This window comes from Rattus norvegicus, chromosome 1, assembly GCF_021556685.1.
Source record: "Rattus norvegicus strain SHRSP/BbbUtx chromosome 1, alternate assembly SHRSP_T2T, whole genome shotgun sequence".
NCBI classification, from domain to species: Eukaryota; Metazoa; Chordata; class Mammalia; order Rodentia; family Muridae; genus Rattus; species Rattus norvegicus.
Window position 1 is genome coordinate 176,190,122 of NC_141534.1, and position 288,358 is coordinate 176,478,479.

The 288,358-nt window shown below is 43.5% G+C and overlaps 2 protein-coding genes, 1 non-coding gene and 1 pseudogene across 20 annotated transcripts; all 4 read right to left on the bottom strand.

Moving 5' to 3' along the window:
- Positions 1–28,263: 28,263 nt before the first annotated feature.
- On the bottom strand, positions 28,264–207,890 carry Stk33 (serine/threonine kinase 33). 9 transcript variants are annotated; one of them, NM_001432637.1, is given in 15 exon segments: positions 28,264–29,063; positions 65,688–65,885; positions 76,640–76,725; positions 77,336–77,448; positions 81,854–81,929; positions 83,779–83,866; positions 85,620–85,708; positions 87,516–87,654; positions 92,021–92,125; positions 101,198–101,311; positions 103,506–103,619; positions 104,388–104,759; positions 113,461–113,516; positions 203,391–203,452; positions 207,413–207,652. In NM_001432637.1, coding segments are annotated over 12 exon segments (1,527 nt in total). In that variant the 5' UTR covers positions 104,601–104,759; positions 113,461–113,516; positions 203,391–203,452; positions 207,413–207,652; the 3' UTR covers positions 28,264–28,871.
- LOC148007791 (large ribosomal subunit protein eL21 pseudogene) lies at positions 162,449–163,680 on the bottom strand (annotated as a pseudogene).
- On the bottom strand, positions 177,187–177,296 carry LOC120100481 (small nucleolar RNA U13). Its single transcript, XR_015656031.1, has one exon. It is a non-coding gene; the product is annotated as a small nucleolar RNA U13 (small nucleolar RNA).
- Positions 207,891–218,316: 10,426 nt separating the features above from the next.
- Trim66 (tripartite motif-containing 66) lies at positions 218,317–286,407 on the bottom strand. Of its 10 annotated transcripts, none has more exons than XM_087570825.1 (22): positions 286,337–286,407; positions 276,074–276,140; positions 273,997–274,099; positions 254,410–254,513; positions 252,887–253,034; positions 251,929–252,061; positions 251,384–251,500; positions 248,514–248,628; positions 247,897–248,043; positions 244,631–244,748; positions 242,237–243,147; positions 239,626–239,787; positions 229,454–229,975; positions 229,115–229,307; positions 227,721–227,781; positions 227,144–227,318; positions 226,587–226,873; positions 226,089–226,215; positions 225,266–225,340; positions 224,838–224,990; positions 224,248–224,466; positions 218,321–223,325 (listed from the first exon to the last, which is right to left on the bottom strand). In XM_087570825.1, exons 4-22 carry the CDS (start codon positions 254,416–254,418, stop codon positions 223,266–223,268), a joined length of 3,732 nt encoding a protein of 1,243 aa, XP_087426951.1. In that variant the 5' UTR covers positions 254,419–254,513; positions 273,997–274,099; positions 276,074–276,140; positions 286,337–286,407; the 3' UTR covers positions 218,321–223,265.
- Positions 286,408–288,358: the final 1,951 nt, after the last annotated feature.

The window sequence follows — 288,358 nt, forward strand, 5'->3', positions numbered from 1 at the left end:
GCAATAGGGGTGTGGGTAGGGAGACTTCATCTCAATACAAGATAAAACTTCCAACTGTCAGAGCATCCAATTTAGCAGAGACTCTAAAAAGAAGACATCCCATCAACCCTCTGATTGTCTGCGAGTGTTGAAGACTGCCTGTAAAACCTCCTCGGTAATTAAGTAGAATGACTCCATTTTGCCACGTAAGTATGGTTATTGCTCCTTGGTGGCTGCGATTAATATAAAAGCAGATTAAGGAAGCCATCATCAAGGCATAATGAGTTTTTAAATATTAATTAATATGTTAATAACCATTCTAGGTTGAGGGCGAGGTTTGGGGGCTGTTACAGATTATTTCTGCTAGGGACCCAGGAATGCCAGCATCTGCCTCCCTCCCACTTCCCATGGGCTCCAGAGGGAGCACTAGAAGGAAGGAAATCAGGGCTCCATTTTATTAATAGCCACGTGCATGTCCAATGTGTCCTCCTAGAGTGCTCCCCAGCTCATGGAACGTGGAGCAGTATGTGCTGAAGATCCTTGGTGCCCATCACGCCTGCACACTGAACTGTAGCCTCCATACCTCCAGTGTAGGCTGGTTAAAAACGAGAACCCCAGGAGAGGTTCCAGGCACACTTTTCCCACTGGGGTGGTTTGAATAGGTATGGCCCCCCATAGATTCATGTGCTTGAATGCTTGGCCCTTAGGGAGGGGCATTATTAGGAAGTGTGGCCTTGTTGGAGTAGGGAGCCTTGTTGGAGGAAGTGTGTCACTGTGGAGGTGAGCTTTGAGGATATGTATTCAAGCTAAGCCCGGTGTGAGACACAATTCCCTTCTGCTGCCTGTGAGTCAAGATGTAAACTCTCAGTTCCTTCTCCAGCACCATGTCTGCCTGAATGCTGCCATATTTCCCACCACGGTGACAATGGACTAAACCTCTGAAACTAAGCCAGCCCCAATGAAATGTTTTCCTTTATAAGGATTGCCTTGATCATGGTGTATCTTCTCAACAATGAAATCCTAAGACACCCAGCAACCTGGAAAAAAGCTGTAAGCAGAGGAGAGTTGAGGACACAGTCCCTGCCCAGGTCAGAAGATGCCATGAACCCAAACTGATGTCATACAGCTATGACCGTAGTGCACACAGCATCGTGGGTTCTGACTGATGTCACACAGCGATGACTGTAGTGCACACAGCACTGTGGGGTCTGACTGATGCCACACAGTGATGACTGTAGTGCACACAGCATTGTGGGTTCTGACTGATGTCACACAGAGATGACTGTAGTGCACACAGCATTGTGGGTTCTGACTGATGTCACACAGTGATGACTGTAGTGCACACAGCACTGTGGGGTCTGACTGATGTCACACAGCGATGACTGTAGTGCACACAGCACTGTGGGGCCTGACTGATGTCACACAGCGATGACTGCAGTGCACACAGCATTGTGGGGTCTGACTGATGTCACACAGTGATGACTGTAGTGCACACAGCACTGTGGGTTCTGACTGATGCCACACAGCAATGACTGTAGTGCACACAGCATTGTGGGTTCTGACTGGCAAGACATAGAAGCAAAGCCACCTGGGACCTGGAAGGACAGTGATCAGAGGATCTGTGATATAAGAAAAGGAATGATTTCTTCACAGGACTCTTGACTGCTGGTTTTAGGACAAGCCTGTGAGACAGTTCTGTTCCTAGCTGGGTAAGGCTTTTCCTAGTACCTGAAGCCAGTGAACTAGGTTAGAACAACACTCAAAAGGCTCTCAAGAACATCTACACACTTGGACCAAGATTTCACCTCATCCCCTTCTTTTCTCTTACCTCTCTGGAGTAACAACCAGCCACACTGTCCTGGCTAGTTCATGACCCACCATGAACTCCACAGACAGCAGAAGCACAGGTGCACTCCTAGCAGTAGGGAAGGCCCCTGGAATCTGATGTCTCACCCTTAGTCCACCATTATGTTTCTACAGAGAAGCTAGAAGTAAAAAGGAAATCCCTTTCCACATGTTTACTCATGTTCAAAATTCTCCCTTCTCTGTTGTTTCAGGTATTTCAGAGAGAAGCTCTTCCTTCGGGAAGGTTTGAGGGTTGAAGGGAGGTACCTCTTATACCCCATATAGGATTCTCCTGGGGTCATTCTCGAAGTTGACTTGAGTCACTCACATTCTCTTATCTCTGTCAGTTTCTTTAAACTCCATATAAAACACAAGTCACAACCCCCAATCCAAGCCATTTGGACGCATGTGTGACTGATGTGACATTGGCCTTTCCATTGGCAACTATGGCCTCAGCCAGTGATAATAGCCCACGCTGGAGAGTAAAGCAAAGGGGTCACGTTTGGACCCTTCCTCTGTGCAGCACCCTGAGGACCAGGAGTGTGCAGCCCTGCCTACTGGCCCACCAGAGTTCCGAAGAAAAACAAGGGATTCTTTGCAAACTGTAGAGGTCAAATCAAGATGAGGCATGTGTAACCATGGCTCTCCTTGCATTCTACAGCTTGCTTCCTACCTGGGGAGCATCTCCAAGGGAGAGGCTGCTTCCAGGGTATTTCCCACCCTCATTTCAACCTCCACCCTTACCCTCAGGAGTCGCCTTTTTGGTCCCTTTCCCCCACTACCACTGTCGATCCTTGCTTCTCTGGATAAAAGGGCACTCATGTTTGGATCTGAACCCACATGCTCATCTCTGAGGCTAGAAGCACAGGTTCCCAGCAGCCTAACATTCCAGAACAGGCCTGTGAAACTTCATTTGGCACGTGACCCCTCAGATACCCACATCGCTTAGCCCAGCTTGGGTACCTATCCAGGGAGCCCTGGGGAGCGGGGAGAGCTTGTGATTCCAGCATTCTGTTCTGGCATTCTGTTCCAGGGCATGATGAAATTCTGGACACTGTGAACACAGAACCACCCTGTATCCAGAGGGTTTCAACCTTGCCAGGATATGAGATTGAGCCCCAATGGAAGAGTAGCAACTGGGTTCAGTGGAACCTGGAGGAATGCCAAGAAAGGCCTCTGCACCTATTAGAAGCTGATCAACAGGGAAGAGGCCGGTGGGCTTCCAACTGCACACTGCTGCTCTCAGACTGAAGCCCCCTACCACAATGGGCAGCCTCGCCTAGCAGGTCTAGGCACAGGCTTCATGCAGAGAGGTATCAGGCAGGCCTAGCCTGAATGCTTGTTTCTAATCTTTTCTTGCAGCGCAGGGGGCATGCTGCTGAAAGAAATTGGCACCAATGGTTGAACAGTGCTGTCCCCTGCTAATTGCAGCTTCTGATGTCCAACTGGGAGACAGGTATGAGGATGACTTTTAAAAGCACCCGTTAGCCCTCTGGGTACTGAATAAAAGATCCCTAAAGGTTTTAGACTCAAAGTTCTAACAGACATTGGGAGGCTCACACATGCTCAGTAAGAGTTGGTCTATAACCACAGAGGCTAATATTCTGTGCATGACTATTGGATGCGGAAATGCAGCTGGTGTGAATGAGAAACCAAGCTTGCAAGTTTATTTAATTCATGTAAATACCCCAGTGTGGTCACTGGCGATGAACCAGACGGCATAGCTCTCAACAGAAGAGAGAAAAGCTGCCCAATTTCCCTTTGGGACCTACAGCTGCTGTCCAGTTGATAGAGACTGCCCTCTAACCCCGTCCTCTCCACCAGCCAAACCAGACGAGGGAAGGAAGCAGTTCAAAAACACTGACTGATGAGGGAAGCTGAGCTTTGAAGGACAGAGGTTTCCCTCTCAGGTTAGGAGTGCCAACAGTTAGAGAAGCTGCTGCTGGGAGAGTGCGTGTGAGAGATGGGAAGGTAGGTTCAAAGCAGAAGAGTGGTGGGGCCACAGTTCCTCTAGGAGCCCTGTCCAATCTGTCTTCTACAGGGTGTAAGCATCCCAGGGTAGTCACCAGCATGCCAACACTTTGGTAGATGACGTCATGCAAGTTGCCCTATGAAAGGTCATACACCTTGAAAATAGATGGAAGGTTTAGGCAACATACATCAGAAAATGTACAGCCCCATTAGCGTTCTTTCTAGATACCTTGTAAAAAGTTCCTGTGGGTTCTTTTGTGTCGTTCCGGAAATGCCTGGCTTAACCCACTGTGCTAGGGGAACCCTTTTGAATTGAGCAGGTGCCTGGGTTAGCAGATGAGTCAGAGGAAGCTGCCCCTGGGCGGGGAGGGGACCACACAGCTGGGAGGAACCAGTACCACAGAAAAGTGGCTCTACACTGCCCCCTAGAGGGCGGGTGCGAGCCCCAGATGCTCAGCCTCCTCCCTGCCCTGCTCCGCACAGGGCTGTCATCAGACTCATTGGTTCCCAAGTTCTGAGATGAACTCTGCTCCAAGTAATTACAGCTCTTCAAGTTTCCCGTCCTCTGTTTAAAGAATTCGTCCTCTCGCCCTCAATGCCCCATCAGTTCCCTAATTAGCAGCGCGCAGCGCGATTACACATTCTCCGCAGCTCACTGGGTCCGGCCCCCCTAATGAGTGTTTGTGGACAGCTGGGAGCCCAGTCCGCCGCCCACGAACCAGGAGTCAGGGCCCAGGAGTGTGAGCTGTCAGCTCCGTGATGGGGCTGAAGCTGGTCGCAGCCCTGCGGGCCTCCAGGAGGAAAAGCCTTGAAATATAAATGAAGATGAATATTCATATTTGGTTCAATAAGTGCCAACTATTAATATACATGTCTGTCGGGAAGAGGAGGTAGTGCGGAGCCAATTGTGCAGGGCATAATTGGGCTCCTAATTCACAATTAGCCTCGAGCTCCAAGCCTCTGCATAGCTCAGGACCTGGGAGGGTAGGGGTTGCCTGCAGGGAAGGCCAAACACCCCAGGGCCTCCTACCCTCAAAGCTCTCTAGAGGAGAAGAGGAGGAAGAAAAGGAGGCCAAACTTCCTTTTAGGAACACTTTAGGGGTTACTGGGAATGCAGCCTGCAGTGGCCCCTGCTTCCCGGGTCACCTTGGGCCAAATACAAGGCTCCTGAAAGCTGGGCCTGTACTTGAAGCTGTGGGCTCAGAGGTGCTGGCTCTTCACGGTAGCAGCTCACACTGGGAACTGAGTGCAGATCCATGGGAACTGAAGCCAGAACACCAGTGCTGGGCTCTGACAGTCAGCCGCTCAGAAGTCTGGCTTTACAGAGCCCAGCCCGGGTAGCCAGAAGGACTCTAGTACCTCCCTATCCAGCTTCTGCTGATACTTAGCCTCTCTACCTGGCTCCAACTCAAACGTGGCTTCTCTTAGCTCCCCAGATTCTGCCCACTAACTCTCCTCCGCCCAGCCATGTCTGTCTCTTACTGTCACTGCCTTCAAGTAGCCCAAGACCATGCTGAGCACCTCCCCCTGACCCTGCACTAGCAACCCTCAGGGTATGAGGCAGGAGAATTACAGCCCCAGGGGACGGTGTGTCCCACCTTGGGCATGAGCTAAAATCCTGGGTTACCCACACCTAGAGAAAGAGTGTGTGTGCACACACCCATGCTTGTGTGTGTGTGTGTGTGTGTGTGTGTGTGTGTGTGTGTGTGTGCATGCGCGCACGGACACGTGCGCTCACACCCATGTGAAGGCCTGAAGTTGATGTTGGTCACTCCCTGTGAAAAAGCACTGCTAACTAAAGACCAGAGTCTACCAATGTCCAGGTAGCCTTCTGAGCTCTGCACAATGTGGAGTACTCCCTTTATTGGTGGGGCTTCCCCTTCTTTGATCTTATCTGGGGAGTCCACCCCCACATCCCATGCCTCTACCTTCAGAAATGTCACGTAGCCTTGGTTAAGATTACAGGTTCAACTTTCTTTCTCCCAATAAGAACCGGGTCAGCTAGCAGCCGAGATTCCTGAAATGCTTCCCCATGCTAATGAGGCCTTCAGCCTATCCTGGATATCTGATCCTTGTTCCCCAAATTATACAAGCCTTGAGTCATCCCAAGTAACATTGCTCTGCCTCCCCATAGAGGGCCCCAGCATGCGTACTCACAGGGCTTCCGAACCCCGGTCTATGCTCCCTTTGCCCTCATGGACCAGTATCAGCCGATGATCTCAGGGTCCAGAAGGGTCACAACTTCTACCTTAATTTTTAGCCAGGGTCTCTCTCTAACTAGAGTTTGAAGTTCTGCCAGGTTGCTCCTCTGTCCCTGTTTCCCCAGTGCTGAGATTATAGGCACCTGCTGCTATGCCCATGGCAAGAACTTTACTGTACCGTTCCCCTACCCCCACCCCTCACCCTGGGAGACTTTTGAGCCAAAAGCTCATGTGTTTGGACATTTGGATACCAGCTGGTAGTGCTGTTCTGGAGGGCTGTGGAACCTTTAGGAGGTAGCCTTTTAGAGGAAGTGGATCACTGGAGGAAGGGGGCTGGAGGGGACTACGGACATTCTGTAACACAGCTTCACTTCCTGTCTGCTCTCTGCTTCCTGACTATTGATATATGTGACAGATGCCTTATTCTTCTGCCACCAGGCTTCCTCACCAGGTTAGGCTCTATCCCCTTGAACTGTAAGCCAAAGATAAACCTCTCCTCTCCATCAGTTGCCTCTTGCCAGGCAGAAAAATAATGAGCCCAGATCTTTCCTCAGACTGCAGCCACGGCCAGTCCTGCAATCAGGAGGGTGAAGACTGGTCTTCTAACGTGCACTGTGTTGCTAAGTATCAGGTTTGGAGGTCTGGCGTGCTAAATGCATTTTCCTTCAATGCTATCTCCACTTGAGCTGTGTTTAACAAGTTGAGGAGCTGCTACAGATCTACCTCAGGAGACAGAACAAGCATAGATGTAACCTGAAGTTTGGATCAGTGAGTCCGTACTGACATTCCTTAGCAGAGTCACTGATACCCCCCTTCCAAAACGCATACCCTGGACTCAGAACGTCATTTCTAAATAGACGTACAGACTGAAATGAGCCAGGTCCTTTTGGGGGAAACGGTTGCATTCAGAACTGGGGTGGGAAAGTAGAGCGAGGGCACACATCTTGTTGCCCTGAACACAAATAAATACACAAAGAATGTCAACTGTCAAAAGGACATAGGGCATAGGCACCGGCTTGAAGGGAGGTTTGGAACCTCTCATAAAAATAAGGAACCGATTCTGTGCTGATATAGACAAGCAAGTTGACAATTTAACAAGAAACGGGATGTTTTCGTGGGTCCAAAGACCCCCTGAACAGTTACTAATTGCCTAGGATGAAGAATAATTTCACAGGAGAGAAGCCAGGCAGACAGCACCTTAGTCACATGACTCAAAATGGGGCGCCAGTGAGAAGAGCCTGCTGTCAAGCTGCCCGATACAGCCCAAGTAGGATAACCAGCCTGCCACCTCAAGTGCAAAGCCACAGAAGGCCAAAGGCCTGTGGCGTGACTCGGAAGAATAAAGAAACAGGACAACCAATTGAGACACATGGTGCATAGACAGGTTCCTTTTACTGGAGGCCATTACTGGGACAACCAGTAAAGTCCGGGTGGGAGTCAGCATCAACCTGCAGACCTTGCGAGAGGGTGCTAAGACACTGATGGGTGGGGGGGGGGGGTGACAGGGCCACAGTTCAGCCATCTTATTTTCAAGTGGCTCGGGTGCAAACAGTTATGTGTGCTGACCTGCCGCTTTAAAGTTCAGGTTACTGCAGAGGAAATTAGAGAATGTCAGGGGTTAGTTTTGGTCCACACTGAGGCCCAAAGTTAGGAAAACAAAGGCCTGGACACCCAACTCCCAAGACAGGGACTCCAGGAGTGCCTGTCAGGAGGAACCATTCTACCTCTCAGCCACTTACCTGGACATTTGCCTCCAGCTGGTAGGGGACAAGGCCAGGGGCCATTTTATGAATGAGGGTTTCTCTGGTAAGATCTGGCCTGAAGCGTCTGCCTGTCTCTTCCTTCACCCCATCCCTCAGCCCCACGGTATGGGGAATGTTTTCCTGGCAAACAGGGTTTGTTGGTTTGTTTGTTGTTTTAAACTTTTCTTTCTTGTTTTTTTTTTTTTCTCTCTTTTCCTCCTTTTTCCGTTTGGCTTTTTGGTGTTGGGTCTTGCGCTAAAGCCCAGGTTGGCCTCACACTTCTGCCACTGCTGCTGGGACAGCAAGCATATGTCATTAGGCCTACCTCAAGAGAGGGATGGGAGGATGAAGGGATGTGGCCTGGCTCCTCTGTGCACCAAATGACGTGGCCAGAACTGTGGAACTGTGTGGCTTGGGCAGCAGAGAGAAAGGAAGCTGCTACCCCAAGGTGAGGGTGGGCATTAGCCCAGCAGAGTTTGCCTGGGGGAGGAAAATGTGTCCCCAGAAACAAGGCGAGGACTTCACAAACCCCAGATGTCTTAAAAGAAACCCCATAAGGCTTGCAGCATGGGGAGTGACTTCAGGTGATTAGCACAAGATGTCCCAGGAGGTTGTGAGGGCAGTGACAGCTTCATGCTCTAGCGCAGAATCCCTCAGTCTTCATCTTGCTGAGGATCTCCAAGGATCTATGGGGTCACAATCAGCTTCTCCACTGCCCCCATCTGCTTCTGACTGCTGCTTGCATGAAGGTGTCTAGAAAGGTCACTAATTGCTACAACATTACTGTGGGACAAGCCACCCTAGAACCCTTGCCTGGGAGACTGAGCACTGATTCTGCTTCCGGGGCTCTAGATCACCTGGACAATTACTCCTCAGGACACAGGGTGGCTAGGTTTAGGCTGTAGGGTTTTGCTGGGATCAAGGCCATTCCTCTAGCCCAGCAGAGAGGCCATTACTCCCTGGGTGTGAGATCCTCAGACCATCATCATATAACACTATAGGCTATGCAAAATAGGTAGTGCCTTGACCAGAGCGCACTGTTATTGCCTCTGTCCAAAAGAAATCTCAGTGCATATTCGTCTTCCATTCCCTCATAACAGCACCATCACCTTCGAGGCTTACAGCCCTGTGCACACACCTGTGCACACTCTGTAGACGCCATAGCTGTCTGCCCCGGCTGGAGTCAGGTGTATTGGCTGCATCTAATTGGGATCTGGGACTCCTCGTCTAACTCCATTCTTGTGACTTTGGCCACAGAAGCATCCATGCACCTGCAAGACTGAGGTCCCCATGTACCTGCTGGCTGTCATCCAGGGGTGCTCTCAGCTTCTAGAGGCTGTCCTCATTCCTAACTCCATAGTTTCTTTGTCTTTAAGTTAATTACACTGCAAAAAAAAATTCCTCTGTGTATTTTAAATCTTTCTGACTTTTTTTTTTCTGCTAAAGAGCTTTCATCTTGGAGAGCTGGACTCACCTGATGGCTCAACCCAAGAATCTCTATATTTTAAGGCCAAATCACTTCAACTGTCATAATCCTACACAGATTAGGGTTTCATTGGCTAAAAAGGCATCAGCAAACTTGAGGAGGCATGTATGGGTAGGAAACCACACTGCATCCCCAAGGGAAAGGGAAGTGAATGGATGTGACATATTACCTTATCCATCCTTAGTCCTTGGGACACCTGAAAATCCATTCATCAGTCAGCAGGCCATGACCCAAGGGAAGCAGAGGACTGCAGGTTTCTGTCACAGAATCTGTCCTGGCGTGACCTCTATCCCAGCCCCAAAGACTCTTCTGAGCTTCCTTCATTGGGCTTCCGGTTTTCCTCACTGTGGATCACAGCCCAGCCTTCACTTCAGCTCAGTCTCCTGTTGCTGTTTGAATGTGAAATATCCCCTAGAGGCTGAAGTGTCTGAATAATTGTTGTCCAGCTGGTGGTGCTGTTGGTACCCATTGTGGAACTTTGAGGAGGTGGAGCCTTGCTAAAGGAAGTGGGTCGCTGGGGGTGGGCCTTGAGATTTTACAGCAAGGCCTCACTTCCTGCTCACTCTGTTTCCTGAGTGTGGGTGCAATGCCTGCACTCCTGCCACCACACCTCTGTCTTAGAGTTTCTATTGTTGCAATAAATGCATGACCAAAGGCAACTGGCGGGGGAGGGTGGAGGGGGAGGGGGACTTTATTTCAAATTATACGTACTGATCACAGTCCACCACGAAGAGAAATCGGGGCAGGAGTTGAGGCAGAGACCATGGTGGAGTGTTGCTTACTAGCTTGCTCAGTTTGCTTTCCTATACACTGCAAGGACTACCCAGAATGGGCTAGGCCCTCCCATATCAACCGTTAGTTGATAAATGCCCCCTAGGCTTCTCACCGGCCAATCTTTCCAGGGCATTTTCTCAATGTTCTCTTCCCAAGTGACCCTAGTGTGTGTCAAATTATACAAAGGCAGCCAGCATACCTTCCCAGCCAGCCTGTTGTCATGTCCTTCTCACCGTGATGGACTGGATCTTCCTAGACTGTAAGCCCAGACAAACCATTCCCCACTTAAGTGGCTTTTCAGGATACTTTAGAACAGCGATTGGAAGACAGACTAAGACATATCTCTCCCAGGAAGCTGCTATCACCCCAGGCCAGACTACACTCTGCCTGCCCTCAGGTGTCCCAAGTCACTCTACCCAACCCTGTGCTCTTCGTCCTGCCCCCACCCCACTGCCTTCCTTCCAGCACCTCCCCTTACCTCAAAGGCTTTCAAAGCACAGGACACCCTCTAACCCCCAGGCCTATTACACCCTGGGCTGTGGCTTTGGGGATCTTTTCTTCTACTTGTGTCTCCAGACCTCTCGTAGCTGCCAGGGTCTAGTTAGTGTGTCTCTGTCCTTCAGCCAATCTGCAATGCAGGCCCCCTGGGCCCTGACAGCCCTCTGTGGAGGAGTGGTTTGCCTCATGTTCACATGTACCATGTGTGCCTGGCACGACTGTTTAGGTGCCCACACTGTGTACGGTGCTGCATTGGTGGGGTGTTCCCAACAATGGCTCAGAAACTGGCAGGAACATCTTTTCAGAATAGTCTGTTCTCCCGTAGCCCTGTAGCTGACTCGGTGAGTGGAGCAGGTTGCTGGCCTCTCCAGATTCCCCTGTAGATCCTCGGGCAGCAGAGGCTGGAGCAAGGGAGGCGGCAGAGCAGCTGAGGGGCTTCAAGAACAAGGTCACATCTCAGCAACTGGAGCCAGCCAAGCTCCCTCCATCAAGTTTTTAACTAGAAAAATAGTGTGCCCATTTCTCTGTAATACACCTCTGGGCTTTTTTATTATGACTTCATTTCCCCTTGTAATATTGGAACGCCTCTATAATTGTAAAAGTGTAATAGAATCTAATAGAATTTCATTTGGCGCCTGGACTGCTCCGTGCCATGGCCGCTCATTCGGAGTGAAATAATGACGTCTAATGCCCACACACGGCTCCCCGTGACCTTATTCAATCTTGGGGCTGATCGGGAAATATATTGATTCAATTATACACTGATGACAAATGAACTCAAAGAAAGAGGAAAAAAAGGTCAGCATATATTTGAAAATGTAAATCTTAGCAATGTCTTTGGGGTTCGCCCAAAAAGAAAAAAAAAGCCATTTCAAAATGCCATTTGTGGCTAATAGTGTGGAGTTCCAGACTCCATCAGGGAAACGCAGGGTGGCTGGGAAGGCCTTAATAGGGTGTCACTTCTCTAGAGCTGGGATCAGGCCTAAATCCTCTCTGAGATTCTCCTGCCTCAAATGACTTCCAGCCCATGCCTGGTAGTTTAGTTTGAACTTCCCCCTTCTCTTTTGCCTTCCTCTCTCCCACCTCCCTCCTTCCTCCCCTCTTCTCTTTGCCCCTCCCCTCTTTCCTACCTTCTTTCTCCCCCTTTTCCTTCATTCCCTCCCCCTTCCTGTCCTCAGTCTCCCCCCCCTTCTTCCCATATATTTTCTCTCCTTCTCTACCTCATTTCCTACTCCCCCCAACCTTCAGCTTTTCCTTCCTTCCTGCAAACCACTGACTGCATGCAGACAGAGCCAGGCAGAACTGTAGCCCCAGAACAAGGGCATCGTCAGATAAGGCAAGTTCAGAAGGGAACCAGTGAGGGGATAGAAGATAAGGAAGCCAAAGTTGAGTCAAAGGATCAGCCAGTGAGACAGAAGGGGAAATAGAATGAGGCAAAGAAAAATCTAGAAGAAAGAGAATACCAACTATATCTAATGTCTATGCCATGCAAACCCTCAAGGCACTCTCAAATTTTTTCACTTTAAAAAATACTGAGGACTGGAGAGATGTCTCAGAAGAACACTGATTGCTCTCCCTGAGGACCTGAGTTTGATTCCCCGCACCTATGTGGCAGCTGATAACTGTCTGTGATTATCTGACACCAGCCCCAGATTATCTGACACCCTCTTGATGGCTTTTGTGGGCACTAGAAATGAAAGTGGTGCACAGATTCATGTGCAGGCAAAACACCCATGCATGGAAAGTAAAAAAGGGGCTGGTGCTGTAGCTCAGTGGTAGAGCCTTGGCCTACCTCATGTGAGACCCTGGATTTTACCCTCATCACAGAGAGAGAGAGAGAGAGAGAGAGAGAGAGAGAGAGAGAGAGAGAGAGAGAGAGAGAGAGAGAGAGAGAGAAACACGCTCACGAGTTTTACTTGGGGATCATAGCTAAAGATACAGATATTATTCTGTATGTGCAATGCCTGCATGCAATATATTCTTATAAGGTTGGAAATCACCATGTGAATCAAGATCTAGAATGTTCCATCTCCTCTTATTGATCCCTGCCTCCACCAGGCAGCCACATTCTGGCTTACATGCCACAGCTTGCTATTGCCTGCTTTTGACTTTATAACTGTGTACATGTGGGCACCTGAATTTTTTCTCTCCAAACTGTATCTGCTTCCTCTGTCTGTGCTGCTGTGTACCAACCATCTTGGCTTGGCATGCCATGGGTGGGGACTGTGAAATGACCACAAAGGTTGAAGCCACACAGAACAATGTTCATGATCAGTGGAGAGGGGGATATAGGATATTTTTGCAATCTTTAAAAGCTTCTGCCAAAACAGGAAAACATGTATAGTTCGTTAGAAATGAAAAATGACATTTTGAAACTGCACAACTAATATATTTAGTGCATTGCAACTTAGGGCATTAGAAATACTAAGAATTTATTTCTTCTTAGAAGACTTGCCAAGAACAGCATGAATATCAAGTATGTAGTTTTCATTGTGAGGGAGTTTTGCATGCTTTGGCAAACTGTCATATTGTTTTTGAAACTTTACTTCTGAAAACTATTGTTTTTTAAATGTTTCTAGTATTGTGGAGAAAGGGGAGTGTATGTGGGCGTGTGCATGAGCATTCCTGTGTGTGCAGATGTCAAGGAATGTGTGGAGGCCAGAGGTCAACCTCAAGTATCATTCCTCGGGTGCTATCCTTTGGTTTTTTCCTTTTTAATAATTTTAAAACATTTTTTATCAATTGTGTGTGAGTATGCACACGTGAGTACAAGTGGCAAAGCACATATGTGTAAATCAGAGAACAGCTTGCAGGAGTCACTTCTCTCTTTTAAAAACGGTCATTTATTTAATATGCATGTGCGAGTGTCTGGATGTATGTGTGTGCACCGTGTTTGCCTAGCGCCCATGGAGGCCAGTATGGAACATTGGATTCTGGAACAAGTCACTGGGAGTTGGGAGTCTCAACGGGGTGCTAGGAGTCCAGGTCCTCTGCAAGAGCTGCAAGGGCTCTGACCACTGGGTCATCTCTTCAGTTCAGTGTTGTTTCTTTTTCTACAATGTGGACCTCAGGGAGTCAACTCAGGTCGTCATGCTTAATAGCAACTTGTTGGCGTTGGTGGGTTTTTTTTTTTTTCCTTTTCCTTTTTTCGGAGCTGGGCACCGAACCCAGGACCTTGCGCTTGCCAAGCGCTCTACCACTGAGCTAAATCCCCAACCCCTGTTGGTGGGTTTTTTGTTTTGTGTATGTGTGGGGTTTTTTGTTTGTTTGTTTGTTTGACATGACCTCTCACTGGGCCCGGTGGCTCACTGGTCAGGCTACGCTGACTTGCCAGTGAGCGCCAGGGATTACCCATCTCTCCCTCCAGCTCTGGGATTGTAAGGTGCCGCCATACCTAACTTCAGAAAACAATACTTCTTTGTTAATGTGTGAGTATTTTACCTGCACGTGTGTGTCTAGACATCACATGAATGCTTTACGCCTACAGGGTTCAGAAGTTGTTGGACACTGAAACTGCAGTTGCAGACAGATGCGAGCTGCACATGAGAGCTGGGAACTGAACCTGGGACAGGAAGTGCTCCTGACTGCGAAGCCATTGCTCTGGCACTGCATCCGAGGTTGTTTCGTTTGTTTGTTTGTTTTGGACATGGTTTCTGGACATCAAGCAGGGTCCTCATGCTTTCAAGACGAGCTTCTTACTTCTGAGCTGCCTCCTCACCCTCTCCTGACCCCCAGCCTCTTCCTATCCTGTGTGTTTTCCATGTTGGGAAGTATTTCTGGGAGTCCAATGTCCCCCCACCCCCGGACATCTTCATCTTTTTGGTCACACTCGCTGTGTATGTTGGAAGTTTCTTCAGCCATCTCCAGTCAGATGGTGGCAGCCTCAGCCGCACACTGCCATGCCTCCCACAGTTCCGCAGACTTCAACTCTTCTGCCACTAGCATGCCATTGCCTTCCATTCCTTTGCCGTGTGTCAAGCCTTCTTTCCCCTAACCGTGTCTGTAAAGCATCACACGAGTTTCTGACTTGGAAATAAGACAGCACCACAGTCTCACACTCTGGTGCATGAAGCGAACAGCGAATGCCCACTGTCCAATCACAGACCTTAGGAGAGGTGACAAGAGTGTTGGCAGCTCAGGTTCTGCACCTGCAACCTGCAAGCTGAAGACCTGGAATGGAAATGTGTGCTTTACAGTATTGCTCATGGCTAATACTATCCATGCTAGGACGGCTCAGTGAGTAAAGGGTTTGCCTAGCATGCACAAAGCCCTGAGTTCGATTCTTAACACAGTATTAGACAGGCATTGGAATGGGTTTCTATGATCTTAGCACTCAAGAGATTTAGGCAGGAAGATGAGGATACCACAATTTCCTCATCCCATCTTGTGGTATATTGACAGCATTTCCAGTTTGACTCTGTCGTGAGCGATACTACTTTGAGCTTTTTTCGACTTACACACTCATTCCTGGTGAATGAAGATTTCTCCACTTGAGTTCCCCAGTTAGTTCATGTGACCTAAGTAAATTGCTACTCTCAAAGAGTTGGGGGCACTAGAGCCACCTGTGTGAAGGGAGAAGACATGATTGGTTTGAGATGGGAGGGAGAACCTAAGAGGCTATGTTCTTTCTCTAGACCCACTTCACAGAGAGGAAGACAGACTCTAGATGCAGAGGGAGTTCCACCGGGTCACAGTGGCCCTCAGCCTCTTGAGGTCACCAGCTGGGAAATTGAACCATGCCTTGTTCTTAAAATCATGGGCTCTCATTTTTCTCCCACAGAGCTATGCTCCCCAACTCATGTGCAGACAGAGGCCAAAGCAGATGTGGACTGAGAAGCCAGGGAACTTCCTTCCCCCTGATACCCTGGATGCTTTCAGCAAAGGCTCAGCTCAGCCCATTCCTTAGCCCAGGTTGGCTGCCCTATTTAATTCTCATAATTAGCTGACAGCTCATTACCAGCTCATTAGAAGCCCTGGAAATGAGGTGACAGTAACAAATTCAGTGCATCCAGGCAGTCTGGGGGCATCCCCCGGAGGCCTGACCCAGGTTGGGCTCCAGGGGGCAGCTGGGTTGGACTTGGCTGGGGGCCACTGGCTGGATCCTCAGAGCTCAAATTCTATCTTGAAAACATCATAAAAGGACCTCCTTATCCCCACTCACCTCCCACAGTGCTTTCTAGCTTCAGGGCTCTCAGATCTCTTTCTGGAAGGACCAGATAAAATGGGGGACCCTGGTTTCAAGAAAGTCTGAAGGGACCCCAAGTTTTTTTTTTTTTTGGTTCTTTTTTTCGGAGCTGGGGACGGAACCCAGGGCCTTGCGCTTCCTAGGTAAGCGCTCTACCACTGAGCTAAATCCCCAGCCCCGGGACCCCAAGTTTTGAGAGGGCCAGAGAACCCAGACTCCCAAACATGGACCCCAACCAAGACCACCGGTAGTCCCCGTGCCCCTCGGTCATTCCCTGGTTTCTGGGCATTTGACCTGCCTGCTCTGGGTTCTTCACCTCTGTCTGTCTGTCTGCCTGCCTGCCTCAGTCTATCTACACTTATTCATTCATTGTCTGTTAGGTAATAGCACTTGTTTGTCCTGGCCTGTGTGTAAAGCAGCTACAGTGGTCAGCTAGACAAATTCTATTCACAAAGAGCTGTGTGACACAATAGGGAAGGAGGCTTTAACTCCCACAAGAAGGGCTGGGGAGGAGGCCACGCTTCAGGGATCAGAGGAGAGACAGTCTGGAAGGGAGGCATCCTGAAGTGGGCTGCACTTGGAAGGGGCAGCCGCTCACTGTCCACCTGAGGACACTTTTGCCTTCATCCTTCTCCTTGCAGGCCAGGCCCTTCACCGCATGGTCTCTCAGCCTGCTGAAGACAGAGGACAGAGACTAGGAACAGATCCAGGGAGTTGGGAGGCGAGAAGGAATTGAGTGATTTGGTTCCCTGAAGGTAAAGGGACTAGATTGGAGACCAGAGTTGGGAGAAGGAAGAGGGGAAGAGGGGAAAGGGCATGGGGACAGGGAGGGAAGGAGAAAAAAAGAAGGGGGAGGAGGAAGAAGAAGAGAAAGAAGAAGGTCAAATGGGAGGTGCTGTGTCCTGCTTAACCAGTGGGATCCAGTCTCTGGCAGCCCTGTGGCTATGGGTAAGTTGCTTACTGCCCTGACTTTATATTTGTGGCCCCCATCTGTGCTCTGACTGCAGAGTGGACCCTCCCTGATGTGTGCAGAGGAACCAAAGGTCAGGACGCAGCAAGGGAAGGCTGAACCCAGATCTGGAGCTCCCCGCTCTGGCCATACATCTGCCACAGGGATCGATGGAAGTCATTATCATTGCCACATGTTAATGACACCAATTAATTCTCCATCTGTGGGACCAATGCAGCCTTCAGCACTGAAGGTTAAAGAGAGGGGACTCTCTCAGGGTGAATTTCCCCAGGGTCGACAGTTCTGGGCTTGCATGTGTGGTTCTGAGAGCTGAGAGCTGGGGCCTTGCATCAGGGGCTATAGCACACCGTGTACTATCCTGCCTTACCTCTAGCATAGTTAAAAACATGTCATGTTTGTACACACATGTATTCTAAGTATGTGTGCATTGTGCATATACAGTAGAAGTTCTGTATACATATGCAAACAAAATGCTGTATGTCTAGTCTGTCCCTGGCATGTGCATATACAATTTTACCTCTATTACGTATTTTTTCACAGTGGGGGGCTTATGTTAGCATGTAGCATATGTGTTCAGAAGCTGTCCTGGAAGTGTGAAAGCTGATGACCAAGCCTTTGCCCTCCTACAAGTGAATGCTGCCTGTGTCTATCTCGTCCACACGCCTTGTTGCACAGGTGTGTGTAAGCCCATTTTCCTGTGTTTTCCTGAACTCTGGGTTGCTGATCTCTGCTTCTCTCTATTCTCAGACCCTGCCATGGAGCACAGGGCTCTACAAAGAAATATCTGTGTGCTGTGGCAAGGACTGGATGCTGCCCAATCTTCAGATGGGCCTGGAGGGGGGGTGTGAATAGGTGTTTACCAAGCAAATGGAGTCAAACAGAAGGGAAGGAAGCCCAGGATAGAGATGCTGTTCAAGCAACTAAAAACAGCAGCTATGCTAGGTGAGTCCTGAGGCGTGCCCCTGCTGCAATGGAGTGGGTCCAATCAGTGTCCCCAGCTCACAGGAGGAAGTGTATTACAGAGACACAGTGGCTCGCCCAGCTACATCACATCCTGGAAAGGATTCTGACATCCGCGAATACTCACAGGCATGCGTTGCACACACACAATGGTCTGTGTACCACGTGAGTAGACAGTGAGCACACATGGCGCCCAGACAGAAGCTACTGTACACTCCTACTCTCAGGCTGCCTCGGTGTCTTCGTCTGTTCAGAGCACCCTAGGACAGAACCCAAGTTCAGTCCTAGTTTCTTTGGGAGACAGAGAAAGGGAAAAGTAAACATGCACAGTGACAGAGGGCAGAATCTAGGGGAGCCAGCTCCTCCTGCAGTCAGTCCTTCCCTAGAACAGAGAAGCAAAGGGCACACTCATCTATCTGCCCCACTCAGTAAGTGGTCATCCTTGGAAGCCCTTGGCTCAGCCTCTGTTTCTCCATCAACTGTGGGAGAGAACTGTTGTCCACCTCCCCTTGGACAAGTGTGTGTGGGGTGCTCTGGGAAATGGAAGGTCCCAGGTTCTCACTAGGCCTCGAATGTGTGCAGCCTCCAGAGGGATGGTAACTGTTACTGGACAGGGAGGCTCCCTGAGGGCCAGGTTGTCTCTGGCCTGTGCCATCAAGGTCACACAGAACCCTGGTGCCCCCGGAAAGCTCAGGATAGGCAGCTTGCCAGTACTGCCAGTGCCAGAACACCGGCCGGCTGCCTCCCCTGGGCTCTAGTGCTTCTTAATTAACAGAATGCCATTGTGAATACTAAAGAAGAAATTAGCACATGCCAGTCATTTCTGGGTGTTTATAGATTTCTCAATCCATCTTTAATTAACCCCTCCAGTCCTGAAAGCCTGCCGCTGCCCTCCAGGAGCTGCAGGATGGTTGATCCTGTTTTCCTGCTTGCGTGTGGCTTCCCAGCCATCTTAGGACCAGAGATTTCCTGGCCCTAAACAGGGCCCAGCCAGCCCAAGATATAGAAAAGTCAAAGGGGATTAGATGGATCCCCACCTTTTGATCTTCAAGATTACATCCGGGAACTTATGGGGAAGAGCTATTCACTCATAGAAGCAACTTGGAGAAGATCTCAGCCTGGGTGGATTATCATAGCAAAGTCATGGCCAACTATCTACATCACACAGCCCCAGATTAGTGGTCAAAACCTGTGTGTTGACACAGGAGAATGGCTTTTGTGCACTGTTTGGGTAAAACTGTAGGTTACTAATATTTAAGATGTGACATAACACAACATCATATTCAGCAAGAGGAAAAGTGCAGGAGATGGGTGTTTTGAAGTCATCCAAACACTGTCTTTCGTGAGCTTTTCTGTGTGTGCATACTTAATGAGTGGGCATACTTAGGGACATAGCTTCAGGGGAAGGATGTAGGACTCTGATGACCTAAGGTGACCTGGGGACTTTAGGTGGCTGATGAGCTCATGGTCTCTTCTCTGAGGACCCAAATCCTCAGGAGTGTCGGAGCTCTGGTGACCTGGCTAGGTTGTTCTACACACCCTGTATCTCCTTGGGCACAGAGGGAACCACTGGACTCTGTGGCACATAATTCTCACCCCACAGAAGATGATCTGGCTTGTTCTTACTATGACAGAAGAGTGGGTGAAGAGGTCTTGGTTGGTTTAGGCATTTGCATCCTGGCTGTCCACTGAGGCCCTCTGCTGCTGCGCTGGTACCGCTGTCAGACAATTGATGGTGTTCCAGAGCTCTGTTTGTTTCTGAGTTTCGCGGCTGGCTTTCTGGTCTGCTGTTTCACTTCATGTAAGCTTACTGCACTTCTCACCTGCATTAGGGCATTCTTAAACTGCCCTGGACCTGCCAAAGCCAACCTACCCATACCCACCACCCTTCCATGTTTTCTCCACAAATCCTTTGAACCTAGAACCTTTTATGAGGCAGTTGGTTAGATGTAGGGAACTGTCTTCATCAGCTCAGCAGCTATGATGGAATACCACAGCAGCAGCTTAAAACACGTGCATCTGTTTTCTCTCAGTTCTAGAGTCTAGAAGTCTGAGGTCAAGGACCCACAGGCTTATGTTTCTCCAGGGCTTCTTCCTCGTTGCCTGACAGCTGCCTTCTTGTGGTATGGATGGGGAACCCACAAGCACACAGGCAAGTCTTCTCTCTAGTGTCTCTTCTTTTAAAAGTGTGGGGTGTGAGTGTGTGTGTGTGTGTATGTGTATGTGTTGCATGAATACCATAGTGTGAGTGTGAAGGTCAGAGGCTAGCTTGTGAGAGCTGGTTCTTTCTTCGCACTATATATATATATTCCAATGATTGACAGGTCATCAGGCTTCTGCCTTTACTAGCTGACCATCTCACTGGTCCTAGCGTCAACTCTCTTATTGGATCAGGACCTCAGACTGATGACCTCACTTAAGCTTAATGACCTCTGTAATTTCTATGCTTCTGGGCAGAGTCACATTTCAGGTTGAGGCTCCAACCAGGATATCTGTAGGGACACAAACATTTAAACCCTATCAGATCTTTACACAGAGGCCTCAGTCGAGGGGAGACATCAAACATATCCAGTTCCTCTCTCTTCCCTCTCTCAAAGCAGTGGACGCACTACCCCCTGCCCCATGACGGTGCCCCTCATCTCCCTCAACAGCTCTAGCCTAGAAACCTGTAGGATTCTGAGCCCAGGAATCCATAGATGGCATTTTGCAAGAAGTATGGTTCCTTTCTACAGGATTTTTGTTGTTGTTTATGATTTTTATTTCTAATTGTTTTTTTTAATTGTGCAGACGCCGGGTTACATGAGGACATCTTCATATAAGTGTACAACGTACTTTAAGCACATCCTCCATGCCTGCCCCCACCCTCTCCTTCATCCCCCCTTCCTCCTGTTAGTCCCCTCTGTTCCCCTACACAGTTTCCTTTCTCTGTCGTGCCATATGTACATGCATGGCTTTACATATCTATATAAAATCTAGGATCCACAAATGAGAGAAAACATGCAATATTTGTCTTTCTGAGTCTGGCTTAATTAGCTTGATATGATGGTCTCTGGTTGCATCCATTTTTCTGCAAATGATACAGCTTCATTCTCCCTTATGGCTGAGATTCTAATATATATTTATGAATATATATTTATGTCACACTGTCTTCGCCCATGCTCCCTGTAGGTGGGCGCCTAGGTTGGTCCCACAACTCAGCAGTTGTGAATAGAGCTGCAGAAAATGCTGCAGTGCCAGGAACTCTGGGATGCGATGGAATTCTTTGCATAAATACCCAAGAGTGGTACAGCTGGATTACCTGGGAGATCTAGTGTTAGGTTTCTGTAGAACTCTAGAATTTTGACAAATAACATTTCCATCCTATAGAACAGACTAGCTGTCCTGTGTTCCCAGAGCCTGTGGAGAAGTGTGATGCCAAGCCTTCCTAAGAAGTGGTAGCACTCGGGTACTGTGGGGCTCTCCATAAATGCTCACTTGTGGGGTTTGAAGGGTTACTACCCTGAGTGGTAATGGTTTTAATTAGCTGGTATTGCTATTCTGCCTTTTAATTAGAGACTACTATTAATTTAGCTTCATCTTTATCCATTTAGTTGTCAGTTAACCCTGTAACACACAGTAATGCTTATATGCAACAAAAGGGTTCCCGGGGGTGCACTTTTGCAACCAAGAGCATTGAAAGTGGGTCTTCACATCCTAAGGTGTACAGTCCTTCCCACTCCCTTCCCAACTAAGTGTACCAAAAATCATTATGGGTGACAGACTCTGAATCTGTATCACTTAAGAAACTAACAATACATCATCAAGGTAAAAATAATAGAACTGCTAGATGATTTTCAAGTTCCCAGAAAATTGCTTTATAATGTGTTTAAGCTTCTATTCTTTATTGCAATCCAAAGAGCTCGTACCCACAGCCTGCAGTAAATTGTGCAGGCTTACTTCTTTGCAACTTCTTTGTTCTGAGAGATAGAAGCAGACGTGTGGGCCTTGGGCTGGTGGGGCCATCAACAGTAGAGCTAGGAGAACACAAACCCAAGCTGTGTACTTGAACCACTTACAGATTTCCAGATTCCAAACAGAGCCAAAGCAATTTTTGCTTTTGTCCTGAGCCAGACACCTGTGGAATATTCCAAAGTGACCCAATGGAGTGGGCTTGTGGAACAGCACATCCAATCCAGGAACTGAGTCAGTCCCAGTAGGGAAGGGCTCTTGGGAACAGAAATCCCAGAGGAGCCATGGAAACTGTATCGTGGGGAGGATAAGTGTTCTTGGATGTCAAAGCTCCAATCTGTCCCTGGTAGCAATGATGGCCAGCAACTACACAAGTGTGTGTTCCCATAAACATTATGTAGACCGCAAATGCTAGAATCTCCAGCCAGAACTAGAAGGCAGGAGGCTGGGGGCACTTGGCAGTCCTTGGAGCTCTATGACCTTGGCAAGAGGAGGACAGTTGTCAGAAGATGGACTCTGTTTCTGCATTTCTTTCACCTAACAAGATGGTGTCTTCTGACTGCCAGCACCCACTTCTACCAGCCTCAGAGCCACCCGACAGTCTCAGGACAGAGAAGCCTCATTCCTGGTGGCTAAGGGTTAAGGTTTCCCTTGCTGGTTCAGAGAATGGGGTGCAGCCAGCTGCTGGGCTGTGAGAGACTAAGCCACAGGAGCCAGCCCCTGCCTTCACTGTGTAGGAGTCCAGCCCCAGGGGACAGGTTCAGTGCTGAGCCTCAAGAGACTCCCCTGGCACTTGGTCTCCCTGGTATCCCTTCCATTCTTGCTCCTTGCCTGGAACCACAAAAATACTTCTTCCCTTGAGCCTTGCTGTGTGGGGTGCAGACCACTGCCACCCATTCTCATCTCTAAACGTGCCTTTATTCTCTCCCAATAGGCTCTGTCTTTTGAAAGATTTTGCATCTCCCAAATGAGCCAGCCATCTCAGTCAGATATGTATTTTCTGCCATGTTCCTTGGAATTTGTGTAGAACCTATAGGTTTCTGTGCTTTGGGGCCCCAATAGGATGCATATTAGAGTTACTGGTGGACCATTGGAGACCCAGAAATAGCCAGAGCAATTTCTGAGGGTCCCTCCTGCCTGTGTACTCCCAGCCTACACTGCACATCTCACGCACCTCTGCCTTCCCTCACTATCCACACACCCTACCTCATATGGACAGCCCATGTGAGGGACTCTGTCACAAAGGATAAAAGAGTATCTGAGGGTCCAGGCTGCTTTGCCATGCCTTATTGGATGGGGCCTGGCTCTCACCACTTTGAACATACAGCATCTTTGAACCTTGGTTGTTATGGTTCCTGGGTCATCACAGCCTGTACAGTAGTTTGGAAAGCTGAAGCCATAGTAGTAAAAAATGAGAGACAAGGACATCAGAAACCATACTTTGTTCAGAGGGTAACACTTGAGCCTCTGCCTCAGGCAAAGCCTAGCACAGCAGGTGAACAAGGCTGTGCACCGTCATGTGGGAATCTCTGGACCAACCAGTGGGGTAGAGTTCAGGATCCCCCCTTACTAAACTTCCACAAGTAACAAGGGAGAGTTACCACACTCAGGCACACACATCAAACGCCTCCCAGTGTCTACAGAAGAGACCCCACTTGTCTTGCGGGGGACCCAGGTCAGGTGCCCTTGGAGCTTGCAGGCCTTCTCTATTTCTGACCACCCTCCACAGCAGCGGGACTGCTAATGTGCTCTCTGGCAAGCCGTCCGTTAATTCTGCTTGTGCCTTCTCTCTCCATATATCTCCTCACATAATTAGCAAGACAGACACTTAAGGAAAATGAGTCTGCCTTCCTGGGTAAGCTCAGGGCCCTGTGGCTCAGATACAACCCAGGCAGGTCAACACTCAAGCAGGCGCCACATTGTGCAAAGGCCCTTTAGTGGTCACAGGGCGTCTGCCACAATGACATCAATAGGAAAAGAGGCATGCTTCAAGGCTGTGTCATCAATAAGCCTGGTTGCCACAGACTCTTATTGACAGGATTACAGGGTATACTCAACAGAGACATGGTGGGCAGAGTACTGGGGCCAGACACATTTGAGAAGGCAGAAAAACATCTGAGGGAGAGTCTGGGAGACTGGGCAGGAGAGGGTGCAGAACTGTTATTGCTGTCTTTTGTTGGAGGTTGTACAGCAGCAGGAGAGCTGCTACGTAGCCCCAGAGGTCACGTAAGGTGAAGGAAGGGTTTTCTCACCTGTTTCCACAGTAAAATTCATCTGCTTCTGGAGAAAGGCAGCCCCCCCCTCCAGGAAGCAAGTCCTAGAGGTGGGAATTCATAGGACAGGAGCTGATGACATCCAGACAGTCTCTGTTGCTGCAAGTTTGAGCTTGGGAGAAAAAATAAGGTCTTCTGTCTTCTGATTTGTCTTACTTCTTGTGTATAAGTAGTGTGTTGGGTGCTCACGTTTGTGGATGTGCACATATGTGCACGTGCATGTTCAGGCCAAGGGATGACATCAGGTATCTTTCTTCTACCAGTCTAAACCTTATTGCTTGAGACAGGGTCTCTCCCTGAGCCCAGAGGCCACTGATAGGCTATGGCAGTCCAGCAAGTTCTGGTGATCCACCTGTCCTGTTTGCCCAACACTGGGGTTACAGATGCATAGCACCATGCATAGTTCTCATGTGGGTCCTGGGGATATGAACTCAGATCCTTATGCTTGCCTCCTAGCAATTAAATTTAACTTAGTAGATATCATCTGTCACTTGTGTTGCTTCCACAGGGCCTGGCGCTGGGTTAGGGGAGGAGGACCTCTGAGGCCGTCACCCTTTTCCCCAGGGTCTAGCTCTTATGTTTGGTACAGCTCTGGGGAGCATGGTGCCAGGGAAAGTGCCTGGGCAAAGGCACAATTCGTCTTCTTAGTCCCCCAACGCCTGCTTTGTACTGTTGTTCAAAGTGAGGCTGACCATCGAGCAGAGGTGGGAGGACCCACCACGCCTGTGCCCCTGGAAGGCTGCACTAGGTAATTTAGGGAAATCCTGATGACCGGCGGCGTAGTGAGGTACACCCAAATGCAAGACAGCCACTCAATGTGGCTTTCCTTTGAAGAACAAAGGCAAAGAAAATTGGCTCACCAACGAGAATTAAGTGGTAACAATACATGGCACAGAAATCAAAATCAGTTCAAAACTGGCTCGCTCAGAAAAATATGATTCTGAAGAGGAAAGCTGAATTATGTGAGGCCTTTGAATAGTGGTGTTTTAGTTTAAAAGGCTTTTGTAAGGAGATTTTAGTGCTCAGAGAAAGAGAGGGTGGTGAGGACCAACCCAGGCTTCTGTCTCGCTGCAAGTCCCCTGGAGTTCGTTCATCTGTGCAGATTGGTGAGGTCTCTCTCTCTCTCTCTCTCTCTCTCTCTCTCTCTCTCTCTCTCTCTCTCTCTCTGTGTGCGTGTGTGTGTGTGTGTGTGTGTGTGTGTGTGTGTGTGTGTGCGCGTGCGCATTTGTGTGAGTACACGTATGCATGTACACATAAATATGGAAGTTAGAATCTAGGTCATTTTAGACCCGAGGTTCACTGGCCTTGCTCCAACCCCAGCGACAGCACCCCTTTGTCCCTCCTCCAGCCCCTGTGGCTACCCAAGTACATCGAATTTTCAGGAAGGACTCACTGGGCTTTGTGCTTCTCACTTTCCTGTAATTTGGTAGGAGCCTGGCAACCAGGAACAAACTGTCCTAGGTTAAAACTCCTGAGGGGTGAAGGAGGGATCACAGAATGTGGTATACCAGAATGGGAAGAGCAATGCGGAGGAAGTGCTGGCCTATGATGAGGCTGAGGGAGTTGCTGTTCCCTGAAGGCACCCGCCACTTGCATGCCTGTCAGAGGGTGCCATCAAAAGAGACACCCACAAAGCCCAGCAGCCCTGGGGGAGGTACCAACATCAGGCTCTCCAATCACCCTCGGACCTCCTGTAAAATACCGCTATGGAAGAATCCCCTGTGATCCAGGGGCCAGGGGAGCCCAACACTGCTATCCCTGAAGGTCAGCAGAGATGGCAGAGCAGGGAGGACATTTTAGAAGGGCAGGTAGAGAGCATCCAGCTGACTTTCCTCCTTACTCAGTCAACAGAACTAATAAGAAAGGGAGGGACGTTTATTCTGGCTCCTGGCTTACAGCTTGAGAAGCAGCATAGCACCACAGCAAGGGAAGGCACATGGCAGAGCTGGCGAAGGCTGGCTGGACACATCGCATCTGCAGTCAGGAAGTGGGACCGAGTTATAAAACTTCAAGACCTGCCCTGAGTAACTTCCTCCCGAAAGGCTACATAACTGCTTAAAGGTGCTACAACAAACAGCGCCACCAACCGAGGACCAAATGTTCAAACACTTGTCACCTCGGGATATTTCATATTCAAACCACAGCACCAGCCTAGGGTCATTTCCCAGAGGCCACAGCTTCTTGGCCTCCAGCCAAGCGCAGCCTTTATAAGACACAACTCCTCTGGCCAATTTCAAAGCCAGGCTTCCTGCTGGGAATACCTGTTTGAACAAAGCCTTTATTGTCTGTTCCAACAGCGGGGCTGGAATTTAAAAAGCTTCATTTTCAAGACTGACTAGCTTTGGTCTGTCCAACTTGGAACTTACATTTCAGAGTCAAATAGAATTATTTAAACAAAGTATTTCTATGATAAGCACACAGTGGTTTTTTTTTATCTGCTTCCCCCTCCCCAACATTTCTAATAAGAAATTGAGGCCCATTCTGTGCCCAGCTCTTAAAACCCCAGTTTCCCTCAGCTTCTATTTTCCTGGTCTTCATCTCTTTGGCCTGTCTGGTTTTGCTTGTGAGCAGACTGTGGATGGGGGCTCATCTGATGTCTCCTCACTCAGAGGACACACTGTCCTTGAGCAGTGTTCCTACCCCTGACATCTGTTTCTGGGCTTTGACAAAGTCACATGCTGGCATCTGGTTTCATAGACTGCACACTTTTCCTCCTGTTTCTTGCCCCTCTCTTTCCCTTCTTAAGGTCTCATCTCCATTCTCAACTGCACCCAGCCCCAGCTCCAGGCCTGCATTCCTCTGTTTGCAATTCTTTGTCTCTTACCTGCCATTCAGGTGGGAGCGCTGGTCAGTCTTTGCTCTCCTTGGAGATCACACTTGTTCTGTACTGTCCTAGGTGGAAGCTGTCCCTCCAGGTAACAGCCAAATTCAATTCTCTATGCCATGGGGCCCAGGAGGCATGAGAGAGATTGACGTTGAACCTGAAAGGTGGCCCATTGGCCACGAAGAAACTGCTTTTCCACTCCCGTGAGATAAGTGCAGGCAGAAGAGCCTTGGAACTCAGACACTAAACAGGTGCACGCATTAGAAACAGAGATCAGAGACCGTCTGTCCTACATGGCTTCCGTGCGAATAAATAAATAGAAAAAAATATGGCCATTCTCTCTCAAGAGTGACATAAACTCTATCTTGATGGTCTACAGGAGTCAGAGGAAGGTACGTGATAGGCTATCTTCTATTGCTAGAGGACTGACAGAATGTGTGCTATGACAGAAGGACACTAGCCTTGCCTGGTGTGTGACGAGAAAAGACGGCAAACACACCGGACAGAGCCAGAGCTGCTGCTGTCCCTACAGAGAGACCCACCCTTCAGAGCTGCCCCTGACCCCGTTCTCCTTCCATCAGGGTGAAGGTATGCAGTGCCTGGAACATTACCCTCCACCTCCTGGAGTGCTTCCCCGGAAGAGAGTCCGCCCCTGAGCTGTTGAACCAGAGTCCTCCATGGATGGACAGTCTGTACTTTCAAGGCTGCCTCACCAAACCTCTGAGGATACATCAAGCTTGGGAGATAGAATATGGGCTCCCGGAGAACTGCCATATAACCCCCAAAGCAGAAGCCCTTCAAGAGACTGTCAACTCCCGATTTAGTTTCTTTTTTTCCTTTTATTTCTGTGTATGATATGGTGTGTGGTGCTTCTTGTCATGAATGTGCATATATGCTCATGTGTGCTGGTGTAGTTGTACATGTGTGCACGTGTAGACTCAAAGTTGACACTGGGTGTCTTTTTTCTACTGTTCTCCATCTCATTTTGTTGGTTTTAATTTTATTTTTCTGGCTTCTTTGTTTGTTTGTTTGTTTGTTTGTTTGGTTGGTTGGTTTGAGACAGGGTCTCTATATAGCTCTGACTATCCTGGGACTCGCTATGTAGACAGGCTGGCCTTAAACTCACAGAGATCCTGCTTCTGCCTCCTACATGCTGGGATTAAAAGCATGTACCTCCATGCCAGGTCATAGTTCGACTTTTAAAATTAATTAGTGTGTGTGTGTGTGTGTGTGTGTGTGTGTGTGTGTGTGTGTGTGTGTGATACATGCCACATTGGTACATTGGTGAGGGACAACTTCTAGCATGTAGGATGTTAAAATCAGGTCATCAATTTTGGTGGAAATACATTTACCAACGGAGCCATCCTGCTACTCCTCTACCTTATTTCTTGAGTCAGGGTCCCTCACTGAACCTGGAACTCACCCTGCTTGACCTTCAGAAGCAGAGCTGCTGACTGAGAGGACAGAGAACCCTCCCACAGCAGCTCATGACATGTTTCCTGTCCATCTCAGTCCTTCCCCAGAGATAACAGGCCAGCATTAGCTATCTAGGAAGCGCTCAGAGGACTTGCTAAAGTCACCTCTCCTTAACATAAAATGGACATGCATGAAGGCATTTCGGTTTATTGAGTTAATCAATAAGATGGGAATATAGCAGCAAGCCAATGCAAGCAATTATAAAATGTCCTACTTTTCCATGTTTAAAATAAGTTGTCTTAAATGGTCTATAGCAACTAGAATCACAAGGACACATGAGGGACTGCATCACTTCTGCCACAATGCCTGTGGTCATTTTATTAGTAATCCTCTAACAGTCTCCTAGTGCAAAGGGCACATAATTATTTGGAACCTCCGTCACTGTATTTGGCCTCTTGTTTTCCCTTATAAATAATTGTGCCTAAATATAAGAATTTGAGTAGAACTGAGCAAGCCTGGCCCCAGCCTGCACTGACAGCACTTGTCCCTTAAACAGTCGTGGAACACCTTGAGTTGGTGAGAGTGGCAGCCTCTCCCAAGCATGCTGCTGCCTCCTCCAATGACCTGCTCAGGCTGTGCTGCTTGGAGGTAACTAGCTTCAATTTTAAACTGGTGTAAACACAGGCAGGGCTCATCAGAGCCAATGGCTAAAAGCTCGGTGCGTGCTGTTCCCTCCTGCCCCTCCCTTCAGTGCTGGAAGAGTGGTCCGTTCTTGAGCTGCTCAGCACTGGGCAGAACCTTAGAGCCTTTTCTTGCCTCGAAACAAGGCAGAGGATTTCAGAGTGGTTTTAGCCACTGCTACATGGCTTACAGACCCGGAGCTTTTCTCTGGCTCTGCTTTGATTTCAGCAGAAATGAGTTTGTAGGATGTTGAGTCTGAAGGGCTCATGTCAACGCTATCTGCGTCAGGCTTCTTGGCTTCATCAGTGGGCTATGAATTAAAGAAAAAGCCTACATTAATTTTCAGGTGTAAAAAGGTATATGCATAGTAATAATTGAAGGGAGCAGGAGACAACAGCATTCCACAAGACTGTGAGGCAGGGGCATGCCCCAGAACCTGGGTACTACACATCATAGGCTCTTTCACCACTTGTTTGAGAACCAAGGTGTTGCGCTTGTTGTGGTGAAAGCATAGGTTATTTAAAGTTCTGCCATGGGAAAGTCACTAATGGCCCTTGAGTCTGCACAGTGACGCCCACCCAGACACAAGTGCGCCATCACATTCCATCTATTCAGACTTAGACATCTGCAGTGTGATTACGTGAGTGCAAAGTGGCTGCACTGGGCCGTTCTACCCTCAACCCCTCCTCTGCATTCACTCCAGGGACAGGCTGCTTTTGCCAGTCAAGCAGGCAGCTTTGTGGACATCTTTGAGTCTCAACTCCTCACTGGTGAAAGGGGTAAAACAATATTTGAATGTTCACTTCATGGGAATGAGTTGCGCTTGATAAGAGGACAGCATAGGCTTTACAGTAGCAGGAAAACATCAGGCTGAGGTGACCTTGTTCTCTCAGGTCATCCCACTCTGTGGGACAGGAAGAAGCAGGCTAGAATCCTGTAGTCACAGGGAGACAAGGTTCGCTTTGACCTTAGGCTCATTTAAAGAGTGATCGTTTTAATTAAGTGAGGCTGAGCAGAGAGTTCTAAAGAGCAACAACTGTCCCAGGAGCCCAGCAAAGCAGGTCAGAGCAAACTTTCACCTACACAGGACGACGGGGGAAGACAGCTGGGGAAGGTTTTCAGAGTGGAAACGATCATACAAAGCACTGGACAGATTGCTCGGGTGTTTTCTTGGTCTTCCTGCGTTTGGGATATGGAAGTCTGAACTTATACATTTGTCTAAGGAACAGAAGTTTCTAGGGCGGCAGCAAAACTGGAGGACATCTTTACTCCGGTACTGTATTTCAAAAAGGAGTGCTGATGGGCGTTTACTGTAGACACTCCTCAGTAGGGCTTCTTCAGAGATCCCTCCTGCTTGACACTACAGGAGTGATCCTTGGTCAGGCAACACTCTAAGATGTCCTATGCCTTGAAAAAAATTATATAAAGTTTGAAATGTAAAAGGTCGTTTACTCTTCTCAAGAAAATATGCAAACTGCCTCCACTGAACTCTTTCGAGACACAGAGAATTGCAGAAGACCCCACCACTTGATAAGGTAGCTCCTCCCTCATTGAAACCCAGGTTCACTAACCAACACTGTGATGCGCTGGTGCCTGACTGGGGACCACGTGCTTTCCTGAGACATGGAATCAATCTGGAGTTTTCAATTCATAAAATCTCACTAACTTTGCACATAAGCCCTACCTTACGGTGAAGCTAAATGCAGCCCTTGTCCCGTCGGAGTGCCAACGTGGATCTGAGTAGTTGAGGAAATGCTTTACAGCGTATCCACTAAAACTAGCACTCTGAGATGGGAGGTTGTCATTGGCTTTTACGTACATATTCATGTCTGGGTAGACGCTTCCATTCTTCAGTCTTCTGTGGTTTTTAAAATTACATTGGTTGGTTGGTTGGTTGGTTGGTTGGTTGGTTGGTTGGTTGGTTGGTTGTAGAGGTTGTGTGCGCATGTGCCATGGTGCATGTGTGAAAGTCAGAGACAACTTGTGGAAATCAGTTCTTTCATTTTATCACATGAGTTCCAGAGATCAAACTCAGGTTATCATGTTTGGCAGGAAGAACTCTCACCCTCTGAGCCATCTTACCTGGCCCCGCTGGCCAACTTCTAATATACTTGATTTAGAGGCTCCAGTCACCAGGAAGAAACACTATGTCTCTACATGCTTAGATAGCAATGCCAAGTTCCCCTTGAGATGCTCTAGAACTTTCTTCTCAAATATCTCAGTGTAGTTCTTGGAATTTTGTGGAAAAAAAATGTGGTAGGGGAAATGAAACTATCAAGATGTCTAGTTGCTACTGACATAGAAGCATGATATTTTTCTTTCCTTATGTAGCAAAATGAGGAAAATTACATCCATCAGCCACAGGTATTTATTTATAATTTTAGTGATCTTCAACAAGTTCATAGAACAGACTCATGGTTTAATAAAAGTCTCTTCCTTGCCTCCTAGTTAATTCAAGCCCAGCATCATAAAATGCAACCAATGTTATGGCTACACAGTGTACACCTCCTCCAGGGGTCTTGTGTACTGACGAGAACATTTGTATGGCTGAATGAATTGCTGGCACTCAACTGTCACTTCCATGGGGAGCAGGCCGAAACCTCTGATGGCTCAGCCTAATTTGTCCCCAGTGTTCTTTTACCCTACCCCATAAATGGCAGTGCACTGCAAACATTCCTCTACCCCTGATGTCTTTTTAATAAACTGATGGTTATCTTACAGACCACTCTGTCTAAATTCATACAGCTTGCCTGTTTTTTCTTCAGGTTGGGCAGTGAATCTCTGGCTTGTGAATAGGCCGTAGTCATTTGGCTAGTCCCTTCCCAGCAACATTCCAGTTGTCGCCATTGTTTCACTGGTACTACCAGTACTGTAAAGTGTAATTCCGAGACAGCTGTACCAAGTCACACTTCCCCTCAGCACACAGAGGCTCTGCTTGGTCAGTTTTGTCTCATGTGTATTAAAGTTGGTATGCACAAAGATAGAGAGTTGGTCTTATTTATGTGCATATGTGTGTAAGTGTAAGCTGCGTGTGTGAGGGACTCACAGGGCTGGAAGGGGACGTTGGTTTCCCTGCTCCTGAAGTTACAGTGTTCTGTGAACCATAAGGTTACTGGGAACTCAAGCAAGGTCTCTCAACTGATAAGCTGTACCTCCAGTCCCAACAGCCATAGAAGTCTTAAATAAGTCTCAGAATCTGCCAATAGGCATGTACACTGAAATCATGGTACCTGCCCTTCGCTCCCTGTTAGCATCAATACATTCACCTTCATGTGAATGCTTAGTGCATAGAGGCCTCTGTGTCTATGGAAGGGACTTTCCATGTCCTCTCCACTTCCCTTTATACATGCAGTTGCATCATGGTTAGTGGGCAATTGTTTAGGAAGCAGAATCCTAAGGTTCTCTAGAGTCTGTCTCTGCCCTGCTTCCTTGCTGGAACCATCTCTGATGCTGGCACGTCACGTCACAGGTGCAGACCCACCTTGCTGGTGCCCCATTGGGCATATTCTCTGCACAGGAAGCCAAGCCTCTTTTCTCCTTGAAGTATAAATGGCAGAGGCAAATTCTAGCTCCCAGAGTTTTTCTAGAATTGTGCCAATCTTAATCTTTGAGGGATTTCTTTGGTTAGGGTATAGGTCGTGTAAGTCTGGAGTTTTCCTTTCTTCTCTCATGGCTGTTGGATTCCCTCGGGGATCTTTGTTGTCACTGATGCAATTTTACACTTTTATAAGTAATAGGACAGAGAAATGAAAAGTGAAATTGCCGGGGCTATGAGATCTTACAGGTCACAGAAGGCAAACAGGAGAGGTGCTCCCGGAAGCTCGCACGGAGCAGGAGAAAAGGGCAGCTTTTCCTTTCCAATCCCAGGGGAAAGCTTCTGGATGGCCAGCATGAGGCTTCAGGCTGTCTACTTGTCAGCACATGAGAGGATGGAAAACCACTGCTGACTGTGTACTCTAAACAGTGCACAGCAAAACAATGGCCAAGAAACCCTGCTATCATGAGAAAGCACCTGCAGAATCAGGAGGTCCCCTTTTCCTTATACAAACCACCATGGTGGAGTCATACCAGCCTGCAAAGATAAGAAGGACCCGAGTCGCTTTACCAACTGGCTACTAATATGACTGCAGGAGGGATGTCTTTAACAATTCTTTAGCCTAAAAAGATATGGAGAAGACTATATAAGCAAAAAACCCTCAGGGCTGGGGAGATTGCTACACAAGCTTAAAAATCAATGTTCTGTTGTAGAAAATACTCAGTCTCAATCCAGGTGTCTACCCCGCCTTTGACCATTCAGTTCCCACAGAAATACACAAATTTTGTATTTATAATAAGTGTTAATCAGCACTACAGCTGGGCGGGTATCTACTCTCTAAGCTATTAGTTTTTACTTCCCTATCAATAACCCCAAGTTACAACTTGCCATATTCTGCATGGGCTGCTCTTAACTCCAAGTTAGGATAAAATTTGAGTTAGGTACAAAACTTTAAATATATGAAGATAGGACAGATAATAGAAATTTTTCTTTAATTGCCAAATACTATGGACTGGATATTATAAATATACATCATACCTTATAGTTTTCATAATTGTTTCATAATTGTTATAACTGTTCAATTTATATTAGAAAAAAGGAGATTTTTCTAATATCTCCTAATATGGAATTGTAGAGAGAATATCTTGTACATTGTATGGACACATTTGTCAATTAAAAAGCCCCTGGCCTATGGCTTGGGCAGAAAATGAAGTGGGGCATCAAGGAAAGAGAAAGGATTCTGGGACAGAGCCAGGTGGAGAGATTCTCTGGGAAGATGTGAGGAGGCAGACGCAAGGTACCTGAACGCAGGTAACCAGCCACATGGTGGAATGTAGGTTAAAAGGATTGGGCTGTTTTAGTTAGGCTCTAGTAGGAGAAGAGCCTGGCTATATTGCCAAGGTATTTATTAATATATTTTGAGTCTGAGTCTTATTTCTGGGGGCATGGGGCTGAGGGGTAGAATCAGGCACAGCTTCTACAAATGTTCAGATCTCCAGGAGCCATGTAACAGCTGAATAGCCACCTATAATCACAACACTTTGGAGGTAGAGTCTGGGGATCCCTGAAGCAAGCTGGCTAGCTCAATTTGACAGGATTAGCAGGCTTTGGGCTCAATAAGAGAGCTGAGCATGACCAAAGAAGGTATTTGGTATTAACTTCAGGCCCCCAATGCACCTGCACATACACATGTGCTCGCATACATGGGAGTACATACACATCACATCACATTACATATACATGCAAGAATAATAATAATAAAAGAAAAACAAAACTATAGTGTGGCACAAAGAAGGGGTAGATCCAGCTCTGTGGAGCTGCATGCCAGTTCTGTATGCCATTGGTCAGGGTAGTCATGCCAGGGCCACTCCCAGCAGCATTTTAACTGTTCATCTGTTACAGATTCTTAGCATTTGAGGTAGCTAGAGTGCAGTTGGTCTGACTGCAGACAGAGAGATGGGGAAGATGATCCCCCAAGTTCCTTTCAGTTTTGCCGTTTTCTAATTCAGCAGCCTTGGCCTGATTTCTGCCTCTCATATTATTGATCATGAAAGGGGTCCATGTGTGCAAGGGAAGATGTGTAACAAGAGCCTGGGATGAATGCACACATCACAGTGCTCACTGGTGTAACTTCGCCCTGATGAACTTATCTGTGCTAATGGATGCAAAGCCTGTGAGCTCTCGGCACATCCTGCAAGTTAATACCGAAGTGTGATTACTAGAAACTGTTACCATTCCTCTGAATTTTGAGTAAAATACATGCTATTTAAGTAAAGTGGTTTATCACCATAGCAACCACTTCTAGAGTCACACATTCAAATTATAGGCCTGCACAAGGTCCAAATGACAAAATTCTGATACAAGTTTTCTGCTATAGTTTTGCTCACAATGGCCACCCATCTTATCTCATGTTCCTGTGGTTTTCAGAAGTCGGAAGAAAGGGAAAGGAAAGCAGGAATGAGAGAGATCGACTTGAAAATATATAGACTTTCTTTACCAGGTTAGCCACACAAAGATCCGGGTCTTGCATGGAGTTAATGAAAGTAAAATTTAACTTGCAAATTAGAGAAAGATGTAAATAGCTTTCTTTCCTTTGCAGTAAGAGTATAATTTGTATTCAGTAGGATACGCGATACGCGAATGACAAGTATGCTCTGAGGAGTTCTGACACACACAGACCCAGGTAACCAATGCCACAGTAAAGACACAGCCACTCAGGGTGAGAGGCTCTACAGGAAAGCACATGGGCACCCAGGGCTCCAACTTCCTCTCTAAAAATCAGTCCCCGTGAAGACCCTTCATGGTCCCACTCTGTCCTCTTGTTTTATTCTGGGGCCACAAGTATTCTGATATTTTTAGACATAATTAGTTTTGAGTCTTAAAACATCATATAAACGAGAGAAGAGCACAACGTGTGAAACTATATCTGATATCTTTCGCTTAAAATGTTAGTTGAAAGTTAACATAAAAACATTGTGTACTAGGGAGATGGCTCAGCAATTAGGATGCATATTGCTCTTGTTTGCACAAGAGCTTGGGTCATAGTATCCATGCCAGGTAGCTCCGGAGGATGGGACACCTTTTTCTGGTCTCTGTGGATACCTGCACTCACAGCCACATAACACACACACACACACACACACACACACACACACACACACACACAATTAATTTTTAAAACTCTTACATTTTAAAATTGTGTATGTGTGTGTGCATGTTTGCGGTTTCTGCACATTTATGCAAAATTATATATATAATTTTGTGTGTATGTGTATTTTGAGTGCCTGCCCACATGTATGTGTGCCATATGTATACAGGAAACCAAGAAGGCCAGAAGAAGGCACTGGATCCCCAAGAACTGGAGATATAGGACATTGTGAGCTGCCATGTGGGTGCTGGGAACAACTCAGGTCCTCTGGAAGAGCAGTCAGTGCTCTTAGCTGCTGAGTTATCTCTTCAGCCCCACCTTATTTTTTGAGACAAGGTCTCTTAGCAACTGGCTAGATTTGTGGTCCAGCAATCTCCTGTGATCCTCCAGTGTCTACCACTCAGTGTAAGATTACAGGCATGTGCCACCACACTTGGTTTCCTACGTGTGTTCGGGATTGGAACTCAGGGTTTTATCCTAGTACAGTAAATCCTTTCCCCAGCGAACCACCTCTCCATCCCACTTAAATTCTTTATCGATACATTTGCAGATTCTTGTATTATTTTAAGGCTTTAAAAATTCATCTAGGTAACTCATTTTTCTAGCCAAGCTGTATTCTATTGAGTAACATGCTATGTTCCACTATACCAGCGTATCATCATGTTTTACCTGTTCTTTAATTAATGGACATTCGGATTGCTCCTGCTCTTAGACTATATAAAAATTTGTTATAAATATAACCTAAAACCTTTTTGGATAGTTTACAAATATTTCTGTAAATTTAGGATTGCTGGGTGAATGACAATTGAATATTTAACTTTATAAGTAATACCAAATTGTATTTTGAAAGGATTCCTCCAATGGTGCAATCAGCAACGTAGGAAAAATGTACTTGTCCATGTCCTTGTCGACATTTGGGCTGGCTAGTCTGGCCACTCTACTCTGTGTACTCTGTATGCAGTGAGCACTTGTGCGGAACGTAGTTTCCTTACATCTGTGATGAGGAGCATCTGTAAGATGCTGTTGGCTCTTGGTGTAAACGCCCTGTTCGAGTCTTGTAATGTCTTTAAAAACTGAGTTGTCTTACTACTGTTTAGCAACAGCGACTTTCTTAGTTATTGCTCTATTGCTGTTAAGGGAGATCATAACTAAGGAAACTCTTACGAAAGAAAACATTTAACAGGGGCTTGCTCACAGTTTTAAAGGATTAGTACATTATCATCATGGTGGGAAGCAGACAGGCATGGTGTTGGAGCAACAGCCAAGAGCTTTAATTTATGTCCTGACCAATAAGGAGGAGGGAGGGAAAGAGGGAGGGAGAGAGAGACAGAGACAGAGAGACAGAGAGACAGAGAGACAGAGAGGGACAGAGGGACAGAGAAAGACAGAGAGAGACAGAGAAACAGAGAGAGACAGAGACTGGGCCAAACTGTGCTTTTGAAACCTCAAGCCCACTCCCAGAGATATACTTCCTCCAACAAGGATCCACCTAATTCTTCCCTAAACAGTGCAGACTAGGGACTAGACACTCAAATATATGAGCCTGCAGGGACCATTTTTTTTCAAACTGCTACAGTAACAGCAATCATATTTGGATATGAGTCCTTTATGAGATGAATTTTTGAAAATATTTTCCCTCTGCAGGTTGGTCATCGCTTTCCTCATATGCTTTCAGTGATCAGGTGTGCTTACATTTTATGAAGCCCATCCAATCAACTTTAAAAAATGTTCTCTGCATCCTAAGAAATCTTTGACTAATTGTTGGATGAAAATAATCTCTTAAAATTATCCTAGGAATTTTATAGTTACGTCTACCTATCACAAACTAATTTCATTTTCAGCTAGGAGATCAAATGTCATTTTTCATTACATAGATGGCCTAACATTCTAGCACTATTTATTAAAAGGAATATTTCTTCTCCATTGAATGTTTTTTAAAACTTTTAAATCAACTGGTCATGTAAGTATGGATCTATTTCTTATGCCTACTTTCATCCATTCTTCTACCTGTCTGTCCTCAGACAATCACCTCAGGCTACTGACCACTGCAGCTACATAGTAAGTTGAAATCATGGAAAGAAGGACCATGTAAATAAGTCCTGAAAATGTAGGCTTTTTAGTTTGGTTTGGGCTTATTCAGATCTTACTGTATTTACAAATAAGTTTTATTTAGAAAATTTTATTCTAATTTTAATCAGAAAATCACGTGTTGATGTTTCAGTTGGAATTGGTTTAAGAGTATGAATGTGTTTGGGAAGAACTGACCCGGAACAGTCCTGCCCACCTCAGCCCATGAGCATGGTGTGTCTCTGCTCTGACAGCTTTCTTTATCTTACCTCAACAATATCTGGATGACAAGAATTTTATGAATAGTTTGTTGCGTTTATCACTTTGTTTTGTAACAGTATTCCAAATGCATGCTGAGGTTTGTTCAGGGTTTCTGTGTCTGTGTTAATGAGAGACACTGGTTAGCAGCGTCCTTCTCTTGTAATATCCCCGACATGTGTACGGTAATATCATTCTTACTGTATAAATTTGTTGTGCAATAGTCTCAAAAGGCCATATGAGTTTCCTCATTTCTTTATTAAACACTTAAAACAGTTAACCATTGAGTTCACAGAGAACATAACTATTTATAGGAAAGACTGTAATTTAAACATTTTACTTACAAATAAATATAAAATGATTTAGGTTTTCCGTTTCTTTTTTTATATTTGTTTGGTGGTTTCTAAAGTGGCGATGGTGATTCCACTTAAATTGTCTAATCTCAGTGGTGGTGGTGGTCTGTGCCTTTATTCCCAGCACTTAGGAGGCTGAGGCAGACAGGTCTCTATGAGTTCCAGGCCAGTCTGATCTACAGGGAAAGTTCCAGGACAGTCAGGGCTAGATAGAGAAACCTGTTTCAAAGCAAAACAAAAATGTCTAACCTGGCTTGTTGATTCACATCTGTGATCTCAGCATTCAGAGGCAGAGGAGCAGAATTGTTCCAAGCTCAAGGGTAGTCTGTTCCCACAGCATGTTCCAGACCAGCCTGTCTCAATGACCTCACCTCTCCAAAACCCCTCAGAAAGAAAAATTAAAAAAAATAAGACCTTTCTACTTGATGACATCATTCGTGTGTCACTAAGCCTGATGCTCACTGATGGGAGCCAGGGTAAAGGACAGATGGCAAGTGACAGCCTGAGTGGAGCCTGAGGGAGCTGTCAGAGCAATCGTAAACTGTCTGGTATGTGAGTACCTGGAACTCAGGGGGAAATGAACAAGAACTGGCAAATCCTCCCCCAAACAGCTGACGATCAAATCTACACTTTCACAAAGCACAGCCAAGCCCAAGAAGGATAAATGTGAAAAACCTGCTTAGCTATATCATAGCACTGAAGATAAAGAGACAATCTTAGGCGTCCAGAGGAAGGGGCCATCATGCACACAAAGAAAGGATAACCTGATCTACCGACTCCTAAGACGATCTGAGAGCCAGAAGACACAGGAGCAACCTTTAAAGTGTGGACCAGACAATCACCAACCAACCAAGTGCATAGATATAAACCTGTTAGGCCCAAAATCCCACAGACAAGAAATCTCCTAAAACATTTAAGGCAACACCAGAAGTTCCAGGTGAAAGACCACAGACGGGACTCAGCATCAGACCGAGCAGAGGGATGCAAAGGAGCACATGAGCTGAAGGAAATGATGGCAGATGGGAACCCAGATCCTCGGGAGGAAAGAGGAACAGCACAAATGCAAATGGCTGGGGAAATAGAAAAGACATTTTCTGCTCTTAATTTCTGGAAAATAGACATGACAGTTTAAAATTAAAACAATACATTTTTCCATGTAGTTTATAATTGTGTAGATAAAGTACATGCAATAATTATAGTATAAAGGCAGAGATGAAGAGACCAACAAAACACAGGTGGAAGGCATGCATTACTCGTTGTAGTCAGTGCTCTGTGGCATAGCCAAATAGCCACAGGTCCGGGGTGGGGGTGGGGGGCAGCTGAGCAAAAGGTGGGCTTGGGAGGCAAGGAAACAGGATTTGACAAGTCCTTCACCTAAGGGACTGTGGATAAACTGGCAGTGAAGTCTTAGCCTGGTCCGAGAAGCTCCTTCGTGGGAATGGGGACCGACAGTTCCTTTGGAATAGCAGATTTGCTATGAATAGGAGTCAAGTTTGCTTCCTCACAAGGCTACCAGCTATTATAGCTATTTCAGTGAAAAATGCACAGCTTCACCAGAAAAAGAAAAGGTACACCAGGCACACCTGTACGTCCCATCACTCGGGAGGCAGAGGCAGCAGGAGCTCTGTGAGTTTGAGACCAGGCAGGGCCACATAGTGAGTCCCTCTGTCAAAAAACAAAAGGGTGGGGGAAGGAAGGGAAGGGAAGGGAAAGGAAGGGAAGGGAAGGGAAGGGAAGGGAAGGGAAGGGAAGGGAAGGGAAGGGAAGGGAAGGGAAGGGAAGGGAAGGGAAGGGAAGGTGCCTGGAGAAGTCTGGTGACAGAAAGCACAGGCCTCTGAGTGTCCTCTACCACTGGAGTCAGTCAGTTTGCCCGCTGCCATCTTCTGGAAGCCAGTTGTAGACATAGCCTAGGGTTTTCACTATGGGCTAGTTTCACAAATAATTTAGACACAATGATATTGTAGAACCATCTAAAATCCAAGTTCCCAAATATCAGCTGAGAACAAACTTCAAAAGCAGGCCTTTCCAGGACACCAGTTGAAGCTAGCAATTTAACTATTACATACATGAGCCCTGGATCTGGTCTCCAGGAGCCCAAGGATATAAACAGAACATAGCCATTTGACCTGCTATATTAACTCTACTACATAACAAGCAACTGTAAAAGTGTCCAGCTCCCTAACAACAGAAATTCTTTCTTTATAAACTGCAGAGCTTGGCCTCGCTAAGCTAGACTGAAGGCTGTGGACAGAGTTCAAGTGTGTTTCAAAACCTTCCTAACTCAAGTGCCCATGGCTTCCTGTGGCAGGTAGCCGCAAACACAGAAAGCATGTTCCATCATGCAGACACCTGAGGGCCATGCTTCCATCACACCCCTTGAGGTTTGTTCCATCAGCCAATGCACATCACGCAAGCACCTACACTAAGAAGAGAGAACAGCCCTCCTCTGGTCCTGCAGGGACCACAACAGAGGCAAGGACATTAGTGACACAGCCTCCTGATGAGAATGGAGGAATCAGAACAATAACACAGAGCCCTGAGGCTCTCACAAAACTGGGAGGTCAGAGTGTCACTCCACCCTCAAAGTTCCTGGTTTACTAGCTTATCCCCAGGTACTATCAGAGGAAATGATATAGTCAGGAAAAATGAAATTTGGATAATATTCTATGTAAAATAATAAGATCACTTCAGCAACTGTAGCTAACATTGTGCTCAGAGTGTCACATGACTGATTTCATTGCCCCGGAGCAGAGGATGGTACAAAATCACAAATGAGAGAGTGGCAGCCTAGAGATGCCCACAGCAAAATGCTGGGGACGGTAAAGCAGGGTCTGAGTCCCCGCAGCTGCTGTGGAGCCCCTGCAGGCTTCATATTAACATACCCCAGGTTCTGTCATTGGACACATCTTACTCAGGCTTCTACTACTATGGAAAAACACCAGATCAAAACAACCTGGGGTGGAAAGGGGCTATTTGGCTTATATATCACAGTCCATTGAGGGAAGTCAGGACAGGAACTCAAACAGTGCAGGAATCTGGAAGGCAGGAGGAGTATTGGCAGTGGCTTGCTCCCATGGCTTGTTCAACCTGCTTTCCTGTAGAACCCAGGACCATCAGCCCTGGGCTTTCTCCATTAATCACTAAGAGAATGCCTTATAGGCTTACACACAACCTGAGCTCATGGAGGAATTCTCTTAACTGTAGTTCCCTCTTCTCAGAAAACTTTAACATGTGTTAAGCAGACATAAAACTAGACAGTAAGACACATATGGCCTTCTGCAATGTTTTAATACTGGAATATGAAAATGAACAGAATTTTCACATTATAACTGCTTCTTTTGGACTCGGAAGGCTAAAATTTAATTTTTCATGAAAGAAAATGTTATATGCTATTCAACTAAAATTCAAATACTTAATGCTTTTCATCATGAAATCATCATCAACATATTCATATGGCTCAGTGATTTAACTTAGGTATTATTAAGTTGAAGCACTTCTGTCTTTGGAGAAACTCCATGAGAACAGCTATCATCCATCAAAATAATTTTTCAAAGTTTCTGAGCAACCTAGCTTTCTTAAAGTACCATATATCACTTCCTGCAACCTTGAGGTCATATTTTCAGTCTATGTAAAAAGATCACAGAAGAAATTAATCACAAAACAACTTCATTAAAGAAGTTCATTCAAGATTGTGTCAATTTAACAATCTAACGTGTAAGCGGTTTCTCCATTATGGAGCAAGAGTTCAGGCTTGCGAATGCACTCTGCTCCATCTAGAGTCTGGTCATCTTTTCACTGTGTGGGAACTACACTTTAATTAAAGGTGTTTGCTCATCTTCAGTCATTTTATGGGATTGTAAATAATAAAAGAATGATGCCCCATAGAAGGAATGACTAAGGGCCTACTGTTGGAAGTAACACTACTGCAGTAAACAGTGACAAGTCAAATGCCCCTTCTGACGATGAGCAAACATTGCTGCTGGAGTAAAAGTTGAGGCCATCAGAGCCAATTAAGGCTCTGTCTCAGCAGTTAGAAGATTGCTAACAACATGGAGCCTTGTCCTGGTGTTCTCCACATAGACAAAACAACATGTACACAAGAGAACAGCACTCACTGCCCCAGAGTACCATCACGTAAAGGAGGTAGACATGAAAAAGGGGCCTTGTTGGTAGGGAGGATAAGGGGAGGAACAACTAACACTTAGGACCATTTGAGGGGCCATATGTAAACCTCTTACTGTAGAAGCTTCCTAAAATATGTGATGTAGTCACAAAATAATGGGAGAGACAGTTTCCCAACCAGACCAAACTAGCCACCAAGCAAAACACTCAATGCCAGAAATGGATTACACCTACCTAGTTCAGTTATTAACCAAACGTGCACCAAGGAAACTCCGAACATCTCAGACTATTAACAAGGCTATGCTGCTCTCCACAAATTGATGGTAAGGCCCTATTACTGAAGACAGCATATAACTCATTGAACAAGGAGAATTTGAACTGGTGTCTAACTAGAGGCTTCACCACTACTGAACAGCATTCATGGTACTGGAAGGTACCCTGGACACTACCAGAGGAGAAATGTTAACTATGTTACAAACACCACAGTATCTTACAACCGGCCAGCAAGATATGCTGGTGCAATACAGGTATGAGCATTGGGGTGGTGACCAGCTCTCTGATTAGATCTGAGGTCTACTCCATGAGATTTAACCCACAAATGACCAGGCTTGAGAGGTCAAGAACCTGAGACTGAATAGGGCATGGTTCTAAGGGAACAAATCCAAATACTACTGCTCTGCTAAAGGCAAAAAGCAATAAAACTGCCCCTAATGATATCCTTTTATTCCGTAGATCTGTGCTTCACTCAGCCATCGCCAGGGAAGCTCCGCCTTGCAATAGATTGGAACTAACACAAGAGACCCCAAACTGGATAATAGGCAGAAAGTTAGAGACGTTAGAGCACACCATCCTAAACCCATTAGGGACCCCTTGATCAAACCTTCCCCCCAAGAGCTCAGGGAGCTACGCTCTATGAAAGATGGGGATAGACTGCAAGAACCAAAAGGGTTGATGACTACAAGGCAACAGTGTCTTCCAGACAGGACGAGACCGGTGTACATATGAACTCAGGGAGACTGGACATGCATGTACAGGTCAATACAGGTTCAAGCCAGATGGCATCTCAGTGCTGAGAGGGGGAAGTGGACACAGGCTCCCACCCTCACCCAAGAAGCTATCTGTAAATGAATCCCACTGGCAAAAGAAAAATCCCTTTTCTCCAATGGAGTCTCACAGGGCAGATTAACCACACTCATGCCCAGCAGTAAATGGCCAACACAAAATGAACTCAATGGTATTTCTAGAGACTTTTGTATCAGATTGCCTTGTTTGAGCAATTTTTTTCCTATTAGATTTTTGTTTATATATTTTCATTTCCATTGTGGGTTTGCACATTTTGTGTGTGTTTTGTGTTTCTTTTTGTTTTTTGTTTTGGCTTAGTTTTGCTTGTTTTTCAAAGAAAAAGAAAGGGTGTAGAGTTGGTGGGTAGGAAGGATATAGGATGAGTTTGGGGAGGGAACAGCTATGATCAGAATATATTATATTAAAAACATTTCCATAAAAATGAAATCACTGTCAAGATTCTAGATTTACTCGAAGGATATGCTAACTCAGAAGACAGTCCCTTGCTATTCCAGTGCTGAGTTGCAGATTATATTTACATGCTTTATGTAGGACAGTTCAAGGCCTACCTTTTGCTTTCATTAGAATTTACATACACAACTTGAATTAGAAATAATTGCTTTCATTAGATCTCACATCATTGAATATACACATAATATATACAGGGTCTTGTCAAATGCCACCAATTTTAAACGAATTTGAAGAAGCATAGGGTGAGGTCTCCTCTGTTCTGCATCTTCCCACCAGCAAGGTGAATGGAGGAATTTTGGAACTCCAAACAGACTCCCGAGAATCGCCAGAAAGGAACGATGACAGAACGGAATGCAGACGTGCTGGGACCTTCCTTGTCAGCTACAGCCAATTCTCAAATAATTTAGTGAGTATAAATCATATGCACTTTCCTTAGTTTTACTGCACAAATTACACACACACACACACATATATATAAGTATATATACATATATAAGTATATATATACATATATACTATATATATATATATGCTTAAGCCAAATTGTCAATAAAATCTAATCTCAATGTACAAAACTTTCCCCATGAAAGTATGTCAAATTCATAGAAAATTCTAATAAACTTAAATTTTCACTTTTGAGCATATTGACACTGCACGATCCTGTATGGATGTACATGGTCAACTGCATTTCTAGTTATCATTTCTGAACTTTCCTTTTTTGTACCTATTTATCACATACAATGGGATAGCTAGGTAATAATCGTCTTATGGTGATTAACCTGTCACCCTAAAGTTTTATCACTACTTCTTCCGTTTTTGTTTTCCATTCTTCAGTTTTACTATGTTAGTTTTAGTTTAAACGCTTCTTCAGTGAAGTCTTTATATATTAATTGCACACATAATGCATTTTGTGATATTTTTACATACCATATATGCATACTTTGATCATAGTCACCTCAATAATCTATCCATCCTTCCATTTCTCTGATGTCATTTTCTTTTTTATTCTTTCTTTTTATTGATTCTTGGTTTGTTTCACATCATGCACTCTAGGCTCACTCATCAACCTGTCCCCTTGTATCTGACCTTCACTCTTGCAAAGTCCTCCACACACACACACACACACACACACACACACACACACACACACACACACAGAAGAAACATCTCGTCGTGGAAGCTGTAATATGTCTCAGTGTGCCCCACAGTATATTCATTGCTCCGTCTACACATCTTCACTTGCAAATGTTCATTGCAATGAGTCATTGGTCTGGTTTGAGGTCTCTGGCTTCTGTGATACCATCAATAGTGGATCCTCACCTGAACTCTTCCTGATTATCCTGTTGCCCTGTATCATGGAGACCCTGTAGCTTTAGATCAACAGGATTTGTTTTTTCATACATCCCACATTCACAGATGATATAGATTTTGTGGTCAACTAACTCAGAGCTCTGGATCTGGGCCTGGGTGATAACTAAGCTGGTCTGCATGTCAGTTCTCCCTTATCTAAACCACCAGGGTTTAGATAGCATCAGGTGGCAGGAGGCAGGTCAGGTCTGCTCTCCTGTCCTCAGGCAGGCTCACCTGCACCCACACTTCCAGAGCCAGCTCCAGTGGATTGCCCAGTCAGAACAAAGGGCTTACTCTCCTAAGTGCTGCCCCTAGTGATGGGCTGGGCCAGCTCTCCTACTCTCACACCCTTGGGACTGACTCACCCATGCAAGACCCTCTCTCTGAGTGCTACAGCCAGTTAGGGAGTAGGATTTGCTCTCCTGCTTTCTCCCGCAACCACTGCAGGTGGCAATGGGGGAGAGGGAGAAGGCATCACTCCTATACCCAAGACTCTTCACAGCAGATCAGTGGTGGTGAGGGCTAGCTCTCCAAGGCTCCTGCCCTTAGGGCTGGCTCACCTGTGCCCCCATCATCAGGGTCAGCTCTGCCATGCTGTCCATGCCCACTCTCCCTGCATGCAGCTGGTGAGGGGCAGGGCTAGGTCTCCTGGGGTCACAACTCTGTTTGCAGATTTCCAGAGTCAGTTCCCCCACACTCACACCCTCGGGGCTGGCTCACACATACCCCTGCCACCAGGACCAGCTCCACAATTGCTGCTGGGAGTGAGAGGTGGGGCAGGCTCTCCAAAGCACCCCAGTCAGTGAGGGGTGGGGCCAGTTCTGCACAGCCCCTAGACATCCACGTGATCCCCAGTGGCTGCCCTGACCAGAGATGTCCCATGTTCTAGTGGTTATATGAACCTCTGACATCGACATGGACCATTATCTAACCATGGACCCAGACGTGGCCCTCAGTGGCAGTTTGGGCTGGAGCCTCACCATGGCCCCAAGTGACAGGGCTGGCCACTCACAATAGTCTATGCCTCTCCACCCTTGACTCTCCAGTTCTATCTCCCTATGGTGCTCAAGCTGCTCCATTTCTCTTCCCCATCTGTCCACCAAGTATTTTCACATTGTGGTGGCTCCCGCTATGGGCTGGCCACATGACTAGGTAGGTCCTGGGTGACATTCTCCATCCGTGCTGGATGATATGGTGGCAAGCGGGTACCTACAACCTGCCTATGCTGTGGTCAGAAGGGCAGGTCTGTGGGTGGCATGTCAGTCTGTAGGTCTGTCTGCATGGCAATAGGCAGGGTTCTGTGTCCACGACCTGCCTGTGCCATGGGGTAGAGAGGGCTGTGGGTGTCTTTCCCCACCACTGTGTGGCATGGAGTAGAGAGGGCTGTGGGTGTCTTTCCCCACCACTGTGTGGCATGGTGAAATGCCATGTCTTCCTCCCCTGTGCCAGGCGTGCTACCTGGATTTGATTTGACTTTTATGTGGCTACCAAGCCAGGCATCAAGCTAGGACGCACAAAGGGCTGTCTTCTTCTCTGCCCCTAACGGTGTAAGACCAACCACAACAACAAGTGTCTCTGCCTGTTGTCAGGGGGACTTTTCTTTCTTAGTAGTACACTTTTTTCCTTTTACATTATTGTTCCTGTAAATGTTCTATACAGAAGGAAAACTTAATGTGTCTTTCTGAGTTTTGCTTGTTTCACCTGATTATCTTCAGTTCAGTCTACATTTCTGAGGGTCACACGATTTCATTCTTATGCCTAAATACTATTCTATTGTATCGTTTTTCCTCGTCCTCTTCCTCCTCATTCTTTCCTTCTTTTTTTCTTTTTGTTTTGTTTCACTTTGTTTTCTAGATAGGGTTTCTCTGTGTGGCTCTGGCTGTCCTTGAACTTGCTCTGTAGATCAGGCTGGTCTGGAACTCACAGAAATCTGCCTGCTTCTGCCTCCAAGGTGCTGGAATTAAAGGTGTGCACCCCCTGGATATTGTATATACCCTATACCAGATTTTCTGTATCCAATCACTCAAAAGTATTTACCAGCACAGACTCGGCACTTGCCATTAGTGCTGTAGTACACACAGATGTACAGATGTGCCTACTGTGTGCTGCTCTTGATTCCCTTGTCTATGCCTGTCTTCAAGACAGTGTTTCATGCATCTCAGGCTAGTTCCAACCCTCTATGAATCCAGGGATGGCCTTGAACTAATACTGAGAATCACAGTTGTGAGCTACCATTTTGATGTGCCATGTTATGTGGTTCTGGAGAAGGAAAACTGAGCTTCATGCATTCCAGGAAGGCACTACTGAGCTACATCTCAGCCCCACTTAAGCTTGTATCTTTAAGTTTTTCCCTGTTTTTCAACTACAAGTTTCAAGCCTAACATTGAATTGATTTGTACAGGATGAGACACAGATCTAGTTTCATTTTACATGTGGATATTCAGTCTTCCCAGCCCTGTTGTCAGAGACTGTCTTTTCTCTAGTGAAATTCTGGAGCCTTTGTTAGAAACCAGGTAGCTGTACCTGTATGGGGTTTTGTCTGGAACCTTTACTCATTGAATTTGTCTACATGCCAATTCCTGTGCTGAGAACATGCTGTTTCTGCCTGGCTTTGTAGTGTAATGAGAAACAAGGTATTATAATTCTAACATTACTCTTCTCATTTAGGATTCCTTAACTATTCTATCTTTTGGGCTTCCATGAGAATTTTAGGACTGCATTTAGTTCTGTGGAGAATGTTACTGGAATGTTGCTGGGGACTGCATTTTAACAATATTAATTTTACACAATACATGAATATGGAACATATCTTTAGTGTCTTTGATTTATTTCTTAGTGGTTGTGTACTTTTCATTGTAGAAGCCTTTCCTAGGTTTGTTCCTAGGTATTATAGATTCAGGCTATTGTGGACAGGGAAGGATTCCTACTTCCTTTTTTAAATGTTTGTTATGGTATACAAAAAAAGCTGCTGATTTTATATGCTGATTTTTATATCTTGTTGCTTTGCTGAAATTATCAAAACTAAGTCCTTTAGGATCTTTTGGTACAAGAGTGTATCAACTGCAAATAGAGATAATTTGAATCTTCCCTTTCCTATTTATATACTTTTTTGCTTTCTTTGTTTAATTGTTCTGGCTAAGAGTGCAAATGTTATATTGAACAAAAGTGTTGAAAGTCAGCATTAGAGTCTTATTCTTGACTTCATATGAATGGTTTCTGTTTTTCTCTATGCAGTACAATGTTGACTATATACGCCTGTCATATACAGACTTTATTTCATTGATGTACAATCTTTTTTTTTTATTAACTTGAGTATTTCTTATATACATTTTGAGTGTTACTCCCTTTCCTGGTTTCTGGGCAAACATCCCCCTAATCCCTCCCCTTCCCCTTCTTTATGGGTGTTCCCCTCCCCACCCTTCCCCCATTGCCGCCCTCCCCCCAACAATCTAGTTCACTGGGGGTTAAGTCTTAGCAGGACCCAGGGCTTCCCCTTCCACTGGTGATCTTACTAGGTTATTCATTGCTACCTATGAGGTCAGAGTCCAGGGTCAGTCCATGTATAGTCTTTAGGTAGTGGCTTAGTCCCTGGAAGCTCTGGTTGCTTGGCATTGTTGTACATATGGGGTCTCGAGCCCCTTCAAGCTCTTCCAGTTCTTTCTCTGATTCCTTCAACGGGGGTCCTATTCTCAGTTCAGTGGTTTGCTGCTGGCATTCGCCTCTGTATTTGCTGTATTCTGGCTGTGTCTCTCAGGAGAGATCTACATCCGGCTCCTGTCGGCCTGCACTTCTTTGCTTCATCCATCTTGTCTAATTGGATGGCTGTATATGTATGGGCCACATGTGGGGCAGGCTCTGAATGGATGTTCCTTCTGTGTCTGTTTTAATCTTTGCCTCTCTATTCCCTGCCAAGGGTATTCTTATTCCCCTTTTAAAGAAGGAGTGAAGCATTCACATTTTGATCATCCGTCTTGAGTTTCATTTGTTCTAGGCATCTAGGGTAATTCAAGCACTTGGGCTAATAGCCACTTATCAATGAGTGCATACCATGTGTGTTTTTCTGTGATTGGGTTAGCTCACTCAGGATGATATTTTCCAGTTCCAACCATTTGCCTACGAATTTCATAAAGTCATTGTTTTTGATAGCTGAGTAATATTCCATTGTGTAGATGTACCACATTTTCTGTATCCATTCCTCTGTTGAAGGGCATCTGGGTTCTTTCCAGCTTCTGGCTATTATAAATAAGGCTGCGATGAACATAGTGGAGCACGTGTCTTTTTTATATGTTGGGGCATCTTTTGGGTATATGCCCAAGAGAGGTATAGCTGGATCCTCAGGCAGTTCAATGTCCAATTTTCTGAGGAACCTCCAGACTGATTTCCAGAATGGTTGTACCAGTCTGCAATCCCACCAACAATGGATTCCTCTTTCTCTTCCTCTTTCTCCGCATCCTCGCCAGCATTTGCTGTCACCTGAGTTTTTGATCTTAGCCATTCTCACTGGTGTGAGGTGAAATCTCAGGGTTGTTTTAATTTGCATTTCCCTTATGACTAAAGATGTTGAACATTTCTTTAGGTGTTTCTCAGCCATTCGGCATTCCTCAGCTGTGAATTGTTTGTTTAGCTCTGAACCCCATTTTTTAATAGGGTTATTTGTCTCCCTGCGATCTAACTTCTTGAGTTCTTTGTATATTTTGGATATAAGGCCTCTATCTGCTGTAGGATTGGTAAAGATCTTTTCCCAATCTGTTGGTTGCCGTTTTGTCCTAACCACAGTGTCCTTTGCCTTACAGAAGCTTTGCAGTTTTATGAGATCCCATTTGTCGATTCTTGATCTTAGAGCATAAGCCATTGGTGTTTTGTTCAGGAAATTTTTTCCAGTGCCCATGTGTTCCAGATGCTTCCCTAGTTTTTCTTCTATTAGTTTGAGTGTATCTGGTTTGATGTGGAGGTCCTTGATCCACTTGGACCTAAGCTTTGTACAGGGTGATAAGCATGGATTGATCTGCATTCTTCTACATGTTGACCTCCAGTTGAACCAGCACCATTTGCTGAAAATGCTGTCTTTTTTCCATTTGATGGTTTTGGCTCCTTTGTCAAAAATCAAGTGCCCATAGGTGTGTGGGTTCATTTCTGGGTCTTTAATTCTGTTCCATTGGTCTATCTGTCTGTTTCTGTACCAATACCATGCAGTTTTTATCACTATTGCTCTGTAATACTGCTTGAGTTCAGGGATAGTGATTCCCCCTGAAGTCCTTTTATTGTTGAGGATAGTTTTAGCTATCCTGGGTTTTTTGTTATTCCAGATGAATTTGCAAATTGTTCTGTCTAGCTCTTTGAAGAATTGGATTGGTATTTTGATGGGGATTGCATTGAATCTGTAGATCGCTTTTGGTAAAATGGCCATTTTTACTATATTAATCCTGCCAATCCATGAGCATGGGAGATCTTTCCATCTTCTGAGGTCTTCTTCAATTTCTTTCTTCAGTGTCTTGAAGTTCTTATTGTACAAATCTTTTACTTGCTTGGTTAAAGTCACACCGAGGTACTTTATATTATTTGGGTCTATTATGAAGGGTGTCGTTTCCCTAATTTCTTTCTCGGCTTGTTTCTCTTTTGTGTAGAGGAAGGCTACTGATTTATTTGAGTTAATTTTATACCCAGCCACTTTGCTGAAGTTGTTTATCAGCTTTAGTAGTTCTCTGGTGGAACTTTTGGGATCACTTAAATATACTATCATATCATCTGCAAATAGTGATATTTTGACTTCTTCTTTTCTGATCTGTATCCCCTTGACCTCCTTTTGTTGTCTGATTGCTCTGGCTAGAACTTCAAGAACTATATTGAATAAGTAGGGAGAGAGTGGGCAGCCTTGTCTAGTCCCTGATTTTAGTGGGATTGCTTCAAGTTTCTCTCCATTTAGTTTAATGTTAGCAACTGGTTTGCTGTATATGGCTTTTACTATGTTTAGGTATGGGCCTTGAATTCCTATTCTTTCCAGGACTTTTATCATGAAGGGGTGTTGAATTTTGTCAAATGCTTTCTCAGCATCTAATGAAATGATCATGTGGTTTTGTTCTTTTAGTTTGTTTATATAATGGATCACATTGATGGTTTTCCGTATATTAAACCATCCCTGCATGCCTGGGATGAAGCCTACTTGATCATGGTGGATGATTGTTTTGATGTGCTCTTGGATTCGGTTTGCCAGAATTTTATTGAGTATTTTTGCGTCGATATTCATAAGGGAAATTGGTCTGAAGTTCTCTTTCTTTGTTGGGTCTTTGTGTGGTTTAGGTATAAGAGTAATTGTGGCTTCGTAGAAGGTATTCGGTAGTGCTCCATCTGTTTCAATTTTGTGGAATAGTTTGGATAATATTGGAATGAGGTCTTCTATGAAGGTCTGATAGAATTCTGCAGTAAACCCGTCTGGACCTGGGCTCTTTTTGTTTGGGAGACCTTTAATGACTGCTTCTTTTTCCTTAGGAATTATGGGGTTGTTTCACTGGTTTATCTGTTCCTGATTTAACTTCGGTACCTGGTATCTGTCTAGGAAATTGTCTGTTTCCTGCAGATTTTCAAGTTTTGTTGAATATAGGCTTCTGTAGTAAGATCTGATGATTTTTTGAATTTCCTCTGAATCTGTAGTTATGTCTCCCTTTTCATTTCTGATTTTGTTAATTTGGACACACTCTCTGTGTCCTCTCGTTAGTCTGGCTAAGGGTTTATCTATCTTGTTGATTTTCTCAAAGAACCAACTTTTGGTTCTGTTGATTCTTTCTATGGTCCTTTTTGTTTCTACTTGGTTGATTTCAGCTCTGAGTTTGATTATTTCCTGCCTTCTACTCCTCCTGGGTGTATTTGCTTCTTTTTATTCTAGAGCTTTTAGGTGTGCTGTCAAGCTGCTGACATATGCTCTTTCCTGTTTCTTTCTGCAGACACTCAGTGCTATGAGTTTTCCTCTTAGCACAGCTTTCATTGTGTCCCATAAGTTTGGGTATGTGATGTACAATCTTTCTAGTCCTAGCTTTTTCTAAGCTTTCATCATGAAAGGATGTTGAATTTTATCAAAGGTTTGTTTTTTTTTAAATCTGTTGGGATTTTTATGTGATCCTCTATTCTGTTCATGTACCGTATTTCATTTGTTGACTTTTACATTTTGAACAATCCTTATACCTCTATAATGAGACCAAGTCCACCATGGCTGTGATCCTTTTAATATACTATTAAATTTGGCTAATGAGAATTTTATAGAATGTATTTAATCTAGGATATGTATTTATCAAGGATACTTGCTTATAGTTTTCATCACTGCCATTGTTTTTCTTACATCTTTATACAGTTTTGATATGAGAGTAACATTTGCTCCATATAATGAGTCTTCTAGCATTCTTTGCCTTCGTGTTTTATTAAATAGCATGAAGAACATTGGTATTAATTGTTTTCTAAAGGACTGGTCCGGGGCTTCTTGTTGATGGACAACTTTATTTCTTCAGTCCCATTGTTAGCTCCTGATCTTGAAGCTCCTGATTTTCCTGAAAGTTGTTCAATTCATCTAGGTTTTCAACTGATTAGAATATAAGTTTTTTTTTGTTGTTCTTTTTTTCGGAGCTGGGGACCGAACCCAGGGCCTTGCGCTTCCTAGGTAAGCGCTCTACCACTGGGCTAAATCCCCAGCCCCAGAATATAAGTTTTAAAGATAATTCTTAGCAGACCTTTGGGTTTCAGTGAATTTTTTCATTAAATAGTTTTTATGTGTAGGGAAGGTTTGCTTGCATGTATATCTGTGCACCATGTACATGCTTTGTATTTGCAGAGGCTAGAATATGGCATCTGAGATTCTGGAACTAGAGTTATAGACCATTGTGAGCCACCACGTCATGCAGAGAATTGAACTCTGCCCTCATGCCTTGCAAGTGTTCTTAACAACTGACCCTTGAACTCTGGTCCTCTAAAGGAATAGCAAGTGCTCTTAAACCCTGAGCCATCTTTCCAGCACCACTATCTGTTGAATCAATTCCTCTTTTATCCTAATTTTATTAACCAGGGCCTTCTCTTATTGATGAGTTTGGCTAAGGGTTTGTTCTGTGTTTCTTTTTGTTAATTGGTTCTTCGTGCTAGCCTTTTAGCTTCCAGTTTATTAGCTTCCAAATTAATCTTAAGCAATTCTTTTCTTCTACTAATTTCGGCTTTGGCTTGCTTTAATTTTTCTAAGACCTTTAGATACATCATTAGGTTATTTATATGATATCTCTCAGACTTTTAAAAATTTAGTCACTCATATCTATAAACTTCCATTTTATAACTGTCTTCATTTGTATCTAAAAGACGCTGGTATGATGTGTTCCTATTTTCATTTAATTCTAGAAATTTTTCATATTTTGTCCTTTGATTTCTTCAACAGCCCAATTGTCATTCCAATGTATATTGTTTAGTCTTCAGATGTTTGTGTAATTCCTATAACCATTAGTATCTAGTTTCATTCAATTGTGGTCAAATAAGTTACTGATAACAATAAATTACTTTAATTTACTTGCATTTGTTCAAACTTATTTATTTTCTACAATATAATCTGTTTGGTGACAGTTCCATGAGCTTCTAAAAGGAATGTGCACTCTGCAGCCATTGGACTATATATGTTGTAGATGTCTAGCAAGTCCATTAGACCTATAACATAGGTTAGCTCTGATATCAGTTTTTTATATCCCCCAAACGAATATACTGGTGAGAGTGAGTAAGGAATGTTCAACTTTTGTTGGATAAGTCTATCTCTCTCTTTAGGTCCAGTTGTGTTTGTTTTATGAAGTTTGGTACACAGATATTTAGTGTATATACACTTACAATCATCATGTTCTCTTTAGTAGATTACTCCCTTTGTCATTATGTAATGACTTTATTTGCCTCTTCTGACTGATTTTGTTCTGACATAGTTCTTTTAATGTATTTGTATAGCTATTTCTGTTTGCTTTGATTTTTAATTTGCTTGGAACATTATTTGCTCTTCTTGAACTTTCAGCCAAAACATGGAATGTCCCACAAGATGGGTTTCTTGCAGACAGCAAACAGTTGGGTTTTGTTTTTAATCTAATCAGATACTCCTTGTCTTTTAATTGGACACTTTAAATACAATTACATTTAGGGTAATTATTGTAAAGTATTTACTAGTTCTTAGCATTTTGTTGTTTTCCTAATGTTGACTTTTTCCTAATTCTTCTCATTTGCTTACCTATTACTCTAATGAAATTCATTATTGCCCATGTTCTCATAATATGTTTATCTTCCTTTTCTATGTGTAAGATCCCATAAGTATCTCCTGCAATTCTGACTCAGTGGTCATGAATAACTTTTGTTTATGCCTTGAAGGTATTTATTTTTCTTTGCATCTTGAAGGATAATTTTGCCAGATATAATAAAATAGGTTAATTTTTTGTAGAGTTTGAAGTATATATTCTATATCTTACTGACCTTTAGAGTTTCTTCTCAAATATTCTAGCATGTTTGTTTTTATAAACAGCCTTGCAGTTCTCACATCTTTCTTTGTACTCTTGACATTCTAGGTATAATATGGCACAGGGAGGTTCTTTCTCTGGTCATGTCCATTTAGGTTTAATGCTTTATGTGTCTGAATATTTGTATGTTGCCCTCAACTTAGGAAATTATATGTGATCACTTCACTGAATAATTTTTCTATGTCATTATTCTGTATCTCTACATCTGAGTCTTTGCCAAGATTCCTAGGTTTGTATTTAATCCTATCCCACAGTTCTTTCATGTTCTGTTTATAATTTATTTTTCTTATAATACTATCTGAATGTTCTAATCCATAAATCTTCCTCCAAGCCTTTATATTCTTCCCATTGATCCAGTCATTGGTGAGGCTTTTAACTCAGCCTTTTATTTGATTTACTGAGCTTTTTATTTCCAAGATTTCTACTTGACTTTTTCCAGAACCTTTCTTTATTGAATTTTTCTTTCATATAATAAATTGCCTTATTTCATTTAACTGTCTATTCCTATTTTCTCTGTGTAAACATACATGTGAGTTCAAAGAACAGCCTTGGGTGTTATACTAGGCTGGTTTGCTGAACAGTGAGCCCCAGCGAAACATCTGTCTGTCATTCCTGATGCTAGGATTATAAGCAAAAAACACCATGCCTGTCTGGCTTCCTTCCTTTCTTTCTTTCTCCCTTTCTTTCTTTCTCCCTTTCTTTCTTTCTTTCTTTCTTTCTTTCTTTCTTTCTTTCTTTCTTTCTTTTTCTTTCCTTTCCTTCTTCCTTTCTAGTTTGGGTTTGGGGAACTGAACTGGAATTCTTGTGCTTGCATGGTTAGTATTTTGCAAACATATTATTAATTGAACTATCCTCCTAGCCATCTCCCCACTCCATCATATTCTTCTTGGGTTTGTTGATATTTTTTTGTTGTTGTTGTTCTTTTTTTCGGAGCTGGGGACCGAACCCAGGGCCTTGTGCTTCCTAGGTAAGCGCTCTACCACTGAGCTAAATCCCCAGCCCCGGGTTTGTTGATTTTTAAGCTCATGTTATAAATTCTTTGTGCAGTAGTGTATCCATGCAAGTATCATTAGATTCAGTTACTGTGGATTATCAACATTGTGGGCCAGGAGAGGGCTATGTGCCTTGATTTTCATATTCCCTATATTCTACATTGATTTGCATGCCTGGGGGTAAGTCATTGTCTGAGAGTTTTAATCTTTTGTAATCTTTATATTGGAGTATTTGCCACATTTCAGGTAGGATTAAATCATAGCTGGATTGGGGTTTGTCATACCTGGGCTAGGAGAAGTTCAGCAACAAGCTCCCCTTAAAATGCTCAAGGTATTAAGCTCAATCACCAGTGTATCCCAGGAAAATAAATGGCCCTAGATGGCAAGGTATCTTTGTCCCTCTGTGTCTTCTCCATCTAGCTTCCCACTACAAAGAGCTCTCAACAATTCTGACACCAAGAATTTCTCCCTTAGCCATACTAGACCTCTAGGTCATCATTCACTGGATCAGTTCATGCCTATAAGCTGAAGATGGGGAAAATAAAGAAACGTTTGACTCCCAAAGCAGTAAGTTCAGACAAGACCTTAAAATGGCATCCCAACTCTGCAGGAAGCACTTCCCCTGAGCTAGTATGTGAATCACAAGTCCTCCGAGAATTTGTTCCTTAAAAAATTAGCCTGTTTTGGTTTTGTTTGTTTGGGGGTTTTGTTTGTTTTTAAGATTCATTTAATGTGTATGCATCTTTTGCCTGCATGTATACTATATTTGGGCCTAGTGCCTCCAGAGCCAGAAGAGTAGGTTGAATCTCTAAGAATGGAAGTTAAAGGTAGTTGTGAGCCATGCCACTCTATGGGTGCTAGAAACCAAACCTGGATGCTCTATAAGAGTAGCAAGTGCGCTTAACCAGTGTATCATTTTTAGAGTTTCAGCCTTCATTTCTGAAGAATGAATAGGCTTGTACTAACTGTATTTTGTGAGTTTCTTTGGGGGGGTTTAATTTTTTTACAGTCCAGTCATTCATTGCCTGGTCCCTCCTCCCACAGTTCCTCATCCCATTCTTCCCCCCAAACACCCTGTCTCCAAGAAGATGTCTACACCACCACCACCAGGCCTCTCCATGCCCTGGGGCCTCAAGTCTCTAGCAGGTTAGGCACTTCTCCCACTGAAGCCAGACCAGGTAATTCCCTGCTATATATGTGTCAGGGTCTTGGACCAGCTCAAGTGTGCTGCCTGATTGGTGGCTCAGTGTCTGAGAGATCTCAGGGGTCCAGGATAGTTGAGACTGCTGGTCTTCCTATGGGATTGTCCTCCTCCTCAGCTTCTTCCAGCCTTTCCCTAATTCAACTACAGGGATTCTGGACTTCAGTCCAATGGTTGGGTATTATCTGCATCTGTCTTAGTCAGCTGCTTGTTAGGCTCTCAGAGGGCAGTCATGCTAGGCTCCTGTCAGTAAGCACACTATAGCATCTCTAATAGTGTCAGGCCTTGGAGCCTCCCCTTGAGAAGGAATCCAAGTTGGGCCAGTCACCAGAATTCCTTTCCCTCAGTCTCTTCTCCATTTTTGTCCCTGCAGTTCTTTTAGAAAGGAACAATTCATTGGGGATTTAGCTCAGTGGTAGAGCACTTGCCTAGCAAGTGCAAGGCCCTGGGTTCGGTCCCCAGCTCCGAAAAAAAAAAAAAAAAAAAAAAAAAAAAAAAAAAAAAAAAAAAGAAAGGAACAATTCTGAGTCAGAATTTTTGACTGTGGGATGGCAACCTCATCCTTCCTCTTGAGGCCCTGTCTTTCTACTGGAGATGGACTCTAAAAGTTTCCTCTCCCCACTGTTGGGCATTTCATCTAAGTTCACTCCCACTGAGTCCTGAGAGTCTCTCACCTCCCAGGGCTCTGGTACTTTGTAGAGGGTCCCCCACCTCCTACCCCACCCCCAAGGTTGCATATTTCCATTCATTCTGCTGGCCCCCAGGGCTTCTCTCCTGTTTCCTCCCCCTATTACTGATCATGTTCCCCTTTTCCCTTCTCCCTCCCCTCTCTCATCTAGGTCCCTCCTCCCTCCCTCTGCTTCCCATGATTGTTTTCTTCTCCCTCCCGAGTGGGATTGAAGCATTATCACATTGAAGCATTATCACTTGGGCCCTTGTGCTTGTTATCCTTCTTGAGTTCTGTGTGTTGTATCCTAGGCACTCTAGTTTTTTGGCTAATATCCACTTATTAGTGAGTATATATTATGCTTATCCTTTTGGGTCTGGGCTACCTCACTTAGGATGATATTTTCTAGTTCCACACATTTGCCTGAAAAACTCATGATGTCCTCATTCTTAATAGCTGAACAGTATTCTATTATGTAAATGAACCACATTTTCTGTATCCATTCTTCTGTTGTGGGACATCTGAGCTGTTTCCAGCTTCTGACTAGTATAAAGAAGGCTGCTATGAATATAGTGGAGCATGTGTCTCCAAGGTATGGTGGGACATCTTTTGGGTACATGTCCAAGAGTGGTATAACTGGGTCTTCAGGTAGATTTCAGTGGAATGTCTGGATTGTTTTGATTTGCATTTCCCTGATGACTAAGGACTTTGAACATTTCTTTAAGTGTTTCTTGACCATTTGAGAGTCCTCTGATGAATTCTGTTTAGCTCTATACCGCTTTTTTTTTTTTGATTGGGTTGTTTAAACTTTTTGGAGGTTAGCTTCTTGAATTCTTTAAATATTTCAGATATTAGCCCTCTATCAGATGTGGAGTTAATCAAGATTTTTCCCCCATTGGTAAGGTGCTCATTAGTCTATTGACAAATAAATGTGTCCTTTTCAGTTTCGTGAGGTCCTTTGTTGATCTGAGAGTCTGAGCCACTGGTGCTCTGCTCAGCAAATGTTCCAGAGTGTCTGATGTTGGTTTTTATTTTAGATTCATTTTGTTTTACTATTGTTGAACAAGATGCTTGGTATGATTTTGATATTTTGGATTTGCTTAGACTTTTTTTCTTTTTTTTTTTTTTTGCCTAAAGTCTAATCTAGTCCCTTGTAAAGTTAGGAAGAATCTATATTTTTTGGCTATTTGATGGTTTGCTGTATAATGACTACTAAGTCTGTATGGTCTAGAGTAAACTTCAAAATTTGATGTTTCTTGATTGCTATTCTCTCTGGATGACTTGCTCATTGATAAAAGTGGAGCTTTAAATTCTCCTACCATTACTATACTACAGTGTCTCTCTCCCTTTCAGTCTATTGATGCCTGTACTCCCGGGTTTGTTGCGTGCATAATCATTTGCAATGACTTATCACTGTGCATTACCTTTTCCCTTAATACAGTTTGACTTGCACTCTATTCTATCTGACAGGACTCCAGCTACTCCTGTTCTTTTGTTTCCAATGTTTCTAGACATTCAGCTGCAATTTGTGTGGGTCCTTACTGGTAAAGCAAGTCTCTTGCATATATGTGGATCCTATTCGTGTGTATGTGTGTGTGTGTGTGTGTGTGTGTGTGTGTGTATGTGTGTGTGTTTGTGTGTGTGTGTGTGAGAGAGAGAGAGAGAGAGAGAGAGAAAGAGAGAGAGAGAGAGAGAGAGAGAGAGAGAGAGCACCCGTTCATGCGTGCATATATTAGTTCAATCTTCCATAGGCCTTCTAGTTGGAGAATTTAATTTACTTACATTCATGGTAACTTGGTAAGAGAAACTTCTGCTATTTTACTATAGATTTCTACATTTTTATAGACTCTGCATTTTTCTTCCTCTATCAGCTACTTCTTTTGCAGATGAGTGATTTTTTTTCTGTAGCACTATACTTTAGTTCTTTCTTAATTTTATATTATATTTATTTTTAGCTTGTTATTCTGTGGTTACAATGGGACTTAGCAAACACATCTGTTGTGGTTTTGTCTGAAATGTTCCCTGCAGGCTTATTTGTTTGGGGACTTACTTGATCCCTGGGTGGCTGTATGAGGACTTACTTGATCCCTGGGTGGCTGTTTGGGGACTTACTTGATCCCTGGGTGGCAGTGTTGTTCTAGGCAAGTACTGAGCCTTTAAGAGGTGGGGCCCACTGTTGAAAGAGGAGAAGCCTGGAGGGTTTTATTCTTCTCTGGTGTTGCTCCAACTCCATCTACTCTCTAAGTGCTACCATGGTCTGACCAGGTCCCACTGCTAGCAGCAAAGTCTCCTCAGCTGCTATGCCTTCCCTGCCATGAGGAACTATTTCCCTTGATCCAGGAACCAAAATCAATCTCTCTTTACTCCTATTCTTCTTAAAGCAATGTGAAAAGTAATATACAAAACATCTGATAGTTACAATGGGTTAATTTAAACAAGTAACAACTTTAACATTGATCACAGGGAAAAAACCCTACATTTCAACTCTATTGACCGCCCCCATATTTGCCATTTCTGATGCCTCGGTTTTCGTCTCTTTGATACTATTAAAAGGTTATTGTCATATGTTCTTTGTCTTCTAACAGCCCCTTCTGGAATTTAAGTGGCTCACCTTACGATCATGATACAGAGGGTTGGTTGGCTGGTTGGGGTTTTCAGGTGTGGAGGTACATAGAATTTTACTTTGACCTGTGAATTTTCTATCTTCAGAAATTTTTGTACTACACATTAGTGTCCTTTTAATTTGAATACTTCCTTTTGGCATTTTTGTAAGACATCATTTAACTGATGTTAATGAACTCTCTCAGCTTTCATTTGTCTAGGAGAGTCTTTTTTTTTTTCTTTCATTTCTAAATTATAGTTTTTCCAGGTATGGCATTCTTGGCTGGCAACATACTCTGTCTCTCCTGGCCTGCAGGGTTCTGTGATTATTTGACATGACTTCTTCTCTACGCTGATCCTTTGAGGGATTTTTCTTTGTTATGATTTTTGGTAGTATCTTCTTGTGTGATGTGGGAAGCTCCTCTTTGGGTTCTATTTGAGTTCAGATATATGAACTTCCTTTGACTGGATGTTGGCTTTTTTTCTCAGATTAGGATGTTTTTTCTTAATACTTTATCTATTTATTTTTGAGACAGAGACTCAATATGTAGAGCAGGCTGGGCTGAAACATAATAGTGTAGACCAGGCTGGCCTTGTACTCACAGAGGTCTGTAGGACAGTGAAAGACCCTGGCTCCTGGTTGAAGAGGTTTGAAACCCCAGCAACCCTGAGGAAGGGTCGGCATTGTGCCTGACTCCCAGGAAACCAGGCCTGTCACTAGCCTGAAGCCCTCCATAGACTTGTGACCATCAGTCACATAAGGGCAATGCCCCAAGCCTCTTCACAGGTAGAGGATGTGACCACAGGTCACTTAGGCTCAAGACAGATTTCTTTATAATGAGGTACCTAAAGGTCTGGAGGCTTGACCAATGAATTTCCCTTCCCAGACACTCATTCTTGCAAAAGGTATTTAATCTCAGTCCCACTCTGAGAAGTGGAGTACGGTTTTACTCATCCACTTTCCGCCATGACAATAAATGTCTTAAAACCATGGACAGCCTCTTTTATCAGAGGGAGCCCGCTGTGGGGAGCCACAGAGAAGGCCTTGCCTACAGAGCCACTGTCTAATCTCTGAAGAAAGCCCAGAAGCCTGCCCAGTCCAGCCAAAGACTCTCCCCAGCAGGAGCAGCCAGAGAATCCCCCCTCTTTTCCCCCCTCAGTCCCAGGCTAGATCCAGCCCCGTGGGTCCCCCACTCCATCCTCAGCCCTTCTGCAGCATCCCAGCAGTGCCTGGATGCCTAAGAGCCTGAGAAATGAGGGCCTGGCCTCCTTACAGGCCCGGGGACCCCGAGGCAGCTCCGGCTGTGTCCTGAGCCTCAGACTGCGCCTTCCCCACCCCTGGAGTGGTATCCTGAGGCTTCCCACAGCCTGACACCTGCCCAGTGGTGTGGGTTAAGTGCAGCCAACTTCCCATAATCCTGCCTCCTCAAACTGCCGGAGCCCTGTGGTGGAGCGGACACGGGCCATTTGTCTCTGCTTTGTGAGTGCTGAGTTAATGATGTGCAACCATCAAACATGTCCCCATCCTATATTTATTACATATGCTTTCTGGTCCTATTTATCCCTCCTCACTTTCTTTAATTCCTATTACACATAGATTAGGTCTCTTCATGGTGGCCCACAGTTCTTATAAGCTTTCTTTATAACCCACCCCTTCTCTTTGATATTAGGCTGAGCAATTTCAAATGTTCTGTCTTTAATCTCACTGCTCCCCATATATTTTTTTATTGATTTATTCACTTTACACCCCCATCACAGCCCCCTCCCTCCTCTTCTTCCAGTCCCACCCCCACACATACCTCTGCCGCTATTCGTTGTTCCCCTTCTCTGATAAGAGAAGGTTTCCCATGGGTTCCAACCCCATGACACATCAAGTCATAGAAGGACTAGATGCATCCTCTCCCACTGAGGCCAAACAAGGCAAAGGCAGTCTGACTAGGGGGAAAGGATCCAAAGGTAGGCAGCAAAGACAGAGACAGACCCTGCTCAAATTGTTAAAAGACCCACATGGAGACCAAGTTACACATCTGATACATAAGTGTAAGGGGCCTATGTTCAGCTCATGCATGCACTTTGGTTGGTGGCTGACTCTCTGTGAGCCCAGGTTATTTGACTCTATAGGTCTTCCTGTGATGTCCTCGACCCCTCTGCCTCCCTCTATTCTTCCTCCCACTCTTCCATAAGACTACCAGAGCTAAATCTAATGTTTGGCTGTGAGTCTCTGCATCTATCTCCATCAATGGATGGATGAAATCTCTCAGAGGACAGTTATGCTAGGCTCCTGTCTGCAATCAGAGCAGAACATCATCAATAGTGTCAGGGTTGGCTCTCTCCCATGGACTGGGTCTCAGGTTGGACAGTCATTGCTTGACCATCCCCTCAATTTCTGTTGCATCTTTATCCTTGCACATGTTGTGAGCAGGACAAATTTTGGGTTGAAGGTTTTGTATGTGGGCTGCTGTCCCCTACCTCCTCTGGAAGTCCTGCCTGGCTACAGGAAGTTGCCACTTCACCCATTACATTACTAATCCATTGTTTAAATTCTCCCCTTCTCTCCATCCATTCCCTCTTATTCCCCGCTGTCCCTTCTTTCTTGCTTTTGCAAAACTCTTCTGTTCATGCACTGTTTTCAAATTTCACTTAATTTTTTATGTATATACATTCTTGGGATTCAGTGATTTTTAAAGAGGATTATTGGGAACTCTCTTTCTTGTTACAGCACAGTTCTCCCTTTCTTTTGTGCCTAATGTGGTTTTATTGGAGGTTGTGATAATTTACAGCCTTTTGTTTTGTTTTGTTTTGGTTTTGTTCTTTTTGTTTTTTGTTTGTCTTTTGTTTTGTGTTTTGAGATAGGGCTTCTCCATGAATCCCTAACTGTCCTGGAATTCACTCTGTATCCAGGCTGGCCTCTAACTCAAAGACTTTCCTACCTGCCTTTGCTTCCCAAGTCCTGGGATTAAAGGCAAGCCCCTTTGTAATCCTGTCATTGGGATTTGTGTTTTGTCATTGGGCCTTCATATTTGCAGAAGCAGCTCCCTTGGCTTCTGAGGACACTTAGAAACAATATATTTTATATTATGATGGTAACCACCCCTGCTGGCAAAGTCACTGGTCAACCAAGCTTGTTTTCAAGATCTCTAGCAGGTTAGGCTGAGCTGCTAGGTGGGCACTGCACTAATCCAGCTGGGCACAGAGTGCTTTCCTTGCAGTGGTGTTAGTCTTGCTGCCCTTGCTGAGTCTGCTTTTGGAGTGACTAACTGCCCAGTGGCAGGCATAATAACCTTTCGTGTCCATGGTGTGCTCATCTCTTCAGTGGAATTGCCTCTTTGCTAGTTCCTCCCTGGCTGCCCCTTTTCCTCTAAGCTCCCCATGAACAATGGAGAGGGCACCCCTGCAGTGCTTCAGAATGTCTGGGAGTGGCTGCTTTCCTGGTTCTCTCTTCCCCCTGGAGAAGCCATGGATCCTGAAAACTTCTGGGTGTTAGGGGGTGCAGAGGGTGGTATGATCCTAACAAGACCACTTTTATTACCCTAACCATGAAGGGTTTGGTTTTTTATTTTGGTTTTGCTTTTTGCAGTTTTCAGTTCTGTGAACACAGAGGCCTTGACCCCATGCTTGCGGAATCCCTCCACTTAGGTCAGGATTTTCACACACTGCTTTTTATTGTTGATAAAAGTTTGAAAGACTAGAAGAAGTCTAGCATAAAGTTTGACACAATTAGGAAAATAATATATTTACATAAAAAAACCAGTGAAAAATATGTGTGAGAGATATGTCTTTTTTAAAGGTGTAACAAACTTCAGAAAAATCCCCCAGTGTTATGTTCCTCCCCAGATATCACAGACAAGCCTGAGCAAAGGAAAAGTTCCTTAGAAGACACTGAAGACAAAATGCTTCCGCAGTGCGGGAACTGCTCCTGAAGCCATGGACGAGCAAGCTTTCTAAGCCCATCCCGGGAGAGGTTGCTCCCATGGCCCAGCCTGTTCATTGACACTGTAAGCTATTCTTGCTAAAATGAAATGCTATCTCCTCAGATGTGTGTGTGACTACTGAAATTCCTAGCATTACATGACATAACTCACATTCTAGTCCTTTTCTTCCTTACACGAAATATCCAAGACCACAGTAGGTCACTTTCACCAGTGATTTGTCAGATGTCTGGGATAGAGAAGGAAAATGGCAGAGCAGTGGAAAAGGAGCCTGAGTGCACTGATCCACCAGGGAATTTTATGCCACATTGATTGATAAATACAGATACAATACAGCACTACAAAATATGTGCTGTGCATATATTTATATATGTGTACATTTAGATGCGTGTGCACATGCATTATACAAACATGCATACATACTGTGTTATGTATGTAACTACATGTATGTGCACGCTGCCAAGTCAGTCAACAGAAAATCTTCAAACTACGTTCAACAAGAAAAATGTAAGCATGGGTCTAGGATATTATTTTTAAAGAGAATATAAAATACACGCTGTGCTAAACAATGTAGTAAGTAGTTATCAGAGGAGACAGGAAAGGAATTCAATAGTGTTTACATTACAGTGAGGTGGTTCTTTCACACAATCTAAGTCACAATGGTAAGCTTCTAATCCAGGATTTTACTATCCAGCCAACAGGTAACTCTCCTAGATGCCTTTTGCAAGATTCTAGCAGGAATCTTGACTATGAGTGGGGCCAGAAGTCCTGCACATTCCCAGACATGGACCAGGACTCACCCAGCCAGGCCCCCTTGTGCTCTGCCCATCTGCTGCCTACAAGGGACTAGAAGGCAACAACAAATGACTAGGTCTGGACTGTCCTGCACAGGGTGCAAAATTTAAATAAGAGCTAGAACATAAGACAGGAGAGCAACCCCAAACTGAAAAACTTATACTGACGTGTATCAAAAACAAGAAAGGGTTGCTCAGGCAAAGCTTTGGGCTATCCAGTTAATAGACTACAACTTAGAATCAAAATGCCAACATTGCTTCAGACATGAAACTGTGTTCAGGTCTAGTCAGGTAACATGGCAAACATATAGTTTAGGTTTTTATGAAACAATACACAAATAACTGGCTAATATAATAATTATCTCTTGTGTATAGTATATAAACCAATTCTAAATTCTGTAGCTGAGTAGAGTACAAAAATTATGAATTAGGAGCCACGGGTCAAATCTGGCATACCATCTGTTTCATCGAAAAGGCTGAGCTGGACGTGGTTGTGGTCACTCATTCGCTGGCTGTGCTAGTGTCTGTGCAGCAACATCAGAGCTGAGTAGCTACAACAGAGGCTAACAGACCTACAGCACTTAGTACAGTTTGAGTGTCCTTCATCTGAAGTTGCTAGCTGTTCAGGTTAGGGATGCTCAGTCTGTATGTGTTCTCTCACAGAGAAGGTCTGTCAGCTCCACTCCCGAGAGCCACTGCTTCAAAGAATGAAGCCCCAGCGCTACCTCTCCTGGCTCAGAAGGTAGAAGGACCTCACCTGTTGACTAGTGCAGGCCTCTGTTACCGACTAACAGTGAGATGATGGAGCTGCAACACAGTGTCCCGAGAGAGAAAGTGCCAGCAGCCTGGTGCCCCGCTGCAGCCATTCCTCCTACCTGATTTACTGACTTTGCAGATGGACTGTGGTTGACATTCGGGGCCTTTTCCTCTATTTTGTTATGCTTCAACTTTTCCTCAGTGTGCTGCTCAGTCTCCTTGTCTGCCTTGGTGTCATCATCACTTTCTGGGTTATTTTTCCATTCTTTCATCATTTCTAATACATTAGTTGGTCTCGCTGAAGAAAGAGTATTGCCCTAAGATTAAAAACAAGTGTTTGCATTATAAACAGTTCAGATAATTGGAAGATTCTTAAACCTCTTAATATATTCTCCCCAAATCAGGAACAGTCACATGGAAAAAATTATAGTGCTGGATAAGAAGCAAAACTCTAGCCATCTATTGGAGCAGTCTCCCCACCCCACAGGGACTAACTGCCACACACCATCACTTACAATATGATCAATGTTGGAGGGAGACCATTCACAAGTCATGAAGGAGTAAATGTAACCTGCTTGTACCAAGGACACAATATGACAATTGTGTGGCAGCCAAGACCTCTTTAGCACTGTTCTTAGGAAACTGGTAAGACACTGCCCAAAAGCTAATGGGGTCAATGCTGAAGGGGAATGTACACAACACCCATGTCTAGGGAAAACATCCATACTCAGTTATTGGGAAAACAGTATGTCTATGAATGTAGACTGTTGACTTGAAGGCTCTTGCCTGGAACATGTCTATGTAATGTGGCCTGTGGCTATAACTGACTCAGTGTGCTGTTCCTATCCCTGCCATGACTGTATCACACCAATATTGGCCATTTCACTCTAACCCTACTTACCAAATATCCCCAAATGTGCTGAGACACAGACAGGCTCAAATTCCTCCTACTAGAATTAACTTTTTTTTTAAATTCTAACTTTGTTTGTTAGAGAACATTTGGACAGGATATTTGGATCACTGTCAGGTTAAAATTAGACCTGTAAGTGTGAGCACAGGTATATAGAAATTCTAAGTAGTCTTTGTATGTAGGAAGATTTAAGTGTTATGCAGTAATAACACAGAAATCCATAAAACAGGGCACATTAAGGACAGCCATATGAATACATGGTGGAGGATTTATTGAGTTTAATATAGTCATGGTTAAAAATAGATCAGCATCAAGAACAGAATGGTAATAACAAGAGGAGATCATTAGGAGACCTAGTCCCATGGCTCTTCCTCTGCCTTCCTAGAAGGTCAGAGCCTTACTGTTTCCCTAGCACCTGAGTACTGTCTACATTGGCTATACTCATTTCTCCTCTACCCTCCAATCCATCATCCCGTTCTGACAACCATGGCCTACACTGCCTTCAAGGTCCAGTTTAAAAGTCATCTCTATTAGGTGTCTCAGAATTAGGAGCACACACAGGGCAAAGGAAGCAGTCATGGAGGGATAGAGCCATCTAAAATGCCAGATGGCCTCAGAGTTCCTCTTGGACTGAGTTACGATCTCTAAGGCTTGCAACTTCTTAGCTTCTTCCTGACTTATGTCAGAATTCACAGTATGCAGGCTCCTTGACTTTGAATATACACATATTGAGCTCAATTTGATTCTCTCATTAGCAAAGAGACAATCTGAAATATCTGTAACCTCAGTCCTGCCCAAATAAGTGTTCCTCAGGTTAATTCTTTGGATATTGTGAATTTCAATTTTCTGCCCTCCTTGAAAAAGATTGTGTGACTTTATCAGAATAAACACATTGCTTTTAAGTGATACATTTTTGGAGATAGTACATAGTTCATGATGTTCCAGTTCCTACTAGATACCTACAAAGATCTGGAGCCTCTCTTATCCAGAGCTGACTGAGAACAAAGCAACTTAGACTCCTGCAGCAATTTGCAATGGAAGATACTAAGCACTTGGACTTAGAAGTCATTCTTTACCACAGAACATGCAGCCTGTTCTGACAGGAAGAACAAAGCAAATGCTTGCATCCTGCATGTTATCTCTAAAATGCTTTAGCAAGATGAACTTGTGTACACATGACCATGCTCAACCAAATAATAATCACAGTGGAGTTTGTATGCTATCTGCACAATATGAGAGCAGTTTATCGCAACAATCTTTGTTTTGCAAAGTCTTGATCAGTGTATATTTAGACATCATAATTTAACTAACAATTTCAATCCCTCAGGAGCACAGCTCAATCTTCATTCACCTTGACACATTAAATGTCATTTTGTAAGTTGCAAACCTTACCACTGGCTTTGCAGCCCACATCAAGCAGGTGCCCATCATGATCAGTGACCAACTGTGTCACTGCTTCCAAACTGTATTGGTTCTTGAATACCATTTATCTGCCAGTCAGTTCGTCCATGTGTCTCTTTGTCTCCAGGGAATTAGTCAACAAAGATAAAAGTAAGGCAAAGAAAAGAAAATGTTCATAACTAGGAGTAAAGCTTGAATCAAACAGAAGTGGAATGACAGAAGAAATAGCTTGCGACGGGGAGCATGACATCTCTGATTTTCATACAACCAAAGGAAGTAGTGGAGGCATGACAAGTGAAGGGGTTGGACCAGAATGGATGGAAATGTTGCAAAGAAGGATGCCTGCAGAGAAATCTAAGAGGCAACTCATGGCATGGAAAGCGCACCAACACAATACTGAAAGCAGATCAAAGTGTAGCAAGCGGTGGGAGGACTTTCCAGACACAACACTGACCTTCCCTCCAGGAGGCCTTCCTGCCTGCCTGCTGCCTGCCTGCCTGCTGCCTGCCTGCCTGCCTGCCTGCCTGCCTTCCTGCCTGCCTGCCTGCCTTCCTTCCTGCCTGCTGCCTGCCTGCCTGTCTGCTGCCTGCCTGCCTGCCTGCTGCCTGCCTGCCTGCCTGCCTCCTCCCTTCCTCCCTTCCTTCCTCCCTTCCTTCCTCCCTTCCTTCCTCCCTTCCTTCCTCCCTTCCTCCCTCCCTTCCTCCCTCCTTCCTATGGCAGGCAAATGATCAGTAACCTACTTTATCGTTTGGAATTTACTCTATAGATGTTGTATTTACGAGAACATTTGTTGTGGCACTGATTGTAACAAGAAAGGTCTAAAACAATTTATATATTCCATATTCAGAGGGAGAAATTTGCAAAATAACAGAACATCCATAATTTGAGATACACTATTGCACTTTTTTCTTAATAAGGAAACCTTCCCAATACATATTAAATGAAAAAGAGCAGTTTACAGGATAGGAACCTATTCGTGTAATGTGTACACATAAAACTGCATAAAAAGCACACATAGGATACTTAATGATAATCTTCTCTACTGAAAGGGGATAGAACATTATTCTCCTGTTTTGATCACCATTTGCATTTAAATGGCGAATCATTTACTGCGGGCAATCGCATGGATTTCATATGACTAACAAGCAATGTAAGCAGCTGGGAAAAGCATATGTAAAAAGCATAGAGAGTCACACAAAGATGGAATGATCAATTACCCTGATGGCCCTAAGGTAAGCAGCCACTTCCCATTGATTTCTCACAAGTGTAGCTTCAAATGAGTGCGTGGGGCTAATGTCGGTACTCCTCGTCTTCAGGAGGAAGGAGCCTGAGAAATGACTATTACAGAGGCACAGCTCCAACTGCCAGTAGAGAATTTCTAGTTAGAGGTAGAGCTGAGGCTTCAAACTCAATATATTTAAGACCAACACTCTTCAAACCGGGGTGTGCACACACCTGACTGTACAGGAGGCTTTCCAATGGGGGAGGGGGGCAGTGTGCAGAAATGGCTTGCAGAATCAGTTTCAGACCCTCAATCTGCTTGAGCATGGATTTGTAGTAATCTTCTCCATGCTTTTTCCCTTAAGTCAGCCTCTTCCACTTCACAAGAAAAGAAAGGCATAGTTTGCATCCATCTTTAATTTTATATAGATATATAATATATAGTATATAGTGTATATATATATATAAATCTCTGTAGTACCAAGGACAATTCGAAATTTCTGTGTTGGTGTTAAGGAATCAAATGAACCTAATTTTATTATATAATCCTAAATACCTTTCCTTGGGCTTTTTGGAACTGCATTTATATCTTTGTTGCTCAAAATGTATTTTCATCATTAATCCACCTAAAGACTTACTTTCATTGGTTCGTCATTTGCAATGCAATGCATTCTGAGGGTGTGTCTACACAAGGTGAAAATGGAGACTAAACTGCAGCCATCTACTTGGTTTTCCTCTACCCTGTCTTCCTTGTTGTCTTGATTATATTTTCACCTGCACGATATGACAGCAGATTGAATTTTAATCATGCCTGTGTGTATTCAAAGTGGAATGTTTCTTTAGCTATTTTAACTTGATACAATGAGCACCAGATCTTATTTTTTTCCATTCAAAATGACATTGCTGAGACCACTGGATATCCTGTCCTAGGGATATGAATCACGAACCTTGATTCCTACATTACAATATTGTGTAAAGAACCTCATAATACAGCAAAAGTATAAATGTGAGGCTAAAACTCAAAAACCTTCTGAAGGAGACTTAGGAGATCAGCTTCATGACTTTGGGGTAGGTAAAAAAAATATTAGGCAGGACGCAGAGACTATTAAGTATACAGGAAAAAACATGTGGAATTTTTACCACCGTTGTAATTATTAACCAAAGACAGCACTAATAAATGGAAAAGATGGATTGTAGACTGGGAGAAAGTGATGTACATATATATGAATTCATGGATGTCTTATAGATAAACAACAAAGGCCTTATATTCACAACACATAGAGAACTGCAATACAAATCTATGAGAAAATAATGTGCATTAAAGATTTACTCGTTTTTATCTATGCATGTGTTTCCCGGCTTGCACGTATGTGCACCGCATGCACACAACGCTCCAGGAAGCCAGAAGATGGCATCATATCCCCTGGCACAAAGGGTTGTGGGCACACAGACCTACATGCAGGAAAAACTCTCAAACATAAAATAAAATAACTAAATCAACAATTTTCTTAGCATTTTATCCATTTGCTTATTCTTTAAAAGACTCTGCCAGTCTCTGCTCTGCCTTTGCGTCCTGCTTGGCTCAGCTCCACTCTCAGTCCTACTTTTCCAAATAATTTTATCTTGGTTTACTCCATTAGGGTTTTTCCTCCTGACATTTTAAGTTCAGGAAATTGAATGCATTATGTATACACATGTATGGTATAGTCAAAGAACAAATTTAATAAGAGCTTTTTTTAAAAACAAAATGTTTGTTTTAAATAGTTAGATTTTTTACTTTTTTTTTTCTTCCGGAGCTGGGGATTGAACCCAGGGTCTTGCGCTTGCTAGGCAAGTGCTCTACCACTGAGCTAAATCCCCAACCCCAAAGAGCTTAGATTTTTAAAATTCAATTTTATAATACATCTTTAAGTGGGGCATCTAAATCAACTTACAATTATTTCTAAATTTGGACACATTTGTACCATTTGAATTGACTATTTCAATTGTTCTAATATATATATATATATCAAAGATATATTAAATAGATAGATAAATATATCTTTTAATCTTTCAGTACTTTCAACTCTGATATCTATTAGTCTCCTTTTTTATCTTTTCAAGAGTTCTTCCTCCCTCCCCAGAGCTCCTAATTTTCAGGTTATTATAGATTATTATGAACATATTGTCTCTTCTGGTATTGTTTCTTGTTTTGTTTAGGACACCAATACTCTTACACCAGGTATATAAAGACTTGAGTGCACCAAGCTTCTTCTAATATTTCCATCAAGTGTGTTAAGTGTAGGCCTCTGTGCTGGACTCTGAGGTCAAGTATATTTAAAAATACTTTCATTATTTCTACTCATGTAAATGACCATTTGGATGGATATAAAATTTTAGGTTTAAAGTTATTTTTCTTTTGATAAGCTTAAAATATTATATCAGTAATTCCCCGATTGCATACTACCACTGAACAACAGGATGCGTGATTCTTCCTTACAAGATCTGCCTGTGTTTTGCTTTAAATCCTTTGCTAGACTGGAGAACCCACCGGCAGAGACTGTGCCAGACGAGCCCCTGGGTCTCTCTCAGTATGTAGCAGTTATTCAATAAATATATTTCAGTTTTGAGTATGTACCAGTTACTGAATACTGACTAAATCATAGCTCATGAGCCTTTTCCTAACATAATTTTATTGAAAGATTCATTAGTTAGGGATAAAACAGCATAACCATATATAGGTGCATATGTATGGATAAGACAATTTAAAATTCAAAAGAAACTATGTAGTAGAATGGCAGAAGGATTTTTTTTAAATGTTTAAGCTGAAAACATACAAGAGGGAAAAATAGCCCATAATTAATTAGACAGCATAACGTTTCCATCCTCTCACAGGTGTGTCTATCAAGGCTAAGGGTCAGAAGCTAACGGCTAAAACTTGGATAACAGTTTGTAAATTAATGAACAAAGGCCCTGTTTATACACTGGGAGACTCTATCCTAGAACTGGGTCCCGAACCATGGACACCAGGGCCTCTGCAGAGTGTGGCCACAGAGCAAGGTGCACAGTTCAGCTCCGGGGAAATGGCTTGTGGGAGAGATTATGTGGTTTGTCTTTGTTCCCTGACAGTGTCTGAAGATGTAAAACCAAGTGAGACTTGTTAAGATAAGGGCCAATATTTAAATGGTATTGACTCATTTAAAATAAGCCACCTGGCAAATGGGCCTCACCCGCAATTGTTCCTCACTATGGAATGAAGGTAAAACCTTCCACCTGGGTTTAATCCCTTCTCTTCCTTGGTTTCCTTTCCCACTCATTTCCTTCAACATCATATTTTCCTGTCAGACTGAACTTTCTGGCTTCCTAACACCTGCCCCTTTACCTCTGATCATTTAGAAATTCCCTGTGTCTTCTTCCTTGCACTGCATATTACATACGGCCTTTTTTCTTTTCTTACTTTCTTTTTTTTTATTACATTGTAAGTTCCTTATGTTAGAGACCAAGCCTTTAATGTATTTACAACATTTTATTATCTAGCACAGGCCTGGCAGATGGTGAGTATTAAGCAGTAAAGAAAGAATAGTAAGTTTGTAGTAAGGAGCTAACACATAATAAATGACCCATGAGGATAAACTTTTGTAAGAGAGAGGGCCTCACATTGACAGCCATGATCCAGTTTTGAATGGGAGATCATCAGATAAGACAGTATCAGGCCATAGGCAGCATGATGAGGCCTTGAAAACAGTCTTCTCCTCAAATTCCAAGAGGAGCTACATGAGCAGGAAAAACACCCCATGTCATGTGACAGGGTCCTGAAGAGACAGACACACCCTTCAGACCCTTCCAAAGAACAAAGGGGGTTTCTGACTCATGGGTAGAATGGCGGACAGGCTTCATGCCACATGATCTAGGCTGGCCTGGCCTATAAGTCAAGGGCGGACACCAAGGCAGGCCTAGGTAGAACCACAAACTTATCCTGTAGCTGCAAGAGAGAGAGAGGTCGCAAGGCCACAGCACAGCATCCTTCTTATCAATTCTGTATTCTAGAGAAAGAGTCACAGGGGGAGCGAGCCAGGCTTAGTTTCTAGGAGAGGGAGGGGCTGCCAGAGGGTCTGTGACCTAGCAGCATGTATTAAAAACATGTTGAAGGATTTACCCATGTTTGAAAAATTCTAATAAAGCTTGGAACTGGAAGCTATCGTTTCACAAGCCACAGAAAAAAAAATAATTCTATTAATTTATTCCAGGGGTTTTAAAATGTAAGCAGCCAGAAGAAATTCCTCAGACATATGTTTTTAAAATGTAAAATTCCTGGTGTTAACCTGTGACCTAGGGATTTGAAGAAAATAAGAGGCCACTGACACGAGCTAGTAAGAAATGCCCATCCCTCTGACCCGATGCTGGTGGATGGGATGAAGAAGAATGAAGCAACTCACACAGGAAATCACCACGGATTGGCAGCCAGAGGAGATCTCTTCAAGCCCTGCCCTGCTGGAATGGCCATCTCAGCTGCCTTTCTTCCCATCTATCATTCAGCTTTTGAAAGCAGGGTGGCACTTCAAAATTTTTGAAACTGTGCTCACTTAAATGTATAAAAACATAATTTTTTGGAATACTTTTAAGATATAAACCATACTTCAAAATGCACAATACATAGGCTAAACTACAGACACTTTTTGTCCAATAAAGCTCTTTGAAAAGAAAATGTTACCAAGCATTAGGTATTGAGAAAATCCAGGCTCTGATATGAAGCAGTGAGGCTCTGAGGGGACCATCTTCCTCTCTTTAGACTATTTCAAACAGAGGACATGAATTGAAGGAAGACTTCAAGTGTTAGGAAGAAACAAGTCACGCCTTTCAGAAGTTTGTAAAATGCCAGCATTCTAAATTTCATACACTGAACTTAAGAGAGTCCAATATAGTACACAATATCTGTCACTTTTTATCCATTTGGCAAAGACTTCAGAGAGACAAATGTTAGAGACTTGAAAATGGAGACTTCTGGAAAAATGACCAAAGCCAGAAATAAAGCTGTACTAATTAGAAAACAAATAATTAAATGGCCAAACCCGAATGTTGTGTGATGCTAGGAGGAGATAAATTCTAAGGCATACCATCTGTTTTACAACTTTTTATTTTCCTGTACCACAAATCTACTCCATACATTTTTACAATGATCTCACAGCTAACTCATTTGCACAATTACTTTAGGCCAGAAATAATTACAGAACAGAATCCCAGAAGAGATCAAAATAGTTACAGAAGAGGGCAGATAGAATACTCTTTTGATTGAAAACTAGGTTTTAGCCTTAAAAAAGGAACTGTTATTCAAAGAAATGACTCAAATTTGTCAAAGGAAAATTAGAGAGTTTTAAAACTGATAGCACAATATATTTATACTGTCTAAACATATCTGGGCCTCTTCTGTCTTTACTCATTTCCTAACTTATCTCTTTAGCCCAGTGGTTTTACATGGCATTGATATAACTCATGGTTTTCCTGTTTATAACCCGGTTCCAGACCTATATCTGTTTATCTACTTGACCTGTCTACTTGCCTATCATATAGCATTTCAAGGTTATCATACTTAATTCAGAGCTCCTGACTCACCACCCATATCCTACAGGACGAATCTACTCTTTCATAACTGTCCGTATCTCAGTCAATGGAGCCACCACTCCTCCAGCTATTAGAGCAAACTCTAGCTTTCATTCACTCTTCCTCCCATATCCTTATTATTTCTGTAATCCAGCATCATAATCTATGGTCCATGTTTACCCAGCCCCGCTCCCTCTCCCTCTTTTTCTTCAGTGCTCAAGATCAAGCCCAGGGTTTTGGCACATTGCAAGGACCCTACTGCTGACCTACATGCACAGACCTTTCAGTCACATTTCTGAAGCCTGCTTTTTAGACTGCCACCACCTTTCAGAAATGGTTCCTCAATATTTGTCAAATTCTCTGTCTCTAAATCACTGCCCACCTCATGGCTATAATGACCTTTAAGAAGATAACTGCACAATAATTTTCAGTTCAAATATAATTGCATTTGTGTCCATGGTATCTAAAGTAGTGCCTCGCTGAATATATACTTAATTTTTAGTGAATATCGTCAATAACTATCTCATATAGCACTAGTAATTTCTATGGATCTATTGACTTAGTGACTGTTCACTCAAAAGAAATCACTCAGTATACAGTAATTTAGTGTTTATTGATAATTGTAATAAGTGGAATTAGACTTGCTTGCATATTTCAAAGTATCCTAAAATAAAAAAATTGCTTTCTCCTAAAATAGGAACTGAAGAAAAGATCATACAGAGACTGCCCCACCTAGGGATCCATCCCATATGCAGTCACCAAACCAGTCACTATTGTGGATGCCAAGAAGTGCTTGCTGACAGGAGCCAGATATGGGTGTCCCCTGAGAGGCTCTGCCAGAGCTAGGGACTAAACCACCAACCAATGGATACACATGGAGGGACCCATGACTCCAGCCACATATGCAGCAGAGGATGACATTGTCTGGCATCAATAGGAGGAGAAGTCCTTGGTCCTGTGAAGGCTCCTTTCCCCAATGTAGGGGACCACCAGGGTGTTGAGGTTGGAGTGGGTGGGTGGGAGTGGGAGCATCTTCATAGAAGCAGGGGGAGGGGGAGGAGGTAGGGGAGAGGAAGGGGAGGGGATAACATTTGAAATATAAATACATAATATATCCAAGAAAAATAAAAATTAGAAAAGTCTGGAATGGATTGTCATGGTGACTTTTTGCACTACAAGCCTTGGGGCCCAGTATTTATTGTTGTTTACCAACCCCAGTTGGTAGTTCTGCTTTGTTGTCCAGCATGGTTACTCAATCCCCAGCTATCACATTCCAAGTCACCAGGAAAGGGGAAAGGGCAGAAGAATGCCTTGCCTAGTCCATTTAGAGATGGTACCCTTCCTTCACATTTCACGAGGTGACAACAGGGACTAACTCAGAAAGCTGGGAAATAAAGACACACAACTGGAAAGCAATGTTTCCAGCTAAAGATTCAAGAGCAGCCTCCCGAGCTCTGTCTATTCCCGGGTCCTGTTCTGGTACAGGAAAGCAGAGGCCAAAGTGTCCTCATTCAAGGATTGGAGTCTAATGGTGCAACATGCAAATAAAGACTGTGTCAGCCCAGGTAACCATTTGGAGACATGTTTCCCAAGGTCCCCCAAAGACTCTCAGTACCCAGAGAGCTGAGTGAACTCTAACTGGTTCTAGAGTTTTACACCTGGAACCTGTCCCATCTGCTTCACTCTGCATGGATTTCATAAGACATTTCTCAGCTCCGTTCTACTGGATATGAAGCATCCGTGACAAAGAACAAAGTCCATTTGGATGTCTATAAATACATACAAGCCACTGTGATGACAGTTGTAACCATTTGGAGATGTCCATTTCGGAAATGTGTCAAGACTTACTACTCCTTTTCAACTTGTCAGAAGATGGAGCTAATTGACAGTTTTAAGACTACCAGACCATGTAAAATGAGTGATGTCAGGAAAAAAGTTAAAAACAAGAGTGTCATCACTTACTGTCAACCACTGGTTATCTAGCAGTTCCTTAGCTGTGATTCTGTGAGCGGGGTCTACTTTCATGAGCTGTTTCAAAGCACTTTTTGCTGCAAATAAAGGGGAGAAAATCTTGAAATCTTATTTCACTTAACCTCAGTTAACGTCACACACATCAGCAGGTCATGGTGACAAAGGCTAGTAAGTAGCCCCAGCTACTTAAGAGGCTGAGACAGGAGGATTGTTTGAATCCAAAAATCTGAGATGAGCCAAAAAAATTGAGACGACTCAGAGAGACATCCTACAACACAATTAACAAAAACATGGCAAAACGAAAATTATACATTTTCCTATTTACTTAGGGTATGATTGCATACTACAAAGTGTGCCAAGTATCATCAACACACAGGTCTAATAAATAAGACTGAATGCCTTTTACTGCTGGATAACCTGGATTAATGATCTATAGTGAAAATTGGGTTCAAAACAGCAAGTTTCTCCTTTAATTTTTTAATTGATATGTTTAGTTCAGCTTAGTTTTATTTTGTTTTTCTGGAAGTTCTGACCATGGATAATCACAGATGAAGGTTTTCACAAACAAATATTGTTTAATTCCAAAGTAGATTTATGAATAACCAGAGATTTACAACGGTTTTATTAGTGAATAATTTCTTTATATTAATTGTTTGCTTTGGTAAATAATAACAAGTCCATACTCACCAGAATCACTTACAGAATCCCAGACTGGATCTTGAAATTGTAGTTCTCCCTTCCTTATTAATTCAAAGAGCTTTTCTTCTGAATTTGCCAAAAAGGGTGGCTCTCCACACAGTCTAAACAAAGGCAGTCATTTTTTCAATTGTATTCAATGTAAGACTATCACATCAACTTTCTATAGGACATGGAAGCAGTGATGCTTTGTAGGTAAGTAACAGATGGGAAGGAGAGGATTTGCTCTCTGGCTGAAAGTAGAAGCACTGGTGCCATCCAGGCTCAGAGCTGGTCTCCTCTCAATGCCCGAGAGAAATGACACAGTAAAAGAATGCCTATGCACTGAAGCCTCAGATCTGCAAATGCCCCAAGGCTTCTGCAGGTTGGGGAGATACTAGGATCAAGGGGTTTACAGGGTAGGAAGATGTGAGAGGATGAATGCACCATAATAGTGACATGAGAAGGAAAGTCCACACTGTACACTGGATTATGGAAGCACATGGGTTATCAGAGACTGCCAAAACTCATCAGAGTTTGATGGCCAGGCAAGAGTTTTGTCTGTGGTAAATACTAAATCAAATGTTAGTAATGGTAACAATAAAATAAAAGAACAACCCTGGAAATGTCTGTAGGCTCTGAGCCAAAGCTGAAAGGGATTAAAACAGGCACAAGTCCTCAGTAATAGTATTCAGAAGAAGAAAGTCAGGAGGAAATCATCAGTAAGAAGGATGGATGCTGGGTAAATGCAAAGTCAACACCAGTACAGCCCAAGCCCTCTGCTTGAAGCAAGCATGGCCCATCTGCATCTGTAACACAGGATCTATTCGTTAGCTTCTTCTTAACAGAGCTTGGGGGAAAGTCAACCAAGCTGAGGCGTTAGCTAATCTAGGCCACAACTGTAACAGTATACTTCTGAGGTTGAGTTCAGTGCCTCAGGGTCTAGTCTCAGTTACCTTAATCGTCATCAACATTAAGACAACCCTGAGGACAAACAACAGCTCTGCCCAGGGACACCCCAGAAGGCAGTGACACTGCAAAGGTAATGTTGCCGGTCAAGGACTCAACTCTCAGGCACAAATGTACCTTCCACCTTCACTCAGAGCCCAAGGGCAGTCCTCCATTACACCTGCCAAGGTGTGGTCTAGTCCCAATCTAAGAGCGCCAGAGTCTTTTATACTTTATGTTCTCGCTGACTTGATTCAGTTGTACTTCCTAAACTTCAGTCTAAAAATCCAATCATGAACATTTTCTGACCAAGTTAAATTTCGGTATTTTTCATGACAGTGAAAATGAGGGAATTTCCCCAGCAGTGAGGGGCTTAGGCTAGAGTGGAGAGTTTCTCCTGCAAGAGCTTCTTGTTGGCAGATCAGTAGTTGTCAAGCTGTTGTACAAATTCTTACTTTTATACTTTTTATTTCTCAAGCTCATTCTGACACTTCTTTCTTCTTACTTGCTTTATTATTGCTTGGTTTTAAAATGGGATTTTAAAAGCCATAGGACACGAAAAGAAAATAGCCGGGGAAATGGCTGTGTGGACAATTACTATCTATTATAACTCGTACAGGCCAGCTGAGGCTCAGCCCATTGAGCCTGTTATCAAGCAGTGATATGCATGCATGTCCCCCAATTTCTTAGTGGCTTCTGCACGCAACTATAGCTTAAGGGCTACATTTTAAATTTTCAACTTTTTTTCTGTCCTTTGCAATTTTATTTACACAAAATGTATCTAATGGTTGGTCAATCAGCAGCATATGGAACTTTATGACAGCAATTTCCTAGCACATCCAGAAAAGGGAAGCCATGACATGAAAAATGCCTCTTAAGGCTTTCTATTGTCTGTTGCATTCATAGGGATCAGGACAGCAGAGGGCAGGAACCATAAAGAGTATTTATTTATGTTAATTTCACCTTGAGAACGTATGTTATCATTGTCCAATTAAGTAGAAATGAATCCAAGTTAACTGATAAACAAGGAAATAGCCCTCATGGAGAACGTAATGTGCTGTGCTTAGGGTGAAGGGAGTTATCTACAGGGCCACAGGGCTCAAACAGATTAATGAGTGGGCACTGGTGAGTTAAGTGAGAATCCTCTGTGAAGAAAGGAAGATGCCCTTTACTATGATGAGCGGCTATACTCTGGAGCAGAAATATTCTAATTAGATATTTAAGGAAGAGAAAAAAAAGGAAAGGTATGTAATACACTTGGCTTTTCTTAACAGTAAATTCAAAAAGTAGCAAACACCATACGGATTTTGTAATGATTCATTATGCAGATTAATATGGACTTTTGTTGTGTAGACCTCTTAAAAATATGAAAGATTTATTTAAATAGTTACATTTTAATTAAAGATGAAAACTCTGGATATCTGTACCATGATTTAATCGGCACAAAACAATGATCAAAGCTTTATGAGCCCGTTCATACTTCATGCTGTCTAAGCAATGATGCATGTGGACCAACCGTCTTCCATTTCACACAACTGTGAAAATGTTACTCCACTGATGTTAGTATTTAGACATGATATGGAAGAGGCGGTGCACAGCGAAATCTCCAACATGACCATAAAACTAATGTTGCATCAACATTAAAGTGTCTAGATTCACTCAAAGACAAGAACAGTAGTCACTAACTTTTCAGAACACCTCTTAGACAATTCACTTAATTCAATTTAACTTGTGTATTGAGCTCTGAACATGGGCTGACTGTTGCATCAGATGCCAGAGAATGATGAATGGTAATGCCAGATGAGTAATTTGAACTTCACAGAACTTACAGAAACAGATAAGATAGAACATTATAATATTACCATGCAATTCGGTTTTTAAAAGTGTTATTTATGCATCACAATGAATGCTATCAAAGCAAACCCTACTGTTTAAATATTTCTTTATTAGTATTGCAACTGTTACACTGAGACAGGGTCTCATGTAGCCCAGCCTAGCCTAGATCAGACTGTAGCCAAGGATAACCTTGAAATTCTGATCTTCCTCCTCCACTTCCCTAGTGCTGAAAGTGCAGGCATGAACCACCACACAGCGTACACAATGCTGGAGATCAAACCAGGAATTACTGTGTGTTGGGCCGGCACTTTACCAACAAAACTAACATCCCAGTCGTATTGGGGGTACGTTTGTTGGGGGGGATGTTACTATTTTGTATGATGCCTTAAATCCTATGTGCAACACAGGAAAGTTTATATATAATAAATGAATATTGGTAAGGTGGGAGTTTGGAAAATAGAAAGCTTTAGTGTTTGGTACATCTGGGAGAGCACACAAAGAACACACACACACACACACACACACACACACACACACACACACACACACACACACCATGCAACACAGAGTGTGGGTAGCCAAAAGTCATTACAGAAAGAGGTAAGTACATAAAAACACACACACAGCCCAAGACTGGAAAAACAAGCTAGAGTTAGTTGCAAATGATTTGCTAAGTCACACTACATTAAATATTCTGATAACTTTTTAGAGCAAGGAATAATCATTAGAGGGCTTTAGTCTAGAAAGAGAATGATGAGCCCTGAGAGCAGTGTGAACAGCAGATGAAGTGGAGGATGAACAGAAGCAGGAAAGACAGCCAGAGAGAAAGACAGCCAGAGAGATGAGTCAACAGGGCCGAAGAGAGGTGAAGATGTTCTCACCAGGAATTGCTGAGGGCACTTCATAGGTGAACTCTTAGAGACTGGGATTTGACTGAATCATGGGAGTGAGAGGAAAGGACAAACAACCCCATAAGTACAACAATACCAGTCAGAGCTCCCAGAGACTAAACCACCATGCAAAGAGTACACATGGACAGACCCATGGCTCTACCTGCACATGTAGCAGAGGATGGCCTTGTTGGGCACCAATGGGAGGAGAAGCCCTTGGTCCTGCCAAGGCTGGACGCCCCCACCCCCCAGTGTAAGAGATTGTCAGGATGGAAGGGGTAGGTGGATGGGTGGGGGACTACCCTCATAAGAGAAGGGGGAGAGGGATGGGATGGAGGGTTTATGGATGGGAAATCGGAAAAGAGGATAATATTTGAAATGTAAATAAATTTTAAAAATCCAAGAAAAAAAAGAATTATGGAAGCTTTCACAGTGCTATGGGAACTGAGAAATGCAACACACTCTCTAAATCCTAAAGCAACCTCTACCTGCACCCAGTCCCCACTGTGCCAGCAGCACTAGGCGGCCCCACCTCCCACTCCTGATGGCTGTAGATGAAGCTCTAAGCTGCAGCAAGGGGCCAGGAAGAGTAGATTTTCACTTCACTCAGATCATGTGGGACACTGTTGCATTGGTAGATTAGGGCAGTGCAAAACTAAACGATGCGAATACATAAATTAAACAAATACTTAGGAGGTGACCCTGAGACCTGGGGAGAAGGCCCTCAGGATGCAGCTTGGTTGGGTTTCAAGCGACTCCTTTAAGATACATTGCTTAGATCTAATCTAAAATCTATGTCAATCTACAGCCAGAGACTTCACTTTTATTTGCACTGGTCATTCAGGAAGTTACTTACAAAATGTACATTATGACACCTATGCTCCAAATGTCACACTGCTGGCTGTAGTCATGGGCATTGATGACCTCTGGTGCTGCCAAATAAGCAGAAATAAAATATATTAATAATACAATAAATTACTTTTAAATGCTTAAACACAGAGCATGAAAAATGTGCTGATGTGTTTTGTAATTTATTCCTCTGGAGGGAAACAAGAGCCAACAGCAGATGCTGAATGAATAATGTACAGGCCTTCCGACTGATGTCACTGACTCCTCCTCACTCCTATCAATTAGCTCCTAATGGGACAGTGGCATAAGCTGCTTTACTAATGGCAGTTCTTTATTCCTATGAAATGATTGGTTTTACAAAGATAGTATAGTTATTTAAGAAGACAATAATATCTTAGACTTACCCCAAAAATAGAAGGAAACACACTTTACTAAGTATTATTTAAATCAAGGCAAATATGTGCAAATCTGAACTCACAGAAAAGCTAATGTTGTGGTTATAAATCACTCCAGCAAATAATGATGATGTTTATAATTTCATAGCACTATGATACAGAATATATCTTATTTCCCACATTGTTTAAGTAAGGAAACTGAGATATAAAGCACAGTCACCTGAGACTGGGGCAATACACTAATGAGTGCTAGCACAGAATGAGGTTCCAAGTACGTGTGACTCAAGTCTGTGCTCTCTGCTAACAAAGGTATTCACAACATGGCACTTGCTTTAAAGATGAAGTTTTAGGGTTTTGCTTCATAGTTGCTATGGGGAAGCCATACTTATCAAGAGAACACTCCCAGTCTTCTCCACAAACACACTGGCCATGTGCTTGCATACCTGCACACACACACACACACACACACACACACACACACACACACACACTTTTATAACAACTACTAAAAGCAAGTGGAATTTTAATTTTCCCAGTCTCTATGATTATAAGGGATGGAAAACAACAAAAAGAAGCCAAAACATACACAGGAGAACTCTAACACTTCACAATTGTGCAGTTTGTCTCCAGATAATTGAAAATTATCAGTGTTCCTCTTTTAGCAATTATTGTGTGTTCTGCAGTCCTTAATGCATGTGAGGCTTTAAACACAGAACCATCAAAGTGCAGATTGTCCCATGGCTGTGTCTGTCATGAAGGCAAATTCTGAGTTCAGATGCAACGCAGGCTGCTGTCCTTTCCTGCCGCACCACAGAGCAGGGACCTAGGACTCTTGGCCTCCACTTCTCAGTCTTCTTAATTATCAGGGGCATTTCAACTTGCACTGTCATCCCAGCCCTCAGGGAGGCAGAAGCCAGAATATCTGTGCCAAGGAGCCATTTAGGAAGTCAGCAAAGCCCCACAACCATCTGTCTTCCCTCTTGTTCTCTCGCTTGTTATCAGTGCAGACAACTAATAAGCGGACATAAAGCTCAGGGTGCTGGATATATTTTCCCCATGTAGCTACAGACCAGATGTCTTTTGCCAATGGGAGGATATGAACAGAATCTAAAGTAGCCTTTCCCTTGTAAGACAGAACAATTTAAAAACTTTATGCATCAAGTAGGCAAAAAAAGCAATGAACAAAGTATACTTTTCAGCAATAAAAACAGATAAACTACTGATACAACAACAGCATGATAAAATAGCAAAACCATTCTGTGGAACAGAAGACACAAATGAGTGCACAGCATATGATTCAGGCACAACCGAGTTTGGTGATGGCGAGCACTGGGAATGACTGGGAATTAGAGAGAAAATGGTGGAAAGAGACAGGATAGTAAAAGTGCTGTGGCCTCACTGGCATGGTGATTCTATGAATCAGAGCTCACTGTGGAGCCTATGGCAATCCTCCTGTCTCCACCTGCCAGATGATGGGATGGATCACAGGCTACCACACCCTTCAGGTGTTCTGACTTCTTCAAGTCTCCTCACTTACCCATATAGATAGGAGTGCCACATGTAGTCTGCATCATGCTTTCACTCCTAGAGCCATGCTTCTGCACGGCCAAGCCAAAATCAGACACCTATGAAGAGACACACGGACTCAGTCATGCAGTGACTTCTGTCCACTTCCTGAGGACAGACTTTTCCTTCTATTACCAATAGAAGACTGCACTTGCCTTCTCTGCTCACCCTCTCTGGGTGGAGAGGAAACTCGATACAGAGAACCCATGATGTTGACTGTTCATGCATTTTATTAACTTCCTGGTAAAGATATTTATAAGTTCTTTCATTGCAAAATACAGCCTTGGAATGTATTCTCTATTTTTCTGATAATAGAGTTATGATCCTTTGAAAGCACTGTTTAAATGCAAATAATTATCCTTATCAACACTCAGTAAGACTTTTAAATGTATGTATAACTAGTAAGTACTTGGTTTTCACTACTATTATTTCTTTGTGAGTTAGAGTATACTAATTAAAGCCTTACTGCACTATATAAAATTAAGCAAATTAGCAAGGAGAAAAAGGCCCACTTCAACATGGCTTGGCCAGGGATGGGCTGAAGGCCTTTGCTGCAACTTCAGTCCCCTGCTGTACTCTAAAACTCAGTAATTACATCTTCAGTTATTAAATATTTGGCATGTACCTTTGGTTGACTTTCAAAATGGAATGCCCTTGCACCCAAAGCAGAAACACAGGCTCATTTATGTATCGTACAAGCAAAGCACAGATTCTTTGTTCACACTAAATGCAAAACTGCCAGTATCTTACAGAGTATAAGGAGTGCTCTTAATTAATATATGAGATTGCCAAATTACACTCTACCCATCTCTCTTTCTGCAGTTCAGGCTACCTAAACTCATAACGTGGCCAGGCTTGCCTTAAACTCATGGCAGTCTTACTGGTTTGGCCTCTCATGTGCTGGGAATTGAATCAATTATTCCAGAGGTTTCCATAAATATCCCACTGGGCATAGAATACCTATCTTTCTCCACGCAACATCTCTACAAATACAAAGTATATCAAAGCCTTCACAATCTCGTTCCATTACTGGGAGAGCACTGAGTCACTTGTTTACCAAAGTTAACTGAGCATATTCTGTTTCAGGTGTTCCTCTAACAAAGAATAAAATGGCCCAAATTCCTGCCTGCATGGAGTTTACAGCACAACAAGAAAGAGCATTCTCTGAGGGCCAGGGCAGCATTGCGGAGACCGTTTACACCGCATACAGATTTAGCCTCAGCAACAGCAGCCTACAGACACACTTGATTCTAAAGTCAACACTTGCACACATTTTGAAAGCAGCCACTATTAAAGTGCTAAATAATAAATAATGTATTCTATCATTTATTTGACATTAAGGAACACTTAGTTTGAATAAAATCTTCAAGAATAAACACTTGGCACATTAATTGTGGTTAAGACATAAATATTAATACTCGGGAAAATTTTCAATGAGAAAGTCAGACTGCAGCATTAATTTAGTATCAAAAGCAGAGCCAAGGTGTGTTTTTCTCTAAATCTGTAACTCATTTACATCAAATTACCAGACATAATTTTGAAATTAATTAGAATTCAGAGCATCTGTTTGCTTGCTATTAACTAATGCTTTATATCTATCCAAAGGAGTATGCATTTTGAAAAACACATTGGGTAGCATCGCTTAGCTCATAAAATTATTTTCATCAGTTACAACTTCTTTTGTAAATTTTTTAACTTCTTAGCTCAAATGGCTTAGATTTAAAAGTCACCCAAATGTGTCTAAGATGTCTGCAGCTACTTTGCTGCCAGTCGTTTTCTGGGAACTATTTAGGAGTATCTCTAGGCTCTTACCTTTATGTTTAAGTTCATTTCATTGTTGTCATCTATAAAGCTGCTTTTAACCATTATGTTTTCCAGCTTTAGATCTCTGTGCACTATATCTACCAAGAAAAAAAGCAAGGTGAGCAACAGAAGGCTAGAGAGGACACAAACAGGGCAACAAGTAAAGAATGAGGGAAGGCCGTGTGATGCTTCCCTCTTCTGATTTTACTTAATTTTCTACATCTCTACCAGAAGCCATTTTCTCTGCATGCTCCCTGTTGTGCCTACCTAGTGTCTCAGCCTGGTGAGTACAGAAAGGGATCTACCTGACTGCATATTCCCAGGAGAGTGAAGGCAATCTGGGCCACACCACAGTCCCAGCACAGTTTTCTGTACCCTTAGGTCTCTAAATAGGGGGTTGTGCCTATGTATAATGTTACTATCAGCATAAATATTTTAATACATTTTACCTTGTCTACATGTACATAAACTGTATTTTTCTAAAACATCGGCATACATTTCTGACTGTTCAATTAGGTTAAAATAAAAAACACAAATCTTGGAACACACATACCTAGTTGAACAGGTCAGAGTAAAAGTGAGATTTCTATGGGCATTAAAATAATGTATCAAACATTCTTCTGCAAATAAGTGTCAAAAACTTTCTCAAGTTGTAGAAAGTTAAGTGTAGACCATCTAGGAGAATGCAGCTGAACTAGACCTGAACTGACAATTGCAGCTAATCAGCTACAGTTCTTATATATATCCCCCAGGCTTGGTCTTGGCACTCATTGATTCTGTTACTCTACCAGTCTCTACTTACATACACCATACCGCTTTAATTAATGTATTTTTATCATATGTTTTTATCCTTGATGAGTGAAATTCTCCCACATTTCTATCTTTGTCATTGTTACCCTTTTAAGAATAATTAAAATCTCATGCCAAAAATGCTTGTTAGGATTTTATAGAACTACAGGGAAAATGTTTCGCCTGGCAAGGGAGAGCTGACCAAGGCCGGGCCCTCAACCTTAGCAAGTCTTTCCTCATCTAAATTATTCTCTTTTGTTTGAGTCTGTATCCCTCAAATCTAATTCTGACACATACTTGTGCTCCCCACACTTTACACAACACCCCATCAAGACATTGCTACACTTGATCACAAGCCATTCTCCACCCTCCACCTCCCACTGGCCTAAGACCCTGGAGATTCGAGGGCCTTCATTCTTCCATCTTTCTAACTCCAGGGCACACTGAGATCTCAGAGCACATGCTGACCTTTGTGGACAGAGTACTTTCTCATCTGTAAAGTGGGAGCATACCTGAGAGACACCTAAGCATACCTAAGTCATACCTAAGACCCCGAGAGGAACGAAGACTATGGAACAAAGTGGCAGCTGTCCTATATGATACCTTAGTGATAATGTTACTATACATTTGTCAAAACCATTGGATAAAAAAAAAAACAAGAAAAAAATCTTAATGTAAAGTATACAATTTGGGGGACCATAATGAGTCCCTAAGCACATGTGTACACTGGAAACTTCTGTTCCTTCTATTTTGAACCCAAGCTGCTCTAAAACTAAAGCCTACTATTTTACAAGGCTAGAACATATACATTTTTAATGACACTGGTATACAAATATTTTAGGAAAATTCACTTTATCTACTTTAATTTTCTGATCATATTAGCCAATTTCGTACTTCTAAAATAAGAATGATCATGACTGCTTTTCATGGAGAGTATGATTTTATGATTCATTGTTGCTAATTAAAACATCTATAAATACAATTAAAAGGGAAAATATGGAAAACGTACTTGTTCTCCTCTTGCATTGCCAAGTTCTACCAATGTGAACAACCCCACTTAAACAACAGTGATACATTTTTGTACAGAGATGGTGAGGGCCACAGTCCTTTTCTTACCCTTGCTATGAAGATATGCGATGGCTGATGCGAGACTTTGAATTATCAGCCTTGTCTCACTCTCTGAGAAGTGTCCTCTTTGATCCAGAACTTCTTTGAGTTCTCCATCCTCACAAAGCTCCATCACAAGGTACATTTTCTGACATTACAGATTTAAAAGACAGAACAAGAGAAAGTTATGAAGTTATATGTGTTATATATCAAAAGCATGTTCACGATCTTAATTTATTAATGTAAAAAATGTCTTATCTACTATATATAAGCTATTGTCATAAATACAAGAGAAACAGAGGGGCAAGCAACATAGTGCTGACCTCAGGAAGCTCAGCATGGTTACAATATCCCCATGTGATATATACTAATAACAACATGCCATGGATCTTGGGAGACAGGCAGCCTCTGCATAAAGAATGCTCCCTGAGAAGAGTTCAGACTAAACAAGTGAGCAGTCATTTCTGGGCAGGGAAAGTGGGGAAAACCAGGCAGAGCTGGTGGCCAGCGTACAAAGCCCCTAAAGCCTGGAATGCAGCAGCATTAACATAGCACATAGAGCTGTGTTAACAACACTGGAAGCTGTGGAATGGAAAGAGGAATATGGTCAAGGGTGAAACTAACAGTGAAAGGTTGGAACAAGTTTGTAAAGAGCCTTGGATAACAAGCTCAAGACTGTAGACTCCCCAAGCCCTTATGAAAAGAGGCATTGGAGGCGTTTAAGTCAGAGTCTTAAGGTGGAAGTTGTATAATGCCAATTTTGAATTTCTAAGTGAACACTACAATCTGAATTTACAGCAGGACTCTGCAAAATTTTTCTCTAAAGACCAAACCTAAGAGTAGACACCCACAGTCTCTGTGGGTGACATGACCTCTTTTACAACAGTGTAGTCTGCAGCTGCCTTGACATCAGCCATAAACAGTACAATTCTGTACTTCTAGATGTAGGAAGCCAAATTTGGTATAATTTTAATGTTATGAAATATTAGTACTTTAAATATTGTCATTGGTTTGAAAATGTAGAAAACTTAACTTATGGGCCCTATGGAAACAGGTAGAGGGCCAGGCTGAGCTCACAGGTTGTACATGTTAACAGGCAGTGTCTATGAAGCACAGGCTAGACACAAGAAGGGAGGTGGGTTCTCAGTTACTTTTCTTGTTGTGATAAACTATCCTGAACAAGGTAACTTAAGGAACAAAGAGTGGAATCTAGCTCACGGTTCAAGGTACAGTCTATTATGATGGGAAAGCCACCACAACAGAAGCTTGAGGTAACTGACCACATTGCATCCACAGTCAAGAAGAACAATGAGAGCTAGTACTCAGCTTGCTTCCTCTCTTTTGAAGGATTTTTAAATTGGTGTGTGTGTGTGTGTGTGTGTGTGTGTGTGTGTGTGTGTGTGTGTGTGCATGTGAGCATGTGTATGTCCCATCATACCTATAGAGATCAAAGAACAATTTTTTGGTTCTCTTCTACCATGTAGATTCAACTCATGTCATTAGTCTTGGAAGCAAGCACCTTTGCCCACCAAGCCTTCTCACAAACCCCAACTTTCTCCTTTTTATTCTGTCTGGGACTCCAGCCCATAAAATAATGCTGCTGGTAGTACATGGGTCTTCCCACTTCAATTAACCTAGTTAAGATAATCCCTCACAGGCATGACCAAAGGCTCATTTACTCTAGATAATCCCTGACAAGTGTGCCTAGAGGTTTGTCTCTTGGATGACTCTAGACTCTGTCAGGTTTATAATATTAACAACTGTAACAGGGGAAAGGAAAATACATGAGAAGTGCCAAAGAAGAGACACCAGGACTCCGTGGGTACAAGTGATGAGGAAGCAAGGATGAAACCCCTCCTCTGTGTCTGTCATTCCTTTCAAGGAATAGTGAGATGTCTTTAGATATGCCACAGTAAAGCCACTTACTGAGTCAAAGATTTCTACTCAACTAAAAGGTGTGCCTTTTTCATAGGCCCTGCCATCAGACACCATTACCCTCCACGTTTCCATTCTAACATATATTCTAGAGTTCTGTTGCTCTAAAGATTTGAGGATCGGTTCTGTTCTTGTATCAGCTGCTAATCCAACTTCTGCATTCAGTCAGTATGCATTAAAGCAGGAAGAGAGGCCGACATCTTTCTTCCTAGACCCACAATTCTGATTCACTGAATTTCAGGCCACTTTGGGATGTTAAAGCTTCTGAAACATCTGACAAATAAGCTTTTGAGCTGGGTCATACTTTTTTTCATTGGCAGCGCCACAGGGTGGCTAGGGACGTGAAATGGTAAGTGGAGTACTTAGAAGAGAAAGTTGCATTAGCAATAGTTATGATACAAATTGACATCAATTTTAAAATGCATGAGGGGCCAGACAGATTGCTCAGTTGTTAAGAGCACTGGCTACTTTTCCAGAAGACCCAGGTACCATTTGCAACACACACATGCCAGCTCACAGGCATCTGAAACTCCAGTTCCAGGGGAATCTATCGCCCTCTTCTAGCCTCTGAGGGTTCTGCATGCAGGGAGTACACAGACACATAAAATAAAAATAAATCTTTAAAAAATGTTAAACGCATGCTGGTCAAAGTTAGTGATAAGGTGTATTGCTCAAGTCTTTTATGTGCATATTTAGAACACAGACTTACAGGAAACCACTACACAGTCGGAGTGGCTGACCAGCAGTATACAACCAGTTCTACATCCATCTCCTTAGAATAGGTTCGGTGGAAAGTCTAGACATGTGTATGTTTATGGGCAGATCTAGCTCATGTGAATCAAAATCAAGCAATATAGAAAAAGACAACTAGAGATAACCAGTTCTCTTGCCTTCAAACTCTTGAGTATTTGGGCTCCTGCTTGTACACATGGTAGACTAACAGACTGGTTTGCCCCTCTGTTTAAATAATTTAAATGGAAATATTTATAAAATGTAATTTTCAGATATTAGCATTTGTCAGCATAGAGTAGTGTTGTCTGAGAAAGAGAAGCCCATGAGGCAAGCACCTGACTGCCCTAGCCTCAGAAGAGTTGCCAAACCCCTGGGCAAGATGGGTTGTCAATCAGAGATGATGAGATGAGAGGGGTATCCGTGGAATGAGGTGGCATTATAGAGCCTGCAGAGCACAGCAGCAATGCTGGGAGGGTAGGAAGCTGCTTGCTATGGCCTACAGGAGTACACGCTGGAGAACTTGCAGACCCAGGAGCCTCCGTGAATTTAGGAGATGGGTGTCCAGAAAAACCAAGACAAAGTTTCCAGGGAAGAGTATCAAAGAGAGAAAATATGTACATACAAACACACACACACACACACACACACACACACACACACACACACACTCATGGAGGGAGGGAGGGAGGGAGGGAGAGAGAGGGGGGGTTCTTCCTCAAATCTTCAGCAAAGTGACAATCCGCATATGCTTTGGAAATCAGCAAAGCTGGGGAACTAACCATGTGAAAGGCCAGAGGGGTGTAGCTCAGTGGCAGAAGTAGAGCATCATGGAACATGCACAAGGACAACTGTGGCCCTGTTACCAAGCAGTTGCAGTTAATAAAGTATAATGCATAACCCAAGTTGACTATTAGTAGCTACTTTTGAGTCTGGCAAAGAAAATAAAGGACAGTAGCTACCATCTGGTAAGATGACTGTATTGTATCCACAGACCCATTAATCTCTCATCCCTCAATATCCAGATGACTCAGCACTCCACAGCTGAGACCGTTACTCAGAGACAAGTTGAATAACTTGGCCATGTTCTCGTGGCTAACAAGTAACAGCATCTGGATGTAAAGAAACAGATAATCTGTCCACATGCCAAACCTACCTAGTATACTGCCTCCAGGTAGTAGAAGTGATACCCAAGTTCATCAACTAAAAAAAAAAAAAAAAAAAAAAAAAAAAAAAAAAAAAAAAAAAAGCGTGCAGTTGATAGCCCTGGGAGGCCTGCTCTTTTCTGAAGGGAAATGGAGAAGTAGATCTGGGAGAGAAGGGGAGAGGTATGGGGTGGGAATAGGGGACTTGGAGGAGTGGGTGGAGGGGAGACTGCAGTCAGGATATATTCTATGAAAGAAAAATAAGTTTAAAAAATGAAAATAAAGAGAAAGAAAGTACTTTCTATACTATGCCAAGAAAACCTTATCAATTTAATCATGAAGCTAACCTTGCAAAATCATGGCAATAACGAAATGGGGTCTAGTATATGGACTAAGACAACTGGGAAGGATGCCGTCTCTAGGAAGCTCTACTTGCTATTGGATTTGCATGACATTTTTCTAATCTTGAACATTTGTTTCTAATGTGCCACCCAGAACATGTAACTAAAGACATCAATCTAATCATTACACACCTAATTATACAATCAATAATAGAAGTCCTTCAGAATGTTCTCATCAATCTCTAGTGACAGATATTTGCCAAGGACATAAGCAACTGTGCCCCAGAGTGCTACTTTGGAATGGAATGATATTCATTTTGTAATAATAACAACCTTCCAACTGCAGCTCCTGATAGAACTTTACCTGAGGCGACTCAAACACTTGTTCCAGGTGGATGATGTGTTGATGTTTGACAGTCTTTAGGATGTTCACCTCCCGCTCAAGTAACTTCACTGCAGAACTTCCAGCCTGAACCAAGGAAGAAACAGGTTGCTGTGGGAATGCCACTGCTACTTTCCTCAGTATGAAAGTTAGCTGTTTTATACCCTTTTCTACAGCTTTGAATAGTGTCTTTATTAAAACACACTGGAAAGACAAATGTAAGAACTTGTTATGTCATGTTGAGTTGGTATCCCTTGGAGGCCTGCTCTTTTCTGAAGAAAAATGGAGAAGTAGATCTTCCATCCCAAAATCAGATTAAATTATGCCCCTCTTTTCTTGGTCCATTTTCAAGTGGAATTTCATTTGACTTTGATCAATCTCTTAAACTATGTTTAAATTCTGTAAACGTAGCCTCTGACCCCTCGTTCCAGTTTGAACGTATCCTTTTGATATTTTCTTTCAATCACCATAATCCGTGTATAGGATCCTTGATCAGCCCAACAAAAACAAAATCTTCTTGGGACCTCAGTCAGAGATGGCTTTACAACAACAACAAAATCCGTTGTGGTCTTGTTTAGACTTAATTTACATGTATAATGCATATGTGATATATTATATTATATTATATCATATCATATACTTACAATTAACCTAGTATTTATGTTACTTCCTGGTGTCCCTGGTTAACTGAGGAGAAAAAGAGAGGCAGAGACCTTGCCTTAAGACTAACCCAAGTCCAGTGTATCTCCTAACATCTAAGCCTTACTGTGCCTGGGACAAAGTGTATAATGAAGAAATCTCCAGGGAGCACATGGATATCCTTCAGACGTAGGCAAGATTGTCTAATCATCTAGAAAATTCTAGGATTCTCTCTATCTTCTTCAACCCTGACCCAGATCATCAGTTCTCCTGATACTGAAATTGCCATTATCTAAAGATAAATATTCTTCTCTCTTATGGGTCTTTTCTCAAGATAAAAATATTCTTGAAAGAGGTAACAAAAGATCAATTTCTGAACACACCTTTAGCTCCAGTTTGGGAAAGTACATAATGATTCTTAAGGGAAGAGACTGATTATAAGGCAAACATATTCTAGTTAAAAAATTTCCCTTGGGGACATTCTTGATTCTAATTCTTCTCCTGTTCAGCCTTCACTGTCTGAGTGAGGAGGATCCTGACCGCTCTGCTAGCACCCGCTCATGTACGATGGATGCACACTTTAAGCTTAGCCTAGAGGCTCAGAGAAATACTGACCATGAGCAGTGAAAATGTCTGCAAGGAGAAGATCTGGAAGTTAGAAATTGTTCTCCTGCCATTCATCTGTCCCTACTGCTTTCCCCAAATGTCTTCACCTGTACACACTGCAATAGACTGTCCAGTTCCTGTATGGAAAGGTATCGTTTATTTCTCTATTAGTGTACATGAATGAGAGACTAATGCCTGAAGTTGCAGCTATAAACTCCAACCCAAATCTCTAGCCCTGTAGACAACAAAAAGCAAAGAACAGCATGCAGGCAGCCCTGTAGTGTGCTTCAGAATAATTGTAGATGCTAAAAGGTTCTTTTTATTATTATTATTATTATTATTATTATTATTATTATTATTATTAACTTGAGTATTTCTTATATACATTTCGAGTGTTATTCCATTTCCCGGTTTCCGGGCAAACATCCCCCTCCCCCCTCCCCTTCCTTATGGGTGTTCCCCTCCCCACCCTCCCCCCATTGCCGCCCTCCCCCCCAACAGTCTAGTTCACTGGGGGTTCAGTCTTATCAGGACCCAGGGCTTCCCCTTCCACTGGTGCTCTTACTAGGATATTCATTGCTACCTATGAGGTCAGAGTCCAGGGTCAGTCCATGGATAGTCTTTAGGTAGTAGCTTAGTCCCTGGAAGCTCTGGTTGCTTGGCATTGTTGTACATATGGGGTCTCGAGCCCCTTCAAGCTCTTCAGGTTCTTTCTCTGATTCCTTCAATAGGGGTCCTATTCTCAGTTCAGTGGTTTGCTGCTGGCATTCGCCTCTGTATTTACTGTATTCTGGCTGTGTCTCTCAGGAGCGATCTACATCCGGCTCCTGTCGGCCTGCACTTCTTTGCTTCATCCATCTTGTCTAATTGGATGGCTGTATATGTATGGGCCACATGTGGGGCAGGCTCTGAATGGGCGTTCCTTCAGTCTCTGTTTTAATCTTTGCCTCTCTCTTCCCTGCCAAGGGTATTCTTGTTCCCCTTTTAAAGAAGGAGTGAAGCATTCACATTTTGATCATCCGTCTTGAGTTTCATTTGTTCTAGGCGTCTAGGGTAATTCAAGCATTTGGGCTAATGGCCACTTATCAATGAGTGCATACCATGTATGTCTTTCTGTGATTGGGTTAGCTCACTCAGGATGATATTTTCCAGTTCCAACCATTTTTTTGCCTACAAATTTCATAAAGTCATTGTTTTTGATAGCTGAGTAATATTCCATTGTGTAGATGTACCACATTTTCTGTATCCATTCCTCTGTTGAAGGGCATCTGGGTTCTTTCCAGCTTCTGGCTATTATAAATAAGGCTGCGATGAACATAGTGGAGCACGTGTCTTTTTTATATGTTGGGGCATCTTTTGGGTATATGCCCAAGAGAGGTATAGCTGGATCCTCAGGCAGTTCAATGTCCAATTTTCTGAGAAACCTCCAGACTGATTTCCAGAATGGTTGTACCAGTCTGCAACCCCACCAACAATGGAGGATTGTTCCTCTTTCTCCGCATCCTCACCAGCATTTGCTGTCACCTGAGTTTTTGATCTTAGCCATTCTCACTGGTGTGAGGTGAAATCTCAGGGTTGTTTTGATTTGCATTCCCTTATGACTAAAGATGTTGAACATTTCTTTAGGTGTTTCTCAGCCATTCGGCATTCCTCAGCTGTGAATTGATTGTTTAACTCTGAACCCCATTTTTAATAGGGTTATTTGTCTCCCTGCGGTCTAACTTCTTGAGTTCTTTGTATATTTTGGATATAAGGCCTCTATCTGTTGTAGGATTGGTAAAGATCTTTTCCCAATCTGTTGGCTGCCGTTTTGTCCTAACCACAGTGTCCTTTGCCTTACAGAAGCTTTGCAGTTTTATGAGATCCCATTTGTCGAATCTTGATCTTAGAGCATAAGCCATTGGTGTTTTGTTCAGGAAATTTTTTCCAGTGCCCATGTGTTCCAGATGCTTCCCTAGTTTTTCTTCTATTAGTTTGAGTGTATCTGGTTTGATGTGGAGGTCCTTGATCCACTTGGACCTAAGCTTTGTACAGGGTGATAAGCATGGATTGATCTGCATTCTTCTACATGTTGACCTCCAGTTGAACCAGCACCATTTGCTGAAAATGCTACCTTTCTTTCCATTGGATAGTTTTGGCTCCTTTGTCAAAAATCAAGTGCCCATAGGTGTGTGGGTTCATTTCTGGGTCTTCAATTCTATTCCATTGATCTATCTGTCTGTCTCTGTACCAATACCATGCAGTTTTTATCACTATTGCTCTGTAATACTGCTTGAGTTCAGGGATAGTGATTCCCCCTGAAGTCCTTTTATTGTTGAGGATAGTTTTAGCTTTCCTGGGTTTTTTGTTATTCCAGATGAATTTGCAAATTGTTCTGTCTAACTCTTTGAAGAATTGGATTGGTATTTTGATGGGGATTGCATTGAATCTGTAGATCGCTTTTGGTAAAATGGCCATTTTTACTATATTAATCCTGCCAATCCATGAGCATGGGAGATCTTTCCATCTTCTGAGGTCTTCTTCAATTTCTTTCTTCAGTGTCTTGAAGTTCTTATTGTACAAATCTTTTACTTGCTTGGTTAAAGTCACACCGAGGTACTTTATATTATTTGGGTCTATTATGAAGGGTGTCGTTTCCCTAATTTCTTTCTCGGCTTGTTTCTCTTTTGTGTAGAGGAAGGCTACTGATTTATTTGAGTTAATTTTATACCCAGCCACTTTGCTGAAGTTGTTTATCAGCTTTAGTAGTTCTCTGGTGGAACTTTTGGGATCACTTAAATATACTATCATATCATCTGCAAATAGTGATATTTTGACTTCTTCTTTTCTGATCTGTATCCCCTTGACCTCCTTTTGTTGTCTGATTCCTCTGGCTAGAACTTCAGGAACTATATTGAATAAGTAGGGAGAGAGTGGGCAGCCTTGTCTAGTCCCTGATTTTAGTGGGATTGCTTCAAGTTTCTCTCCATTTAGTTTAATGTTAGCAACTGGTTTGCTGTATATGGCTTTTACTATGTTCAGTTATGGGCCTTGAATTCCTATTCTCTCCAGGACTTTTATCATGAAGGGGTGTTGAATTTTGTCAAATGCTTTCTCAGCATCTAATGAAATGATCATGTGGTTTTGTTCTTTCAGTTTGTTTATATAATGGATCACGTTGATGGTTTTCCGTATATTAAACCATCCCTGCATGCCTGGGATGAAGCCTACTTGATCATGGTGGATGATTGTTTTGATGTGCTCTTGGATTCGGTTTGCCAGAATTTTATTGAGTATTTTTGCGTCGAAACTCATAAGGGAAATTGGTCTGAAGTTCTCTTTCTTTGTTGTGTCTTTGTGTGGTTTAGGTATAAGAGTAATTGTGGCTTCATAGAAGGAATTCGATAGTGCTCCATTTGTTTCAATTTTGTGGAATAGTTTGGATAATATTGGTACCAGGTCTTCTATGAAGGTCTGATAGAATTCTGCACTAAACCGATCTGGACCTGGGCTCTTTTTGGTTGGGAGACCTTTAATGACTGCTTCTATTTCCTTAGGAGTTATGGGGTTGTTTAACTGGTTTATCTGTTCCTGATTTAACTTCGGTACCTGGTATCTGTCTAGGATATTGTCTGTTTCCTGCAGATTTTCAAGTTTTGTTGAATATAGGCTTTTATAGTAAGATCTGATGATTTTTTGAATTTCCTCTGAATCTGTAGTTATGTCTCCCTTTTCATTTCTGATTTTGTTAATTTGGACACACTCTCTGTGTCCTCTCATTAGTCTGGCTAAGGGTTTATCTATCTTGTTGATTTTCTCAAAGAACCAACTTTTGGTTCTGTTGATTCTTTCTATGGTCCTTTTTGTTTCTACTTGGTTGATTTCAGCTCTGAGTTTGATTATTTCCTGCCTTCTACTCCTCCTGGGTGTATTTGCTTCTTTTTGTTCTAGATCTTTTAGGTGTGCTGTCAAGCTGCTGACATATGCTCTTTCCTGTTTCTTTCTGCAGGCACTCAGTGCTATGAGTTTTCCTCTTAGCACAGCTTTCATTGTGTCCCATAAGTTTGGGTATGTTGTACCTTCATTTTCATTAAATTCTAAAAAGTTTTTAATTTCTTTCTTTATTTCTTCCTTGACCAGGTTATCATTGAGTAGAGCATTGTTTAATTTCCACGTATATGTGGGCATTCTTCCCTTATTGTTATTGAAGACCAGTTTTAGGCCGTGGTGGTCCAATAGCACGCATGGGATTATTTCTATCTTTCTGTACCTGTTGAGGCCCGTTTTTTGACCAATTATATGGTCAATTTTGGAGAAAGTACCATGAGGAGCTGAGAAGAAGTTATATCCTTTTGCTTTAGGATAGAATGTTCTATAAATATCTGTTAAGTCCATTCGGCTCATGACTTCTCTTAGTCTGTCTACGTCTCTGTTTAATTTCTGTTTCCATGATCTGTCCATTGATGAGAGTGGGGTGTTGAAATCTCCTACTATTATTGTGTGAGGTGCAATGTATGTTTTGAGCTTTAGTAACGTTTCTTTTACGTATGTAGGTGCCCTTGTATTTGGGGCATAGATATTTAGGATTGAGAGTTCATCTTAGTGGATTTTTCCTTTGATGAATATGAAGTGTCCTTCCTTATCTTTTTTGATGACTTTTACTTGAAAATTGATTTTATTTGATATTAGAATGGCTACTCAAGCTTGCTTCTTCCGACCATTTGCTTGGAAAGTTGTTTTCCAGCCTTTCACTCTGAGGTAGTGTCTGTCTTTGTCTCTGAGGTGTGTTTCCTGTAGGCAGCAGAATGCAGGGTCTGCGTTGCATATCCAGTTTGTTAATCTATGTCTTTTTATTGGGGAGTTGAGGCCATTGATGTTGAGAGATATTAAGAAATAGTGATTATTGCTTCCTGTTATATTCATATTTTGATGTGAGGTTATGTTTGTGTGCTTTCATTCTCTTTGTTTTGTTGCCAAGACGATTAGTTTCTTGCTTCTTCTAGGGTGTAGCTTGCCTCCTTATGTTGGGCTTTACCATTTATTATCCTTTGTAGTGCTGGATTTGTAGAAAGATATTGTGTAAATTTGGTTTTGTCATGGAATATCTTGGTTTCTCCATCTATGTTAATTGAGAGTTTTGCAGGATACAGTAACCTGGGCTGGCATTTGTGTTCTCTTAGGGTCTGTATGACATCAGTCCAGGATCTTCTGGCCTTCATAGTTTCTGGCGAAAAGTCTGGTGTGATTCTGATAGGTCTGCCTTTATATGTTACTTGGCCTTTTTCCCTTACTGCTTTTAATATTCTTTCTTTATTTTGTGCGTTTGGTGTTTTGACTATTATGTGACGGGAGGTGTTTCTTTTCTGGTCCACTCTATTTGGAGTTCTGTAGGCTTCTTGTATGGCTATGGGTATCTCTTTTTTTAGGTTAGGGAAGTTTTCTTCTATGATTTTGTTGAAGATATTTACTGGTCCTTTGAGCTGGGAGTCTTCACTCTCTTCTATACCTATTATCCTTAGGTTTGATCTTCTCATTGAGTCCTGGATTTCCTGTATGTTTTGGACCAGTAGCTTTTTCTGCTTTACATTATCTTTGACAGTTGAGTCAATTATTTCTATGGAATCTTCTGCTCCTGAGATTCTCTCTTCCATCTCTTGTATTCTGTTGGTGAAGCTTGTATCTACAGCTCCTTGTCTCTTCTTTTAGTTTTCTATATCCAGGGTTGTTTCCATGTGTTCTTTCTTGATTGCTTCTATTTCCATTTTTAATTCCTTCAACTGTTTGATTGTGTTTTCCTGGAATTCTTTCAGGGATTTTTGCGATTCCTCTCTGTAGGCTTCTACTTGTTTATTAATGTTTTCCTGTGTTTCTCTAAGGGAGTTCTTCACGTCTTTCTTGAAGTCCTCCAGCATCATGATCAAATATGATTTTGAAACTAGATCTTGCTTTTCTGGTGTGTTTGGATATTCCATGTTTGTTTTGATGGGAGAATTGGGCTCCGATGATGCCATGTAGTCTTGGTTTCTGTTGCTTGGGTACCTGTGCTTGCCTCTCGCCATCAGATTATCTCTAGTGTTACTTTGTTCTGCTATTTCTGACAGTGGCTAGACTGTCCTATAAGCCTGTGTGTCAGGAGTGCTGTAGACCTGTTTTCCTGTTTTCTTTCAGTCAGTTATGGGGACAGAGTGTTCTGCTTTCGGGCGTGTCGTTTTTCCTCTGTACAGGTCTTCAGCTGTTCCTGTGGGCCTGTGTCTTGAGTTCACCAGGCAGGTCACTTGCAGCAGAAAAGTTGGTCTTACCTGTGGTCCTGAGGCTCAAGTTCACTCTCGGGGTGCTGCCCACGAGCTCTCTGTGGCGGCAGCAACCAGGAAGATCTGCGCCGCCGTTTCCAGGAGCTTCAGTGCACCAGGGTTCCAGATGGTGTTTGGTGTTTTCCTCTGGAATCAGTAATGTGTGCAGAGTGCAGTCTCTTCTGGTTTCCCAGGCATGTCTGCCTCTCTGAAGGTTTAGCTCTCCCTCCCACGGGATTTGGGTGCAGAGAACTGTTTATCCGGTCTGTTCCTTCAGGGTCTGGCGGTGTCTCAGGCGCAGGGGTCCTGCCGCTCCTGGGCCCTCCCCCACGGGAACCCAGAGGCCTTATACAGTTTCCTCTTGGGCCAGGGATGTGGGCAGGGGTGGGCAGTGTTGGTGGTCTCTTCTGCTCTGCAGCCTCAGGAGTGCCCACCTGACCAGGCGGTGAGGTCTCTCTCCCACGGGGTCTGGGAGCAGAGAGCTGCTGCGGGCCGGGATCCGCGGGTGTGGGACTCCCAGTAAACACAGGAAGTGCCCAGTCCTAGAGGAATTCTGCCTCTGTGTGTCCCGAGTTCACCAGGCAGGTCTCTTGCAGCAGAAAAGTTGGTCTTACCTGTGGTCCCGAGGCTCAAGTTTGCTCGTGGGGTGCTGCCCATGAGCTCTCTGCGGCGGCAGCAACCAGGAAGATCTGCGCTGCCGTTTCCGGGAGCTTCAGTGCACCAGGGTTCCAGATGGTGTTTGGTGTTTTCCTCTGGAATCAGTAATGTGTGCAGAGTGCAGTCTCTTCTGGTTTCCCAGGTGTGTCTGCCTCTCTGAAGGTTTAGCTCTCCCTCCCATGGGATTTGGGTGCAGAGAACTGTTTATCCGGTCTGTTCCTTCAGGTTCCAGCGGTGTCTCCGCTAAAAGGTTCTTAATTGCTTTATTAAAGTTGGCATGTCCACCCCATTCAACTTAGGAATTTACTACAACGTAGAAGTCCATATAGGTTACTGCTTAATTTTATAGATCCAATACTTATTATCACAAATTCAAGAAGACAACACCATGATGGTGTCATTTTGCTTCTTTATCCAGACAGAGGATTTTGTAAAAGTTGATAATGAGCTGATGTAAAGTTTGAGGTCTTAGATTTTAACTTAAAGAGAAGTCCAGTCCTCTGCCAACAGCTAACACAGAGAGAGTCAGCAGATACACAGGGACAGTAGACTAGACTGGAAGGGGGATTGGCCAACAGAAAGGAAACACAATTAAATGAGAAAATAGAATAAAAGTGTATCAAACAACTCAGAATGGCCAACAGAATTTACTTCCAGCTAAGACATCCAGCTTATAGACCTATATGTACACATACTAAGTGCTAGTTCTGACTTCAGATTTACTTGTAAAGTTTATGTATTGAATTATACTGGTTCTGCTGACGCTTTTGTACTTTGCAGACAGCTCAAATCTGCCTGAGTACAGGAACTAGTCCCTTCCCAGGAGATTAGAGTGGTCCCCACACTTCTCCAGTAGTTAGTCCAGTCCTGGCCCTCAAGGGAAGACACAACCTGGGTGAATAAGGGAAGCTGCACTGCCCACCCTACCCACCCTGGCACTGTACCCAGGCAATGCCACACCCTGCAATGCCACACAGAGAAGTCTTACCTTTTCTTTATTCACTTTTTTAATTGCCCACTTAGCTCCTGTTTCCTTGTCTGTAGCTTCAATGACCATTCCAAAGCTCCCCTGTCCCAATATTCTTCCAAAGGTATAGAATTCCTGGAAACAAAAAAACAGTTCCTCCATCTCTGTGGCATTCACTGGGCATTAAGAATGAACATACAATACTGAAAGGTATCTACCAAGGAAAGAGGAATTCTGTTCTAGGGTAAGATCAAATAGAGACACTATGCATTTGCTTGAGTAGAACCACTGATCTAAACCAAGTATCTTTCTGATTTATCACTTAGCTTTTATTTTCAAAGAGAGAATGAACTGGTTTGGCCAACAGCAGTGTTCTGGTTTGCAGTGCAAACTAAAAACCACACAACTCCTTCTCATTGCTTGAAGAGTAGCATTGTAAGTTTCTGTAATGCAGATCATCAACAGAGTACAGATGAGTTTCTGAACTGATCATGCACAGGGCCTGGGACACATGGGACAATGGCTGGGGCAGTGCCACCAGGTAAAGCCCCTGTAGGGTTAGGCAGCTGAAGCCTCCCCTCGAGACTGCACCCTGACTGTTGGAGAGTTTGGTGGTGCAGCCACCTTCACCTGCACAATGAAACGGGCCACACAGCTCTGTTCCCTGCTGTTTACACTCCTCCTCCTCTTCCCCAGCACTGGAGCCACAGGGGCCACTGCACCTCACTTTCTGCACAGAAGCAGGGCACCCAAATTCTGATCCTCATACTTGCACTGAAAGCACTTTACTGAATGGGTGATCTCTGCAGTCTTTACTTCATATTTTTATATTAATTAGAACCCTGAAAAGAATGATAAGGGTATTTATCTAACTGGAAAAGTGAAGAGATCACCAGAGCAGTGAGCAGATGAGGTAAAATTATTTGACCTCTCAATCATTAAAAAGTCTGAACAAAGAGTGTACCACTTACTGCCTTTAGGAAAAGATTCTTCATGCAAATACCCCCCAGTTTAGGTGAAATCCCTTGGCCCTGCATGAGCAGGAAATAGTCTGCAATTCCTTTAGTAAAAACTTCGATGTGCTTGAAATTTTTACTGTGGTCTTTACTTCCTTTCTTTAGGTTTACTTCTCAATTGCCTCTGTCACAACCCATTGGCATAGAGGAAACCAGAAAGTTCGGGTGTGTCTTTCCTTGGAGTCATCCATCACCTCTAGCTCTTACAACCTTTCTGCCTTTTCTTCTGCCTAGACCCCTGAGCCTTAAAGGGATAGATTTAATGAAGATACCACATTAGAATTAAATGCTCCAAGTATCTCAGCACATTGTGCAGTCATGGGTCTCTGTGTTGATTCCCATCTACTGCAAGAAGCCTCGCCGATGAGGGTTAAGTGAGACTCTTACCTATGGAGATGGCACCATGGCATCAGAACTCATCTTACTGCTATGCTCCTTTAGCAGAACAATAGACTTAGTTTTTCCCATAGTGCCCATGACCTCTCTAGTCTTAGGTTTACATGCGAGTTTACAGGGACTATGATGGCACTCATAAGACCTGCACAGGCTCAGACCGGTCAGGTCCCAGCACTGAAGGGAGACATGAACATGACATCTACCTGTAACCAAGATGCTATTTGCAATTGATACTCCAAATGGAGTGTCACTGCATCTACAACCACACTGCAGGCAAGACCCCATGCCAACACATAGTGGACTCCATGCTTTGTTTATTTGTTTCGTTTTGGGGTGTGTGTGTGTGTGTGTGTGTGTGTGTGTGTGTGTGTGTGTGTGTAAACTTTTAAAATCTTTGTCTTTTTGGTGTTTATTTTGTTTTTTGTGCTTTGTGGGAGTTTGTTTTGTTTTGAAAGACAGAGAAAGAACAAAGATAAAGTTGATGATATGGAAAAAGAGTTGAGGAAGGGGAAAATGGTCAAAATATATTGTGAGAATTTTTAAATTAAAATAAGTAAATTTGTTAAAAAGTTGAAACAAAATGATCAAAAAGAAGAAACTGAGCCTCTCTAGCAGTTTTAGCTTGCTCCCCGCATACCTCAATACCTGCTCCATTGTCCATTCTTATGTGAGGGACTTTTCCTCCTGTGACATTGCTCCCTGCATACCTCAATACCCGCTCCATTGTCCATTCGTATGTGAGGGACTTTTCCTCCTGTGACATTGCTCCCCGCATACCTCAATGCCTGCTCCATTGTCCATTCGTATGTGAGGGACTTTCCCTCCTGTGACATTGCTCCCCGCATACCTCAATACCCGCTCCATTGTTCATTCTTATGTGTGGGACTTTTCCTCCTGTGACATTGCTCCCCACATACCTCAATGCTCGCTCCATTGTCCATTCGTATGTGAGGGACTTTTCCTCCTGTGACATTGCTCCGATTCCGCTGTGACTGAGAAGATTTTCTCTCCACATTTGAAGTTCTTGTGGACTAGGGCCAAAAGATAATTTTGAAAAACAACTCTTAAGGTGAAATATTCTTTTAATGATGTGTGATAAGCTTTGATGGATACCATACATATCGCATTTACTGTATACAAAATAATTGACTGTGGTTTTCAAATCCAGAGTACAGTACAAGTCACTGGCTCATTAGGCTAAGGAAGACTTTCAAGTGAGGCTGCAAGTGTCAGAAGGTTCAGGGGAAGAATCAGAGTCTGACTTTCCCTAAACTTACTGTTCCTTGTCACCAAACTTATGCTAGATGGACTATAGTCTCCATTGTGCTCTTCACACAGATGATTACAGCCAAACCAGTTTATTGGGAATCCACACATTGTTTGAAAATCATGTGAACCAGCCTTGTAAAATATATTTTATATTCTTAGATAATGAAGCTACAGCTTACACTTTAACCTTTGTCATAAATCTTACCCTGTATCAGTTGAAGAAAGTTATCAAAAAGTCTTATTTAGTTAAACTTGTAAAAAGAACTTTTTCCTGTGTAAACAGCTTTAAAGAGCTGGACTAATAATCTTAACTGTTTAGGATCCTGAGAAATAATGTTGACAGTGACTGAAAGTATCATAAAACATGTAACTAACCAACTTTGCTTATCTTCTGTGGGAAGCAAATGGTTCTTTAAGAACTTTAAGAAGGCAATGGATTAGCTGACAAGGGCTCATAGGATAAAGAGTGACTTAGATATGGGAATAGAGAATGAGCTGTTGATTTGTGTTGTAGAATCTTCAATATTTACCAAATCTTTTAGAGAAGATTCTCTGCTGGCATTTCTTTCTTTTTTTCTCTCTTGTGAAGTAAAAATGTCTATACTACCAATACTCGATGTCTGTGACATTTCCACCACCATCACTGGAGAATTTCCTGCTGGACACACACAAAGTAGACCAGCCTGAGAAGACGCACAGTGTGGGCATGCTGTAGGAACCTCATCCAAGTGGTGATCAGCCATTTGCTTAACTTTGCAACAAAAATAGCTCAAAAGAAATGTGTCCACTTTTTGAAAAAGAAAACCAGATCAAAAAGGATGTGGTGAGTTGCTGGTAAAGAATACAGCTTCCTGTTGGTGAGGTCCTTGGGTTAATGAGGTACCGCACTTCACGCATGGGAGCTGTGGGCAGAAAAGAAGGCACCATTTAGCAAAATCCTACCCTATCGCCTCCTGAAAATCTCAGGAAAACCAGCAACTAGAACCAAATTACTCCACGAAGAAAAGTTCATACTTAAAACAAAACTGGACCATAACATGATTACTACCAACAACAATAAGCCTAGCTTATTTCTTGATATGATTATGGATAAAAAATCTGAAAAATATTGGTGTAGAATATATTGGTTTCATAATTTAAAGCTCCAGACTACTAGCTAATGGTCTCAGCACATATCTCTAATACACTTCACTAAAAGAAAAGAATAATTTGATTTTATCAAACCATTTAGTTGTAAAAGTTCAAAGGAAATAGTAAAAGTAGCCTTACTTTCAGAGGGGAATAATGGGTACAAGTTTTTCTTAAGCTTAGTATTGGTATTTACAAGACTCTACCAAGCCGGGTCCACTGCTTCCATGGAAGCAGGCAGAGAATGAGTCCCATGATTTGATGACTGCCTTGGGAAACTTGCAGAAGCAAAAGGAGCATACTGTTGTGGATTTGCGTCATCCTAGTTCAGATACTCCTTTAAAGTATATTCTCTAGGCAGCTTCACTTGGCTTGGGAGGTTTAAAATATACTTTTATCTTTTGAAGTGAAATAAACTTGCTAGCCTAGGAAATTAAATGTCTTAATCTACTAAAGGCTTAATCTACTTAATCTACTAAGGCTATTTCTAGCCTTAGATACTTAGGGCTACTTATTACTTATTATTAATTACGTTTGTTCTTTGACAATTTCATACAGGTATAAAATGCATGGTCACTCTAACCCCTACCTTCTTCCTCTTCCTACAACCTTCATCCCCTCACTGCTTCCTCTCCACATTTCTTTCTCATGCTCATGTGTGGTGTGGTGTGTATTTTGGGGTCCAGCTGTGGTTCCACATCCTTTGTTTCTTCCCTTTCAGGTATCAGGATGCCTCTGACTGGACTAGAAGGATGAAGCAGAGTCCAGAACAGGACTCTGGTCAAGCTTTATTCAGGGTGGGCTTGAATGCATACACTTTATTTGGGGTGAACCAGGGGTAGATATGGACCTTAGCGAGTGGGAAGGAGTTTTGAGGTAAATGGAAACAATTGGCTAGAGTTTTAAAGTTCTATAAATGCCTTGTTTGTGTGGAGAGGCATTCCAGTAATCCTAGATAGTTCCTAGGTAGGTCCTTAGGGGTCAGGGTAGGAAGAGGGAAGGGGAAAAGAAGAAGTCGAACTTGGAATCTGCTAATTACTATTCCAGCTTCCCCACTTACTGCACGTTGGAGGTCAGGATCCACAGTCAAGGTCAGAGAAGGAGAAGCCCTTCTGGTCAAGGGAAGTCATCTATTTTGTGTGGAGCTCAAGAAAGCAGTCTAGACACATGCGGGCCTATTCCTTTTGTTCCATGATCTTCTCCTTCCCCTGGGTTTACCATGGCCTCTGTGACTGTGAGTTTGGAGTTATCACTTGGAGCTGACAAGCTCGGGGTGGCTATACAACTGGAGACAGTGACAAGCTCGGGGTGGCTATACAACTGAAGACAGTGACAAGCTCAGGGTGGCTATACAACTGAAGACAGTGACAAGCTCGGGGTGGCTATACGACTGAAGACAGTGACAAGCTCGGGGTGGCTATACAACTGAAGACAGTGGTTCTCCCCTCCCAGAATCTCTCAACAGCCAACAGTTCAGCAGGAAGAGTGGGCTCCATTTGCCCTTCCATGACTGATAGGGCCAGTCAAGTGCAGGTTGCCTGCTGTTGTGAACTGATGATTGCAGTGTTTACCCAGAGTCTAGAGAATGGCATTTCACAGCTCCTTCTCTGTCTTTCAGCTCTTACATCCTATATCCACTCCCTGCAATGTTCCCTGAACCTGAGAGGGAGTGGCTTAGATATCTTATTTAGGGTCAACCCCTAAACTGTTGCTTATTCTCAGCACCTTGGAATAGAAAGAGACATTTCTGTGATTTGGGTTGATAGGACTTTTGTCTATGGGCATGAACAGAGGCAAGGTGATGCTATGTAAGATAATTTTTAATCAGAACCAAGTGCTGGCCTCTCTCAAGTTCTTCACTGATTTTGCTTATCATATCTTTTATTACTGGACCTTTGCTATGTCATACTATATTTGTATTAATATTTTCATTCTCCCAATATCAAAACATTTCTGATAATATTGGTATTATACTATGGACCCTGTGATGGTCTGTACATGCTTGGGCCAGGGAGTGGCACTATTAGAAAGTATGGCCTGTTGTAGTAGGTGTGTCACTGTAGGTGCGGGTTATAAGACCCTAGTTCTAGCTGCCTGGAAGCCAGTATAGTAACAGCCTTTGGATGAAGATGTAGAACTCTCAGAGCCTCCTGCTCCATGCCTGCCTGAATGCTGCCATCCTGCCTTTATGATAATTGACTGAATCTCTGAGCCTGTAAGCCAGCCCCAATTAAATGTTGTCCCTTACAAGAGTTGCTTTGGTCATAGTATCTCTTCACAGCAGTAAAACCTTAACACAGAAGTTGGTACCAGGGGTGGGGTATTGTTGTGATAGGCCTGACTATGCTTTTCTTTGGAGGAATGTAGATTTGGGAACTTTGGAAAGCAGTGCAATGCTTTAAGTTGGGCTTAATGGTCTATCCTAGTAAAAATATAGAAGACTTTGTTGCTGTGTATGACTTGAACTGTGCAGATCTGGCCCAAGAGGTTTCCCTGAAGAAGAATTTCCAAATGTGGCTTAGAGACTGTTTTGTGGTATTTTGGTGAAGAATGCGGCTACTTTTTGCCCATATCTGTAGAGTCTGTCCATGTCTGAAGAGTCTGCCTGAGGCTAAGGTGAATAGACTCAGATTAATTGCACTGACAAAGGAAGTCTCAGAAATTCCCATCATAGGCTTTATTTTCTGGTTAAGTCTCATGACGATGATTTTAAACAAGCATAGCAAGCTTAGAAAGAAAAACCAGGAAGTGAAATGGCACTGAATCCTATGTTCAAGGAGATAACAAATTAGGGGAGTGGGGCTTTGGGGCAAGATCCTACCCAGCTAAATTTAGATCCAGGCATGGCGGTGTACACTTTTAATTCAAAGAAATAAAGCTAAGCAGATTTCTGACCTCAAGACCAGCCTGAGACAGAGCAAGTTCTAGGTGAAGAAAAACTTAAATCCAAGCATGGTGGTACAGACCTTTAGTCCCAGGAAATAGCCATGCAGATTTCTTAGTTCAAGGTCAATCTACAGAGCAAGTTCCAGGACAACCAATCTCAGGCAGTGGGGGAGTTGAAAAACAGAAAATTGATAATAGAATAAGGGATGGGGGCAGGGCATGTTCCAGCCCCAGCAAGCAGCAGAACATGTCAGCTTCAGCCATGTGTCTCAGGCTTTAGAGTTAAGAATAAAAGGGACTACTGGGGCAATTCATGCTGGTTAGGGGAAGCTAAGAAATTAGTGGTGATTAAGAAGAAACCAGTATCACTAAGGTGAAATCTTCTGGCAACTGTTTTCTGAGAGAACAAAGAAACTGTGTTCCAGAGACAGCCAAGGTTGTACCTCATGTTGCAGCTGTAATGCTAGACTCATCTAGGTGGTACTGGTTTTAAAGGCATGAAGAGGTCCTAAAGAGCAGTTGAGGTTTGTCACTGTAAGAGGCCATGGAAGGCCACTGGTGAAGGTTCAGCCTCAGTTGCAATTGATGACCCAGGATTGAAGGGGCCATGCAAAGGAGTTGAGGCTTGGCACTATGAAGGGAGCCTATGAGAGGCTAGTAATGCCTAGTTGTAGCAGAAGACCCCAGTGAATTGGAGATGCCAATATCATGGATGATCATTGAAGTTGCCTTAGAGACCCCAAGATGTTCAAGATGCCAGAGTCACAGTCTATCTGCTCAGGAAAGCTGTTAACAGAGAGTGAAACCAGCCCAGGAGAAAGAAGTTTCTTACAGTCAGCAAAGAAAAAAAAATGAGTTGGAGGTCTGAAGACCACTTTGACATCAGACGTGGAGATGCAGAGTTTAGAGTTTGCCCAGCTGGTTTCCTGTCTTGCTTTGGGGATTACAGTTAAGAGATTGGATGAATCTCTGAAAAAATCTTTTAACTTTGGACTTTTAACATTGTTGAGACTACTGTAGACTTTGGGAACTTTTGAAGTCAGACTAGATATATTTTTACATTATACTATGTTTAGGTATGGCCCCCATAGACTCATGTTTGGACAAGCCTATGGGGGCCAGGGAGTGGAATGTGACATCTGTAAATCTTGACCGAGGGAATGGCACTATTAGAAGTTGTGACCCTATTGGAGTAGGTATGTCACCCTGGGTGTGGGCTTTAAGACCCTTATCCTAGTTGCCTGGAAGCCAGTATTCTTTCTGCTAGCAGAACTCTTAGCTCCTCCTGCACCATGCCTGCCTGGATGCTGCCCTGTTCGTGCCTTGAAGATAATGGACTAGACCTCTGAACCTGTAAGTCAGCCCCAATTAAATATTGTCCTTACAAGAGTTGTCTTGGTCATGGTGCCTCTTCACAACATAAAACTCTAACTAAGACAGACCCTAAGTGACCCTGATGAATTATTCCTTTAAAATACTGGAAAGATGACATGTTTGTATTTTGAGTTTTCGGTTATATTCTTAATTTTTTTCCTTTCAGACATGTCTATTAGTTTTTAAGATGAGATGCTCATTTCATAAAATAAACTGGGAACCTTTCCATGTTGCTATGCTTGATATAACACCATATTGCATGGGAGTCACCAGGTCTACAGGATTTTATAAAAAGGTAGTTAGTTGTTTATCCAATATTTATTCTCCCATTCTTCCTTACTAACAGAATCCTGGTTTAGTTAGAGGTAGCAATGTGCTCCTTAACATCTTAGATACCTATTTCTTTGCCTTAAGAATGAATAGCTATGTGAATTATACAATATTGTCACCACTGCTCTCAAAAAAAGATGTTTTGAAGAGTAGAGATGGCTTAGTAGGTAAAGCACTTGCCATGCAGGTGTAAATACCCAAGTTTAGAGCCCAGAACCCACATATATCCAGACCTGGTAACGCATATCTGTAACCCTAGTTGTCCTACATCCAGATAGGAAGTGGAGAAAGATGAATCCAGGTAAGCATGAATGCCAACTAGCCTAGCATAGGCCATGGTAAACAAGAAACCATCTCAAGTAAGTAGAAAGCTGTTGACTTCCCCACATGCACATATGTAGCACATATGTGCCTCACTAACCCCAAAAAAGACAACACAGACACACAAGCATTTGAGAAAAGAAACTACATATTCTAAAACCTTCATGAAAGCCAGAAAAAAATGCTAAGCAGGCAGTCAATAGAAAACTTTGATAAAGGAACAAAATTTAAGATCTGTTGAATCAAATAAATGGCCCCATTACTACCTCTCAGGCTTGGTCTTATAGCCCACTTTGCTGCTCCTGATTATACTCGGGGTTTTGCCTTCTGCTTCCTTGGTGAGGATATAACCTTCTCAAATTGCCATTTGCTTCACTGTGGCTTCTGTTCATTCAGAACAGAAGGTCTGTGCCCTTGATCCCCTCCCCTTCTTTAATCTCTTCAAAATATTGATTATATCACTCAGGGAGTGTCACAGCAGAGTTCATTTCCACATTTAGTGAGTGTGATGGTTTGAACAGGTTTGGCCCCCATAAATTCATGTGTTTGGATGCTTGGCCATAGGGAATGTGTAGCCCAATTGGAGGAGATGTGGGCTTCCTTGTTGGAGGAAATTTGTTGCTGTAAACAGGTATTGTGGACTCCTCTGCTCAGACTCTGCCCAGGCCAGGAGATAGAGCCTCCTCCTGGCTACCTGTGGAAGACAGTTGCTGCCTTCAGATCAACATGTACATTTGGCTTCTCCAGCACCATGTCTGCCTGCATGATGCTGTGCTTCCCACCATGATGATAATTTACTAAGTCTCTGAACTGTAAGACAGCCCCAATTAAATGTTCTCCTTTATAAGAATTACCTTGGTCATGGTTTCCCTTCACAGCAAGTAAACCCTAAGACACTGACTGGGTGATTTTCATACAACCTTTGGAGCACAGTACTCTAGCTCCATTCTATCTAGTTCACATAACCAAAGTCTTACCATGGCAATGTCCCACACAAGAGGGAAGGGATTCTATTAGTCAATCTCATTTGTGAATGAAAGTAAACAAATTTTAAGGCTATACTTGTTTTTACACAATGCAATCTGTGACACATATTCTAAAATCATTTAGAAATAATAAACACGTCAGTCCAGTAAGTGCAGCCTTTCATCAAAGCAGTGAGGAAACTACTTTTGTTGTTCAACCTGACAATGGCAAGCGTGGAGAACAGCACATGAAAAGTACCCTCCAGAGGGACAGGGAGGGCACCATGGTGAAACAATAGCTGCACAAGCCTGGAGTCCTGAGTTCAATCCCAAGCACTCACAGAAAAATCCAATTCGAGCTTTGGAGAGCAGAGACAAGAGGATTCCCAGGGCTGGGTGGCCCAGACAGCCTAGTTTAATCAAAGAGCCCCAAGTCCCAGTGAGAGACCATATCTTATAAACAAACAAAAAAGTCAATGGCTCCTGAGAATAACACCCAAGGTTAACTTCTGGCACATACACATGTATGCACATTTACTTATACACACACACACACACACACACACACACACACACACACACACACACACACACACACCAGAGAAAGAGAGAGAGAGAGAGAGAGAGAGAGAGAGAGAGAGAGAGAGAGAGAGAGAGCGGCAGAGCAATCTTATAAATGCTTGACTTCATTTTCAAGTACATGAAGCAAGACAAAGATAATTTGGAATGTTCCTGCATACATTTTGTGAAATTATTTTACTTCAGACCTAGAAGAAAATGTTTTGCATTACAGGATAAATATAAATCCTGTAACCATCAATGACTCAGAGCAATGGAATAGATCGTCAAATAACAGCTTTTATGTTCAGGCAAATAGTGCTTTTTCTTGGCAGGTGTAGAAAAGTCCCATGTCAAATGCATAAGGCATCACACTATGGATGTGCTAATAATGATAATGCTATGGCTTTTAGCTTTTAACAATGAGAAGCAGAAACTTTTTATAGAAGTCTATGAAATGATTTCTAATGAAAAGGCCTCCTTAAATTGTAGCTGGGCTTCTTCTCATTGAACCCTACTCCTAACAGTGTCTACAAGGGGTGAGGAGATGGCTTGGTGGGCAAGGCACTTGCTGTGCAGGCATGAGGGTCTGAATTCAGGGCCTCAGCACCCAAAGCCAGATGCCCTTCCTGTATCTGTAACTGGTGCTGGGCCGTCGGGTGGCCCAACAGTCTATCGCAATGACAATGACTCACTCAGGTTCTCAAAACAAAGTGAAAAGTAACTGAGGAAAACACTCTAAGTAAAACTCTGGACTTCACATGTGCAGGCACAGGTGACCATACCCACATACTCAAGAATATACCATGACCAACACACACACAGTCACATACACACACACTCACATACTCACACATAATACATACACATACACTCACTCAACACTAACACACTCAACACACAACACGCTCACACAATACATACACATACACAGTACATACACATACACAGTACACACTCACAACACACACACACACACAAGCTTCTGCAATCATTGCTTTTTGCATTGCATTGTTGTTGTTTGTTTTTGTTTGGTTTGGTTTGGTTTGGTTTGGTTTGGTTTGGTTTGGTTTGGTTTGGTTTGGTTTGGTTTGGTTTGGTTCTTATGGGTACTTCCAGTACTATGTTGAACAGAAACGGTGAGAGAGGGCTAGTTAGGTGGCTCAGCCAGTAAATCCTGGTGATCCGAGTTTGATTCCCAGGAACCATGTAAAGATGAAAGGACAAAACACCCCGTGCCCCTCCCCACCCCATGCCTCTCTCTCGCGCGCTCTCTTACACACAGGCACTCACACTTAGAAAATAAAACTTAATTTAAAAAGCAGTAAGAGTGAACATGCTGCCTTGTATTTCACTGTAAGGAAAAGGTGCTGCTGCTTAGCACTGCTTACATCCGTACAGTGTTTCCATGCCTTTCCTATGCTGAAAAGTCTCCTTCTATGCCTCAACTGTTGAGATTTTTTACCCAGAAAGAAATAATGATGAACTTTTGCCAAGTGCTTTCTCTATATCAAAGGAAATGATGATGTGGCTTTTAACTTTCACATGTCAATGGGGCGGGTCACAGTGATTGGTCGGAAAATGTTAAGCAAGCTTTTCATGACAAAGGGATTCCCGTGGTCAGCATGGGCATGTGTTACTGAGTTCAGTCACTACTGCTTCAGTGAATTCTTTGCATCAGTATTCAGATGCAGTGGTGTATAGTTTTCATACAGCATTTTGTATAGCTTATGTATGAAGGTGATATTGGTGTAATAAAATCTAAAGGTATGTTTCTGTTTTGTTTTGTTTTTTAAGAGTTTAAGAACTCATTGGCAATCAAAGGGGGTCCCAACACTGAAGGGGAAGTAGACACGGTGTCATCCATAATCAAGAAGCTATTTGCAATTGATACCCACGGCAAAAGGAAAATCAGTTTTCTTCAATGGAGTGTCCCTGGTGCACACTCCAGGGGAGACCCCGTGCACAGGGATAGTTGACCAACCCAAAACACACACTCTATGGTTTCTGTGGACTTTCTGTTTCATTCTGTTTGACTTACCATATTGGTCCTTTTGCTTGTTGTTTTAATTTTCATTTTTTGTGGATTTGTGGGGTCTTTTGAAAGGGAGAAGAAAAAGACCAAAGTTGAGTTAATAGAGAAGTGAAAGAAGCTGAGGGCAAGAAACATAATCAAAATATATGAAACATATTTTTAAATAAAAAAGAAATATTGGTGATGATTTTTCAGTGTTTAGTAGAATTTAGGTAGGGAGTTATCTGGTCATAGACTTATCTTTTTGGAAGGTTTTTAATTACTTGTTCAATTTCTTTATTTTAGCCCAATTTAAAACTGAGTAAAAGGTCTGAAGAAGTATTTCTTCAAAAACAAGACATAAAAATTGCCAACAGAAATATGAAAAGATTCAACATCAGTAATTAAAAAAAGAAATAAAAACATGAGCTATCATTCTACACCTATGTGAAATGTAACTGTTTGAACATGCAATGTCTCTTACAGGCTCCTCATTTGAATACCTGGTCTCCAAATGGTACTATTTTGGTAGTTTAGGAAACCTATAAGAAGAGACTGAGAGGAGGAGGTCAAAGAGAATGGGACCTGGTTTATTCTCTGCTGCCTGCATGCTATGATGTACACAGCTGTCTGCCATAGCACAATGTCTTTCCCAAACACATAGAGACAAAAAAGCTATGGACCAAACCCTCTGAAGCCGTGATAGATGTTTCTCCCCCTAGGTTGTCCTACCAGATATGTTGTCATAACAACACAAAGCTGACTAACACAATCCATAAAGAAATCCACTACTTTAAACAGACAGACAGACAAACAAAAAACAAAACAAACAAACCATAAAAGTTTGGTTAAGGAAATTACCCAGTTAGTAAACCTGAATTGAGGGCTTGAGTTCAATCCTCGGGCCCCAAGAGAAAATACTAGGCATAGTGGTGCAGGCTTGTGATCACAGTGCTAGCAAGGCAGAGACAAGAGGATCTAGACTAACTGGTAAGTTTAAGGTCATTGAAAGTCCCTGTCTGAAAGGAAGAGGATGGTGTTCCCCAGGATGACAACTGAGAGTGTCTTCTAGCCTTTGCAATCATGCAAACACATAGCCACTAGAATATCCCAGATGCCAGAGAAGTGAGGAGGTCTCAGGACCCAACAGCTATAACTTTAGCCAAAATACCCAACAAAGGGAAGATAGAACCTGTAGAGACCACCTCCAGTAGAGAGGCACAGCCCTCAGTTGAAGGATGGGGCCACCCACCCATCTCAAAAATTTTAACCCAGAATTGTTCCTGCCCAAGGGAAAGACAAGGACAAAAAATGGAACAGAGACTAAAGGAAAGGCCACCCAGAGACCACCCCACCTAGGAATCCATCTCATCTGCAGACACCAAACCCAGACACTATTGCTAATGCCAAGAAGCATCTGCTGACAGGAGCCTAGTATGGCTGTTCCCTGAGAGGTTCTACCAGCACCTGAGCAATACAGATGCAGATACAGCCTACCACTGGACTGAGCCCAGGGACCCCAGTGGAAGAGCTAGGGGAAGGAGCTGAAGGGGATTGCAACCCCATAGGAAGAACAACATCAACTAACCAGACCACCATGAGCTCCCAGAGACTAAACCACCAACCAAACAGTATATGTGGAGGGCTCCAGGGCTCCAGATACATATGTAGCAGAGGATAGCCTTTTCTGACATCAATGGGAGGGGAGACCCTTGGTCCTGTAGAGGTTTGATGCCCCAGTGTTCGGGGATGCTAGAGCAGTGAGGTAGGAGTGGCTGAGTGGGTGAAGGAGCACCATCATAGAGGCAAAGAGGAGGGGGGATGGTGGGATAGGATGGGGGGTGTGGAGAAGGGGGATATCATTTGAAATGTACATGAATAAAACGATTAATAAAAAGTGTGCAGTCATGTACATGAAGATGTACACACACGTATACTTACACATATTTTTGTTAAGACAAGCAGTAATAAACTCTGCTAAGGAAGGGAGCCCTAGGACACCACTGGTGTAGACTGGTGCATACAGTAGGACAGGGAGTAGGGTATGAAGTTTCTAAAGAAATTAAAAATAGAATTATCATACATGCCAACAATGTCTCCTCTGGGTACATAGAGATGAGGTCACAGCTCTTAATGATTTCTACTGACTCTGCACTTTATGATACTATAGCATTATTCACAACAGCCAATAAGTGAAAAGGCTGAAATGCCTGCTGAAGGGCAAGAGAATCAGAAAGTCTGATAGGTGAATATGACTCAGCTTAGGAAGGAAATCCTTTTCTTATCAAGTTTAGCATATCTGGTTTTATGTCAAGGTCTTTGATGCACTTGGACTTAAGTTTTATGTAGGGTGATAGATATGAATCTATTTGTATTCTTCTACATGGAGACATACAGTTAGACCAGGAACATGTGTTGAAGAAGTTTTCTTTTTTACCCCACTGTATAATTTTGGTTTCTTTGTAAAAAATCAAATGTCCATAGGTGTGTGGATTTACTTTTGGGTCTTTTATTCCATTTCATTGATCAACATTTCTATTTTTATGCTAATAACATGTGTGTTGTTGTTACTATTGCTCTCTAGTACAGCCTGAAATCCAGGATTGTGATACCTCAGGATGGTCTTTTATTGTTCAGGGTTGTTTTAGCTGTCCTGGGTATTTAATTTTTCCATATGTGGTTGAGTATTGTTCTTTCAAGGTCTATAAAATATTGCATTGGAATTTTTATGGGAATTGCATTGAATCTGTAGATTGTTTTTGGTAAGATATCCATATTTACTGTTAATCCTACCAGTCCATGAGGCTGCCTTGTCTAGTCTCAATAGGAGAGGCTGCCACGTCTTATTGTAGCCTTATATGCCAAGGCTGGTTTATATCCATGGGAGACCTCCATTTTGCTGAAGAGCAAGGGAGGAGAAGCAGAAGGGGGTAGGGCTGGAAGGAGGGAGGGAAAACTGCAGTCAGGATTTAAAGTAAATTAATTAATTTTAAAAAGAAGGAAATCCTGCCATTTGCTACAATATGGATGGATCTAGAAGATGGTATTCTATATGAAGTAAGCCAAACACTAATATTCCCCATACATGTGGAGTGAAAAGCAAAAGGATCTCAAATATACAGACAGAATAAAATGTTTATCAACACATTGTCAGGAGAGGGAAAATAGGCAAATAAAGTTAACGGATATGAAGCAGATGTGCAGAATAAACAAGTCTAGAGATCTAATGCACAGTGGGATCTAAAGATAATAAAACTGTGCTGTATTAGGAATCTGTTAAAATAAGTCACTTTTAGTTGCTTCTTTCACAAAACAACTACATAAGATAATAAATGTTAATCTGCTTCACAATGCTGTGTTACTATTGTGTCGTAATTCTCATATATATGTATATATATGTATATACATATATATATATATATATATATGTAAGCGAATAATGCTTCATCTTAAGATGGATGTGGAGCTCTAACAGCAGTAGTTCCTCTGGCTTTGTTCAGACAGCATTCCCTCCGTGTCCACCTGTCATCAATAAGTCAGCGTCACACTGTCACCCACACTGACTCAGCTTTGCAGTCCTTGCTCCAGCTTTCTATTTGCCTGGTAACATACAGGTGCTCTGCTTCTTACCACAGTGGTTCTGAATGATAGACTGAATAGAATCAGTACAGACAGAATTTCTGGACAAGAACTAGATGTCAAAGTTAACTTTTTGGTTGGGGAAGTGGCTAAATTCAAAATGCATTAGTTTAACAAAAGCCAAAATAGGACAAATGTTTATTCATATGCATTTCTTTCCCATTTATAAACTGATCTGACAGAGTTATTAACAAAGTAAATCATATTCTAACCAGTCCAAATGGTATTCATATTTTAGAGGCATAAAATTAATCATCGCAAACCTTTCTTTATGTAAACAAGTAGACTAATAGATTTATCTATAGAATCATGACATTATGTTCAAGTGAACATAAATATAAAAAGATCTATTAGAAGCCAAAGATGGTTCTGATACAATGTTTCCTTGGGTCCACAAAGACCAGACTATGTAAGAATAAAATAAAGCAAGTAAAACAAGTCCAAATCCTGTCTGCATTTGACTAATGATGAGCTTCCTTTTGGCTGAAGATATTCCCTTCATTTTCAGAACCAAGCCAAGTCAATGGAACATTTCTGATACTAAAAATCTCTGAGTTTTTATTCAATCATAAAAAGGTTTCTCACATATTGGCCCTAGAAAATACACTTACAGCAATTTCTGCAAGAAAATGAACACAAGAATGGTTTTATGAGATATAACTAGCTGCAATTTTCTTTGCCAAAAGCAATTTTTTAGTTTTCTTTGGTAGGGCTGTGTCTACAAGAAACCTAAACAGTCAGTCAATTCAGTCAAAAATATGTCTTATTCAAACCAAGAAGAAAGGCCTTTGGGCTGCCTGACCGTATGCAGAACGACTGACTGACTGACTGCTCGCTCTTCACTCTGCACTGTCTGGCATGCTCAGAAGCCTAGGGAGGAAGGAGCTTAACCAGGACACACTCTCACATCTACAGACACCAGCGTGACCACCATCGCACTGAGGGCGTGGCTACAGAAACTGTCTTATAAAATTATTTGTAATATATTTAAACTTTGCATTGTTTGGGGGAATTTTTTTAATTAGTTAATGGAGGGTTGGAGAGAGAGCTCAAAAGCACCTGCTATTATTCCAGGGGACCTGGGTTCGGTTCCCAACACCCACATCAGGCAGCACACATAACTATAACCCTAGTTTGAGGATCCAATATCCTCTTCTGAGCTCTGCAGGCAACTGCATGTATATGGTGCACATACATGCACTGAGGCACACATAGATACACATAAGTCATTTTTAAATTGTAACTAGGGGAGGTGAGCTATTAGTTGTTGTATTGTGCTTTGTTTGTTTATTTCTATTTTGAATCACATAACACTCCCGACTGATTAAGCTACAAAATGGAGGACAGTCTCAAATGTGGTCCCTGACTGATAGGTAAAGGTATTATTCAAGAAAGCTTGGTGGGGCTGGAGTGACAGTCTATACTGCTTTTCCAGAGAATACAAGTTCAGGTTACAGCATCCATGTCAAACAACCACCAGAACTCCAGCTTCAGGAGATCTGAAACCTTCTAGATTCTGTGAACACCTGCACTCATAAATGCACATGTACATAACAGATACAATTTAAAATAAATAAATCTTAAAGTTTTTATTTAAAAAAAGAAAGCTTGGCTTAAAGAAGCTGGATAAAAATCTCTCTCTCTCTCTCTCTCTCTCTCTCTCTCTCTCTCTCTCTCTGTCCCCGCCCACACACACTAAGCACTCGTAAAAATCTGAGTGTTAATTTTATAAGAAAGCTAGAATTACAAGTCATCCATGTTGAAAACAAACAAATAGCAAAAGCCATCAGGGAAAAGAGGACATTGTATAAGGTAAGGACTTCTCAAAGTGAATGCTGAGAGCTTCTTCATGAAGCTAAAAAAGACTGGGCACAAAGGATTAGACCTCTCTAGTGGAGGAAAATATGGGAGAAGCTGAAACCTAACATGGCTTCCTAACATTCACCTTTGTCAACCATGCAAGGTAGGATATCTCAGTCAACAGAACTGCTAGAGTAAAGGCAGGAAGGCCAAGTGGTTGGTAAGCCAGAAAGGAGATCTTACCATCTTGAGGTTCCCTCTCTCCCTAAAATGAATTGTCCTTTTAAGAGTCACTTGAGATGCAGCAACCAGTGAGAAGAGTGGAAAGCAGGAGAACTCGCCTCTACAGAAGTCTCAATATTCCAACGGAGATCTTACCACCTGCCACAGACCAAAGCAGTTACAAGGCCTATGTTTACTCAGCCAGTGTGAATTCACCTGCAGCAAAGCAGTGACTTTAGCTTTACCATGTGGGTCAGGTGGCAGTAAGATGGAGAAGGGATGAGTTGAAAGCTAAGAGGTGTGCTAAGAGGTGACCATGCTAGAAAAGAAATGGAGAAAGATGAAGAAACTGAAAGAAAAAAAATCAGCCCACTTTTTCTTGTCAAATCAAAGAATAATGGTTCAGTAAGTAACAGTGGCTCAGGAAGGAAAGGTACTTGCTGCCAAGCCTGAAGTTTAACCCCAGCAGCCACATCATAGAAGGCAAGAACCCATGTCTTGATCTCCACATACATGCTGTGGCATGCCCACATCTACCCACACATACATATATACACATATGTAATAATTCTAATTTTATTATATTGAAAAAGTATATAGATATTATTAATTTAAACATACAATATAATACTTTGTGGTCTCTGCCTGTCATCTGTATATTGAATGTTCTCAGGAGCACTACAAGAGAGGAACTTCCAAAAAGCAGCAATTTTCCATGAAATTACTTTGTTGGCTAAGAAAATGCGTGATGTAAGGCCCCAACTCAGATGTGGGAAATGCATTCTGACCCTCAATATCATGATCAAATATGAAAAGCATAGCTCAGAGAGGTCAGACTACACAAATGAGCAACACCTAACTGCCTACAAGACACCAACAGATGCCACAACCACTTTTAGGGAAATAACATTAATACAATGTGACCAAAAGCAAACACTACTTCTCTGAACTATCAGCCCTTCCAAGCCAGAAACCGCGTCCTCTTTAGCTTGTTATCTGATGCTGAGCAGGACACTTCCATTACATACAGTGATAGACAGTGATTCAGCGGTAGGAACTGAATTCAGAGCTTGCAAACACAGCACACATTATGACATACATGACACCGCTTTATGACACGCAAAGTTAAAACGAATGACACCCCTTCACCAAGAACACTGCACCATAACCCAGCCTGTTTCATTTTGACATTGTATTCCAAAGAAAAATGACCCAAACCCTAAGAAATCATGTTGCAATCAGGTTGAATTTCCACCTGATTCTGAGGTTTCCTCTCACACTACATTCTCACAATAACCATAAGAATTCTGCTCAAGACTTGTCTTTCAGGCATCTAGAAGAACATAAGAGATACATTTCTTGACCTTTTTTTTCTTGCTTTTTGTTTGGTTTGTTAGAAAGACAGCAAAAGAACATAAAGTTGGGCAGGGAGGTGAGGAGAATCTGAGAGGAACTGGGAGAAGAGAAAACATGATCAAAATACAGTGTATAAAAATTTGTCAATAAAAATTAAAACCCCAAGGTACAACAGTGGCATGGTTGTGGGGGCATGAGGTGGAGGGTGAGGTGGAGGGTGAGGTGGGGGGCGAGGTGAGGGTGAGGTGGGGGTGAGGTGGAGGGTGAAGTGGAGGGTGAGGTGGGGGTGAGGTGGAGGGTGAAGTGGAGGGTGAGGTGGAGGGTGAGGTGGAGGGTGAGGTGGAGGGTGAGGTGGAGGGTGAGGTGAGGGTGAGGTGGGGGTGAGGTGGGGTGAGATGGAGGGTGAGGTAGAGGGTGAGGTGGAGGGTAAGGTGGAGGGTGAGGTGGAGGGTGAGGTGGAGGGTGAGGTGGAGGGTGAGGTGGAGGGTGAGGTGAGGGTGAGGTGGGGGTGAGGTGGGGTGAGATGGAGGGTGAGGTAGAGGGTGAGGTGGAGGGTGAGGTGGAGGGTGAGGTGGAGGGTGAGGTGGAGGGTGAGGTGGAGGGTGAGGTGGAGGGTGAGGTGGGGGTGAGGTGGAGGGTGAGGTGGGGGTGAGGTGGGGGTGAGGTGGAGGGTAAGGTGGAGGGTGAGGTGGAGGGTGAGGTGGGGGTGAGGTGGGGGTAAGGTGGAGGGTGAGGTGGAGGGTGAGGTGGAGGGTGAGGTGAGGGTGAGGTGGGGGGGAGGTGGGGGTGAGGTGGAGGGTGAGGTGGAGGGTGAGGTGGAGGGTGAGGTGGAGGGTGAGGTGGAGGGTGAGGTGAGGGTGAGGTGAGGGTGAGGTGAGGGTGAGGTGAGGGTGAGGTGGGGGTGAGGTGGAGGGTGAGGTGGAGGGTGCGGTGAGGGTGAGGTGGAGGGTGAGGTGGAGGGTGAGGTGAGGGTGAGGTGAGGGTGAGGTGAGGGTGAGGTGGGGGTGAGGTGGGGGTGAGGTGGAGGGTGAGGTGGGGGTGAGGTGGGGGTGAAGTGGAGGGTGAGGTGGGGGTGAGGTGGAGGGTGAGGTGGGGGTGAGGTGAGGGTGAGGTGGAGGGTGAGGTGAGGGTGAGGTGGAGGGTGAGGTGAGGGTGAGGTGAGGGTGAGTGGAGGGTGAGGTGAGGGTGAGGTGGGGTGAGGTGGAGGGTGAGGTGGGGGTGAGGTGGAGGGTGAGGTGGAGGGTGAGGTGGGGGTGAGGTGGAGGGTGAGGTGGAGGGTGAGGTGGGGGTGAGGTGGAGGGTGAGGTGGGGGTGAGGTGGGCAGATGTACTGTTTTCTTATTGGATTTCAGGTCTGCTCAACAGAAGGGAATCCATGCTTGGTACACTAAATCTGTCCAAAACCCATGAATGGCAGTATGACTTGAATGAGATATGTCTCCATGTGCTCCCTGTTGATGGTGCTCTTTGAGAAGTCTGTGGAACGAACCTTTAGAAGGCAGAGTCTGGGTTCTACAGCCAGGTCCCATTTCCTGTTCTCTGTTTCCTGTGTGAGAATAAAATGTGACCAGTCTGCTACCTGACTGCCAGCGGCTTCATACTCCTGCTGCCATGCCTTTTCCACCATGGTGAACTATGCCCCTCTGTTTTTTTTTTTTCTTTTTTTTTTTCAAAGCTGGGGACCGAACCCAGGGCCTTGCGCTTCCTAGGTAAGCGCTCTACCACTGAGCTACATCCCCAGCCCCACTATGCCCCTCTGAATTGTAAACCAAACAATGCTTTCGCTTCCTAAACTTGGTTTTTGCAAAGGTATTTTATCACAGTAACATAAAAGTGAGGAATAGAGATGCAGAGGTCATAGGCCTTAGGCAGAGAGCCTACTGCTGTCTCCTGAGCGGTGTGTCATCAGCTGCAAAGTACACACAAACAGAAGCAAAGGGCAGTGGCTAGGAATCAACTGCTGGACTGAGAGAGACACGGTTTTGATCCAACCTCTATCATCAGGTCAGTTCTCCATTTATAGTGGAGACAATAATCCTAGCCAGCTTATGGAACTCTTCTAAGGATTAACTGACAGTTGAAATGCCTCACATTTGACCATTTTCTTGTTTTAAAGATCATTATTACTTGCACTACCATAGCAGATTCCATGAGGTGCACGTGCACACACACACACACACACACACACACACACACTTTTTTATTTTATTCATTCTTTTTATTTATTCCTCTCTCAGATACTACATCCTGACTGCAGTTTTCCATCCCTCCAAGTCTCTCATCTCCCCTACCACCCTTTTTTCCTCAGACCCATCCACCTTATCATCTGCTCTCAGAAAAGAGCAGGCCTCCCAAGGACAACCACCAAATACAGCATAACAAGCTAAAATAAGACCAGGCACATATTTTTACATCAAGGCTGAAGGAGGCAACCCAATAGAAGAAAAGAGTCCCAACGGCAGAGTTAGAGACAACCTCTGATCCCACTGTTAGGAATCTCACAAGAACACTGAGCTATACAACCACAACATATATGCAGAGGACCGAGGTCAGAGTCACACAGCCTCCTTCATCTCTGTGAGCCCACTTGAGTCCAGATCAGTTGGTTCTGTGGACCATGTTCTTGTGGTGTGTGCTTGATCCCTCTGGTTCCTCCAATCCTTCCTCCTCCCCCTCCACAGGACTCCCCAAGTTCCACCTAATGCTTGGCTGTGGAACTCTGCATCTGTTTCCATCAGTTTCTGGATGGAATCTCTCTGGTTTCTCTGAGGAGGATTATGCTAGGCTCTGGTCCCAGCACATCCTGCAGGCATGACAAACTATAGGTTAAAAGTTTTGTGCCTGAGTTGGTATCCAATCCCCATGAGGCACATCTTAAAATCATGGGTTAGAGTTCACATGAAGAACAAATCAAGGAGAGACTCCCCAACAACAGAGCAAACAAAGGGCAGAATAGTAAAAGAAAACAGCTTTCATTTGAGAGCAAGATCAAAAGGGGGGAAGATTTGTGTCTTGGTTGAAATAAAAAGGAAGGAGCATTTCTAAGAGCGGTTAAATAATGGTATCTTCACAAAAATCCTACTGGGCACCAAAAGAGGGTATAATAGTGAAGCCGGCAAGCATAGCGAATAGCTTAGCAACCAGGGACTCCTCTTAACTTGGGCTATACACACACCTGTCCCCTTACAATACATTTATTAATCTAGGACCTTAGCTCTTAGTAAGTTCCTCTTTCCTCCAACAATTGTCAAAAACACCCACTTTGTGGACAGTTTCTATTCAAATGTATTCTACATATGTCTGGGTATGAAAGTAAGGGGGCCAATATAGCCTATAGTAATTTTGGGTGCATGCACAATAAGGTAAACTGTGTCCTCTGGGTGTTTAAGGGCAATTCCCTATTTACCATCTTAAGCCTATGCGTAATTGGATCTGTGTATGACTAAAGTCAGACACATTATGGGAAGGATATACACAGAAAGCAAAAGTTCTGTAACCCAAACCTGCCATTCAAAATACACAACTGCCCTATTATATCTCTGAACAACCAAAGCCCTCCTTCCTTTAGACCTATAAAAAACCTTTACAACAACCTCTAGCCTTTGCATAATCTCTTGCTCAAGTGGCCAGACATCACTCTTGACAACACATCTGATGAGTACTATGGCTTTGCTTTTGGAGAGTTTCTTTATTACTTTGTAATTTGTGTGCACTTTTATTTAAATTCTTTGAATAAGATGCCAAGAACCTTCAAACACACAGTCCAGGTGTCAACCACTGTTAACAGAGGAACTGGATATACGGCCCTTGTTCTGAGAGAGCTGCCATGAAGAAATGGCTGCGGGAGCCTAATCTTGAGGCAGTGTATTCATCCCTGACACTAATCAATCAGACTTGCGTGAACAGAGTGGCTAATGATTGTCTACAGTAACCTTCAGCAAACAGAAGCTCAGCAGTAGAGTGCCTTCTGAAAATACAGACATTCAAAAGTTCAGAGACTAGGCGCTAGCTAGCACCATCAGTCCAAATCTATTGCCATATGAATACATTATTATTCAGTGACAAGTTCACTGAAGCCAACATTTCAGTGCCATAAAATACATGGCTTATTTCTAATTTGTGTCAAAATAACACAAAAAAAAATACCAAAGGAAGAATTCCCCTGTAACTTTCATGATAAAATATTAACTTCGTTGTTTTATACACATCCCTATTTCAAATTCAGCATCATTGTCAATAAAGACACATCAATCCTAAGCAATGTGCTATCATTTGGGAGTAAAAACTCCACGGTTCTTAAACCAAACATGAACATTAAATACCACAAGTTGTCAGAAGCAATAATTCCATGTCACATGCACAGAAATTGAAAAGCATTTGCTGTTGTTAAGGGAAGAAGAAACCAAGCTTCAGTACTAGACTGACCAGGACTCAGATTGCTCAAGGGCCCTTAACCCACACACTCTCAGCTGCACCTACGAGCCTGCACAGCAGAGCTGTCACAAGGGCGTAATGCAGGTAAGATCCTGGCACAGTCGGTGCTCTCAGTCAATGGAGGCATTTAGTGCTCCCATGCAGCTCTACCAAAATCCAATGAAGGCAGCAGCAGAAAACATTCAACCAGTTTTAGTCTCCAAACCTATGCTCTCCATGGATTCTGGTATACAAACTGTCATCTAATGAACGAATAGCAAGTTTAGAATGCAACTTTAGGGACGTCTGCTCTGGCTATGTGCAGCTGAGCTGCAGAGGAAATGCTTTGTGATCTAACCCACAAGCAACTTGTCTTACGCTAAATTAAAAATGCACAAGGCACTCAACTCTCACATTTATAAGAATTTTAAGTTTTAAATATGTAAATGTTCAATATGAAGGGTAAAATTTTAGCTTAGCTAAGACCACAGATTATTAAATAAAAACTTTTGCTAGTGTATATTGTAACTTAACCACTGATTGAGAAGGAGTACTATGCAAATGATTTGTTTTCAGGGAAAGAAGTCATCAATCCACAGATTCATTTATCTGATTAGTTTCTGAAGCCCTGCAATGGTACTGAAAACCATGTGATTGAAATCAATAGAGCACACCATTTGCAGACACTGTTGCCCAAAGAAAGGCAATAAGCCTTGGGCATGCTATTAATATGATTTTACTGACAGCTTCAAATTTTTTAAAGGCAACTGAAAATAAAGAGGCTTTCTCTTTGGGAGCCAAAGGATGTTTCTCTTCAATTAAAAAGAAACAATCATTGTCCTTTTACTGTGATGATTCAAATGTCCTCTGTAACATTTGAAGGGTAATATTGATATTACACTTCTTTTTATCCATTAATTTATTTAGTCACTTTACATCCTAACTACAGCTCCCTCCTGCCAGTCCTCCCCTCACACAGCCCCTTGCCTCCATCCTTTCTCCTCTGAGAAGTAGGAGGTACCGCCTGGTACTAACCCACGCTGGCACCTCAAGTCACTGCAGGACTAGGCACATCCTTTCCCACAAGGCCAGATGAGGCAGCCCAGTTAGGGGAACAGAATCCACAGGCAAACAACAGAGTCAGAGTAAGTCCCTGTTCCAGTTGTTGGGGTGGGAGCACCTACATAAAGGTCAAGCTGCACATCTGCTGCACATGGGCAGGGCAGTGTAGGGCCAGCCCATGTATGCTCTGGTTGGTGGTTCAGTCTCTGAAAGCCCCCAAAGGTCCAGGTTAGCTGATTTTCTTTTACTTCCTGAAATAACTGTTGGGCATATGACAACTGTCTGTATTCATTGCAGTTTGAGAGACTGAGACAGAGGATTATTTGAGCCAGTCATTTGACACCAGTCTGGGTAACAACACAGAAAGACCCTGTCTCCAAAAAAACCAAACAAAAGCAAAACAAAACAACAACAACAAAAAAAAAACTACACACACACACACACACACACACACACACACACAAAGGATAATCCTGATTGAAATTGATTGAAATTAAACTGAAAGCCACTTCTGTCTGTCATATCTTTATCTAATTTCATATCCTTTTTAACAAATAAAATAATTCTTTAGGAAACAATGATTACAGATTTATTTATAAAAGGCCCTTACAAATCAATATAAAAATCCAAAACTCTGAGCCCCCAGATCTCTCCTCAAAAACTAACCAAGCTCATGCTTTCCATGTGCTGATGATGGACTGATATCCTTTGGATAAGCTCTTCATCCAAAGGGTTTGTGTGAGCTGGAGGCCTACGTTTGGTAGCTTTTCCCAAATGCACAGTGGCTGTTTAAGGAAGTTGAACTGGAATGTGGGCATAGATACTTTTCTGAAAAGGAAACTATAGGGCTGGGCACAGCAGTGCACACCGTTAATACTCGGGAGACAGAGGCAGACAAATGCATCTCTGTGGATCCAATGCCAGCCTGCTCTATATAACAACTCTAGGCTGGGGTTATATAATGAGATTTTGTCTCAAAAAACCAAACCAAACAACAACTTCAGAAAAAACAAACAAAGAGAAACTACAAAATATCATCACGTTTCTTGTCCCTGATGTATATATTTATTTACAGTACAATCTAGATAACTGCCAATATACCTTTATAAGTGGAATAAATGCAAATAATTTTCTCTCTCATTTATTCTCCAGGTTCAAGACAGATCCATTGCATTTCTAAACCCTTCTCAAACCTACCAGCTGGTTATTTGGGTGTTTTGTGTTGCGGCGTGATGTGTTGTTGTTGCTGCTGTTTCTTTTATTCCATGCTATAGCACTATCATCTTGTAGCTCTCTTGCAAGGACTTTCTAATTAGTCATCATGACTGCACCTCAGGCCTCTCGTTCTAACCAGGGGACTCAGTGACATTCGAAGCTGATCATGTTCCTTCACTCCCACCAGAACCACCTCTGTCAGTCCCAACAATGCTAAAGCACATTCCTATGAGGTGTGCCTTTCATTTTTGACACACAGAGTTGCAGAATTTAATGACTGCCCTGAGGGACTGAAGTCTTGCTTTGTTCCAATATTTTCTTGCTAGGTCCCATTTCTCCGTCTTAGAATGAGAATGTTACTCTCCGCATGATGGAAGTAAGCAGTTTTCTTGTTGATTTTCCAAAGGCTTATAGATAAGAGTATGCCTTGACTCGACGCCCCAGTGTAGAGGAATGCCAGGGCAGGGAGGCAGGGGGGAGTGGATGGGTGGGTGCGGGAGCCCCCTCACAGAAGCAGGGGAAGGGGGATAAGGAGAACGGCCACAGGAATACCCCAAGTCACCTTCCCCACCAGGAGCAGAGATCTCTCTGAAACCATGAGCCTAAACAAACCTTCCTTCCTGAAGTTGTCTCTGTCAGGTTACTTTGCCACAGCAATGAGAAAAGTAGCCAACAGATACAATAATGTATCCAAATATATGTGCCATGGGGGAGGGGTCCTAAAAGAGGAGAAAGAAACAAGGGGCACGGATAATGTTTTAAGAAATTATCAAAACTTTCAAATTTAATGGAAAAATGATGTATACATCAAGGAATCTTAACTCCAAGAAGCATAAGCTAAAATAGGCCTCTGAAGCAGGAAGATTGTAAGAGCCAGAAAACTGAGAGATCTACTGCGAAATGGTATCTTCTAGAAATAGCTACTTAAACAAAACAGAACAATAGAAATATCAATGGACATGTTTACAAGGGGCCCCATGTCCTGGAGTTCCCCCTCCCTCCAGGCAAAGAACTACAGGCAACTCTTGACTGACTGAAGAAGGAAAATTACCATCTCCAGGGGATGAGTCCCATTATTGGCTGCCCAATGCAGAGTGGTCAGCCTTTAAACTACATACTCACAAGCAAGTAAATGAACTCAGTAGGTTGTGGTGCCTGTGTGTGTGTGTGTGTGTGTGTGTGTGTGTGTGTGTGTGTGTGTGTCTGTGTGTAACAAACATAATCAAAGAAAAAAGGGTATCAACTTAAACATAGAAAGGAAAGGGAGGGGTTTGAGGGAGAGTTGTTGGGAGGAGTTGTGGAGGAAAGGAGGAAGTGATATAATCTATTTCAACTAAGAATATTTAAAAAAATGAATACTCCTACATACTATAAACGAAACTGTAAAAAATTAAGACAAAAATTTAAAATCAGCAGGAAAGAAGCAACGTATCATATACAAGGACTTCTCAGTATCCTAATAAGATTCTCAATAGCAACCACAAAGGTCAAAAGGAAGTGAACTGACAGTAAACGTTCCGAAAGGAAAAAACAAGGAAATTTGCCAACAAAAAATTCTAAATGCAATTATCACTCAAAAGTGAAAGACAGCTAGTATACTAATAAGTCAAAAATATAATACACACACATTCATACATACAAGTACACATATCCTTTTATTAATTAAAAAAAGAAAACTCACACTGAATTGAGCATGATTTTAAAGTGATTATATCGTGTGATGAAGTGAGGTGTACTTGGGAATACAGAGTTGATTCAACATATAAAATTCAATGTAACAACTATATTAAATGCACATGTGTAAACGAACATGGCCATATTGACACATGCAGAAAACACTTGATAAGCCAATATCCTCTCGTGACAGGAACACTCAAGACAGTGGTAACAGCAGCGTGCTTTCTCAACTGACACAGGCAGCTGTGCACCTCTGTCAGCTGTGTGCCTCACAGCTAGCATGCTCAGTGCTGAAAGACTGGCCTCTCCCTTACGGTCAGGAATGAGACAAGCCTATCTACCCTTACCACTTCTGTTTACAACTGTGCTAAGATCTGTATCACTGGGTAACTCGTCCACAAAAGAGAAAGCATCTAGATTATAAAGGAATAGACAAAGAGTCATCTCTATCTGTAAGAAATGGCATGATCTTGTACACATAGGAAAACCTAAGGAATATACATACACAAGCTAATAAATGGCATCAGGTTACAGGTCAGAAGATCAACATACAAAAGAGCTCATATTTCTGTATACTGGCAAGAAACAAAAAGAAAGTGAAGTTAAGAAAGCAATTTAATCTAACAGTATTTAAAAGCAAGAATGACCAAAAAAGTCTGGAATGCTGAAAACTATAAACTTTGCTGATAAAAATTGGATAAGCAAATGGAAAGGTGTTTTTCTGCATATATTGGAAAATTTAGTATTTCCCAAATTTATCTGTCAATTAAACATGATCCATTCCAAATTTTCAAATATCTTTCTATAGAAATTGATGAAATAAGCTTAAAATTCATAAAAAATATAAGAAAACCCAGAATAGCCATATAAATCTTAAAAATAAACAGGATAAAATGAGCCAGGTAACTTTAAGGCTAGCCTGAACAACAAAATGATATGCTCTTTTAAAAATGAATTTGGAGAGCCATACTTTAAGATGTCAAAACTATAATAATTAAACTAGGACCAGTGATGCACACCTATAATCCCAATTACTTGGGAGGTTAAGATAAAAGAATCAATGGTGCTCACCTCTTCCAAAAAAAAAAAAGAAAGAAAGAAAGAAAAATATAACCTAGTAATTCAAACAGTAGTGTGGTACTGATCATTGGCACGGGTAGACATACCAATCAACAGAGCTAAAATTCCAGGACTATATCTATACATATGTAATGAATCTTTTCAACATGATACCAGTTCTATAAGGAAAGAACATAATTAGTACTGAGACAACTGAATATGAATCTCAACCTTAAATCACACTTACAATGCAAAACAAGTCAAAGACCTAATATAAGAACCACAACTTCAGAATAAATATGGTGATAAATCTTGCTTGTGTGTGTACATGCTTGCATGTGCAAGAGAGAGAGAGAGAGAGAGAGAGAGAGAGAGAGAGAGAGAGAGAGAGCAAAGGCTGACACTGGATGTCTTCTACAATTGTTTATTCTGAAACTGAAACTTTCTAATTCAGCTAGACTATCTATCTGGCCATTGAACTCTAGGGATCTTCCCACCTCTACTTCCCCAGTGGTGGGATTACAGGCACACATCGCTATACTTGACGTTTTGTTGTTGTTGTTGTTGTTGTTGTTGTTGTTGTTGTTGTTGTTTAACATAGGTGTTGGGCATCAAACTCAGGCCCTTGTGAGCAAGCACTTTACCAACAGAGCCATTTTCCCACCCTCAGTAAATCTTTGTAACTTTTGATTAGTCAACCATTTTTTAGATCTGACACTTAAAACATATAAGAACCAGACAGGAGAAATAGATAAATGGGGTTTATCAAAACCTAAAACATCTGTGCTCTGAAGACCACTATCTAGAAAGGGAGAAACTAATTCAAACAACTGAAGGAAATATTTGTAAATCCTACATTGAATTGGGGTCTAACATACCATGTGGCTCAGCAATGCCATGCCTGGAGCAGGGGAACTGGAAATCTTACTCACACATATCCTTAAACAGGAATGTGCACAGTGGCAGTGTTTGTGACTGCCAGAACGTTAGATCCATCTCCAGGGACGGCCTGCTGATGAACAGATCAACGAAATGTAACCTCATAGACCAGAATGTTATTTAGCCACTAATATCGGTACAAACCTTTCAAACAGCCATAGACAATATGAGTACACGTATAAGTAAGCAAACCCACAAGGACAAAGAGTTGATGAAAGACTGCAGGACAGCAGTGTGGCATGCCCCACTCTGCTCCCTGAAGTTACCTGTGCTAGGTACAAGGGGAGCAGTAACCATGTCAGAGGGGAAGTGACTGTTAATGGGTACAAGCCTGCTTGGTTAGAACATAGTGATAGTTGTATTAATACAACCACAGAATTGCACACTTAAAAGGGTAAGTTATCCGAAATGTAAGTTCCACCTAAATTTTTTAAATTTAAGGTATTCCTAAACATTCACCAATGTTAACATAAGCAAAGTGGTGAGGGTTGGAATGGTTCAAGGATCCTGTGGGAAATAAGTCTCAACAAGATTGATATTAAAGGAAGGAACAGAACAAGAGCCACACCCCATGCTGACGGACAGCTTCTTATGTAAGGACTCACGCATATGCATAATCTGAGCATGGGACAGCAGAAATGGTAACTTCCAAGACACCAAGAAGAAGGGAGGAGAGCATGAACACAAGTGAAGAAAGGACGGAAGCAAACATTTCTCTTAAGGCCAGGGTGCTCCTTGGAGCTATACCCTCCTGGGCTGACTTTCTAGTGTAATTGGATGCATCTTAATGGTGTCAAGTTGGGTTTCCAGGCCTTCCTGAAACTGTCACTCAAACAAGATAAAGGAAATACCCAGTTTGTCAAGCCCTTGCCTATCTCAGAATTGATCACTTTGATAAGTGGATCCAGTACTCGATATTAAGGTTTGAGTTGTATATCCAAAATATACAAAGAACTCAAGAAGTTAGACCGCAGGGAGACAAATAACCCTATCAAAAAATGGGGTTCGGAGCTAAACAAAGAATTGACAGCTGAGGAATGCCGAATGGCTGGGAAACACCTAAAGAAATGTTCAACATCTTTAGTCATAAGGGAAATGCAAATCAAAACAACCCTGAGATTTCACCTCACACCAGTGAGAATGGCTAAGATCAAAAACTCAGGTGACAGCAGATGCTGGCGAGGATGTGGAGAAAGAGGGACACTCCTCCATTGTTGGTGGGATTGCAAACTGGTACAACCATTCTGGAAATCAGTCTGGAGGTTTCTCAGAAAATTGGACATTGAACTGCCTGAGGATCCAGCTATACCTCTCTTGGGCATATACCCAAAAGATGCCCTAACATATAAAAAAGACACGTGCTCCACTATGTTCATCGCAGCCTTATTTATAATAGCCAGAAGCTGGAAAGAACCCAGATGCCCTTCAACAGAGGAATGGATACAGAAAATGTAGTACATCTACACAATGGAATATTACTCAGCTATCAAAAACAACGGCTTTATGAAATTCGTAGGCAAATGGTTGGAACTGGAAAATATCATCCTGAGTGGGCTAACCCAATCACAGAAAGACACACATGGTATGTACTCATTGATAAGTGGCTATTAGCCCAAATGCTTGAATTACCCTAGATGCCTAGAACAAATGAAACTCAAGACGGATGATCAAAATGTGAATGCTTCACTCCTTCTCTAAAAGGGGAACAAGAATACCCTTGGCAGGGAAGAGAGAGGCAAAGATTAAAACAGAGACTGAAGGAACACCCATTCAGAGTCTGCCCCACATGTGGCCCATACATATACAGCCACCCAATTAGACAAGATGGATGAAGCAAAGAAGTGCAGACCGACAGGAGCCGGATGTAGATCGCTCCTGAGAGACACAGCCAGAATACAGCAAATACAGAGGCGAATGCCAGCAGCAAACCACTGAACTGAGAATAGAACCCCCGTTGAAGGAATCAGAGAAAGAACTGGAAGAGCTTGAAGGGGCTTGAGACCCCATATGTACAACAATGCCAAGCAACCAGAGCTTCCAGGGACTAAGCCACTACCTAAAGACTATGCATGGACTGACCCTGGACTCTGACCTCATAGGAAGCAATGAATATCCTAGTAAGAGCACCAGTGGAAGGGGAAGCCCTGGGTCCTGCTAAGACTGAACCCCCAGTGAACTAGACTGTTGGGGGGAGGGCGGCAATGGGGGGAGGGTGGGGAGGGGAACACCCATAACGAAGGGGAGGGGGGAGGGGGATGTTTGCCCGGAAACCAAAGAATTATTATTAAGTATTAAATAAATTTTAAAAAGAGTAAAAAAATAAAAAAAGTAAAAAAAAAAAAGGTTTGAGTTGAATGTTCTACTTCTGAGGTGAGTCTTTCTAACTCACAAGGAAAAGGTGGTTCCCCTAGAGAAAAACAGAAACCATTAACAGAGAAAGAGGAATCAATTCTAGGCAAGCATAAACAATAAAGGTAGTCTTAGTTTTTGCCTGTGTTAAAAAGGGTTGCATTTCACTACTTATGAAAGGAAAATTATTCATTTGTAGAGAATTAATGAAATTTTCTATGTAGATTATAAATGTTCTCCTATAGCCAGCACTTCCACTTCTGGGAATCAATACTATAGAAATGCTCATGAATGAGACATTTACTGAACTATTGTTTCAAACAGTAACATGGAGGCAGAAGCTGGACCTCTACCTATAGGAAATGGGTTAGTAATGTTAGTAATTTATTCGTGCTGCTGGATAAAATTATTTAAAATATGGGCATATCAAAAGATCTCTAAGAAATTGGTTTTATCTTGATATTATTTTTTGAGTTAGCATACAGTATAACAAATTCCACTATGACAGTTTCATGTATATCTTGTTCTGATTCATCCACCTTCCCTTTCCCATGGTGCTGACCTCGTCTGCTGATCTGCCTCCCCTCCTTAAGGAGCCCTTCCTTCTGCCTTCTTGTCCATCTCCCTCTTCCTTGGGTATTGTCTTCCCCTCCATAGCCTCTTGTCTCTTACCTGACTCCCACTGAGATTTGGGACCCACATATGAGAGAAAGCAGGCAGTGCGTGTCTTTCTGACATAATTTTACTTAGCATAATGACTTCCAGTTCCATCCATCTTCCTGAAACTTGCCATCATTTCATTTTTATTTGTCTTTAAATTTGTATTAATTTACTAGGTGGGAGTATGCCATGGGCAAATGTGGAGGCCAAACGATAACTTCTGAGAGGTGGTTCTCAAGATGTGAGTCTTTAGCAGCTGACTCTGGTCGGGCATGGCAGCAAGTGTCATTCCTTACTGCAGAGCTATCTCACTGGACCATGACTCCTTTTTCCTTTGTGACTGTATACAGAGAAGCATATATCCTTAATCCATTAACCTGAGAGTAGGCCTCTAGAATGGCTCCATGTCTTAGTTAATGTGAATAATACAACAATAAACATGAATGTGCAAGTACAAGACACTAATTTTAAGAAAAGAAAAACATTCTCAAGGGATAAGGTGGAGAGCAATAAAAGATACTGACACCATCCCCCATCTGGCCTCTGTGCATATGACAGACCCCTACAGCAACACACACACACACACACACACACACACACACACACACCACACGTGTGCAAACACAACACACATGTCCACACAAACAAAATTAAATTAAAATTTAAAATTTTTTTCATTTAAAGAATCATTATTTAGCTATTAAAACTTATCATTTGGGAGAAATACATAGAAAGAGATACTTTAAAGAAAATCTATGTAATTCTACATCACTTTCTTTTTATAACTCTGTACATAGCATTGCTTCTTTCCAAAATCTGTAATGAATCAACACTTTAGACCACACTTAGATCCATGAACGTCTATCCAGATAACACAAAGACACATAATTTTTAGAGACATGATATCATTCTGTAGTTAAATTGGTCTGGGACTCACTATGTAGCCCAGGCTGATCTCAAACTCAAAATTATTCTCCTAACTCAGCCTCCTTAGTGGCAGGACTACAGTTGCATGCGCTGTGCCTAGATTTAGAGGTAGAATTTAAATACACACTTTCCAGTAGATTCAGAGACTAATAATGATCATGTTTTAATGCTCTCATAATTTCAATTATTCTAGAACAATATTTTGATGTTTCCTCAATATAAGGGAATATAGAAATTATAAAATATAATTCCACAAAAGTTACCAAAACAAGCTGCTTATATGGAGTGCAATAAGCACATTTGTTTTGTGAATCACCTATTATCTCAAATAAAGCCTGAGGGTAAAGGTAAAAGAGCAGTCTTTCTTGAGTAGCTAATCATCATAGCAAACGCATTTCATAATGAAATAGCCTTTTGTTCCGCTCAAAACCTATAGCTTGCCTCCTTTATTTCTAGTGACTTCTCGTGTTTTTCTTGTACTAATACTTTCTTCCAAAACACAAAGATTAATACAGCAGTGTGTATGAGCATTCTTCATAGTTCATACTTGTTTGACATATATTTTATGTAAGCATCTATGTTTGGTCTTACAGAAATAGAGGGCACAGATACAAAAGCCCTGGCCAACATCCCCATAACTACAATCCAAAGCAAAAGCTAAGGCATAGTAGGTACCATGTTACCATTTCTCTAAGGAAGAGATGATTTTTTTTCAATACTGTGAAAATTAAAAGTTCTTAAGGGGTCACACCTAAGGAGACATAGGTCCATCCCTGTGTTCTCTTGGGATGGGGGTTTAGTCCCTGGGAGCTCTGGTTGGTCGATATTGTGTTCTTCTTATGGGGTTGCAAACCCTTCAGCTACTTCAGTCCTTTCTCTAACTCCTCCATTGGGGATTCTGTTCTCAGTTCAGTGGTTGGCTGTGAGCATCTGCCTCTGTATTTGTAAGGCTCTGGCAGAGCCTTTCAGTAGATAGCAATATCAGGCTCCTGTCAGCATGCACTTCTTGGCATCTACAATATTGTCTGGATTTGGTGGCTGTATATGGGCTGGATCCCCATATGGGACAATCTCCAGATGGCCTTTCAGTCTCTGCTCCACATTTTGTCTCCGTATTTCCTCCTGTGAGTATTTTTGTTCCCCCTTCTAAGAAGGTCTGAAGCATCCACACTTTGGTCTTCCTTTTTCTTGAATTTCATGTAGTCTATAAATTGTATCTTGGGTATTCCAAGCTTTTGGGTTAATAGCCACTTTATCAGTGAGTACATACCATGTGTGTCTTTTGTGATTAGATTACCTCACTCAGAATGATATTTTCAAGTTCCAGTCATTTGCCTAAGAATTTCAAGAAGTCATTGTTTTTAATAGCTGAAGTTTTGATTAATTGTGCAAATGTACCACATTGTCTGTATCTATTCCTCTGTTGAAGGGCATCTGGGTTCTTTCCAGCTTCTGGCTATTATAAATAAGGCTGCTATGAACATAGTGGAGCATGTGCCCTTGTTATGTGTTGAAGCATTTTTGGGTATATGCACAGTGTTATAGCTGGGTCCTCAGGTAGTTCAATGTCCAATTTTCTGAGGAAGCTCCAGACTGATTTCCAGAGTGGTTGTACCAGCTTGCAATCCCACCAGCAATGGAGGAGTGTTCCTCTTTCTCCACATCCTCGCCAGCGTCTGCTGTGACCTGAATTTTTGATCTTAGTCATTCTGACTGGTGTGATGTGGAATCTCAGGGTTGTTTTGATTTGCATTTCCCTGATGACTAAGGATGTTGAACATTTCTTTAGGTGCTTCTAAGCCATTCAGCATTCCTTAGCTGTGAAATCTTTGTTTAGCTCTGAACCCCATTTTTTATTTTTTTCTCTGATTGACTCTTTTTTTATTTTTTTATATTTATTAACTTGAGTATTTCTTATTTACATTTCGATTGTTATTCCCCTTCCCGGTTTCCGGGCCAACATCCCCCTAACCCCTGCCCCTCCCCTTGTATATGGGCTTCCCCTCCCCATCCTCGCCCCATTACCATCCTCCCCCCAACAATCATGTTCACTGGGGGTTCAGTCTTGGCAGGACCAAGGGCTTCCCCTTCCACTGGTGATCTTACTAGGATATTCATTGCTACTTATGAGGTCGGAGTCCAGGGTCAGTCCATGTATAGTCTTTGGGTAGTGGCTTAGTCCCTGGAAGCTCTGGTTGGTTGGCATTGTTGTTCATATAGGGTCTCGAGCCCCTTCAAGCTCTTCCAGTCCTTTCTCTGATTCCTTCAACGGGGGTCCTGTTCTCAGTTCAGTGGTTCGCTGCTGGCATTCGCCTATGTATTTGCTGTATTCTGGCTGTGTCTCTCAGAAGAGATCTACATCCGGTTCCTGTCAGCCTCCACTTCTTTGCTTCATCCATCTTATCTAGTTTGGTGGCTGTATATGTATGGGCCACATGTGGGGCAGGCTCTGAATGGGTGTTCCTTCTGCCTCTGTTCTAAACTTTGCCTCCCTATTACCTGCCAAGGGTATTCTTGTTCCCCTTTTAAAGATGGAGTGAAGCATTCGCATTTTGGTCATCCTTCTTGAGTTTCATGTGTTCTGTGCATCTAGGGTAATTCAAGCACTTGGGCTAATAGCCACTTATCATTGAGTGCATACCATGTGTGTTTTTCTGTGATTGGGTTAGCTCACTCAGGATGATATTTTCCAGTTCCATCCATTTGCCTATGAATTTCATAAAGTCATTGTTTTTAATAGCTGAGTAATATTCCATTGTGTAGATGTACTACATTTTCTGTATCCATTCCTCTGTTGAAGGGCATCTGGGTTCTTTCCAGCTTCTGGCTATTATAAATAAGGCTGCGATGAACATAGTGGAGCATGTGTCTTTGTTATATGTTGGGACATCTTTTGGGTATATGCCCAAGAGAGGTATAGCTGGGTCCTCAGGTAGTTCAATGTCCAATTTTCTGAGGAACCTCAAGACTGATTTCCAGAATGGTTGTACCAGTCTGCAATCCCACCAACAATGGAGGAGTGTTTCTCTTTCTCCACATCCTTGCCAGCATTTGCTGTCACCTGAGTTTTTGATCTTAGCTATTCTCACTGGTGTGAGGTGAAATCTCAGGGTTGTTTTGATTTGCATTTCCCTTATGACTAAAGATGTTGAACATTTCTTTAGGTGTTTCTCAGCCATTCGGCATTCCTCAGCTGTCAATTCTTTGTTTAGCTCTGAACCCCATTTTTAATAGGGTTATTTGTCTCCCTGCAGTCTAACTTCATAAGTTCTTTGTATATTTTGGATATAAGCCCTCTATCAGTTGTAGGATTGGTAAAGATCTTTTCCCAATCTGTTGGTTGCCGTTTTGTCCTAACCACAGTGTCCTTTGCCTTACAGAAGCTTTGCAGTTTGATGAGATCCCATTTGTCAATTCTTGATCTTAGAGCATAAGCCATTGGTGTTTTGTTCAGAAAATTTTCTCCAGTGCCCATGTGTTCCAGATGCTTCCCTATTTTTCTTCTATTAGTTTGAGTGTGTCTGGTTTGATGTGGAGGTCCTTGATCCACTTGGACTTAAGCTTTGTACAGGGTGATAAGCATGGATCGATCTGCATTCTTCTACATGCTGACCTCCAGTAGAACCAGCACCATTTGCTGAAAATTTTTTTCCATTGGATGGTTTTAGCTCCTTTGTCAAAAATCAAGTTACCATAGATGTGTGGGTTCATTTCTGGGTCTTCAGTTCTATTCCTCTGCTCTATCTGTCTTGCACCCCATTTTTAAATAGGGTTATTTGTCTCCCTGTCATCTAACTTCTTGAGTTCTTTGTATATTTTGGATATTAGCCCTCTATCAAATATAGGATTGGTAAAGATCTTCTCCCAATCTGTTGGTTACCATTTTGTCCTAATGACAGTGTCCTTTGCCTTACAGAAGCTTTTCAGTTTTATGAGTTCCCATTTGTCAATTCTTGATCTCAGAGCATAAGTCATTGGTGTTCTGTTCAGGAAATTTTCCCCAGTGCCCATGGGTTTAGGCTCTTCCCCACTTTCTCTTCTACTAGTATCAGTGTATCTGGTTTTATGTGGAGGTCTTTGATCCACTTGGACTTAAGCTTTGTACACAGAGATAAGAATGGATCGATTTGCATTCTTCTACATGCTGACCTCCAGTTTTATCAGCACCATTTGCTGAAAATGCTGTCTTTTTTCCACTGGATGGTGTTAGCTCCTTTGTCAAAGATCAAGTGACCATAGGTATGTGGGTTCATCTCTGTGTCTTCAATTCTATTCCATTGATCTACCTGCCTGTCTCTGTACCAATACCATATAGTTTTTATCACTTTTGCTCTGTAATACTGCTTGAGGTCAGGGATGGTGATTCCCCCAGAAGTTCTTTTATTGTTGAGAATCATTTTTGCTATGCTAGGTTTTTTGTTATTCTAAATGAATTTGCAAATTGCTCTTTCTAACTCAATGAAGAATTAAGTTGGAATTTTTAGGGGATTGCATTGAATCTGTAAATTGCTTTCGGCCAGACGGCCATTTTTACAATATTAATCTTGCCAATCCATGAGCATGGGAGATCTTTCCATCTTGAGATCTTCAATTTCTTTCTTCAGAGACTTGACGTTCTTGTCATACAGATCTTTCACTCTCTTGGTTACAGTCACACCAAGGTATTTGATATTATTTGTGACTATTGTGAAGGGTGTCGTTTCCCTAATTTCTTTCTCAGCCTGTTTATCCTTTGGATAGAGGAAGGCTACTAATTTGTTTGAGTTAATTTTATACCCAGCCACTTTGCTGAAGGTGTTTGTCAGGTTCAGTAGTTCTCTGGTGGAACTTTTGGGATCACTTAAATATACTATCATATCATTTGCAAATAGTGATATTTTGACCTCTTCTTTTCCAATCTGTATTCCTTTGATCTCCTTTTGTTGTCTGATTGCTCTGGTTAGAACTTCAAGAACTATGTTGAATTAGTAGGGAGAGAGTGGGCAGCCTTGTCTAGTCTCTGATTTTAGTGGGATTGCTTCTAGTTTCTCTCCATTTAGTTTAATATTAGCTACTTGTTTGCTGTATATGGCTTTCACTATGTTTAGGTATGGGCCTTGAATTCCTGTTATTTCCAGGACTTTTATCATGACGGGATGTTGAATTTTGTCAAATGCGTTCTCAGTATCTGATGAAATGATCATGTGGTTTTTATCTTTCAGTTTGTTTATATAGTGGATTACGCTGATGGTTTTCTGTATATTAATCCATCCCTGCATGCCTGGGATGAATAGCCACAAAGGGCCTGCAGGTAGTGTGCTGTGGAGTCAGGCAAACATTCAGAATGTTGTTGGATGCTCACTTAAAGTTCCTTGATCTTCTGGTTTTTAAATCTATAGCCTTCCATCTAACATAAAAGGTACTTGCCAAACAGGACCTGGAGAGGTAACTAAACTGATAAAGTGCTTGCTGCTATTCCAGAGAACACTGCATTAGACCATATCAAAACTAACTGTAACTCCAGATCCAGATCATCTGACACTGTCTTCTAACTTCCAAGGGCACCTGCCCATACATACCTGCATCTTACATCAGATACATTACACATGAAGCACTCCCTCGGATATATTTGTTTGTGGTCACAATAAGTCACTATTCCTGAGTGCCAACTTATCTATAGTGCTGCTTACACTGCCAACCGAGATGGAGTTGGTAGTCTCTCTAGGATCACATTTCAATAGAGACAGTGTTATCAGCCTTTACAAGTGTCTGTAGACCCAAGATATCCCTCAAAGTCCTGATGACATCTCCATTTAGTTTATTCTGCATTCTGAAATCATGATTACCTTTTTAAAATCAAAGATACTCAGGATTTTTAAATTTTATTTTAGCTGTGATGCTTCTTTTTATAAATTATTATAATCACTACGACCACGTTTTGCACAACTTTTTAACATTTCATTTTAGTTCAATGGTACATTAAATTTTCTTTGTGGGCTAACTCAGACACTTACCCATCAATAAAAACAGGCTGGGTGGGAGTGGGGAAACCGAGTTGTAAACATTGTATTAAAACAGATCTATAGGTTCTATTTGAAAATGTGAAATTAACTGTAAAGTAAAATAATGGCCTCATGACTTGAAAGCCCCCTAAAAAGGGTTTGGAATATCCTTTGTAATATGAAATTTAACTAAGAAGACCACAGTCTTGAAAAATTGTTTGCAGGGGCAGGAGAAAAGAGGAAGTGTACATGAAATACAACATGCACATCACTTGTAATAAATGCTATATAATTCCCATAAGACTGTGGGAGAGTGATTAATTTGATCAGGAGGGCATATCAAAATATTTCACAAAGACAGTAACACTTGGGTGGTGCATTTCAATGTAATTCAGACTAATCAGTGTGCTGAAAGCTACTAAAAAGGCGACCCAGGAGGAAAGCTGTGAAGGCATGCAGGAGCTAGCAGGAAAAGACAGTCACTAGGCCACAAGTGGGAAAAAATGGCAGTCCAGGAAGGAGAGCACTGTGACTTTCTGATGACATAGCTGGGAGACCTGTGGTCTGATATTCTCCTGGGATTAAATGCAGGCTAAAGCCTATGAAGGCTGAAAACTCCGAGAAGCCCTACCACACTGAGGTAGAACTCAGAAGGATTTACAACCTACAGCAGTAGGCATCAAATTCTCTCGGTCCATAAAATTGATCCTGGATTTGTAGTGTCCCCAGGTGACAGAAAAAATAAATATGATCCTCCTCTAGAGGAACATGACCTCAGATTGTTTCTTCAATTTTGAAAAATATATCTGACACACAACTGACATTAAAATAAGAAACAAAGTACAAAATCAAACAAGAATAAAACCTAGAATATAAACTCAACTGAGACTTCAGACATTAAATTATGAAGCAGACCTTGAGTCAAGGAGATAAAAAGAAGAAAAATTTGGTTAAGTAATAAAACAAATGCAAAAATTAGCAAAAATGATATTAATGCAAAACACTGTTCTTATTTCAAAGGAATATGGAATAATTATTCAATAAAAATGATTAACAGTGGCCCAGGAACACATTCAACCTGCCCCAAATATCATGTTCCAATATGGAAACAGTTTTCTGAAGATTTTATAGTTATAGAATGAGAGAAGGTCGTAAGTCAAGAGAGTTTTCCAAGGACACTGGCAGGAACTCCAGGCAGGCAGGAAGTCTCTGCTTCAGGTCTCTTACATAGCTGAGAGCCTTGCTGGTTCAGGGCAGGAAGAGCTAAGTGGTCCAACAATGCATTCCAAAGGCTTTGCATGAGAGTCGCAAGGCCTTAAGTAAAGCAAAAGGTAAGGTAAGCAATGGACGGCTATTAAGGGAACTATAAATAACGAAAAATAATTTTTTGTTCTGGATTTACAAAATTCTAACCCTCTACAATCCTCAAGTTCTATCAGTATAATGTAACCTTGAACTCGGGTGTGGCTTTTTTCCTTCTAGAAACCTTAGTTCACAAAAGAATACAGAATCTGAGAACTTCAACTGCAAACACTAAAAAGGAATCAGCCTAACAGCCAGAGAAACTCAGAGGAGTTGTAATTAGAAGATCGATCTATTGAAAAAGTTCATCCAGGGACATTGAGATGTCTCGGTGGGCAAAGGCACTTGACACCTAATCCTGACATCTTAAGCTTGATCCCCAGAAGCCATGAAGAGAACTCACTCCATAAAGTTGTCCTCTAACATTCACATACATACCACAGTATGTGTGAACCCACTTTCTCTCTGTCTCTTCTCTCTCTCTCTCTCTCTCTCTCTCTCTCTCTCTCTCTCTCTCACACACACACACACACACACACACACACACACACACACACACACACACACAGGACAAATTTTTCCAAAATGCATCCAGACTGAATCAAAAAGAAAACAAAAGAAACCAAGAAAGGCGAATAAAGAGATTTGACTTTTAATAAACTAGGAAAAATGAACATTTAAATAAAATCAGAATGCCACTGAAATGAAGAGAAGACTAAAGGCCAGAGCGAATATTACATGCCAACAAACAAGACTCTCAGAAGAAATGGGGAAATTATTAGTAACATGAAACTTAACAATTCTAAATACTGAGGGGGAAAAAGTCAAAACTAACACTACTGAGAAGATGGGTCACTGACCACTAGAAAGTCACCTTCTGAACAACAAAAGGTCAGAATCAGAATCAGGCTTCATGGAGAATTCTACCAAATGTTTAAATCATTAATTTCAGCTTCTTTCTAACATTTCAGAAGTATAGAGAAAGGGAAACTTCCAAACCCATTTGAGGAAGGCAACATTATTCTGATAATAAAGCCAAATACACCACTGTACGCCAATACCCAGATAAAAATAGGTACAAAAACTCAACTACAAAATTCAAGCGTACATTAAAGGAGTAACACTAGGCTGGAGAGACAGCTCAGTTGTTGAGAATGTGTACTGCTCTTGCAAAGGACACAAGTTTGATTCCCAGCAACTCATAGTTTCCTTCTAATTCTAGCTCCAGGGCATCCAATGCCTCTAGCCTTCAACAGCACCTACACACACAAATCATAGAAATAAATAATTAAATAAAAATCAACTTACATGATAAAGTACATTTAACAAGAGTAAGGGTAAAAATCACAATCACGGGGTTGGGGATTTAGCTCAGGGGTAGAGCACTTGCCTAGCAAGGGCAAGGCCCTGGGTTCGGTCCCCAGCTCCAGAAAAAAAAAAAAAATCACAATCACATGAATATCTCCATAGATGTTTAAGCACAGGATAAAGATATATGATACAACTTATATAAAGAATCCAAAATAGACAAATCAGAAAAAATAATATAATATTGGGGTGAAAGAAGCAAGGAGGTATGAGTTAAAGCATACCAAGTACTAGTATATCTTACACATGAGTTTCTTATGAGCTTGGTATTATATTTATCTACAAACTTGAATCTAGACTATCCCAGGTTATATTTATGAACCTTCATGACTAAAGCCAGAGCCTAAAACCTAAGTGCCAAGGACCAGCCTCAGCTTGGACCGAGGTTCTGAGGAAGGGGTGCCTGGGAACTGCAAAAGAATGACTCGAAGTCAAATAGTGGGTTACAAGCTGACAACCTATGCTCTGCTCCAGACAGCTTTTTCTTGCTATTCTAAAAACTCTCTGGATATCTCATCTCTTGCATATCAAAATGGCAGACTTTTATTTACATATCAATTCAGTCATTACCCCAGGTTCCCTTCTGATTATCCCATGAATCATATCCCATGACCCCAGCCTCTTGATTCTTAGAGACAATAAGCATATATATTTTTAACACTGCAAAAGAATTCAGAGCTCTGCCTGCCTTTGTTAAGCACAAACAATAAGCTAGTGGGGTAGGACTCTGCCCTAAAATAACCATTGCTAGCATGCCTGGGACTGGACATAAACTCCCTCTGTCCCAGGCTGACCTTGAACCTGGGAATCTACCAGCCTTTGTAAGTGCAAACAAACAAAAACTTAGCTGAATGAGATCCTGCCTTGCGATCACCACTCCCTAAATCTCTTTAGCTCCCTCCTTAGCATCTTTCTAACAAGCTGGCCCATAGTGCAGCTGCCTCTGTTCTTTTAGATCTGTGAAGCTCCTTATACAATTCATATTGCATCCTTACATTTTGCATAGTTGAAATTATATATTTTTGAACTCACAGTTTTGTTTTCATAGTTCTACCCATAGCTTTAAGGGCTGTCCTGAAGGTCTCAGCATTTACAATTTTGCTGAGACATGATGCACCCTTGACTCCTGGATTCCTGCTGTTATGGAATCATTAATCTTGGCGGAGAGAATATTTCCTGAAGGAAATAAAATATATATATATATAACCTTACACCCACAGCAACCATCAACACTTAGGGAGGCCCATGCCCTGCTGGCTCTATTCCAGGGGCGGGAACCACATCACACCATCCCCTACATGGCCAAGCTGGACGCAGCACCTAAGTCCATCACAGGATAATGAATAAGGCATCTATCTGATCTATTTGGTCATGTCACTGTGAGTTACCCTATGATAAATATTTGATTCAACTCAAAACATCTCTAGGAAGTTCTGTGCAACAGTAAAACCATGCCAGGAAGCTTGGTAAGGTAGAGCGGGCTTGAGACCTGGAGACTCAGTGGGCACACACCTGAGATTTAAGTGACTCCTCACTCCTTGCCAGATTCCTGGCCTGGAACATGTGCCACACTCCCCATATAAGGAAACATGACTTGTGATCAAGTAGGCCCAGAACAGAGTTCTTCGTGCTAATGAGGTACCTAGAGGCCCTGAGGGCTTAGCCAACAAGCTCTTCCCAGACATTCCTCCCTGCAAAAGGTATTTAATCTTGGGTCAGACCCTGAGAAGTAGATATACACCCATTTTCTGCGATGAACAACCAATAAACAATATAGAAAAGATGGACTGTCTCTATCATCCACCAACACCATGGGAAAGGTGGAAAAGGCCTTTGCCTACAGAACCTTAGTTTAATTCTCTCGTAGACGGCTGCTCAGCTCTTAAACAACTGCTGCCAAGCTTACGACAATCGCCTACACACACACACACACACACCTCCCTGACTAGATGCCAGTCTCCAGCCTGCATGCCTGATTCCATTCTCTGCTCTTCGGAGACTCCCAGGGGTACCTGGATGTCCAAGAGTCTAAGAACCCCACAGCCCTGGCCTCATCAGAGACCCAGGGGACCCCCAAAACAGCTCCAGCTTTCCCACATCTCAGACTGTGCTTCCCCACCCCCAGAGCAAGCAGCGTCTCAGCGCTTCCCTGAAGCCCACCTAGCACCAGTCCAGTGAGATAAGCACAGTCAAACTCCCTGAGTTTCACCACCCCCACCTCCCCAAGCAGCCATGCCCTGAGGTGGGCAGAACACAGATCAATGAAGTTCTGCGATATGGCTGTATGCAGAGCAGTAGATAAGCACAAGGTAGGCGTTGTGGTATATGCCTGTAATCACAGCATTTGGGAAGCTAAATCAAAAGGAACATGAATTTGAGGCCAGTGAGATGCTGACTCTATCCCACACTCAAAAACATGTGGGAAGAAACTCTGAAACTTTTGAACATAACCCCATTTTAGTCTATTTATAGAAATAATAAATACCTGACAGCTGTCTGGATCTTCATTATATGTAATCTTGGCCAGGAGTAGGATGGCTTTGAGGGGTAAAAGTGCCTGCTGTCAAACCTCAGGACTTGAGTTCAGTCCCCAGGGCTCATATAACATAAAGGGAGAGTCAGTTCTCTCAAGTCATCTTCTAATCCCCAGGCACAGCGCACCATGGTACACAGGGGCCCTGCCCAAGAAGCACTTGCTGACAAGAGCCTGGTATGGCTGTTCCCTGAGAGGTTCTGCCAGCACCTGACTAATACAGATGCAGATACTCACAGCCAACCATCAGCCTGAGCCCATAAGAAGAGCGAGGGGAAGGACAGAAGGGGCTGAAGGGGGTTACAACCCCATAGGAAGAACAAGATCAACTAACTGAGCCACCCAGTGCTCCCGGAGACTAAACGTGGAGAGACCCATGACTCTAGACGCAGATGTAGCAGAGGATGGCCTTATCTGGCATCAATGGAAGGGGAGGCCCTTGGTCGTGTGGAGGCTTGATGCCCCAGTGTAGAGGGACTCTAATGTGGTGAGGTAGGAGTGAGTGAGTGAGTGAGTGAGTGAGTGAGTGAGTGAGTGAGTGAGTGAGTGAGTAGGTAGAGGAGCACCTTCATAGAGGCAAAGGGAAGGTGGGAGAGGGGGGAAAAGATGGGGAGGTTGTGGAGGGGGATATCATTTGAAATGTAAATGAATAAAATGATTACTAATAATAAGAAAAGATCTAAGCTAGACCACAAGAATAAAAGAAAAGAAATAAAAAGAAAAAATGTCTACTATAATGTTTATAATGAGGGTTGGGGATTTAGCTCAGTGGTAAAGCACTTGCCTAGGAAGCGCAAGGCCCTGGGTTCGGTCCCCAGCTCTGAAAAAAAGAACCAAAAAAAATGTTTATAATGCCTTTTGGGATTAATATCATTATCCCCCATTATTTAGATAAGGAAATTAAGTCACTGTGGCTATGTGACTTGCCCAAAGTCACTGCTAGTAGAAAATAAACTAGGATTTGAACACCAATAGTCTCTATCCAGAGTTCTTATTCTTAGCTAACAAACTTAATTTTCTGCTGAAGCTTCAAATTACTTTGAACAAAATGTCTTTGATTCAGTAAATACTAACTTACTGTGTAGAGAGAAAAATTCCAGGAAAATGACCACTGGAAAATTAAGTGTGGCCTTTCTGCCTAATTTTAATCTAATTATTTCTCTTAGTTTCTGGAGCCCATAGGCAGACAGGACCTGGAGAATGTGAGCAGACATTGTATCTGCTCTTATGTATGGCATCAGAGGAAGCATGAATGGGACTTTTCCTAAACCAAAGTATAGCTAGGGCATCAGTGGCAAAGAGCCACGGCTAAAATTCGATACTAAAGCTTCCTAGAAAAATCTTGGACTTGAGAGATTTGTGATTCCTTATGGTGAAACAATGGACCTCACTCGAAATATCCATGCTCTAGTCCCCAAAACCTGGGAGTGTGAATTTTGGTGATTGGATTGCATTGCAAATCACAAGATGGTTATCCTTGAGTCTAGAGGGTCTAGGAATGTCCTGGGGAAACATAGGGGTCCTTAGAAGAAGTTATGTAGGAGAACAGTAGGAGATATGACAACAGTGTCGGAGTGATACAGGGGCAGACCTGTCAAAGATCTAGAAAGAGGCTGTGGCCTCAGCAATTATGTAGTTTCAGAAGATGCAAAAGCTAAGGCAGTTGATTTGTCCGGAGAGCCTCCAGAAGGAACCTGGACCTTGCTGACACCTTGTCTTTAGCCCAATAAAATTGATTTCAGATTTCTGACCTCCAGAACTGTATGATAATAAGTTCCTATTGATTTAAGTTTGTGGTAATTTGTTATAATGGCAAGGGGGTAAGCTAGTACATTAATCAAGAAGAGTGGCAGAGCTGGGAGACTCTCTGTGGACATGCTGCTCTCCCTGGCCACAGAAAACTGGTGAGAGTGGGGCTGAAAAGTGTGCTAAGTCCTCTTTGCCTAGAGCTGAAGAGAGACTCTGCACCGTAGCAACAAGAACATGGGAAACACCCCACGGTGCCTGGAAATGGAACAAAAATATTTACATACTAGTTTCAAGTGTGGAAAAAAATGTTCATAGACTGAAACAAAAGTTCACTTTCTTTACACTTGGATGTTAGGGAACAGCTCTTAAGTATTAAGATCAGGCATAGAAAAACAGTAAGTGCAAAAATACTCAAAAGTCACATGGTGGGGAACCAGGAAAGTCAAAGTCTTCCAAAGCAAAATGAAATTTACTAGTAAGGAAAGAAAAGAAAGTCTTGATAGGAAAATAATTGGAATTTAACTTTTGTATGATAGTAGATAAATGCAAGGGAGTTTTACTTGCTCAAAAGTTGGAAGACCCCAATCATCACTCCCAAGAAAAAAGTAAGATTTACTATTTGAAAACCTAGGAATACTTTCCAAAATGTTCTGATAAAAATAAAATTAAAATTGAAATCAAAATTATCAATGCTGAAAAAGTCAATGAAGAATGTGTTTCTAAGTGTGACAAGTATGAGCTATCCCCAGGGGAAGCTTACCACTTCAAAAACATTTCCGGTAAAGAAAGCTGAAAACCACAATTAGCCTAGTGTTCATCTCTGGCAATGGGATGAGAATGATTCAATAGCAGAAAGTACAATGAATAGAGGCAAAACTCCCCTAGTGAACTTACAAGCCTCAGAAGGTAGCATGAACAAACCTGAAGACTGATTCTTTGGAAACATTTTTTCTTCTTTATTCTGATAAAAGAATACTGAGAACAAAATGTCTAAAAGATTAAAGAGGGTGAAGGGAAGTGATACACACAGATAGAAAAAATTAAAACAATTTAAAAAGAGCAACACTTGGAATTGTGTTCCAGATACAACTGCTGCTTAAAAGAGGCTTACGACTTAAGTACACTATCATATCATCCGAAAATAGTGATATTTTGAATTCTTCCTTTCCAATTTGTATCCCTTTGACCTCCTTTTGCTGTCTGATTGCTCTGGCTAGGACTTCGAGTACTATATTGAATAAGTAGGGAGAGAGTGGGCAGCCTTGTCTAGTCCCTGATTTTAGTGGGATTGCTTCAAGTTTCTCTCCATTTAGTTTGATGTTGGCTACTGGTTTGATGTATATTGCATTTGCTGTGTTTAGGTATGGGCCTTGAATTCCTAATCTTTCCCAGACTTTTACCATGAAGGGGTGTTGAATTTTGTCAAATGCTTTCTCAGCATCTAATGAAATGACCATGATTTTTCCCTTTGAGTTTGTTTATATAGTGGATTACGTTGATGGGTTTCCGTATATTGAGCCATCCCTGAATACCTACTTGATCATGATGGATGATCATTTTGATGTGTTCTTGGATTCGGTTTGTGAGAATTTTATTGAGGATTTTTGTATCAATGTTCATAAGGGAAAGTGGTCTTAAGTTCTCTTTCTTTGTTGGGTCTTTGTGTGGTTTAGGTATAAGAGTAATTGTGGCTTCATAGAAGGAATTTGGTAGTGCTCCTTCCATTTCTATTTTGTAGAATAGTTTGGACAGTGTTGGTATTAGGTCTTTGAAAATCTGATAGAATTCTGCACTAAATCCATCTAGTTCTGGGCTGTTTTTGGTTGGGAGACTTTTAATGACTGCTTCTATTTCTTTAGGGGTCATGGACTGTTTAGATGGTTTAGCTGATCGTGATTTAACTTTGGTACTTGGTATCTATCTAGAAAATTGTCCATTTCATCCAGATTTTCCAGTTTTGTTGAATGTAGGCTTTTGTAGTAGAATCTGATGATTTTTCTGTGACCCACAGAAAACTTAGATAGGAAAATGATTCAAGATCAACTGTAAGCAGTTTCCCAGCTTAATTGTGTAGGTTTCAACAGTAGAAAAACAATGCCCTCTCTAACTTTACTAGGCACCAGCAGCATCTCATCAGCTAGTAAAAAACATAAAGAGCCCTAGAGTTCACTCCCAGATTCTGAAATTGTAACGTGTGGAACAAGAATCTATATTTGTAAGCATATGAGTAATTTTGCTAACACTGTTCTTAGAAGATGCTTTGAGTAACAGTGGTTTACTCCAAGAATTAAACCAAGAGTTCACAGACTATGGTCCAGGAGCCAAGTCTGGCCCATGCTTACAAACAAGTTTTAAGTTACAGGGCTATGCTCATTCATGCCTATGCCAACCTTTACTCTACAGTGGTAAAGCAGATACAACAGAGACTGAACAGTCCACAGAACCTAGAGTGTTTACCATCTGGCCTTCACCAAAAAGAAAGCTATCATCCCTTGCCTCAGCCTCCACACTTATTCCTTACACACACACACACACACACACACACACACATACACACACACACACACACACACAAAATTCTAATGGTTAAAGTTTAGACATAAGGTAACTTTCATCTAGAATCTATGCTCGGTTTTGGCAATAACCACTGTGTTAAAGAGGGTGTAAGGCTGCCCACATCCATAGAGAAGGTTGCCATAAATTAAAGGTGTCCCCATTGAGAATGGTGGCTGACAGCATGTAGAGTGAATACTCACTGAGCCAACTGCAAAATATACAAGGTTTAAGGCTTTATTTTCTAAAGATGGTTGGAAACTCCCACAAAATAGGGAAGTACTGCATCCATTTTTAACTGCACCATTAACAACATATAGCTTTTGTTTCAATGACTGTGCAAGTTATTGTAATAATATGCAAATGTTACACATTCATAAAAATGTAGGGAAAATAAAACCACTTTGTGATTTTATCAAAGTATAAGACAGACCAATTTTGTCATGTTTGTACACAAGATTTCCGAGATTGATGTCTGCTCTTGAAAGATCACTAATAGCATTTTGAATGCATGAGCCTATATTTTATCTATTGAAATTGTCCCCATTATTAAGACATCTTTCAAAGATCCTAAGTCTAAATTTTGGGGTGATTTTTGCACATTAATGCTATTTTCCCATGATGTTAGTTCCAAAACAGTGGCCCAAACATATCAGCAACATAAATTGTACTTTATGATTTACATATTTACATGATTACTTAAGAAGAAAAAAATTGGTTGTTCCAAGCAAAAGAAAAATTACACAAGAAAATTTATGTTTGGAGTTGTTGTCCAGGGCAGAAGAAAAACTGCAGGTGATCATTTCAAAGGTGGATAAGAAACAATTAACATTGAAACCTAGGAGAATCAGAAACAATAGCAGGGTTGCTGCTGAGGGCACTGGTGGTACAGGGATAGCGAGGCACTGCTAGAGGAAGGACCTAGAAGAATGAGGGCCAACTGCACATAGTCAGACATGGGAGCCTGTTCCATCAGTGCAGTGTGTTCCCCACATGAACAAAGCCTGACTCACAGAAAGAATTTAATTAGTATTTATGGAAATAAATATAAAAAAACACAATGGGGCAAAAGGAGGAAATGCTGGAGTTTACAGCAAAAAGAATATTCTAAACCCTTCCAACAAGGCTGTGGCTTGGGTCTCACTACCAAATGGCATTTGTACAGAAAAGTGGGGCAAGGTAACGTAGGAAAATGAGTCCCTCTACCAGAAACGGAAGTGGCCAAAGCTTCAGCTGCTGCTAATGGACTAACTTGCTAAGGACTGGGCCAGCTCTGTGAAGGACAATGGCTCCTCACACACCAGAAGCCAATCCATTTCTCCCAGTCCATATGCTGAGTAAACACAACTACCCCACAGGGAAGAACGAAGAACTGACAATGGCAGCCTAACAGTCATTGCCTTACCTCATGTGTGCATGTGGACACCACAGCAAACATGTAGGGGTCTAAGCCCTATCGACCTTTGGGGTTCCTTTCTCACCTTTCACCATGTGGGTTCAGGGTTCAAACTCAAATTATCAGGCTTGGCAGCTACTCTGTCACCTGCTGAGCCATCTTGCCACCCCCTACCTCTCAAGACTTTTAATCCTGATACACAAGAGGAGGTTGTATTTACTTTACTGTTTCATTAATGACTTTATTTATGGGTTTTATTTATTACATGCTTTTTCTAGCAAACTTTTATCAATTCTACTTAGCAAGACGAAGAGCAGAATATCTGCTGTGCAGTTGATGATATTTGTCCAAGCATGCTGAGTGAAATATGTCAGCAAAGCAAGATAATTCTAAGGAGAGAAGCTTTAGAACTAGGGAACTATGTTTGTGCCTAGAAACTGTGACTCTTCTAAAAATATATATAAGTGTGTAGACCCACTTTTCTCTGCAGAGAAATGTAGTACCTTCCTTAGAATCTACAAAGGGTTCAAACTACACCCAAGTATCTAGAATATAAAGAACCACACTGTAGTGTCTTATGAACACTAGGTTATTTGTGGGGCCTATGGTTTAAAATTAAATAGAAATTCAAGAGTATAACATTAGCCATAGGATACTATTTCTTCAAATTTGCTTAACGTTGGTGTGTGTGTGTGTGTGTGTGTGTGTGTGTGTGTGTGTGTTATATACCACACAAAATGGTCATGTTCAGTGAGTCTCCAAGAAATTGATTTTCTGACAAATGAAATCATCATCCATGAAGAACAGTTAGACGACTGAGGCTCCAGTGGGCGCTACACTGTCTTGCTCTAAGAGACATACGGTCTTCCAAAATGAAGTAGCTATTATTAGAGAACAACTGTCCACAGTCATCAGAAACAAAAGAGCATCTCTGTGCAGTCATGTTCAGCAACTGAAGACCAGGTTCTGTGCAAAGGCTGCCATTGGAAAGATATTACACACTCAAGATTCTCTGGGAAAATGGAAAATACCAGGTAAATGTTTAGGAATTAAAAGAGAATAAATACTTCCTTGTAGTGATGAATTGAGTTTCCCTAAGCACCTTAAAAGGAAAAGAAAGAGATCTTCCTGGTTGCTGCTGCCACAGAGAGCTCGTAGGCAGCACCCCACAAGCAAACTTGAGCCTTGGGACCACAGGTAAGACCAACTTTTCTGCTGCAAGAGACCTGCCTGGTGAACTCAGGACACACGGAGGCAAAATTCCTCTAGGACCGGGCACTTCCGGTGTTTAACCAGGAGTCTCAAACCCGCGGATCTCGGCCCGCAGCAGCTCTCTGCTCCCAAACCCCATGGGAGAGAGACCTCACCGCCTGGTCAGGTGGGCACTCCTGAGGCTGCAGAGCAGAAGAGACCACCAACACTGCCCACCCCTGCCCACATCCCTGGCCCAAGAGGAAACTGTATAAAGCCTCTGGGTTTCTGTAGAGGAGGGGCCAAGAGCAGCAGGACCGCTGCATCTGAGACACCGCCAGAACCTGAAGGGATCTACCAGATAAACAGTTCTCTGCACCCAAATCCCGTGGGAGGGAGAGCTAAACCTTCAGAGAGGCAGACACGCCTGGAAAACCAGAAGAGAATGCACTCTGCACACATCTCTGACGCCAGAGGAAAACACCAAACGCCATCTGGAACCCTGGTGCACGGAAGCTCCCGGAAACGGTGGCGCAGATCTTCCTGGTTGCTGCCACCGCGGAGAGCTCATAAGCAACACCCCACAAGCAAACTTGAGCCTCGGGACCACAGGTAAGACCAACTTTTCTGCTGCAAGTGACCTTCCTGAAAGACACAGGCCCACAGGAACAGCTGAAGACCTGTAGATAGGAAAAACTACACACCCGAAAGCAGAACACTCTGTCCCCATAACTGGCTGAAAGAAAACAAGAAAACAGGTCTACAGCACTCCTGACACACAGGCTTATAGGACAGTCTAGCCACTGTCAGAAATAGCAGAACAAAGTAACACTAGAGATAATCTGATGGCGAGAGGCAAGCGCAGGAACCCAAGCAACAGAAACTAAGACTACATGGCATCATCAGAGCCTAATTCTCCCACCAAACCAAACACTGAATATCCAAACACACCAGAAAAGCAAGACCTAGATTTAAAATCATATTTGATCATGATGCTGGAGGACTTCAAGAAAGACGTGAAGAACTCCCTTAGAGAAACACAGGAAAACATTAATAAACAAGTAGAAGCCTACAGAGAGGAATCGCAAAAATCCCTGAAAGAATTCCAGGAAAACATAAATAAACAAGTAGAAGCCCATAGAGAGGAGACACAAAAATCCCTGAATGAATTCCAGGAAAACACAATCTAACAGTTAAAGGAATTAAAAATGGAAATAGAAGCAATCAGGAAAGAACACATGGAAACAACCCTGGATATAGAAAACCAAAAGAAGAGACAAGGAGCTGTAGATACGAGCTTCACCAACAGAATACAAGAGATGGAAGAGAGAATCTCAGAAGCAGAAGATTCCATAGAAATCATTGACTCAACTGTCAAAGATAATGTAAAGCAGAAAAAGCTACTGGTCCAAAACATACAGGAAATCCAGGACTCAAGGAGAAGATCAAACCTAAGGATAATAGGTATAGAAGAGAGTGAAGACTCCCAGCTCAAAGGACCAGTAAATATCTTCAACAAAATCATAAAAGAAAACTTCCCTAACCTAAAAAAAGAGATACCCATAGCCATACAAGAAGCCTACAGAACTCCAAATAGATTGGACCAGAAAAGAAACACCTCCCGTCACATAATAGTCAAAACACCAAACGCACAAAATAAAGAAGGAATATTAAAAGCAGTAAGGGAAAAAGGTCAAGTAAATATAAAGGCAGACCTATCAGAATTACACCAGACTTTTCGCCAGAAACTACGAAAGCCAGAAGATCCTGGACAGATGTCATACAGACCCTAAGAGAATACAAATGCCGGGGCTGGAGAGATGGCTCAGCGGTTAAGAGCACTGACTGACTGCCCTTCCTAAGTTCAATTCCCAGCAACCACATGGTGGCTCACAACCTGATGCCCTCTTCTGGCGTGTCTGAAGAGAACACAAATGCCAGCCCAAGTTACTGTATCCAGCAAAACTCTCAATTAACATAGATGGAAAAACCAAGATATTCCATGACAAAACCAAATTTACACAATATCTTTCTACAAATCCAGCACTACAAAGGATAATAAATGGTAAAGCCCAACATAAGGAGGCAAGCTATACCCTAGAAGAAGCAAGAAACTAATCGTCTTGGCAACAAAACAAAGAGAAGAAAAGCACACAAACATAACCTCATATCCAAATATGAATATAACAGGAAGCAATAGTCACTATTCCTTAATATCTCTCAACGTCAATGGCCTCAACTCCCCAATAAAAAGACATAGATTAACAAACTGGATACACAACGAGGACCCTGCATTCTGCTGCCTATAGGAAACACACCTCAGAGACAAAGACAGACACTACCTCAGAGTGAAAGGCTGGAAAACAACTTTCCAAGCAAATGGTCAAAAGAAGCAAGCTGGAGTAGCCATTCTAATATCAAATAAAATCAATTTTCAACTAAAATTCATCAAAAAAGATAAGGAAGAACACTTCATATTCATCAAAGGAAAAATCCACCAAGATGAACTCTCAATCCTAAATATCTATGCCCCAAATACAAGGGCACCTACATACGTAAAAGAAACCTTACTAAAGCTCAAAACACACATTGCACCTCACACAATAACAGTAGGAGATTTCAACACCCCACTCTCATCAATGGACAGATCATGGAAACAGAAATTAAACAGAGACGTAGACAAAGAGAAGTCATGAACCAAATGGACTTAACAGATATTTATAGAACATTCTATCCTAAAGCAAAAGGATATACCTTCTTCTCAGCTCCTCATGGTACTTTCTCCAAAACTGACCATATAATTGGTCAAAAAACGGGCCTCAACAAGTACAGAAAGATAGAAATAATCCCATGCGTGCTATTGGACCACCACGGCCTAAAACTGGTCTTCAATAACAATAAGGGAAGAATGCCCACATATACGTGGAAATTGAACAATGCTCTACTCAATGATAACCTGGTCAAGAAAGAAATAAAGAAAGAAATTAAAGACTTTTTAGAATTTAATGAAAATGAAGGTACAACATACCCAAACTTATGGGACACAATGAAAGCCGTGCTAAGAGGAAAACTCATAGCGCTGAGTGCCTGCAGAAAGAAACAGGAGAGAGCATATGTCAGCAGCTTGACAGCACACCTAAAAGTTCTAGAACAAAAAGAAGCAAACACACACAGGAGGAGTAGAAGGCAGGAAATAATCAAACTCAGAGCTGAAATCAACCAAGTAGAAACAAAATGGACCAGAGAAAGAATCAACAGAACCAAAAGTTGGTTCTTTGAGAAAATCAACAAGATAGATAAACCCTTAGCCAGACTAACGAGAGGACACAGAGAGTGTGTCCAAATTAACAAAATCAGAAATGAAAAGGGAGACATAACTCCAGATTCAGAGGAAATTCAAAAAATCAACAGATCTTACTACAAAAGCCTATATTCAACAAAACTTGAAAATCTGCAGGAAATGGACAATTTCCTAGACAGATACCAGGTACCGAAGTTAAATCAGGAACAGATAAACCAGTTAAACAACCCCATAACTCCAAAGGAAATAGAAGCAGTCATTAAAGGTCTTCCAACCAAAAAGAGCCCAGGTCCAGATGGGTTTAGTGCAGAATTCTATCAGACCTTCATAGAAGACTTCGTACCAATAGTCTCCAAACTATTCCACAAAATTGAAACAGATGGAGCACTACCGAATTCCTTCTATGAAGCCACAATTACTCTTATACCTAAACCACACAAAGACCCAACAAAGAAAGAGAACTTCAGACCAATTTCCCTTATGAATATCGACGCAAAAATACTCAATAAAATTCTGGCAAACCGAATCCAAGAGCACATCAAAACAATCATCCACCATGATCAAGTAGGCTTCATCCCAGGCATGCAGGGATGGTTTAGTATACGGAAAACCATCAACGTGATCCATTATATAAACAAACTGAAAGAACAAAACCACATGATCATTTCATTAGATGCTGAGAAAGCATTTGACAAAATTCAACACCCCTTCATGATAAAAGTCCTGGAAAGAATAGGAATTCAAGGCCCATACCTAAACATAGTAAAAGCCATATACAGCAAACCAGTTGCTAACATTAAACTAAATGTAGAAAAACTTGAAGCAATCCCACTAAAATCAGGGACTAGACAAGGCTGCCCACTCTCTCCCTACTTATTCAATATAGTTCTTGAAGTTCTAGCCAGAGCAATCAGACAACAAAAGGAGGTCAAGGGGATAGAGATCGGAAAACAAGAAGTCAAAATATCACTATTTGCAGATGATATGATAGTATATTTAAGTGATCCCAAAAGTTCCACCAGAGAACTACTAAAGCTGATAAACAACTTCAGCAAAGTGGCTGGGTATAAAATTAACTCAAATAAATCAGTAGCCTTCCTCTACACAAAAGAGAAACAAGCCGAGAAAGAAATTAGGGAAACGACACCCTTCATAATAGACCCAAATAATATAAAGTACCTCGGTGTGACTTTAACCAAGCAAGTAAAAGATCTGTACAATAAGAACTTCAAGACTCTGAAGAAAGAAATTGAAGAAGACCTCAGAAGATGGAAAGATCTCCCATGCTCATGGATTGGCAGGATTAATATAGTAAAAATGGCCATTTTACCAAAAGGGATCTACAGATTCAATGCAATCCCCATCAAAATACCAATCCAATTCTTCAAAGAGTTAGACAGAACAATTTGCAAATTCATCTGGAATAACAAAAAACCCAGGATAGCTAAAACTATCCTCAACAACAAAAGGACTTCAGGGGGAATCACTATCCCTGAACTCAAGTAGTATTACAGAGCAATAGTGATAAAAACTGCATGATATTGGTACAGAGACAGACAGATAGACCAATGGAACAGAATTGAAGACCCAGAAATGAACCCACACACCTATGGGCACTTGATTTTTGACAAAGGAGCCAAAACCATCAAATGGAAAAAAGATAGCATTTTCGGCAAATGGTGCTGGTTCAACTGGAGGTCAATATGTACAAGAGTGCAGATCGATCCATGCTTATCACCCTGTACAAAGCTTAAGTCCAAGTGGATCAAGGACCTCCACATCAAACCAGATACACTCAAACTAATAGAAGAAAAACTAGGGCAGCATCTCGAACACATGGGCACTGGAAAAAATTTCCTGAACAAAACACCAATGGCTTATGCTCTAAGATCAAGAATCAACAAATGGGATCTCATAAAACTGCAAAGCTTCTGTAAGGCAAAGGACACTGCGGTTAGGACAAAACGGCAACCAACAGATTGGGAAAAGATCTTTACCAATCCTACAACAGATAGAGGCCTTATATCAAAAATATACAAAGAACTCAAGAAGTTAGACCGCAGGGAAACAAATAACCCTATTAAAAAATGGGGTTCAGAGCTAAACAAAGAATTCACAGCTGAGGAATGCCGAATGGCTGAGAAACACCTAAAGAAATGTTCAACATCTTTAGTCATAAGGGAAATGCAAATCAAAACAACCCTGAGATTTCACCTCACACCAGTGAGAATGGCTAAGATCAAAAACTCAGGTGACAGCAGATGCTGGCGAGGATGTGGAGAAAGAGGAACACTCCTCCATTGTTGGTGGGATTGCAGACTGGTACAACCATTCTGGAAATCAGTCTGGAGGTTCCTCAGAAAATTGGACATTGAACTGCCTGAGGATCCAGCTATACCTCTCTTGGGCATATACCCAAAAGATGCCTCAACATAGAAAAGAGACACGTGCTCCACTATGTTCATCGCAGCCTTATTTATAATAGCCAGAAAATGGAAAGAACCCAGATGCCCTTCAACAGAGGAATGGATACAGAAAATGTGGTACATCTACACAATGGAATATTACTCAGCTATCAAAAACAACGGCTTTATGAAATTCGTAGGCAAATGGTTGGAACTGGAAAATATCATCCTGAGTGAGCTAACCCAATCACAGAAAGACATACATGGTATGCACTCATTGATAAGTGGCTATTAGCCCAAATGCTTGAATTACCCTAGATCCCTAGAACAAACGAAACTCAAGACGGATGATCAAAATGTGAATGCTTCACTCCTTCTTTAAATGAGGAAAAAGAATACCCTTGGCAGGGAAGGGAGAGGCAAAGATTAAAACAGAGACTGAAGGAACACCCATTCAGAGCCTGCCCCACATGTGGCCCATACATATACAGCCACCCAATTAGACAAGATGGATGAAGCAAAGAAGTGCAGGCCGACAGGAGCCGGATGTAGATCTCTCCTGAGAGACACAGCCAGAATACAGCAAATACAGAGGCGAATGCCAGCAGCAAACCACTGAACTGAGAATAGGTCCCCTATTGAAGGAATCAGAGAAAGAACTGGAAGAGCTTGAAGGGGCTCGAGACCCCAAAAATACAACAATGCCAAGCAACCAGAGCTTCCAGGGACTAAGCCACTACCTAAAGACTATACATGGACTGACCCTGGACTCTGACCCCATAGGTAGCAATGAATATCCTAGTAAGAGCACCATTGGAAGGGGAAGCCCTGGGTCCTGCTAAGACTGAACCCCCAGTGAACTAGTCTATGGGGGGAGGGCGGCAATGGGGGGAGGGTTGGGAGGGGAACACCCATATGGAAGGGGAGGGTGGAGGGGGGATGTTTGCCCGGAGACCGGGAAAGGGAATAACACTCGAAATGTATATAAGAAATACTCAAGTTAATAAAAAAAACTGTAAAAAAAAATGGGGTTCAGAGCTAAACAAACAATTCACAGCTGAGGAATGCCGAATGGCTGAGAAACACCTAAAGAAATGTTGAATTCTTTAGTCATAAGGGAAATGCAAATCAAAACAACCCTGAGATTTCACCTCACACCAGTGAGAATGGCTAAGATCAAAAACTCAGGGGACAACAGATGCTGGCGAGGATGTGGAGAAAGAGGAACACTCCTCCATTGTTGGTGGGATTGCAGACTGGTACAACCATTCTGGAAATCAGTCTGGAGGTTCCTCAGAAAATTGGACATTGAACTGCCTGAGGATCCAGCTATACCTCTCTTGGGCATATACCCAAAAGATGCCCTAACATATAAAAAAGACACGTGCTCCACTATGTTCATCGCAGCCTTATTTATAATAGCCAGAAGCTGGAAAGAACCCAGATGCCCTTCAACAGAGGAATGGATACAGAAAATGTGGTACATCTACACAATGGAATATTACTCAGCTATCAAAAACAATGACTTTATGAAATTCGTAGGCAAATGGTTGGAACTGGAAAATATCATCCTGAGTGAGCTAACCCAATCACAGAAAAACACACATGGTATGCACTCATTGATAAGTGGCTATTAGCCCAAATGCTTGAATTACCCTAGATGCCTAGAACAAATGAAACTCAAGACGGATGATCAAAATGTGAATGCTTCACTCCTTCTTTAAAAGGGGAACAAGAATACCCTTGGCAAGGAATAGAGAGGCAAAGATTAAAACAGACACAGAAGGAACGCCCATTCAGAGCCTGCCCCACATGTGGCCCATACATATACAGTCACCAAACTAGATAAGATGGATGAAGCAAGGAAGTGCAGGCCGACAGGAGCCGGATGTAGATCTCTCCTGAGAGACACAGCCAGAATACAGCAAATACATAGGCGAATGCCAGCAGCAAATCACTGAACTGAGAACGGGACCCCATTGAAGGAATCAGAGAAAGAACTGGAAGAGCTTGAAGGGGCTCGAGACCCCATATGAACAACAATGCCAACCAACCAGAGCTTCCAGGGACTAAGCCACTACCTAAAGTCTATACATGGACTGACCCTGGACTCTGACCTCATAGGTAGCAATGAATAGCCTAGTAAGAGCACCAGCAAAAGGGGAAGCCCTTGGTCCTGCCAAGACTGAACCCCCAGTGAATGTGATTGTTGGGAGAAGGGTGATAATGGAGGGAGGATGGGGAAGGGAAGTCCACATAGAAGGGGAGAGGGAGGAGTTAGGGGGATGTTGGCCTGGAAACCAGGAAGGGGAATAACAATCGAAATGTAAATAAGAAATACTCAAGTTAATAAAGATAAAAAAAAAGAAAATGTAAATGGGGCCTTATCATGGACATAAAGAGATTGATTATTACTTTCTTAAACCTTATCTTGTTGCCTCTTTATTATCCATTTATATAGATACATATCATATATACATGTATATAGAGAGCATTTCTATCTATATTACTATTACTTCTATTAATAAATGATCTGGTGTCTCTAGAAAAAAGAAAGAAAGAAACATACAAGGACCAGGTAGTGAGTTATTGGGCTTCGCTACAGTTGGAATCTAAAATGTCCTCCCACAAGCTCATGCTTTCATTGCTTACTCCTTGACTAGCAGAACTTGAGGTATAAAATCTTCTGGCTGTTGGAAATGGTCACTGGGGATGAATATTTGAACATCATACTCACTTCTGCACCTGCCCTAATTGTTTTCTGACTTCTAGTACACAACATGTGAACAAGACCACCTATGCTGACACCAGGCCTTTCCTTCTGCTATAATGGACTGAAATCACTCTGAAACGATGAGCCAAAATCAACCTTCTTCCATGAAAGTCAATATTCTAGTCATAGCAACACAATAAACAGTACAAACTTGCAATCATTACTCTTCCCCAACTTTTTTTTAAAGAAATCACCCTTCCAGATAAGTCCAAACTTGGGGTTCAAGTATATCTACAATCAAAAACAAAGCCTTTATGGATCTTCCCCTTTTCAGCTCCCAGAGCACTCACTAGGGAAACTGTCTGACCCAAGGAGACAGATGTGCACACACAGATGTGCCTATTGCCCCCAGGAGACTTAGCTGTAATCAGGTCCCTGCACTATTTGATACCATTTCTGATGAAATTTTAATACTCTAATCCTAACTAGAAAAGATAGTCAAGGGTAAATCAATGTTTTAGGCAAGACTCAAAAGTGAGAAAGAACAAGTCAAGTACAAGAAACAGATATTAACACAGAAAACACACCCAGGACTACACAACCATGGGTATCCTCTGGGATCTAAACAAGGCCCCATCATCCATGAAATAAAAACCACAATAAAAAATTTCTGAAACTAGAAAGACAACTTTAAATTTTCATTTAATTTTTAATTGACTTAAGAAACAACACAGTTATTAGACATTAAGTGATATTCAATATATGTATACATGCCATTCAAATCCACTTAAGTACATTTATCTCAGCCAGCATCCTTTCTTCTTGCTTCTTTGAAATATACAGCATATTATGACTAACTATAGCCACCCTCTGTGCCATGGACTACTGAAATTTACTTCTCTTACATGTAGTGAGCCCTGAAATTTAAGACTAGAAAGCTAAAGAGTTAGAAGATGAATTTCAAGAATAGAATAAATGACAAAAGATATAAAATGAGAGTGAATACATAAGAAAAGTTAAGGAATTGGTCCAGACTGTCTAACATTTACCTTACTAGAGTTGAAATAAACATAAAAAATGAGAAGGAAAAAATTAGGAAAAAAATAATACAACTAGACCTTCCTGAGTATAAAGAAAATGAATTTACAAATAGAAAAGACCCACAGATGTGATGGCATATTAATGAAAATGGGTACACATCAATAACTATTTATAGTTGTTGAAGACCTGGAAAAAAAGAGGTAAAAGTCACAAAATTAGGGAAGACACTGTCTTGTGCTCAGGTTGTGACTCAAGAGGAAACACAGCACACCAGCAATGAAGTGCCACTGCTTAACTTCTGTGCTAGAATCAAATCAAGCCTGACTACAGACTCAGTATCTCAACTCCATGTGTTTCTTCCTTACATTTCTCTGCGGAGACATTTGGAGGTCGTCTTCTTTTTTTTTTTTCCAGTCAGGGTCCTTTATTTCCTTTGTGTACATTAGGCCATAAATCCGTATGGCATGGGCTCCAGTAGATTAAGCTCCTTTCCTTAGTCCTCACAAAGTGGGCTTCTCTGGGTGGTGCAGGCTGACGCTTCAGCTGAACCCAGGTGCCCTTCTCTTTGGCTTCCTTTTTCTTCTGATCGTTGTCCTTCACCCGCTTCAGGAAGCTTCTCTGCTCTTCGAGTGCTCGATGTGCTCAATCTGCACATTGATCCTCTTGGCCAGAATCTTGTCTTTAACTTACTTGTTTACAATGATGCCCACAGCATGCTGGGTGACATTGTAGACTCTTCCGGTTTTGCCATGGTAACACTTTTGGGGTATTCCTTTTGAACAGTGCCCATTCCCTTGATGTCTACTGTGGGAGCCATATTGGATTTGGGCCTGGTTGCTTTGTCACTGCGTGGCACAAGAAGTTTACATTCACAGAATGTTGTCAGCCTGAACAAGACCCTTCTGGGTCTCCAACAAGGTTTGACCCCTGCTGAGCCCTGCCCTTGCATGTGGAAGCCTTTTGTCCCCAACTGGGAACAGTCTGGCCAGGTACTTCTCACCTGAGTCAGAATTAGGCTGGCCTTCCTGGTTATTTCCCTAATTTATTCAGGCCACATAGTCGGTCCTTTGTTACCGAAGTCTCAGCCAGGGTTCCCCACTGTGCTTGACAGATACCTGCTAAGTGGTGTTCTTTGGATATATAGTTTGGTCAATAAAGAAACCAGAAGCTCTCTTCCTCTTCTGTCTTGACACGAATAACCTGTGTGTGTGTGCTTCTTTCATCCCGCAGGCTTTCGCCCGATTCTCGGTACCGTGTCGGTGCTGGCGCCGACAGTCTACGATATCACCCTTCTTGTAGATTCGCATGTATGTGGCCAAAGGAACAACTCCATGTTTCCTAAAAGGCCTAGAGAACAAATACCGAGTATCTCTCCTCTTTCCTTTTATGATCGTCATTTTGGCGAGTTACTGGAGGATGGCCGCCGTAGCCGAAACTGGAGGTCTTCTTTTATTTCAAGTGTATTGTGAATTACTCACCAAAGCATTTTATCTTGACTTCCTAAAAATCACCATCAATAATTCCAACATCTATGTAATCAAGTATTGGTGTCTGGCACTGCTTTTTTTCATGGAACCTGAGTTTTCTTGACTTTTGGCACGATGAGTTACTTTCTATTGTATCCTGGATATTACTGTTTAGTGAGAAAGGTGGACAGGAAACTGATGAACATGTAGTCAATGATGGGGAGCTGATGAGTTAGGACAATTTTGTCTATTTGTTTAGGTTTTGTTAATTTTCAGGTTTTTTGATACAGGGTCTTCTGTAGCCCAGGCTGGCCTCAAAGTCACAATATACATTGAACTTTCCTCCTGTCTCTATCCCCCAAATGCTGGGATAATAGACATGTGCCACATGCCCTGTTTATGCAGTACTGTGGGTTGAACCTAGAATTTTGTTAGGCAAATACTTTATCAACTGAGCTGCATCCCAGGCCTCAGAGGTAGTTTTAATGAATTAAAAAAGTACATGTGTATACATTATATGTTTAATGTTTACATATTAAGGTAAATAAAGTCAATAATAGACATGCAATTGGTGAATTAGGTATAGTTTTTATAAGTAACATATATCATATATAAGGAATATACATATTAGTACAATAATGACAAAAGTAATAGTAAAAAATTGTTTCCGACGAGCCAGGCAGTGCAATAAGAGTACCGTATGTGTTAACTAACTCGAGAAATCAATCCTATGATGTAGACACTATAATTATCTGAATTTTACAAATAAAACTTTGCCAATATCACACAACCAAAGGGCAAACATCAGTAGTTCTAGATTACGAGCCCAAATAATCTGCTCTGAAATCCATGCTCTTGAAATTGGTACGTCATAAAGTCTGAAGGCATTTACCACTTGTTTCCCTGCTCACAGCCATAATAAGTAAGGGTGAATCTTCTCATTTTAGTATAGTCATAAGTATGGACGATATTGTGGCAACCAACCAAAGAAAACAGCTAAAAACAGACATTTTTCTAGAAAGCTGGCAGTTTCCCATAAATGGGCAATGCAACTGCCCATTTTTACAAATGGGCAGCCTGATATGTTTCCTCCCACAGCAGTTTCTGCTGCCCAAAATAGAGAGTGAGAGAACGAGTGAGTGAGTGGACACACGTTTACCTGTCTCTGCAGACTTTAAAAGAGGAACAATGTCTACTCCTTATAAAGATACCAAGAGGGTGAGCAGAGAGCACGAACCTTTCAGGAAGAGTTCCTCAAGCATCGAGGCTCAGGAGTTTGCTGTCTCAGATAATCTCCAGCCTGTGAAGCACCGGTATCTGGTCAAGTAACTATCTGACCACAGCACAACACCTAAGCCCTGAGAAGGAAACAGTCGAGTACGACTATGCTGATGGATAAATGGGTGTGCTTGCTAAGGGACTCTTCTCCCTCCATATATAAATATAGCCAGGATGCATCAGGTCTAGCCAGAAGAATTTTACTACTCAATGATTTAGTTTACAGAAAGGCCTTGAGGGGAAAAAAACAGAAATGACATCTGAACAAATAAAATTTTAGATAGCTTGGCTAATAATACAAATGTGAATCCACGTAAAAGTTCAGCCCACCCAGCCCTTCCCATAGAGACTGGCACTGCTATCAAGCCCAGCTCCTTAGGCATGATAGGAGCCTCCTGGCATCATACCATGTCTCAGGGCTGGTTCTCTCAACAGAGGTGATGGGCTCTCTGGCAAGGCCCTGAGTATCACTTGAGTGACAGTGTAAGTGAACAAATGTGGAAATTAAAAACAGACCTGCAGTCTCGTGGTGACTCATGTTGATACTGAGCATCAGAAACCTGAGCATCAGGTAGTAAGACTACAGAGTGAGAGCCTGTCTCAAACAAATACACAGATCAAAACAAACAAACAAAAAAACAAAAAAAAAAAAAAAACTACTGGCCTGGAAACTCACTTCAAACACAAACTCAGCAAAAACAGGTTACACCCCAAAACAAGAGCCTTTTCGCTGCCAGGCTAAAGCAGTGGAGCACCCCAAATCAACAACAGCAGTAAGAGTAAGCTTTGGTAATTTTCCTATAAGACAGCAAGAACTTTGGATAGTATACTCATAATCACTTCTTAATTCTATTTCATTTTGTTTTGAGATAGGGTCTCACTGTGACATATACCCCTGACTGGGGTTATGAGTTAGGGTGTATTATAGCCTTAGCAGTTTCCTCACGTGGCAGTTCAATGCCAGCAAAAGTCACATATATGGCTGTATGCTAGAAGAGGGGGTCAGATTCTATTACACATGGTTGTGAGCCACCATGTGGTCACTGGTCACTTAGGGCCTCTGGAAGAGCAGCTAGTATTAAAACAGACTTGTGGGGCTGGAGACATGGCTCAGCAGTTCAGAGCACTAGCTGCTCTTCCAGAGGTCCTAAACAGAACACTCATATACATAAAATACAATTAATTTTTAAAAGACAGACATGTGACTTTGCTGGCATTGTACTGCCATGTAAAGGAAACTGCTAAAGTTATAATATGACCTAACTCATGACTACAGTGATATCTAATCACATGCCAATTAAAAGTTAAAATTAATAAATAATATTTGATGTATCATCCTTCCATGAACCTTACACTAAAAGAGTATATGATTAATTTAGGTTCTAACATTTTACAGTAGAAAAAAGATAAATCCCCTAAGGAATTCAATTCTGTTATTACACCTTTAAGATATTAATTGGATTAAATTGTATTGATTACTTTAAAATGTGTACATTTTCAATGAGCACACTATTTGTATTTTTCCTTTTATTGGATTTTTCTTTATTTACATTTCAAATGTTATCCCCTTTCCCGGTTTCCCCTCAGGCAACCAACTCCCTATCCCGTCCTCCCTCCCCCTGCTTCTATGAGGGAGCTCCCTCACCCACCCACCCACCCCCTCCCCCTGCTTCTATGAGGGTGCTCCCTCACCCACCACCAACTCCCTCCCCCTGCTTCTATGAGGTGCTCCCTCACCCACCCACCAACTCCCTCCCCCTGCCTCTATGAGGGTGCTCCCTCACCCACCCACCAACTCCCTACCCCTGCTTCTATGAGGTGCTCCCTCACCCTCCCACCAACTCCCTCCCCCTCCCTGCCCTGGCATTCCCTGGGACATCAAGCCTTCACAGGACCAAGGGCCTCTCCTCCCATTGATGCCTGACAAGACCATCCTCTATGTGACTGGAGCCATGGGTTGCTCCATGTGTACTCTTTGGTTTAGTCCCTGGGAGCTCTGGACTGTCTAGTTGGTTGATATTGTTGTTCTTTCTATGGGGTTGCAAACCCCTTCAGCTCCTTCAGCCTTTCTCTAACTCCTCCAATGGGGACCCCATTCTCAGTCCAATGATTGGCTGCAAGCATCTGCCTCTGTATCTGTCAGGCTCTGGTTGAGCCTCTCAGGTGACAGCTATATCAGGCTCCTGTCAGCATGTACTTCTTGGCATACACAATAGTGTCTGGATTTGGTGACTGTATGTGGGCTAGATCCCCAGGTGGGGCAATCTCTGGATGGCCTTCTCTTCAGTCTCTGCTCCGCATTTTGCCTCCATATTTCCTCCTGTGAGTATTTTGTTCCCCTTCTAAGAAGGACTGAAGTATCCACACTTTGGTCTTCCTTTGTCTTGAGCCATGAGCTTTATGTGGCCTGTAAGAGCACACTATTTTTAAATTAACCCAATTTACTAAGGAAACAACAAAGTAGACTTTCATCACTGCCTTTACATAGCAGTGTATGGGTGTGCCCTTTGCATGTATGAATGGATGCATGTGGGGGGGTAGGGTGTATGTGGGAGGGGTGTGTGTGTGTGTGTGTGTGTATTTCATGTGCAACCATGAACATATGTGTCTGTGTTTATGTGATGTCAGAGGGCAACTTTAGTGTCATTCCTTGGGTACAGTCCACCTTTTGTTTCAAACAGGGTTTTTCACTGGCTTGGAATTTTGCCTTGTAGGCTACACTAGCCTAGCCAGCAAGCTGCAGGGATGTGCTTCATTTCCACCTCCCACCACTCCACCATGCCCAGCTTTTTATATAGGTTCTGGAGACCCGAACTCAGGTCTGCACATTTGCAAAGCAAGCACTTACTGAGGCATCTCCCTAACTCCAGCTATAAACACAGTCCTGGGTTTCTGGACTCAGTGTTTGGATGCAGTAGCATACCTTGTGCTTTATCTGTTAAAGCAAGATAACTCCATACCTCTTAACTAGGGAGAGATTCAGTTCACCTGAACCATAGTTTTATACAAAAGAAATTTCCTAACACAGAGAACCTAACAAGTACTCCTAATCAGAAAATCTTCAGCAGCTCTAAGGGAACCCAATGAAAGACACCGTTGTGTGCAGCATAAGAAACTCCTTATGAAATAGCTTTTCCCGCCAGCCGAGTGTGTTTCATGCATATCGTTATATCATCAGATACTTTCAACTTAGAAACACACAATTCTAAGTCCTAAGTCAGCTGCTATTTTACTTTTCATTTGTTTCAAATGTTTCACAACTAAAGTCTGTGATATTACAAACCCCTTCAACAAACTTACATAGTATTAAAACACTACTTTCAATTTAAAGGGCAAAATATCTGGAAAATTAAGGTCATGGTGTTAGAGAGCCTAATGGAGTATAGATTTCTGCTTGAGGTACTTCAACCAGAAACCTCAGCAATCTTCAATCTGTCTCTCCTGGATATAATAAGTTTTAAAGCTGGGAATGAATTTTCAGAATATGTTTCACATCTCTCATAACTTCAGGAAAGGATGCAGCGGAGGCGCAAAGAGAACATACTCTACAATAATGGAATTTTTATGCAGTGCCAATAAGTTACAGAGCCTTTAAAACAAAAGATGAATCGGATCATTCCTAAAGGAGAAAAATAACATTCATTCAAAGGATTCTTTGTAAGAATTTGTTCTTAGGTACAAAGGCCTTTCAAAAGATCAAGAAATAGTAAGTCTTTGATTCAAAGTGTTATTAATATTATTGGATCATGCTTAAATCAATTATTAATTTCAGTATGTCTGTGGCAAGTATGGCAGGTTTCATATGCCATTATAAACTGGAGTTACTTTAGAGAGGTGATTCACAGGAAATATTGACAGAAGTCACAAGAACATGTCCAAATCTGAAACAGGAAAACAATGCAAAATACACTTCAATTTTCTCTCTTTTCAAATGTGTATCATCTGTGAAAGTGGAAAGGGTACAGAAGGGCATCCGTGGGAAGCAGGCAGGGAAATGTGGGAGAGGAGTGAAAACAGGAGGGGGAGTGTGAAAACGCCATAAGGAATCCTTGTTACTTTGCATGATATCTAAAAACAGTAAATAAATAAAGTGTGCCATCTAAAACAGGTTTACAAACAGAGGTGCTTTTGTCTTCCGGGGAACATTTGGGAATGTCTGGGGACATTTTTAGCTATCACAACTGGGGAAGTAATACTATCATCTAAATGATAAAGATCAAGGGCATTGTTCAATACCTACAATATACAGGACAACCTTGTAACAAAGAATTACCAGCCCAGAATCCAGATAGTACCAAGGTCAGGAGAGTCCAGCCTAACAAGCTACAAGCACATCACTAAGAATGCTTAAACAACAGCAAATACCTTCTGATGAATTTTAACAAATAAAACTTGTGGTTTCCACCTGCTCTAGGATCTTACTACTTATGTACTCATGTCCTTTTGAAACTGCTTAATAAAGACTATTTCTATTCGCAAGACTCTAAGTTGTCATCCATCAAATTCTCCTATGATGCTAAGTAGGGGCAAACAGGTAGAATGTCACATGGGCAATAGCCACATGGTTCTCTATATGATTCCAAGGAATGCAAAAGAGGGACAGAATGTTGGCCATTTAAGTGTCATTCAGGTTTGCAGATGACAATATTGTGAATGCCTCCAGTGATTAAAAGCTTAAAATGTATGCTTTTTAACCAGCTCTTTGTCTGTTTGGTGAGAGAGAGAGAGAGAGAGAGAGAGAGAGAGAGAGAGAGAGAGAGAGAGAGAATATGTGTGTCTACCCAAGCCCAGTTTAACTTCAAATTTGCAGTTTGGTCTCTTAAGTGCTTGAATTATGGTCATGTGCCATTATGCCTTACTAAAGATATATACTTTTTAAGAATGATAATTAAAATGCTATAATTTTATTTGGACTCATTTGTTGATAAGTGGATTTTCTTTTCAAATTCACAAGTTAAGACTAATATTAAAAATGAAATATTCTAAAAAAATTTTAAAAAATGAAATATTCTAAAAAAGTATTAATTATGTGCACACCGTACCTGAAAAATGTTAAAGGGCCCCAGAGGATCTTTCTATTATTCTGTAAGGTAATTTGCAATTTTCTATTCAAAACAATCTTAAAGAAATTTTTTTAATTCTGATGTTACCAGTTTAATCCTATTTCAAATTTCCGCCAAAATAGAAGTTCTAATTTTGCTATCTTTTAACCCATATTTTTTTTTATTTTTCATTTACAGCTTCTTTAATTTTTCTTTTTTTTTTAAGATTTATTTATTATATGAGTACACTGTAGCTGTCTTCAGACACACCAGAAGAGGGCATCTGAGGTTCCCAAACCCCGTGGGGGAGAGAGCTCACTGCCCGGACAGGTGGGCACCCCTGAGACTGCAGAGCGGGAGAGACCACCAATACTGCCCACCCCTGCCCACATCCCTGGCCCAAGAGGAAACTGTATAGGGCCTCTGGGAACTGGAAGATAGGGGCACTCAAGCGGCAGGTCCCCTGCGATCCAAACACCTCCCAGACCTGAAGGGACCTGATCAAAAGCTCCCTGCACCCAAATCCCATGGGAGGGAGAGCTAAACCTTCAGAGAGGCAGACACGCCTGGGAAGCCAGAAGAGACTACTCTCTGCCCACATTTCTGACTCCAGAGGAAAACACCTAACGCTATCTGGGACCCCAGTGCACGGGGGGCTCCCGGAAAAGGTGGCGCAGGCCCTCCTGGTTGCTGCCCTCACGGAGAGCTCAAAAGCAGCCCCCCAGGAGCAACTTCAGCCACAGGACCACAGATAAGACCAACTTCTCTGCTCCAAGCGACCTCCCTGGTGGACTCAGGACACAGGCCCACAGGAACAGCTGAAGACCAGTAGACAGGAAAGACTACACGCCTGAAAGCAGAACACTCTGTCCCCATAACTGGCTGAAAGAGAACAGGAAAACAGGTCTACAGCACTCCTGACACACAGGCCTATAGGACGGTCTAGCCACTGTCAGAAATAGCAGAACAAGGTAACACCAGAGACAACCTGATAGTGAAAGGCAAGCGAAGGAACCCAAGCAACAGAAACCAAGACCACATGGCATCATGTAGTCTTGAAAGGGCTCAAGACCCCTTATGAACAACAATGCCAACCAACCAGAGCTTCCAGGGACTAAGCCACTACCCAAAGACTATGGATTGACCCTGGACTCCAACTGCATAGGTAGCAATGAATATCCTAGTAAGAGCACCAGTGGAAGGGGAAGCCCTTGGTACTGCCAAGACTGAACCCTCAGTGAACGTGATTGTTGGGGGGGAGGGCGGTAATGGGGGGAGGATGGGGAAGGGAACACCCATAGAGAAGGGGAAGGGGAGGGGTTAGAGGGATGTTGGCCTGGAAACCGGGAAAGGGAATAACAATCGAAATGTAAATAAGAAATACCCAAGTTAATAAAGATGAAAAAAAAAAAAAAAGAGGGCATCTGATTTCACTGCAGATGATTGTGAGCCACCATGTGGTTGCTGGGATTTGAACTCAGGATCTCTGGAAGAGCAGTCAGTGTTCTTAACCACTGAGCTATCTCTCTAGCCCAGTTTCTTTAATTTTTCAATTGTCCTACTATATGCATTATAATAATTTTCAAAGGAAAGTTAATTATTCACAGAGATAAGCCTCTTATCATTTACATTCATTCATTACCTTATGCATAACTATATATTACTTTAGGACTAGTTTTAAGAACAGCAGACTCCTAACCTGACACTGACCTGAAAGCCTCCTCCATGAGGACTAGCTTTCATGATTCCAGAAACACCATGCAAGCCTCCAAAGGAAAGAAGCAACATCTATAGCCACAGTGAGCAGCATCACAACCCTAGGGGTGCAATAGTAGTACACTTATCTTGCAATAACCAACAGCTCTCTAGTTAGACTTAATACTCAACTAGAAGGAAATCATGCCTGATCCTGGAAACCTAGGCAACCATCCAGGGCTAGTGAAGTCATGAACCATGGGGAAGAATTTACAACCACTACTTTACTGAACCAGAATAATCTCTAACCACATTCAAAACATTTATCCTAATACCCAGATAAATGTAGTCATTGCCTTTAAATGAAGGCTTCATCTTTTTCAGAGAAGAAGCCATTACATAAAACCACAACCAACCAAAATTCAGAATCATAGAGCCCAGTTCCAAAAATACATCTATGATCCCACACCTAAGGCTCAAAGATCATTGTGGAAAAGAGGGAGAGAAGATTGTCAGAGTCAGGGGAATGGGAAGTTTGCTGTAAGAGTCTCTTCTAAGAATGTCAGTAGCCACACCCATCAAGTCTCACCAATATGACTGCCTAAACATGAGCAGAACAAGAACAACAGGAATGCTAATGTGGACAGAGAAAAGTGCAGTAGACCTCAGCCATACACACACACACACACACACACACACACACACACACACACACACACACACAAAACAACAACAAAAACAGAAAACTACAAACAATTAAAGAATTCTGAAAACGGGAGAAACAGTCTTCCCCAGGAAGGAGCATGTTGGTTGATCATATAATACCAAATGGTCAATCCTGAAAACATACATACAAGTAACATTATACTGACTGAGATGATCATATGGAAGGACTGGGCAAGGAAGACAGAAGGGCAAAACAATGTAATTAGATTATAACCTCAAAAAATAAATAATTTTTTGAATAGAGCCAATCATAAGATTAAAAAAAATCCTGAGCAATTTTCTTTTTAAAGATTCTATTACACAATGGGAAAACAATGTAGCTGAAAAGAGACTTACAAAGAAAGGCTTATATCCAAAACAATAATGTTACATGAATTACAAAAAATAAATCCATCATAAATGTTTATGCATTATTGTGTTATATACTTCAGTTTAGTTATTCTTAGAGAAAACTACTTCCATGAAAAACATATCATTGTCCTGTATGGTTAAATACCATCTGAGATAACATTATTTCAGTAAGAAATATCCCAAGAAGTACATTATCTGAAGCCACAGCCTGGTCCTACATATCTCTTTTAAACTGAAGAGCAATCTAAAAGCCATTCAAATGTTTATTCAGACAGAAGGAAAGGGCACAACTTCTAAAGGGAAACAGTTTTTAATAAAAACTTACAAATAAGAACTTGTCTATCTGAAGCGCAAGTCCAAATGAAGCAGTGCATAAGGAAATTCAGCGTGGGGTTATTCTAAGCCCATCTAGACTACATGCACAGAAAAGCCAAAACAATCAGAGTAAATACATTACCAAGATGTGCTTTCACATCTATTTCTCCCCACAGGGAATCCACTGGCAGAGAGGACACTGATTTGTTCCTGTCACTCTTTTTACAGCTAAATGAGCATGTAAACCTTCCCAAGAGAGGCAACAACTGAAACAGCAGCACCATTTACAAATCAAAAGTAACCTCCAGGAGAAAGGGTCACAGAAATGGGCCAAAAAGACATGTGGATTTCCACTGAAGGAGTGCCCTATATTTTAAAATAGTAATTTCTAATCATTAATGTTACAAAAAAGCCATGTACATAATCAGGCTCTCGATGCATTTGCTAAAACTGATTTTGTTTAAAAGTCAACAGCTATTTTAAAACAATCTAGCCAGGATAATCAGCTGACAGTCTACATCTTCATGCTGACTCCAGGCAGCTAGAATGAGGGTCTTCAAGCCCACACCACAGTGATACACATACTTCAACAAGGCCACACCTACTCCAACAGGCCACACCTTCTACAAGTGTCACTCCCTGGGCTGAGCATATACAAACCATTATACTACTTAAACCTCAAAGAAACGCTGTCATTTACACCACTGATGTATTAGGAGGACATTATACTAAGTGAAATAAGCAACTCACAGAAATACAAAAGCTGCATGATCTCTCAGGGCCAGCAAGACGGCTCAGCAGATAAATGCACTGCACTTGCTGCCAAGCCTGATAACTATGTAAGAAACTGACAGGTACGTGTTGTCCTCCTCTAACACCATATGCTGTTGGCACCTGTGCAACACACACACACAAAACACATACACACACACAAAACATACACACACACACACACAAAACACATACACACACACAAAACATACACACACACACAAAACACACACACACACAAAACACATACACAAAACTGCTTTTTAAATCTAAATAATTTTACTAAGTTGTGAATCTGAAGAAGTCCAACTCACAGAAGTAGAAAGTAAAATGATGGTTAGCAAAGACTGAGGGGTAAGATGGCAAAAGACAGTAACAGGGAGTCAAAGTATTAAAGTGTCAGACAAGAGTAAGTTTAGAGATGTACTGCGTATCAGGGTAGCTTCAGGAAGTAATACTGTAGTGTAGACTTCAATACTGGGGTAAATTGCATTGTTTCTCACACACACACACACACACACACACACACACACACACACACACACACACGATAGGTAAGGTAGCAGATTTCTTTGTTAGCTTGATTTTACCATTCCATGCTATATCATGCACTGTCCTCTTTAACTGTATAAGATTATGATTTATCAGTTTAACAAATCAGGAAGAAGTACTTAAGGCACTGGAAATAAAATGATTTAATGAGAAGGAAAAGGTGATTTCTAGCTGAGTGAGAAGGGACCTGGAAATGGAATGGCAACAGGGGAGGCGGCCTGGGAATGGTCACAGGATTTGGACATCCTTACAAGGGAAGTGAACTGGAAGAGCTGTGGGCAGAGGCGGGCATGGGAAAGCAACCCTCCTCATTCAGAAGTCATGCAGCTGAGGCACGAGTAATTAACGCTGAAGCAGGCTATAGAGACCAGAGCTAATTTGGGAGGACTTGACCAGGAGCTGAGAAGTCTAGATTTTATTGGGTAATTGGGGAGCTGGTAAAGATTTCTAAGCAAGAAAAAGCATCATCAAAGTTGTGCTTCAGAAAGATCAATCTAGCAGTAATTGAAGTAACTGAACATCAATCAAATGCAGATGATACAGCACAGTGAATATAATCTAAGCCTGCAGGAATTCAGGAATTCATTTCTAAAAATGTAATTTATATGCATCTTTTCAGTAACACAGCTCTATAAACTGTCTCACTCATAGACTAGTACCTAATTATATAAGCATCTAAAAAGGTCATAAGTACTATAAAATGATATCACAAAGCCTCTTGCCTCTGCCTGGAAATCCTTCCACCCCCTTTCCCTTCCGGTAAACCCTTCATCCTGTAGGTCTCAGCTTAAATGTCACTTCCTCAGAAAGGCCTTTTTTAAATCATTTATCCAAACTAAGTCCCCTGTTTCTCTCTTCCAAAGAAGCTTTCACTTCTCTTCAAGGCACTTACACAGTTTGTAGTTAGATAATTTGGTCACTAATTAATTGAAGTCTGTGTCCTTTGCTAGATTATAGAGAGGACTGTGTTTTTGCTCATCATGGTGCTCTCCGGAGTCTAAAATGATGTAACATATAGCCGGAACTTAATGTTTGTTCTACTAACACTGAACAAATGGCTGGATAAGGAGGAAGATCATGGGTTGGGGATTTAGCTCAGTGGTAGAGCACTTGCCTAGGAAGCGCAAGGCCCTGGGTTCGGTCCCCAGCTCCGGAAAAAAAAGAACCGGAAAAAAAAAAAGGAGGAAGATCATGAGGTGGAGGCCAGCTTTGACTAAATGGGGAGATTCTCCTGGGAAAAGGGGCTAACGAAGAAGAGAGATCGTTCCCCTTTGCTGTATGTGCTTGAGGGAAGATACTTTATTTCAAAGAGAAAATTTATAGAAATCTTGCATTTCAACTCAAAGCTAAACTCCTATGTGCTAAACTGAGAGTGAATTCCTGAGCTTCTACAAAGGAAACAGTAAAGCAAAGTGTCACAGTGTGCTTTTCTATCTCCCAGGTCTTGATGGAGATGACTCACAGTGCAACTAGCATGCGCTAGAATAAGAACAGCCTGGGGTAGAAGGCAAGGATTGTGGGTGGGCTCTAAAGACAGTGATTACAGACTTATGGATCCTTGATCCGTGAATACCATGTCAGAACCACTACAAGACCTTAACACTCAATTTGACTTTGTTTAACCTAAATCCATCACTGGAAGGGAGGGTGAGAGGAAGTGGGGCTGACTCAGACCCAGATTTTTCATAAAGAATTCAAATAAATCGGTTCCACCACATGGTGCTTATGTAGCAGGAGCCACCAACCTGGCAGGAGGTTTTCCTGGCGTGGTAAGCAGGGAGACTAGCAACATGATGCACTTTAAGTCACAGAAGTCTAGAAGAGTCCACAAAGTTCAGCCTGAGCCATCCAAGGACTTATTTCAAGGTGCTGCCCTTCCCAAAATTGTACTTTAGAAAAATCATTCAATTTGCTGCTACACACAAACTTGGAAGGCCAAACCAGCTGTCAGTAAGGATCTAGAGAAGTTGGTATAAAATTGGAAATGCTGAACTAACTTGGCACAACAGAGTGCCTGCACCAAAGGGAAAATGCAATTTCCATCACTCATTTAAGGTTGTTTATGCGATTGGATTTTATACATTAGGTTGAATACATAAACTTCAATTGAAAGGGGGAAAGACCAACAGAAATTGTTCAAGGAAATAGTCAGCTTTGCTGAAAACAGATACCTGGTTTCAAAGATCATTACAATGTGCAAAACTCACACAACAGAAATACAGGGTTCGTGGCAGGAGCAGTTAGGAACACTGGCTAGTGTTGGGAGTACACACGCTACAAAGGAACTGAATAAATATAATACCACAGCTTTAAGTATATTAAATGGTTAGGAAACAAACAAAAATACACAGCTCCTCACCTTTAAAAGGATGTGAAGTTTATGTTCGGTGTGGGGTGAGTTTATTGTGAAGTGCAGAAGGAGGTAAGTTATTTGAAATCAAAGGGAAAGGCCCAATACCAGAGAAGGAGAGCACATGGCTTACAATATGAAGTGGTGAACTGCGGCCCCTTGTAGATACTACATTTGTCCTTGTAGGTGTGGGTCTTTGTTCTCGGGCTGTTGGTTCCACTGGGCCCAGCATTGTGTGTTCAGCTAGGGTTTCCTCACTAAAGGAACTATACATAAGCAAACCTGAAGTTCTTTTAATGTTCAAATTGTTTCCTAATATGTCAGCTGCAACCCAACAAAGTTACCATTTTTTTTCCACATCAGATGGGTAATGTGCGCATGTCATAACAGGGTTTAGTGGTGGCACATATCACACAATGGCATGAACACCCAATCATCGTGCTTTCAAAGTTACCATTTTTCAAGATGTTTTAAGAGTTTCAGATTCAAAGTGATGATTCTAAGTAAATACCATAATCATGCCTGTGTTCTGATCCTGTGTCCCCACTGGAATCACCAAGCTTTGAGAAATAAGAGGCTCTCAAAATGGAAAAAAGTCAAATTCCTAAATAAATGTATCTGGATTATATGTGCAAATTCTAGAAAATGCTGAGGTCTGTGTGTGCAGAAGAACACTCTTCACGAGGTCACCGCCTTGACTGTGGCAAGTACATACCTAGCCTCGAGTAGTTCAAATATCACAGGGAAAAACATTTGATCAACGTTAACGTCTGCTCAGGAAGACTGATCTTCCCCTGGTGCTATCTATGTCAGAACCAGCATACCTGGTCAATATTTCCAAGACTTTCAGCAGCCACTGTCAAGATAAAACAAGCACATCGCCAACAAGTAGTGAGACCAAACTCACAAATCTTAGCAACAGCTTTTTCCTGCTCTTTGGTGGTGGTTACTGCTGTAGCATCCCAACAGTGGACAGGCAGTGAACATACTTACTACTCACTAGATCTCACCTCGTCTGGTTTTAATTAGGAAGGCTAACCTCCAAGGAGGCCTGCCTGCACCTATTTACAGAATTATGAGGTATGGTCTGTAGCACAAGTATTAAGAGCTTTTACCTGAGTGTGTCATACAATATAGAGTCTTGTTCAATTAATTTATTTTGAAATTTAAATAATTTTGTTCCCTAAATATTAAATTCTATTTTCAAAGTCAGCACAGATACTACCAACTTCAATATTATTTTTGTTTGGTTTGAGCTATCTTAAAATTAGAATTTGTATAATAAAAGTTAGAATAGTTGGGAATGAGAAGATGGCTTAGTAGATAAAGTGTTTGTCATGAAACTATGAGGACCTGAGTTTGATCCCAAACACCCACATAAAAGAAAAGGTCGAGTGTGGCAGCACATGTCTCAAATGCCAGAGTTGGGGAGGCAGAGACAGATGGATCCCTACAGCTCACAAGCCAACCAGCCTAGCTGAGTAGATGAGCACCAGATTCAGTAAGAATCATTTCTCAAAACATAAGGTGGGAAACGATTGACGAAGACACCATGCATCAACTTCTGGCTTCTACATGTACATGCACATATACCCTGCACATTCACACTAGCAATTAAGCACAGAGAGAGACAGAGAGACAGAGAGACGGAGAGAGAATTAGAAAAGTCCACAGCATCTCCACTCCTATCCATGCCTCAGAAGCCACTACTTTCTCTAACATTCTAGAAATTTTCCATGCAATATAAACATATAAATTATGTATTCTTTTTAGTGAATAAGTTCACATTGTACCTAATTTCATGTAATTTTCTCCTAGACATTAGAGACTAACACTTTACTGTTACCAATATAATAAGTACCCATGAGGAATCCCCTATAACAAAAATCTGTGACTGTCTCTCAAGTCCCTTATATAATGATGCAATATTTGTATCCCCCAATATACTTTAAATATGGTACTGGCTATCTGCAATACCTAACACAATGTAATTCTATAAATAGTCATTATATTGTGTGGATTAGAGAATAATGACAAAAACTACAAATGTAACTTTTCTCAAATACATTCCATCTGTATTTGATTAAATCCATAGACGCAGGATTCTCAGATATGACACAGAGAGGGCCAACTGAATATACGTACACCTATTTTAAGGTGTACAAGATCTCTAACAAGTTATCTCAAATGGCCAAGTAAATTGTTTCCAACTTGCTCCTGTTACTAATGATCCTTTACCTACATATTTGTCCATTAAGATAAATGTATTTGGAGAATTTATTCTTAGCAGTAGCATTGCAGAAATAGAAGAAAATAATAAGTGCTCACAATTTAGGCAAATGCAAAATTGCCCTCAACAAAGGATAGGAAGCCATTGCTGGTGGTGCAGGCATGGAATACCATCCCCTTGGGAGTCTGAAGTAGAGTGAATTCAAAGCCAGCCTGGACAACTTAGTGATACCCTGCCTCAAAATACAAAGGAAGAGTGCTCCGGCTACAGACCAGCAGTAGAGCATCACTAGCAGTAGAGTAGCATGCATGAGACCTAGGTTTAATCCATAACTCCATCTTTAAACAGAGAAGAGAATGGACACAAGTGTCTCTCATAGCACCATTAGACATATACCCAAGCAGTTCATACTTATCAATGTGAAGAATGAAAAATAGCACCTCCTTAACTTTACCCTTCTTAAATTTCTATCTCCTTCATTATAAGTGAGACTACTTTTTCAACTTTTCATTTTCTGTTAAACATCTGTTCCCATTGATTTTTGCTCATCCTTTTGTCAACTTATCAGTGATCCCTCAGTATTCATGACACCAATTGCTACTCTGTCAAATACATTGCAACTGTTCTTCCCCTCTAGACTCCTTGCTCATTGATTTTATCATGGCGATTTTACCATGTAAAAGCTTTTCATTTTTATAAAATCAAATTATTAATCTCTCCCTCTATTTCTTCCTTACTGGGTTTAGTGTTACACTTACAAAGGTCTTCTCTGTCCCAATACTTCAAAACTATTAACCAGTGCTTTATTCTCAAAATGAAAATACTATGCAATAATCTGTTATTGACTGATTGCTGCAAGCGCAGTTCTAAGCACGTCACATACATTTCTGCATCTAATCCTCCAAACAACTCTACGAGGTTCAGAGTCTGTAATTACACAAGCCTCAAAGGATGCACAGCCTCGTCTGTGGCCAGGCCAGGATTTCCACACAAGCAAATTCATCATCATTGGGCTCTATCTACTGACTCTGTTACCATAAATGAAGACTTCACTATAGCCAAATCTTAACCTGTTCTTCTTCCCCCCAACTTTTTATCCAGTTGTATAAACCTTTTCCTCATTGTTAAGTTTAGAGTTTTTACATTTTTCTGCTTTCACTGAAGGGTAGTTTTCCTTGAGTTAGTCAACATCTAAACCGATTCCAGGTGCCCTGACATTCCTTCCACACTTCTGCTTCTCCATTCCCAAGTCTCTTCTTATCCCTTAGACTGTGCATTGTATTCATGAAGGTGGTTTTCTCAGGGGTCAGTCTTTGAATGCTTGGGAACAATGCTGGCTACTTTTGTGCTAAACAATAGATGGACTATCAAATACATTGATGTCAAATCTATGAGGCATCTCCTTGCCCATACACCCCACCTATACACACACACATATAAGAGAGGGAGGGGGAGAGGGAGAGACAGATAGGGAAGGGGAGGGAGGGAGGGAGGGAGGGAGGGAGGGAGGGAGGGAGGGAGGGAGGGAGGGAGGGAGGGAAATGGAGATGGAGAGAATGAGAGAGCAGCACCAGAGACACTACTTCATTGACTCATTGACTCCTGGCTTTGTCAAAATGATGTACAAAACCAGTCTGATTTTCCTTGATTTTTCTGCCTGCACACCTACATGATTCTTGAATCTCACAGTTTACTTCAAAATGCAGTTTTTCTAAAACACTATGTCCTTTTGCCCTGGACACTATTTCTTCACCTTCTGAAGAGTTTTTCCTCCAGTGTGTCTGAAACCTTGCTGTTCATTTGCTCTATTCTTTGTTCTTGGTCGCTCTAGTGGTGTCAGGTATGGGTTTCGAAGCACTTACCTTGGATTTTCTCTGCCTGTGTTTATCTTTATGTTATATATCTTTGATCTACTATATATGTTCTATTACACATAAGTAGAACTCTTAGTTACACCTGTGGCAGAAACCTAACTTAAACTCATGTTAAGGATTTTATTTGGAAATACAAAAAGGGCAGCTGGGCCTTGGGGGCAATGAGAGGTTCAACTTGAAGATCATCAAGCAGAAGCACTTAGAGCTCTGATGTCTGCACTGCTATGCTGATTTGGATCTCACTACTGCAGATGGACTACCTTCCTCTGTGACACATGGCATGTGGCTTCCAACAGATCTGAACCCTCACATCCCATGATTCTCAGCACTTGGCTGTTCTTGATTTCAGTTCTGTTGGTTTTTTTTTTTCAAAGTTTCTCATACAATTTATTTTGATCATGTGTTTTCAGTTTTCCCAGTTCTTTCCAATCTCCCTACCCATCCAACTTTATGCTCAAAAAATAAATAAAATTTTTAAAAAACAAATTACACACAAAAAACATAAATCAAAATGAATAAGCAAAGAAATACAAAGATTAGAAAATACTCCAATCCCCCTCTCCAACAGAGAGAGAAAGAAAGTCTACAAAAATAGCATTGAGTTTATTTTGGGTTGGTCCTCCTGGGTATAAGGCCTGCCCTGAGTTGTGGCTAATATACCAAGGAAGACTCCATTGGAGAAAACTGACTTTCTCCTTTGCCAGTAGGTATCAATTGCAGATAACTATTTGTTGGGTTAGTGGCCCATGTCTACTCCCCCTCTCATTACTGGGACACCATCTGGCTTGAACCTCTATATGCTGTCACAGTCTCTGTGAGTTCATATATACATCAGACCTTTTGTGTCTGGAAGACACTGTTTACTTGGAGTAGTCATCCATCACATATGGCTCTTACAATCTTACAGTCTCTTCAGCATAGATCCCTGAGCCTTGAGGGGAGAACTTTGATAAAGACATTCCACTTAAGACTGCATGTTCCTGGAGGCTGGAGAGATAGTTCAGCGGTTAAGGATACTGATTGCTCTTCCAGAGGTCCTGAGCTCAATTCCCAGAAACCACATGGCTCACAACCATCTGTAATAGGATTCCATGCCCTCTTCTGGTATGTCTAAAGGTGGCTACAGTGTACTCATATAAAATAAATAAATCTATTTTTTAAAGACAAATGTTCCATTCTCTGCACATTGTCCAATTATGGGCCTCTGTGTTGGTTCCCATCTCCTTCAAGAAGCTTCTCTGATGACTAAGTGAGGCTCTGATCTATATGTATAAATAACAATGTTATTAGAAGTCATTCTATTGCTATGCTCCTTAAGCAGAATAATAATAGTATTGGGTTTTCCCCTAGGCCCATGACCTATCTAGTCTCAGGCTCTTGGCACTTTAGTAATGTCAGGTGTGGGTTCCACCTCATGAAGAAGGCCTAAAGACAATCAGAAAGTGTTCGATCACTCCCATTACATTTGTGCCACTGTTGTACCGGTATACCTTATAGACATGTCACTGTTGTAGGTCACACGGTTTATAGCTAGAAGATATTGATAATTGCCTTTCTTTCTTCTCCAGTGCCTTTTTTTAAAAATATTTATTTTCTTTACATATATGAGTACACTGTAGCTGTCTTCAGACACACCAGAAGAAGATTCCATTACAGATGGTTGTGAGCCACCATGTGGTTGCTGGGAATTGAACTCATGACCTCTGGAAGAGCAGTCGGTGCTCTTAACCGCTGAGCCATCTCTCCAGCCCTCTCCAGTGCCTTTTATGTACCCTCCAATACCACAAACACTAGTCAGAAAGGGTGAAGCTTCTGGTTAGGCAACAACTGAGCTGCCCTGTGTTGAATGTAAGTGTTGTCTTCAGAAATAAGACCTTACCATTAGGTTGTGGGAAGTAACCAATAGCCTTGGAAATACCCTTGCTGTTGTGGCATTTCCATGGGACCCCTTTGGCCAAGAGGTCAACAAGACTGAACCCATTCCTGGTACAGGAGGTTTTACTCGGTAGTATAAGATGCATAGTTGGGGCATAGTCTCCCCTATTATTAGGTGACTCATTTAAATTCCTTTCATAGATGTATATATTTGAGGAAGCTTCTACAGTGATAGGTTACTGTGTAGTTTTTCAAATGGGCCTTAGTTGTCCCTCCCCACATTCCCTCCTTTACCCTTCACTACAATCCCCCTCTGTATTTAATGCTTCATTCTGGTTTTTAATTAATTCATTTTCTAATTAATTTATTTATTAAAATCTTATGCTTATTTTCAATTTCAGAAAAAAAGTGACTTTTTTCTGAAATGTATTCTAAAATAATTTGTAATCTATCTTTATTGTTTTATCATTGGTATTGTGGTTGTGTGGTTTGTTTTGTTTGAGTGTATTTTTTATTGGTTGGTATTATTTTGCTTTTGGTTTAGTTTGGTTTCTGTACAGCAGAGTCTCTAGTTCATGGTGACCTCCAAGTCCTTACATACTGAAGTGGACTTTGAACACTGCCTCTTTAGAGTTAATATTACAGGCATGCACCATCATGCCTGGTTTTAGGAAGTGCTAGAGATCAAACCCCTGGCTTTGTGCATGCTAGGCAAGCACTACCAACTATGCTATGTTCCCAGAATTTTGGTTTTTTTAATGGGTTTTTCCTTTTCTTTTCTTGCTTTGGTGTGTGTGTGTGTGTGTGTGTGTGTGTGTGTGTGTGTGTGTGTGTGTGTAAGAGAGAGAGAGAGAGAGAGAGAGAGAGAGAAATTTATCCTAAAATGGCCTCAAACTTGTTATGTAGCCAAGAATGACCTTGAACTGCTGCTGGTCATCCTGCCTCTATCTCCTGAGTTGCTGAGATTACAGGTGTATGTCACTTTCAGTCCAGGACTCTTAGTCTGAAGCATATGTCATCTTCTTGCTTAGAATAATAGGTTGCCCAACATGAGCATGTTAGTTTCTTATTCTTTCATTTCTGTTCATCTGAGTCTGGTCAAACTGTGCAATGCTCATTGTCATGTCTTCTTCTTTCTTCCTCTTTTATGTAAGTTAGAAGAGAAGTATAACAAAAACACTGCCTCTCACCTCTCTCACTACTGAGACACCACACTGACTGTTGAGGCTTTTCCAGTTTTCCCTGAGTCCTACCTCAACTCATACCTCACAGGATGAGAGTCTTCTCACTTGGTTTTAGTAAAAAAGTTGCAGTTTACAATCTAAAGAAGCATCAGCTCCTAGCCTCCTCCATGGATTTAATCTACATTTGATAGATTCCTAATGAACTAGTCCATAGTTTGAACTGAACTACTTCCTAGTTTTGAGGATTAGTTTTTTTTTCTTTGAAACAGAATGAAATGCATGTTCATTCTACCTGCTGATTTTGTATTAGTTTCATAACAGGGACTATGACAGACCTATCTTTACTTTTCTGAGTATCTTCTGAAATCTTAGATTATCTAGTCTGGAACCTGCTCATTATCAAATACACCTGGCATGCGAACTCTGCACAAGGCCCTCTGAGATGCACTGAAGACACAACTGTCAAGATTAATCCCTATATTCTGAGATCTTACATAGTGATGGCAGATACAAATGCCCTTATAAGCAAATGATCACAAGAGTATTAGGACAGTGAATACAAGGTGGTAGTTTAAGCAGAGATTACAATACTCAAGAAATGGAGATGAGATGATTTGGATGGAAATCCCTGAGCTGCTCTTCTTGGTTCCAGGAGAGGAAAGTCTTCCTGAAAATCATTTTCTTTATTTTGCAAAGAGTCATTTAAATGACTTTCCCACCTTGAATGATGGACTACAAAATGAAAAAGGACCCTGCCTCTGAATGTCACAGACTTTTCCTGGGTATCCAACCCAGTAATAACTACGTTCATTCTTGGGGTCCACCACCAATTAACCTTCTGAGAATGTTCTTGGGATTCAAAGCTAGAGAATCCTGCTCAGATAAACCTGACATGGGCCAGATAAGTGATTCAGGGCATAGACACAAATGACATGAAGTTCTCACTAAGTTTGAGTTTAAACCAGCCCAACTGGTCATAAGGAAAAGGAACTAGAAGAATGTAACTCCTTGGATTATACCTTGGGAAAATGACTATTAGAAGGGATGGCCTTGTTGGAGTAGGTAAGGCAGTGTTAGAGGAAGTGTGTCTCAGTTCTTTTCCGGCTGCCTTCAGATCAATTTATAAAACTCTTAGTTCCTTCTCCAGCACCACGTCTGGTTGCATGTCATCATGCTTCCTGACATGAGATTAATGAACTAAAACTGAAACCACAAGCCAGGTCCAGTTAAATGTTTCCCTTCATAAGAGTTGCTGGGATTATAGTGTTTCTTCACAGCAACGGAAACCCTAAGTTAAGTAACCACCTTCCCCAGCACATCAATTGAATCTACCATGTTTCCAGTTCACTCTCCACACAGCACACAAACTTAACCCTTCTTGGCATCTCCAGATTCTTACACAGCACACAGAGTAAGAGTCCTCAAAAGATAAATGTTGAACTTGCTGTCAATAAAAGCATATGGGACAAATGGTACTGGCCAAATCAGGTGGCTCCATGTAGAACAATCAAGCAAATCCATATTTATATAGATCATTCTTGCACAAAAGTCAACTCCAAAATGGACTACAGACCTAAGCATAAAACCAGATAAACTGGTTATTATGAATAAAACTGCTATAGACATGTGAACAAGTATCCCTGTGGCATGATGGGACATCTTTTGGGTATGTGCCCAGGAGTGCTATAGCTGAGTCCTGAGGTAGAACTATTCCAAGTTTTCTGAGAAAATGCCAAGTTGATTTCCAAAGTGGTTGTACAAGTTTGCACTCCCACTAACAATGGAGGAGTGTTCCCATTGCTCCACATCCTCACCAGCATGTGCTATCACTTGAGTTTTTTATCTTATCCATTCTGACCAGTATAAATGGAATCTCTTGAAGGAATCAGAGAAAGAACTGGAAGAGCTTGAAGGGGCTCGAGACCCCATATGAACAACAATGCCAACCAACCAGAACTTCCAGGGACTAAGCCACTACCTAAAGACTATACATGGACTGACCCTGGACTCTGACCCCATAGGTAGCAATGAATAGCCTAGTAAGAGCACCAGTGGAAGGGGCAGCCCTGGGTCCTGCTAAGACTGAACCCCCAGTGAACGTGATTGTTGGGGGGGAGGGCGGCAAGGGGGGGAGGATGGGGAGGGGAACACCCATAAAGAAGGGGAGGGGGGAGGGGGATGTTTGCCCGGAAACCGGGAAAGGGAATAACACTAGAAATGTAAATGAGAAATACTCAAGTTAATAAAGATGGGAAAAAGTAAAAACAAAAACAAACAAACAATCAAAAGATGGAATCTCAAAGTCAGAAACTAGGAACAACCTAGATGTCCCTCAGCTGAAGAATAGATGGAGAAAATGTGGTGCATCTACCCAGTGGAATACCATTCAGTGATTAAAAACAAAGACATTATGAATTTTGCAGGCAAATGTATGGAACTTGAAAATATCATCCTTAGTAAGGAAACCCGAAAGGACATGCAAGGTATGTACTCACTTACAAGTGGACATTAGCCATAAAATACAGGATACCCATGCTATACTCCACAGACCAAAGAAGATAAACGAGAAGGAAGACCCTAGCAAAGATGTTTGAATCTCACTCAGAATGGGGAATAAAATAGTTGTGGGAGGTAGATGGAGTGAGGGAACTGTGTAGGAGACAGAATGGAGAGGGGAATGGAGGAAGCAGGGTCAGGTGTGGGGAGAGATAGGGGAGATGGCCAGATGGCCATGAGAATGAATGGAAATCTGCAGCTGGTGGGGTGGGTGCATCTGGAGGGCATGCCAGAGACCTGGGATAGGAGAGGCTTCCAAGAATCAATGGAGGTGACCTTAGCTGAGATTCACAACAGTGGGGATATAGGACCTGAAGAAGCCACCTGCTGTAGCCAGTCAGGAACCCCAGTGGAGCAACAGGGATGCCAACCCACCCACAAAACTTTTGACCCAAAATCTATCCTGCCTACAAGAAATGCAGGGAGAAAGAACGAAGCAGAGACTGAGGGATAGCCAACCAACAACCATCCCATGGGCAAGCACCAGTAGCTGACATCACTAATAATACTCTGTTAGGCTTGCAGAGAGGAGCCTAGCAGAGCTGTCCTTTGAGACTCTACCCAGCAGCTGACTCAGACAAATGCAGAGACCCACAGCCAAACAGTGGATGGAGTCTGGGGACTCTTATGGAAGACATAGGGGAAGGATTAAGGGCCGTGAAGGGGATAGAAACTCCTCAGGAACACCAACAGAGTCAATTAGCCTGACCCTTTGAGAACTCTCGGAAATGGAACCACCAACCAGGTATCATACACTAGCTGAACCTAGCCCCTGTCCCCAACATATATGTAGCACATGTGCAGCTCAGTCTTCATATGGGTCCTAAACAGTTAGAGCAGGGGCTGTCCTTAAAGCTGTTGCCTTGTGTGGAATCCATTCCCCTAACTTGGCTGTCTTCTCTGGCCTCGGTGGAAGAAAACACCTAGCCCTGCAGAGACTTGATGTGCCTTGGTGGGGGAATATTTGGGGGGAAGCCTCCATTCTCTCAGAAGAGAAGAACAGGAGGATGGACTCTGGGAGGGGGGACCAGAAGGGAAGAGCAGGATGTAAAAAGCAGATACATTAAGCCTGATAAAAGAGAAAATGACTGTATCCTTGAAGTCACTGGCACAGGAAAAGGTATCCTGTCAGGAATCCACCAGTATAGGCACTAGTCAATCACTAATAAGGACCTCACGAAACTGAAAATCTTTTGTACACCAAAGAACATCATTGTTCAGACAAAGCAACAGCCTACAGAATGAGTAAAAAAAATCTTTACTGACTACACATGTGATAGAGGATTAATACTCAAAATATATAAAGAACTCAAAAATTAACTATCAAGAAAACAACTCGGGGGTTGGGGATTTAGCTCAGTGGTAGAGCGCTTGCCTAGCAAGCGCAAGGCCCTGGGTTCGGTCCCCAGCTCCGAAAAAAAAGAAAAAAGAAAAGAACTCAAATAAAAAATAGGGTACAGATCTAAACAGAATTCTCAAAAGAGAAACTCAGATGGCTAAGAAATAACACTTAAAAAAATGTTCAACATCCTTAGTCATCAATGAAATGTAAATCAATACTACTTTGAGATTTCATCTTACATCCATCGAAATGGCTAAGATCAATAAAACAAATGACAAATCATGCTGTCAAGGATGTGGAATAAAGGAAACACTCATCCATTGCTGGTGGGACTGCAAACTTGCATAGCCATTATGTAAATAGATCCATGTGGGAGTTCCTCAGGAAGGTGGAAACTGATCTACCTCAAGACCCAGCTATACCACCAGGTTGTAGTGACATACCTTGGGAGGCAGAGACAGGGGGATCTTGGTGAGTTCAAGGCCAGCCTGGTCTACAGAGCTAGTTCCAGGACAGCTAGGGATACACAAAGAAATCCTGTCTTGAAAAAAAACAAAGCAACAAACAACAACAGAATTCAGCTATATCACTCTTGGGCATATATACAAGGAAAGCTCTATCCTACCACAGAGATACTTGATCAACTGTGTTCACTGCTACTCTATTCATAATAGACATACTGGAAACAACCTAGATGTCCCTTAACAGATGAAGGGATTTGTAAAATGTGTTACATTTACACAATGAAATACCAATCAGCCATTTAAAAAATAAATCATGAAATTCACAGGTAAATAGATGGAACTAGAAAAAAATCATCCTGAGTGAGGTAACCAAACCTAAAAGACAAATATGGTATGTATTCACTTATCTGTGGATATTAGCTGTTAAGTCAATGATAACCAGGCTACAGTGCAGAGAACCATAGAGCTTACGTATAGGATAAGGGACCAGAGGGAGGGGAAGGTGTCAGACAGAGCTCCCTAGGAAATGGAAATAAGATAGTTATGGGAAGATGAGGGGGTGACTGGAACAGGAGGACCAAACAGGGAGGAAAGAAGAAGACAGGGGAGGGAATATAGGGGAAGCTAAAACTAAAGGTTAGTTGAGGAGTAGTATGAAAATCGTATACAGAAGGTTTACAATATATATATATATGTATGTATATATATATACATATATATATATATGAAGGGGATCTAAATGAAATCATCGAATAACGAGGTAGACAGAATCCCAACTAGACATCTCTTGTCACCAAATGAGTCTTCCAGTACAAGGATTGGGTTACATCTAAGAAGGTTGTTGGTCAAAGGGATCCCAAACAACCCAGAATGTTACCAAGAGTACTGGTTGCTCTCCACCAGCTGAAGCAAGGTTCCACTGCTGAAGAGAACGAGTACATAAATCACTGAACATGGAGAAGGCCGCCTGGGGCTACATAGAGCCTTCACCCCAGTGAGCTGGCATCTTTGGTACCAAAAGGTGCTGTGCATGCTAACAGAGGAAAATATAAACACCAACATACCTACAAACCCTGTGATAGCAACGCTATCCTACCTACAAGATATGCACAAAGCTCATAGAGTAACCAACCAACGTCTGACTTGACCTAGGGCCACTTGAGACTAGGTAGCCCAGGGTCCTAAGGTAAAACTAAATGCTACTGTTGAAACAAAGGTGTGAGAAAAAAGGCTATTTTCAATAAAAGGAAAAAGTAAAATAAAAGCACATAAGAAAAACTCAATGAACCTGCTAATTGAAGATGTGATTACACTTGGACTTAAAAAAAACCTATCCATGCAGTGATGCAAAGGACAGTAGTAAGTCCTCTTCAGAAAAGAAAGAACATTTAGAAAGGAGTGTGGACCTGAGGAAGTCAGAGTTCCCACATGGCCTATGAAGAGGCACTACAGAGTATACCATTGTCAGTAAGACAGAAGGACCAGATCTTTAGGGCTCGTAAGCTAAAGATGTGCAGCTCTTCTGTAAGAGCAATGTAAAATGGCAAATCAGCTCTGGGTAATGGGTGTGTGATTATATTTATGTTTGTAATGTGACCTTAGCTGCAGAATGGAAGAACATGAAAAGAACTAGAAGACTTGTTGAGGAGAAAGGTGGCTGGTGGAAGATCAGTTGTACTTACATGTCTAAGTGCTTCCTTCTCTGTAAAATAGCAAAGAAATAAAAAAAGAAAAGAAAAAAGGTGTTTGGACACTTGAAGATTAAAAATAGATATAAGTAATTTCATTCCCAACTCCTTCCAGAAGAAACCAAGTATTCTGGCCTTGAGGCTTCATCTGGGCCTTTTCTGCAGAGTAGTTCTGCACTTAGGGACCTGGTGCTACCTTATATTTCAAGGTTAAGAATTTTGTACTATTTTGTCAAAACAAATCAAAGTTTTGCCCAAGAGAGTAAAATCCACTTAAAGAAAAGAGCTTTCCGTTGGCTTGCCCTGGTGTAACCCGGATGTAAGCAACTTCAGGAGAAAAAATGTGGGGGAAAAAACCTAGGGGAAGACTTTTTTGCAGTTGACTGAAGATAGACCTTCACTCGACCACACAGAAAAAGGAAGGTCTGATTAAAGCATTCTCAGTTGATGGACCTTTTACCATTAAGCAGTCACTTGGGTCAAAAAACAAAAGATCAATGCTATTCACCAGGACTAGTGTATCCATCAACATGGAGGGAATGATGAAAGTCCTGGATTACAGGGGAAATTCAGCGACCAGTGCCTTTGGGAGAAGAAAGCTGACATTCTGTCCTCACCTCTTCAAAAACATATGCCAAGCAGAAAGAGATCTAGGATCAAAGCTATCTTTAAAAGACGGAAAGGTCTCAGAAGCACTGCTGCCTGCAGGTGTAAAAGTAAAGCGACAAAAGTCCACACAGCCCAACCCGTGATCCCTCCACTGCCCTGTTGGCTGGCCCACTGCGCTGGCTAGCCCACTGCGCTGCCTATTAAGACTCTGCAAAGTCCTTGAGAGGCACCTCCAAGAGTGTCATTTATGAAAAACGAAGCCAACAGACGGAACACCTAGTAAGATAATTAGAGGAATTCAGAAGACGGGGAAACAACAAAGTAGAGAGAAGTGCAGGCAACAGGTCCATCGCCATCCATCTAATCAGAGCACACAGGTCCTCATGGTGAGAAACTTCCAATTTTTAACAAAAATATCCCAATCTGCCTCCCTGCAGAAGTTATAACCCTCTGCTTTTGGTGTAATTGAGGTTTACCTGTGAGGTTAATTTCACACTGGATTGAAGCCTACAGCTATCTTTACTGCAAACAGGAGGGGGAAATGGGAGCAAAAGAAGAAGGGGACAAGGAGACAGAGTTTCATAGCTGGGTCACAAGCCCTGGGTTCAAATCTCAGTTTAGCAAGTTCTTGAAACTCTTTGAGCCTCAGCCCCCTTGTCTGTAGAGGGGAATTTGCCTACCATATGGTTGCTGCAAGGAGAAAGGGGGTGCACTAAAGCTCCTGCCATGGCAGTGGGCATACAGTAGTTACACAGCAGGGTAAGTCTGCTGAGAAATCACTCGCTCTTGCCTTCCTCTTCATGTGTTCTCTGCTGCCTCCGGAGACTTCTTGGTCTTAGAGGCAACCTGTCTGTCTGTTATTCTGCTATCCTGTCTGCTCTGCAGATCTCTGTCCACTCAAGATGCCTTGGCTTTCACTCTCTGCCCATCCAGTACTACAGCCTGTGCCAATCCACCCTGTGTGTAACCCCCATCCTTGCTCTAGCCTCTTCTGTATGATGTCATTCATTTTCAGTGTGACAAATCTGGAGTCAAGTGAGATTGTTTCAGTTAGTTTGAAGACTGACTAAAAGGCTTTATTTAACCTACAGTAGCCAGAACCGTTACTTACATCCTGCACAAGTGGGTAATTACCCTATACCAACTAGACCTTACAAATGACTATGTGTAATGCCGCCACAATAAAACACTGCTTTCATAAGCACAGTGGTAAGCCAAAATGTTGCTTCAAGAAAAAGACTAGGGGGTTGGGGATTTAGCTCAGTGGTAGAGCGCTTGCCTAGGAAGCGCAAGGCCCTGGGTTCGGTCCCCAGCTCCAAAAAAAAGGAAAAGAAAAAAGAAAAAGACTAATAACTTCTTAATCCAACACCATGTTATTTTTTTAAACATGGGTGCTGATAAATAAAATTCTCTATATTTAATTTTTAAGAAAAAAATCGTATATTCACATTGCTCTAAAATTATCAGAGTATCTTTTAGTGAGCACCAAATAATTTCACTGCTTCATTACCCTCTGGGAATGTCCTACAGCCTTGACTGAATTAAATGAGTCAAGAAAGAGAATTTGAAATAATAGTAATGAAAAACTGGTTTAATATTTAATGTGAGTAATTTATAGAAAACAAAGATCAAGGTCAATAAGTAGTCTTTCTACCCCAGACGTCATTCCACCAGGGTATCTTGATTGAATTCTGCAAATATAATCTATTGAGCCAATATTGGATCTTATAATAGTTATGCATGCTTTCGCTTCTGTAAAGATGAGTCTGAGGTGTCAGGGTACAGCTCAGCGGCAGAGTGATTGTCTAGCATTTGTAAAGCTTCAAGTTTGAGCCCCAGCACCACACATGAGAAATGACTCTTTGACTATGTTTATAATTCAAAATGTATTCAGCTACATTAGCTTCTTCCATAGCACACTGCATAAATAAACATTTCACTTTGAAGAAGAGAAAGCAACAATGTTTATATTCCCAGGTGGTAGGCTGACCTCTAGTGGAAATATTTTTAAATTACTGAGCAAGCTTTCTTGTTAACAGTCACAGCTTGTGTAACCTTTACAACATTATTGAAACAAAGTTTGCAGCACTGAAGACAGGGAAGGATCTGGTGGCTCGGCCCATGATCCCACTAAGAGGACTTAAAGGCCAAGGCCTGTCTGAGCTACAGAGTGAATTAAAGCCCAGCTTGAGTAATTTAATGAGACTGCCTCAAAATACAGTTAGAGAGGTGGCAGGGAGATACACCTTAGTGGAAGAGAGCTCATCTGGAATGTGTGAAACTCCAGATTTAATCCTCAAGAGTTAAACAAAAACCCATTAATAACAAAAAAATTTTTTAACTCTTTAATCTCAAACAAGGTAACACAGAATAGAGAGTTAAAGCAGTGGTTCTGGTTGATAACTTACCTCCCTCCATCACTAGTTGTGTAATATTAGTTAGGCAACTGTCTATAAAATATGAACACTTGTATGAGATCCGTGTGAAGACCCAAGGAGTCCAAATATGAAACGTGCCCCTAACACCATATGGCACAGACATCAGTACTATGAAACCATTATTACTTCTGGCTTTAAGAAGCTATTGCTAGAGGAAGACAGTAACTTCAGAAGGTATTAAGAATAACAAGAATGGGAATCCAGTTCTTAGAGGTTTAGCTACAGCAAACCCAGATAGAACCAGTTCAGTTAGCTTTCCCATTTCCAGAAGTTTATGAGTTATATACCTGTTTGGAACAGAACAGGAACAGAACAGGGCCTGACATCTGAGCGGTGTTTTGTAGAAAAGTGTAGGTTGATGTCATTATGCAGGTGAAGGCAGGTACAGGATAGAACGAGGCCTGTCATTGGGCGAGAAGGAAGGATGGGCAGGAGACAAGTTTTAGAGAGGGGGAGAGGAAGTCAGATCGAGGAGAACGTAGCAGCAAATGTAAAGATTCTTCTCTGTGCATAGTAACAGGTTGTTATGACTATTCTTTTTTTTTTTTTTTTTTTTGGTTCTTTTTTCGGAGCTGGGGACCGAACCCAGGGCCTTGTGCTTCCTAGGCAAGCACTCTACCACTGAGCTAAATCCCCAACCCCATGACTATTCTTTTTTTTTTCTTTTCTTTTCTTTTTTTCGGAGCTGGGGACCAAACCCAGGGCCTTGTGCTTGCTAGGCAAGCGCTCTACCACTGAGCTAAATCCCCAACCCCATGACTATTCTTAAGGGATGGGTGTGTACAGGATTTTGTGTTGTCTGAATGGGCAAATTATATCTTATCAATTGGATCAGAGGATATTGTGTGGTGTGTTCTTTCATGTGGCAACTTAATTGAGTTTGAGAGAGTGTATGGTGTCAGGATGCACCAGGCCTGCCACGGGATTGAGATGTGCATGCCTAATGTGGTGGCAACCCACCAAGAGAGCTGTGAGTGAGGGTGGGGTGGCCTGATAGGGTGCCGTGTTGGAACGGCTCTCAGGGACAGCGGGTCAGAGAGTACTTGGGGAACAGTGTGGAGCCACTGAGATAGTTTAGCGCTAGTTCCAATGGCCCGCCAGCTAGAACTATCAGGGGAGAGTGAACGCCAGGGTACACATGGGAACCGTTTGCGACTCTTTTACAGGAAACACTGGGAAGTTTACATATTGCCCTAGCATTAGCATGATGAATACCTCCAGATACATAGATTTTACTTTTTTCTACAATTAACTTACCTCTCTGGAGCCTTTTGTTCTGACTTAGTTTGGAATTTAGTATTCAGAATGTCTGTCTGTCTGTTTCTTTGTTGACATATAGCGCAGGCTAGCCTCAAATTCCCAATGTTCCCAAGCATGGGAACACTAGACTTGCACAACCGCACCCAGCACTTTACAATTATTTATCTCTTGCCTGAGCTTATATTATAGGATTTAAACTTTATAATATTCTACTGCTTCTAAGCAATATATCTGATTAATGACCTAAAAACGGTTTCTTACAAAGCTAATAATGTAATCGTCACCTCTTTTCCCGGGGAAAGTCCAAATCAGCAATTATTTTAAGCTGACAAAAATGCATATAAAATAGAAAAATGACCTATAATTTTAAGATATTTCTTCACTACAAAATAATTGTCACTTAGAGTAAAATAGTCTGTTTTTTACCATAAAACAATATGATCACTCAAATAAAATGAGCAGCATTTAATTCTGTCCTGACACATCACTGTCCTGACACATCCTGATTCATTTTAGTATTTCAAATTCTTTATTCCGAGCTGAAATTAAAAGTTGCAATTCAGCTATCCAATATATACATAAGCCCATTAAAATGACATAAAAGTTCACCTCAAATCTTACTTATAACATTTACACATACTCAGTACAAGAAAAAGGAGAGATTTATGCAAATGTGGTTGTAAATTGTGGATAATATGCTATATTTATTAAACTACAACTCAAAAATAATTACAAAAATACTACAATATGGTGAGATAGATTCCAGAGGATATACAGACTATAATATAATTCTATCTGCCATTAATATCCACTATCAAATATAGTATTATTCAAACATGTATTTCAACCTAATAGCAGAAAAGATTCTGGAAAATTCATTTATATTTGGAAGTATAAAAACAATAAGCCTATTATTGTGGGATTTAGTATTTCACTAAGTGCAATGCTGTCAAACTACACCCATCAATACCTCCCTAGCGCCCATCTAGGACTCCAGCCAGTGGAAGCAAGGCAGATGTAACACCGCAGAGGAAAGACGGCCTCCTACACATCATTTGCAGGCAGAGTTAATCAGTGAGGTGTGATGACCTTGTTGTTTTCCTTGTACTAAATCAACACTTAGAGCCTGCCAATTGTACAGCCTACAACTGGAACAATAATTCAGTTCTACCAAAGATATGTAAATGAGTTAATGAAAAGGCAAAGATCTGAACAGTATTTGCTAGTCTGATTCTTTTTTAGAAGTACATGGTAGCATATGTCTATAACCCCAGCTACCCAGCTACACAAGAGGCTGATGCAAGAGGATGGCAAGTCTGAGGCAGTCATTCCAAGTAATTTAGTAAGACCCTCGGTCAAAATAAAAGTGAAAAGGCTAGGGACTTAGATCACTGATAGACTGCTTACCCAACATAATATGCAAGTGCAAGACCAGTGCCAAAAACAAACAAACCCTGGATGATAGATAAAATACAATGGTTTCAGCATTGCATGACAGGCAACAAGGAGGAGGGGGAAAGAAACATGCAATGCAGAATCCTATCATACCGACTGACAAGCATCAAAATAATAATTAAATATTAAATTCTATCTGCAGCTTAATACTTAATTCCCAGCTCCCTATTCCTCCTGCCTCATACTCAAATCAGTTCCTCATTCCTCTGGGTTGGTAGCACTCTACCTGAGTCTGGTACCGTTCTTGGTCGGAACTTTTAGAACCTTTCTCCACTGTTAAATTTATCATACTCAGCCAACATTACTCAGCGCAGCTCCCCGCCTGACCCTGCATGCACTAGGACAATGCATGCACTAGGTAATCAGTGTTTGCTCTTTGCTGAAAGGGAAAAGGGAAAGGAAAACAGAGTATATTCTAATTACACAAACTAGTCAGAACTTAGCAAGTTAGCAAGTTGACACTTCCTACACCAGCCCTCTGAGTAAAGAGTAACTAAGAGACTAAGACAGAGCTCCCATAAGTGACAAAAAGAAATCTAACAAAAGTAAAATTGCAGAAAGTAAGGCACTTCAGGAACTTTCCCTTAATATGAATTAGTAACAGAGATAAGGGGTATCGGTCCCATCCTTCCACCCCCACACTCTCTGTATAAACCCACAAGGCAAAGAGCTCTGTAAACTTTGCATACAATCTGTGGAGAAGATTGTATGCAAAGTTTACAACCTGTGGTCACTAAGTAGTGGGCGGAATGGATTTGGTCTTATACCCTAGCTAGGTGCTTAAGCCATAAATAAATACTCAAAAAACTATTGCTCCAGAGTCAATCTTACTATATTTTCAGAAAAATATGTGGAAGAAAGAAAAGATCTTGGATATTTTCAACAGAAAAGACTTTGTCATATTTTCACTCAATACTGTTATTGAAATGTTCAGATAAAGTGAGAAAACCTCTGCTCAGTATTCGCATCAGATATCTAAATATTTGAGAAAAATCACTATTTCAACATTTAAAAATATTGTTTACATTGCACAATATTCAGGCTAGAATTTGCAGATCGTCATGATAGATTAAAATAATTTTTGCAGAGATAAAGAATGAATGAATCAATCAATCAATCAGTTCACTCTCTAAGGTTAACAAGTTTTGTCTCACTCTCCAGTGAACTTGAAGATATCTCTCATATTTTCTAATACCAATAGCCTGGGCTATATAGCTATTCGAGAAAAACTGAGCCATCATAATGTTTCAAGTTTTTTGAGTAAAAAATAATAAAAAATTCTAAAGAAGTTTGTAAAACTTATATCCTTATCACAAGGGAACATCTCCCAATTTGTGGTCTTCTTTTTCACAATATCAAATCAAAACGTTAATTTAAAAAGAAAATAGGGCTTCAAGTAGCCCAGACTGGCCACGTCTGCTGTGTAGCCAAAGCTGGCCTTGAACGCTGTATCTTCCAGCCTCTGCCCACCACACCAAATGCTGGATTGCAGGCCTCTGTCACTATTTCTAGCCATCATCTTAAACCTTTAAGAGCACTCATGCTGAGTTCAGGCTCAGCTCAGAAAACAGAGTTTTCCACTGATTTAGGAAGAGCACCAAAGATTTAAACAGAGGCTTACCACTTAAGAAGAAAGGAAGAGAGCTCTCTGTCCCTGAAGTCTGGGTCCTTACCAAAGAGAAAATAGAAATCTTCCCTTGCTTTATTAATCTAATGGCTTGATAACTTGAATCAATTTAAAGGCATTCATCTACAGGGAGAAGCTGTTTGAAAGCTAAATGCACTAAATCTTCTTTCCTGGGGCCCTAAGTATTTTTTGAATCCTTACTGGTTTCACTTACTGCTTTATTTTAAAATCAGATTGAATCATTTTGTAACCAGTCATTCTTCATGAAGATGGATTTCGTTTTACCTGCACATATATTACCCCTGGTCAGCACTGCAATGAATTGTGGTGCCATTTAAAGCTCTAATACAGTACTCTACAATCCAATTAGTAACTGACTCTGAAACACAATTTCAAAAATGACTGTAGTGTACCCGCTCCCTACTCTTGAATATCAAAGGCACTAATTGAATGTCCATACTATTTCAGTTATAGATCTTCCTGAAATCACCTCATAGTAAACTAGCAGTTTTCAATTGCTACTCCTACCAGAGCTATTTGAGAGCTCCATTTTGAAGACTTAGCAAACATGTATTTTTTAAGAAAATCAATGTGATCAATAAAATAAAAAGCATTCTCAATGATACTCACAGAACTCAGTAGCCTATCAATATCCCTTTATAACAACAGGAAGAGATTTCAAAGCTAAAAGCATAAGTCAATACATTACACACACACACACACACACACACACACACACACACACACACATATAAACACAAATATGTGCAGCACCAGATGTGGTATTAAACAGAGTTCCAGGGCTGGTACCTACAAATCAGGCATGTACTTGTTTTCTATCTATCTATCTATCTATCTATCTATCTATCTATCTATCTATCTATCTTTTAATTCCACAGATAAAATTCAATGTCAATATAGCCACTGAAAACTGGCACCTAGACCTAAATGTTATGCCTACAAACTTATCAACGTTTACTCACTAGTGAATAGTCACATGGAAAAGTCGCAAACTCAGGAACCCCCTGCTTCCAATATGGTAGGGCTTAATAAGCAGTGAGAAAAGTGCCAGGAGAGTGAAAAATATATATATAAATCAATAGTAGGCAATTCATTTCTTTAAATAAGTTACTTTTGAACTCATCTAAAGTATCAACTATAATAAAAATACTAGATGTAATTAAGGCTTTAGTTTCCCTGAAGATTCTAGCAATCATCCACTTTAAACATTCTAGTAATAAAACATCCAATAGGATTTAAGGAAATTCTACTAAAAACAAATTAGCCTGTAAAGTGGAGATAACATGGGACCAAGGAAAGGCTTATTAATAACTCATTCAGAACTGAGCATAATAAATACAGCTATTACAATTTCAATTCATTGATGGCAGAACTCAAAAAGCTACCATGCTGCTACTCAATCTGCTCAAGAATCGAGATCTCATCAATACAGGCACTACGTGGTATGCTTCTGGAGCACAATTACTATAGACTAAAGGAATGTAGAATTAAAAAAAAATAGGTACTCAGTAGTGAGGCCAGAACATAAGACCAAAATATGGACAATTACTATAGACTAAAGGACTAATTACTAAAGACTATAGGACTAAAGGACAATTACTATAGACTAAAGGACTAATTACTAAAGACTAAAGTTACTATAGACAATTACTATAGACTAAAGGACTAATTACTAAAGACTATAGGACTAAAGGACAATTACTATAGACTAAAGGACTAATTACTAAAGACTAAAGTTACTATAGACTATAACACAATTACTATAGACTAAAGGAATGTAGAATTAAAAAAAACATAGGTACTCAGTAGTGAGGCCAGAACATAAGACCAAAATATGGACCTCTATCAAGTGTACTTGAACAACTCTTCAAATATTATAAAAACAGCTGCCTTGCTCTCTCTCCCCACGACTAACCAATCCAATCTCCTTTAAGGAAGGTTCCTTCAATGATTGCTCTGTTTTGAGGCAGGGTCTTGTGCAGCCCCAGATGGCCTAGACCTTCTATCCGGGCCGACCTGGCCTTGAAATCACAGCTATCCCTTTGCCTCTGCTTCTGAGTCCTGGGATTGCGGGTGTGCACTACCATAACTTGCTCCTTCAACAATTCTTAGCATGGTAAGATTCTAGGTCGAACTTCTATATAGGCAGCCTCTGGGACTTCAAACAGCTGGTCTCTGCCTTCTTTGCAGTCCTTACTGCTTGGAGGTAGGAGAGAGGCCTAGTACATTTGGCCAGATTCTGGGTTTTCCTGCGTCCCCATTGTTTACTTCCTGGATCTTAATGAGCTTCCTCTCAGAATGTCGTGAGTCTTTAGAACTTACAGAGTTATACACACATACATGTGGAGGTCAACACGTGAGACGAATTCTTTCATCCCACCATGGAGGTCCTGGGGATCAAGCTCAGGTCTTTCAGGCTAGGCAGCATTCACCTTTACTTCTGAGCCATCATCTCACTTACTCTCAAACAACTTTCTTTTTTTTTTAAAAACACATATTTTATGAATAGCGACACAATTTATATATCATGTACCAGGATGTTTTCAAGGTTCATTTCTGTTGCAATGCATATAGCATTTCATTTATAACCATGTCATAAAATGAGCTCCAGGTTCCAGCTTTTGTAAGCCATCTCCCATGCTAGGGTGGGCTTCTGGTGTTGCAGGTGCTTTTGAATTATCGCAGTTCCTGCAAGTAACCCTCAGCATACTCCTGTTAGTAACACTGTACAAATTCATCGCTTCACCCAGTTGGACTCTGGTGGTGTCCTAATGTTGCTCTGTCAATATTTACCCATCTTGGGTAAGTAAAAGTTTGTTCACATCTCCACAGAATAGTTTCACACAACAATGCACAGTAATATATGCATGTACACAGCACACATGTGCATGTGCATGTAGGTGTGCACACACAACACATACACACACATACACACAATAAATGAATGGATGGATGGATGGATGGATGGATGGATGGATGGATGGATGGATGGATGTTTTTAAAAGAAGTTTGAGAAGAAAATTACTTGAAATTCCATGAAAAATATTCAAAAATATGAACTCCCTCCCCAAAATCTCAGGCAGTAAAGATCTGCCTGGAGACTCAGAGAAGATCTGCTAACAGCAACAAACTGGAGAAGTCGACCCAGCATGAGGAACCTCAGCCTCCTGGGTACTTGCAGGCAGGTGATAAATGACTACCATCCAACGCCCAGCACCTCAGTGGCCACCAGCCTTCAAGTTAGATGAATTCTCTGTAATGCTTTTGCTATGAATCTATGAATTAATAGTAATGGGTTGAGATGATCAGTGTGAATAACTTCCAACTCATGTTAAGAATGCAGAGCTACACGCAAACTTTTTATGCATGCAATGCAAATGTGTAGACACAGTTCAATATTCTAGAAACCGAGTCCCGCACATCACTAGCACCCGTCAGATACTCACCGAATGCGTGTTTATAATTGTTTATATTGCTTTCTACAGAATTCATGTCCAAAATTAAGGCAACGGTAACAATTTTTTGAGGCAAGCCCAGGCTGGCCTCAAACATTTGATCTCCTACCTCAGCCTCTCAAGTGTGGTGATTATAGGTGTGTAGTGCCACACCAAACTTTGTTAGCAGTATCAAGCCTGTCTTCAACAGTACAAACGCGCAAAAAAACTTGGGTTTTTTTCTTATTTTATTCCTAATTTATTTCTCATCCTGACTGGAAGTCAAAGTAATAACACCAATGGTTTTGTTTTTGTTTTGTACATTTATTGATAAGTACAAAGGAAAGTTTTCCTTTTGACGGTTTCACACATGTTCACTTACATTTATTTGCCCCCCACACACCCATTGCTTTCCCTGTCCTCTCCCAGCCTCTCACTGGTCCTGCCCGTCCCTCTAACAGTCTTGCCTCTATTTCCATGTCAATAACCAGTAATTATTTTAAAAGGTAATTTTATATTGTCTTCAATACTTAGAAAGGATGTTTTAATTAGTTTTAAAATCATTACTGTCACTTTATAAACGTTTTTTAAAACAACATTGAGCCAATAAAACCACAAAGACTTAGGGGGTAGTTCATTTCTTATGCACTGTATAATTCAGTTAGTAAATTTAAAGCAGATATATTAATATAGTTTAACAACAGTGTGCCCATTATTCACATTCTAAAACCCTAAAGATAAATCCAAGCAAAACATAATTAGCCTCACTAATATGTAGTGAAATTCAGAGCAGGAGAGAAACACCTCCTATAAGTACAACAGAAAGGCAGCAATTAATTTGGTCACACTTTCCATATTTAAGCTTCTATTTTAAAAGACATTATTTCTTAGCATGCAGCAACTGTGAGTGTGTGGAACACTATGAAGAATCACCACATTGATAAAAGTAGAAAATACCTCCAGGATTACGTCTTCTCTCTCAGGAGCCACTTCTCAGAGTCTCACAGATAAGAAACAAGTCTAAGGCTGGAGAGATGGCTGGAGAGAGTGGTTAAGAGCACTGACTGCTCTTCCAGCAACCACATGGTGGCTCACAACCGTCTGTAATGAGATCTGATACCCACTTCTGGTGTGTTGGAAGACAGCTACAATATACTTATATATAATAAATAAATAAATCTTTTTTAAAATTTAAAAAAGAAACAATTCTTCAGGTTGGCAGCCTCTGCCTGGCATTTCAGAAACCCTTCCTCATCCTCTGCTACACAGCCCAGCTCCCTCCTTCCCTCTTCAGTCAAACATGAAGACGACCTGAGCACCAGCCTTTGTGGCGTCATTTATTCTTCTGAGGAAGCACACTGCTCAGCTCTGTGTGTGTTGGAGGTGTGGGTAGGTGTAGAGTGTATGCACACACTCCATATGTGTGTACCTGTTAGCACACTCACAGAGGCCAGAGAAGGATGCCAGGTGCCCTGCTCTATTGAACTCTACCTTTTTTCTTTGAGGCAGGGTCAGTCACTGAACCTGGAGCTAGGCTAGCAGGTAGCAATAATCCTCTTGCCTTAGCACACATTCTCTTACTCTGTGAAGGTACAGATACTCCATTGGCTACACCCAGCTTTTTAGGTAGGTGCTGGTATCTGAACCCAGGTCTTCCTGCTTAGATGAAACTGTTATTACCATCTGTGCCATCTCCCTAGACTCTCTGTCACCTGTCTGGCAATCAACTCTTCATTTACCAGTGCCAGGAAATAAAAATTTTAAAGAAAATATGTTTGTTGACTAGTCTCTGCAGAAGGACGTTGTTGTGGTTTGCCCTGAAGTTATCTGTACTTTGATGCTAATTCCACTGCCCCAAGGACAGCGGCCTAGTAACATACTCAGGAATCAGGTGACTTCACCAGAACCTTTTCCCCATTGAATTTGTAAAGTACAGGTGAGGGGCAGGTACAGGATAGAAGGAGGCCTGTCATTGGAGGAGAAGGAAGGATGGGCGGGAGAGAAGTTTGAAGGAAGAGGAGAGAGAGGAAGAGACAGGAGACAGAGAGAGGGGAGAAGCCATGGCAGGTGATGTTAAGATTCTGCTCTGTGTATTTACAGGTTGTTATCAATGTTCCTAAGGGATGGATGGTACCAGGCTTTGTATGTTTAAGTGGGCAATTATATTTTACCAATTGGATCTAAGATTATTGTGTTGTGTGTTCTTTTATGTGAGGGTTTGAGTGTAGGAAAGTATGCGGCTGGGATGAGTTTCCGCCAAGATATCTAGCAGGTATCTTGGGGCACCTGTGGTGAGGACCTAGCAGGTAAAAGACCACAATACATTTTTACTTTTATATTTTTACAACAACAGGACATTCTCAGTATAAAACCACATAGGAGCCAGGGGCTATTGAGCATATTGTATGAGGCCCTGAGATCACTCCTCAAGACTCCCAGGACAAAAAGCCATTGTGTGGGGGCAAGCCTTGTATAAAAACATAGAGTTAATATTCTTACTGTACCGATGGTTCTCACACAGTGCCCACAGCACCCCGTTTCTTCCACAGATGAATTCGCAATGTTCCTATGGAAAGGCAAAGAAGCTTCTACCAGTTTGAGTCACACACATCCCCACCCCCATCATCCACCTTGGACCTCTGCTTCCCACCTAGATGTCTTCTCTCTCCCCACTCCCATTGTACTGAAAGTCAGCATTGCCTACATTTCAGATTTCACCCAAGACCTAACCTCTGAAACGCTGCTTCTCCCTTGCTCAGAAGCTGTCTTAGTGAGGTTTCTATTGCTGCAGCCACCATGACCAAAGGGCAGCTTACCCGTCCACACTGCTGCTCACCATTGAAGGAAGTCAGGACAGCAACTCAAACAGGGTAGGATTCTGGAGGCAGGAGCTGATGCAGAGGCCATGGAAGGGTGCTGCTCACTGACTTGCTTCCCCTGACTTGCTTAACTTGCTTTCTTGTAGAACCCAGGACCACCACCCACAATGGGCTGGACCCTCCTATAGACTGCTAACTGAGAAAGCTACATCTCATGGAGCATTTCCTCAAATGAGGCTCTTTCCTCTCTGATGACTCTAGCTTGTGTCAAGTTGACACAAAACCAGCTAGTACAGTAGCCTACAGGCAAATGACAAACTGCCCTGGGCCCCAGTGACACATTAATTCCTGCTAAAGCCCAGGATAGGGGTCTTGCGTAGGCCTAGGAGGACAGATGATTTAAAGAAACCAAACAAACTATGGTAAAAATAAAAATGATAGTTTGGTAAGTGGACCGGGGTGCAGCTGGATGGGAGCAATGATTCCTGATATTCCCAGCACAATCAGATGTCTATATTCAATGGCAAAGAGCTTTAAACTGATATTTTGAAATGATACATGCCTGAAGGGACAAATAATCAGTTTCCCTGATCTGATCATTGCATGCTATGTGTGTATATTCAAGTGTCACACCATACATACCGCATGAATGTGTACAATCATTATGTCTAGAAACTCCTTCAAAGAGCTTGTATAGGCAATTCCGATAAAAGAAATAGCTAACATCTAATAATGATATCTTTAATGCTTAAACAAATAAACGATAAAGATTTGAATTAAAATAGGGATGAACTTTCATCTGTGAAATGGGCAAAGTTTTGTTTTGTTTTGTAAATAACGCTATCGTGAGCATCACACAGCTGAGAGTGGGGCTGAAGACTGTGTAGTCTCTCTGGAGAGCAGAGCACTGCAGCACCCATGTCCTTTGTACCTCCGTCTTTGAGAAACTAATCGTAAGCAACAAGGACACGATAAGAAGATTAAATTATGAAGACCTTCGCCGTTACATTTGGTAGTTGACATATAAACATCCACTAATAATACTAGCTAATAAAGCTACATTCATAGTATGATTATGGAGCTGAGAAAATAAATAAGAGCAGATCCTTACACATCACTAATCACTGTTCACTGTTCCAAGTAGTTCACGTAGAGTAATTCACTTTCTTCTCAAAGCAATATGACATTGAACTACAAGAGACTAGTGCTAGTGTCGCGTCTGATTTCCCAATGAGAAATCTGAGGCACTGAGGAGGTGACTGACCTAAGGTTACACTGAAACAAACTCTGACATTCTGGACTGAAATTAAAAAATCCAAAACGCTATGGAAATAGTGTTTTCATAAATTTTTGGTCAGTTCTTTGTTGTTAAACCTTGCCATAAACTAATGTCAACCTATATATCACCTTTATCCCAAGAAAGAGTGGATTCCATTCACTAAGGTACATTCCATGTACTTGATGGCATTCAGGGTTCACTTAGTCAGTGTTCTATTGCTATGAAGAGACACCATGACCACTGCAAGTCTTGGGAAGAAAAGCATTGAATTGTGGCTGACTTATAGTTTCAGAGGTTTAGTCCATTATCATGATGGTGGGAAGAATGGCAGGGAGCAAGGGTGGTGACTCAAAGGTGCTAGAGAAGATACTGGGCCTGACTTGAGCTTTTAAAATCTACCCACCAGTGACACACTTCCTCCAACAAAGCTACATCTTCTTCAACAAGGCCACACCTCCTAATCCCTCTTAAATTGTACCACTCTCTGATACCCAAGCATTCAAAGATTTCTTTGATTCAAAGCATTCAAAGAAGCCAAGCCTATGGATGTCATTCTTATTCAAACCACAAGAATACAATATATACACATCCTGGATCCCAGAAGTGGTCCACTACATACACCATTATCACCCTTCAATAAAGTGAAACCTCAGCCCCACAGGTTCCAGGTATGGAACTGTGATAGAACTAGAGTTAACATGCAAACCATCTGTCTGTTTCTGTAGTCTGTGCTTCTAAGCACAGAATGATATTTTCATATACTACCGAATGCCATGGGGAGTTATAAATTAAGCATCCAGCTAGTTATTAATACCCCCCCCACTATGTGCCAGACACACAAATGCTACAGAAGAGAGATAACTTTGCCAGAAGAGCCAGTGTTGAGGAGGTTTGTTTCAGACAAAGTAATCAGATATGGTGATTATTTGGGCCTTGGGAGATTAAGGGTGAGCAAGAATTAATTAAAGAGTAGAGCAATGGCAAGGACAGGAACATATGTGCGAAGGTACTGAAGTAAGACAAAAAATCATGATGGAAAACTGAAGGAGAGCCTAGGTATCCCCAAGCACATTGGTGCATGCTTGCAATCCCAGCTACCTGAGAGACTACATCAGGAAGAAAACAAGTAGACACTAACCACCAGACCTGGCCTTAATTAATTAATTAATTAATTAATGTGCTAGGATTGAATCCAGGGGCCCCTGTGTGATTTATTTATTTATTTATTTATTTATTTATTTATTTATTTATTTATTTATTTTGTGTGTGCATGTGTTGGGGTCAGAGTACAACTTGTAGAGTCTGTTCTCTCCTTCTACCATGTGCGTTTTGAGGATCAAACTCATGTCATTGGACTTAGTGGCAAGCACATGTATTTACCCAAGGATCCATTTCTCTGGCCCAGCACAATCAATTTGTAAATTTTTTTTTTTTTTTTTTTTTTTTTTTTTTTTTTTTTTTGGTTCTTTTTTTCGGAGCTGGGGACCGAACCCAGGGCCTTGTGCTTCCTAGGTAAGCGCTCTACCACTGAGCTAAATCCCCAGCCCCCAATTTGTAAATTTTAAATATTGTTCCTGCTGTAGAACAGGGGGGAAAAAATAAGATGGGAAGACTTTAAAATGGGATGCCAACTCCAGACCAATTAGGAGGAAACTTCAAGAGACATGATAAGAGCGTAGTAACCCAGTCTGGGGTGATAGAAGAAGAAACAGAAGTGGATACATCTGATATCTGATATGAAGACAAAATGAATGCAAATTTATGGCAATGTGGACATAGAAAAAGAGGAAATGCAAGATTCCTGGCTTGAAAGGGAAATAGATATATGACTCATTAGGAAAAGGACACTGGGGTCTTACTCAGACTAGAATTTTAAACGTGTAGTATCTGTGTAGTGCTCAACAATTTGAAGACATGACCCGGAGACCAAGGAGAGCAAGCTTAAATTCAAATCCTGCTGATGTTGCATTCCATCCGCAGATCCTTCCTCCTTCCTAGGCTGGCGGATCTTATTCTGATGTTGAAGGTGAGTGGTCAGACAAACAAAAAGGGGGGTAGGGGGTAGGGGGTTTCCTCAGTGTGGTTAGGAATGAGTATCCCGAATTGCAATTATCCCCTACAAATATCCCCTTTATATTTTGTCCTTCCCAGGGCAATACCACAAACAGGGCTCATTTCACCCCACAGCTGTGTGAGAAATTCTAAGGTGCATCTAGGAAACCCGATCCTCAGAATCAGCAGGGGAAAACTCTTAATATCTATCACCCTACCGTATCCTGAGCATCCACTGTGTGCAAGGAAGAGACTTAAGAAGCTATACCACACACATTTTGAGGTCCTACTAGATGTCGAGCTCTTAGGAAATTAAAAAGAAGCCAAGCCCGTACAACTCACAGCTTTTAAGGACTTTTTCCCCACACACACTTACCCTTGGTGAGTTCACATTAAACTTTCAAAAATGTTTCCTGTAGCGAACATGAGATGGAAATGAGGAGGTGTAGATGGACCCAAGCAGCAAGGGACCACCCCAAACTCCAGACCAGGGGAAATGGAGGTCCCAGCTGCTTAGGCCCTCCAGAGACTCCTAAAGGGTCCGTGGTCATCCCCAGGTCCGTCCTCCGAGCTGGACGCCAGGCGGACCGGCAGCTGGAGGCCCTGAGGCCGGTTTGCCTGCGGTTGCCATAGCAACGGGGCTTGGCGGCTGCCTAACCCTCCCGCCCACCTTGTCCCTCAGGGCACCGCGACTAGGCCCGCTGTGAGGCCACTCACCGCCGGCCGGCGGGCTGCCCCTGACAGAGGCGTACACTTGATGAGAATGGTCGCCCAATCCCGAATGCCACACCAAAAGAAGATGAACTTTTTTTTTTCTCAGGCCCTGGATGCGGACCCAGGAGGTGGACGGGGTCAGCACCGGGACAAAGCACGATAGCTAACGCGAAGCCCCTGCTCTCCGCGCGCAAGTGAAGCCTGTGAGGAGAGGGGGGGGGGTGTCCGCACAACGGTGCCCACGTGCCCTGGAGCCTGGTCTCCGCGGGCCGCACCCCCAGGAACCAAGCAGGGAAGCCTGTCTCGAGTACAAAGCGGCGCTTTTCAACAGCACTGTCGCTATCGTGACAGGATGTTCGACAGTCACGGCCCAGGTGGCGGGTGCTGGGAGGCTCGCCCGTCCGGGGGGCCTAATAGCACATGAACGTAGTCTGAGCGTCTCTGCTGAGAGGTGGGTGTGTGTCTTCACAGAAAGGCTGAAGTGGCCCGTGACGAGTCAAATAACATATCTCTAGACCTGTCCCAAGCCTCTGTGGGACCATCTCCAATGTATGTCGCAAGCAATGGAGACGTGAAAAGCTGCCTCCAGCTGTATGCTAATGTTCTATTATTGACCTGAACTAGGAATGGCTTCTGTGGGCGGGGTCCTGCTCTCCAGCAGCTGTCGGGAAGAAATTCAACTCTACTTGGACTAGCATAATTATTCAAGGCAGATGTCTTCTAAAATTAAGGTGATTGATAGCCAGTAACAGTACAGCAGAGCAATTAATTTTATTGCTTACAGGTGTACATTTGGCAACTACTTAATCCTGTTGCTTTCATAGGAAAAAAAAAGTGCTCAAAATGGTCATGAGTAGTTGGTAACTTCGTTTTGGAAACCATTTCTCAAGCACAAATACTCCTGCCATGTACTATATTAATAGAACTTTGGAATCTTGGCCAAGCAATGTTCTGGAAAATTACAGAACTATGGTCTAACAAGAGTCTGGAAGAGATGTGAGAATTTGCACTCTGTATGTCCCCCCTTCCCCCTATAGGTAGATGGCATGATTGCCTATCCAAGGATAAGTCCGAGCATGAGTTTAAGAAGATAAACCTGCTTCACTGAACTATGGAGTGCACGGTTCTGCCTTTAATAAACCACTAGGAAGCCTTTTAGACTCCAAACCCTTCCAAAAAACAACTTCAAACATCTGACAAAGCCTGGTTAAGGGACAGCACTGGTAGGAAGAATTGTTGGAAAGGCAAGCAGGTGAGTCCTCTCCTTCACAGTCTGTCAATGACACCCAAGCTTGCTCAACACCAGAGACACCTACAGCGAATTCCTTTTGTTTTGCTTTATTTTGTGTTTAACTGTAGATTGACAAGTTATACACTCAGAGATTCTGATTAAATAGATCCCAATTTTGAAGGTAGGTGTGTGTGTGTGTGTGTGTGTGTGTGTGTGTGTGTGTGTGTGTGTCTAGCACTGATGAGGAACCAGTAGGCTAGGTTTAATTCTGAGTTGGGTCAGACCATCAAAACACAGTGTATTTGTAGTCTGGAAAGATAGTTCAGTTGGTAAAATACTTACTTCAAGCATGAGTACCTGAGGTTGATCCTCAGAATCCAAGTAAAACAATAAATTTAAAAAATAACTGAGCATGGAGGCACATGCTGATAATCCCAGCACTGAGGAGGTAGACACAGGAGTTTTCCTGTTGGCCAGCTATCATAGACTAATTGATAAGTTTCAGGCCAGTGAGCAGTGAGGAACCCTGGGTCAAAAACCAAGGTATACAATCCCTTGGATCAATACCACTAAAGCTGACTTATAGCCTAAGCATGTGCATGTGTGCACACGCGCGCGCACACACACACACACACACACACACATCTGTTTGCTTGTTTGTTTTGTTTGTGTGCATATGAACATGCATTTCTGCCATAGTGTTCAAACAAGTCCCAGTCTACATATATGCAACCTCTACCCACTGAGCCATCTTACCGCCTGCCACCCTCTGGGATTTTTAAAGCAAAATATACCATTTTATCTTCACCCTTGTAACTTCACCTATTACAAGTCTTTAGCGTCAGCCTTACTCCATTTGCTTGTATTAAAAAATGCTATTAGGGGCTAACAAGCATGGCTCAGTAGATAAAGACATTCAGTAGATAAAGACATCAAGCCTGACAACCTGTTCCGTTCCCAGAACCCATGCAAAGGTAGGAGAAAGCCAAGACCTGCATGTTGTCCTCTGACCTCGATACACACACCACGGCACAAGCACACGTGCACACATGTGCAGACACAATAATAAAAATAAATTTTAAATAAGAATAGAGCTTTTTCCCTGACAGCAAGGAAAATATTCATAACGTCTCTGCATTTGTTAGAGGGTTTGTTTTGTGGTTGTTGGTGGGATTTGGTTTGGTTTTGTTTTGTTTGAGACAAGGCTCACTATACAACTCTAGATGTCCTAGTGTGTCTAGGTGTCGACCAGGCTGGCCTCAAACTCTCAGAGATCCACTTGCCTGCTGAGGGCTAGGATATAAGGCATGCACCACTCTGCCTGACTTTAAAGCAGCTCTAAGAATGATTATCCCCAGCCCTGTAGCAGAATCTTCCCAGCTTGTCTAAACCAGGATTTCTCCTTTTTGTTGTTGTTGATTTGGTTCCTAAGCCACTAAGAGAGATACATTTTATATAGCCACCCACCATATATGTCCTTAATAACAGAAACACTCCTGAGATTTTGTTGGCCTTTAATCCCATCAGGAGAAGATTCTAGGCTCTACAGGACCAGTGTGAGTGCTGAGGGTGTAACTCAGCAATAGAGGACTTGCCTATCACGTCTAAGGCCCTGGGTTTGGTCCAAGGGATACAAAATAAATAACCAACCTATATGATTAAACTAGGCCCACCCAAAGAGTTAGGATAAGTCCCCACTTCTATAAAGAAATAACTGGGGGTTGGGGATTTAGCTCAGTGGTAGAGCGCTTGCCTAGGAAGCGCAAGGCCCTGGGTTTGGTCCCCAGCTCCGAAAAAAAAGAACCAAAAAAAAAAAAAAAAAAAAAAGAAATAACTGTAGGTGAGAGCCCTTGCCATACTCTGTGCCCCATAGAGGAAGTCCATGCAAGACACTTTCAATTCTGTTAGGAAAAAAAATCATGTCTTATCCCTATGGAGGGAGAAAACCGCAAGATCAACTTCATTTCCTTTGTAGCACGGATTCCAGGAGATAGACTCAGATTTGCAGTTCAGTTTTAATAACTTGTCTACAGCTCTCTTTTTTATTCTCTTCCATGTTCTCATCTGACGTTTTTCTCTTGTCTATTGTATTGATGTTTGTCTTACGATACCTCACACACTTTGCCCATCCTGTCTTTTCTGCTTCTAAGGCTCTGCTCCCATAGTTCCCCAAGGCTGCTGCTTTCTCATAATTCAGACTGTTCAGTTGCCTCCTCCTCAGAAAGCCCACCCGGACCTCCTCTCTAAAGGATTCCCACCCTCCATCCCCAGTCTATCCTCTTACCCTGTTTCATGGCCTGCCAGCACAGACACCATCTAAAGTGGTAGAGCCTAACAGAAACCGAAAGCAAACCTCGTTAGGAAAACGTTAAATTTTGAATTACATACTTTTCAAATAAGTTCCCATTCTCATTCAAAAACCCATCCTAATACGACATAATCTAAACACTTCTGAATTTGTCTTAGCGAATAGTAAACTGAGCAGTATGTTTTGTGCGATATGGAATCTTTTTTTTTTTAGATTTTTATTTTTATTTATTTTTTTATGTATGTGAGTACACTGTAGCTGTCTTCAGACACACCAGAAGAGGGCATTGGATTCCATGACAGATGGTTGTGAGCCACCATGTGGTTGCTAGGATTTGAACTCAGGACCTGTGGAAGAGCAGTCAGTGCTCTTAACCGCTGAGTCATCTCTCCAGCCCACGATATGGAATCTTTTAACTACTTTTTCTGTTTGTTCAATGCTGGGGGTATTTAGCACTTTGCTAAAAAAATATTTTTGAATAACAGATAAAATGTAGTGTATAGATCAGAGGGCCTGGTGGCATAGGTTTGCAACCTCAGTACTTGGGAGGCTTAGGCAGGAGGATCAGGAGTTCAAGGCCAGTCTCAATTTCTGCCATACTAGAAGTAGCAAGATAGTAAGAACCTGACCTTGGCATACCATTTCTTTATAATAGAAGGAAGGGGAAAGGGGAAGTGAATATTTTTATACAGTATGGTAAAATGTAGATAGATGGGTAAATATGTGGATTGATAGACAAGTGTGCATTTCCAATGTGTAAATGTGACTAACATTAACAGGGAAAAGCCAGTGAAGGTACACAGGAAAGTGATGCACCTGAAAGTCTGTGACACCGGCACAAAGGCATCCTGAGTCCTCTTAGGAAACCTTGGTGTTGTGCCAGGCAAAAACATTTTTCAGAGTATTCAAGTAGCTCAAAGCAGCCACATTAAATATTATGACTAGTTACCAGAGCCGAGCTCCTCAGTAAAGAGTTGCAACACCATAACCATTAACACAACAAACTCTGCCAAGGACCTCGCTCTATTGTAGGGGTCACCTCAACTCTACAATATGCTCTCCTCTTGTTCCCATAATTGTTAACGCCACCATTGGCAGAAAGTATAATATGCATTTATGTGAACACTCCAGGGTAGTGTCAGCTACTGTGGAGGATCAAATTGCAGACATTTAAGGAAGAGACGTCAGAACTGAAGCGTGGCGAGAGAACAAACACAGGAGTAACTAGCACAGCTCGGTCCAACCTTTGTTGACCCTGTGGATAAAGGTACCAGAGTTTGGGTTGGGGCAGAGAGGTATACTTCTTAAGTCGAGAAACGGTTGATTTCTGTTGTTTTAGAAGAGTGTGTGTGTGTGTGTGTGTGTGTGTGTCCACCTCTCTGTCTCTCTCTGTCTCTCTCTGTCTCTCTGTCTCTCTCTGTCTCTCTCTCTCTCTCTCGCTCTGTCTGTGTGTGTGTGTGTGTGTGTGTGTGTGTGTGTGTGTGTGTGTGTTTAGTTTTTGTTTTATTAGAGACAGAGATCTCCTATAACCCAGACTGGCCTCACACTATGTAATTGAAGCTGACCTTTAACTCCTCCTAATGCTCCTGCCTCAGCCATCCAAGTGCTGAGACTGTACAGCTATGTCACCAATCCCAGCTGATTTATGCATTAAACTTTATCTTTTATTCAAAATATCTTAGCACGTTGCTAAAGTACTTTTCTACACTCCCCCAGCACTGCACAAAAACAAAACACAACAGCAAATACTTGGGCATTACAACAAACCACTCGATTTCTCTGATGTGACAAATTCAGATGTCTAGATTACTATATGCTTTATTATTTTTTTCCCATGGCACTTGTATTTGGAAAATGTAAATCTTTCCTAATAGAACTTTTTTTAAAATTTCTAGTAGGCTCTAGCAGTCTAAGAGTCTTTGCGCTTTGATTTTACAAATTGAGTCCTCACGATTCAAAGTGGCATAAATATCCGTTCATAAACTCTGCGTCCCTGGTCAGTTTTTGAATGTCAGGCCCAGCCTTCTTCATCAGATAAAACTAATTAGAGTTCAGGTTAGTACACACTAAGACATCTGACTGGACATTCAGGGTGATTAAAATGGCAGTGCTCCCTGAGTAGATTTACAAAGACAACACTACTGCTAGCTAAGGTTTTAGTCTCTTGTTATTGAAATTAATATCTCACACTAAAATCCTAATGGAAATGAAACGAGAACAGAGCAGCCAATCTTAAGAGGAAGAGGAGGAAGAGGAGGAGGAGGAGGAAGCTGGAGGATTCACACTTCTCAAATTCACAGCTAACTATAAAACTATAGTAATCAGGACTCGGCCGCGTTGGCACAAAGCCAGACATAGAGATCAGTGAGAGAACTTAGAGGTGAATCGAAGCTGTTTTGTGAAGGGAAGAATCATTTTTTCATAAATTGACCCAATAACATCCTTTAGGGTAATTTTCCTCCTCCATTACAAGACCCAGTCTGGAGTCAGATGTCACACTCAGTTGTTATTCTAATTTGCTTTCTCCTGCTGTGATAACACTGGCCAAAACCGATCTGAGGAGACCGATCTGAGGTTTATTTGGTTCATACTACCCGGTCACAGCCCATCACTGAGGGCAGTCAGGGCAGGAGTGAAAACAGACTACGGAGCAGTGCTGTTTGCCAGCTTGCTCTCCATGGCTTATGCATCCATTGCTTGATTTCTTATACACCCAGGACCACCTGCCAAAGGGTGGCACTGCCCACAATAGGCTGGATCCTCTCGCAGGAATCATTAATCACTAAGCACTAAAGCCAATCTGATAAGAGGCAATTCCTCAGTCGAGTTTCCATCTTCCCTGGGTGACTCTAGTTGACAAAAACTAACAACAGTCATCATGTCTCTATCCTCCATTAGGCTGGAACATTTTTCCAACTTTAATCTGCCCCTAACAACCGGAATAATTTGACTAAAAGAGATGACTCGGCAGTTAAGAGCATGTTCTGCTCTTCCAGAGAACCAGAATTCAATTTCCAGCCTGTAACAGCAGTTCCAGGCAGATCCAACACCTCTGGCCTCCTCAAGGATGTGCACACACATTCACACACCCACACTAGACACACACATACATGATTAAACATTTAAAAAAAATTATAAAAGTCCTGCCTCCTGCCTTCATTTAATATACCATTTCTTTTTTTTTCTTTTATTTATTTTATTTTTATGAGTACACTGTCACTGTCTTCAGACACACCCGAAGAGGGCATCAGATCCCATTACAGATGGTCCCGTGTGGTTGCTGGGAACTGAACTCAAGACCACTGGAAGAGCAGTCAGTGCTCTTAACCACTGAACCATCTCTCCAGCCCTAATATACCATTTCTTTTTCTAATGTTTCTCTGTGGTCAAATTCAGGTCATTTACTCTCAGCCACAAGACACCGTACATTCCTGTGTGGGAAACACATGTGTCCACCGGTTGGTTACTGATTGGTAATGCAATTTTGAGCACACAGTCAAGGTGTTATCTGATTTATTCACTCTGTAATTTTCCCTTCCTCGAAACTAATGAAGAGTCGTGGGGAGCCAATTTAAGACTATCCTAGTGCCCTGCTGCTCATCAGTCTCTCCCTAGAAATACCCTACCAAACATTCCACGCTTTCCAGGGGACCAAACGTTCCGTGCCTTCCGGGGAGCGAAGAAAGTGCCTCGGGCGCCATCTACAGGCCGGTTGTCACACTGCAACAGGGCTATGAACCAAGAACTTTATCACAGGGGCCTGATGCTTACTTAGTCTGATGCTCAGAAACAATTTCAGTCTCACATATTTTGAAAGAGGAGACTTCATACTCCTATGTGATGTGGCTGAATTATAGCCCAACACTACCATGAAGTTTAGGAAAACTTGGTTTTCCATTTTAAAATTACATTTATTTAGTGTGTGTGGGTATGTATGTCAGTCAGTGGCTACATACATGTCATAGCATGCATGTGGAAGCCAGGGGACAACTTTTGGGACCAGTTCTTTCTACCATGTGAGTCGAGAGGACTGAACGCAAGACAAGCCTTTTTACTCACTCAGCCATTTCACCAGCCTTTGTTTTTCTAATTGTTATTGTTTGGGGGGACATTTTTGGTCCCTGAACAGCCTGCCCCCCCCCTCTCTCTCTCCAAATACTATTATTACATAATCTACAGTTGGTGTAGAGGCAGAGGGCTTGCTGTGTGCTGGGGCAGGAGAGGAGATAGCTAGGAGCTTGCCGTAGAATCAAGAGTCATCAAGCGGGGTTGGGGGTTTAGCTCAGTGGGGGTTTAGCTAGGCAAGCGCAAGGCCCTGGGTTCGGTCCCCAGCTCTGAAAAAAAAAAGTCATCGAGCAAAGGCTCATTGTCCCAGGGACCTAGAGAAATAACCCTGAAATGAATGGAAACAGGCAGCAGCACAGGAAAGGAGAAGGGGTCGGGCTCTTGCACAGGGCTGGGAGGAAGGGCTGAGAGTTCCAGGCACAGGAGCTTTCTCACCTGACACCACACCCCTACCTTCCTACCACCCCGCTTGCCTGGCTGCTATGGCAAGAAGATGTCGTAGTGTGTTCAGTGACATTGGGACATATGAGTGTGTGTGCAACTGTCATAGGATGTATAGGTCTGGAGCACAGAAAAGTGGTCCATGGCTTTTACCAGACTCTCGGGACTTCTATGAAGTGGAAGTTTCTGTATAGGTCATGTGATACAGACTCACGTGGTGTTTTGCTAAGGCAAGACCCACGGGGCACATGTGACGTTTGGAAAGAATGTTAAGTACGACTCAACAGTGATGGGGTGCTTGCATAGCTAGCTTTGCAACGCTTCACTGGCCGAGAGTCCTGGTCTTCACTGATCTTTGCTGCTTTGAGAGAGGCACAGTAGAGGACTTCTGCGTCCCGGCTGCTCCTGCGGACTCGTGCTGATTCAGCAGAGGACTGGCACGTCTGCTACGTGATGCCAGTGCTGCTAATTCCTGTTTGCTATCCTGACACTACTGGACTGGACTGCTGGTATCCTGACAAACAGATTAAAATCGCCCCAAGGAACTACTTCTAAAGAGGTACACATCCCCTTGTCCTATTTACCATCTTTTTCCCCCACCTTTGGATGATGGGCTGGAAGGGATATAACCCTTATTAAAAGTAGGTTTTAAAAAGTCTAAGCCTTCAGTTCTGCACCAGGATGGTTAGTCCTAAGCAAAGGATAGGAACCAATTCTTACTAATTTAGATTTTTTTAAAAAGGGATTTATTAAAGGGGCTTTTTAGATGGTTTCAAAGACCAAGATTGTTGGAAAGTTAGGCGTGGAGCTCCACTAAGGCCAGGAACAATTCATGGAGTCACTCATAGAACTGCTCTGCTGAAGGAACCATTGCCGCCACCAGAACCTGGTTCTTATCCACTGCTGCTGCCATGGGAACTCCACCTCCCTCAAGCCACAACCCCACCCTGGAGATGCAGTTCCCATAGGTTATGAATGGCTGAATGTATGTTCTGGGAGCTGGAACTCAGTCCTATGGAAGAGCAGTATGGACTCTTAACCACTGAGCCAAAAATCCAGATCCTTATTTACTCCTTAAATTATAACCAATGGCTTGAAGGGATGCTTGGAAATCAAGATTCTAAAGTGTTCGGTGTGACCTCTCCCCTCCCCGCACTCTGTGTGTGTGTGTGTGTGTGTGTGTGTGTGTGTGTGTGTGTGTGTGTGTGTGTGTGTGCTTGTATGTATTCACGTGGGTGTGGAGACCAGACCAACAGCTTGTGCCCTTTTTTTCTGGAGCCAGGGTCTCTCAGTGAACCTGGAGCTCCCCATTCTGGAAGGCTGGCTGACCAATAAGTTTCAGAAATCCTCCTGTATCCCCTGCTCCTACTCTCAGCACTGAGATAACAGACACAGGCTATCATACCCCTTTTGCATGGGGGCTGGGATTCAGACGCTGGTCCTTGCACTTGCATAGCAAGCACTCTACATAGCGAGAGACTTCCTGGTCCCTTATTTAGGTTTCACAGTGAAGAGTAAGCTGTGCCATCAAGATCCCTAAGGTAGGGGATCCACCAAAACTAGGAAAGGAGTTGCCAGTTTGTTTTCTATTGCTGTGATAAAACACTGACCAAAACCAACATGTAGAAGGAAGGGATTGTCTTACATCCCACCCCCAACCCTAGCCTGGTCACAGTCCATCAGCGAGGGGAGTCAAGGCAGGAACTGAAGCAGGAGTCATGCTGGAATGTTTCTTACCACCTTGTTCAACATGGCTTGCCCAGCTGGAATTCTTATACAACCCAGTACCAGTTGCCCAGAGGTGGCACTGCCCACAGTGGTCTAGGCCCCTCCCAATTCAATCATCAACCAAGAAAACGGCCCACAGGCTTGTCCATGGGCTAATCTGATGGAGAGATTTTCCTCCATTCAGGTTCCTCTTCCCCGGTGACTCTAGTTTATATCAAGGTAACAAAAACTAACTAGCACAGGGGTTCAAAGGTCAAGGTAACAATAACTAGCACAGGGTTCAGAGGTCACTCCAAATGAATAAAAATCTTTACATTCACCACAAACGATCCCCACCAAAGTGCAGAATAGAGCGTGAGCAGACAGGACGATGAGGAAAGTCACTGTATCAGAAAGCTCACTTTGATTCTGTTTACACCTTTATTCAGCTTAGGGGTTTGCTTTTATGTGTGTGTGGGGGGGGTGTCGTTTGATTTATTGTTTTGAGACAAGGTCTCATTATGTTGCCCAGGCTGGCCTAGGCAATCCCCCTGCCTCAGCTTCCCTGGTGCTGGAGTTATAGATGTGCACCACCACACCAGAAACAAAGAACTTTCTTGAAGTGCTTTTGCCTAGCAATGAGAAGGTTTTCAAAAATGTTTTCTTCCTAACTCTACCTATTTTGAAATTAGGCTGTGTTCATGCACACCCCTTCCACAAGGGCTTCTGTAGTCCATGTGTTTCTGATGTTGAAATTCAGGTTCCAAGGGTTCAGGTTTCAACAATTTTCACTAGAAAACACTCAAGGACGCAGTTGCTGGTAAAGGAAAGTGCTATTTTTATTTGATTTTGAATGTGTAGGTCCATTTAAAATCAATTATGCTTCCCCTTAAATCTTTTCCTTTTGCCCCTAGCCACTTTGGATCACATGATCAGGCCTAGGAGGAATGTGTCCAGACACCCAGACGCGTCCAGCTTGAGGTATGGGCATATGGCTCAAGAAGCAGCCAGCCAGTGAAGACATTCTCCAAAGCAGCGCAATTTGGCCTGTAGAGTTTGTTACCCTGCCTGGTTGGGACTTCACTAGCTGTGTCCCCACTTCCAGGGTTCCTCTAAACCTATGTGGTCTGATTATGATTCAGAGTGAGAACCATAGTTGTCATCTTTAGAACTATAGAATCTCTGAAAGACCCCTAACTTTATAAATGGGAGAACTGTACCCAAGGTCACACCTCCCATTGTTGACAATGCCAAAACTGAGATTCCCAAACTCAAGTCAGACGTCCTTCTACAAGACCTCCAAGAAAGCCACTACCAGAAAGCTGTACCTCCAGCTCCTGTAACATCTAAAGCAAGCAGATGTGGAATGATCAACACCGATGAGAAAGACTTGTGGGAGGGGTCCAGATGAGCCAGGCTCAGCTCAGAAACACAGCACTGCACAGTCTCCCCCTCCCTCAGGAAGGTCATGGTAACAGACCCCCACCCCCGCAGGACTCTCCTGGCTTCAGCACTGAACCATGCATGGAAGCGTGCTTTCCCATGATCCTCAACTCCCTGCTGACTGAGGCAGGTTCCAACTGGTATGGATCATAATGGTGAGCTGGCCACCAGTGTGGGAATCCAGCTGAGCCAGACAGCAAGTTACATGCTACAAAATCCAGTTCCCACTTAAGCTGACTGACATGGGGGCTCTTAGCAAACAGGCGTGTCTCTCTTTGTTCTCTGTTCTCAGACACAGAACTCTCTGCAAGTGCTCATGAACATGCTCACCAGAGGAGAGCCGAATCCAGGAAGAAGGGGTTCGTGAAAGACAGGAGCAGCTATGATTCTCCTCGCTTACCCAAGCCCTGAGGAGGAGAAAATGATGACAGCCAGGCACATTCTGCTGTCTAGGTCTCCAACAAGCACAGACTCTGTGTCTGAGATAAAGCTAATGTAGCAACCTCGGATGTCCTAAAAGACATGAAGAGAAAGAGAGCTGCTCAAAGGGAATGAGGGGCTGGTGAGACTCTGTGAGGAGCTCGAGGCAGCTGAGAAGTGAAAGGCATGTCATTTGGTAGCTGGTGGTCACTTAGGAAAACCTAGAGAGGACTGAAGAGGAAGAATCGAAAAGTATTCCTCCTTTTTGGAGACAGGGTCTACTCACATATAGACCAAGCTAGCCTTGAACTCCCAGAGATCTACTAGTCTGCCTCCCGAGTGCTAAGACTCAAGATGTATGCCCTCACACCCAGCCAAATAGTTTATTTTAAAAGAATAATGGGGAAGGGAATAGGTCTATGACATGGATGTGACAGTTTTGTTTTAATCTTGAAAGTCCTTTGATAGGCTGTGTAGAGAGAGCTACGCAATGGAGAGAGCCTGCAGAGCCCTGGAAGTGAAAAACAGAACCTTTAGAGAGCATAGCTGGGATCAGGAAATACAGAACTAGAAGTACAGGGAAGGAAGGGAGGGAGGCGGCACACACACACCGGTCAGTAGGAAGAAAGGCAGTGGGCAGGAAGCCCTCGGTTAGCAACTCTCCTAGTAAAACAGATGGGGAGCTGTCATCGGCTAACAACAAAGACGAGGGACACATATCAGAGGCGCATAATACCAAGTTCAAGAATTTCCAATCAATACTGAGGCTGCAGCTCCACACCTGCCATGCTTAGATGACAGAGAGAGAGAGAGAGAGAGAGAGAGAGACAGAGACAGAGACAGAGACAGAGACAGAGACAGAGAGACAGAGACAGAGAGACAGACAGAGACAGAGAGACAGACAGAAAGCAGGAAGCTGGGGAGGTTGGGGCCTGGATTCAGGCTGGGAAGAGGAGGGAATCCTAGATAGGACTGAAAGTCTGGGAGACAAGAAAGGGATGTAGTAGATGTAGCCATGGAGATGGACAAAGGGAGAGCAAGCGCCTAGGAGTGAGTGAAGTGGAGAAAGGAGCCACAGAGGCAAACCCTCAGCTCAGAAGTGCTTCAATAAGTGACCAATGCAGTAGGAATGGAGGTGAAGCAGAGCCTAGCAAAAAGGGGGACTTAGATATCAAGAGGCACACAAAGACCTGTGGCTAAACTAGGGACAGGAAGCCAACATTGACTGGCTTTCCAACAATGTCTCACATAGAGCAACGTGCAAGGAGGCCAGGTAGCTGCCATTCTGTGTTCCTACAGCAGTCATGTATGTACCTGTTGCTAGAATTCAAGAGGTTTGAAATGCCCATATTCTGTGGGAGAAGCTTTGCAAGTGCATCCTGTATCAGTTTTTGTACTAAAATCCCCTTTGTGTCCCCTGAAGCTGCCCTACTATTGCATTTCTCAGCACAGCCAGAAACAAGTTTCTTATCTTCTAGGGCTGCACACAACCAGAACTCAGTGCATTCCCATTGCTTGATTTTGTCCATGACCAAACAGCTTAGCCGACTTTACAATGGGACCATGGGAAAATGAGTCAGGATCCAGTGAAAATGAGCCAGAGTTACTTAGTGAACAGGTGTTTGCTTTTGTTAATTTTTAAGCTTCCAGTTCTGTTTTCTGCATGCAAAAAAAAAAAACTTTTAACCTTGGTCCCAGGAGGAATTCCACAAACTAACAAGTATAGGGAAGAAGTGATGGACCAGCGCTCCACATCCTTAAAGAAAAAAAGGCATCTCTCTTCCCTATCTGCCCTGCTCAAATGCCCAAAGGAAGTATCTTACCACAGAGGGGCGAAGAGAAGTGCCCACCACACATCCAAGATCTCTGGGCCCAGAGGCTGGTTCTTGCTCTAACAGGACACACTCTACGATGAGTACCAAGAGAAGAGAACCCAAGCTTTGAACCAGGCATTTCCATTTTATGGCCACAGTCTCCAACTGCTCTAGGAAAGGCTGTTAGGTTTCAAGCTATCACAGTGTTTGGTGGCTTTCCAGTGCCAAACACCATGAAGACTATAGTAGGAATACAGGCCACAAAAGGAAGGATGCCCAACGACAGGCATTAGGAAGGTAAGAACTGAAGGAACTTCATCAGACCAATCAGAGAAAAAGACGCAAAAATCAAAAGAGAAACAGCCTAAGCCCCAACCAAAAACCTTTGTGAGCACAAGGAGCGAAGACTGCTTTCAAAGGTTACCTACCTAAGAGTAAACTGAAGACTTGGCTGCCTGGAACTAGACAGCAGGGTACACGAAAGCCCATCTACTGCAGACAGCTTGGCAGCAGCACTGCTGAAAACAAGACAGTGGGCAGGGCTTGCTTCAAAGGGAAGAAGCTCCCTCAGCCTGATGGAATAGGGGTCACCTCACTGACTCACCCGCAAAAAAAGTTTTTGGTAAAAAGAAAACTGCTTCCCAGGAAAAGCCCTATGAATAATCACTTCCTTAAACTACACCTCTTCACAAAAACAAAGCCGCAGCCCAAGAATCCCCTGAAGTCAGCCACGCTACGCCTCAGGACACTGAAACGTCAGGCCCATCAGCAGTACAATCTAGTAGGTCCTTCCTCAGCCAAACCCTTGCTTGGGAAGAAGCCTGTCCCTGTATGTGTCTCAGAGGCTTCCTCTCAAACACCCTGCCATGCTACAGTGATCCGCCCACAATGTGGCCTGTGGCTCTGTTGCCACCAGTTCAGTCCCATGGCTTCCAGAAAGCCTTTCTGCATTCTGTGAGGACTACAACCCCAATGTATCCTCAAGGTCACCTAAGGCTTCTCACCTCTCAATTTTCTCCTTCTCTACCCTCAGCCTACTAATGCCTAAGCAGACTCCTACCGGTCACTCCAGCCTTCTCCAAGCTCCAACAACAAAGGGTGACAGAGTTTGGGCTGCTTCTGAGCTGTGAGCAGCATGGCCACAGTTCTGATCTTTGGCTGAATAAAAAAGAGATCTAGGATCATAGGCCGGAGAGGCCTGACGTGCTGCGCTGGCTGTGGGTCATTCTTGCCAGGGACCTCAGTCCCTGCGGCAGATACCTCATCACATCTGTCCCAAGTAGAACTCAAGATGCAGATGTCTGAATAGAGGGGATTGAGGAAGAGCCACTGACACACATACCAGTCACTTCTGGGAAGGCAGGACACAGAGGGACAGTCTCTGAAGCTGGCATCTTCTGGGGTGTGAGTGAAAACTGCCACCCAGCTCAGCCAAGAGTGTCAAACTACACACAGCATTTCAAAGTGACCACCTACATCCTACTCAGGAAAGCAGACATGAAAAGCAAGTACCCTGAAAACCGTTAGAACCCAAATAGGCACCGATTGAGACCTAGGGCCTCGAGAAGCCTCCATTATTCTGCCAGTGGCAGATGCCTCTGTCCCCACAGGACGAGCAAAGGCAAACAGTGACAATCTTTGGCTGTGCTGGGACAGGGACCACAGGCCTGTCATATATCCAAACCTCACTTCCTTTCTTGTACCCGTGTCTAAGCCAGGAGTTCAGACACACACGGTGCTCCTGAGCCCTGGCTGCAGAGAGGTGAGCCAAGTGTGCTCTACTCAGCTGAGAGAGCTCGTCAAGGAAGCCAGGTCCTCCTGAGCCTGAAGAGGCGTAGAACCTGTGTGTCGGTTACTCTGGCAATGAGGACCATCTCCCCCTTCCCTGTTTTACTGAAATCGTCTTTATGGTGGGTGCACTATGGCTCCCAAATGAACACTGGAGATGCTAATGATGAAGGGAGCGTCGCGCTCAGCACGACTCATCTCACAGCCACGTTCTGGAGAGGATGAGCTGAAGGATGGGGAGGGATGGTCTCAGGGACAAGGACACCAGCCGCCATCGTGCCCCACCTCCTTCCAGTTCTCACACCTGCGAGATGCTGTTGGTCAAACGAAACGACACTCTCTTCGTCTTCTCATTCTCCTGAGATAAAAGATAAGTCGGAACACTCAGATCTGGATTTATTAAACTGCAGGAGACCAGGGTCAGGACTGGGCCCTCCAGAGCTAATGCCTTCTACCCTGGAAATGCGATCACAGAGCTCACCGAGGGCCCTGTGTACTAAGTGTTGCAGATAGTCAGGGGTTGATGACCAGCCCTCGGCACACAGGAGGCCAGCAGCACATTTCAGAGAAATTTAACAATGGCTGCATGGAGTAGCACACGCCTGTAATCCTAGCACTTGGGAGGAAGAAGTAGGGGGACTGTCACAAGTTTAAGGCAGCCTGACCTCTATAGCTAGTTCCAATCCAGTGTCGAGAAAGCTTCTTTCAAAAAAAAGGAAGAAAGGTTGGAAAGAAAGATGGAAGTAGGGAGGGGAGGAAGGAAGAGGAAAAGGAAGAGGAAAAGGGAGGGAGGGACACAAGAAGGAAGGAAGGGGGGAAGGAAAGAAATTGATCTTTCGGACCTATACAGGTGAGACGAACCAGAAAGTCCTAAAAGTCTCTCTGTTGTGAGCAACCCCCATGCTCCCTTTTTTATATCAAGGACCTAAAAGGGTCCCTTCTGTTCTCCGCTAGCCAAGGTAGGCACTGATAGCAAGCAATTCTCTTTCTATGGGTATCACGATCGTAGAGTAGTCTAATGAGTATGGAGCTGGGTGTCAGAACACTTGTGCACCGTAGATCTGTGAGCTTGCCAGAGGACCCTGGGCAGGAACATAGGCCCCTCACGATTCCCGGCTTCACTGATAGCTGGAGTAATGGCTTCTACCACCCTACCTATCTCATATGCTAAATCGCTGAGAGTGAAGTTTCATCTTGTGCTCTCCATACGATTCCCAGGTGCCCCCTTGCCAACATCATCACCCATCCACCTTACCCACTGGCTGGCAGAAGCTCTTTACCATATGCCGCCGTCGCCTCTTGGGCTGGATGCCTTCCTGCATGTAGGGAGGCCATGGGAAGCCCTGAGGAGTTGAACAGCCACTCTCGCCAGATACGTCCTCAGAGTCTGAATCCTCTTGCTGGGGCTGGGCAAAGCATTTGTCTGGGTAGATCTCCTTGAGCCAGCCCTCAAAGAACACTTCCAGACAGCGGCCAGCCTCTGCAACCTCCGAGTCAGGCTAAGGAGGAGAGACGGCAGTGTTCTAGCCTGCTTCTACCAGGCCATCTCCTCTTATGCCCTCCACCAGGAGGGACACAGGAAGTACAAGCCTGGCTGGCCTATGGAATATCATCCTGAGAGACCTGGAACTTGGCTCATTCTCCTAGGACTCAAGATAACCCATTTGGCAGCTATCTAGGTAGATACCCACAGTTGACCAGTTTCGAGCACCTCACCAACTCCCCCATCCAAGTCCATGCTTAGGGCCCACATTTGGGAGAGAGCTTTTAAACCACAGACAACTCCAGAGATCTGCTTCCAAATTCTCTTACCCATACCCTAAGCCCATCTAAGAGCCACTGTGAAATAGTGAAAACAAGCCCAACATACATAATTAAACTTAGCACAGTTCCAGAACATCAGGCGCACGTCTGACACCACTTCCTCTGGAGTGGTGTAATGAGCTGGGTCCTTCTTTTGCAGTTTCCTCCGGATGATCGACAGGTCCATGGGCCTCTTGATAATCTGGTAATAATGCCTGGCCTTAGGGAAGGAGAGAAGGGAAGGAGGAGAAGAAGAGAAAATTAGTGTAGGAATACACAGAAAAGAAGAGGTGAGAGTGCGTTGGAATGTAAGTGAAGGTACAGAAGAGATGAGAAACAAAGTGTAGGCAGAGAAAGAGGAAGAGATGTCTCTGGCTAAGTCAGGTCTGATGCAGTAGCAGTGAGGGAGAGGAAGAAACAGGAATGCCCATGTCCCCTTGGTGTCCCCACCGCAGAAAGGAAAGAAGCAGGCAGAACCAGCAGGGGCCTCCTTACCAGGGGGCTGACTGGTTCGTGGAAGGGCAGGCTGAGGCTGTTGCAGCACAGGGACAGGACCAGCTTCTCACACTTCTGCAGAAACCACAAGGGGCAAGGGGCACATTGTCCTGGCTCCGCCTCAATGAAAACTAAGGGTGGTAACCTGAGTAACTGGCTCTGACCCCAACGGTGCCAGCCACCCTAAGAAGGCAGTTTGAGCTCCCAGGCCAGTGGAAAACTATTTGGAAAGGAACAGTCATATAAATTCCCAGAGGCCAAGTCATCAGGCTTGGCTCATGAGAGCACCTTAAAAGCACATACACGCATGCATGAATGCACGCATGCCAGAAGCTCTTGTGTTGAAGGCTTGGTCCCAGGGCAACAGTTAGGAGGCAGGGCCTTTGGAAGGTGACTTAATCAGGACTCTGGCCTTACATAAGGATCAGTCCACTTCTGGACTGATAGGAGCTGCCAAACCTTTAAGAGGTGGTGACGAGTAGGAGGAAGTGGGTACAGTTTGTCCCCGGAGCCCCTTCTCTGTTCCTGCCTTCTGACATACATGAGGTAAGCTCTGTCCTCCCACACACTCCCCACTGTAATGTTCCTGCCCCTCCACAGCCCTGGGAACAATGAGACCGAGTGACCATGAAATGCAGCCCTGAGTCATAATAGACCTGTTGTGCTGTAAGTTGACTATCCTGGTTATTTTGTCACAATGATGGGAAGCTGACCAATAACACCCCCCTCCCAAAAAAGGCTTGCCATCCTCTCGGAGCAAAGACTTCTCTGTAGGCACAAGGGACTGCCTCACATAGAAGACATTTCCCCAAACCCTCCCTACCTTCTGGTCATACATGCTCAGGCCAGGAAGTGCACGCACTCCAGGATGACTGTAGCGTGCGTTCTCACAGTCGTACTCCATCTCAGGCTGCGTCAGGCTGCGGCACAGGGTGCACACCCATTCTCCCCTGCACAGAAGGTGGGGCCATATTAGAACTCAGCATCCTTCCCTGACCCTCTGCCCAGAATAGGCATAGAGAAGTGGGGTGATGATGAAGTAAGAAACTGCATCAATGACTGGATGCCTACTAGCCACAAGCTTGAAAGAAGTGAAATAAATGAAGATGGCATGAATTCAGAAAAGCACAGGAGATAGCAGGGAGCAGGGCCAAGCATGAGACAAATCTGTTGCAGAAGCACCACTGCACAGTCTACAGCCTCACAGATCTGGACTTGGTTCAGGCCCAAGTAAGTCCATCCTGGGAGTGCTGTGGGCCCGGTCAGAATCATGATATGACCCTGAAGTTAATGCTACTAGCCAGGTGATGGCATGACTCACCCTGGGAAGCTGAGCAAGGCTGGCACATGGCAGGAAAGGTGATACACTTTGGGGCAGCGGTCACAGCACAGCAGCTCCCCACCATTGATGCACACAGCACAGAAGTCCTCATTCTCTATGGGAGCTGGGATGCACTTCTTGGCTCCCAGAGTTCGGGGAATGAGTCTGTGTTCATCAGATGTGCCGTCCACCTCTAGCGGCCGCTGCCCAGTCAGAGATGTGACAGTGACCTTTCTTCCCCCGAGACCTGGGCCCTGGTTGGCATCAGACAGGCTGCTCTGGCTGACCTTGGGGAAGAAGTGAGTCTGAGCAGTTGGAGTACAGCATGGAAAAGTGGTTGGCAGGGCTGGGGACGGGAAGATGGACAGAAACGGAGCACTTGCTACAAGGACCTCTTACTCCAGGGCCACAAACCAGCCAAATCCCAGCTCAACCCTGCTGTATCTCACAGATCCCACACAGCATAGGACAAGGCTAGCTACAGTCCCACTGGAGATCACAAAAGGCCCAGCAGCAACAAAGAAGAGGAGCTCCTGGACCAAGCTCCTGGACCATACCTTAATGGACATGCTGGAAGACTCGGCGCCACACTCAATCACCAGGAGGAAGCTCCCATCCTGGCTATTTTTCTGGGGCTTCAACTTGAACACAGGCATCTCTCCTGATGGGGCAGCACAGATCTTGAGCCTCTCCAGTCGCACATAGGGGATCTTGGGCTCACTGCCAATAGCGCTATAGTAAAAGAGACACCCTGGGTCTCAGCAGGAGCCGCAGATACCTCAGGCTCATTTATGGTCCCACAACAGAATGCCGTTCAAGGCTTCCTCGGTTAACCCTTTCCAGATCCACATTCTGCCCCTTGTGAAGCTCCACCCTGCCAATCCTGTCAGACACCGGAAAGATCTCCAACCATCTGTAGTCAAAAGAGGGCTCCGTGAAGAGCAAGTGCCTACCTAACGATGCCTGCCCACAACTGTCACAGGCGTCCAACCACAGCGACCCACTTGAGGGTCTGCAGGAGGTGACAATGGGTATAGACAAAACTCTGCTTCTAGTTCATGTACAGGATTACTTCCTGTACCAACCTCTCAGGACAGGAAGCTGAGGGTGAGAAAGTTGGCCAAGAGCCATTACCTGCTGTTCGAATTCTCTTTTGTATCCAGCTCTAGGGCTCCTTGTTCAAAATTCTCATATTCTAAAAGAAAAAGACAAATGAAAGAGCCGTGACATGCATTTGTGGCAAGATTCTATCACTGAGACCCTCCACTTCTCTCTATCCTCCGAACTTTTGGTCACACACCTGCCACGCAATTGTTACCAACAGTGTATTCATCCTGGTGGTGACAATGCTACGGGAGAATGAAACCCATGATCCTTTTGGCAAAGAAGAGGGCAGACGATTCTCAGAGGCTGCCGACAGGCAACAGCAAAGAGCTTAGAAATCGCCTGTTTCCCATCACTAGTATTATCTCTTGTCATTCTCTGCAGCCTCTGCTACTGCAGCTCCCCTGGAAGCCAGCGCACAGCAATCAACACGGATGAGTGGGGAACAGCAGTGGGGCACAAACAGGAGCTCCCGTTTATCAGCACTGTCCTACTCACTCTCCTTGGGCAAAGCTGGGTCTAAAATGTTCATTCAGTTGCACATAAAATAGGGTTATTCCTCTATGTAATAAGGACCAACGACTTTTCAGTTGGTCTGTCAATACAAAGAGAAAAATAATCTAGTGGGTGGAATTGTTGTTCTTGTATGTATTGGGGGCCTACAAATAGACTGATCCATTTCAAAATAATAATATCATACAAGAAAAAGTCCTAAGTGGCCAGTAGTTCACTCTAACTTCTTGATTAGCCCTTATCAGATGAAACAAAACACTGAACCACTTTAAGAAAGGGAAATCAGGGGGCTGGCTAGACAGCTCATGGGTTTAGTGCTTGTTATCAAGTCTGACAACCTGTGTTCAAACCCCAGGAACCACATGATGGAAGGAAAAAAACCAACTCCCTAAGAAGAAATCCAGGGGTCCAAAGTCCCTTCACTATGAGGCATTGCTCAAATCCACATGACTGATGAGTACTTGGAAAACTCTTGCTGCTGTTATAGAATGGGTAGCTGAGTGATTTCACTGTGCTCTTTTGTCCCCCAACCCTATGCAGTAGTTTAATGAGTCCCGTTTACTGAGGCAGATGGCAGATACCCATTTCACAAAGGACATCCATCAGATGTGCCCTTTCACTCAACATTTTGCCAAGGCTAGCTCTTCTGGAGTGATTCCTTCCACTGTGCCTGCATACAAAGCTGGGCTCCCCAGGATGTGTTCTGTAGGGAAGGTATCGAGGGGGCCACACACAGACCAGTGCTGCCCAGGGTTAGGGATGCAGAAGCATGTGCGTTACTTCTGAGGGACAGAAGCAAACTCAGACTTATAAGCATTCCCCAGACTGAGGCCGACCGCGCACCATGCCTGGAGGTGCTGAGTGAGCTGATCGGGGCTGTGGCCGACGGCAAAGACTCACTCAAGCCTCACCTTTCAGGTTCCGGGACTGCTGCGGGGCAGCAGCTGTGCTGATCACTGGAGCCAAGAGAGGTTTTTTCACAGACAGGTTAATTGGTTCCTCCAGTTCTGAGGGAATAGCCAAATCCTTGGGATCATCCAGACTGGGGGCTGTGGGACCTTGTCCTACTGAGTCTGTGAAACGGGTACCATCCTCACTTTCCAGCTGTCAAAGGTGAAAAGTCAACAATCAAACCTGACACTGTGGCCATCAGTAGAACTGCTAAGTTAAGGCTAAGATAAGAGGCTGCCAGTGGCCACCCTTTTGCATCATCATAAACAAAAGTTGAGTGCCACTTTCCTAAGACCTACCTTACACAAGGCATTCCCCAGGGAGGACTCAGCCCCATCCCTGGGTCCCAGGCTCTCTGCAGTTGGGCCAGACCCAGGACTGGATACGGATCTGGGCTCCACGTGCAGGTCAGAAACTGGAGGCATGCCCTGCAGAGGACAAGTGGCCAGACTTGGCACAGCCTGGGTGTGCCCAGACACTAGGCTGGGCCCAGCTTGTGAGTGCGTGCTCGCCAGGCTTGTGATGGCCTGGGAGGAATCACCCCTCGGGTTGGGCGTGGACTGGAAGGCGCCACGCACAAGGTTTGGCACAGGCTGCAGGTGGCTGGCTGTCAGGCTTGGCATGGCATGGTTTGAAACACTCATCAGGCTGGACACAGTTTGTGAGGGGCCACTCAGTAAGCTCGGAATTGTGTGGGTGGGAGCAGCCGTCAGGCTGCTCACCCTGTGGATCTGTGGCTCGATGGTCCTCGCCAGCCTCGTAGATGACAATTCCATCTCCACAGTGTTGGAGAAGCCCATGATGCTCACTGAGGTGGCGTGCTGCAGAAAGGGGCATAGGTAGAGTCGAACTGTCAACTGGGAATGTAAGAAGAGGGGGACCCACCCCTCAAGAGCTCTGAACTTCCATTTGCCTGCATTTACGGGCTGCTCCTGGGAGCTAAGGCAGCATGTGAAGGGCTGTCCCAGTTCCCACCACCAAGGAGTAGAGGGAGGCACAAACTAAAGGGTGTGTGTGTGTGTGTGTGTGTGTGTGTGTGTGTGTGTGTGTGTGTGTTTTTTTTAAAAGCAACAGAGACAGAAGAAAAGGAGAGACCCTACCATCTGACCATCTGACCATCTGACCATCTGACCTGGACTACATGTCCCATGGCCTGTGTCTCCCAACTCTAGTCCTGTACTTAAGCAAAGGTGTCTTGGGACTTTCTAATTTCACATTTCTAGTCTTGATGAATACTATCTGTGGCTCCTCTTCCTTCCCTTTAAGGAATCTCATGGATCAAGCTGTAATTTGCTTCAGAACTGCTCCTTGGAAAGCAAGCCCAAAGTTCCAAAGAATCTCATTCTGTCCAGGGGAACCCAGGTCAACTCCAGAACTTGCAGCAAGCTTCAGCTTGTACTAGCATTGGATTTCATCAAGGTAACAGAAGGTCTTTTCTAGCCCTGGTATACCTGCCAAGTGTCGCTCCAAAGCACAGAAAGGGAACTTCAGAGTGACTCCTAACATGGCCGGAGGGGTGGGGCCATCAAATGGGCTCAGACTGTTCCAATCAGAAATCTAACCACCCAGAAGCCTAAGAGGTGACTTAAAACATTAATGAAAGGGAGAAGGCGGGGGTGATTTCAGTAGCTGATTGTATATGGGTTTTCAGATTTGAAGAAACAGATTTGACGGAGTGAGAAGGCAGGAGACCAGTTTTAAATGTAACTTTCATGAATTCAGGACTTTAACAAGCCTGTGCTTGAAGGAAAAAAAAAGATTGAATCTACAGCAGTTTGTCTGCTTTTGAAAAATCAAAGAGGAAGCACCAGAGTGTGCAGCTCTAGACTCTCAAGATCAATGTCCCAAACCTGTCTTTCTTCCCCATGTGTGAAGTGCTCAAATTTCCCGAGGGCAGTAAACACTTCAATACGTTCTCAGGTTTCAATATAAAGATAATAAAGCTTTTCCCTAGTAAAGAAAGAAGATCTTCCTTCCCATGAGTGCCATGCCTGGTGGCATAGCTCTGAAAGTCAGATGTGAGGAGGGAACATCATAGGGGCACCCCTTCCTGCCCCCAAGCTAACACTAGGCCCTGTGATTCAGATCTAACCATTACTTCTGCAGTGCCAACCCCTAACCTACTTTCCTGTCTCCTAGACAACAGGAGTGGCCTCCTTTGAGCAGACACACTTGGAAACACCCAACAGGCCACACCACTTTTCATTAAACCCTGCAGCGTGCTCAGTCCCTCGGGATGAATACAAACATGCCCAAGAGACTCCCAAGACCCAGGTGACCTGTGCCTCATCCTTAACAGCCCCGAATCAAACAACCCACCCGGTGCCACTCCGTGATCCAGGCCTTCAGACACAGTCTTTAAGCTCCTGAAACAAATCAGAGGACCCTGGCAGCCCTCGCCCCCTTCCAGAGAGCCTGCTTTCTCTGCACAGAACATTTCTCTTGCTTTAGCTCCCTGTCCTCTTGCCAAATAGAGCTCTGCACCACTGCCAGGGTGTGCTGGTGGTGGCGGTTGCTGCTGCTGTTGTTGTAAGGTTCTTTTATCCTCAAGTGTAGACCATATCCCCACTCCATGATGCTCCCATAATACTGGTCCTTTCAGCCTCCCGGTCCTTTTGTGATGTATTGACCAGTTGCTGTCCCCTGTGAAACTAAACGCCCTCAAAGCATAGACTTTGGTGTACCTTGTTTACCCACTTTATTCCTAGACCCTAAAGCAGTGTCCCAGTGAATACGTGGCATGATGAGCTAATCGAAATTTCAAAACAGTATCGAGGGACTACTATTGAATCTAGAAATGCTGAGGCGGGTAAACACCAGCTTTGTCCTGCTCACAACTGACTCTGCACGTCTTCCCCAGAATCGGGTTGGCCTGGAGAGCTGAAGTCTAGTGATTCGTTTATTATTTATTTTTATTATTATTACATGTAAGGTAAGTGACTGGGGTTTACATGCACTGTCTCAGTTAAGCCCATATCCTATACATAAAATAAATAACTTCACACATACACACATACATGCATGCACATATGCACATACATGGCATTTCTGGGACCTATCTAAACCATGTTAAGTACTTTTGATACTTTTCTGTCTCTGTGGAACATAGTGCCACCTACCACTAAACTAAAATGTACTTATTTCATGTGCAAGAAGTGGAGAATCAAGAGCTTCGTGATATTCTGCTGTCAGGGCCACAAGTGAGTGGAGCTAGAGCAGGACCACAGACGCGAGTAGAGCCAGGGAGGAGAGCAGGGCTTCTAAGAGCACCCCGGGGTTGGAGAAGGGCTTGGGAATGTGGCCTCACAATGACCAAGGCTTCACTCACAGAAAGAGCTTCTGCCAGGAGGCAAGGTACACTTTGCAGTACCCAGTGTGGTTCAGAGGCCAAGCAAGAAAGAACAAAAGTGGATTCCTGCCATAAGGCCTCACACGAGCATGGCTTTCTACTAACCAATCTGAACTGCTAACTGGAGACGGACACCTCACCATCACACATAAAACCTTCAGGCCTCATAAAGTATGTATTTTGAAGTTTGCAAGTGAAAGTCAACTATTTTCTAGTTCAGAAAGGAAGAGTCAAAATACCAAGAAACATTTGTGCTGTTGCTGAACTCAGGTCTTTAGAGGACGAGGGGCGACCACCCTGAGACTAAGAACCCATTCTTAATACCCTTAGTTAGTTTAGCATCAGCTCACCTGCTCCTAACTTCCTCCTCCTCCACACCTGTGCGTTAGGGACTTTTGCCCTCCCCATCTCATTAATTCGTTTGTTTGTTGAGACAGGGTCTCGCTGTGTAGCTGAGGAAGACCTTGAACTTCTGATCTTCCTGCCTCCACCTTTCAAGTGCTCCCTACTACACCCAGTTCTACGAGGCACTAAAGATGGAACTCAGGGTACTGCGCACGCTAAGCAAGCAACTGGGCTCCATGCCAGGCCTATCTCCTCCTTTTTGTCTGCCTGTGTGAACACTCCTCTGTCTTTTCATCTGTCCTCACTTACCAGATTGCCTGAGATCTCCCTGTCTGTCTTTTCTTGCAACCACCCATGCAGTTCTTTACACAGCCCTTGACCTGTCTAGTGGTTTTCCTGTAACCTGCTGCCCGCCCTCTCCCACTTCACCACCTACGTCTCCCTCTGGAGTTCAATGTATTGACAATACTGTTCTAGTGTTTGCCACATGGTATTCTCAAAATTCAGTAACAAGAAGGAAAATTGAGACACAGTGATTACCCAGATTTCCCAAGTCCATCTAGGCCCAAGAATAGGAATCTTGGTCTAGCCTGGGAAGCCTGCTGGATGATCTTAACTTTTTGCCATTGGCTAGAAATTCAGTATCCTAGTGAGAAGCAATTGTGAAATAATAAACAGACACATAGCATACATGTCCTGAGTTTATTATGTCTCTGGTTCTTCCAGCAAGATAACATTTCTGCAGATAAAGCAGTATACGGCATAATGTTCCTCATCGACTCATCCCCCATTATCTGAAACATACTTTTTTTAACAACAAAATAGATTAGTTTAAGAACATTATTTTTGCTGGGCAGTGGTGACCCATGCCTTTAATCCCAGCACTCAGGAGGTAGAGACAGGCCGATCTCTGAGTTTGAGGCCAGCCTGCCCTACAGAGTGAGTTTCAAGACAGTCAGGGCTACACAGAGAAACCCTGTCTAGAAAACAGAACAAAATAAAACAGCCATTCTTTTGGGTGGGATGACTTCTAAAACTTTAACTATGACAGTCTCACTAAGCAGAACAAATGGAACCAAACACACAAATGAACGGCTGAAAATGCTCGGAGTCCAGTGATGGTTTCAGGGTCTCTTCAGAGTGGAAGCTTAACGTGTCCTTTCAGCAACCTCATATGGTGGCCTTTCTTCAGGTGAAGTTGTCGTCTTCTTTCTTGGGGACTTGCATCATATAAATCCTAACTCCCTACTTCTAATCTCCTCGTTGCTTGAATGTAGAGAATGAGCCGCTTCTTAGGCTGATCATGGCCGTGAACTCCTTTAGTCCCAGCACTCAGGAGGCAGAGGCCGGAGAATCCCTGATTCCTGAGTGTGAGCCAGTGTGGTCTGCAGAGAGTTCCAGGACAGCCAGGACCACACAGAGAGACCCTGTCTCAAAGCCGCACACCGAGAGAGAGGGACAGAGAGAGAGAGAGAGAGAGAGAGAGAGAGAGAGAGAGGTTCTGATTTCAGGTTGTTTGGTTAATATTACCAAAGAGCACTGGACTGATTACAGTAGGAAAGGGGCAATGACTCAGGAGCTGTGTCTTAGACACACACTGAACGCTCTCTCTCTGGCTGGGGTTACAGATAAGGAGAGGTAATTTACCATACAGAGGTAAACTGATTTATGACTATAAGTGCTCAAAATATCTGAGTGCTTTAACAGCTTCAGATAGGCAGGCTGGTTTTTTAACAGTAGGCGATCACAGAACAGCCCAACAAGGCAGGTGAGGAAGCAACTAACCTAGTCTAGTGGGTGTCACATATCCCTTTCACATGTCGACCTTTAATAATAGTATTGTTCTCACTGGCAGTGAGCTCTCACGCATCTCAAGAGTCCCCTGTTAATTAAAGCTACTCTGATGGGCACTCCCTCTGACCAGAGTCAAATGGGTCAAAGGAGATAAAAGACTTGAAAAAGCACCCAGGGCCTTGATGATCTGTGGAAAGCAAAGAAGCAAAGAGGATTCTAGAGACTGAGGTGGGAGGAAGAGGAAAGGCATAAGTGGAGTTCAGTAAGTCTGCAATGAAAGCCAGCAGAGTGAAACTCACTAAAACCTTAGAGGCTTGGGCAAGTCTGCTCAGGATACTGGGGGAGCCCCTCAAGCCTGTGAATAAGTAAGTGCCTGTTTCCTTGTGGACCAGGTGATGTGGGCAAGAGTCTTAGGCTTGGTCCAGAAGGACGTTATGAGAACTAAAGAGAGAGCTTCTGAAAGGGATACATTCATGGGCAAGCGAGAAGTGTTTGGGTTGGCTCCTAAAGGAGAGAACAGATTGTAGCATAGTTCTGCAGGTGCTGACCAGGACCTGGGACATGTCCTCAGAAAGCCCAGGGAACACTGACTACTTTCAGGACCACTTTACATGACTGTGGATCACTGCTGAGGTTGACTATCCAGGATCTGGTCCACAACAGTGGATTCAGGGATGTGAAGACAAGATGTGCTTTCTCATATATGTCAGGCCGACAGAAGTGAGTCATTTCTCATCTCTGGGCTAGAATGTCCTCTTCCAAAGGCTGATGTAAATCTCATGGAGCTGTTATAAGAGTTAACAGTTAGGTGTCTAGGGCTGGAGAGACAGCGTCAGCTGGAGAGGTGTCAGCAGTTAAGAGCACTGTCTGCTCTTCCAAGGTCCTGAGTTCAGTTCCCAGCAACCACATGGTGGTTCACAACCATCTGTAATGGAATCCTATGCCTTCTTTTGGTGTGTCTGAAGACAGCGACAGTGTACTCATATACATAAAATAAATAAATCTTTAAAAAAGAGAGTTCGGGTGTCATCATGCTTTGATAATGGCATAGCTGCTTTCCACCTCAGCCATTGTCCTTCGTTCATTTGCGTATCTCAATAACCTGGTCACAGGAAATACAACCCAGACTCCACTTTAACCATGAGGAGCACCCCAGTGACCTTCAAGTCCTTTACAGAGGAACTGGGGCTGCACTCTACTCAGCAGAGAGCTCACTTGCAGGCGATGAGGGACTGGGCTGGGCTCTGTGTTGCCTATGGCCCCCTGCGAGTGCTCCAAAGATAAGTTCATTTGTTTTCTTCACAGAATCATTAGTTCAGAAGTATGAAAAGAAGCCAACAAAAATGTCTTCCAGATTTACGGGGATTGTAAGGAGCTTGAGTTGTAGAGTTGAGACCATGGCACTTTCCAGAGTAGCTGAACTAAGATTAGGAAGCTTAGGCAACAGCCAGTGCCTGGGAATCAAAGTCAAAACATCCTGCTGGGTGCCTGGAAGGTAGTGGGACAGGATGAGAGTGCAGGGTTTCTCCTTCTAGAAGACTTGTTCTAAGCTTCCATAGCTCATCTTCAGCTGCAACGTCTTCACTGTGCTTCACTTAGCAGCAGCACGGGCGCTGCTCTAATCAAAGTCCTAGTGGCAATAGAGCTGGCATGGAATGCACACTGAAAGGCCTGCAGCCAGATTCCTTTGGCCTAGGGCCTTCCGAGCGGCATTTCGCTTCCCTGGAACCCATAGGGCAGCACAAGCTGAGGAGTGGCTGCAGACCCAAACACTTTTACCAAAGGCGACAAAGGCCAAAGGAAGCCAGGTCTTAAGGACTCTCCAGCAAAGCCCCAGGCTACTTCAAAGACAAAATCCAGTAGGTGAGAGGCCAAAATGGAGTCCTCTTTCTCCCACTGCAGTGCACAGAGAAGCCAATGAACCCAATCTCTGAGAACATCTTGAGTCAGGAGCCTGTGTTCTGATTCTAACATTGCCCATAGACACTGTGTAACTGTTAGATGGGTCACTTAATCTTTGTGTGTCTCAGTTTCCACATCTTTCAAAGGGAAATAAGAAAGTGGCTTCCTCATAGTATTGCTAGGATAAACAAAGACACAAAGTGGAATTGTCATTTTAAAAAAACCTGTGGAAAACTGTTTTTAAGTTCACATAAATTATCATTCAATAGTGAGGTGCTCAAAATATTTGGTATCTTCGAGTTTCATATCTTTTATTCACTCAACCCCAGTTTAAAAGCAATAAATCCCAGGCTTGGCAGTGGTGGCGCACACCTTTAATCCCAGTGCTCAGGAGACAGAGACAGATGGATCAATGAGTTCAAGGTCAGCCTAGTCTACAGAGTGAGTTCTAGGACAGCATAGGCTACACAGAGAAACCCTGTCTTGAAACAACAACAAAACACATACACACATACATACACACACACATGCACATGCACGCACGCACACAGAGAGTGCAACAATCCCTTCAAATTAGAGCACTTTTCCTTATTGTGGTCTCTTTGCCATCCCAAAGCTTCCTCTGGACCACAATAACAGCCCTTTACTGGGAACCTCAGACACGAAGCGTTATAAAAACACCTTTGACAGTACCACCCCACCTGCCTGCCCCTTACCTTAATCATAACATGGGCCCAGGCCAGTCATGAGGACAGAGAACAGTTGAGAACAAGAAGTTAGAGAGCTGACTAACTCCATTGTCAAGCTGCAGACACCCAGAATGAACATTTCCCTTTGTTACTCAAAGAGCCCTAGAGTCACTCATACAGGTTACAGTCTCTGTGCTTGAATGTGGTCCCCTCCTTTCCTCCACACTATATGTAAGAACACAGCTGTGCACCCCACCCCAACCCCTGCCCCCATCCCAAACAAGAGCAGTGTTTTTCCTGCATGGTTTTCCCACCACTTAAGCACCAGCAAGTCCTTGACTTCCTGATGAATTCTGGGAACTGATAATGGCTGCTTTGGCTCATCTTCTAATGTGTTTGCCAAGGGAGAGCATTGGCAATTCAAACCGACATCCCTCCTTCCTGTCAGGATCTTCTTTCTCACATGTTCCCATTCCCTGGACCAAGACAGACTGGGGTTTTGAGCCAAAGGACTTTGCCTCACTTCCTGTCATTGATCAGACACTGGATTCAAAGCTCTTGATATCTGATAGTCCTTGAAGTCTTGGCTTCCTCTTCCTTCCCACAGCCTCTATCTTCATTTAACTTCCTCAGTACTGTTCTTTTGTACCACTGACCTCTGGTTGAAGTGACCTCTCAAATATCCCTCTTACCTGAAAATCCTTCAGTCAATCCCCCAACCCCAACACTGAATTCCAAATCCAAGCATAAAAGGCAAGGCCTTCCAGCCACTCCCCTTCCCAAGGGCATTTCCTGTTCCTGCCAAGCCCATTCATCTAAAACCCCTGTGAGAGCCCCGGCTTTCTCTCAGCTTTAACCTACCAAGGCTGCCATTTCTTTCCACTGTAACCTTTCTCCCTCAACTAGCCCAACTCCTTCACATCCAGGAGGTGTCCTGTGAGCAGCCTCCTCTCTCCAAGGTAAGTGCTCCAGGCAGGTGCACCTCAATGACTGCTGTGGCCCACCATCACAATTTACTGTTTATCTGTCACCAGACAGCAACTCCACCGTGAGATGGACCACCTTGCACACCAGTATGTGCTGAGCACCTACAACATTTGAAATTCTAGTACGCATGTGTGCACTTGTGTGAATGTGTGTAAAATTCGTTAACATTGGATGAATAAACAAATAGGTGGATTAGATGGCTACTAAGACCTACACAGGGCCTATTTGCAGCACATGTAGACCAAACCATTTTCAACATAGTAGGTAAAACAGGAGAGCCATAGACAAAAGGCCACTAGTGTCAGGTCTTTGAGAGTCACTTGAAGCTTCTAGTCAACATTCATTTCTACCTTTGCTTCCTTTTCTAAAGCACTTTTTTTTTTTTTGGTTCTTTTTTTTTTTTTTTTCCGGAGCTGGGGACCGAACCCAGGGCCTTGCGCTTCCTAGGTAAGCACTCTACCACTGAGCTAAATTCCCAGCCCCTCTAAAGCACTTCTTGAGCACGGTGAGGCCGACTGATCTAGAGCACAGTACTCCTAAGAAGATGGGGGGGTGCATGGGGTAACTAGCAGAAGCAAGCTGCAAACCAGAGGGATACTGGGGGACGGATGGGCAAGCTGGGAGTTGTACAGACTGGCCAACAGGGCTTTAGAGCCAGGACTTGAGGGAGGACCAGGAAGACTGGGGGCACGGGCCTCAGGAAGGCACAGGTAAGACGGAGAGCATGACACAGTCCACCTAGGCGGAGGACAGAGAGGAAAGAAGGCAGAGAGAGCTCAGGAATTGTCAGGAGCTGGGTACTGCCAGGGCCAGTGAGTGCTTGCAAACGAGAGGACGACTAGACAAGAGGCCTCTGATAACTCATCTTCAGGTGGACTCCATGTCTGTTCTGCAGGTGCTCAGCTGCCTCTGCAAGGACATCTCTGCTGTCCATGCACCTAACCAATTCCACAGGTTCTAGCCTAAGGCCAATAACTTTGGGTAGTGGAGTCACATAAAATATCTTCCCTCATTTACATTGCAGAAAGGATAAAGGCTGCACCTTGGGTTCTTAAGAAGCTTAGCTCTCCTGGCAACCACAGGCCATAGGGCTTCAGTTTCCTTAGTTACTCGGTGGTGAGGCTCACCTCAGACAGCCATTAGGAAGGCAAGGTTGGATGGTAAAGTGCCACACTCCGTTCTGAGCATAGAATACATTGACTCTTTCCCCTTCCACTCTAAGTGAAGCCCAGCAAGCCCATGTGGGAGTGCAAGTGGAGGTGGGGAAAGACCTTCATTGCTGACTTAGGGGCAAAGGTAGCTTCCGGGGCTGGAACAGGGACACACCTCCCCGCATCCCATCACCCTTCTCTAGCTGCCTGGTGTCAGGGCTGACAGCAAATCCCAAGTCAGGCTGAGTTAGTACCTTTCTCACCACATTCGGAGAAGAGTGCTGGGAGCTGCTGTCCACTGAAGGGGCACTGTGAGGAGTTTCTTCCCCAGATGTCTGGGACAAGGAAGTGGCAGTATTCTTGTCAACAGGTAGAGCTGGCTTTGGGCCCTCAGATGCTGGTGGTTCCTCTGTAACCTAGAAAAGAAATAACAACCCTGGATGGATTTCCCCAAAGAGAATACTAAGGGACTAATGGGCCCTACCCCTTGTAGCAGTTTTATACACATTGAATGGCTTAAATTTTCTCAAGAAGAAAAATAGTCTGGGTTGGAGAAATGACACAGTCAGTAAAGTGCCTGGAATACAAGCAGAAGACCTGCGTTCAGATCCCAGAACCTACATAAGACTTGGGAATGAACTCCAGAGCTAACATAGAGAGCAGAGAAAGGCTCATAAGCCAGTCAGCCTAGCCAGTCTGTGGTGGTGCATGCCTTTGATTTCAGGAGGCAGAGACAAGCAGAGTTCTGTGAGTTTGAGGCCAGCCTGATCTACTGAGTAAGTTCCAGGGCTACACAAAGAAATCCTCTTGAGAGAGGAGGAGAGGAGAGAGACCCTATCTCAAAAACTAAAGCAGAAGGCTGGAGAGATGGCTCAGTGGTTAAGAGCACTGACTGCAATTCCAGAGGTCCTGAGTTCAATTCCCAGCAACCACATGGTGGCTCACAACCATCTGTAATGGGATCTGATGCCCTCTTCTGGTGTGTGTGTGAAGACTGTGACAGTGTACTCACATACATGAAATAAACAAAGCTTTGAAAAGAAACTAAAGCAGAGTTCTGGCCTATATAAACACATGCAGACAAATGCAGATGCACACTCATACACACACACACACACACACACACACACACACACACACCACGCACGTGCGTGAGTTTTGACCTAACCCAAAAGCATGTGTGATGGGTTGGTTGGCTGACTAGTTGGTTAGCTGGTTGGTTAGTGTGGTTTGAATCTGGGTTTATTTCACTGTCAATTGTTACAGTGCTAGGATTCAGGCCCAGAGTCTGTGCATGATAGCAAGCACTCCACAACGTACCACTGAGAAAGCGTCAAGTCTGTCACAGTCTGTACTTCTGTCAGCCTGTGGCCCTCTCTGACTCCTGCACTCTGCTCTGTCACAACAGAGATTATTTTACACTTCTTCAGAGGAACCAGGCCTCAGGAGTTGACAGCGGAGACATTATCTAGGAAGCATGAATGTGAAGCTTTATGTTTTACGATGAAACAAGTCTCCAGAGCCTCTCTGAAGATGAGTAATCATGGAGTTAAAGGGGATAACACCGTGGGAAATGTGGCCAGGGGTGGGGAAACAGGCTGGTCAGGAGATCTAGAGAAAAGTAACTAAGAATTAAGACGTGGAACGGCAAAGATCCCAAAGCAATAAACAAACTCAGTCATCTTCAGTGAGAAAGCAGGGTCAGTGTTCGATACTCCAGCATTCCCTAGGGAGAGATCTAGCCTCTTCTGTGGCATTAAAGACAAATATGCAGACCCAGATCCCAGGCTTAGCGCCTCTTCTCAACACTGTATGGTCTCTAGGCAAACTGCTGGCCCTTACCAACCCCACTCCACATCTACAAGCTACGGGTAGCACCACCTACAGTACACAGCTGTTGATGTGATATTCTGCATGTGTACAAAAAGAGCATATCTAGCTTTGCAGATATGAAATAAAGTTTAAACTATCCTTGGGATGTTGTAAAAGTGCCACCCACTGATGTCTGATGCCACCCTCGTTCCACTCCTTGAGCTCTCCCAAAACGCTGCACAGACACAGCAGAGATCGCTGCCCTTTATCCTGACTCTGGCAGGGGTTCAGCACCACTCTGACAATACCATCTGTTGGGCTTGAGTCACACTGGTGCTTACCATGGTGCTTATACATGAGACTCTGAGCTCAGGTCCCCAGAACCCGCATAAAAAGAAGTCAAGAAAGGTCAGTGGGAGCTGATAATCCCAGTGCTGGGAATATGGAGACAAATGGGTCCCTGGGGCTTGCTAGCCAACCAGTTGAGCCAAATTGGCAAGACCCAGGTTCTATAAGACTGTTATGGTGATGATGATGATGGTGGTGGTGGTGGTGGTGGTGGTGGTGGTGGTGGTGGTGGTGGTGGTGGTGGTGGTCAAAAAGCAATAGAGGAAGATGCCCGATATTAAACCCTACCTTCTACATAAACCAACTCCTTCTGCTCTCTTTCCCCCATCACCTTTTCCCTCTCCCCCTTCTCCTCCCAACTCACCCTCTCTCCCCTCTCCCCTCGTTACTTTTCTCGTTTCTCCTCTCCCCACTCTTTCTCTCTCTTTCTCTCCCCACCCCTCACAAGTATCGTTTTGTTTTCAAAGGTACTATCTATGGTCAAAATCCCCAATGTCATCCCTGGGGATAGGGCTAAGTCAAGCCACTGTAAAGAATACTGCGCCCAGACCTCTATACAGACCATGCACCACTATGTCTGCCACAGCTTTGCTGAGCAGAGAGAGTTGGGGTAGCTTTCAAATGTGAGGGCTAAACTAAAGACCACTCTTTGATGAAGGAACCTGGATGCTGTGTGCCATGGGAAGTTCTGGGATGACAGCTCACCTGCAGGGTATCCTCCTGGCTCTGGGACTGCACGGGTGCCGGCTGCCTCACGATGTAGTTGATCTGCCCCACGATGGTCTGCTGCAGGTGCTGAGGAGACTTGGTCTGACTCAACTGCAGGCTAGGCTGCTGGGCCTGCAGGAGAAGTTCCAAGTCCTTCTGCATCTCCTCTAGCTCAAACTTGTGGTGCATAATGTCCACATTCTGGGAACAGGCAGGCCCAGGAGGGCTCTCGTGCTGACTGGAAGCCAGGTGCTGGGATGGAGGCAAGGGTGGAGGTGCATGCTGGGGGGCGGGCAGAGGTGGGGGTGGTGGGGGTGGTGGCTGCTGCTGTGGCTGCTGCTGAAAGTGGCTGAGCTTTAGCTTCTGATGGTGGCCCAGCTGAACTTGGATGGAGGGTGTCTGTATGGTGGGCTGGGCATGAGCCCCTGGCTGCACATCTTGTGGAGGGACGATGCACACGGGCTGGGAAACCAGCTGCTGTCCTGGCCTTTGGGATGTACCCTCCTGTTCTGCAGGAGGTTGTGGCTCCAACCAGGGCTGCAGCAATTTGGGTGGGTGAGGACTGCAGGCTGGCTCTTTCTCTCTGGGCAGCAGTGTGGGACACTGCAGTGACCCCAGCTGGTGGGGCACCATCTCAGAAGGCTGCCGGAAACTGTGAACAGGGTGGATGCTGGGTGGGGGGACCTGGCCTTTGAGGGAAGGCGAGACTGGGGAGCAGTGGGAGCAGCAGACAGATGAGGAGCACAGGGCTGGAGACTGGAACTTGTGTGAGGGATGGCTGAGCGCCTCCTGCTGAGCCATGGGGGCCTGGTGGCTCTGATAAAAGGATGACTGCCCCTGTAAATTCCCATAAGCGGCAGGCGCAGCATCTGCCCGAGTCAGCTGTCCACCTTCAGTGGTTATGCAGCCTGGAATAGAGAGATTTCTGAAGGTAAGACACGACTGCTCCCTTTTGTTCTTTTCTATTCCCCCTGATCTCCCAGACTCGGTCAACAATGCTTCGAGGGACACTTTCGGGAGCCTGCTTTAGGGGGCCACGGGTATTTGAGGAACTGGGTCACCCTTTACTAAATGATCAACCTTTCAACCCCACTGGGAAATCCACTTGCTCTGCAGTCTAACAGTCCAATGGAGATGCGCTAAAAGAATCCACATGGGGTTGGGGAGGAAGAATATTGGAAAATAGTAAAGGGTACACAGACAGCCTCTAGGCACACATCTGGGAAACTGTTAGACGGTGTAATACAAGACCCATGCCAGGTTGGTGGCCGACACCGGCACTGCCCTTGGGGTTTCTGAGCCTCTGTGAGAACATCGACTCTAGTGTTCTCTCTGTCTACTGCTCCTACATCCCATGGTTCTGAGGATACTTGCTGAGAAAGGACCAAGGAGCTGTCTGATTTACCTCTGGTCCTTTAGTGCTCAGCACCAGACATCGCCTAGGGCAAATTCGGAATTAAATCAAATGGGAGAGGGCAGCAAGAACCTAAATCTGGGGCTAGAAATCTAGCTCATCTGGTGGCCCAACCTGTGCAAAGACCTGAGTTCGGTTCACAGAGCCATAAACTGGATATGGTGGTGCACACTTGTAACCCTGGCGCTCAAGAAGGGAGGTAGAGCCAAGAGAGCTACAAGTTCAATGCCACCCTCAGTCAGCCTAAGCTACATGCGACCCGACCTGTCCAGACAAACAAGCAAACAAAAACAAATCTAGTATCGTTGACTTGCCAAAAATCACAATAAGATCAACAGCCTCAAATCAAAGTGGCAGTTGGTAGCTGGTTTAAGAAGCCATTAGGCTGTCAACACAAGCACATTTTCATGTTGTCTACACTAAGCCTAGAGACAGAAATTGCAACAGAGAAGAAAAGTGCACACAGCCATTAATCTTCTGTTTGCACTTCAACCCCGAAAGGAGGAGTGTGTAGCTTGTACCACACACATATGCCCCATGTCAGCAAAGAGACATGTTCACCTGAACTGCCAAACAGCATTCAGGGGAAGGAACGTCACTGTCTTGTCACCCCCCTCCCCACAATAAAACCACCAAGATGAAAGGAGTGACATTCACACAGAACAAGAAGCTAAGATCTCAGGTGGTGTTGCAGAGTCCCATGGTGCCATTATTTACCTCCCTGCCCCGCACCCCACCCCACCCTACCCCCAACCCCTCTCCCACCCCCTCACATATACACACCACACACACACACACACACACACACACACACACACACACCCCTACACCACCCCATCCCTACACACTTCTACTGAAGAAAAGGCTTGACTGGCTCGGTGATCAATGGCAGTCACACAGCACTTTCTTAGGCGTGTGCTGACCCACTGAGAAAGCACAGCAGGTTGCCTATGCCCAGGCCAAAGGCCACAGCTCACCAAGGGAAGCCAGCTGCTTGGTCCAGAAGTTGGGCTCCCAAGTGAATCTGATACTCCAAGGAGAGCCAGGATCTGTGTTACAACTCGTCTCCAGCAGCCGCTGCATCTGAAACACAATCTGGCAACAGAGCCAAGGTCACAGATTTAGATGTGTGTGCCTGCGTGACAAGTCCTTTCTCCTGCTTTGGACAGGTTAAAGGGCCCAGGTCGTATCCCTCTGGCCCCTAGTCATCCTCCACCGTCTCAGTTCTGTGTCCCCAGGATCTCCCAATCTTCCCAGGCAGTGCTCTTTCTCTTCTCAAAGCCCTTGCACTCATATCTCTTCCTGGCTACAAGTGATTTCTAATAGCCAGGCTGCTCCATTCATCCCACTGTCACCTACCTTAAAAGCTGTGCAGACCCTGTCTGAGCTGGCCATGGCTCTGCTTCTGCCAGCATGTAAAGCCTGTCATCCCACCCGGCTGCCATCTTCCTCTGACACGGCTCTTGCCTGCTGGCCTTCCATACTCTCCCATAACTTAGGGCTTCGGCAAGTGTCCAGTCACACCCTGCTGCCATCTGCTTCCAGATATGGCCCAATCGACATCTTGACCTCTTAAGTCTTTGATTTATTTTTTTAGGTTTGGTTTCTTTTAGAGACAGGGTCTCACATATCCCAGGTCTTCTTCAAATCTATTACCTACCCAAGGAAGACCTTAAACTTCTCATTTCCCGCTCGTACCACCGCATCTGGTTTACGGCGTGTTAGGTATCAACCTAGAGCTTTGAACATTCTAGGCAAATACTCTACAGTTAGCTCTAGTCCCGGTTCCTAGTCTTGATCTCTTTTGTTTGTTTCTGAGATTATATTTTAATTACAAAATTTCTCCCTTTCCTGTCTTCCCTCCAAATCCTTGCATATACCCCTCCCCGCTCTCCTTAAAATTTACACCTTTTTTTGGTTTGGGTTTGGGTTTGGGTTTTTTCTGGTTTTTGAGACAGGGTTTCTCTGTATAGCTTTGGCTGGCCTTGAACTCACAGAGAGAGATCAGCCTGCCTCTGCCTCCTAAGTGTGCTGTTAAAGGCGTGCACTAGCACCACTCACCAAGGTTTCTTTCTCATCATTGTTTTTGCAGGCATATATGTACGCAAATACAGATATATCCCATAATGCAACCTGTTGAGTGCACATAGTTACGTGTATCATTCTTGGTTTCTCTAATGCCAATCAACTTCCATCTGCTCCAGCTCAGTCCCTATACCTACACATTCATCACCTGGACTCATTCTACCCAGGAGGCCATAAACTCCTACAACCCACTTCCTGACTCTAAGGCACTCCTACTGCCTTGAGACATGCTCCCCAATCTCACTGAACTCTGCGACTGCCTCTCCTGCAGTCCACAGGCTTCCCATTCCTCATTACCTTCAGGTCCCATATCGACAGTGTTCTAAGTCTCTCCCCACTACCAGTGCTAACCTCAGGTCAATCCAGGCATCCTAAAGCCTGGTCCAAGACCATGTAAGTGAACATTAGCTCAGGGGCTCCCTTGGAGGGTTCCCTCAGACTTGGGAACTTCTTTATCAGCTTCCGCTTCCATGCTAGGTCGTTCACCCTGACGTTTCACCCTCTCTCTGACCTTTTTATTATCTACCACCTTGTAACTGACAGGGGGAAAAAGAGACCACAAAAAGCGAGTGCTCCAGGAACGGAGGCTGTAGCTCAGTTAGTAGTTTGCCTAGTGTACAGGAAACCCTAGGTTCAATACCCAGCACCACAGAAGCCCAGCATGGTGGTCCACCCCCATAATACAATTCAGGAGAATCAAAAGTTCAAGTCATGCTGAGCTACAAAGTGAGTTTGAAGCCTGCCTGGACCCTGTCTCAGAAATGACAAAAATCCAAATTCTCCAAAATCCCAATCCCTCTGCTTTGTACCCTGAACCGTGTGCACTGCCCTTGTCTGAGGCCGGCCAGCCTCGCACTCTGCCAGCTTTCTCAGAATGCACCCCACCCACCTCTGTTTACTGTCAACCTCTCCCACATGTAAGTGCAAAAGTCTGCCAGGCTTACAAAAGGCAAAGGTCCCCCCAGCTTTCCATCCTTGTCTCCTTTCCCTTCCCTCCTGACCCCCACCTCCCATGCCCAAGCTCCTCATCTGACTTCTGACTCTACTTTGCTGCAACTTCCTTATAAGATCGCCAGGCAGGGCTGGAGAGATGGCTCTTTCAAAAGACTAGGGTTCAATTCCCAGCACCCACAGTGACAGCTCACAACTGTCTGTAACTCCAAGATCTGACACTCCCACACAGACATACGTGCAGGCAAAACACCAATGCACATTTAAAAAAAAAAAAAAACAATCACCAGAGTCCTTGGGACTACGGCTTTGGGGCAGCCTGTCCCTGTCCTTCCTGTCTCACTTCTGTAGTATGGCCAGCAGACACTTCAGTTAGAGCTCTTTTGAAATCTGCGCACTGTGCTTCTTTGCCTGCCCTCTAGACTCTAGGTATGCTCCTCAGCCTTCTCCCTTTTATAGAAATGATGGCACACCCTAGTTTCAGATCTCTCCTCTCCTACATGATGCTGCCATGGTGATTGTCCCAGTAACTGCCACAACATCCTAATCTCCAGCCCCGATCTCCTTTTGACTTTCAGACTCCTCCATCAGACCAGCTCTTTCCACATCCCTTTTCAGATACCTTCCAGTCACCTTAGAGTCAATGCAACCCCCTCTCAAATCTCATCCTCCTCCAGCCTGGAGTGCTGCACTCAGGGAAAAGAGACAGGAGGATCTCAAGTTTGAGGACTGCACGAGCTACCTAACAAGACTCTGTCAACAAACAAACAAACAAACAAACAAACACCTCCTCCTTCTCCAGGGTATCACCATCCTCCCAAGCCCAAGACTTTAAATCTTCTCCAACACCTGCTTTTCTCCTGTTTCTCAACTTAGACCTAGTAGACTTCTGTGAGATCTCTGCACACTGCGTGTGCCCAGGACTATATCTGAATCCATGAGAACTACAGGTCTTCCTTGCTGAGATATCTGGAAGGAAGCGAGATCATTTCTGCAACTGGGTCCCTTGGGCTATGGAACTTGGTAGAAAATGACATTGTCTTACTAACCCCAAACCATGGCTGCGTGAGACAGATTGCTGGACCTACTATCTTACTCCTTTTTCCTCCCAAAACCATACACTTCCAAGGATGGTCCCTCCCCCTTGTGATGCAAGCTCTATTCTGATCTGCTTTCAGACAAGCTGGAGGGGCAGGGTTCCTCTTACCAGCTCTTTGCTGAAAAGGAAGGGGACACTGGTTTTGCTGCAGACAGCCCAATTGATGAAATTCTGCACATGCTCAAACTGACGGTTGAGAACCATGATGCTCTGTAGCTGCTGCTCCAGCTTTCGCTTTCTCTCATTAGTAATGCCCTGGTGCACAGAGAAAAGACAGAGTCCCAGTGTCGTTTGTGGACCTATTTGGGAAGTCTAGTGACCACTGTGTATCAGTATGAACACTGATGGCATCAGACAAGAGAACTTCTTTTTTTTTTTTTTTTTTTTTTTCCGGAGCTGGGGACCGAACCCAGGGCCTTGCGCTTCCTGGGCAAGCACTCTATCACTGAGCTAAATCCCCAACCCCACAAGAGAACTTCTGAAAACAGCCTGGAGCTGTTTGCTGATGGAGAATGGGGGAAGAGATGGTGAGAGACTTTTACAAACAAATGTGGAATGGTGATAAATACAAATTATGAATGAATGAATAAGTGAGTGAATGAATGAATGTCTACATCTCTTGCATACAGACCAGAAAGTTTAAAATACAGTGTGCACTGAGGTTGCTACAAAGGCCGCATATCTGCATGCACACACATTTCTGCTCCTGAGGTGCACACACATACCTCAAGCTCTTCTATGAGTCCATTGGCCTGTTTGTTCAGCTCGTTCATGAGGACCATCTTGGCCATTTTGATCTGGTTTTCCACCTTCCTATGCTGATGTTTCACTTCGAAAATCCTAGAAACATGATGTGACAGAACATGTGGATCCCATTCCTGCTTGCTGAGAGACAGCAAGCACTTGGGGTACCTTGAGATCAGGGACAAGCAGGTACCAAAGAAAAGGAGACCTTTCCTCAGCCCTATTCCGTGTCCCTCCCAGACCCCTTGATCTAAATGGGCTTCCTCTGGGTAAACCTCAAGTCCACAGTCAAGCCCAACCAGTAGCTCACCAGGTAGCACACTGGGATATATGTGTACGATTTCATATGACGTATTGTCCAAAAGGAAGGTGCTCCAAGAAGTGGGAGAGAGAGTGCCCAAGAGTGGAGTACTGAGACTCGTAGAACTAAGGTAGTGTATCTAAGGGCAATGATCAATGACATATTTGGTGTTTCTTTTGAGGGTGATGGAAATGTTCAGTTGCACATTCCTGTGAAGTGCTAAATCAATGAATTACATATCTTTAAGGGCTTCATTTATTATCTCATGAAGAATCTTTAACAGATAAAGGTTATAGGCTTTGTGGTTGCCACAGTCCTTAGCTCAGGTAAGTCACCTAACTCTCTGAGCCTCTGTCTCCTCATTGGTAAAATGAAGAGAAGCTTTAACTGAAATAATTACAACAAATGGTGCTGACTGCAGTCAGCATGTAGAAGAATGAAAATTGATCCATTCTTATCACCCTGTACAAAGCTCAAATCCAAGTGGATCAAGGACCTCCACATCAAACCAGATACACTCAATCAAATAGAAGAAAAAGTGGAGAAGAGCCTCAAGCACATAGGCCCTGGGAAATTGTCCTGAACAGAACACCAATGGCTTATGCTCTAAGATCAAGAATTGATAAATGGGACCTCTTAAAATTGCAAAGCTTCTGTAAGGCAAAGGTCACTGTCATTAGGACAAAATGGCAACCAACAGATTGGGAAAAGATCTTTACCAATCCTAAAACAGATAGAGGGCTTATATCCAAAATATACAAAGAACTCAAGAAGTTAGACCACAGGGAGACAAATAAACCCTATTTAAAAAAAAATGGGAGTTCAGAGCTAAACAAAGAATTCACAGCTGAGGAATATTGAATGGCTGAGAAACACCTAAAGAAATGTTCAACATCCTTAGTCATCAGGGAAACCAAATCAAAACAACCCTGAGATTTTACCTCACACCAGTCAGAATGGCTAAGATCAAAAACTCAGGTGACAGCAAATGCTGGCGAGGATGCGGAGAAAGAGGAACACTCCTCCATTGCTGATGGGATTACAGATTGGTACAACCACTCTGGAAATCAGTCTGGAGGTTCCTCAGAAAATTGGACATTGAACTACCTGAGGACCCAGCTATACCTCTCTTAGGCATATACCCAAAAGATGCCCCAACATATAAAAAAGACACATGCTCCACTATGTTCATAGCAGCCTTATTTATAATAGCCAGAAGCTGGAAAGAACCAAGATGCCCTTCAACAGAGGAATAGATACAGAAAATGTAGTACATCTACACAATGGAATATTACTCAGCTATTAAAAACAATGACTTTATGAAATTCATAGGCAAATGGAGGGAACTAGAAAATATCTTGAGTGAGGTAAGCCAAGCACAAAAAACACACATGGTATGCACTCACTGATAAGTGATATTAGCCCAAAAGTTTAGATTATCCAAGATACAATCCGCAGACCACATGAAGCTCAAGAAGAAGGATGACCAAAGTGCAGATGCTTCAGTCCCTCTTAAAAGGGGGAACAAAAATATTCACAGGAGGAGATATTGAGACAAAGCTTGGAGCAGAGACTGAAGGAAAGGCCATCCAGAGACTGCCCCAGCTGGGGATCCAGCCCATATACATACAGCCACCAAACCCAGGCAATATTAGTGAAGTGCATGCTGATAGAAGCCTGATATAGCTGTCTCCTGAGAGGCTCTGCCAGAGCATGACAAATACAGAGGCAGATACTCGCAGCCAACCACTAAACTGAGAACGGGGTCCCTGTTGGAGAAGTTAGAGAAAGGATTGAAGGAGCTGAAGGGGTTTATAATCCCATAAGAACAAATACCAACTAACTAGAGCTCCCAGGGACTAAACCACCATCTAAAGAGTACACATGGACAGACCTATGGCTCCAGTTGCATATGTAGCAGAGGATGGCCTTGTTGGGCACCAATGGGAGGAGAAGCCCTTAGTCCTGCCAAGGTTGCACCCCCCAGTGTAGGAGAATGCCAAGGCATGGAGGCAGGAATGGGTAGGTGGTTGGGTGGGGGAACACCCTCATAGAAGAAGGGGGTTTATGGATAGGAAACCTGGAAAGGGGATGACATTTGAACTGTAAATAAAAAATATCCAATAAAAAAAAGAATTACAACCAAACAATATGTTTCCCAACCCAGTGGTTCACAATCCCTACTCTTCCGAATACCAGTCATAGCATACAGTGATAACAAGCCACTTACATATTTACATGGGAAACAAGAATGGACAGATCATAACTAACTTGTTGCTATCCCACAGTAAATAGCATTTCCTTCTCCAGAGTCTATGGACTGTGCATGCTCGCTCTCAGGTACCCGTTTCCAGCTGATTCATAAAGAACAGAACTTTGGCCCATACTAACTCTGATTGTCCTGAAATGGCCCAGCCCCAGTCACTGACCGATAGCTCACACACACACCTCACTGATATTGAGACCTCCACGTAAAGGGCTACACAGGCTTATCTGCCAGAGGTGAAAGAGCAGATGTTTTCAGCACTAGCAAGCTATGGCCTGGGCTACCTGTCCTCGATTTGCTTTGCCGATGTCTGCAGGCTGGACTTCTTATGTGCCACCTGGGTAGTCACGCTTTCCAGAAGCATCCTCTGGTTTTGTAGAACTTCTTCCACATGTCTGCACCTAAGAGAGGAGACAAGGCAAGAGCTGAGGAGTTATGGCTCCTCCCCTGAGCACAGTGCACTCTCGGCCTCAGAGGCCGGGATCACACACTGAGTCAAAGGCAGCACCGAAGCCTCTCTCGGTCCATCAGACTTGGAATTTAAATAAGTCCCACGAGAGAAGAGACACCTCAGCCCGTGCTGCAGGTTGGGTTAGCAGAGAGGATTGCTTTGTGTTTTGTTTTGTTTCTTGAGAGAGAGTTTCACTGTATAATCAGATTATCTTCTGGTGTAGCCTGGACTGTCCCCCTGCCTCAGCCCTACAAGTGCTGGGATTACAGAATGCCACCATACCCTCCCTGCATCAGGGAGAGAGAGGGCTTTGGTACCTCGCAGGCCAGAACTCTCGCAGAGCCTCCCATCCCCACTCAGACAACCCGGCAGCCCCACCTGTGCTCCTTGTGCTCCACCATCAGGCAGCTGTGGCAGGTGAGCACATCACATGTTTCACAGAAGAGCTTGAGCACCTCGTGTGTGTGCAGAGGGCAGTACAAGGCGAAGTCCCCAGAGCCGCCGTTGACCCCTGTCAGAGGAGATAGAAGATGAGAGCTTCTGTTCGTGAACACCTTTCTGTAAGTTTTGTTGAGCCCTTGGAGGCTCAGCCCTTGAGGGACGTGGCACAGGCACAGAGCTTGAGGGAGGAGATGTGAACGGGAAGGTCTCTCTTGGGACTGGTGAGACTCAGGGCACAGGGAAGAATTCAAGCTTAGCCTGAATAGATTTGCTCAGCTGCCCAGAAACCTCCCACTCTCGGCCTAGGTCCCTCTGCCTGGCAGAGGTGAAGAGAGCACTTGCCCTGGCTTCTCTGGCACAATGGGAAACCCTCCCAAGCCACCCGAGCCGCGTCAGAACCAGGATTCTGTGCTGATGGAGCTAAGACCAGCTACTCAGCCTTGCTGGGCTTCAGACTAGCAACCAACTCTGCTTCCCGTGGGCTTGACAAACATAAAACCTCTTCCTCAAGACAAAGAAGACTTCCTAAAAGATTGCTGCATAAAACAGTGCAGGATGGACAAAAGGACAAGAGTGGACGGGATTGTTAAGTCTCTGTGGGGGACATATCTCTCTAAATAGAAGTAGAAGGTAGGAGCTCGATTAGCTTCCATGATTCAAGACCATGCTCCGAGCACCAGCTCACCCACACGCACCCACCCCACATCTCCCCCACCCCCAGCCCTCCAGTGAAAGACGGGAGTGAGTCACCCCTCTGACTCTGCAGGAGGCATTCTCCCTTTCCAAAAGACTCAAAAATCATCCCCACTGTCTCCCTTGACTGGAAAAGGAGGTCAGAGAGCTACTCTCGAGGCACCTGAGGGGTCCACACAGAAGCAGGGTAGGGGGCTGGTACCTGAGGATCCCTTCTGTGCCCTTGCAAAGAGTGGGCCCCCTGGGGCTGGGACATGCCGGTGCTCCTCCGTGCAGGAGCTGCACAGCCAGCGGTTGCAGTACGTGCAGAGGATGTGCGCCGCCCGCTTCTCCTTGCACTCAGAGCAGCTCTGGAAGCAGAGAGTCCAAAACTCAGTGACCGTCTCACCGCGGAGGCTTGCGGCTGCAAGTAGCGTGCTCTAGGGAACAGGGTCCTGATGGACTGTTTCACCAGGACTAAGGAGAGCAGTCTACGGGAGGGCTGCCTGTCTCGGTCTGTGCAGAAAAGCACCCTCTGTGACTAAATGGACAGTGGCTATCCTCTACTAAAGCTAAGGAAAACCAGTAAGCCAAGGCTCTTCCATTAAGGCATGCACAGAATGGTCAGGGTGACACACTTTAGATGGTTAATGCTGGGACAATAAATAGCACATGACAAGTGCTAAGGACATTTGCAGAAGGAGGTTTCCAAGAACTAGGCCTAAGAATGGCTGGGAACTTTCTCACCAATAGGAAACGGCTGTTGATTCCTCAATGGCAGAGGTAGATGAGGGGAAGGGTAAAACTCAAGCAAAAGCAGAGCATTTGACTTCTTCAAAGGGGAGAAGGCCTAAAACGTCAGTGTATCCAGGGTGATGAACATGCAGGGCCAGAGAGCACACAGGGCCAGCTTCACAGGGCCAGCTTCAGAGCTATGCCTCACACCTGGAGTCTGCCTGACCTAACACCTCCTCCTCACCTCGACCAAACGGTCGTTTCATCAGCAGATGTAATGCTAGGTCTGGTGGAAACTATTATGAATACGCAGACCAACGATCTACCTAATCCATGCCCAATTCATAGAAGCCACTAACCCAGAAAGATTGACGAATCTTCCTATGAACATCTTAGAAGTCGAATGCAGGAGTTTATCTGCTTAGCACCATAAGCCCTAGAGTGTAAGACAGTCAGTAGGAATTAGATGCAGGAGCAAGGAAGTAAATTAGTAAATGAATGAAATGCAGTGATAAGGTTATGCCAGGAGAGAGAGAAGGCAAGCTAGTCAGTAAGTAATGCAAAATTCAGAAACAGAGGGGAAAGGTTGAACTATCACAGACAAGATTAAAAGCCCATTACATCTAAGCTGGTGTGTGAATTTTCAACGTAGGAGGAAGATAAAGAAAGGCCTGGTACGGATGCTTTCAGTAAGAGCCATGAAAAAAAGAAAACACTGAAATAGATTAATGTGCCTTAAGATACCTTCACCTTCCGCTCAAAGCATGTAATTTCACACAGGAGAGAATTGCTCTGCTTCTCCCAATTAGAACATTTTTTATTTCCTCCTGAGTGGATGGATGGGTGAGTAGATGGGTGGGTAGGTGGATAGATGGATGATGGATGGACAGATGGATGGATAAGAATAGCTGGTAGTGGAGTCACAAGTCAGGGACAGAGGCTAGACCTATAGACAGGGGTCTCATCAATTTCTGTAAACCATCACCTGTAAATTTCCTTGTCCTGACTTACCCTGGCCATTGTGGGTTTCCCAGGAGAAAAGCACTGAAGAAAAATATGTTCAGTTACATCTCTGGTAAGATAGATGCGCTGACATCCAGGGCAGGAGATGAGCTCTAGCAGGGAAAGACAGACAGTGGAGTCAAGGCAACAGAGCAGGTTATAATAAGGCCTAGGAGGCTTTCTACTACCCAGCATCCAGATATGGTCAACACCCCCTGTGATCCCTGTTCAGTAGCACAGCCTACAGTTACCATGAACATTACCATCCTATCAGAGGCCTGCCCTACAGACCACCAGACTAGCCTCTTCTCATTCCAGTCTTTACTTAATCTATCTTCCTCTCCTCTGCAGGAGCCAGGCCATTGCAAGCTCAGGCCTCTCTCCTTCTGACCATCAGGTGCCTCCTGCTGCTCCAGTTCCTCATTCTACAGCCCAAGGTCCCAGTTCCTGGTCTTGGAAGGGTTAGCATAGCCCAGAGGACAGCAGTAGTCATTAAGGTTACCATGTTATCCAGATTACTTCAGAGATCCCAAAGCTAGAGCTTCCAGAAGTTCTCTAGCAAGAGGAAGATCTACATCCACCTGCTCTGCCTGCTCGTAGGAGGTGTTTAACTCTTGGTTTAACCAACAAGTCTGTTTCTGGGGCTTAGAGTCCTGTTGCTGGGCTGCCTCCACCTACAGTCCTAGACCAGGTTAGGTACACTACATGCCTCACCTGTGAACAGCCCGACTCACTCCCTCTCCCAAAGGAATACAACCGTCTCCAACACATTCCTCAGCATGGTGGACATCTAAACTACACAGGCAGCAGGAGGCTGCCACCCTGGAGACAGCCGTGACTCTTCAGACCCATTTAAAAACAGCCAAAGCTCTGGGAATGGGAAGAGGGCAAAGTATCTGTGTTCATGCAGGAGGCTGATGTAAAAAGGAACTGGTGATAACAGGACTTGTAATAATGCTTAACGGTCTTCTCTCTCTTCCCATCAACATAGAGAAGAACACTACAGAGGCAAGTGCTCTACAAGGCACCCAGAAAAATGCAAGCGCAAATATCACATTGGCCACCCAGTGACCTTGGGCAAGGTGCCTCATCTCAACTGACTCACCTATTCCTATTTCATTATATGTAAAAGAAACAAGAAAAATGAGAGTCCTTTGATAGAGAGGAATGGAGACACACATCTATACTCTCAGCACTTAGGGAATCTGAGGCACAAGACAACGCACGTTCAAGGGCAGTGGGGATTATGGAGCAAGATTCTGTGGCAAAAAGACAGAGAGACAGGCTGATGAGATGGCTCGGTGGAGAAAGGTGCTTGCTGCCAAGCCTGACAACCTTCGTGGTAACCTCTGAACGCACAGATAGAGGGAGAGAAGCAGTTCTTTCAGGTTGGCCTCTGACCTCTACATGTGTGCTATAGCACATGTACACACACACACACACACACACACACACACACACACACACACACACACTAGGGTTGCCAGGAGAATTAAGTTAAATAGTCTTTGAGAAAACATAGTCCTCCTTAAATGCTGACTTTGAATTCAGAATGTCTCTCACATCCTCTCCACAGTATGATGAAAAGCAGATAAAGAATGGAGCACACTGAGAAAGTGCCACAACCTCTTCCTCTCCTGGAGAGAATTCCTGTGATCCCTTTTGTTTTTTAAAGACACACTTTCATTATATAGCCCTAGCTGGCCTGGAACTCACTATGCAGCCAAGGTAGGCCTCGAGCTCACAGAGGTCCTCTCTGCCTCTGCCTCTGCCTCTCTGCCTCTCTGCCTCTCTGCCTCTCTGCCTCTCTGCCTCTCTGCCTCTCTGCCTCTCTGCCTCTCTGCCTCTCTGCCTCTCTGCCTCTCTGCCTCTCTCTGCCTCTCTCTGCCTCTCTGTCCCTCTGCCTCTCTGCCTCTCTGCCTCTCTGTCCCTCTGCCTCTCTGTCCCTCTGCCCCTGCCCCTGCCCCTGCTCCTGCCTCTCTGCCCCTGCCTCTCTGCCTCTGCCTCTCTGCCTCTCTGTCCCTCTGCCCCTGCCCCTGCCCCTGCTCCTGCCTCTCTGCCTCTGCCTCTGCCTCTCTCTGCCTCTCTGCCTCTCTCTGCCTCTCTGCCTCTCTGCCCCTGCCCCTGCCCCTGCCCCTGCCCCTGCCTCTGCCCCTGCCCCTGCCCCTGCCCCTGCCTCTGCCTCTCAAGTACTGGGATTAAAGGCGTTTACCACTGGCCTGGCCTCTCTTGTGATCCTAACATCAAATGGACTCTTGGGAATGGGAAGATGGCTCAGTGGGGAGAAATAGGGGCAAAAACGAGTTCCTGGAGCTCTCTGACCAACTAGCCTAACCAAATTGGGTTAGCTTCAGGTTCAGTGAGAAATCCTGTCTCAACTCATAAGATAGAGGGGAACTGAGGTAGACATTTTATGTTGGCCTGTGATCTTCACATGTGCATACCACCCACACATACATGAACACTGTACATACATGCACGCACGTGCACACACACACACACACACACACACACACACACATACCCCAAGGAGAGAGAGTACTCTTCATCTCCATCCACTGAATTTGTAACTAGACCTCAGGGACCTGTGCAACTCTCCTCTTGCTCCTAGAATGCTCCATCTGTTCTGTGAAAAGTTGAACCTGGGACTCAGATTGCTGAAAGACATCAGGCTTTGAGGAAGAGGCCATGGTTATCTCAAGCATTCCTTATAAGGCCACCCTAAAGCAGCCAGACCAAGTGCTCTACCAATCCAATAAAGACACGGGAGTACAGCCAAGACTGGCCAAACTCAGCCCAGACTATCCAGAAAATTCCAGTCCGTATCACCAACCTGGAGAGCCACACGCCAAAGAAATTTGCTTTAACCACCACGTTTTTGGAGTGGCTTTACAGAAAAAGCTCTTTATTACTATCTGGAAAATCCACAACGTCACAGAAAACACTAAGATTTGAGTGGCAGAATTATATCCGAATCCCCTGGATATTTTCCTGTTGGTCGACACTCTCCACAGGTGGCACCATCTGGGCTGTCAGATGACTCCATCTACTAGACAGATTCACCTTCAGAACAGAAATCTGCTCCGAGTGCTGAAAGTTACTTTCACAAAACTCCCGACTCCCGGTACCAAGTCCTCACACATTAGAAACAGTCACACATCAAAGCAGGAAAGATGATTCCAATAAGGCCTCATGACACATCATCTGCTTTTCTTGGCCTTAAAGACAAAGCCTTTGTCTGGTATTCATTTTTAACCTGGCCTTACCTCCCTCCAGTCTCAGCCCTAGCTTCATGGCCAGATGCTGTCTATCTTTGGCATGCCGAGTATGTCTGTTGTCGCTGGAACAGCCAAACTTTTGCATGGCTCTGTCTGGGAAAATGCTGTTCCTTCTTGAAATGCTTGTTTTTGCTTCTGTCCTTTTCAGATAAACTCCTATGCATCCTTTCAAACCTGCTCAAATGTTCCACTTTGGAGAAACAGGGCTGATTTCCCCTAGGATCAGTTAATTAGTAACTCCAGTATAATAAGCATCACGGTGCATTTTAACTACCTGCTCATATGTCTGCACACGGAAATAATCCACATTTGGCATTAAAGGATGGCTAGTGGTTTTTACAAGATTGGATAATTGAGTTTCTTTTGCTGTTATGTTCCGTGTGTACTCCTTGCACTCACAGCCACTTTTAGAAGAAGAAGCCACCTGGCAGTTTCTGAATGGTGGGAGAAAGCCATCCTGAGATGACACTCACACGGTATACAGACAAGGCTCAGCTGCTATTACCTGACCGTCAGCATGGGTGATCACCCCCATTCTTTGTACTAAGTTGTTAAAGGGAAGAAGGGAGACTAGGTGCAGCAGGAGACTAGACAACCCTTCTCACGTGCCCTTAGCAGTAGAGCGTCAGGGAAACTCCCTGAGGCAGGACAAGAGAGGACAGTTAGTCAAATGACAACCACACGACCTATATCATCCTTGTCAGAAGGTCAGGTGGACCAGGCACACACCTGTAATCCTAGCACTTGAGAGATCAAGGCAGAACAATTGCCAACTGGTCTGATTCTGGCCGCCTCGGCTACACAGTGAGAAACTGTGTCGAACAAACAAAACAAAAACCAGACTGTGGCGGAGGGGAGGCTGGAGGTAGGGGATTAATCCTCTGAGGTGGGGCTGCTAACTATCAAGACTGGAGGACAGCTGCCCTGCTCAAAGATTCACTATTTACATATTTAAATTGTGTCATATGTAAAATGCAATTCCTTATAGTGTTTGTTTACATTGAAGAGAAGGACCCCTCACCCCCATTTGTTTGTTTTGAGAAAAGAGTCTCATGTAGCCCAGGCTCTTTTTGAACTCAAAATGGGGCCAAGAATGACCCTGAAATTACAAGTGTATGATACCATGCCTAATTTATGCAGCGCCAATGAGATTAAACCCAGGGTATCGTGCATGCTATGGAGACACTCAACCAACTAAACTGCATGAGGGATGTGGAACTTCTAAAGCCAGAGCCTTACTATGTAGCCTCGGCTTGCCTGATTCCTCTGTGTAGAGCAGGCTGACCTTGAACTTGCCATTCATTCTCCTGGCACCGCCTCCAGAGTACTGGGATCACAGATGTGTGTCACCAAGCCCAGCTGTTTTTACTATGTGTTTTTACTATTGAATTAATTCAGTTCACAGGCTTGGTCACTTATTTTCACAACCAAAAACATTATTCTTGAGACACAGGAAACCATAACACAAAGAGATGGATCTTCTGTCTCCAGAAACAAACAGAGACCAGAGGTTTCCCTATGGAGTTAGTGGCCTGGAAAGACAGATCTCAAAGCCATGGTCATTCACTCAGTGTGGTAAGAGAGTTGGGGCCATGATGTAAGTCTGTAATTCTAGCACTCGGGAGACTGAGGCAGGGAAATCTCAAGTTCAAGACCACATTAAGCTACATATCAAGTTTCAGGATAGGCTGTCTCAAAAGTTAAATAGCTATGTTTCTTGCCCTTAAGAGGTGTGATAGAAATTGGCATCTGATTAACACCACTCTCCAACCAGCCACCACATGTGATATCTCATTCAGTCATCAGATCACCTTTTAAGAATAGGTCTTGTCCACATTTTATTGGGGAGATTGAGGTTCCAAGAAGTTAAATTATAGTGGTTTGCAATCCCATAAGAACAACAATATCAACCAGCCAGACCCCCCAGAGCTCCCAGGGACTAAACCACCAACCAAAGAGTACACATGGAGGGACCCATGACTCCAGCTGCATATGTAGCAGAGGACGGCTTTCTTGGGCATCAGTGGGAGCGGAGGCCCTTGGTCCTGTGGCGGCTCGATGCCCCAGTGTAGGGGAATGCCAGGGTGGTGGGACAGGAGTGGGTGGGTGGGGGAGCACCCTCATAGAAGAAGAGGGAGGTGATAGGGGGTTGGAGAGGGGAAAACAGGAAAGGGGATAACATTTGAAATGCGAATAAATAAAATATCCAATGAAAAAAGAAGTTAAATTATCCAAGCCTGTGGCAAATGGAAACCCAAGTCCATTTGCCTTTAAAACCATGTCCTCATGGCCAGGAAGATGGCTGAGTGGTAAAACACTTGCCATGCAAGCATGAGGACCCAGTTCAAATTCCCAGAACCCACAGAACACTGGGTGTTGTGAAGCATCTGTAACCTTGGAACAGCAGCAGGCAGGTAGAAGGTGGAGGGAGACAATAGCATCCCCAGAAGCACACACAGCACTAGTCTGCACTGTATAGCACAGTCACAGACAACAGCAACACCCTGCTTCACACAAGCTGGAAAATGAGGGCTGCCATGCAAAGTGTTTTCTGACCTTTCCACGTGTGTGTGGCACACACACACACACACACACACACACACACACACACAAAACCATGGCCCTTTCATTATGCTATATTCTTTCCTAATTCAATAATAAAGAAATGATATATTTTTATTTTAATTAACTAGGCAGTTTCACCGTGTACAAAATAGTTCATAAATGATCAGAACGCATTTATGATCCCACTATACCTGTAGCCTATACCCAGCTCTGAAAAATGAAATTCTCCAACTGTGCTTAAGGGTTTAAGAAATATAATATTTGAGGAAAAGCAAACAGAATGAGGCTTTTGTGCCTTAATAAAACAAATGTAGACACAGGTGCATTCTTTGCTACAAATCCAAACTATAAAGGGGGACTTTTAACTACCCTGATATGGGCTGGGGCGTGGCTTGTGGGTAGAACATTGGAGTTTCAGGGGGTCCCGAAAGAAACATTCAAAACTAACTCTTCAGGTGGTTACAATGCATTCTTGGTGACGACCAGCACGCTGGACAGTTCTCTTCCTCTGAGAACTCTGTCCCCTTTGTTATGAAGCTTAGGAAGGCAGAAAGTCCAAAAATCTCTGGATATAGCTGTGGTGGGTTTCCCCTCTGACAGACAAATGGATAGATTCCCACACAGAGAAGGAAGCCCTGATACCCAGGAACCCTATGGATGGCACTGAATCAGAGGCTACATTTTACCTCCTCTGACTCCCAACTCAACTAAAAGACCAAGATGTAGTCTGGGCTGCTACTGGGGCTGGAGTATGTGCTGAGCCCAGAAAAAGGAAGGAGGGCCAGTGTGGGTAACTATCCCTCAGCACAAACAACAGGACCAAGGCAACCTTGGCATCAGATGAGAATAGGAGACATCCCAGAATCAGGCATGGGTCAGCTCAGGCCACCAGATGAGCATGGCCATCTTGAGTCCGGTGCTTAGCAACCTGCATGGTTTGTGAAGCTTGTTAACTCTTCATCCCTTGTCCAGGGCTCCATGAAACTGCCACTGGAGCCCCAGATCTCTCTGGCCTAGCAGTGGGAGCCATCTAGGCAGCCTAAAGTGCCTCTGCCAGAGTCGCTTTGAACACTGGATAGACGGGCTCTGTTCCCAATTGCCAATCACATGGAGGATGGCACGAAGGCCTCAAGAGAAACAGGGACGCACAGCTTCAAAACTACTACGACGCCCTCGTGAAACCTCAAACCACCGAGCAGCTTAGAATAACCTCTGTAGCCACAGGTAAGACACGCTGCCTCACTACGCCTCTGCCAGACATCGCATAGGGAAATGAAGCCATGCTCAGGTAGGCCAGCCAGACTCACTAATCACCTGTGCCCTCCCACCCTCCGCACTCTCAGGACACTGAGCACCAAGGAAGGCCCCCACAGAAGCCCTCCACAGCCCCATGGCTCCGAGCAGCACTGCCTTCAAGAAACACGCTGCACCGACTTTTCAGATGCCAGTACCTGTTAGAAAGACAGATTTTGATCCAAGACACACCTAGGTTCACTGCCGATTTTGCCCCTGGTGGCCACCAGGCTTACCTGTCACCCTGTTGCTCTGTAATTAGAGCAACATCTGGGAGAGAAGTCAGAGGAGGAGCGACAGGTGAGACCACCACCAGGCCTAGAGGATGGTGCTCCCCAGGAGCCCAGGAGCACCCACCCCGCATGCAGCAAGCCAGCTGGGCCACAGGGCCTAAGCCTCAGGGAGCTGGGTTTGGGGTGGGGTTTGGGGAGCAGCCTGGAGCCTCTCCTTGCTGTGATGCATCCTCGGCCAGGGCTGCGTTTTCTCTAGCTCACCTGAGATGCTCCTGCAAGAAAGAGCGAGGTTGACTCCTCCTGTTCCTGTTTATCTCCAAGTCTCTGCAGCAATTTTCCCAAACTGAGCAGCAAGAGGGAGACCTCAAAGAGGCGCCTCTCTTCCTAGCTGCATCTCCTTCCTAATCCTCTGGGTGCCTCTGAATAGAAGCTCAGAGGGAAGAAAACGAGATTTTTCAACTTTCGGGAACTAGCTCTGCCGTCCCTCTGCTCAGCTCGGGAGGCCGTCACCCTCGGCCTTTTAGGACTCGATCCACAAAAATCCTTCAGCCCTCCATGTTCCCCAAAATGACAGTGCTCATATGTGGCTGGAACCTGCCCCCGATCCGGCAGCTCATTTAAATAGAGCTCATCACAACAACAGTGTTGGTGGAGAAGTGAGTAGCTGCAGGGCCCTGGGGACCCCCTGTTTATACGTAGGAAGAATGATGCAATCTGGGTATCAAAATAGCAATCCAGAATGGAATAACAGGCTCCCGCAGCAGCAGTGCCTGCACAGCCAGAGCTCAAGTTGACACACTCTGTCAGCCCCACACTGCTGCAGCACGCAGATGCCAGGCACACACTCTCACCGCATCATTTTCAAAAACAGCAGGGGCCGGAGAGATCCCTCCAAGCCCCCTACACTGCAGGAGAGTGCAGGGGGTGGGGAACCGCCAACAGCCACTAAAATCTGTCTCCTTAAACACTCACCTGCTCCTGCTACTTCACCTGAAGTCCTTCTCCTGTGACGTCACAGTCAGTTGCCATAGTGACCGATTGTCCGTCACAAGCAGAGGATTAGGACTTCAGATGGAGAAGACACATATTTTATGATGCACAAAGGTCCTGGCAGGTGGCCCCTGGCAGCTCTCTCTGTTCCCCGGGGAGACACAGTCACACACAAGCCGGAGGAGGAGGGAAGGGAAACGGGTGAGTTGGAGGGAAGACTTCAGGATAGGACAATGCTGGAAGTAACGGGCAGATTACAGCAGCACAGAGCGCTCAGAGGTGGGGAGTGTCAGGGAATGACAGGAGCAGATGCTCCTGAAGGGCCTTGAATGCTAAACAAAAGATCCAGACCTTGATCTTAAGGACAGGCAGCCCAGAAAGGCTCAGTGACACCCTATGACTAGGGGCAGGCAAGTCAGAAAGGAAGCTTATCCAGTTGAAGGTTAAACGAGATCCTGAATGTGAGAAGGCATCAGTGTGTGAACGAAATAAGACATCGAAGGTAGCCGTGGTGTATGAGGAGTCAAGAGAATGGGCTGCTCTGAACGGAGACAGGAATGGGAAGATCGAGAGCATCCCTTCAGATCCTGTGTGAAGCCTGTTTTCTCTGCCACCCACACCTCTGAAGATCAAACAGCATTCTCTTACCTGGACTTGCCTGGGTTCTGCATCCGAAGTGCTTTCTAGAAATCCCGAATTTACCAAACTCAAATCTCCTGGTTTCAGATACAGAACCCAGCATTTCAGCCAAGTTCCCAAATCGTTCTTAGACTCCCGGACGGCCTCACTATCTGGAAGCAGTGGTGTGGGCAACCATTAGTAGTCTTGGTGCATACAATAAGTAGCCCTTGCTATACAGTTTCTGGAAGAGTTTAGATAAGGGATGTGCGTGTGCGTGTGCGTGTGCGTGGGAGTGGGCGTGTGTGTGCGCATGCGTGTGTGTGTGTGTGCACGCACATGTGTGTGGGGTGGGCGTCTGTGCGCGTGTGCATGTGTGTGCGTGTGTGTATGTGTGTGTGTGTGTGCATGGGAGTGGGCATGTGTGTGCATGTGTGTGTGTGTGTGTGTGTGTGTATGTGTGTGTGCATGTGTGTGGGAGTGGGCGGGGGCATGTGCACGTGTGGGTGCAGGTGCCTGTGCCTGTGCCTGTGTGTGTTTTGAGACAGGATCTGACATAACTCAGGCTAGCCCCAAACTCACAACTGTACCTGACATTGACCTTGAACTCCAGCTCTTCCTGCTTCTGCTTCCCAAGTGCCAGGATTAAAGACTGAGAGCAAACTTGTCATGCCAGAATAAATGTGTTCGTTCGTTTGTTGGTTTGTTTTTGTTTTGAGACCGGGTCTCTCTATGTGAGCCTCTGTCCTAGAACTTGCTATATAAACCAGATTGGCCTCAAACTCACAGAGACCCACCTGCCTCTGCCTCTTGAGTATTGAGATTAGAGTGTGCTCACACCATACTCAGCTCTGATTGATTTTTACAATAGAGATCTGATCATGCCTCACCAAACACAATGGCTCCCACTCTGCAGGAATAACATGAACCTGTCAAGACCTCTCAGAAAAATTGCCATCCAGAGTCCCATCTCTCCCCTTCTCGGGTTCTTTATCCTAGACAAAGTTAACTCTCTCAGGCCCTGCTTTCCCTCGAGCTTCACCATGGGCCTCAGTCTAACACTTTCTCACCTCTAATTTTCATCCATATCTTTCTAACCTGAGTGGCTCCTGCATAGCGATTTCTACTTGATACCACCAATGGATTCGAACCCACCAATTTTTCCAACGCCAAAACAATGGTCATAATGTGTGGTTTTGATTTTTGTTTGTTTGGGGGTTTTGTTTTGTTTGCCAGGGTCGGTAGCTTGCTTGCTTGGTTTTTGTTTTTTTTTTTCAAGACAGGGTTTAAATACAGTCAATAAAACAGCTTCTTGAAGATAGAAATGTAGATCTCTAATTGCCTAATGTGCAAGTGGCCCTGGGTTCAGTCCCTAGCACTTGGTAAGGCAGTGGTGCAATCCCAGTGAAGACAGGAAGATCAGAAGTTCAAAGTCATCCTCAGCTATTTAGGGAGTTCAAGGACAGTCTGGGTTCCAGAGACCCTATTTCAAAAGGAAGGGTTGGGGGAAGGAAGGGAGGCAGGGAGGAGGGAGGGAGGGAGGGAGGGAGGGAGGGAGGAACAAAGAAATGACGGAAGGAAGGAAGGATTTCTTGGAACAGACAGGACCATTGGTTCCCATACTGACCATGGTTGCTTTTCTGCTAGTGTCAGAGCTAAGTGACTATAAATGAAAGTTTATGACTGGCAAAACCAAAACTACCATCTGTCCCTTTTAGATAAAAGAAGCTTACCCCTAGTTCACAACATCTGTTCCATCTTCCACACTGGGATACAATTCTGATTATGGAGTCTGCTTCTTGCTAGACCCACCCCTGTGAGCTCTGGGTCACATGGGAGGCAGGCCTTCAAATATGAGTGAGATGTTACTAACATGGAAGGAAGACCTTCACACACACAGAGTTAAAGTGTGAAAATGTGGGGCCTCTGGGACATGTAGAGGAATATAGGAAACAAGGCTATAAGCTTATTGTGAGAGAAAACTAGGAAGAGCCTTGAAGGCCCAGAGCCTTCTATTCTGAACTGCAACCAATGCTGAGCTCTTGTTTTCTTTCTCCTATTTCTTTTTTGTGGTCCTGAGGCTTGAGCCTGGGGCCTTGAGTGTGCTAAGACTGTCCCTTTCCTTGGCTAGATACCTAATCTTCTTTTTACTTTTCATTTTCCAACAGTTTCACCAGCCTTGAATTCCCCCTGTGGTCTATTCAAGGCTTTGAATCTTCAATACATTTGTTTGCCTGGGTCTCCCAAGTGACTGAATTTATAGGTCTGGACCTCTAATCCAGACTTTAGGTAGCCAATAGTCCAGGCCTAGAGTTAGGAGGTGGGGTCAAATTCAAAGCAGAGCACCTAATGGAGTAAGCACAACACCTAATGGCGGGATAAATATAGTGCAGGAAAGAATGAGGTAAGCTAGGACTACCCAGGAGCTTGGAGGCAGGGCCAGCAGCTGATCCAGAGCAAGATCCACATTCCGAGCCTGACAACCAGGAGGCCAGCTAAGGGCAGAGGTGAATGTGCGCTACGTCTGGCCCTTGGCCTTCACAACCTCACTCTCTGATGAAGCACCTGCTTGTGTTGCCTGCTTTCTGTACCAGGAGAGTTGCAATGGATGCGAATGTAGGCTGGGTCTGGGCTCACTCATTCGGTACCCAGTAGTACCTGTGTCTCCTTCCGCACAGAAGCCTAGGACTTGACATGAAGGACATACAGACTCACTCCCTGCAAAGCCACTGACCCCACTGACTGAGCTTTGAAAGAGGCTCTGTGGGGAGTTCAAGGCAGCATCCTGCTATAGATCTGTAGCTTCTGCAGCCTACAAGCCCAAACAAGCCCGGGTTATCAGGTAAGAGAGGATCTGACTCTATGGCTCTGCCAATGACCAAGTCTGTGGCCCTCAGCGGTTTTCCAGGCCCTTCCTGTGCTCCTAATGCCCCATCTGTGGAGCAGCCAGGTAGAGATGAACTCTAAGGGCTTTTCCTGCTGTCTGGCCTGCACAGCACTGAGGCACAACTAGTCCCCCATTTAGTGGAAGATCCAGTGACAAGCGGTCACTCCAAAACTGCCTGTCAGCCACTGCTACCTTGAACTTCTTCCCTCTGCAAATCTTACCAGCCAGTTTCCCAGGTGCAGCAAGCACATCCCCCCCAAACACGACCTACCTCTTCTCCAACCACCAGGGGAATTGCTCTCCCAGTAACAGGGACTGTTCAGAGGTGCCAACGCTACTCCTAGGGCCCTAGAGAACCAATTAAGGTGAGGAAACTGTTCTTGAACTAAAAAGCCATCCTGCTGACAGGGCTCCAGAGCTCTAGCTTCTGCACCTGCTACACACCATGGCTCCATTCAGGTCAGCAGCCCACCCTCCACCTGAGAGACCTGGGGTACCATCTGCCTCAGACCCCACCCATTTGGACATGTTGACCCCACCCGTTTGGACATGCTGTTTAACATGCATATTCGAAAAAGCAAGCGGCAGTCAGCTGCCTCTCGAGCTCCTGCAGCCAGTTCTGCAGTCTCCCATCCTCACCAAGGCCATTAGAGCCCCTCCAGCTGAGCTGCTCATTAAGATTAGAGAAATTTCCCTCTCTGACTCTGAGGTTGTAGCATCTTGCATCACTTCCCCTCTCTCTGTCCTCCCAAGGCCCCCAAGGCCTGCCCACCAAGGGACAGTGACTACTCCCCCTTTCAGCATTAGGAGCATACAAGGAATATGCTATTACCCTTAGCTCGCTTCAGGAACTATCTAGCTGCCATGGTTAGTTGGTGTTCAAACCACTTACCAGGTTCAACCTGGAAAGCCAAAGAGGAGCTGGGACTGCCCGCACTACCAGTGCTAGAGTCTGAAAGAGCTCCAGAGATGTGAGCTCTAGATCAGGGATCCTCCGACATCTCATGCTGTCTTCTACTTTGAAAATCAGAAAAGTATGATTCTAAACAGGTAGCTTCTAAAATCTGTATATGAAAACCAGTCTCTCAGTAACAAATTACTTAGTTTCTTGGAAGAGAAGGAGTAATTTTCCTTTTACTCACGTGGGGAAGGAAACGTCCAGTTAGTTACCCTCCCTGGCCTAAAGCAAAAATTAAAACAACCAGAACCTTCAGCATCTTGAAGTCAGAGCTGGGACTCGGGAAATGTCAGTGGTGGCAATATTTCTGCAGAGCCAGTTGAATTTACCCTAAGTACTCAGCAGACAACTTTCCGGGCAGAGTTTGACCCTGGACTATTTTCAATGAGAGACTTAAAGGGAAGCACGGAGGCTCTTCCACTTATGATGGACTTAGAGTCTAATAACTCACGTAGGTTGAAAATATAAACGAACCCGGATGGTGGCCGTGCATACTTTTAACCTCAGCACTTGGGACGCAGAGGGAGTTCTCTGAGTTTGAGGCCAGCCTGGTCTGCAGAGTGAGTTCCAGGAGAGCCAGGAATACACAGAGAAACCCTGTCTCAAAAAGAGAAAGGAAGGAAGGAAGGAAAGAAGGAAGGAAGGAAGGAAGGAAGGAGAGAAAGAAAAGAAAAGAAAAGAAAAGAAAAGAAAAGAAAAGAAAAGAAAATGGGAAAATGCATCCAGTTCTCTCAGCCTAGTGAACATCGTAGCTTGGGTTGCCAACCGCAAACTCCAGATACTGGCGAGGGGCCTTGAGTTGGTCAATGCACCTAACACTAACACTATTTTTATAAAGTATTCGATGTCTTGTGAGATAAGGAACTTTCTGACTCCCAGGCAGGGTTCTCATTGTATGAGTAGCTGCCTTCTCGGTATCCAGTCTTATGCACACATCAATTCCTGCCCTTACTCTGGTCTCCATTAGTAGCCTTTAAATATGTTGTCCATGCAGGCGGCACACCTCTCTGTTCCCAACACTCAAGAAGGTAGAGGCAGGAGTATCAGAGGTCCAAGGTCATCCTTAGCTACATAGTTCAAGAACAGCCTGAGCTGTCCCTCAACCTGTCTCAACAGAGAAAAATATACACCCCTTAGTCTGCAGGCGTTTTTAACTACCTTATAGTATTGTTAGATTTAGAACAGGTAGCACAGGCATAAGAGCCCAGTACAGTATGTACCAGGATGTTTGAATCTTTGTTCCTGCAGAAAGGAGCAGGGTCAAGCATGAAGGGAGTACACATTTACAGGCTGGAGTCATGGGAGATTTGTGGACTCAAGGCCCCGTTACTCGGTTAATGAGTGTTCAAGTCCAGAGCCTATGGTATATTTGGCTGGCTGTGGTATGGCCGAATCAGAAAGCACAATCCCCTGGAAGAGAACATGCCCAGCTGATACAGGGGCCAAGGAAGTGTGCTACAGAGTAGAACTACAGCTGGACGGACCCCCAAGTCCAGGCAAAGACCTTTTTTCATTCAACAAGATGACTCCTTGCTCTGCTCGGCAATGGGAGAAACACTCATTAAGATGGATTTGACCCTGTGCAACGTTACACTATCTGGCTGGAGGTAGGGGCCCTGGGAACCTATTTATCCATGGCCTCTGTTCATCTCCCTACCTTCCCTCTAGCTGTTACCACATTTCACTTAACAAACCTGGCAGAAGGGGATACGTCTCCTAGTGTCGGAGACCCTACTGGGTAAAATGGCAGTGCTATGAGCTCTTTCCAAAGAACCAGGAACCAGGCATAATTTCTCAAACTACGTCTAGGGATTCAGGTTCAAATATGGCATTTCTCACAAGACTTGCCAGAGAGGGGGTGACAGCTCTGCCTTTCCAGACAGCTTGCTTGGATGATACTCCTTTAGTCCTTAAAAAATGTTTAGTCATTAACTTAATGCCCAACAGTCCCAAGCACACAGAGAGCCTCTGGTTCGCTGCTCCTGGGCCTGAACGGTGTTTACTGATTCATTTTCACTTAGGATGACAGCTCCTTGAAGTGCAGGCCTTAGTTTTCATCTTCTACACTGTAAATGGCACAGGGTCTGGCACACGGCAGTCAGTGTACACCTGTGGAGGGGATGGATACAAACCAACAAACACCGCGCTCACAGTCCTAGTAACTCCAAGCAATGAAGAGAAAATGCATTCCACTCTTTACCCACAAATGCAAATGTGGAGGGTAACAGTGACCACATCATAAGAACAAAAGATGCAGGCTGGAGAGATGACTGGGGGTTAAGAGCACTGGCTGCTCTTGCAGAAGACCCAGGTTCAGTTCCCAGCACCCACACCCGATGGCTCACAACTGCTTGTAATTCCAGTTCCAGGACATCTGATTACCCCCTTCTGATGCCTGCAGGCTCCTGTACACACGTAGGATACACACATATACTCAGGCATACAAACATACACATAATTTCTAATTATTTTTAAAATAATATAAGATACCACATAAATAATCGATTGACTTTCTATTTCCAAATCAAGTGCCTTATATCTATAGGCCTTTTCCTCCATCTTTGTTTTGACTCATCCTAGTTATCAGCATTTTTCATCATTTCTTAGCTTTACTCTATTTTATGTACATTTTCTCATTTAATTTTTATAACTATATTAGTCAGGGTTCTAGAGTTGCAGAACGTATGCAATGTCTTTCTATATTAAGGGAATTTATTATCATGACTTACAGTCTGCAGTCCAACTCCCTGACAATGGTCAACTGTGAATGGGAAGTCCAAAAATCTAGAAGTTGCTCAGTCCCACGAGGCTGGTCATTTCAGCTGGTCTACAGAAGTAGATTCCAACAGATGTGCTGGCAAGAATGTAAGCCACGAAGAAGAGCAAATCTTCCTTCTTCCTTGTCTTCAGCAGAAGGTGTGACCGGGATTAAAGGTGTGTGCCACCACACCCTAGATCTGGGACTTGTTTTGTCCCAGGCTGACCTTGAACTCAGAGATCTCCTTGCCTTAGTTTCCTGGAATTAAAGGCGAGGACTACCTGGCTTGGGCCTAAGCTTTTCATGGCCACTATGCCTCAAGGTCTCCATGCCAAGATCCAGGTCAGAAACTTGTGTCTTCCAGCCTCAAGATCTGGATCATAGGTGAGCCCTCCAATTCTGGATTGTAATCTCTTCCAGATATAGTCAAGTTGACAACCAGGAATAGCCACTACACTAACATGGGCTGTTTTCTACTGTCATCATATTGGCAAAAACAAGCAAACAAACACTTTAAGCACAGAGAACCCCTTATTCAAGAAATGTTTCTCGGGGTTGGGGATTTAGCTCAGTGGTAGAGCGCTTGCCTAGGAAGCGCAAGGCCCTGGGTTCGGTCCCCAGCTCCGGGAAAAAAGAACCAAAAAAAAAAAAAAAAAAAAAAAAAAAAAAAGAAAGAAAAGAAATGTTTCTCTACATGGTGGAGACCATTACAGAAAACCACAACCCACGAAGATGCAGTGAACATGTGACTGTGTGGTACCTAGCCCCAGCTGATATGCCTACAACACACCCATGCACCTAAGGCTTAGGGATCACAGCAGCGAAGAGGGTGGAAAGATTGCAGGAGCCAAAGAAACAGGAAGCTTGCTGTGAGCTTCATCTCCTAAAAATTGTCAGAGAAGCTACGCCCCTTAAGTCTCACCAAGGCCACACCTAAACAAGACCTGAACAAAGACCACACTGACAAACGTGCTAACTAGGAACAGGGATATCTCACCAGGCCCCAACCCTACACAAAGAACTACAGGCAACCAAGGAATGCTGAGAGCAGGAGAAATCGCCCCCCAACATTGTCCAATAACAGAATGGTCGGCCTTGAAAATATATACACATAAGTAACATATGGACTACTCAGGTTATATTTCTGTATTTAGGAATTATAGATAGAAAGAAACACAGAGAACAATAATTAAAGAATTAATGAGTAATTATATTATATAATTATATATAATATATAATTATGTCTATATTTAGGAATGATAGATAGATAGATATAGATAGATAGATAGATAGATAGATAGATAGATAGATAGATAGATAGATAGATAGCAGTAATTATAGAAAAAGAGGCCATGAATTTGAGAGGGAATAAGTAAAGTATACGCAGGAGTGGTTGGAAGGGAGAAATGTTCTAATTCTATTTTAATTTCAAAAAAATTTTTAAAGGTATAAAAGCATCAAGCTGGGGCTGGATAGATGGCTCAGTTAAGAGCACTGACTGCTCTTCCAGAGGTCCTGAGTTCAATTCCCAGCAACCACATGGTGGCTCACAACCATCTGTAATGAGATCTGATGCTCTCTTCTGGTGTGTCTGAAGACAGCTACAGTGTACTTATAATAAATGAATAAATCTTTAAAAAAAAATCAAGCTGGAGAGATGGCTCAGTAGTTGAGAGCACTGGCTGCTCTTCCAGAGGATCTGGGTTCAGTTCCCAGCATGTACATGGAGGCGCACTACTATCTGTAACTCCAGTTCCAGAGGACCCAGCACCCTTACACAGACACACGTGCAGGGGAAACACTGCATGGTGCACATAGAATAAAAATAAACAATTTTCAAAAGGAGAAGAAATAAATCCAGAATTAAAAAGAATAAACAAAGACCAAGGAAGAGGAGGAGGAGGAAGAAAGAAATGAAGTTCCCCAAGTCATACAATCAGTAAGTGGCAGGCGGATCAGGATGGGCACTCGGAGATCCACATATGCTGACATTAAGTCTTATATTTTGACTCCCCACAGTACTTAGAATAATTGGGAAAACAACATCATGATTATAATAATTGTCGTTGATATTAATTAATATGCTAAGTTTATAATGTTTGCCGGGCTTTTTTTTTTTCTTTTTTAAACAGGGTCCCACTATGTAACTCCCTATGTTGACCAGGCTGTCCTCAGACTCACAGAGATCCACCTGCCTCTGCCTCACTGGGACTAAAGGCACACACCGCTACTCCTGGCCAATGTTCTAATTTTAGTTTTAAAAAGTCATTGAGACAAAAAAAAAAGTTACTGAGACATGTCAGTTCACATTAGAAATCTTAAATAAAATCAAAGACCCAAGAAATAAAACTATAAAATTCTTAGGAGAAAAATAAAAAGCTTTATCATATTGGATATGGTAATGGTTTCTTGGAAATGAAATAAAGGCATAAGTAACAAAAGAAAGTTAGATTTCATCATAATCAAAAATTGGTGCCTCCATCCCTTTTGGGAGGAAGAGGAAAGCAATCATGAGGAGAAGGCAGAGGGAGGGAGGGACCTGGGTGGGAGAGGAGATAGGGAGGGGAAAAGGGGGAAAATCAGGTGGTCGGGTGGGGATGGAGAACAGGACTGAAGCCCCGAGGGCCAGCAGAAAGAATGGAAATAGGCGACCTCGGGAGGAAGGAGGTTGGGAGGACCCTCTAGAATGTACCAGAGACCTGGGAGGTGAGCGACTCTCAGGACTCAAAGGACATCTCAGACCTTAGATGAAATGCCCTACAGTGGGGAGAGGGAACCTGAAGAGCCCACCTCTAGTAGAAAGACAAGGCATCAAGTGGCGGGATGGGGTTGTCATCCCACAGTCAAAAACTCTGACCCAAAATTGTTCCTGTCTAAAAGAACTGCAGGGACAAAAAAGAGCCTGAGGGAAGGAGATCTGGTGACAGGCCCAAATTGGGATCCAGCTCTAGGGGAGGCCTCAAGGCCTGATACTATTACAGATGCTATGGTGTGCTTACAGACAGGAGTCTAGCCTGGCTGTCCTCTGAGAGGCAGCCAACAAGCAGCTGAGTCAGATGCAAATACTTGCACTCAACCAACAGACAGAAGCTGGGGACGACTGTGGTTGAATTAGGGGAAAGCTGGTGACCCCATAGGAAGACCAGTAGTCTCAACTAACCTGGACTCCTGAGATCTCTCAGACACTGGGCCACCAACCAGGCACCATACACTAGCTGAGATGAGGTCCCTGACACATACACAGCAGAGGACTGTCTGGTCTGGCCTCAATGAGAGAAAATACACCTAACCCTGGAGAGACGTGAGGCCCCAGGGAGTGGGGAGGTCTAGTGGGGTGGGATATCCACTTGGAGACTGGGCGGAGAGGGGCAGGTATGGGATGAGGAAGAGTGGGAGGGGGATAATGACTGGACTGTAAAAAATGATTAAAGAATTAAAAAAAAAAACTGGTACATTAGCAAGATGAAAAGCAGCCTACAGAACTGAAGGAAATATTTGCAAATCAAGCACCTGATAAGAGACTAATAACCAGACTGCATACTGAACTGTGGTATTCAATGGCAGAAAAACCCAGGTGACAAAGTCAAGCCTGCCACATTGTATCCTTTAAGCAGCAACTTCCTGTGCCCATCATGCTTCTGGGAGCCACCATTCTATTTTCTGTCACTATGAACCTGGCTCTAGGTGTCATATTCAACAGCACCCGGCCTTGCGAAGAGTTCTTTATATATAGCCTAGGTAGTAACACGTTTTCCAGATTCACCCTCTGTAAATGTACTCCATTCCCAGAATGCTTTAAGTGAGGACATCTTAAATTCCTTCCGTTTGCTTTTGGTCTAAGAAATCTTATGTGACCCCAGGTTTATGAGGATACAAAACAAACATTTACTGATAACAAATTAAAAAGGAAATAATTGCTCAACAATTCTTTGGCATACATATAATTTTGCCATTTATGAAAGCAGGTATTAAAGACGCCAGCACCCCTGTAAAATGCTGAACACGGCAGCACACACCTGTAGGCCACGCTTTGGGGATGGACAGGAGGGTCCCTGGGGCTTGCCCATCTAGCTAATCAGCAGCTCCGGCTTCACTGAGAGAAGACCCTGTCTCAAAAAACTAAGGTGGAGAGAAAAGAAGAAATACATCAATCTCCTGCCTCTACACAAATTCACACACGTGTACACACACACACATACACACACACACATACACACACACACACAATACACACACTATGTACTAATGTATGTATATACAAACATACAGAAGACACGATCTCACCAGGTAACCCTGGCTGTCCTGGAAACTCTCAATGTAGATCAGGCTGGCCTCAAATCCACAGAGATCTGCCTCTGCCTCCCAAGTGGTGGGATTAATAGCATGTACCACCACACCTGATATAATGTTTTTAATGTCTAATGAACAAAGTTTAGTTTCAAAGCTCATATATTAGTTTTTAAAATGCAAGTACACAGCCAGGCATGGTAGCACTTTCTTATAATGCCAGCATTTGGGAATCTGGGGCCAGAAGGTCACTGTGAGTTTGAGATTATCCTGACTTCCTTATTAAGTTCCAGGCCAGCCTGGGCCACAGCACTACAAACTGCGTGTCCAGCAGGAATGAAAATATTCTGAGGAGACACTTGTGACAGACTAATGAAAGAGTGGACCCTCAGAAATCAGAATTTCCCTAGGAATCTCCAGCTTCAAGAAAAAATGACTGAAGCCTTGGGGCAACCAGGCGGGCGTGGGGCTGGGGGATTATCTACAGGAGAGACAAGAGCTGAGACCATGGTTGATAGAGGCCCACATCTTGACCAGACTGCTTAGCTCTGTGTATCCCTTGCCTGGCATTTAAACCCTATCCTCCTGTCAGGACCTAGAAGATAGACTTAGAAGATGACTGGATCTCTAAACCTCTTCCCAGTGGGGCCACAGTGAATAAACCTTCTTTTTCTGCTCTTCACTATTAATTTGGCTTATGGAAGATGGATGGCCAAGCATGACCTGTTGGGACCCAGGTATAACTCCAGGTCTACTAACAGCATAAGACTCTGATTCAAAAAAGAAAAGAAAAATTGAAAATATACGCTATTTTCTCTGTATTCTAAACTCACAGTCGACTACAAGAGATTACCTTCTTGCCATGGATTCAGAGAATCAAAATCCAGATTTAAAGTCCACTTTTAGCCCAGATAACCCAAAGAAAACCTCGATTTGTGTTACTATTCGTTTCGGTTATACTGTAGAAAACAAACTAAACAGTAAAGACGAAGGACGAGCCCGAGCGGGCGCGCTCCCGTTTTGACTCTCACTGACTTTCACTCCACACTGCCCTGTGAGTCTCACTCGCCCTGCCAGGAACACTGACAGAAAGGGACCTGCTTCTGGTCCCCCGGGACTTCACAGCTCTCTGTGCTACTGTTTCCTAGGAAACCTGACAGTCAGGAGTAAGGTACTCGCTCCCCCCTGCGGGGCAGCAGTTTCAGCAGTGGATAGTTACCGTTCCTGTTCAAAATTTGTCCCTGACCAGCGCTGGGAGGCCAGCCCTTCTCTCTCTGCCAGGAAAGCTGCGGACACTAGGCCATATCCTCTGGATCTTTAGATGGAGGCAGTCAAACCCTGAATCAAAATCTCAAAAGGCTTCCTAGTCTGCCACCAATTTGAGGAAACCCCAGAGATGAAAGGTCCCCAGCTTACACACCCCAGAGGGTTTGCTGTGTCTCCTGGATTCCCTAGAGATGCCTTCAGCAATGACTGTCCCTTGGGCATTTAGATTCTGACTCCCTCTTCACCTGACGCCTTTAAAACAGGAAGAGGCCTGACCTGTACACTGAGGCAAACCGTGAGGTTTCATACTTACCACCTGGGGCTGTCCAGTGAGCCCGGGGAACATGCCCTAGCTCCTGCAAGCAGCCCTGGAAGCAGGCCTTACAGAGCAGATGTTGGCACGGTAAAAGCCGAGAGCCCTCCGCTCGTAGGTCTCCTCTGCACATAGAGCAGGTCGGTGCCACAGCTTCCACACATTCATCTGTTGAGCAGAGACGCTGCCTTGGAAAACTCAAACCCAGGCCTGGGCCCATGTCTCACCTGCGTCTGGGGCTTCACCTTTTCCACCAACATCCTCACGAGTGAAGCATTGTGTAGAGCCAGCACCCTGCAAGTGAAGCACAACGCAGAGGGACTTATTCTTTGGGTGGGAGAAGGTCTTGGGCGGGTAAGAAGGCGTCGGAGGTCCGAGTCATGACCTTCAGTCTCAACCCTGTACTGAGAGTCAAGCATCTTCAGTGTAAAAACCATTCCCGGGGGTGTCTGCTAGGTTCTGTGTTTCTAAAGGAGCTTGATGGGCTTCAAAAGTGCCCCAAACCACTCGTGCCTCTCCTTGCTGGTGAACAGGGTAATCCAAGTTTACTTTTGGGAAAGGGTTGAAGATTTATAAAGTGCCAAGTTTACATACTCATATTAATCCTCACAACTCCCCCTGGAAATAAAGATCATGACACTTTTACAAATCAAATAAACCAGGAGGTACAGGCTGAGGAAGATGAGGCGCTCAGAAGCAGGATAACGCACCAAGACAAAGCTCAAATCCTAACACCACATCCTGAATTGCTGGAATATTCTCAGGCTCAGACCCTTTCACAGATTTTTTTTCATGAGTTCTAATAATTTTTTTTAAGATTTTTTTTTATGTATATGAGACACTGTCGCTGTCTTCAGACACACAGAAGAGGGCATCGGATCTCATTACAGGTGGTCGTGAGCCACCATGTGGTTGCTGGGAATTGAACTCAGGACCCTCTGTAAGAACAGTCAGTGCTCTTAACCACTGAGCTATCTCTCCAGCCTCTAATAATTTTTTTAATGTTTTATTTTTAAAGTGTGTGTGTGTGTGTGTGTGTGTGTGTTTACATATGCACATGCATGCAGTTGCCTGCAAAGACCAGAAGAGGGCAACAGCTGCCTGATGTAGGTGCTGGGAACCAAACCGCAAGACCTCTCTATAAGGGCCACATTTCCAGCCCCGTTTTTTTTGTTTGTTTGTTTGTTTGTTTTGTTTTGTTTTGTTTTGTTTTTTTGTTTTTTTTTTGTTTTTTTTTTGGTTTTTTTTTTTGGTTATAAGGTCTTAAAGATTTTACCTGTATAGATGTTTTACCTGCGTGTGTATTTGTGCACTAGGTGTGGACCTAGTTCCCACAGACCCCATAAGATGGTATCTAATCCTTGGGACTGAAGTTGCAAAGGGTTATGAGTTGCCACTGTGGGTGATAGGAAATGAACTCAGGTCCTCTGGAAAAGCAGCCATTGCTCTTAACCACTGAACCATTGCTCTGGCCCTCCAATAATTTGTTTAAAGCCTGTTTCTCTCTAATAGTGGTGTTTTTAAAGGCATAGCTCTTCTATATCATTTACATGTTCACCCTAAGATTTTAGGGACAGTATTGAACCCATGAGCTCACTCACAGCAAACAATACTACTTACCTGAGATTAATTAGGAGAAAAACTGACATGAGAACCATGCATTCTTGCCACATGGAACTTATATGGCACTGTTGGACATCATATTATCGTGTTTACCAAACTTAGCTGCACAAGTGAGAAGCATGTTTAAACTGCAGTGGTAAATTTAGTTTGAAGAAACTTTATCTGCATATGAAATTAACACTGCTAATCTGGCTGTTTGGGTCTTGTAGGTTTTATCATGTTTGAATAATGGTAGTGCAACCTCATAAGTTATGGCCAAAAGGAGCTTGTGTCTACTTTTGTATCTGTGTTTAATAACTATGTTATTCAGTCTGCCTAGGACTCTGCAATTATGCAAGAGCAAGTCTAGATCTTTAAGAACCAAGCGCACTAAGGAAAACAGTGATGAGACTTGGGGAGACCCCTTAAGTCCAGGAAGGTACCACCATGCAGATGGACGGATGTTGTGGGAATCCTCTGCAAACCCCAGGCCCCACAGAGTAATGATCCACATGGGGTGAGGAGGAGGTCTTGTTCAACATGACTCAGTAGCTATTGTTGGTTCAAGCTTCTAGAGTCTGAAATCAGGCATTTTAGGCACATTTAAGAGTATGGTACAATTTGGGTATAATACAATCCCATGTACACAAGGAGGCATAATTACATTGAAACTCGTCTCAAAGTACATGTCACTTCTTCCTTAAAGATGGGTTTTAGAGAAAGACTACACGTGTTATCTTAAGGGCCTAAAGCAGTGGTTCTCAACCTTCCTAATGCTGCGAACCTTTAATACAGCTCCTTATAAAATTATTTCCTTATTGCTACTTCATAACTATAATTTGCTACTGTTACGAATCGTGATGTAAGTATCTGATGTGCAGGATATCTGATATGTGACTCCTGTGATAGGAATTGTGAACTCTATTGAAAGCCTTGGGCCTAGAGGGAAGATCTGGGGTTGTCTCCACCACACAGAAAGCACAAAGGCCATCTAGACTATTACATGTTTCCATCCTGCTTGTGGGAGCCTGGGAGAGCCTCTGGACACACAGACAACACGAGGCTCATCTAGGCTTTGGCTATCTCTGTTCCTGGCCTTCTGGGTAAAAGCAGATTATACTTTTTTCCCCTTGAAACATCCCTGGTTCCCCCGGTGCTATCTGCGAGCCTAGGCTCCTTTGTGTTCCCATCAGGATGGACTTTCCCTTCCAGTCCTGTGGGCGCATCACACGGTTAATTCCTAGAAGCAGACAGCAGCTCCAGTAGAGAAGAGTGGGTCTCTTAGCAGGTTTAAGTGCGTGGGTTAGTTGACTGCATCAGATCAGTGGTTCTCAAACTTTGTGGCTTGAAATCCGTTTTTTTGCCTTAAAGATAGTGCCTTGTTTTTGTAGCTCTGGCTGGCCTAGACGTCACTACAGATCAAGCTAGCCTCGAACACATAAGGACTTAATTTGGCAGCAGAGTCTGGCAGCTCTGTCCATGTGATACTGGCTTTGTAGTCATGAAGGATGCCAGAGCAGGAAGCTGTCAGGGTTACTGAAGGACAGAGGCCAAGGAGTCTCGAGAGACAACTGCGTGAAGCTGTAAGGAAATCGCAGGAAGTTGATGATCCCAGAACCCTGGGAGTTTGCTAAGGAAAGGTACAGCCTTGGAGTGAGGAGGTGTGTGTGTCACAGGTAGCGGAGATGGAGGGACAGGACTATCCAAGCCCTCTGGAGTCACAACAGAGGTTAGACATGGAGCTGCAGGATGAGGTGTTGCCTCGCTGGGTTCAGCTTTGGTCTGACCTTTTCTTGGTATGTTTCACGTCTCCCTTTTGGAATGGACATGTGTATTCTGTGTTTTGATTTCCTAGAGGCTCACATTTAAAGATTTGTCCTGGGTTTCAGTGGAGACTATGATGTTGAGACTGTTAATGACCATGGGGATATTTGAAGATGTCATCAAAAAAGATAAGGAAGGACACTTCATATTCATCAAAGGAAAAATCAACCAAGATGAACTCTCAATCCTAAATATCTATGCCCCAAATACAAGGGCACCTACATACGTAAAAGAAACCTTACTAAAGCTCAAAACACACATTGCACCTCACACAATAATAGTGGGAGATTTCAACACCCCACTCTCATCAATGGACAGATCATGGAAACAGAAATTAAACAGTGATGTCGACAGACTAAGAGAAGTCATGAGCCAAATGGACTTAACGGATATTTATAGAACATTCTATCCTAAAGCAAAAGGATATACCTTCTTCTCAGCTCCTCCTGGTACTTTCTCCAAAATTGACCATATAATTGGTCAAAAAACGGGCCTCAACAGGTACAGAAAGATAGAAATAATCCCATGCGTGCTATCGGACCACCACGGCCTAAAACTGGTCTTCAATAACAATAAGGGAAGAATGCCCACATATACGTGGAAATTGAACAATGCTCTACTCAATGATAACCTGGTCAAGGAAGAAATAAAGAAAGAAATTAAAAACTTTTTAGAATTTAATGAAAATGAAGGTACAACATACCCAAACTTATGGGACACAATGAAAGCTGTGCTAAGAGGAAAACTCATAGCGCTGAGTGCCTGCAGAAAGAAACAGGAAAGCGCATATGTCAGCAGCTTGACAGCACACCTAAAAGCTCTAGAACAAAAAGAAGCAAATACACCCAGGAGGAGTAGAAGGCAGGAAATAATCAAACTCAGAGCTGAAATCAACCAAGTAGAAACAAAAAGGACCATAAAAAGAATCAACAGAACCAAAAGTTGGTTCTTTGAGAAAATCAACAAGATAGATAAACCCTTAGCCAGACTAACGAGAGGACACAGAGAGTGTGTCCAAATTAACAAAATCAGAAATGAAAAGGGAGACATAACTACAGATTCGGAGGAAATTCAAAAAATCATCAGATCTTACTATAAAAACCTATATTCAACAAAATTTGAAAATCTTCAGGAAATGGACAATTTCCTAGACAGATACCAGGTATCGAAGTTAAATCAGGAACAGATAAACCAGTTAAACAACCCCATAACTCCTAAGGAAATAGAAGCAGTCATTAAAGGTCTCCCAACCAAAAAGAGCCCAGGTCCAGACGGGTTTAGTGCAGAATTCTATCAAACCTTCACAGAAGACCTCATACCAATATTATCCAAACTATTCCACAAAATTGAAACAGATGGAGCCCTACCGAATTCCTTCTACGAAGCCACAATTACTCTTATACCTAAACCACACAAAGACACAACAAAGAAAGAGAACTTCAGACCAATTTCCCTTATGAATATCGACGCAAAAATACTCAATAAAATTCTGGCAAACCGAATTCAAGAGCACATCAAAACAATCATCCACCATGATCAAGTAGGCTTCATCCCAGGCATGCAGGGATGGTTTAATATACGGAAAACCATCAACGTGATCCATTATATAAACAAACTGAAAGAACAGAACCACATGATCATTTCATTAGATGCTGAGAAAGCATTTGACAAAATTCAACACCCCTTCATGATAAAAGTCCTGGAAAGAATAGGAATTCAAGGCCCATACCTAAACATAGTAAAAGCCATATACAGCAAACCAGTTGCTAACATTAAACTAAATGGAGAGAAACTTGAAGCAATCCCACTAAAATCAGGGACTAGACAAGGCTGCCCACTCTCTCCCTACTTATTCAATATAGTTCTTGAAGTTCTAGCCAGAGCAATCAGACAACAAAAGGAGATCAAAGGGATACAGATCGGAAAAGAAGAGGTCAAAATATCACTATTTGCAGATGACATGATAGTATATTTCAGTGATCCCAAAAGTTCCACCAGAGAACTACTAAAGCTGATAAACAACTTCAGCAAAGTGGCTGGGTATAAAATTAACTCAAATAAATCAGTTGCCTTCCTCTATACAAAAGAGAAACAAGCCGAGAAAGAAATTAGGGAAACGACACCCTTCATAATAGACCCAAATAATATAAAGTACCTCGGTGTGACTTTAACCAAGCAAGTAAAAGATCTGTACAATAAGAACTTCAAGACACTGAGGAAAAAAATTGAAGAAGACCTCAGAAGATGGAAAGATCTCCCATGCTCATGGATTGGCAGGATTAATATAGTAAAAATGGCCATTTTACCAAAAGCAATCTACAGATTCAATGCAATCCCCATCAAAATACCAATCCAATTCTTCAAAGAGTTAGGAAGATAGCGTCAATGTTGCATTATGAGATGAAAATGAAATTTCAAACACTGTGGTTGAGGATCAAGAGGACAGGGGTGGGACTGTTGTGTTATGTTTCATTGTCCACTTGATGAGATTTAGAATCACCTCTGCATTGAGGGTGTTTTCAGAAAGGTTTCCTGAGCAGAGAAGACTGCCTGAACATGGGTCACACCGTGCCGTGGGGGCCTGGACTGGATAAGAGAGGATGTGACCTGAGTATCAGACTCACCTCTCTGATTCCTGACTACAGGTGAAATGTGGCTGATGGCGCCATGCATCTACATGTTAATCCAGTAAAACGATGTTAGTATTGTTATGAAAAATGTTTGAACTTATGAACCCCTAAAAGGGTCCCTTCAGTGTTTACAGGCCACAGGTCACATGAGAATCCTGGACACTCGGGGAGGTAAGACCATCACCAGCGAACACTGTGCAAGCTGGGGAGAGATAGCTACTTCGTTCTTGTTTTCAGAGGGTGAGAGATTTAAGGCATAGCTAGGCAGTACTTTTCTGGTCTGAGGCGACCCTTCATAATCCTCCTCTGCTGCTCTTCCCTGTAGCTTGGGACATTTCCTCCTGACCCAGGAGTTTGGAAGATTATACTTAAGCCAAGGATACCAAATTACAATTTCTACAGGAAACAAGGCTTCCTACGTACAATCCCCACATAAAAGAATCTGGGTTCAGTGTTACCAAATCTTCATTTTGTTTATTTTTGGCTTTTCTAGGCAAGGTCTCTGTGTAGCCCTGGCTACCCTGGAACTAGCTCTGTACACCAGGCTGGTTTGAACTTAAAGATCTGCCTGCCTCTGTCTCCCGGATGCTGGGATCAATGCCACTACTACTTGGCTGACTTTTTTCAAAACACCAGAATCTAGGTTTTTATTTGCACTTTAAAATGTTGAGACCAGGGAGATGGCTCAGTAGGTAGTCATTGCTAGGCAAGCACGAGGGCCTGAGTTCAACTCTCCAGAGCCCAGGAAAAAGTTGGGCAGAGTAGTCTGTGCCTCAGTGCCAGTGCTGGGACATAGAGACCAGAGGCCTGGGAGATCACTGAGCCATTGAGGAAGCACACGTGTCCACAGACCTGTCCACAGAGACAGACACACAGACAGACAGGTGTCGGCAACTATTTCAGTCATCTCTTATCATCGTAGCCTGAAATAATCTCATTGTGTAGGGAAAGGGTTTGACTCAGCCATCCCAGAGTGTGATGAGGTGGGCAGGAGTCTGGTAGGTCTACACCTCAAATGAGCTAAAGGCCTCCAACGAGGCTCTGTGTCTCAAAGGTCCCATCACATCCCCAACAGCACAAGCTGGGGGAGCACTTAGTGCTGGGTATGGTAGTGTAAACCTTTAATCTTAGCACTTGAGAGGGCAGGGCAGCCTGGTCTATATCACAAGTTCCAGGCCAACCAGTTACATGGTGAGACTCTGTCTCCAAAAAATAAAAACAAAACACGAGGCCAGAGAGATGTTAAGAGCATTGGCTTCTCTTCCAGAAGTCCAGCAACAACATGGCGGCTCACAACCATCTATAATGGAATTTGATGCCCTCTTTTGGTGTGCCTGGAGGAAGCTACAGTGTACTCATAGACATAAAATAAATGAATAAAATCTTTTAAAACTTACAAAATAAATCTTAAAAACAAACAAACAAAGAAAACAATAGTGACAACAAAGGTCCAAGATACAGAAACAACAAATTAGGTTTTAAAAGAATAAGAAAACACCACGACTTAACATTGAGCATTCAGCTATGACCTGCGGTTTCCGCCATGGGGAAGCCTAAGCTAAATAAAACTCCACTTAAAAAGTGTGGAAGGAGGGGAACCCTCGTCTGCAACATCACCTTGCCACAGGCCACCTGCCTTTGATGTCGCACCACATCTCAAGATCCATGGTAAGGAACAGCTGCTGGGCGTCTTCAACCTTCCAAGCAATGGTGTGGCAAACCACTCCACATCACACTGGGAGGAGAATCCCAGAGACTGTTTGCCTGGGTAAATAAGTTCGAATTAACAAAACATAGCATTATGTCTGTGGGAAAGTGAGTGAGAAATGCTGGCGAGAGTACACACTCTGCCACACTGCCGAACACACGTTTTCTGTTTGATTGCGGGATGTCTTAGATACAATCCTGCGGCCATCAGCCCTATAGTAGGACGTCATCATCTTTGTTTACTATTCTCTCTTCCCCTAGGCACCTGGGATCTATGTATAGTGTCAGGACTGAGTACATACGCCAATCAATACTTGTACAGAGAATGACTGAGTAATACTTGTCTTCGTTCAGAGACTAAAAAGATCTTCCTTCCCAGAGTTCACAGAGCAGGAAAATGAACCCATGCCTCTGTGTTCTCAGAAACTGAATACTGTGAGAGTAAATTAAAACATAAATACGTAAGCCTGTCTTGTTTGGACTATTCAATAAGCTGGTCTCTGAGACTTGAGCGCTCTCCTCGTCCTGTGTCGCTGTGCTGGATTTCAATGGCCAGGCTTTCCATGTCAGTGTCCCACAGACGTGTGGGGAAACGTGTAGGAATGTGACGTCAGTAGTTTCAGTACAAGTCAGGCAGCACAGTAAGATTAAAACAAGCACAGTCCAACACGGGAAAGAAACATGACTGGAAATCAAAATCCTCAAATTAGTTTCTCTTTGTCTTTTGCTTTGTGCTTTAGAAAACTATACCTGCCAGGTGTGGTGTTAGTCCCACTTTTAGTCCCAGCACTTGGGAGGCAGAGGTAGGTGGATCTCTGAATTCTAGGCCAGCCCGGTCTACAGAGTGAATTCCAGGACAGCAAGGGCTAAACAGAGAAACCCTGTCTCAGAAAACCAAAAGAAGAAAGAAAAAAGGGAAGGGAAGGGAAGGGAAGGGAAGGGAAGGGAAGGGAAGGGAAGGGAAGGGAAGGGAAGGAAAGGAAAGGAAAGGAAAGGAAGAAGGGAGGGGAGGTAGGTCACCTATGGATTTCCCTGCCCCCTGAAAGCTCGACAAAGCTCTGAGCACTGAGAAGTTGAAGTGGAATTAGAAGCTGTGCACACTGCTGTTGTACAGATTGGTTCAACCCATCTAAAAAAAATAGCATCATAAAATGAATCATAAAAATGTTCATACCCTATAATCCAGTAATCTCTCTCCTGGGATTTTATTCTAGACAAGTTATTGGCCAAAAGAAGAAAAAAAAGGCCATTATACAAAATGCTCACTGTGGCTTTGTCTTTAACAACAAAGAACCAAAACACAAAATACACAAGATGGGTTAGTATGTTACAGCACATGCCCAAGGCAAGGTGTGGAAAATACTCTTCAGCTGTGGAAAATAAATCTGAAGCTGAGGTCACAGCTCAGTAAGAGTGCTTACCTAGAATGCTCAAGGTGCCAGGTTCGAGTCCAGACACCACAAGAAATAAAGTGAACAAATCCTTATTGCTGGGCAGGGATACAAAAAACGTCATGGAATTAAATAAAATACAACATAAAAGGATTGACATTGGGACCTGGGAGGGGCTCAGTGTTTAGAGTCCTTGCTGTGAAAGCTTGAGGACTGGAGTTGGCCCCTAGCACCCACATATTAGTAAAAGCCATAAACAGCCATGCACGACCATCATCCCGTGTTGGGAGATGAAGATGGGTGACTCCCAGGCACTCGACGGCCAGCCAAACCTAGTCAGAACTTCAAGCTTCATTCAGGTCCAGTGAGAGACCTTGTCTCAAGGGAATAAGGCAGAGGAAAAGGCTACATCTAGAAGCAAACTATTCCTCTGGCCTCCATTATGTGTATACAGCCCTATATCAGTGCATACTCTACACACACACACACACACACACACACACAGAGAGAGAGAGAGAGAGAGAGAGAGAGAGAGAGAGAGAGAGAGAGAGAGAGAGAGATTAACATACTGTAATCAACTTCGCAGATAGCTCAGTTACCATATAAACTTGATCTCAAAATTGACATAAAGCTGTGTGAGCCTATGATTTGAGATGTTTATGCTCTTTCTCAGAACTTCTTTTCATGTTGTATTTTTCCCCATTACATGTGTACATATATGTATAAAATGTATATATATTCTAAAACACCTTATAGACTAAACACGGACTTCGGGCTTTTTGTACTTCTTACTATGTAGCCTTGGTTGGCCCCAAATGCATACAGATCCCCTTGGTTTTGCCTCCCTAGTACTTGGACTGAAGACCTGTGGTATGTGCCAGGCCGGGCATCTCCTTTTAAAAGGAGAACCACATACGCTTTCCAAATATCCAATTAAAGATAAAGAGCAAGAAGACAAGGTGGGGCTGGAGCGATGCCTCGGAGCTTAGGTGACCTGGCTGCCCTTCATCCAGAGGACCCAAGCTCAGATGGCACCGACCACACTGGGTGGCTCACACATCTGTAACTCCAGTTGGATCCAGGGAGTCCGACATCTTCATGTGACCTCTCAGCAGGTACCTGCACACATCACACAATCATACACACACGAGTACAAATATATCCTTTATAAAAAGGAAGAAGACAGGTCTGGAAGTGTTTCTAAGAACAGCTGCTGTCTGAAGTACTAAGGACGATCAGGAACCCTGAGAGAAGAGAAAAGGAAGGAGGCCACCAGGGCACTCTTTCAGATGATGGTGTGCTGTCAAGACCACAGTGGGAGAGGGCTGAGATTTACCTGCCCCACCAGGTGGCTGCCTGGCACCATCTCTCTTCGCTTCATTCCACAAGAGTTTCCTGAGCCCTGAACCCCTAAAGTGGCTCAGACGCCTGCTATGTCACAAGGCTGTGATGTACGTCATAGAATTGTCACAAAGGACAGTTCTCATGGATCATGCTCAAGGTCGTGTCCAGTGGGGAGAGGCGACCTAATGTCTTAACATCTGGCTACTATTCAACTTTGCAGATAAAGAACTGAGCCTTCTCTATTTTGTCAGAGCTGGTAAACCTGAAGAAGATGACTTTTCTGAACAAGCACGGGAGCCATGAGTCAATGGGTTGGTTGCCTACCGAGGAAGGAAGGAAGCAGTCTACAAAAACCACAGCTGGACAAACTCCCAAAATGCTCCCACTACTTTAGAGATCAAACTATCACTACGACTACCGGGTGACCCAAGGGCAGGATGCAGCTCTTCACAACCAAAGTGCTTGGGGAACAACTCGGAAACAGGATTCCATTTCTGCCCTTGGCCCTGACTGGATACTTGCTCCAGGTCACACTAAAATTCACTTACTGTTACCCTCCACTCCCAAGGCTCTTCCTAGCTTATCTCCATCAACAGAGCATTCCTAGTGGTAGCTTCTTAATACTTTGGCTCATGCCTTGAACATACGGGACAGCAGATCTCTTAAATCTTGATTCCCTACTCTCAAACCTCTCTTTCTGCTGGTCATGGGCAGCTTATGATTATTGCCTGTGAGACAAAGGAGAGATGAAGATTATAGTGTTGTAAGGCCAAAAGGGGAGTGGTCTCTGAGGTAAAAACAGGGAATCCAGAGAAGAAAGGGTAAGGCTAGGTCTAGGCTCTGTATCTTACCAACTTTATAACCTATAACAAGTCACACAGTTCTTCTGTGTCTTTTGTCTCATGAATAAAATAAAGCTAGAATTTGTAAATTTCAAGGTACTCTGAAGATATTGGGGCTCTTACCATGATGGCCTGGAGTGCTATTGGAAGTAGTAGAATATTAAGGTAGTTCCTGAGAGTTCAGGAAGAGTTGGTCATGACAGTACATGCTTAAAATCTCAGGACATGGGAAGTTGAGGTTGAGGGATCAAAAGCTGAAGGTTAGGGGAATCATGAGTGGTATTGGAATACTAGCCAGTGAAGGCATGGGTAGTTCTTAATATTTGTCCTTATTGTCCTCAGCCCTCATCAAACAAACTTCTCTTTGCCACAGGCAGAAAGAGACTGATACAGAAAGCCACAATCAATCAATATACAGAATTGTGAAGTCCAGTCCCGCTGGAGAAATCTATAAAACAACCCCTACACCTAAGACTTGCAGAAGAGAGACAGAAAGACTGACTGTAAGAGCCAGAGATCTGAGGTTTTACTGTGAAATTGTCGGTCTCCTAGGGGTGTTAGAAGCCACACCAGAAGTCTCACCAACATGACTACCTAAACAGGAGCTAAATAAGATATGTTATAGTCCACATATGAAAGTTATACACCGGGGCTGGATAGATGGCTCAGTGGTTAACAGCACTGACTGCTCTTCCAGAGGTCCTGAGTTCAAATCCCAGCAACCACATGGTGGTTCACAACCATCTGTAATGAGATCAGATGCCCTATTCTGGTGTGTCTGAAGACAGCTACAGTGTACTTATATATAATAAATAAATAAATCTTAAAATAGACCATCATGCCCATCAAACCAATTAGGAGTGTAATTCCAGCAATCAGGAAGTACATATATGCAGGTCAGCCTTGGCTACAGAGTAAGACCCTGTCTCAAAACAAGCAAATAAAAAATCTTGAGGCAATGGTGTGGCTAAAGCCAAACTGCCTAGATTGTAATGAATTGAACACTAAATAAGAAGCCAGCAGATGGATGGGATCTGCCCACTCTTTTTTAAGAAACGGGTCCTAATAGACATAAGAATTTAGGGTATTTTAACTAGAATACTCTTTAGTTTAACAGATCAAGTCAGAAAAACCAAAACAAAACAGTTAAGGGGAGAGGATCTTGTGCACAA

Excerpts from the sequence above, each read along its gene's own strand:
- Stk33 (XM_087592244.1), bottom strand. The coding sequence starts at position 104,600 with ATGGCTGATCACCACTTGGATGAGGTTCCTACAGCATGCCCACACTGT. Across the intron at positions 103,620-104,387 it reads AATCTTCTCTAAAAGATTTG|TCCACAAGAACTTCAAATGT; the intron begins GTAAATATTGAA and ends TTTTGGCCCTAG. Across the intron at positions 101,312-103,505 it reads ACAATGGAGCGAGCATTGAG|GAATTCTATACCTTTGGAAG; the intron begins GTATGTGGGGAG and ends TTTTGTTTCCAG.
- Trim66 (XM_087570807.1), bottom strand. The coding sequence starts at position 276,066 with ATGGGCCCAGGCCTGGGTTTGAGTTTTCCAAGGCAGCGTCTCTGCTCA. Across the intron at positions 251,501-251,928 it reads GTGGAGCACAAGGAGCACAG|GTGCAGACATGTGGAAGAAG; the intron begins GTGGGGCTGCCG and ends CTCCTCTCTTAG. Across the intron at positions 248,629-251,383 it reads GCAAAGCAAATCGAGGACAG|GATTTTCGAAGTGAAACATC; the intron begins GTAGCCCAGGCC and ends TCATGTTTCTAG.